The sequence below is a fragment of the Myodes glareolus genome, chromosome 26, assembly GCF_982192425.1.
Source record: "Myodes glareolus chromosome 26, mMyoGla1.1, whole genome shotgun sequence".
NCBI classification, from domain to species: domain Eukaryota; kingdom Metazoa; phylum Chordata; class Mammalia; order Rodentia; family Cricetidae; genus Myodes; species Myodes glareolus.
Window position 1 is genome coordinate 7,056,293 of NC_142051.1, and position 279,075 is coordinate 7,335,367.

A 279,075-nucleotide genomic window follows, 5' to 3' on the forward strand; every position below is an offset into this window, starting at 1 on the left:
GTGAACACTGTGAACAACACTGTGAACACTGTGAACAACACTGTGAACACTGTGAACACTGTGAACACTGTGAACAACACTGTGAACACTGTGAACAACACTGTGAACACTGTGAACACTGTGAACACCGTGAACAACACTGTGAACACTGTGAACACTGTGAACAACACTGTGAACACCGTGAACAACACTGTGAACACCGTGAACAACACTGTGAACACCGTGAACACTGTGAACAACACTGTGAACACCGTGAACACTGTGAACACCGTGAACAACACTGTGAACACCGTGAACACCGTGAACACCGTGAACAACACTGTGAACACCGTGAACAACACTGTGAACACTGTGAACACCGTGAACAACACTGTGAACACCGTGAACACCGTGAACACCGTGAACACTGTGAACAGGCTCATGCCACTATGAATACAGCAGCTGTGGCTGCCATGTCTGCCTGCTGCAAGGGAACAGGAACAGGTCCTCAGGAGCCGAACCAAAGCAACCCTCTTGTCTGTTGTTCCTATTAGGCATATTGTCAGAGCAAAAAGCAGGATTGATGTTAGCAGTAGAAAGCCCCATGCAAATATTAACTATTGCTAATATCTCTCTAAGACAAATCAGGTCTCAGGATTAGAACAGAAAATGCCCATGTATTCAGAAGACAAGATCACAGTTAGGGTCTAAATCTAATTCCAGACTGAAGCTTACTAAAGTAACCAGAGCAAGAGGCACAAAGTTAAAATCAGTGGGATGTGTATGACGAAGTAAAAGCTATTTAGCCTGACAATGTATCTGCATTGAAAAGAACTACATCTATGTTGCTTCAATAAAATGCACTACTCATTTACGTGTGTGTGTGTGTTTGTGTGTGTGCCAGACATGTGTGTGAGGGCAGTCTAGGCATTCAGTAGCATGATTTCTGTCAGCAGTAAAAGTAAAACCATGGTTTCCTGACACCCAAAGTTAACTGTTGGTTTTATATATTACGAAATCATTTATGCCTCTACATCCAAAGGACAGCAAATATTTAATTATAAGATTAATACTCATGGCATATATAAAAACACAGCTAATTAATAAAAATTGACCTAAGTTAGTGGGGACACCATATATCATACTGATAAAACATGTGAAAGGTAAGTGAAGATAAAAGCACCACACAAAAACATAGAATGGTTATCATGGATTATTTATGAAGAAAAACATTCTGCCATCTGCAACAATGGGGTGAATGAAGGCATCATTCATGTGTGAAGTGTCCTGGTTTAACTGCATTATGTCAGGCATTGGAAGATGAATCTCATTTACTGACAGAATGGTGGTGACCAGGGGCTTGTGTGCAGCCAGAGAGGGGATGGCGGGATGTGGGACAAAATGTACAAGGTGTCAGAAGGATAAACAAGAAAAACAAGTCATGGGAGGCAGCTTGGGTGGGAGGGACGGCAAAATTAAATCTTTTCTTTAGAAAAACTTTAAAGTATGCAAATGCAGCGAGGGCCAGCACGAAGGACCTGAAGGTGGGGATCGCTGTATGCTGCGCACGCGGCCAGCACAAGTTCCAAACAATTCTTTCTTGATTTTGAGACTTATATATGTAAACAGTGGTACCTTCTGTGTATGTATGGATCTCTACTGTAAAACCAACAAACTCAATCTGGATTATGAGAAAAACAGTGATCCGGTGGCATTCTTAGCTCAAGGTAGCATCTCATGGTCTGGGAAGACAACCTGAGCGCACTTGCCTGTTGCTTACTGTGTGTGTGTGCACTTAAAAAATGTATTGGCATTTTGCCTGGATGTATGTCTGTGTACCACGTACATGCCTGGTGCTTGCAGAAGCCAGAAGAGGGAACTGGAATTACAAATGATTGTGAACCACCACATGGGTGCTAGGAATTGGTCCTTGAGCCATCTCTGTAGCCATAGCTTTATGTAGCTTTACATATTTTCATTTCTCATTTTTCCCCCAACCACAGGACTCTCCCTATTGTTTCTTGAAAGTTAATATGAAAAATTCCAAATTATACAAAAATAGCAGCAAGACCCTTTCTTTACCCATTGCCCAACATTAGAAAACACAAGGTCAGGCTTTTTGTCAGCTCACTAAGAGCATATGTGATGCCGACCTTCATTACATCACTCATAGCCAGTACTCTGACTCCCTAAAAGATAAAGATTTAAACATAGTATCATTATCAAAAATTAACATTAAAAATATGCATGGTAGCACACCCCTTTTACCCCAGCACTGGGAGGCAGAGGCAGGTGATTTCTGAGTTCAAGGCCAGCCTAGTCCACAAAATTAGGACAAGCATAGCTAGGGCTGCAAGAGAAACTCTGTCTCTAAGAAGTAAAACAAAAAATTAATTCATTTTACACATATGGGCATTTTGCCTGCATATGTTTGTGCACCATGTACACGTAGTACCTGCAGAGATCAGGAGGGGGCATCAGATTCCTTAGGATTAGATTTAGAACTGGCTACGAGCTTCCATGTGGGTGCTGGGAACTGAACCCAAGTCCTCTGCAAAAGCAGCCAGAGTTCACAACCACAGTCCCCCCCCCCCCCCCCCCCCGCTCGGTCCCCAACTGAACAAATTCCAAACATCCACACAGTATGCGTTAGTCTTTTTCCCCAGGTGTCTTTGATCAAATGGGGATCTGAAAAAGGCTCACACATAGCAACTGGTAACTCCTACTTCAATGTTGTTTAAAGGACACGTTACACTTTATTAGGTTTGTTCATTCTATGCTTTGCTTGCACATATGTATGTATAGCACACGTGTGCACTGCACCCAGAGATCCCCTGGAACTGGAGTTCTGGATGACTGTGAACACCACGGGAGTGTTCAGAATCCAGGTCCTATGCAAGAGCAACCATGCTCTTAACTGTATAGTCGTCATTATCCAACTTTTTTAGATCACATTACTCGTCCTGTAGGATCTTCCAGTGTGGATTTTGCTGCACGTACCTCCTATGGTGCTTAACATAAAAATTTCTGACAGAACAGAAACATTTAAGCTCAGTTCTTAGACTTCAGAGGCAGCCGTCTTCCGGCGCATAACCTGGCAGAACGTCTCAGATATGAACTGTAAAGACCGGTCAGTGGATCCAAATGCTGTCAGTGCCCTCTGTGACGTAAACCCTACCCATCAGCATTGTATCTAATGGTTTATCTATGAAGGGGCCTGGCTTTATTACTTCATTAGCTGCAGTAAATGTTAGCGTTCTAGTACAACTTCTGCACCATTAAACTGGAATTATTCAATTCTCTTGCAGGTATTCAGTTACGTTGCGGTGTAGTTTGTGTAAAAGGCAGAGCAAATCCAGCAGTTGGACCTTTCGCTCCTGTTCTCCAGCCCAGAAGGGTCCGTAATCAGCTCCCCATGGCTGGTACCACTGTGTACTCAGCACTTCTGAAGCCTCAGAGGCACTTTCTTGAACCCCCAACACTATTCAGTGTGCTCTTGTCTCTTTGAAAGCTTAACACTTGGAAGGGACACAGCAGAATGACATCTGGCTGTTTGGTCTTCAGATGCTCTTCAGACGGGCAGAAAAGTCTCCAAAAGACAGCCCAACACCTACACATCTACAACTCAACACAGCTCCTAAAGGCCTCCTGTGAGATTAGACATCCCTGGCTGTGCCAGTTACTTTGGTGGGAATAAACTTTTTGTTGTTTTGGAATAGATTATGTAATCCAAGATGGACAACACAGCAGAGAACTTCGACCTGCTAGCCTCCACTTCCCAAGTGTTGAGACCCCAGGTGTGCACGACTATGTCCAACAAACTTTTAAAATAAGGGTCCACTTGTTAATAAATAAATGGGTTCCATCTCAAATACAATGACAATAGCAACATATTCTGGGTTGAGGGCCCTCCAAAAGGCACCTGAGTAGAGTTTAGGTTTGCAAAAACACAAGCAGACCAGAGATATAACCTAATTATAGAAAAAATGTGTTCTCATTAGCATACAAATACTATAACAAAGACTCTAAAAAACTCACCCGTACATTTCTACTGTCCGGAATAAATTAGGTACTGTGGGTACAGTGAGTCTATTGGGACTGTATTTACTCACTTGCTAAAAGTGAAATGGGTACTCCTTTTAATCCTAGCACTCAGGAGGGAAGAGGCAGGTTGTTCTGAGTGCAAGGCCAGTAAGGACTACCTGATGAAACCCTGTCTCCAAACCAAAACAGAGAAATGTAGTTAGGATTTTTATTCTGACAAGTCACCCAGTCTTATTTAACAGTAAGTTTGTTTTAAAAAACAAAGAGAAATAATTGGCTAGGTGGTGATACCTTCAATCCCAGGACTCAGGAGTCAAAAGCAAGCAGATCTATGAGTTTGAGGGCAGCCTGGTCTACAAAGTGAATTCTAGGTCAGAGCTACACAGAGAAACAGTCTCGGGAAGAAAAAATGAAAAATATGACTATTATCATTTACTAGTGCATTATACTCAGCCTTCTGCCATCTACCACGGTACTATTACAGTGCTACGTATTATTACTGTGCCCATGACTTGTCCCAACAGCCTCTGAGTCTTAAAATACTCTATGAAGATTAAAACAGCACCCTCTGAATACCTAAGTAACACATTGGTAGTTTATGTTCAAAGCGAACAAAATACTCAAGACCTTTTCAGTATTCGGCCAGAGAGCAGTGAAGGGTTTTCATCTATCACAGAAAACACTAGAGCAACTTTATCCAGGTGGTCCAAGCTGCCTGGTGAACGCTGGGCACACTGGCATCCTAAGACACGCCAAGTTCCATAGTAATATATCCTCAATTATAATAAAGCTAAGGACTTGAAACCCAACTCAAAGTGGGTGGTCCATTTCCAGAAAATGTTTGAATAGAGAAGGAACTTTTAAAATATGAAATTTATGATATATATATATGTTATATATAAGTAAAATGTACAATACAGGCTGAAAACAGTCGCAAGAACACTTAGCCACAGCTGCCCAGGATTCCAGAGAGCACTCTCTCAGTGACTACTCCAACGTTACAGACCCCTCCGCAGTTCTTTCACCAAGCTAGTGTCAGCCAAGGTCTCTAGTGTTTTTACCTATCCATATTCTGATTCTTAATCATGACACTTGTCAAGTTTTCTGTCTTCCCTTGGGAGCAGCGAGCCAGCTACCCTTCTCCACGGGAGAATCTGGCAAAAACATTAAATGGATTTTTGTTAATCATATAAATAACATTTTTTTCTTAATTATATAGTGATCGGTGGAACCAATGCCTTTTTAGATTTTATGGTGTTCAAAATATTCTCCTTTTGGATATGATTTGCCCAATGTAATTCAATTTTGAAATGGTCACCCCATCTGCTCTCAGGCTGCAGAAGGCTGTAACAGGGATGGATTGTTCAGTGAGGAAGTCTAGTACCTGCCTGTCAGGTTCTTCACGCAGGCAGTGTGTACAATAAACAGGAGGAAAGCGCAGTCGTCAAGCCCCACAGCCTCGGCACCTGGGCTCCACTGAAGGCCTCTCTTCTGCTCTTAGGTGCCTCTGGCATAACGCTCTGGAGACTCTTCTCCAACACAAAGATGTTTTTCCTACCAGCCAGAAGGTAATTATTTTAAATTGCCTTAGAAATGAAATTCTCATATATACAATTAATAACCAGGAACACGGGAGCACGAAGGAAAATGTCTCCTAATCTTCCCTCCGTGGCGCGTCCAGACATCCTAACATTCCTCTACTTCCAATTGGAGATGGCATTTACTAAAACCTCATTACGACAAGCCTATCCGTTCTTTGGTTCAGTACTTGAGAAGGGCACTCAAAACACTGTCTCATCCTTCCTATCAATGGCTCTGTGCAACTACAAATTACTTAAACGCTTGACAGTAGACCTTTAACAGAAAAGTTAATTGCATTAGTAAATGTCATCAATACTGACTGTAACGTGGTATTTTTGTTAGGTAAATCCACCCCGCTGGAAACCCGTCAACAGTGGAAACAGTCAGTTGGTAGCTGTCACTGCCACACAGAGAACTCCAAAGCAGAAAGCTGATTGGCAAACCAGAAGAGAAATCTAACTCCGGGAGTCGCTTCCCTTACAGCAGCAAACAGAAACATAGGGAAGCAGTTACATGGCCAACAATACAAGCATGCTCTCGCTAGGCAGCGTAGTTTTAGACGAAACTTGCTTTAAAAGCACAAGATGAGCAACAAAGAGGGGAATGAGTTAAAGTTCAGTGTTACCAACAGAACTTACGATCTAATATAGCTCAGCATCCATAGGCTCACCATGAAAATGTTAATACAGTGGGGCTGGATGATTTGCTCAATTGCTTGAATGAAGAGTTTTGGAAAACAAAATTGTAGTACAATTAGAATTTTACTACTAAATTCTCCCACAAATCAGGATTTGCCATACAATACTTCAGGCTTTCATCATTGGGGGGGGGGGGAATAATAAGAGTCCGGAACTTACTTTGCTCTATTAAGAAAAGCAAACTTAAAGTCAGTATTATAGTCTTGCCTGAATGTTGAGATCCATGGTTCTTTCCTGTCCTTCCTATGAGGCGGCTTCATCCTGATGCAATTACGCTTATCTTCAAGGTTTAAACTAAGCTTTATCAAAGCATTACATCACTTTCGAGTTACAAAAGCACCGAACTCCTATTGAAAGGGACGAGAAACGGAGCTTGCTTCCACGTATCTTTTTCTTAGCAAAGACTTGCCTTTAAAAAGCCTCAAAGTGCCACAGAAAAAGTGCTACATTGTAGCAAAACCATTCTGCACAAATCCAGCTGGCCAGCTTGAAAAGCAGAACTAAAACTTACCGTCATGCTCCTCCCCTCGGAGAAAATAAAAATTTGAATATAGCTTTCTTCTACATAGACTGCAAGGTAGTTTTCATTAACTACCCAAACCACACTTTCTCCACAAACTCGTATTTTCCTAATAGAGGTCACGAATCGAACTCTATGTCATTAGACTCTGATCTACGCTCCTTTAATAAAATGCAGATATAAAGAGCCACATTAACATAAAAGTCTAAGGCCAACCCTCCCCCACACCTCCAAACCAGTACGGCTGTTTGAACTTCCAAAGTTATACTAAAAGAAAAAAACAAAAACACAGCACACGGTAAAATGAATTTATTTTGCTTTATACATTTTTTAAAAATCTGAAGAGTGCATTTAACCCTCTTTTAAGGAGTTAGAAACAATTTAAATGGAAACTCTACGTTGCTTTAAGCTTACATTTTAAATTAAACTCTTAAACTCAGCGGTCATATAATAACCCAGATCCAAAAATACGTTAAGACATAAAAGTTTGGGATTCCAGCGTTTACTGTTCTGACCGCGGGAGCAGCTGTGCACTGCAGAACAGCACATTTGCTCCGACCCACACCTCAAGAATCAAACAAAACGGTCACCAACTGCAATGTGGCACTAGTTCAGATCCTTCGGGCGGAAAGTTGCGCCGCAGCTCCCACGCTCGCGCTCCTCGAGGAGCCATGCCCACGGCTTCGTCCTCCCCCAGCCTGCAGGACTGCGGGCGGCTCGTGGTCCCCGCGCCCCGGAACACAAAGGGGATCCCCAGCCATTGTCCTCCGCGGCGGCGCTGAGCATCACCAGCACTAGCAAGGCAGTAGCTTGCGCAGTTATCTCCACAGCGGGCAATGTCACAACCCGACCAACAGCACAAACTACTACCTCAGCCAGGGCCATGGTGTGGGGGCCCGCGGGCCACGCCGAGCGGCGCCTCGTCCCGTCCTCCTCGCCGCAGCCGGCTGCTCGCACCCGCAGGCTCGGCGGCGGAGGGCGGCGGCTCCCGGGCCGGCCGCGCCCTCGCGGGAGCAGAGTAGCCCCGCGCCCCCGCGCGCCCGCGCGGGTTCTGGGGGCTCCGCCGCACCCGCCCGCCCCGCCCCGCCCCGCTGCACCCCGGAAGTCCCCGCAGGCACCCCCGGCGGAGCCCGAGTGCGCGGCGAGCCGGCACCGGCATGCGCCCCGGCTCGCGCTCCCGCTCCACTGCGTCTGGGCGAACCATAGAGATCCCTTAAAGAGGCTGGCGCGCGACTCCCGCCACGTGACCGCCCGCCGCCCCCCGCCGCCATCTTACATCCGGGGCCCCGCGCCCGCTCTCCGCCCCGCTGGGCTTCGCGGCTCCCGGAGGAGTCGGCCGCGGGCGAGCTACCCGAGCCTGCCTCGCACCGGGGAGAGCCAGGGCCTCGGGCCAGGCTCCGTCCGCTCGGCCAGCCTAGCGGGGCCCCGGCGCTCCCGGACCCGCCGTAAAGATGGCGGCGGCCGGCGCGGGCTGGACACGTTGTGCTCCGCCGGCGGGGAAAGTTTCCGGCACCTCCTCTCCTCCCCGCCGCCCGGTCGCCGTGCGGCGCCCAAACTGGCGGGAAAGCTGCGCGCAGCTTGCTCAGTGCGCAGGCTCCGGGAACTCGGGGCGTTTGCCTTCTCATTTTTTAGCCAAAAATTGGAAGAGAGCCGACTGCGATGGGAGTCACCTCCTCGTGGCCCAGATAACTTTTTGTTTCTCATTTACAGCTTTGGTTTTTTTACATTTTTTCCCCAGAAGTCACTAAGATTTAGCAGATAAAATACAAATGTCTACTTAAACTGGAATTCCACATAAACGAATGCCCCCATTTTTTGCATATGTAGATTCTATGTACTAAAAGGATAATATCTGAAATTCAAATTTATCTGACTAACCTCTTTATTTATACTATTTGGAAATCCCATTAGCCATAAAGTTGCTGAAAATCTACAGTACACATTGCAGACATAATGTTCAGTTGCAACCTGGAACTTTTCTCTAGATTCTTTCACAGCAACTCGAGCACTAACATCTGGAGCAGAATTCGCAATAATGCATACTAACACCTACATTTAATTCCTTTTTTAAGACCCGCCCCCATTCAACCCAGTACAATTTAGCACAACAGATGTCGAAGCCCATAATATCACACATTAACTTTCATTCTAAGGTATACAGGACCCAAATAATTTCTTGAGGTACAAACTTTCAAAACCCACCTATATGTTTCATAATATATATATCCAAGCTACATGCCTGGATATCCTACTAGCAGATCTTAGTATTTTGGAGTCACTACAAATTTGGATTATTTCCAATTAACATTTTCATATTCGTCTGCATGTGTAACAGACCTGTAATTAGATGCTAATTGCCTGAAATACTGATACCTACAGAAAATGCTCACCGTCTTCATAAACAATGACGGTTTCTGTGGCACTAGTCACTCCACAGCTGATCCTGCTATCCTGCATCGGAACAAGTTTGTTGGCCACTGCAGCATATATTTTTTTTTAAAGTGGGCATCAAGCGTGCATTTGGTTTAAAAGGTACACAGATTTGCCAGGGTAAAGTTTTCCCCTAACCTTGTCCAGCCGCTGCACGACTTTATCACTTGTTTCCGACAATGACACCGATATAATCATCCACACGTTGTGCGCACACCAATATTCCCCATCGTTAATATCCAGATGTGTAGAATCTACCTAGTTCACCCTAACTCCCTTTTTGTTCTATTTGAGACGCTTTCTCTCTATTTAGTGGCTCGCCTGGAACCTGCAACTATCTTCGTGGGCCTCTGAGGTGTCGGACGACAGGCCGCACCACCATCCTTTCAGACATGAGCGCTCTCGACGAACCCTTTATCACCACAGCAGGAAACTATGTTCTAAATGGAACCAGAGATTTATCTGCTTAGTTTTGGTTAAATGGTAAATCTATGTTATTCCAAATTAATTTTGGCTTTTAAGGTGTTTAATGATTAGGTTTCAATTCCTTGCAGCCAACGACCCGCACGCCCATACAATACCAAACCTCACTGTTACATCTTTGCGTAGTGCTGGGAAGATGCTTAGCATTTGACAGCAAGCACAGTCGCTGCAGAGGACCCCAATTTGGTTCTGGGCACTTACACTGGGTGGCTCCAGGGGATCTGAAGCCCTCTAGACTCCTCAGGCACCTGCACTTGTGCCATGTCCCTCATACACACATAATAAGAGTCTTCAAAAAGAGCACAATTTACCACATCTGCTCCTGTAGCTCCCCACTGCGTCCTTCAGTTAGACACAGTAAAACTCACCTTAAATTCTATATTCACCACTGAGCCTTGTTTCTTTTTCGCCTTCTTTTTGAATACTAATAGCAATATTAACCTGAACCACAGGCGACTTAGTAACCTCTTGCTTTTTTTTTTTTTACAGAGTGTGCACTGTATTTGTGCACACTCGGCAAAGGGCTATATTCCCTGAAGGGTAGAGATAGGCGCACGTGTTACTGACACACCAGAACTTGATTACAGAGTCTTATATTCGATGTTGAGATATAAGGTTCTCTCATCTAGGTACAAAAATCCCCTAGCGATTTCTGTCGTATGACCAAGGAAACACTTACTAGTTCTTCCCTGATGGCTGTATAATCAAGGACAAGAAAGAAGCTGCTCTGGTCCCCGCTCGTTTTTTGAACTGTGTATCATGTGTGTTTATTTCTATCATCACAGCCCCAAACTTGCCAGTGCTTTCTAACATTCCTTGTAAAATCATATCGAAAACTCTATGCATTAATCATCACTATTAATTCCATTTCATGGACAAGAACATCCAAACAGGCTGACTAGTTTGCTCAGGTCATACACTGGGCAGAGAGCAGGGACTGAATTGATGAAGACCCTGACCACTGGGCACTATGGTTGACAAGATGCAGCCTCTTAAAGCCTGCAACAAACCAGATGCTTTAAACAGACACAATGTTTTAAACCTGGGCCAGTCCTAAAAATTCCCGCCAGCTCATACAGAAGGGGTTCTTTAACAGTTTCTCAATACTTGAAGTTCTTTGTAATATTCATATATATTTATCCCAAATGCATTGTCACAAGACAGTAATTGTCTCAAAACAGTTTCAGTTTATTTCAGTCAGATATTAATGCGGTGAAACATTTTTACTAGCGACCTTACTGTAGCTGAAAGAATGGATCTTGAAGTGAGCCACGCTGATAGGTTTGTCACTCTACAAAGTGACCTCTAACTTCCTGCTCCGAGGACTGAAGGAAGAGGAACCAGGAGTCACTGGATCTGAAAGCAGTGTACACTAATATGAGAATTTTCTCAATTACTTCTCAGAGCAGGATTTTTGTTTTGTTTTGTTTTGTTTTTCGAGATAGGGTTTCTCTGTAGCTTTTGGATCCTGTCCTGGAACTAGCTCTTGTAGACCAGGCTGGCCTCGAACTCACAGAGATCCGCCTGCCTCTGCCTCCCGAGTGCTGGCATACGCCACCACCGCCCGGCCAAAGCAGGAATTTTAACTGAGTTTTTTGCTCCCTGCCTTGAATTTTAAGTGAGGATCCTGGATTCAAGTGATATTCCTGTTTCAGTCTCTGGAATATCAGAGGTGACATTTGTATGTCTTGTTAAAAAAGAAAATTTGAAACACAAGTTTTTCGAGCTGTGGAGGGATGGTTTAGCACTGATAAATACACGAAGTCGCAAACAGCTGCCCCAAATTAACAACAACAACAAAACTCTTAAAGTTTAAAAGGGCCTAAGCCAGATGGGGAGATGACTAGTTTACTAAGCCAGACCAGGAGACGATTAGTTTGCTAAGCCAGACGGGGAGATGACTAGTTTATTTAGCAGGCACAGGGCCTTAAGTTCAGCACTGCTCCCCGAATGTCCCTCCAAATCTAATCTACACGAGGACAGAGCTTTTAACTTGACCTACGATTCTTACTCAAAGTTTTCTATTTTCTTTCAAAACTATGACTCTATATTCACTTTCTTTCCATTTTATTTATCAAAAGCTTTAACAAGTTTCTCAAAAACATTTCTCCTTTATTTCATCTTTTATTTTTTTTCCAAATTGACTATTTACATAATGCATTGTAAGCATAGAAAATTACCAGCCATAAATGATGAGGGAATCAATGATGTTCTGAACCTAATAGGGACAGGAAAGCAAGCACAAAGTATACCAGAGAAAAACTGGATCACCAATCAGATTTAAAACATACTTATCAAAGAAAATATGATTGAGGTTAACTAGTAGGGCTGGGATGAAATACGTAAGATCTATGCACTCAGAGTCTTAACCATACAGCTCTGAAGAAACACCTACTCTAGACTACGAAGATTTGGCCTTGAAGCCAAGAAACGTTCCTGATTATAGTACATAACCAGTATAGCTCAACAACGTAGAGATTGTAAGAAAAATGTAGAGAAACAGTGGTGTGGTATTACTTTCGAGAATCGTGTTGGGAGCTAAGACAGGAATCATGCAAAATTAGATAAAATATCCAGTCTGACATAAACACCATATGGTAACCACCCTGAGACAGGAGTTGGATGCTATGTGCTAAAATTATGACACAGAGTGGAAGTGCTGGGGGAAAAAATGAAATTTGCAGTTCGGTCTAAATCTTACTACTTTATTTTCCTAGCTAAGGAGGGTAAGACTGCAACAGCAGCTCCCTCAAGTCTTTCTTCCGTCTACTCAAACACCACCTAAGTAGTATTGCTATCATACCACAGTGCTTTTGCAATAATGGGTGATTTAAGAGATAGTCCATGGCTACACTATTTGCTGAGTTTTAGTTCAAAGTGAAGCTTAAGGTAATATTTGTAGTAACTGAAAATGATCTCAAAATTCAGAAATTTCCCTTTTCTTACTTGAGGGTCTAATCATTCTCAACAGAGTAATAAGGGATGTTTCAAGGCATCTCTGTGTTACCATGAGCAACAGTGGATGCCAAAATACTCTAGGAGTACTTAGAAATAAGATAAAACATTTTCATCTTCCATCAAAATTGCTTTAGATATGGATTTAATTTTTATGTGTTTGGGTATTTTGCCTGAGAGCATGGTGGTCATGAAACCTCAGGAGAGCATCATAACTCCTGGAACTGGAATTACAGACAGTTGTAAGCTGCCATGTGGGGGCTGGGAATTGAACCTGGGTCCTTGGGCAGAGCAGTCAGTGCTCTTAACTGCTGATCCATCTTTCCAGTGCCCAGATTACTGCTTTGTAATAGAAAAATAGAAACAGACGAAACAGAAGTAGCATGCTGCCTGTAACACTTCCAGAAAGCAAGCAGGGCAAACACCAGTAAGTAGTACTGAGATGACATAAACCTACCAGCAAAGTGTTTACCTCCCAAAACAAAGGTTCTTTTCCCAAAAGACAAAACAACCCCCTCCCAAAAACACAACAAAAAGACCTACAAATTTTGCATGCCCTCTTTAAAAAAAGGGACACCATTCTGCTATTCACAACACCGCAAAGACATGACTGTTCCAAGTTTAGCTACTGAATCCATTTATTTATAGCAATCTCATTCTTTGTCTTGGCAGCAGAATCATAGACTCAGAAATACAGTAGGCGATAGTTGTAAACTACTTCACATTGTCCATCATTAAGATGGCAGGGAACTTCAGCAAAAAAGGCAACAGGGGTCAAAGTGGAAGGCACTTCTATAATCACACTTAATAAGAAGCTGTCACCATGTTTCTATCGCTCTGAATGTGAAGGAAGAATAGGTGAATGGGAATGGGTAGAGAATGAAAAGAGGATCACTCCTCATTCTCAATTAGCAAGTGAGGTAAACAGATAATTTAGATTGGAGGGAGTGAAACTGATGCCCAAGAAAAGGGGAAGAAAAAGAGTTGAATACTCTTTGGATATAACAGTGGATATATCCTGTGATCAAACCACCTGAATAAGTACCTAAGAATGTCCTTATGAAGTCTACACTCATATTAAACATTTTTTCTGAAGAATCAGTAACTTGTGGTCATCACTGTATTAGAGTCAGAAACAGCAGCTTTGGAAAATTGCTTAAAGAAAAATGAGGAGGTGGACCCTCAGCTAGTCACTGGAAGATCACAGAGATTATTCACAGACACGGAGGACTTACCTCAGCTCCTCTTGCCTGCTTTCTGAGCAAGGTGTCACTGTGTAGTCCTGGCTGCCCTTGAAGCCTTGTGAAGCCTCCTGCCTCTGCCTCTTGAGTGCTGGGCTTACAGGCATGAGCCACTACACCCAGCTTATCCGCCTGGCTCTTTAAAACCAACACTGATAATACAGTAAAATGACTGATTTAATCCAAGTCTTCTGAAAGAGTCTGCATGTAAATTGAGATACAATGACAACTTTCTTTCCCATTTACAAAAACAACATTAAAATAAAAGCACCACTCTACTCTCTAGATACAAAATTTTAATTCAAATGGCCATAAAGTATTAAAACTATTTATCCACTATATGTTAGATTTTAGTACAACATGCCATGTAATGTTTGCTCGTCTCACAAATGATTAAAATAAAAAACAAAACACAAAACCATAGTTCAGTTTAATAAAGATAGCCGCAGGGTAGTAGTGGTGCAAGCCTTTAATTCCAGCCCGTGAGAGGCAGAGGCAGGTCAATCTCTGAGTTTGAGCCCAACTTGGTCTACAGAGCACAGAGCGAGTTCCAGGACAGCCAAGGCTACACAAAGAAACCCTGTCTGGAAAAACAAAACAAACAAACAAACAAACAAAAAAGCAGTATTGTAGCCCTAAGCATTGCAAATTGCAATGCTTTTGACAATTCAAAGTATTTCCAAAATGGTAAATCTAGTAAGTGGGAACATTACAGACTTGTAGTAATGCTTTTGAAGAGACCATTATTGTCTACCTCTGTGGTAGTTTTCTAGAAAAATCTATAAACCACAGTAATCTGAACCCAGACATTAATCTACTTTGGGTCTTGAGGATTTGGCTATCCACATGAATTATTTTACATCTGAGGAGTGTATATGATAGTGTCTTTTACTGACACGACTGTCACAACATTTCATTGTAGAGGTGCACTTCTGATGTTTTCTCGCACTGTTCATAGTGTATGCTAATTCACTCTCAGATTCTTAGGTGACCATTGACCAAATGCTTACCTAGGACTAGTTGGTACCAAACTCACAACAGCACAACATTCTTCACACTGTAGAAGAAAGGACAAATGATTGCTTTGGCTGCTACTAAAAGTGAACGTTATCCACTAGGATAACGTAAGTAAACTAAATTGTACACTGTTTTCTTCTGATGCTATTTAGAATTTAAAGAATGAAGCAGGTGTTCACTCAAAAACCATATGGGGAATCAGGTAAAAACATAAATGTTAACATGTGCATTTCTGTTTTAGTCAGACTTAATAATTCTTTTCTTTTAGGCACATAATAGACTTTTAATAAGTGCTATGCAAAATGCATACAGTAAAACTAGAAAAGTTTAAAATTAATCATAAAGAGATAAGACACTACCAAAATTGTCCTTTTTTCCTTGGTAGTTGTTACACTGCTACATTCCAAAAGGTAGTCTATACAAGTACACAATTACATTAAACCCTGTGTTCAGCAGTCTCTAAAAGAGATGGTCACTGGTAAAAACTCAGTATGAGATTTAAAATTCATTGCACTGGGATGGGGCGCGATGATGGGGATTGAACCTAGTGCTTCATGGTTGAATCTTGTAACTCCATGAAGCCCAGATCTCACAGTGACTGAAGAATCCAGTTCATAATTAAAGAGCATGGACAATGTATTAATCTGTCTGGGACCAGCACATAGTTGAAAATATGGTGGAGAAGAATGTGTGACCCAGAGGCATTAATTACAGTACGGACTCCTTTGGAGTTGAGAGGAATTTGAGGAGAAGCCTGACAATTAGTCCACCAAGGCCCACTTGCTTGACACTGAGGCTTTCAGTAATTACTGTACATTAACACATTCATCTCTTTTTATGTTCTGAACTATACAGCATGGCACTGTTATGAAAGCTAACACTGTATCAGCTCAGGTGAGACTCCTGACTTACAGATGGCCTTCACTGGAATTGATCTGCTATGAGCAGACACTTATTTTATATAAACTCAGAGCAATGTTGTGAAAATGTTGCTACCCTATTATTCAGATACTTTATCAGTGATTTCCCTACATTTTAAATCCACAAGTGAATATATAAAAATATAAAAAATACACGGCTTGAGTCATTCTTTTTACACCTTTAAGAAAACACGAATAGCATAGTCTATGAAATGCCATGTTTACCATAACCTTACATGAAATAATAAAATAGAAATTCATTGATTCGTGTGAATAAAAATAATATTCCTTCAAAATAGGCCTTACCACACGTATACAGAATATAGTGCAAATTAAATCATTACATAATTAAAATAGCCTCAAAATTGTATCTCATTGATTACTCAACTTTAATGTCTCCTTATAGTTTTATGATTATTCTGGAGAGTCCAAAATTTATAAATCTTGTTAAAGTCAAAAGCTTTCTAGTGCATTAAAATAATATCAGCCCCATTATCATTTCTTATTAACAGCAATGTTTTCGATATTTCCGAAATGAAATTTTTACTTGGAAGAAAAAATATCACAGCATAATTAAACAAATACAGCAAGCTAGGTCAAAGTCAGTTTTGTGAGACTGGTCATGTGCTCCGTAACGGCAGGAGCGCTCACCGCACTGGGACATGCTGCTGCCTCCGCTCACTCACTTGCTGATGACTCGCATTTTATACTGTAGGTTAGCCTAGTGCCGAGTCCTCTTGAAAAGAACTCAGAAAAGGAAGCACAGAAATGAACAAAACCTCACAGGCAAAGTTTCATGAAATCTCAAGTCATCTTGCCTTGGTCATTCAAAGACAGTGACAAATGTCATAGGAAAATTAGCAGAAATATAAAATATGACAAGTCTTTAAAATTCAGACAGCAAATATAAAAACAGACACGTAAAGGCTTAGAGAGAGGCTAAAGAATGAGGTATGATTGGGTCATCGTGCTACAATGTATCTCAGTGTATTAAGTTACAACCTGTGTTTCCAAGGTGCAAAGCCAGCAGACTATTAACTTCTGCTGTTCACATGATCCTCTGGCCAGAGGTGTACAGGTCACCAATAATGCATGTAAAAAGCATGACGCTGTGTGATTACATGATAAGCTTATCTGCCCCATAAGAAGACAAATCAGAAGTAAAAATGTAAGCAAACAATTTTGTATTAATAATAAATACGCCTTCGAGCATTTTAACATCAATATTTAACATCAATTTTAAATTTTAAATAAATGCAACTATTTTATACAGAACTGTACCATTTATTATACACACAGTACATCAGTTCCCTTTGTTCACAAAGGCTGGTTGTAGATAATTATGGAATGTTATAGTACCACCTTGCATAAAACTTCAGTACAGTTCTGTACTTGAAAAAGGGTGCAAAACACCAGCCTCAGAAATCTGAATGGAAATATCTCTTCTTCCTTTTTAAAAAGCACATCAATGGCACACGCACCACACACTGTACATAAGCTCACTTTTAAATCACCAACTGAAGATATGATAGCAGGTACAAGGGAGAACTCTCTATCCCGATCCCATCAGTTCTCTCTTTAAAAGGCTGGTTCCTTCAGGAGCCTCTGTTGACATGTACAAGAATTACTGAGCCCAGAAAATTACACTTTAAAGAAGGCAAACAACAGCTGCCAAGAATTACTGCAGTAAGAAACGTCCTTCTCATAGAAGACTCAGGAGCAAACCTTCCTTAGGTTATCCGTCTTCCTTCACATGACTGTAGTGGGTCAAGATTCTCCATTTTGAACTTTGGATGCTGGTGGTTGCATGAAATCCTTAAAGGGAACTAGTGCCTCTTTAAGAGCAGAACAAACTTCTGAGGATGAACATGTGATACATTCTACCAAAGTTGGGTATAAGGCAATTACTTGTGCCCATGTATTTCCATCAACTGTAAAGAGAAAAAGTACAAAAATCTCAAAACAGAGTTGATATAAACAGCAGTCACCCAATTTACAAAAACACAATGTAAAAACTCTAACAGACTGGTTCTGAGAGCATCTTTTTAATTTTTAAATTTTGTAAGATTTCCTGATAGAATAATAAAGCATGAGAAACTGAGATAATACAGTATTGTGTACTTAGAAATTAGGTGAGAACGTAGTTAAGGGGCTGGAGAGATGGCGCAGTGGTTAAGAGCACTTGCTGCTCTTGCAAAGGACTAGGGTTTGGTTCTCAGCACCCAAATGGCTGCTAAATGTCATTTCTAACTTAACTTCAGTTCCAGGGAAATCCAAGGCCTTCTTTTGGCCTCCTCAGTTATCAGGCACAAAAGTACATATACACATATACAGACAAAACTCATATACATAAAACAAAAATAAGTAAACTCTTAAAAAAGAAAGATAAATGGTCACTGAGTACAGACTCATCAATGCCAACAACGTGAAAATAAGGCATATTTTAAATGATGCTTCCATTTGTGAAAACTTTGAACATTAATAAAGTAACAAAATAATCCAAATCACTGTTTTCTATATAGTTTGCCAGAAAATCTAGTGTGCATGTGCATATCGAGAACAATCGGAAAACATTTTTATTCAGTTGCCTACTAAACTATCTTCCCATAAGTCTCTCAGTAATGCTTTTGACACTGATTGCAATTTCAAACCAAGGAGCAGACATCATCTTCTCACAGAGCTCGCTAACCTCTAAGGTGTATCTCCAGAGTGGGGAGAGTCACGTCTGCCTTTCACCGCATCTACCAAGTGGACGCTTTTCATCAGGCGCACAAGATCCAGCAATCTGCTTATACTGAAATCGCATGTGACATTTATGTTTTCTGTCATTTGCTAAGTTTTCCCAGTACTAGGGACTTGTACATGCGAGTAAGGGTTGTACCACTAATCTTGTGTCTCACCAAATTACCCGGCTGGCCCCTCCATCTTTTTCTCTGGCAAATTCTTTGTAGAGTGTTCAGTCTCCATATAACCCTGGCTGGCAGATGTCATGTTATCACATGGGGCAAATCTCCAGTCTGGGGCAGGGTAGCATGTCATAAAGAATTCTATGAAAATGTATAAAACACTCTATGGGGAGGGGCTGATTCTTGAGACAGGTTTTCTCTGTGTCCTGATTTCCTGGAACTTGCTCTGTAGACCAGGCTGGCCTCATACTCACAGAAATCCACCTGCCTCTGCCTCCTAGGTGCTGGGATAAAAGGTGTGCACCACCACACCTGGCTCAAAGCACTTTTTATAATGATTCTGTCTTTGTTAGGCGGCAGCATTTTCTCCCCCAAAATAAAGTGATGTTTGGTATCCTGGTCAAGTCAGTATTTCAGTTCTTTATCTCAGTTCTCCTGATGTGAAACAAGGAAATGAGTTTACAGAGTCTCTCTCAACTTCCGAAACAGGGTCCTGATTAAATAAGCTTGGCAGACAACACATATAGCTCTCCTCTTAAAGACCAACTCCTATGAATTCACTAAAGGCTTAGAGTAAAGAGCATACTCATATATAATCCAGGGTTTCCCAAATGAATGCTTATGAGACTTTTAGCTGCTTGCCTTCCATGCTGACTATGATGCCCAGGGCCAATGGTGGAAGAAGGGAGTCAACCCCCTGCAGTTTTCATATGGGGTGTGCCAGTGTACACCTCTCCTCCACACACACAATAAATACAATGTAATAATAGTAAAAGAAGAATCCACACCATATTTCTTTTTGCTTTTGTTTGGAGTGGAGGTTGGCTTAAAAGAAGCCAGAAAAGAACTGAATAACAAACGAAAGCCAAGCACCTCTGCCCAGCTGTCATCCTCAACACTTCCTACCAGTGCACAGAGGACTAAACAAATGGAGACTAGCTGCACTGGCCAATCCACAGTCAAATTACGACACCAATTCTTGGCTTATTAGAGGAGATACATGATGTGGAATGTCTTTTAGTAGGCTGTGAATGTGCTGCTCTTATTGATTGACAAATTAAGCTGCTTTGGCCTATGGCAAGGCAGGATAGAGCCAGGTGGAAAATCCTAGCAGAGATACAGGAGAAGGGCGGAGTCAGGGAGACACCAGCAGCCATCCAAGGAGCAACATGTCAGAGCATCACCAGTAAGCCACAGGTCACAGAGCGATACTGAGATGAATAGAAATGGGTTAATTTAAATGTAAGAGCCAGCTAATAAGGCTGAGCCATCGGTCATATATTTATAATTAAATCTCTGAATGGTTATTCAGGAATTGGTGGGAGAAATGTTCAGTTACAGATACATCAAGATGACATCTGACTTATCACGTGGGGGAATCTACTCAGGTTCCCGTCGTAACCTGAGGGATTTTTTTTTTAATAGGATGTCAGGTGTATAACACAAATTTGTAACCCAGGACTTGGGAGGGAAAGGAGAAAAGATCAGTAATTCAAGGTTATCTTTGGCTGCATATAGTAGTTCAAGGCCAGCCTGAGTTACAGGAGATTCTGTTTCAAAAACCCCGAATTATAAAAAGAATATTAAAGAGACATATTCACCGATATGGAAGAATATACATGTTTGTTAAGTGAAAAACTAGAGAAGAAAAAAGTAGTTATAAACAGGGAATACTGTTATTTACTTGCATAGAAAAGTGGAGTTTACTGGAGAAGGTGTTTTGTATTTACATAAAAAACTTCTAGAGAAGCACAAATTAATAAAAAATAAAGTAGTAATAAAAATACACACATAAGCCAGGCAATGGAGGCATATGCCTTTAATCCCAGCACTTGGGAGGCAGTGACAGGCGAATCTCTGTGAGTTCGAGGACAGCCTGGTCTATAGAGCTAATTTCAGGACAGCCAAGGCTACACAGAGAAACCCTGTCTTGAACTGCCCCCCAAAACCCCACACATGTATTTTAAAATATTCATTGAGTTGTGTATCCCAACAGGCACCTGGGGGTCAGAGGACAGTTTGTGGCAGTCAGTTTTCTCCTATCATGTGGTTTCTGTTACTGACCTTGAGTTCTCAGGTTTTCAAAGTGCCCTTACCCAGTGAGTACCACATTACCTGCTGTTTTTATTGCTTTAATTGACGTGTATTTATATTGCCTACTCAAAAATTTACCATCAAGTAAAATAATAAAAACAAAATTCCTTCAAACAAAAATAAATCTCCAAATGCCTCATTTCTAGCAGCAAAACTACAGGAAGACGATAATAAAAAATTTAAGCAGAGACGGCGCCTACTGGCTCTAAGCTGACAGCCGGTCTCTTGCATCAGGCTTGCCTTGTACCAGGCATTCTTACTTATTTTTCTTTCTTTCTTTTTCTTTTTTTTTTCTTTCTTGTTTTTGTTTTGTTTGTTTTTCGCGACAGGATTTCTCTGTGTTAACAGTCTCGGCACTGTCCTGGAACTCTCACTTGGTAGACTAGGCTGGCCTCGAACTCACTGAGATCCGCCTTGTCTCTGCCTCCCGAGTGCTGGGATTAAAGGTGTGCACCACCCCCACCTGACCTGAAGTTTCTTACACTTTTCTAATATATCACTATAACTTAAGGTTACATCAAATGAAAACATTCACTTCTTAAGTTCAGAGGAGAATTGTGCATGTGTGTGCAGGTGTGCAGGTGCACAGGTGTGTGCGGAGCCAGACAGCAGCTCAGATGTTCTCAGGCACCTGCAGTTGTGTCTGCTATGCACGTGCAGGAACGCAGGGGTCAGAAGACGGCTCCGTGCAGTCAGCTGTCTTCTATTGTCATCTGGGCTCTGGAGCTCAGCTCAGGTTGTCAGGCGAGGCCATCTTGCTGGCTTACCACATTTTTTAAAAAATAGGTCATTTAATATAAAGATTAAACATTCCAAGTTTATCTTACTGAACTGACACTGTAAGGACTGGAGTTCTGTCAGCACAGGGACGGTAGAACAGAAAGCACAATGGGGTCACATTCTGAAGTTCAGCTGACTCAGCAACAACACAAAGCCCACTAATGGGAAAGATACGTGTGATGTCTTGTATGATAATCAAGTTTTAAGCACTTACCATTCTCAGGCTGAGTTTTCTTAAGTGAGTCAATGAGAGTGCTGACTGCTTTTAAAACAAATATGATTTCTGTTACCTGTTGCCTAAAATAGATAAGAGAGATGATTTTCATTAAGATTTTAAAGATACACTGTGTATTTTTCCCAACAAAGTTTGTACAAATAGATACACTTTGGAAAAATATTGACTACAATAAAATATGTTAAATTCATATAAAAGGAAACATTATCAAGGACATATTGGTAGCAAACACACGTACACCTGTATTTCCAGATACAAACACATATATACACCTGTATAGCAAACACACAGACACACCTGTATTCCAGACACAAATCCGATTTGTAGTTACTCTCCAAAATTGTCAATGAAAGGGGAGGAAGTCAACTCCTGAAAAATCTACATTTACAAGACACGTGCAACTATTTACAATTAAAATACTTTACAACACATGCTTTAACAACTTCTCTACAACATAATTTTTTTTGTTTTCTAATTAATATTAATGGAAATTTGCTAAAGATTACATAAAAGAGATGCATATTTTACAATGCTGCCAGAAGTACACTCAAAATTGCAATGATACTCAGGTTTTAGTTATTTATTGATATTTTATAAGACATGAAACATGCCTGAAATTAATTCTGAGATGGCCTGTGTAGCAACATCTAACAATAAAAATAAGCACATAAGGCTAGAAGGGTCCAGAAGAACACCCTGCTTTAACAGAAATAGCTTTTTTGCCCTATGGTCTCTGCTACCACTCGTCAGATCTGTAATCCCAGATGGCCAGGCCTTCCCAGTACTGTACAGGGCACTACTGCAAGACTTTTTTTTCTCTTCGTTTCTTTTCTTTTTAAATTTGAGACAGGATCTCAGATTCCCTAGGCTGATGTCAAACCTGTAACTGAGGACGACCTTGAACTTCTGATTCTCCTGCCTCAATTTCTTGAGTGTTGAGGTCAGAGGCCTCACTCACTATCAGGCCCTGTTTATGTAGTTTTGGGGACTGAACCCAGGTCAAGTATGCAACCAACTACTGAACTACATGTCTAGACATCAAACCTTCTTTGCAAGCAACTTGATGTTGAAATGTTGCATACAGAAAACACGCAATTCTGCAACACAGAATGAAACAACTTTATCAGTGACCTCAAGTTAGAGAAAGTAGACGGAGTGGGAGAGATGGCTCACTGGTTTGGAGAATATATTGCTCTTGCAGAAGAGCTGAGTTTATTCTGAGAAGCCATATCAGACAGCTCACAACTGCTTATAGATCAGACACTTCTGGGCTCCTCAGGCATGTGCACTAATGTCTGCACATGGACACATAAATGATAATAACAAAAGTAAAATTTAAAAGAAATAATAGAGGAGCTAGTTAAATATTCAACTCTGAACGAATATTATGATCTAATTAATAGACTATTCACTCCAAGAAGCTTTGTCTCTGCCCTTTCATGCACATATCAGGTATCAACTTTAATTAACAAATTTTTAATCATCTCCATAATCAAATTACTAACAAGCTTTCAACGGAAAGTTTTTGTGTATACATTTGAAGGTATAATTTATGATGTAGAAATTTAAATTTCAAGATTGCAGATGGTTAATAAGTATTGGTTATTTTTAAAAATGTGATTTTTGTGACTTTCATTCACCAAATTAGAAAACTGTAAAATAACTATTAAATGAGTAAAGAACTTTAAGATGCTCAAGACTGAGGAAAAGGTATTCATATACTCCTGGGGAAATCTAAACTGGCATAAATCTGTGGTCAGCAATTTGATAAATAACATTTGAACATTTAAAAAGAAAATGGATATCCTTTGTCAGGTCCTACTTCAGAAACAGATAAGAGACAAGAGTGTCCACGGACTTGGGACCTGCGGAGCTGGCCGGCCTCTGCACCCGCACCTAACCATAGAGCGGTCTCCTGACTCTCCTAACTTGGGTAGCTCTGTTTGTATTTCCTGTTTGCTTTGACTTAAACTTATTTTTACATTAAACATATTACGATTACATATTTGCTGAATTCTCTCTACCACTCCATTGTGACTTAGCCCTGGAGGCCCTGCCACGAACACAGGTTGGATACACAAGAAGGAATCAGCTTAGGGGCGAAGGCTTCCTTAGGCAGATTAGAAGACATCGAGATTTGAGAGGGCCAGGGGACAGATATCAAGAAGTGACACTCAACAATAACCCTGGGAAGTGATTTAATCTCTTATTTTCTCCTCAGAGAAAAATATTATATGTTCAAGCACATCCTTACACAGAAACCTCTGGTAGAAGATCTCTTTTCAGATTCAGATTTTTTTCCCAGGTTAAAATGTAATTGAATACATGTATCACAGATTTCTTAGTCTCCAAGAGAGGCCTGAAATAGCATAATAATAATAAACCCTTACATATATGCAGCAAAGCCTATGAATACTTACATGGTAAAGAGCAGATTCAATTATCAGCCACCTCAGGCTCACCCAGATCACTTAGGAAATCTCTTGGTTTTCGAGCCGTCTTTGTTACTAATTATGATATCACATCAGTGTACTCCCTTCTTAATTACGCACGTACCTTGGGAGAGGGCACTTTCCACTTAGCCTTTCGTCCTCTATGTAGCGATGTAGGACATCCTGAGACCGCTTTAACAGCACGGTGAGCGCCATTCGCGAGATGTAGCCTTCTTGGGGTGTGCTGACTTTGTTACTGAAGGAAAACTGGAGCAGTGTTTCAAAACACATCTTAGAAAACTCTTCTCTCAAGCGAATGTCAATCTCTGCTTCTGTAAAATTAACAACATTTGATTATTAATAAAATGCTAAAATCATGCATGCTAATGAGTCCAGCAAGCTAGGAACTAGGAATAAAAATAAACCCTCAGTAAGATGAAAAGCACTGACCAACAACCTAGTTAAAAAACAAAACAAAACAATTTTTCCTCTTGGAATGTGAAAAAGAAGGTTGTCCATAATGGGCATTTTCTTTCTTGATTTTACATTTGTGTGTGTGTGTGTGTGTGTGTGTGTGTGTGTGTGTGTGTTCACATGCCACACCGTGCATGTGGAAGTCAGGACACAACTCGTATGAGTCACTTCTCTATCCCTGCACCACGTGGGTTCTGATGACTGAACTTAGGTCATCAGAGGTCGCAAACACCTGTTGGGCCCAACAATTTTCTTATCTTTTCACCTTTTAAAAATTCTGTAAAATGAGTCCCAAGGACAAGGGATGTCACTTGACTGGTAGAATGCTAAAGTAGCATGCATCAGGCCTGAGTCTGACTTCCAGCTTCTATTCCCATCACCATATAAACGGTCACAGCGGCATCTGTCTCTCACTCCAGAAGGAGAAAGAGAAGTTGATGGTCATTCTAGGCTAAATAGGAAGTTTGAAGCCAGCTAGTTGAAGCTATGTATTTTTTGAGGCCAGCCTAGAGTACCTGGAACCCCACCTTAACAAAACAAAACCTCATGAACTTCTCAAGAGCTTACACTGTAAAGGGCAGCCACAACTAGCTGCCTCTTCTGTCTTTATTATCTTTTCTCCTTTCCTAGGAAAATGAGTCTGCTCGGGTCTAGACTAGCTCTTCTCTAGCCCTGCTGTCTAGCCTTAACCCGAAGGCAGTCTCTGGCCGGCCAACACCATACTCCCTTGTGCCACACTTCCTACAACGCAAGCCTTCCATTTTCCTGGTTTACTCTTGTTCTCACCAAGATTTTCTGCAGTGGCTTGCTAAGAAAGGATGAACGGAAGATAAACTTCTGCTGATCTCTTGAAGATGTCCTTATTTTACTGTGGTACTCAGGTGTGGCTCCCAGCCCCTCCAGCTGCTCTAGAGAACTCTGAGAAAAACCCTGGTAACATGAGATCCTTCTGTACTCCGGTCTACCCAGCTGTGCCTAGGCATGCAACTCCATGGCAAGAAGTCTTCATTTCTAGCCACCACAGCAAGTCTTTGGGAAGGAGAACTTTTAGGCCATTTTAAAAGATTGTGCCTTTGAATGTTTTTCATATGTTCTTTCTACTCTAAGTATGTTGATATTTTGTGATATGTCTTACTAAGGGCCTTTTACCTTTCACTGTTTTGGGTACCGAGTTATCATTTCTAATTTGAAGATACATGTCTTCAAAAATTCCCTTGTCGATATTTCTCTGTCCCTCCTGGAGACGCAGTATCACATTAGACACCTCTGCTCCATTTATTTCTTTTTGATCAAAGCACAGATTTTTCTATTGGCATCTGCTCCACTTTCTTTGTCACTTGGCAGATGTGACATCGGAACACATGGCTCTTATTAGGAAGCACTGTCTGGGGAAGTTACTGGGGTGGACCGTGAGGTTTCCCCAGTATATACTCATTCTCCCTCCCTCCTCTCTCGTGTGGTGTCGTCTCAATCTCTCCCAACCAGACCACACCTCCCCTTCCTAGCTCCTGCTCTCACTCTCAGGCTCCTGCCTGGGGTCAAGTTCTCAGTGTGCTGTTCCAGCTATCATGGCAGCTTGCTGTCACACTTCTCTGCTGTGATGGTGATAAACTGTTATCCCTCATGAATCTGAAACACAAGTCAACTCAGTTTCTTTTACTTACGCGTTGGTTTTAGCCTTTCCTTTCACAGTCTACGAACTCTGGCTATCAGGTCAGGTTAAACAGCCAAGAACTCAGGGACTTGCTGGGCATGGAATGTCCACTGTGTGCTTATAGAAAACCTCGAAGGTAAAGCTAAGGGATGTGTGCTTCAGGCAGGGTCCCTGAAAAGGTGTGCTGGTGCCTTTCAGTGTGGTACACTTCATACAAACACACAGTGAGGCTATCAGAAGTCTGGGACGAGAGCACACCTGATACCTTGGTGCTGACTTAGCTGGCAACAGTTATACCTCATTCGAATTGTACTTCATTAGAGTATCTAGCATTTTAAATAAAAGTATGATACAAACATTAAGTCCACATAATTCTTTTCCTCTGAAAATTTACACGCTGATTAATATACAGGCCAATTTTTTAAAACTGTTGAATGAGTGAAAAAGAATTTTATTTTGTTTTGCAAGCAGTATGAGCGCCATCTAGAGGCCAAACTGTACATATGTTCTTTAAAATATCACAGATTATTCATGGGTGTAGTAAATGCTAGGATTAAGATTCTATACTACAAAAATTAATAATCTCTCAGAAAAAAATCACATTATGATATCACAATTACATCTGAGATTTGAATATATATTTTAATAGAGAAATAATAAGAAAAGACAGATTAGGCAGCAGCAAATTAAGACGCGATGACACATGAAAGGAGCATGTTCCCAGTCTCTGCCTGTGACTATGAGCTTTCCAATCAGACAAAACACTGCTCTGTCTTTAAAGCTGCGGTGCCTACTCTCAGGAATGTTGAGAAAGACTATCCTTTCCAGCAGAAGGCTGTGCACAGTAGGCATTCCCTAAAGGCTTTATTCCTTGGATAAATGTCAAGGCATTTTCGATAGAGAACCGACATGATAAGTGGCGGAACATTCTCCTTTACACTACAGTCTTTACAATAATCGACAGCTAAGTAGCAGAGTATTCTCCTTTACACTATATTCTTTACAATAACTACAATTTCACAGAACTATAAGCTTTGTCCACCTATATGGCTCCATGAGATCCCAGAAGCACCATGTAACTTATTTAATCAAACCTACAAATACGAACACGCCTACATTTCCCTCCATAAAGTTTAGCAATCTACAACACCACATCACTAAAAATACTCTCTCCATTCTCTGGTTTACATTGAAACAGAGAATTAAAGACGCCTTCTCAGCTTCTTCAAAAGCACCTCATGTTTCTGAGCACTGTAAAAGCCTCTGAAATAGCACACCTGTAAATGAGGGTGACTGGGAGTGGATGGAGCCCCGGTTGAGCATGGTCATCATTTGTCCCACAAACGCCTTAGGAATAAGATTGGCATACGGGAGAATCTCTGCACTGATAAGCTGAACAACCTAGAACAAAAGGGGAGTCAAATACAGTCTTTTCCTTGAAACAGACCAAGTATAATTTCTAGAGTAAAAGTTAAATTTTACCTTTTAAGACATTAAAGAACCTTCCCTGATAGAAGTACACGAATGTTTTACTGTTACTACATATGACCATTGACATTAAGTTTTACTATACTATAATTTTACAATATGTTGATCTTCATCCTAAATGTAAATATACAGAAAAACTGAAACTCACCCATGCTAAAATAAAATATCCAAAAATAAGATTAAATTCCTTATAATCAGAAATTATAAACTATGAGAAACTAAAGTTACACTTTTTTTTTCTTGGTTTGCTGTCCCAGAACTTGTTCTTATAGACCAGGCTGGCCTCGAACTCACAAAGTTCGGCCTGTCTCTGCCTCCTGAGTGGTGGAATTAAAGGCGTGCGCCAACACTGCACAGCTAATTTTTGTCAAACACCTTAGCCTGACATACAGTTTATTTTATCCTTGGAAGGAAAAGAAAAGCTCATCAAAGGTTTAAACAGTAATGGCACAGAGGCGACATCTTGATAAATCTATGATGATGCATACACTCTGAAGTCTCCACCTGAAAATAATTTACTTGATTGACTTAAATTAAGCTACCTCACTTAAAGACAACAGATCGCAACTCTTTCACCAACCCAAACTTCAAAGCTAATGAAAAACTTCAAGGTGGCAAGATGGTTCAGTTGGTACAGGACCGACGTAAATGTGGAAGACTCCACAAAGTTGCCCTCTGACCTACACACAGACACACACAGGGAGACAGAGAGAAACATGCGCACATCACACACGTGCCCTTCCCCCTGCTAAAATTAGAAACTTTTAAAGTTTTCAAATCCCATTTATAATCATCCAATAATCAAAAATACAGGAAATTTTTCTAAGTTTGCTTACTTCAACGTCAATACTTTCATTTCTTTGAAATTCTTGAATAGAAAGATTATCTGGAGGTATGCTAAGAAAGAAAAAAAAAAGAGATTTGATTTTTAAAGGTAAAACAAACAGAGGAGAGAGAAACAAGATTCAAATGATAAACATTAGCTTTTCCTTCTCAGGTTGAGACAACATCATACACTTAAAAGAATACCCTTTTAAATTCAAGAAGTTCGTAAAAATGATTTGTTAAAATTTCTCTTGGTATAATGTATAAAAAGAAAGGTTTATAGATAATACCATCCACAACTAAAGTAATCATTGAAAGTACAGCTAAATTTCTTTATAATGATCTTGACATAAAAGACCCTAAATCAAGCCCATAAAATTTTAATATTAAATTCTTTATAGTAAATATAAGAAGAGAACATCCATAAAAAAGAGGCCTAATTTAGATTTTCTAAACCAAGTTATTACAACAAGGACAGAGAAATCAATAGTTCTGAAAGAATCAAATCTAGAATCCAAGGATTCTAGCCTTTCTAATTCATGAATAGTAAGATGGTCATAAATTCACCAAACATTGAAAAATTAACTGTCTATGAACAACTGAATTAGCACAGCTGTTACAACAGCCAAATCAGCCACTGTCTGTAGGAACTTTGTTTGCCTTACTCTTATGGGCCTTCACTGCAACCCCAGGAAGCAAGCAGTGTGACCGCAGGCAACAGAGGGAATGCTGAGGCCATATGTGCCTAAGAACACGTTGGCCACCACACCTCACATAAATAAATGGCAAGGCCACAATTTGAACTGCTTTCTTGACATTTAAGCCTATATTACTTCCTTTTATACTGCAGGCATAAACCAGCACCAGTGCATTTAGGTTTAGTGGTATCACGTACAGTTATACACTGTACACAGCTGGAAGGTTGGCAGGCCTTCAAAACAGACACTAAGCACCAGGCACTAGTCCTTCCCCGTCTAGCTGCCTCCAGTCAGTTCCGAGTTACGAGCAGTGAGAAAGGAAGGAACACACAGATGTCCGTCCAGTGTGTCCGGTCAGGGACTGTCAACCCAGATCTGAACACTCGACAGCCACTCTTCATCTCTCTAAGGCTCTTCCTATTAGATCAATGAGCTGACCTTTTAGTAAAGAGGAAGTCTTCAAGTGTGCTGGCTAATTCTGGCCACATGCTGTCAAACTTCCCAGAAGAAGCATGCTGTCGGGCAACAGGCAGCCCAATGGAAAGGACTTTGAGGAGAGAAGCTACCGCCAGTTTCCATGTGCTTTCAGAAGGGCAGGCATACTTCAAACTGAGAGGAACCCTGAGAGTCTGAGGAGAAGGACAGTTAAGATCAGTTAAAACACACACAGCTGCATTCAAAACAAAACACTGCCAAAGTTGTAAAAAGACAGCGTGGCAGAGATCTCCACTGAAAAGCAGGTTAGGAAGACTGATTCTCAGGCAGAGACTCCAAAGCCTACTTCCTAGACTTTTCATTTTCTTTGGAATAGGGAACTAGACCCGGGGCCTTTTGCATGCTAAGAATGATCAGCACCACTGAGCTAATTTGACCTCTGAAAGCTCCATGTGTTTGTAAATTGGACACACAGTCTCACTGACACAGCTCAGGTTGGCCACAACCTCCGTCTGTCTCCCTGCCTCAGCCTCCTGAGTGCTGGGTTACAGATCCGCTGCTACCATGTTGTGCTCACACTGTCTCCGCCTATCCTGACCTGGTTCCCCCAGCAGAAAGGAATTTGTTCAGATGCATCTCTCCTTCAAAAGAAGTTAGGGGAGAGTAACAATGTGAAAATACCATTACTTTCAAGTTCCACACTTAAAATTCCTTGAGTTTTATATTCTGCTCAAATATTTTAATGAACTTTTCCTAATACTGAAATAAATTAACCATGCCAGAATATAAAACTTTCACATTTAGATTTGTACTTCAAATAGAAGAAGAAACACAATGAACAAGAGTTTAAGCTAAAAAAAAAAAAGCAAAAGACAAAATCAACATGATAATCTATATACTATATACAAATAAGAAACTGGTCTTTTAAAAATGAATCTGCATTGCCAGTTAAACTGATCCTGAGGGCATCTCTGAAAACTAAGCATCCTTAAGAGTAGAGGATTCTTTAAGAACTACAGCAAATCCACCGTGAAGAAAGCCCTTACTAGACTAGAGATACAGTTTAGCAGAAAAGCGCCTGCCTGGCCGTTGAGAGGCATTGGGATCAATCTCGAGTACTCTGACACTCCCCACCCCAAAGTCACTCACAGACTAAAAAAGGGGCTTGCTAAATACAATGAATGCATTTGAAGTCAATATAAATAACAATATTTTTCATTCATTCCAAAATACTACCTAAAGAGAAATTTCAATAAATTTATAGTATCAAATAAAATTATAGAGATAAAAAAGATACATTACCTTAATAATATTCTGGAGGACTTTTTCATTCACCACTGCTTTATGACAGGCTGTTTTTTGGTACAAATCCACAACTACTTCCAAAGATCTTTCAGCAAATGGTACATAATTCAAGGCTACCCATTCCGCCTACAAAGTAATATTTTTATGTGGAATTAAAGGTAACGGGACTGGAGGAAACGATATTGTTTTTGAAAAGAAAGCTCCTTTCCTTACAAGTTCAGGCCTTGGTTCTAGATGAGATCATATTACATGCAAAGTTTTCAAAAACATATGTACTTCATTAAAAATCATTTCAGTCAGGCAGAAGTTACAACTACTAGGGAGGCAGAGAGAGCATTCTGTCAAGACTGGGAAGGCGGGCTTTACGTGTTGCCAGTAGGTTAGGACAGTTTTAGGAAATTTAACTCACCGGTGCAAATAGTTGGATCTATTGTGATTCCATTGTGATGCAAGACAAATAGAATGAGAAAAATTAATACATATTAAAACTACTTTCGGACTATATATAATTATAATTTTTATGTTGAATGAAGAAAATCAGCATGTACATGCAGTCAAAAATTTACTTTTGTCTAAGTCAAAATGAAGATATAATTTGCCAACTAAGGCTATGAAAATTTATGTAAAAATCCAACTAAATTTCACACCAGCAATGGATAACTCATTTAGTACACGCAGATTTCTTCACCTTGCACTATTTTAAGGTAAGATTAGGCTCAGAGATTTACAGGCCATTTTCTAGAAGAATGGGGTAGCCAAGAAAAAGGTATAATGGAACTTTCTTTTTTGAAGAAACAGGGAAGTGAAAGGCAAGCTTTCAGGAGAGCCATCTGGGAGAGGAGAGTCACAAACAGGAAGAAAAGGTTCACAGATGCAGTGTCTCAGATAACCTCTACTCTGTAACACACGAGTACAATGAACTGCCTTTCCTTAGGTAACCAAAGTTTACCTTAATTGGAACTCATTGATAAGCTGTAATTCATTAAAGAATAAACACAATTTGTGAACTACCTGATTATATTTTGCATTTGCAATGTGCTTTGTTTCCAGCTGTCCATACTGCGGAGGTTTACAGGAAAACTCTACAAATGCCAGTAACTGGTCAAATATAGCTGGGTACATTATCTGCATGTTTTCTGGTCCAACACAGATGGCCTATAAACAAAATGTGAACATTAGAAAGCACAGCATGAACTCTAGAAAGTTATTCCCTGTGAACTCATTTGTTCAGTCAAAGAATCTAAAGAACTGCACCACCTCATGCAATAGGAAATCTTTTCACACTTGGAATTCAAGCTATTTAGACAATTACTTAAAAAGGAAAAGTCAACCTGAAAGTGGTTAGTCAGGTTAAAAGTGATCCTAACGAAGTGTGATTTATTCTTTACATAAGAGGAAAAGGCAAGGGCAAGCATGTTAAGACAAGTGCCAGGTAACGCCGTGGTACGGTACCTAAGATCTGCCACAGGGCAGTCAGGAAACCAGCACTAGGTCAAGATGAAGCTGACTTCACTGTAAGTGCTATAGGCTCATGGGCACAACAACTTGATACTATCCCATGCCTGGTTATATATTCACAGGTATTATATTTGAAAAGTAAATCTTTAAAAATCTCATGCAAAATTATTTTAGTTATGTAAAAAGTTATCAGGTTTTGAAATGATGTTACATTCTGTTTTCAGAGCCAAAGCTCAGAACAAATTCCTAAAGCCACAATGGATAATTACATTTGTTCTTTCCGCTAAAGTGGAATTATTTTAAAAGTCAAATTTCAAGTTTTATCTTGAAATAAAGGGATGTGTGTTGTTCTTTATGACCTTCTACGCATGTGTAACAAACTTGAATACGTAGTTATGAGAGTTCAAGAACCTGGGAATTCTCAGATGAATACTTTTCTGGCCAGAAAGCCTTTTTTACTTACTTTAGTGAAATGTATATACAACGGATTTGGGTAATTTAACCAGAGGGGGAAGGTTTGATGAAGCATAGTTTTTCTTCAATGAAAAATTTTAAAATAATTGATTTCAGTTGTAGAAATTCATGCCCCTCAAACAATTTTTGAATGTAAGATTATCTTGCATTTTGCACTTGTGCACAGTTTGTTTCTCGTACAGTGCAACTACGGCTACAGAGACCAAGAACTACTCCTAGCCTGACGGCCTCCAGAGGCCGCTTACAGGGACCATGGTCGCCACGGAGACAGCAGCAGCGTGCTCATCGTCCCAGCTACCGACGGACAGACAGCTCACAGATGCTTGGACAGCAGGACTGGCTCCCTCTTGTCTCAGACACTTTGCTGAGATGGCTGATTACTGAGCTGGCCTGTTCTGGCCATGTTTGTTTCTTGAGGTAGAGTTTCACACTGTAGCTCAGGCTGGGCTCACACTTCACGTGAGCCTCCCTGCCTCAGACTCCCACATATTGGGGTCAGAGCAGACTCCTTACACCCAATTCTGCTCAGCTTTTCTTTTAAAACATTTATTTCCTATGTGTATGTGTGTGTACAGACACTCGCACCATGGCACGGATGTGGAGAGTAGAACAACTTTTGGGATGTGTGTCTTCTGCCACGTGGGTCCCAGGGCCACTGTCAGGCTCGGAGGCAAGCTCCTTTACCTGCTTAGCTGCCCCGTTAGCCCTTGTTTAGGATTTTGATAGTTAAAAATTTCAGTATCAACTTTCCTAATAACCTAAAAAACTCTTTCATTTTGATATGATCTTTCTTCTTCTAATCTGAATTTATTCAATGAATTTTAGATATGTTTAAATCTGTGATTTGGCTGGGTGGCTGTGGCCTTTAATCCCAGTACTTGGGAGGCAAAGGCAGGTAGATAGATCTCTGTGGGTTCAGGCCAGCCTGATCTACAGACCTAGTTCTAGGACAGCTAGGGTTGTTACCTATGTTGAAAACCCTGTCTTCAAAAACAAACAAACAAACAAACAAACAAATCTGTGATTTGTTGCTGGAGAAAAAGAAAATAAACAGCTAAAACTAAACATTTAAAACCTGTAGTAAGAAAACTACTTTGACACGTTTACCCTTGTGTCTTAATATAAGCTACCAATAATTTCAGATTTCACTTTATACTGAATTCTTTTGTTGTTACTTTTTTAAAATGAGCATTGATTGGTGTTTTGCCTGCATGCATGTCTGTGTGAGGGTGTCAGGTCCCTGAAACTGGAGTTACAGACAGTTGTAGCCTGGCATGTGGGTGCTGGGCGTTAAATCTGGGACCTCTAGAAGGTTTTTAACCCCAGTCCATGTTCTTAACCCCTGTGTTGTCTCTCCAGCCCCAGAATAAACTTTATCTGAAATTAGAGGATGCGAGCAACTTTTTAATGACTCAAAGCAGAACTGAATTACTTCTTTAAAAGAATAAGTTTTTAAAATCCTAACAATCAGGGGCTAGAGAGGTGGCTCAGCGGTTAAGAGAACTGACTACTCTTCCAGAGATCCTGAGTTCAAGTCCCAGCAATCACATGGTGGCTCACAACCATGTGATCTCAGTGTCCTCTTCTGGCCTGCAGGCATACATGGAGGCAGAACACTATATACATAATAAATAAAGAAAATTTAAAAAGAAAAATATTCTAACAATCTTAAATCTATCCCAAAGTATACATACACAGTAACCTCAAAAAAATCTGACTTTATCTCATAAAGCTTAATGCAAAATGAAAAACTCCAGGAAGCCATATTCATTATTGTTTATGCAGCCATTAAAATGACATTACCTTTTGGAGAACATCTAAAGCTGTAAGTACAGCTTCCTGTAAGCTTGTTAGAACTGCTTCCGTATAAGATGGAAGGATGAAAGGGGACGCATCTGAACTTATTGGGACTGAAACAGCGCTGTGCAATATGACCCCCAACTTCTGTAAGTCATCCATGTTGAAGCCAGCTTTTATGTGCTGGTAGAGAGCTGGGAATATCTGAATCAAAGCTGTTAGAAAAGGCTGGCTGGGAATGAAGGTTAGCTTATCAAAAGTTACAGGTGGCTTTGTGCTTTCAGACCCGATCTTATACCATGTATTCCAGGCAGCCCACCAGAGGTTCAAATCTTCAAGCTCATCAGTCACTATGGGTGGCTCAGCACTGTATCTACCAAGTTTGTCTCCAATGGAATCTGTCCTTACAAACGGCCTGTTCAGGCCTGGGCCTGAAATGTTTCCTATAAGGACAGGTACAGGCACATTGACTACTGGTGGTGTCTCAGGCTTCTCCGAGTCTCTGACAGGTGACACAAGCTGTAATATTTCCTGGAAGCTTTTCAGAGCGGCCAGGGATACTTCATTGTTTTTGCTGAGTGCGGCTGACTGAATGTGGTCAAGAAGAACATCCCAAGCTCTTGAAAAGTCTCCTGCACCAAAAAAAAGGGGGGGGGGGGAGGAGGGACCAATTAGCACAAAAATGACCTCATTCTCTTAGACACTTTGGAGCATATTTGCTTCATTTTCTGCTTAAATTGACACCAAACTCAAAAGAATATAAGTAGGTTCTAAGGTACTAAAACCATGACTATAAGTAGGTTCTAAGGTACTAAAACCATGACTATAAGTAGGTTCTAAGGTACTAAAACCATGACTATAAGTAGGTTCTAAGGTACTAAAACCATGACTATAAGTAGGTTCTAAGGTACTAAAACCATGACTATAAGTAGGTTCTAAGGTACTAAAACCATGACTATAAGTAGGTTCTAAGGTACTAAACCATGACTATAAGTAGGTTCTAAGGTACTAAAACCATGACTATAAGTAGGTTCTAAGGTACTAAAACCATGACTATAAGTAGGTTCTAAGGTACTAAAACCATGACTATAAGTAGGTTCTAAGGTACTAAAACCATGACTATAAGTAGGTTCTAAGGTACTAAAACCATGACTATAAGTAGGTTCTAAGGTACTAAAACCATGACTATAAGTAGGTTCTAAGGTACTAAAACCATGACTATAAGTAGGTTCTAAGGTACTAAAACCATGACTATAAGTAGGTTCTAAGGTACTAAAACCATGACTATAAGTAGGTTCTAAGGTACTAAAACCATGACTATAAGTAGGTTCTAAGGTACTAAAACCATGACTATAAGTAGGTTCTAAGGTACTAAAACCATGACTATAAGTAGGTTCTAAGGTACTAAAACCATGACTATAAGTAGGTTCTAAGGTACTAAAACCATGACTATAAGTAGGCTCTAAGGTACTAAAACCATGACTATAAGTAGGTTCTAAGGTACTAAAACCATGACTATAAGTAGGTTCTAAGGTACTAAAACCATGACTATAAGTAGGTTCTAAGGTACTAAAACCATGACTATAAGTAGGTTCTAAGGTACTAAAACCATGACTATAAGTAGGTTCTAAGGTACTAAAACCATGACTATAAGTAGGTTCTAAGGTACTAAAACCATGACTATAAGTAGGTTCTAAGGTACTAAAACCATGACTATAAGTAGGCTCTAAGGTACTAAAACCATGACTATAAGTAGGTTCTAAGGTACTAAAACCATGACTATAAGTAGGTTCTAAGGTACTAAAACCATGACTATAAGTAGGTTCTAAGGTACTAAAACCATGACTATAAGTAGGCTCTAAGGTACTAAAACCATGAATATAAGTAGGCTCTAAGGTACTAAAACCATGACTATAAGTAGGTTCTAAGGTACTAAAACCATGACTATAAGTAGGTTCTAAGGTACTAAAACCATGACTATAAGTAGGTTCTAAGGTACTAAAACCATGACTATAAGTAGGTTCTAAGGTACTAAAACCATGACTATAAGTAGGTTCTAAGGTACTAAAACCATGACTATAAGTAGGTTCTAAGGTACTAAAACCATGACTATAAGTAGGTTCTAAGGTACTAAAACCATGACTATAAGTAGGTTCTAAGGTACTAAAACCATGACTATAAGTAGGTTCTAAGGTACTAAAACCATGAATATAAGTAGGCTCTAAGGTACTAAAACCATGAATATAAGTAGGCTCTAAGGTACTAAAACCATGACTAAACGGATCAGAGGAAAGGCACCTGCTGCACAGCCTCACACTGGGATCCATCCCCAGAATCACCAAACTACCAAATCACCAGACTACCAAAACATGATTGGTAGCTCCCCTCTATAACCCAAAGAATGATGGGTAGTCTACCACTACAATTCAGAGACACGAGGTGAAGACAAGCCAGTTACCCTAAGTACACTGAGCGGCAGAAACAAGAGAACCTGTGCCAAACAGGTGGCAGGAGAAAATCAATTCCCTGAAGCTCTCCTCTGACTTCCCCATGCATACTGAGCAGAATGCCCACACATGCATGCTGAACAGAATGCCCACACATGCAAGCTGAGAAGAATGCCCACACATGCCCTCGAATGCACAAGTAATAAAAAATGCAAACTAAAAAGACAGCAAAGCAGCCTCGTGGTGGCATGCACCTTTAATCCCAGCATAGACAGGCAGATCTCTGAGTTAGAGGCCACCTGGTATACAGAGTAATTTCCAGAACAGACAAGGCTACACAGAGACACCCTGTCTTGGAAAAATAAACAAAGAAAAAACAAAAAACAACCAAACAAAATGCCATAACACAGAATAGAAAATCTCTATAAATAGGTATGTATATGTTAAGTAGGTAACATACCGATTTGTAGAGATTTTATTTACTTTTGCCTAAAGAGAATAGAATAAAATATAGGAGAATAAAACAAAAGCTTCCAGTGACATGGTCTCCTCTCCATTTACTTTTATTATTAATTTAAACACATGCCCTACCCCTCAGTATTAGGTACTGAACTGATGTTCTCATGTATGGTGGGCAAGTCCTCTACCACCGAACTGTAGCTCTAGCCTAAGATGCTCTCATTCTTTTTTTTTTTAAAGATTTATTTATTTATTATGTATACAACATTCTGCCTCCATGTATGCCTGCAGGCCAGAAGAGGGCACCAGATCTCATTACAGATGGCTGAGAGCCACCATGTGGTTGCTGGGAATTGAACTCAGGACCTCTGGAAGAGCAGACAGTGCTCTTAACCTCCGAGCCATCTCTCCAGCCCCGATGCTCTCATTCTTAATGACTGGAGAAGATATAACATTAACAGTATAATATATGATTTTAACGTCTAAATGTTTAAAATGATCTATATGTCATACTGCATAAAATTTTGACTTTATACTTTAGTTCTCATGTTATAATAAATTTAGAGATCTGAGTTTTCTTTCATATGTTTTTTTATAACAGTAATGACTTAGGATAAAATGCATCACAGAGTCGAAAGGAGAAAAGTGTTCATTGATTGGCAAGATTGGATGATAAGAAGCTTACCACCAAGCCGGAAGACCAGAGTTCAATTCCTGTGGCCAAGGAGAAGACTCATTCCTGCAAGTTTTCCTCTGACTGCCACACGTGTGCTATGTATGGCATGTGTGCATGCTTCCCACCACATACACACAATAAATAAGCAAACATGGAAAAACACCAACCAGTAAGTTAGCTTTCCAAAAGTCTATGTCTGTGTGTGTGTGTGTGTGTGTATGTGTATTTAGGTTTGTTAAAAGGTTTGTTAAAAGAAAAGCAACTAGTGTTTCACATTATAAAAAATTATCTAAGCCACCTGAGCTGCCTTATATTTTCATTAAAAAAAGAACTAAATCAATACTTAGCACCGCATGTCTGCTGGCATAAAGTCAAAACAGGTGTTAAAAGTGATGCTTTGTATATTCCATCAAATGTAAATTATACACTCACAAAAAAACCTAAATTAAACAAAATACACCAGGTGTAGTGGCACACACCTTTAATACCAGCACTTGTGAAATAGAGGCAACCTGGTCTATATAGTGAGCTACAGGACATCCAGGGCTATGTATAGAGTCCCTGACTCAAAAACAAAACAGAAAACTAAAACTGTTGAGGGGGTTGGGGAACTGGCTCATTTGGTGAAGTGCTTGCCATGCAAGTATGAAGAGCCAGGTTTAATCTCGAGGATCCATGTTTAAAACAACTAAACAGGTGCAGTGCCATGTGCTTTAACCTCAGAGTGCTTGCTGTGCAAGCAAGAAGACATGAGTTCAAACCTCCACGCCTCACATAGAAAGCTAGAGGTGGCTGTGTGTGAGCCTCAGAACTGTGGGGGCTGAACAGTAGGAGACTGATCTCAGGTGACCATCAGGTGTACCAAAGAGTATGCACTCACATACACAGGTGTGTAGACCTCTCCTACGCCACTGATTGTCCAACAGTACCGCTGTCCACTTTTCTGTACTGTCCCCAACACTGTCACCCAAACCAAACATAATCCAACCCTCCCTTGGGTTCTCAGCCTCAAACTCACTGCCATTCCTAATTAGACAATCTCGATTTTGAGCATTGTCATGTACACTCCAGCATGTATAGCGTCATCTCTTGCCCCTACACTCCAGGTAACAGTAGCACTCATCCCTCCACAGTCCAACAATAAGAAAGTCTCCAGAATTACCAAACGTTTTCTACAAAATTAGCTATAAACTTGGTCATGTTTTAGAACCACCAATTTGCATGAATAGTTTCCTCACCAGTGAGGCCATTTAACACACACACATACACACACATACACACACACACACACACACACACACACACACACACACACACACACAAATATACACACCAACCAGAGAGATCCTTTCTAACCAAAACTGTGATCAAGTTACTTTATGGTTTAAAACTTTTCATCAGTTTTTTGGTTACGGTTTGTAACTTGTTAGATTGAGGTCCTAAGTGCTGAACACATGAACACATTAAGTACACTTCTACCTTCCTGAGAATTACATTTCTCTTTACTCCCCACTTCAGACCCTCAAGCATGCTATGGTCTTCACTATGCCTCTCTTCAGCCTTTTAGCTATTTATCTGTAAGGCTACCCTCACTTCTTCTTACTCTGGCCTGATGAACTCTTATCTATACTGCATATCTCAAGTAAAAATTTTTTTTTTCAGGGACTCACTATAGGCTTCATCAATCTACTCTAAATATAACTTTACAATGCCCTAACTTTCTTTGTGGCATTTATCCCTAAACCCATGCTGCATTTATGGGCATAATTATGGCTCTTCTCTCAATTTCAACATTATATTATTCTGCTCATCACTCTATCCTTGAAGGCTAGTGCAAAGGACGTATGTATTATTTTTCCCTCAATGCAATGAATTCACCACACATAATGGCTACAGCTAAGACTGATTATTCTTGGAAAGTAGTACTATATATCATGTCCAAAAGAATTTTCTATGTGTGTTCTAAATTTCTTTTAACATAACTTGTGTAACCAGAACAAGAAAACATTTATATACCTAGCGGCTGCAGCAAGTATCGTCTGGTATTGAAGATCCTTGCCACTCCAGCCAATGTCAGTACCCATGTCTCAGCCCACTGTTTCTCTGCTGTGTCTCTTGAATGATGAATTAAAATATTTCCACCTCCAGACTCAATCTTCTCTTTATCTGCTGTCGTAGAAGATTCTCGGACTCGGTCCAGTAGATGAAAGAGTACCTAGATATTTATTTTAAAGGTCATAAAAAAGGTCACTGATGACATAGTTTAAGTAATGGCAAAATAAACTAGAAGTTATAAAAACATGTAACAATTTTATTAAACTACAAAAATTTAATTAACGAAAGCAGGTAACCATGTACTCTTAAACGTACCCTTAAAGTCACAGAATATGAAAAGGTAAAGCTAACTGGACAGAATATCAGATAAGAATTGCTATCAGTGGAATATGTATGGGATAATACTTGAGACAAGGATGCAGGTCCAGGCACAAAGTGTAATTATGGAGATGTCCAGATGAGTTTAGGACTAAATGTTTAAATAAAGTGTTGGAAAAACAATCAGCAAGGAAACGCTAGCTAGCACTTGGTGAATGCTTACACTTAAAGGAAACGGAGAGCAAATGGGACAGTGGGGAACCAAACAGAGGAGGAGAGTAGGCGAGCTTTGTGAGACAGAAAACTTCAAAAAGAAGATGAATCAACAATGTTAGGCACAAAGTGCTGGTTCCATTCCCAGCAGAGCAACAAGAAAGGAAAGAAGGAAGGACAGGAGACGAAAAGGAAGTGGAGGAGGAGGAGGAGGAGGAGGAGGAGGAGGTGGAGAAGTCTTCATATGCTGCCCTAAGGATCTGGTGACTCTGCTTTATCAGGGAGAACAGGGTGGAGGAGAAAGGGGATGGAGATAGAAACTAGTCTCTGGGGGTGCCTGTGCTCCTGCACGTGCGCACACACACACACACACACACACACACACACACACACACACACAGAGTAAAAATGAAGACAAATACATGGGAATGATTCTTTAAAAAGGTAACACATTTACCTGAAGATGTAAACTATAAAAGCACATGTCAACTAAAAGCTACCAGCCCAAAACACCTCACAGTACCTTCCAGATAACTGTGTGCCAGGTTGAATGCTGCAGCAAGGTCCCATGTGCACCAATTGTAGAAAACAGAGTCTGCCCTGCACTTTTCCTCACAGCAGGGCGCGGGTCCACACACAGTTCACCCAGTTTTGCATAAAGGCACAGCCACAAGCAATCAAACGGCGGTGCAGGGTGGAAGGGCCGATTTAGTGACACTCCTTTCTCTTCTGCCTGCTTCTGCTGGGCTGCCTCCTCTTTATTTAATTCTTTTTCAATAGTTTCCCCTCTTTGGAAAAAATAATCTGAAATATTCCACTAAAAAGAAAAGTATAAAAATATAACTTTATTCACAAATTTTGTTTTAAACTTCAAAATAGTTTCAATAAAAGCATCTTTCTCATTCGAATGTCTAATTTCAAGAGAATATGACTATTTTGTCTAGGCATTAACTTTCATTGTCCTGTACCTTTTAGTTATGAAAATTTTCAATTATATAGAATGAACTTCAATGTATTGATATACATAGCACCTAGCCATTATAATTGTTAACTATAAAACAATATATTACCACAACAAATTAATTTTCTCATATCATTTAATCACTTATAATTTCATACAAAAATACTAGCTGTTATCTTAACATATGCCAAAGGATTTGCCTTCAAGGATAATGAAGTATGTGAATTCATGGTGATGGCCAAGGACGGAAGCGCAGTGGTTCCAACACTGAATCAATGTAAAGGAGGGGATGTCTTGCGGGCACTGAGCCTGAATTACCCAGCTGCTCTTTGGCAACAGGTCTGTATGTGAGATGACACTGTCTTCCATGGTCACAGTTTTCATAGAAAACACTAACTTACTGACTTTGTGTGATAAGTTTACAGTTGAATTCTATGGAACTTCTGAGCTATAATAAACATTTAGGAGATGCTAAACAGCTGCCTTTAAAAAGACCTAACCAGGGCTGGAGAGATGGCTCAGGGGTTAAGAACACTGACTGCTTTTCCCGTGGTCCTGAATTCAATTCCCAACAACCATCTATAGTGGGGTCTGATGCCCTCCTCTGGTGTGCAGGTGTACATGCAGAGAGAGCACTCATGTACATAAAATATAAATAAATCTTTGAAAAAAAAAGACCTACCCATCTTATGACAGAGATTTAACTTCAGTTTTATAAACTTTCTCAATTTGAACACACAGGTGAGAGTCCAAACAATTTTCTTAGATAAACTACAAATACTGGAGCCTGTTCTCTTCATATTTGCTTCATGCGTGACACTTGCAGTACCTAACATACTACCTCTGTACTCACAATATGTAAAATGAGACTAAATGTCAATAATTCAATAACCAACAAGAGCTAAACACAACTAAAACACACACATGCCTGTCTCCAGAGCCTTCCACTATAATATGTTATCTCCTGGGTCTAACTGTATTGTTGACAGACTACAAGTCTATGTAAGTTGTAAACAAAGTAAACTAAAAAGTCTATGAAACTGTATTAAGGTTATTTACGATCACTACATCTGCACACTAACAACAAATCCTGAGTCTCCTTTCTATGCATTACTATGATTGTCTCCCTAAGGCCTCTCTTCATAAACGTTAAAGCTCAGTATACCAAAATTGTTTCCACTGTCCTGATACTGATGGTTTGTTTCCTAGGTTATTTCATTCACCATGGATGATGTGTTTGGAACTTAGAAGTCAGTAAAAACTTCCAGATCCCAGACCACATTTGTATTCATTGCTTACTACATAACAACCAAGAAAAGCAACGATACTTACCAATAAGCCTATTGAAGTTAAACTAATATTAAGTTCTTGGTTATGAAGTCCAAAGCTACCTGCAACATCTACAACTATCTGTAGGCAAGAACAAGGCATTGTTGGTAGAAAATCTGTCACAACCAACTGAAGACACTGGAAGGCAGTTCTTATTAGAGATTCTCTAAAAACACAAAGGAAACGCACATTTAAAAGAAACGTGTAAGAAAACACACCTTACAATAACATCAAGCAAGCCAACTTTATTTTAGAATTTAAACCAGAAGTCCTTCCTGTTGCAATCCAAGGAAAGCAACCCAGTACTCAGGGTTCCCCCATGGCTTCTGCTTTAGAGCCTGCCTTGACTTCATGATGGACAATGACAGGAGGTGTTAAGACAAAGAAACCCTTACTCCTCAAGTTAGTGTTGGTCATGGTGTTTACCACAGCAAGAGAAGACAGGCTAGAACAAAGGGGAAAGAATGGAAAGGAAAATAATGACTACTAATTATGGCACTCTCAATAGGCTGTCGCTAGCGGGTTCCTAAGTGCTGAACGCATGTCAATTCATTTCATCCTTACAGCATACTTCCTACTCTGTAAACTGCATTGAGTTGAGAAGATCAACTTCAACATGGTGTAAACTGGTCTTCTTTACGATAATCACTCAAACATGCTATGTTATTTAGGAAATTTACTATTATAAATACTCAAACATTAATTTTTTCTCATTAATTTCCTAATAGTTTTAATATAAATCTCAATGATAGCTGGGCATGGTGGTACACACCTTTAATCTTAGCCCTAAGGAGGCAGAGGCAGGAGGATCTCTGTGACTTCAAGTCCAGCCTGAGTTCCAGAAAAGCCAGGGCTGTTACACTGAGAAACCGTGTCACTGAAAGAAAACTCTATGTGATACTGCAGAATTCCAGACAGAGGTGTCAGTGCCTGCTAACCTGCTCCACTGGTGTTCTATCACAAACTATGTAAAACCCTAAGTCCCATTCAAATGTGCTCTTCCTTCTGTATTCCCTATTTATTTAATGGCATCACATTCCCGAGTTTACCTAAGTCAGAGATCTGAGGATCATTCTAGACTGCCATTTCTCCCTCTGCCCCCCAGAGTCAACCTACTAAAATCCCTCAGCTCCCTCTCACTGCTAAGACAGTGCTGTCACTGCGTCCACATGTCCTGCTCTCCAGTGCTCCCAGCACAGTGGCAGCTGTCACAGCCACATCTGGTTGTATCACTCCCCTGTGTAAAACCCTAAAATGCCACCCAAATATACTCAAGGCGAATGCAAATAGCTTTTAAAAGCACATGAAGCTATTTATAAGAATTTATACTTCTGGTTCCACCCCTCACCATTAGAGCTTTCGTTCTTGTAGTCTAGAGTAGTGGCCATTTATTTGTGTACACAGAACAGTTAACAAGTTCAGTGTTTGGGATACAGTAAGCACAGAAGAAATGTTTAAGAAACAAAAGAATAAAGTTTTTTTTAAAAAAAACTTAATATATGAGGTCCTTTAGATCTGTTACGTTGGTTTATTTATCTTATAATAAGATCTTACATGTAATATAAATGTCATAAAACAGCATATCTTCTCTCCTTTGAAAACCAAAATAATACTTAAGAGTTCCCAGAGCTAACTGGGGGTAGTTTATGGTAGGTTCTGATGAATCCTGGACATGAGCAGGAAGGGATAAATTAAAATGTTTCACTACAGGACTTTAGGGTGGGTCCCTTCTAACTCTCTCACATGCTGGGTATCCATTTCAAACACTTACCCTTGATCATTTCTGATAGCTCCCATGACTCCAAGAACCAATGGCCATCCAGGCCCCAGACTGTCTCCCTGACTCTGTAGAATCTGCAACACACATTCTAATTGCTTGAGTCGAATATCTGGATGGTTAATACTGGACATCTCCTTTAATGGGTTCAACAAAAGCAGCTGCAGTCTCTAAAAGGGGACAAGAGGCTAATTAGGAAAAGAGAGCAAGGCTCTGTTGCAGCTGTGCCCCACATCCCTTTATCTTCTTGCACTATCATCTCTGTGTTGCCCAGGTTGGTCTTAGAAGTCTTGTGCCTCAGCATCCTAAGTGCTGGGACCAAAAAGTGCACCACCTTTCTCTCCTGTTCCTTCTGAGGGTTCAACTTGCCTCCATCCACAATATTGTAGGAAATAAAGTTCCCTACAAAAAGAACACAGACTTTGATTTCTCTAGCAATAATTTTTAGAGGTTTGTTACTTATCTCTACGTTTAAGTAAAGGGGGAAAACAAACCAGTGTACAGTATGCTAAATTTCAGTATAAAAGTGGAGTTACCAACTTCTTAGATCCACTAGAGATAGAGCTCATTAAAGAAATATATCTTTAGCTATAGTTGAAGAAAAAAAACAATTCCCAATATCTAGTATTATCTTTCATTTACTTTATTAATGTATTACAGGTATTTAGATGTAAAATTCTCAAGTATGATATAATAAAAAGCATAATAGTTTGAAATTACATGCTTTAGTAACAATTATTGTTAAGCCACAAAATCTGTTGGGAAAAAAAGCACTGTTTCATCCTTTCAGCATCCAAGAAGTGCTTCATTTTAAATTTTCTTCTCTCCAATTTTTATTTTATATGGTTAACTTACTAAACAAATATTAAGTCTTAACTGTGCACTGGATATTGAGCAGACACTGAGGATAATAAAGTGAACATAAAATGATTCTAAAATATTTTTATTACTATTCATTTGGTATGTATGAATGCGTGGCACATCATATATGTGGAGGTCAGAGAACAACTTGTAGGAGTCAGCTCACTCCTTGCACCATGGAGGTCCTGGGGATTGAACCCAAGGAGTCAGAGTTGACGGCAACCACCTTTGCCTACTAAGTCACTTTGTCAGCCATTAGTTTATATAGTTTTTTAAAGTCTCAAATCAGAGGCAGGCATGGCAGTATATGTGCACAATTTCAATACTCAGGAGAGAAACGCAGCAGGACTCTACAGCAAGAGCCTGTCTTTGAGCATCAAGAGCAGCGGATGCAGCCGAAGGCTGGAGCACTGACGCCAGCATGATGGACACAGCTGTGGGGTCAGGGTCAGCATCAGTAAAAGAAGAAACAAACAAAACAAACCCTTCAAGCTGCAGCAGAGAAAACAGGAATCACTGTAACTGGCAGCTCCACAAGAGCAGAGGTCTCTGTGGTACCAAGCATCCCATTCTAGTGGCTATATTCAACAATGGCATGTGAATTCACTGTATAATGCATTCACAAGATGTAAGACGGTAAAGGGAACCGTAATGGCTATTAGATGCTTGTTTTATTCAGTCTTGAACCAGTGAAACTTCAGTGAATAAAAAAATAAAAACTTTAAAATATATGTGAAAGGTAAAGGAAAGACAGAAAATTAAGTACAAAAGAGAATTTTGAACATATCAAGTGATAAATGATTTAAAAATAGGGTAAAAGCCTTGCCATGTGGCCATGGGGACCTGAGTTCAGATCCCCAGCACCACAGAGAAAGGGAGGCACAGCACACTGGGTGGGGAGAGCAGTGCAGCATGGAGAGCTCCAGACTCACTGAGACTGCCTCAAAAGTGGACAGTGTGGACATCCGATGCCACCGCTGGACTCCACAACCGATGCAAGGGACCCAGCACCCAGTGCATACACCATACCCACACCCACCCACCCACACACCCCGAAACCTACTCTACTTTACTGGCTGCTTCTGCTCTTGCTCTGTCCCTGGGAGAGCAGTGAGGAGCGGGTGCTAAAGGGTGGGGACAGGGAAGCCCTGAGGAGGGGAACAGCTCCAGGGCAGCTGCCAACTTCACTCAGCATCACTGAAATGCTTTTATAAACGAATCCTAAAACTGTTAGCATTAATAAGCAGCCCACAGCCTACGAGTAAGATAGAATATTGTTTAAGAATTCTGTTTTAGATATTAGCTTGGTGGCACACACCTTAAAATCCCAGCTCTTGTGCAGTAAAAACAGGAGGCCCAAGAATTCAAGGTCACCCTTGCTGTATACGGAGGGAAGTCAGCCTGGGTACTAAGACTCTGTCTCACAAAAGAAAATTTATCCTAGGGCTGGGCAGCGGTTGTGCATGCCTTTAATCCCAGAACCCGGGAGGCAGACGCAGGTGGATTTCTGTGAGTCTGAGACCAGCCTGGTCTACAAAAACTAGTTCCAGGAAAGGCTTCAAAGCTACCCTGTCTTGAAAAACAAAAAATAAAAAACAAAAAAAAAAAAAAGAAAGAAAGAAAGAAAGAAAGAAAGAAAGAAAGAAAGAAAATTTATCCTAGAATATCATGAGATGAAACTACGTCTGTGAGTGATAGTTAAGCACGTTTTTACCTGGTTCTGTGTCAGCGGCGGTTCATGGTTAAATGCCAGCCCTGCTTTAATGAGGGACGTCAGGGCTTCTGCTCCCCATTCTCTCATTCGAGAGTTTGGGTGCTGGCACACCTGAAGAAACACATGATCAATAAAACTATATTTTATTGTATGCATAAGGTAAAAAACACACATTAATCTGAGACCAGAAAAACCAATGTCATATTACAGCTTCTGGTATTTTTTTTTACAACTTAAAAGAGTAAAAGAAAAACTATATTCAAAAATTTCCATAAGCTTACCTTCTGAATAAAGGCCATGGGAGGCAACAGAGAAAAAGACAGAAGACAAAAGATGAGACTTAAGTCACAGGAAAGGAAGGACTCCATGGCTGGAGGAACACACGTGACCAGAGGAAGCAGAAGCAAGCTTATCCTGGGTGCTAGGGACTGAACCCAGGGCTTCAACCTTTGAATGATAATCCAGTTTATGGTACACTATCTTGAGCCCAATCTCACCTGATAGGGTGGTTTAATCACAGAGAAATCTGCACATATCCTTGATTGATAAATTTAATCCCAGTGAAAATGGGTAAAATTTTAGGAAGAATAGTTATCTTTCTCAGGTTTCTAAAATGACATTAAATTACTATGGCCCCCAAACTATACACAAACTATCAACAGAAACAGCTGGAGTTAAATACCAGCTACTTTTCAAGGCACTGCCAGTTGAAGAAGAGATGTATCTAGTTAAAACTCGGCCACGATGTATGACTTAGTGACAGCTCTCTCATGCGACCTCCACCACGCAAACATGGGCAAGGCACACCTGAAATCGCTCTCACCCCAGACTGTTCAACATCTCAGATACACCTGAAACTGAGATGACTCAAGAGACGTGGTCACAGGAAGCAGTTCCTGACAGAGAGCTGATGTCACTGCTATTTCACACGCCATAGTTTTACACGTTCTTATTTGATGAACCCTTCCCCAGGCTAATTACCACACAACTATAGTCCTTAAAACATAAGGGGCAAGGACGGAGAGGAGAAAATTTGTCTGTCATTATGTTGAATCATATGACCAGTGTACATGCCTTTCTCAGTAAAAGTAAGTAGTATTTAAGAAAGAAAGCTCACCTCCAGTAGATGGCCAGTTAGAGGTCTCCATAAGATTTCTATTCTGTGCATATTAACTAGACCAGTTTCTAATAGTTTGGCAACAGCAAAAAGAGATGGTTCCTAAGAAGGAAACATATTACATGTTGATATGATTAAGAGAATTCTGAGACTGACTGAATAAAATAACACCACTTTGTCTAAATTATTAGTCTGTATATGTAAAGTTAGTAAATGTAACAGAACTTATTATCATACGACAAGTCTTTTTACTATCCCAGAACAGCTCCTAAAGTTACCCCCAAATTATATTGGCACAAAGTGTGAACAAATTACAGATCTTAGAGACCTACAAATTCAACTTTAAAAAATTGTATAGTATTGAAAACATTTGCAACATTAAAATGTTTAATAGTGTCTTTTTCTTCCCAATAGAAGCCATAAATTAGGCTACCCTGGGATTCTAAGACAACTGTGGTACAAGCTAATCATACATACCTAAAGAATGGTAGAAAATTCATTTTTACGGAGAAATATGGCAGGGGGTTAAGACTGATGTCTACAAAGTTTTAAATGCCTGGTATCTCATCTTGATTAGGCCACTGAATAGCTACACAGCTTATATAAGTTACAGTATCTACTGAAATTTTTAATGTGTAAAATGGAGATAATAGTTATAGACGAGATCTTGTCAGAAAGTACATGGTAAAAGTATATCTTCACAAGTGATGACTTCCTTCAACAAACGGGCTATACACACAATCATCTGCAGCATTTAAAAGAACATGTACCTGTCCTGGATTCGTGCCTGAATATTTTTACAAAATAAGTTTTAATTAATTTAAAGTTTTTTAAAAGCTCCATAAGTTTTATATTCTACTCAAGTATTTTAATGGGCTTTTTCTAACACTACAATATATGAACCAAGCAATAATATGAACTTAGAAAAAGAGTTCAGGTTTAGATGTGTGCTCCAAACAGAAAAAGAGACATATGAACAACAGTGTAACCTTAAAAAAAAAAAAAAAAAAAAAACCCAAAAAACAAAAAACAAAAAAACATGGTCATCTATATACTACATACATAAGAAACTGGCCTTTTAAAAATGAGTTTGTATCGCCAGTGAAATAGATGCGTTTCACTGAATGGATCCCTGAGTAGTAAGCATTCTTAAGATCTGAGGGTTCTCACCGGGCAGTGGTGGTGTACCTCTAATTTCAGCAGTCAGGAGGCAGAGGCAGATGGGTCTATGAATTCGAGGCCAGCCTGGTCTACAGAGCAAGTTCCTGGACAAACAAGGCTACATAGAAACCCTGTCTCAAAAAACCAAGAAGATTTGAGTTTTCTTGAAGAACTCTAACAAATCCACTGGGAAAAAAGACCAGAGATATAGTTCAGCACAACAAGAACATCTTGCCCATGAAGGACATTTCTACAGTCTATCTTATATACTTTTATTCTTGAACATTGTTTTGTACTGGAAACAGAACCCAGGACTCTATGACTTCAACATTTTATAAAACTTTTATTTTCATTCTATAGTCATCAATTCACTTTTAAATGAGAAACTTCTTATCTTCTTTAGATCACACAGTCAAATGTCAAACATGAAAACAAGCAAGCTGTGTTTATCAAATAGATACAATTCACAAAGCACTGTAAAACTGCTTGTATTTCATTTGGTACTGTATTAAAATATTATAGTTTTGTATTGAGATGTAAGATTTTTCAAGATAATCAATAAACTGATTAGTTTGCTATTGTAACTAATGTTATTCTTGCCTGGATTTGGAACAAATACTACATTATTTCAAATATCTGAGTGTTCGTGCTACTAACTAGATATATGATACATAAAACCATACTCTAACTTTTTCTGTTTTCTATTTTTAGTTTTATATGTGTATGGGTACTTTGCCTGCACATATGTCTATCAGGTGAATACAGTGCCCTAGAAGGCTAGAAAAGAGTTAAAGAAGGCTGTGAGTTGCCATGTGGGTGCCAGAAATCAAAGCTGGGTCCTCTGGAAGAGCAGCCAATGCTCTTAACCTCTGAGCTAACTCTTTCATCTCTAATAAAAACTTTTGTTGCCTTGTTTTGTGGCGTCTCCTGTAGTCCAGGTTGACCTTGACATTATAAAGATTTAACTGACTATGATCTTGAACTAAAGATCTTGCTGCCTGTATCTTCTCCCAAGTGCAGGATTTAGGTATGCACTGTCAATATCTGTTTTATGTGATGCTAAGAATCCAGCTCAGGGTCTCATGCACACTAGGCAAGCACTCTACCAACTGAGCTACTATTCAGCTCCAGGAAGAGAAGAGAAGAGTTACATAAACCAAGATGACAAGCCACAGAGAACAGAAAGATGACTGAGAACTTTAAACACAACACAGTTTGAGGCTGTACAGTTATTATTAAAAAGCTGAATAGTCTTCATGTATTTAGAAGTGATCAAACTATCCACATTTTTTAAATGTGCAAAGGGGGCTGGAGAGGCGGCTCACAGATGAAGAGTGCTAGCCGCTCCTGCAGGAACTGGAATTTAGGTCCTAGAACCCACCGGCTCACCCTGTAATTCCAGGGGATCTAAGACCTTCTGACTCCAAGGGCACCTGAACAAACGAACATACACACACACGGTTTTTAAAATGTATACAGGACTTTATTCTGTTTGGTTTTTTTTTATAGTGCCACATGTCCATTAGACAAGCACTGTGAGTCACTCTCTCAGCTAGTAACTTATTTCTTATTTTCTTATTTTGTTGTGATGGAATCAAACCCTAGGCTTCCAACAGTGAGGGCAAGCGCTTTACTACTGAATGCTGTTAGCCTCAAACAGTTCATTTAAAATAGAAATTTCTAAAATATGACTATGCTCAAATTTTCTTGTGCTTTACAAATGTTATAGAAAATATTTTGAGTATACAAAGAAATGTTCTTGAATGCTAATATCAGAAGTACTGTTCTACACTTACTTGACGGAAGAGAAAGAAGTCCTATTCTACTTACTTAATGGACAATGAAAACGTTTAACTGCAAGGTGAGGAGAATCACTCTCATCAGAAGGAAACAATGAGCCTCTGATTTTCCATTCTTATTTTCCATTCCCATGAAGGCAACATAGCACAGCCACCGAAACCTGCCACACACTTTTCCTAACTGCAATTTTGCATTACCCAAATCATAAATGTCAGATACAACAAATACTATCAAGATATTTTATGAAAGCTAGTTATAAAAACTGTGTTGCATTATTTGTAAAATACTAAGACTATTCAGCACATAAGAAAAAAGGGACATGATTTTAAATTCTACTACACACTTAGACAAATCACAAGCTACATCATGCCCTCTTTATTCCTCCTCTACAAATGGTAAATGCTGACAGTCAAACACTAAGGTCACTCATACACTTGTGTAACTAAAGAGAAATGTAAACTACCACACCTTATTGTTTCCATAGGCCATATCCATTGCTTCTAGAGATAAGGAACAAAGTGCATTTATTAAATGATGCAAAGATACGTCATCAAGATACCTAAAATAAAAATGAAAAAGACAATTTCATCTCAAATATATAGCTAGGAACAGTGTGGCTGTCAATTTAAAACACAGACTTACTGTGAGCTCTCAAACAGTCTTGAAAGTATGTTGGAAATCACTGGCAAATCTGTCATCACTGCTGTTGTCAGAACCTACAGGAAGGATGACATCAGATGTAAAGTGTGACTTCTGAAGGAGTGCCCACTGGATAGCAGGGCTGTCACTTACTGTACTGGGTCCTTCCACAGCTCTTCCAGGCTTCAAGGCACCACCACCACTAGGCTTTAGTCCCAGAATCCACACAAGATGCTGACAATTAAAGCAAGTTTATAAAATTATAAAAATTCTAATAAAATCAGTGGTAATAGCTAGCAATAAAAATTAAAATTAGCAGTTTCTAATAATTAAAATGAAAAGAATTAGCCTCATTCATATAAAATAATTATAGCATGCAGAAGCAGTAGAATTTAGGGCATTGGAAGTAGTCCATTACTTCCTAAAACATTAGCCTTTTGTTTTATTTCTTCTCATCCTCTCCTTTGTCATACTATTAGGTGTATCTAAAGAACCAACAGGCATTGTTTATTTGTTAGCAATCATAAACCTAGAATCTGATGCTACAACATACCTGAAGAGTTGCCAAAACAAGTTGCCAAGATGTCCCGAGAACAGCACCATGACAGTGCGCCAAGTTAAGCAGCGTCCTCATACACTGGATATTTTTGGAAGTCAGCTATATTGAAAAAAATATAGATTTGCAGCAACTACTATAGAATCTTAAAAATTAAAAGGTTACAAATCAGCACGAATGCATTCAAAGATTGTCTTAAATAAAACCCAAAAATATTAAGAAAATAAGTTTGGATAGTTCCATAAAACACTAATTAGCCTAATTAAAAGTTGTGTTATCAGAGCTGGGAAAATGGCTGAGTAAAATGCTTGCCATGTAAATGTGAGGGTTGGAGTTCAGATCCCCATAACCCACATACATGTTGGGAGGGCATGGTGACTTGTCTGTAACTCCAGCCATCGGGAGGTGGAGACAGGCCTACCTAGACTAACAGGAGAGCTTCTCATACAAGAGAGTTAGGAACCCGGCATCAGAAGGTGATGTGGAGCAGCAGAGGAAGTGAGCAGATGACAATGTTTGGCTTCTACACACAAACACATGTACAGACTCACTGGCCTACACACATGTGCCAACATTTGTATATACATGTGAATACACACCACTTAAACATGCACAAAAGAAGTTATGTTGGTTATGGGAATGACAAAAAAATAGTTAACAAGTTTGTTTTGAAATATCCGTCAGGTAAAAGAAACTAACTAATAACATTTGGAAAGAAAAAGAAAGAAAGAGTAGAACAGGCCTCACTGACGTTCATCGGTAACCAATGAACCCCAACACCCTGACTGCATTACCATTACTGTTCCTTGAGGCTGGACGGCCAGAGGCTGACCCACTGCCACAACTTGTTGGTGGGATTCACTGGATGGACTTATCATCATGACACTGTGGCCCTGGATAGAATATGCTAGAACAAAAAAGAAAGCCTTAATGCAAGATACTGCTTTTTGTCTTTTAAGGTAACATTATATCGTAAAATATTCATTTGAATAAAGCTCAACAGTAACAATTACACAGCAGTACTAGTTATCCAGATGCATGCAAACATCTGAAAACTCCTAAGGTACAAAAAAGAAGCAAATATAAAGTAATTTTCTATATAAATTATTAAAATGATGAAATTTGGTAGCTCATTTATAAGCAAAATAAAATTAGAACAAATTAAATATTTTAAACATGTATCTATTTGTACTTTTCTAGTTAGAACCAAATAAATTTTGAGTGTGAAATCTGAGTAACAGATTAAATTAAAACCCAAGTGTTTTCAAAGTATTAGCCAAGAAAATAAGTTTTTGAAGGTTAGTGTTAAGAATCACTAAGCCAACTAGAAAAATAGCAATCATCATTTCAACAATGTATTACAGTTTACAAAGGAATGCCAGAATTGCATTACTTTATCTGCATAATTATTACTTAAAATTGCTATTACTATATTTTTCCTCTCTCCACCCCTTTTTCAACGAAGAGCAGAAAGAGGAGACTTCCTCTATGTGGCCACACTGGGTTCAGTGACCCTAAATCCCATCTCTCTCTTCCCTTTTACAGAGATAAAAAAAACTGCTTTAGGGGCTGGAGAGATGAAGAGCTCTTCCTGCTCTTCCAGAGGTCCTGAGTTCAAATCCCAGCGACCACATGGTGGCTCACAACCATCTATAATGAGATATGGTGCCCTCTTCTGGCAGGCAGGCAAGAACACAGTATACATAATAAATAATTACATCTTAAAAAAAAAAGAAAAAAGAAAAATAACTGTTTTAGCCAGATGGTCGTGGTGCACGCCTTTAATCCCAGCACTTGGGAGGCAGAGGCAGGTAGGTCTCTGAGGTCAAGGCTAGCCTAATCTACAGAGTGAATTCCAGGACAGTTACACAGAGAAACCCTGTCTTGAAGAAGAAAAAACAAAAGCAAACTAACAAACTATTTTAAAGAGGTGGACAGAATGGAAAGGCAGGAAAATGAGTAACACAGTCAATGCACAGGACAGCAGAGGCCTGAACTCGGGAGTCCTATCATCCTCGCTCTGCGCTGTGACATCCAGCTGGACGGAGAGAAAGCTGTACAGTTGAATTCTTACATTTATTGGAAAGTGTAGCTGCAGTGGTGGCATTCAATACGGTCAGAGCATAATGTGGAGGCAAGGACCCTTTGCAGATGGCGGTGATAAAGGCGTCCCTTGACGTGACAAGGCCCAGTCTTCCACACAGAGCGGCCATAGTCAGTTCAGCTTTTAAAATATTCTCAGTGGCAGCCTCATCTGTGCTGAAAAGATAAGGCATTTTGTTTATCCGATTATTTTAAGTTACACTTTAAAACATGACGTGGACTTACTTCGTCAGTGAGGTTTTAAGAAAAGCTAAAACCAATATACTTAGGATGGAACTTTATCCAATTAGCCTAATATTTAAAAAACTGAACTATGTAGTGTAATGCATACTTAGTTGGAAAAAAAGATAGAGAACTTAAAGATTTAACTAACATTTTATTTATTTGTTTGGAGACAGGGTCTGTAATCCAGGCTTGCCTCAAACTCAGTGCAATTCAGCTTCCTCAGACTTCTAAGTGCTGGGACCACAGGCATGAACCACCACCCCTGCATCAAATATCTTAAAACCAGTTCATTCCGAGAGAAGCATCAAGCAAATTATCATCTTTGCAAAAGCAGTGGCAAGGCTTAGCATGATACAAGTGTTCTGTAATTTGAAAATGTATTTCTGATTAAAGCACTGTGACAATTCCAGTGGGAGTTCAGAGTAAACATGGCTCCAAGAGGGAGTGACAGAGAGTGACATTCTTAAAGAAATGCTGAGGTGACGATGGGAATAACTCCATCATGGCAGTGTGCACACGAATTATAATAATGCACAAGAAATGAAAAATGAGCAACAAAGCACTAAAATCATATAGAAAACTACAGATAGGAAATAAATTCTCTGGACAAATGAAATTAAATTTAGTGTTGGTGTTAACTGCAATGACGTGCCATAAAACTTACAAAGACGTAGTACCTGGCATCGAGCAGGAGGGAGAGTGCAGCGAGAAGACCACACCAGCAGGCACTCACCATCTCTTCCCAAACGGCTCTACTAACTTCAAAAGAAATACAATATTCAATCATGCTATACCTGCTACAGTGAACTGTCAATCTATAAAATTTAACAGTCTAGTAACAGCTTGGTTATTAGATACCAAACACTAATATTTAAAATATCCAAATAACAAAAATATAGAAGCTGTGATAGTTTCATAATAAAAAACTCTTAAAGTTAAGTTGTTTAAAACTATGCATTACAAGACACTTCAATACCTAATTTAACTAATACCTTTAAAAAATTCATAATGTCATTTCCTCTTCTCTAAGCCTTCAATAGACCAAACTGTCCTCTGTGTGATCAGCTGGAAATTAGTGCAGACTACTGTCTAGACTATCTGCTCAGCTAGAACACTGTTAGATGTGCTGAGCATCCAGCAAGTAAACACAGGAATAAAATGGCACTGGGTACCTCCTTGTTGGAGATGGGATTTAGAAATATATAAAGTTAAAATTGATCATGTAGAAATGAATCAGGAGCCGGGCAGTGGTGGCACACGCCTTTAATCCCAGCACTCAGGAGGCAGAAGCAGGCAGATCTCTGTGAGTTCGAGGCCAGCCTGGCCTACAAGAGCTAGTTTCAGGACAGGCACCAAAAACTACAGAGAAACCCTGTCTCGATAAAAAACAAAAAAGAAAAAAAGAAATGAATGAGGACTACAGAGACTTGGGCGATGCCTTTATATAAGGAAGCAGACATTTTCAAATCCAGATTTGCGGTATGTGTGCCTCTTCGCCAAGAAGCAAGAAGCACATTTACTGCCCACATGTCAGTCTCAGTACTATCTCAGGGCGCCTAGAAACTGACCGTCACCTGGCTGGACAAAAAATACCTGAGATGAGGGTTGAACTTGTGTTACACTGCAAGGGTACCAAGAAAGCATCAGAAATGTCAAAAGAACACCGCCCAGCTTCACAAGCCTTATCTGAGCACCACACTAAAACCAACAGTGATTGAATGTAATTCTTGGAGTCAGTAAAAATCCAGCTTTATTCAAAAGTGAACATTTCCAAAAATGAGACAAATTGGTATTTTTGCTTCCACATATATTGATAAATCAAATCAGAAGCTAAATTAAACACAGTAAGTGCCCTGTCCTAATCTTAGAAATGAATAAAACAATTTGGGATATATCCTTCTAAAATTTCAAGTTCATATAAAACCAGAACTAAAGAACTGTGTTCTACAGTGCAGGAAAATATTCATATACAGCAATAAATTCAACAAACAAGGAAGCACAAGGAAAAACACTGTGACAACTGGCAAAAATTTATATGAGATCAGGGCTTAGATGAAATATTGGATTGACCCTAATTTCTGCTAGTAACTGCATCAGAATGGGGAGAACTATAATCAGTTCTAGAAATGCATATCCAAATAGTAAGGGGTAGTGGGACATCCTGTCTAGAACCTAATCTCAAATAGTTCAGTGGTGTGGGAGGTCCTTCTGTCTATGTGCTGCTTTTATTGGTTAATAAATAAATAAACTTCCTTGGCCTATGATAGGGCAGAATAGAGCTAGGCAGAGGAAACTAAACTGAATGCTGGGAGTAAGAAGGTGGAGTCACAGAGACACCATGGAGCCACCAAAGGGAAAAGACAAAAGATACAAGCTGCCAGTCAGAACCTTGCTGGTAGGCCACGAACCTCATGGTAAAATATAAAATAATAGAAATGGGTTAATTTAAGGAATAAGAGTGAGATAGAAATATGCATAAGTTAATAGGTCAAGCAGTGCTGTAATTAATACAGTTTCTGTGTGATTGTTTTGGTTCTGGGCAAACGAACAAGTGGTCTCTCTCAACAGTTCAGAAAAGAAGATAGTGGTATGTATACAAATAAAGGGGAAAGTAATACCAACATGATAAAGTATTAATAACTGGGCAGTAAAGGCAAATGATAACACAGGAACATATCTCTATATTCTCCCTAAACTTCAAACTACTGAAAAGTAACTAAGGCAGGCAGAGAATCATAGCATACCTGTCTCCTTATCTGCCTGGTCCGACCCTGACTGCACGTCCCGCTGCTCTGATGACTCAGAGTGTGTTTCTTCAATGACAGCAGGACACGCGGTTTCAGCCTCTCCTAACTCTCCTTCTATCATAGTGGTGATTCCACGGACAAGATCCAACAGACAGTGGAAAGCCACAGACATAGCATAGCCTTCTGGTATAGTTGGAGGTTCCACTTTGTCCAGCATTTCTAGGCTAAAATCACAAAAAAATTAAGGCACTAATGAAAAGACACAGGAAAGAAAACATAGAAAGCTATTTCCATAAGTTGTAGACTCTAAAAATTACTAACAGGAAGACAAAATAAAGGGATATTCCTGAGCTTGTTTGATTTGGAGCAGGATTCCCTTCAGTGTTTTAAACTGATTAGAAAGGCTGAAGATGGCTCAGGGGATAAAGGTGCTCACTACCAAGTCTGATGATCTGAGTTTGATCCCCTGATCCACACAATGAAGGAGGAAACTGACTCCTACAAGCTGTCTGTCCTCTAATTTCCACACGTGTTATGGTGCACACATGTATGCACACACAAACAATAAATGTATTTTTTAACGTAAAAAATGAATATAAAAATGAAGGACTGACTGCTACCATAACTTCTTTTTGAGATGTGTTGATATCTTCACTACTTTTGATATGCAATATAAAAACTAACATAAAATATATTAAAACAGTACAATGCTTCTCAAACTCTTACTTTTAAGATAAAGTGTCATAAAAAATAATATAATAAAACAAAATAACATACAAAGAGGAAGATGATTTTACGTCAGAGAAAATATAACTAAGATATCCAGGTCATTAGTGACCTCAGAGACAGCCAATGTGCAAATAACACTGAAGGACATCTGTGTGAAGTTCAAATCTACTACATAGGAGGAATTGTTCAGAAAGCAAGACAATAAATCTTATGTTCTAAATTAGGACAAATGAGGAATTATAGTTCTAAATCCCTCCAAATGGTTCCTTCTCAAGCTAACAACACAAAGAATGAGTAATTCAACTGAAAAGAATTAATGACATTGGGCTAATTATATTCATACCCAGAGAAAAAGAGATGTTAGATCCTACCTCTAGTATATAAAACTAGCTCAAAAAAATCAATGATCTAAATATAAAAGAAATTACAAAACTCCTAGAGACATAAGCATAAACTTTCATAAGATTATGCAATAGTTAGATATAATACTAAAAAAAAAAAAGTCAAAAAATGAGGTGAAATGACTGTCCGAATTTAAAGCCCTGTGCCCTGCAGTCTGCAGCAGGAGAAGGAGAACTTACAGAGCAGCAGCTCCCACAGACCCTGTGGACAACATGCCCTAAAGTACATGTCCTTCTAGTTTGGTCTTTTTGCTGCAATAAAACATGATGACTAGAAATAACCAGAAGAGAAACGGATCTCACTGACTTCTTAAATATTGAAAATACTTTTTCTCACACACAGAGTCCTGAAATTCAGCTATACAACAATTTTCATCTCATACACTGGAAAAATTAGTTTAAAGAAAGATGAATTTGCCAAAAAGGGAAATTAATTTTGGAAGAGCTATGTCCAAGAGGTCTAAAAATCAAGTCATATAGTTAACTAAGAAGCTACATAAACAACCAAGTCAATTCTTAGGTAGATAAATTCATATTTCTGCTTTATAATGCTATTAGCAGCCTACAAAAAGAAGAAAACAAAATTCAGTCCTGATTAAAATCCTTAAAACATAACAAAAGAAAGCTCCAAAATGTATAAGCGACATTAATATAATCTACACAGAAGTATTTTATATATCATCATCAGTACTATTTATTATAAAACAATGTTGACACTACTTACTAGGTGGCTTTCGCACTGCCTTGAACTGTAATAGTCAGGATAGGTATCCAAGTTCCTCTGTATTCAAATGCTGGTAGCAGAGTAACACCTCCACCAATCCCCACCATTCCTGAGCTGGCTGGCGCTGAGACTGGGCCACCAGCATTATTGTTTCCTATTAGACAAGGAGGAAAAGCAAAGATATCAATTTATTGGTTGATTATAAGTCAACAAATTCCAACACCTACTCAGACTTTAAAGACTATGTTATGAAAACAAGTGTAACACCTATAAAAGATGTTCATAATTCTCTTTTACCCAGAGAACCTATTCCTTTACAACAATTATTTTAAACATAAAAATTACTAAAGAGCCTAGGCAGTTAGGTCTACTGGTAAAGTGTTTATCACATAAGCATGAGGACCTGCGTTTGCTCCCAGTACCATATAAGATTTATACATATGTCCCAAAGAAAATAGTGGAAGCTAGTTTATACTGAACCATAGTAAATGAACAAACCCCAGCAACTTAACAGAGCAGCTCCAATATGAATAAACTGATGGATATACAGGAGTGCCTGAGTTTACACCCCAATACCCACAAAACACCTGGGCTTGGTGATGCACACTTACAACCCCAGCACTGGGGAGACAGAAATTGGCAGATCCCACTGGCTTGCTAACCTGCCAGACCCGCCTGCTCAATGAGCCCCAGGTCCCAGTAAAAAAAACAAAAACAAAAACAAAAAAAAACAACAACAACAAAAAAAAAACCTCTCAAAATACAAGAAGGACAGTCCTAGGAAATGACAACAAGGTTGACCTCTGGCCTACATACACACACCGGTCTGTGCCTGCACATATAAAACACATACACAGTTATAAGAACAAACTTAGACTTCTTCTGGAAAGTGAGAATGAAGAGCTAAAAGGCCATTCACCAGGTAGTTCAAAGTAACAGTGAACACACAGAGGAAAGAGAAGCCATACTGATTTCCAAACAAACTCAGATCATGTTAGACAACTTCTACTAAGAGATGAAAAGACGTCCTAAAAGATTAAATGTCCAGACTCTTTAAAAGGATCCAACAAAGACTTTTTCAAAAATAAACTAGTTTGCCGTGGTATGGTCAAATTATTCTTTAATATTTAAAAACTCTTTACTCTCAGCACACTCTGGTGTTTCCAGTTTGTACAGATACAGACTTCTCTCCTAACAGTAAGTATTGGAGACAGAGGGAGAAAAATGAAGACAAATCTGAACACGACATTACCAGCTTGGTTAGCTGCAGCAGGGTTTCCAGTAGGAGGGACGAGAAACAAAGACTGAATAAAAGACCCCAGCGCATTCACAATGTCACGGAAGACCTTGGTGGAATGCTGCTTCATGTCATACGACTGACAAAATGACCTGTGAAGAAATTTTAAACATTCTGGAAAGGCATTTGACTGTATTATAGTATTCACATTTTATATAGTAAATATAAATGATTGCTACTATTACAATCCTATATTTGGTGTTACCCATCACACCTGAGTGGTTTCTCTAATTTGGATAGAGACAAGGGTTTAGATTCAACTCAAAAGGAAACAAAGATAAATAAATAAATAAAAATAATACTGGCTGTATTTGCTTAGCAGATGATGGCAATCATTTCCCAAGCTTTCACCTGGTGTGGCAAACACGCAAACACCATTTTCTTTGAGAAGCATCGCTAACACTTACAAATAGGTACAGCGCTCTTCTAAACTCAGCAGTAATCAAGCTAGCCATCAGACAGAAGACTTTACCTTAACAAGTGAGGCTGCACACAGAGCCTGTGTATCGATTCCACGGCAACAGCTCGAAGCCACTGTGGCTTATCTGCATCCAGAAACTTCACCAGCAGTGACAGAAATATTTCACACTCGGTTACCTAAAAAGAACAGGAGGTTTAAACATTTCGTTGAGTCAAAAAAAAAAAAAATGATAATAATGCTGTCAAATCACCTTAACTGGGATAAAATGGTATATAAGAAGAGTTAGATGGAAACAGCTGCAGCTTCTCGAACATCTTTCTGCAGCACTGATGAGTTCCAACCCTTGGCTTTGGAAAACATGGTACACATCTTGTCTCTAGTCCTACAAACTGCCCGCAGATGTATGATCTGCACCTCAGTAATACTCTACATGTTATACAACTGGATTCCTAAAAAGCAAAGGGGCAGTTTAGTGTGATGGTGCCAGCCTGGGTTACAACAGCAAGACCTGTTGTCTCAAAAAACAAAAGAACGGAAAAACAACGAGAAACCTGCAGCAGCTGACGGACACACAGACACAGGCAGGCGAGTCACTTAGCACAGGGCCTAGTGCTTTAGCCACCGCAGACTGTATTATTAACAACTTCTCTATATAAAAGACAATGGCTAAACCATCCATGATTTACTGAGTGACAAACAAAATGAACCAAGATAAAGGTAAATGAACTACTCCTGTTACTTCTCTGTCTGGAAGGTAAAACAACGCTGACTTTGAGATTACTGAGTCAAATGGACTCCTGGTGAGTGCAGCTAGTAGCGCATGTTTTGGCTGTGGATGCCCCAAAAGGAGGCAAGAAACTGGGGAAATAGAGTAGCCTTCAAGATTTTAGCCTCAACAATCAGGAAAGAGAGACAGTTAGATCTCTGCGAATTCAAGGCCAATCTGGTCTTCATATCTAATTCTAGGACAGCCAGAAATAAAGTATTTTAGTGCCAAGCCTTAGCTACTGGTGTTTTCTAATGCCTCCCAGTATCTTTATTAGGTGCTTAAAAGTAGGATGTAACCATAAGGATAAGAGAAGCAACTTCCCAAGAGAAGGCAAAAAAAAGGGAGGTAGATTATTATGATAGAAAAAAGAGAGTAGATTATCAAATCTACTTTAATAGAAAAAAAACAACAGTTAATCTCAAAATATTTTCCACTGGTATGGATTTTGGTTTACTGATACAAATTTAAAGTTAATCTTCTTATATGTATATTTCTACCCTTTTTTAAGGTATTATGTTTATGCAACTCATTTTAAAATGTAGTAAATAACTAAGAAATACAGATTAATAGTCATCTATAATAGTCAAACTTATAGTCATCTTATGTATACAGAGATATATTTCAGATAGGTATTCTTCAAACATTTCAAAGACCTACAGAATATGACATTTAAAATGTTTTAATAACTTAGACTTTTCATGACAATGAGACACATCTGCTCCTGACAGCACCAATGTATCCAGAGAAGAAGACAGGCACTGAAGAAACTCCATATGGAGTTTTTTTTTTCTCTATGGCAAAAGCTAGCCATATGCGCAAAGAAACTGCCCTTGCCTCAATTGCTAATTGTCTAAGCTGGACAAGCAGGACACAAGATATATAACTGTCAAACTTTGCCAAGACAAGGCAGGATGGTCCTTCAGAATTCCCTGCTTCACAGGAAAGTTTATCAAATATAGTAGGCCTATAGGCCAAAGTTAGATGCTCCAACATACAGAGAAACTTTGGGTGACTGTCAAGGCATTAGATAACACTTCATCCTTCTGGTGTCTTTGATGGACTCGAAGACTAGATAGTCAGAGTTACAATTTTTCTTAGTTGATGAAAGGATAAACTAGATATAAAACTTTAGACTCATCAAGATAGGATGGATAATTAAATGTTTTCTCTGACTTTGTCAAATGCAAAGATTTGATAACTTTTATTGTATATAATTTTACTATGTTACAGTTGAAACTTTCCTTTTTGATTAGACAGAAAAGGGAAAATGCTGTGGGATAATCCTCTGTGCACTGCAAATATGCATTATTCTCATTGGTTAACTATAAAGCTGACTGGCCTATAGCAAGGCACGATAAAGTTAGTCAGGACAACCAAACTGAGGACTCAAAGAAGGGCGGAGTCGAGGCTGACACCAGTGAGCCACCCAAGAAACAAGATGCTAGAGGACAGATAAAGACATGAACCATGTGGCAATACATGGAGTAATAGAAACGAGCTAAGTTGTAAGAGATAGGAATAAGACTGAGCTATTGGCCAAGCATTTATAATTAATATGAGTCTCTGAGTGATTATTTGACAGTGGATGTGGGACAAGGAAATTATTATCTACAGGTCTGGGGTATAGAAAATCCTGTCTTACAAAAGCCAAAATTATGCAGGTGGAAGTTCAAACATCAGATAAATGTTTGACAACATCAAGCACACATGGCAACCACTGGCTTAAGTGCTAATGGGTTTGTCAGTGACAAATCTTTAGAGAAACGTTAGCACTGAAGTGAAACATTGGGGCTAGTGAGGTAACTGAGTCAATACACTGCTTTCTGAGAAAAACCCAAGTTCAACCACCTGTACCTACATTAAAAAAGCAGGGTGCAGTGGCTCATGTGATGTCTGTAACCCCAGTACTGGGGTGGTAGAGACAAGTGGATCCCAAGAGATGGGTGGGCAGCCAGCCTAGTCAAATTTTTGAAGCCCAGGTTCAGTGTGAGATCCTTTTCAAAAGGTAAAGTGGAGGGGGCTGGAGAAATGGCTCAGAGGGTAAGAGCATTGCCTGCTCTTCCAAAGGTCCTGAGTTCAATTCCCAGCAACCACATGGTGGTTCACAACCATCTGTAATGAGGTCTGGTGCCCTCTTCTGGCCTGCAGGCGTATAAGCACAAAGACTACTGTATACATAATAAATAAATAAATATTTTTTTAAAAAAAGGTAAAGTGGAGAGACACTGATGGAGACATCTCATGCCCACCTCTGACCTGCACACACGCACAGAAAACATATACACTCACAGAATACACCAGAAACACACAAAAAAAGTGTAATTAACAATTAAGTGAAAGGGAGCTGGGCGTGGTGGTGCACATCTTTAGTCCTAGCACTTAGACGGCAGAGGCAGGCTGATCTCTGTGAGTTCAAGGCCAGCCTGGCCTACATAGTGAGTTCCAGAACAACCAGGGTTGTTACACAGGGAAACCCTGCCTCAAGAAAAAGAAAAAAAAAAAGGTGAAAGATTAAATTGGATACGTAATTAAAAACCCATTCTTTTCTTCCTAAAGGAAATCAAGGTCAGAATAGAGATATGATAGCCACTTTAAGTTAAAAATTAATTAATTCTTATAAACCCTTTAAGGGCACCTTAAGAAAAATGGATTTGGGCAGACACTGTTAGTGATCCAAAAGACAAAGACGTACTCAGGTCAGAAGTTAAAGAAAGTAAAGTACAGGATATATTTTAACTCAGTCTCCTCTACTCCTCTAGTACCTGAAGAGACTAACTGACAATCACTCACCTTCGCCTCTCAGCAACCTGAAAAGCTGAGCTAGTGAATAGTGGGAACAAAGTGGTTGTTGAACACCTTGGGGTTCCCTGAGACCATGTGTGGGAGTGTGGGAGGTCAGACATATTTTCATAATACTATTATGATTTGTTATTTTCAATGTACAAAAGCATTAGTATTAGAATGCTTGGCAGGAATCATGGAAGCAAAATGTAACATGAGGGCCAGCTTGTTGGGGTTTCTGTCCCTCCTGGTACCCCAACAGCCGGCAAGCAACAAAGAAAAATCCACGTTGGCGCCATATGTAACATGAGGGCCAGCTTGTTGGGGTTTCTGTCCCTCCTGGTACCCCAACAGCCGGCAAGCAACAAAGAAAATCACACACAGGACTCCATAAGATTATAAACTGATTGGCTCATTAGGTCAGGCTACTTATTAGTTCTTATGACTTATCTTAACCCATTATTTCGATCTATGTTAGCCATATGGCTTGGTACCTTTTTCAGCTGGGCAGGTTACATGTTGCTTCTCTGGTGGTCTGTGCAGGAGTGGCTGAGAGAGAGCTTCTGCTTCCAGAATACTCTCAGTCTCTTTGCTCCACCCCTACTTCCTGTCTGGCTTTCCCGCCTATACTGCCTGCCTGGCCAATCAGCGTTTTATTTAAATATGATTGACAGAATACAGATAATTCTCCTGCACCAGCAAAATCAAACTGTACCAGAATCATCTTCACTGCCTTATACAGTTAAAGATGCATATATATAATATTCTAACATATATATGTTTTATCAAAAAACAATCTGATGCTTAATTTCTACTGCTAACTTGATTGAATAAACACCTAGGGCATTCATGGCGTGCACATTTGGGTTCACGTATGAGAATCCCAAAGAGAATTAACTAAGGAGAGTTCACCTTGCATGTGGGTGATACCTCTAACAAAAACTGGGAACCCGGATGGAATAAACAGGGGAGATGGAGGAGGCCTGAGATCAGAAGTATGGTCACTGCTTCCTGGCTACTGTAAAGTAAGCAGCCTTTGTGACATCCCCCACAATCGTTGACATTTCTGCCTAACTCAGGCTCCAAGTAATCCAATCAACTGGCTAAGGATCAAAACTTGTGAAACCTGAGCCAAAGAGTAAGCTTTCCCTGCTTTAAGTTGTCAGAGAGACAAGTCGCTAACACACACTGCATGCAGTTACATGTACAAACTAACACTTACCAAAAGGCTATAAAACTGCTTGATCAGAACAGACACCACTCTCAGCAAACGCATGCAGATGGGAAAATACGGTTTTTCAACTGGTGCTGGAGAAGATGAAGTGCTGGAACCTTGTCTGAATTTTATATTTGGAGAAAAGAGCTTGATCACAAGAGGGCATACTCTTTCTTTGAGGAGGAAACTGAATTCCTGATGCTGTTTGCAAAGGAAAAGAAGAATTCACTTAGTTTGCAGCATCCTTCCAAGCATAGCCATGCTAACTTTAGAACGGACATCACGCAGTCTGCTCACGCTCCTCCACCTTTGCTTATTCCCTCCTATCCTCAATAAGTCTCCCTTCCTTCTCTTTACAAATCTCTTTCCCATATTCATTGCTTTTTCTTTTGCTTGTTCCCCAAAGACTTTTAACTAGTACCAATTGTGTGCTCTGGTTTGAAAATATCAATTAGAGACTGGACACTCACTGCTGAGTATACAACTGGATGCGACACCTGCCCCTCTCCCAGAATCTGACCATTGCCAATCAGTAAGGTCTCATGCAGCTCTTACCATAACTTAAAGGCTTGAAATGTGCACTGTTCTTAAATGGACTAAACACAAATTGGAAATATTTCAAGAAGATTCTGTTAAGAAAAGGCTTATTTGGGGGGTGGGAGAGATAATTTCACTGATTAAGAGCACTGGCTCTGATTCTGATTTTAGATTTTGAGCCCAGATTTGGTTCCCAGAACCCACATAGTAGCTAACAACCATATCTAACTCCTGTTATAGAGCTGATGCCCTCTTCTGGCCACCATGGACACTGCATGCATGTGGTACACAAACATACACTCAAGCAAAACAGCCTTGCACATTAAAAAAAAAAAAAAGAGATGGAGAGAAAAAGAAACAGCTTTACTTTCACAACTCTAGGATTGGGAAAATCTGCCTAAATCGTTTTCTAAGGTTTACTCTAATAAAATTTTAAAATGTTGGGGGCAAGGAAGATGACAGGAGGAAGACAGACCAATAAAAAACAGAAAATTACTAAATGAAAAGAATGAGGATAACCCAGTGCTCAGGAGACTGGGGCAGCTGCACTTGTAAACCCTTGTCCAAAAAGAACAAAAATACTACCAAGAAAATCATACCTTAAATTCTCAAAGAGAGAACAAACAAATGTCACAAAGTAGTTTTGTTTGAAGCCCAAGGCTATGCTTTTGCATCTTCAAACATGGAAAAAAAAAATCCATGCTTATTTCTTGACTTGACAAACACCCATGAGAAAGCAACCCTAATTCTGTGATTAGCTTACTTGTAAGAAGACCTGTGGGAAGGCACTGAGGACTGACTCCAGCAGCTCCAGGCCAAAAGTCCGAGTCATCTCGGTCATGCCTACGAGCCAGTAAGGGGCGTCGGCATTAACCAGCTGACAAAGGTCCTGGGAAGTAAACAGTATCATGGGTTACAATAAAATATGCTTCCAGAACTCACAGTTTATGAAACTACAGCAAAACAAACCTACTTTTCTTAAAAATTAAGCAGCAGTAATTCAAATTTTGACAAATTATACATTCAAAAGATTTCAGTTAAATCTCTATAGAAGCATGTAACTATAGACAATAAGCAGATAACTATAGGCAAGCATTAATATTATTTAATAAAGAATAAACTTCTAATCTTACTGGACTTAAAATGATTTAGTCATGCCAAATCAGGTAAGATTTTTGTATACCGGATTACATTATGTAGACAGCAAATTTATTACATAAACTTTTCTCACTAAAGGAATGTTTTTATAGGATTAGTCATCCCTAATATACTTATTTTTCTAGTTCTGAGTTTAATCTCACTTCCTTAAAGTGAGCCCCAGCATCTCGCTGCAGTCAGATCTACAGTGGGTGCAGAGTCTTTCTTCACTCTTCTAGAACGACTTGAATACAAATGCTGACTATTTCATAGTTTTTTGCATCAGAAATTATATCAGACATAAATTCTAAAATAACAAATATTACGTTTGTCAACTGAAATACCTGGAAAAGCATATATGCATCTTTAGCACAAGGCTTCAGGGTGCTGACAGACCTTCGGTTACTGTTTCCTTGGACCAGCACTGGTGGTTCTATGTCTGAAATCAAAACAGGCCAGGGATGGAAGGGACTTCAAAATGACCTTAGCAAATCATATGCTGAGTTTAAAATTTGTTCTTCTTATATAACCATAATCTAATAATTTCATAACTATGTCTCCAAAGTGAAAAATTGATATTTTATATAAAATATTGTAAGAATTACTCTCCATTTTCTTACATACATTTTAACAAGTTTATTACTTTTATTTATATATTTGATTTTCCCAGTCTCTTATTTGTCAGTTCTTTTATCACATGATCTCTAAGTCTGTAATAAATATCAAACATAAAGTTCACCATATAACCATTTCCCCTGCCTTTTCTTAGCTCCCAAAAGATGAACGGCTTGACCTGCCACTGTAACTGTGAGTCACGGCTGCACCAGCTAAGAGTCAGCTGCAATGGTTTGCCCTGCTCACAGCATTTGTTAAACACTATTATGACTGGGACCATTCTCTGGGCTGATGACATAGTCTGTGGGCAAAGGTGGCTGATGCCACACCTGAAGATCCGAGTCTGCTACCCAGACAGTAGAAAATAAGAGCTAATTCTCGCAAGCTATCCTCTGACCTCTACATATGCACATACATACACACACACACACACACACACACACACACGTGTAATAGTTTTGGGTGTTGTTTTCTTGTTTTTGTTTTGTTTTTGTTTTTAAAGACAGGGTTTCTCTGTGTAGTCCTGGCTGTCCTGGAACTTGCTCTGTGTACCAGGCTGGCATTGAACTCAGAGATCCACCTGCCTCTGCCTCCTGAGTACTGGGATTAAGGGCACATGCCACTACTGCTGGGCTATATTTTTCTCCAAAATAATATTTTTGCTGATGACATTTATTTATGTATGTCCTTTATGTATATGGTGTTTTGTTTGATGCAGAAGAGTACATCAGATCCCATGGGACAACAGTTACAGATGGCTGGGAGCCACCACTTGGGTGCCCTTGTGAATTGAACTCAGGACCTCTGGAAGAGCAGTCAATGGTTTAACTGCTGAGCCATCTCTCCATCCCCAATAGATTTTTTTTAAAGATATCATTCTTTGTAAATTATGGCAGCCTTTAAGATTTAAGTGTTGATTTAATAATAATTGAAAGTGGTTTTGGTATTTTTTCTATGTTCTATTAAAATAGAAAGTAGCAAATGGTATTTCAGCCTTTAGAGAAACATGGCTAAAAATACTGCTCCACGAATTACATCAAAGTTATGAATATAAGGCATTTAAACTAGAAAACTGTCCTATGCTTACCACGATTCTGAATAATTCCCTAACATTTCAGACTACTGGAACTGTACTTGTACTTCCCAAAGAGAAATGCAGGACAATTAGGTACCAATGCCAGCAGAAACATCCCGAAAACCAACAGTGTACAATGGTCGATCTAAATGCAAAGACTTGAGTTAACAGTCAGGTCAGGGAAGGTAGAGTAATAAAATAGTGAATCATTTATTTATTTACTTGGGTTTTTGAGACAGGGCCTCTCTGTATGTAGTTCTAACTATCCTGGATCTCATAGAGACCCGCCTGCCTCTGCCTCCTAAGAGCTTGTATTAAAGGCATGTGCTAACATAACGTGCCCAGGTGAATAATTTATTTTTAATTGCCATCATTTTTTAAGTGTCATATAGTAATGTGTATATGTGTATATATATGTTACATATGTTTGTGTGTACATATACACTACACCTGATATGGTTAATATCAGTTGTTAACCTGACAAGATTGAGAATCACTGAAGAAGCAAATTCCAGGGCACATCTGTGAAGGACTGTCTAGATTAGGGGAAATCCATCATAAATGTGAGCTGCACCATTCCAGAAGCTGTGATCCCAAACTCAGTGTTTATCTATTCATGCCCCGAGTGCAGTGTGCTCACCTTCCACACCTGCTGCAGCGACCTTCCTGCCACCATGGGCTGTACCCCTTCTAACGATAAACCGGGATAAACCCTCCCTTCCTTGAGCTGCATTTGGCAGGGTATCTGCCAAGTTAATAAACAAGTAAAGGAACTCATCACACATGAACATACATGCAGATACACACATACACTATATACATGTGTTTATATCTATGTCCATACATGTGTGTAGAAGTTTTCAAGTGTTGAGACTGTATCTTGCTGGCCTCAAGCCTGGGGTCCTGCAGAGCTAGGGTTATAGATGTGCACTAGCACATTCATCTCCAAAGGAGGGTAGATTTTCTAGCTTTGGGGCATTACTAGTTCACAGAGTAAAAGCTAAAAATGAATGAAAATTAAATCTCGTATCCAAGACCCCGCTCACAGACAAGAAGGAAGCGATGTCACCACTTTACCGCTGTGCCGCTCGTCTTCGGCCACCATCCTCTCGAAGACGACGGTTACCACCTGCCGTACTGTAGCAGCAGCTGTGTTGTTTGTGATATTGTCCTTTGTGAAGTGGAGTCGAAAACAAAGAACAATCGCCTAGGAAAAAAATTCCTTAGTGTGAAGCAAAACTGAAGAGCATGGATACTAGCCTGTCAGATGAGCCACAAGTAAAACAATTTGTTTCAGTTAGACATTAAAAATCCTACCCTTTTATAAAATAAAACTTAAAAAAAATTGATTTCAAAATAATTCAGTCTCAGTAAATACATAGCTATGTAAAATTAGATAAAAGTTTGAAATACGTGTTTCCAAATGTAGTTAATTTAATGTGTTTTAAAGTACATCATGAAGCCAGACGGTGGTAGCACATGCCTTAGTTCCTGCTAAACAGGCAGAGGCAGGCAGATCTCTGTAAGTTCAAAGCCAGCCTGGTCTACCAGAGCTAGTTCCAGGACAGGCTCCAAAGCTACAGAGAAATCTTGTATCAAAAAACCAAAATAAATAAATAAAAATCAACTTTATTATTAAGAAGACTCTATAGACTAAGCTGTATCCCTTAATATCTTAAGGTATATAATTTCATGGGTTCTGCCTGACCCAAATGAACATAATCATGGTGCACATTTTATCACCCCTAACATTTCCTTGTGCATCTCTACATCCAGTTCTTCCTCTCCTTGAGTCATGGGTAATTGATTTTTTTTAACTGTTGATCATCTAGCATTTCTACAATTTTATATAAAAGATTCAAGTATTACAGTTTATGTCTTGCTTCTTTCATTCAGAACCCTATTCATGGAGTGTGTATGTGTGCTGTCCTGTGTACTGGTATGAGTTTCCTTTTTATTACTGAGGAGATTCCACCGTATGGCCACACTTAACCATTTATCTGTTGAGGGACATCTGGATAGTTTTCAGTTTGGTGCTGCTCTGACTGAGGCTGCTGTGAATATTCAAATGTAGGTCTCTGTGAAGACAGTCATTTTTATTTACACTGAATAAATACCTAGGAATGGCATGGCTAGGTCAGTGTAATGCAGGTTTACTTTTTTTTTTTAAGAAACTGATATTTTTCTAAGGTACAATTTGCTATTCTGTGTGTGCGACCTCAGAACTATTCCATCCTCAGCAATATTTGGATTGGTGGCTTTTGCAGAGTGTCTGTCTGTTCAACAGAAATATTTCATGATTTAAGAACTTCAAGAGCTGACTACATAATAGAATTATTAATATTCCAAAGAGGGTGGGAAAAGGGAAAAAATAAAATCCAGATATGAAAGTTTACCCAGTATAAATGTTCAAAGAAGTTTTTAGCCACTTAAAGAGACAAGTTTGAACTGTTAATTTACATAATACATACATGCAAATTAGCTTCAATACAGAAGGATCAAGGAACAATTACAGAGAAATACTCAAGCCAACAGGATTCAAGGCATTTTCCTCCCCCTACTTCCTTCTCCACCTGCTCTACATCTTCTACTCTTCTTCACCTACTACCCATCACTAAGGAGCGGCAACCTAACCTGACGTCCTCTAACACCCGTGCTGATCATCAAAATAACTGCACAGAAGTTAGTTGGTCTTTGTCCCAAAGAACTAGGCTTTTCTCTTTTAATCAGCTTATTCAAACACTACCTCAAGCATTATAAATACCAATTAAATATGTTTCTTACCTTGGACAGTGCCTCATCATGAACTACTGTGTTGGTCGTTAGGAGAACAAGAACTGTCTGAAGCAGCTTAAGTTCTTCAAGGCTATTTTCCATTAGCTGCCAAAGCATGTTAATTATGTTTCCAGCAGCAGTCTGTGAATCAGAAGATGAAGCACAGAATCAACTCAGAGCTGAGAGATGATGGAGAATATATTCATAGAAATATTATTATTGTTTTCCATCATCAAATTAGATACAAACAAAATACTTACATTTATGAGCAATATATTATCAATTTAGATAATCTACATTTTAAAATATGAATTATATTAAATAACTATTCTGACACTGAAAATTGGCTTGATGCTAAAATCAGCACCTGTACCACGGAAATATGCCTTCTTAGATGACAAGGAATTCAATGAAATGTATTTATTTAATCTTGAACGCTAACTTTATTTTTAAATTACTTTGCTTTCATAACCCTACTTCACAGTAAATAGCAATTGTGCTTCACTCTTCCCCATGCAAGCTACTAATAGGGTTCAGGTAAAATCTTCATCCTACCTCAGACACCACCTCATGGGACATGAGTCTCTGGATGGCGGCCAGACACAGCTGAGTGATCTTTGGCTCCTTGGTCCCACACCCCATTAGGAAAGGCTGCACGACTTCAGAGCTGTTCTCTTTCAATGCTTTATTCAGAAAACATGTAAGGTAAATTACTGGATCTACTGATAATTAGGAATATCTGTCTACATATTTATAATCTATTATGATTGTTTTGATGTAAAATAAACATCCAAATAGAAACAAGTGATAAAAATTCAAGAACTCCAGATAGTAAAATCTTCTCACTCACAGGCTTCCCAGACTTTTTCTACCATGGAATTTTGGGGGCCTTCCCCATCTGCTATATACTCTTTGAGGACATGGATTCTCACAAGTTCAGAAATTATCATTTCTTCATGTTGTATAGAAAGAAAATAATATAAATTGTATTATAGAGCAGAAATATATACATCAAGTCCTCCATAGTTTCTTGGCACTCGAGATTATTTGTATATGCTGTAAATGTTTATAGCTCTAATTTCAAGAAATAAACACATTTTGAAATAATAGCAATATTCTTCTTATTATGGGAAGAGCATTTTAAATTAATTACTTGAATACACAAACTTTTATTCCAAATCTTAATTTAACTTCTACCAACTCTATAAGTTTTAAAGTAGCAACAAAAATGCAGCTTAGAATTTATACAACTGAATTCAATTAAGCAATTACATTTATAATATGAAATTAAAAACTTGCTTAAAGGCAAAAAAAGAGAAAACAAGTTTGTCACATTCAGAGAAATTAAATGGCATGGAATTCTGAGTAAAGAGAGTGTTAAGCTTAGGAGTCTGGCAGCTGTTTTCAAGGAACTAAAGCTCATTAACTAACCAACCACGTGCATATCTGAATCAGAAGTGTTTTCTCAGGAGAATTTGGGAAAAGGTCATTCATAATCACTACTGAAAATGGAAAAACCACCCCAGCCTTTTTTCTTTCCTTGTGGTATTTGTGGTACCATATATGAATTCCCTCTTATAGAGCAGGCCTCAAAATCAGAGAAGAGTCAATTTCACCCTTAACAGTTGTACCCTATTGCACAGCTAGGCACAGCTTGCCTGGAAGACTGGCATTGCAGACTGTAGAAGTCTCAGCTAGGAGGAGACCACTGGTGACTTTTCTTCCCCAGCAGTCTATACAGCACCTTCCAGAACAATGGTAGCTAGCCAGAAGAGAAGCTTCCAGCTCAGGGCCAGCTTCATTCATACATCACATCCAAAGGGTGTGTGTTTTCACCATCAGGTCTTATCAACTAGCTCTGGTGGGCAACCAAAAACAGTGGCAAGAGCCAGTATTGTTTTGGGTGCCTCTGGGGGCTCCCTGACAAACAACTCATAAGGAGGATTCTCACACCTGGCACTGGGGTTTTTGTTTAATAACCCTGTGCTTTTAGAAGCAAAATTACCTAGACATTTAAGGTATCTCCCTTCTAACTCTCTCAGTAATATTTTTTAATTGCCTTATAAACAGTAAGTTTCCATATGGGTTCATGCATCCTTATTTTTGGTCAACCTTGATCTCTTTCCTCCCCCATGTCCTATTCCTGCTTGCAGCCCATTCTTCAAATTCTTCCCCTGTCATCTATGTTCAGCTATCCTCCCTCCTTAACCTCTACCCAAATGGACCCTTTTTAGTTTCCTTACACCAGCAATTCTCTACCTATGGGTCGAATAACCTTTCACAGGAGTTGCCTAAAGTCACCAGAAAACAGATATTTACATTACAATTCATAATAGTAGAAAAATTACAGTTACGAATTAGCAACAAAATAGTTTTATGGTTGGGAGGTCACCACAACATGAGAGCTGTATTAAAGGGTCACAGCGTTAGGATGGCTGAGAACCACTGCCTTATAGAGAAACCTCAGGTTAACCACACAAATCTAAAGATTTGAAGCTAGGATCCATGAGAGACAGAACATGTGGCATTTGTCTTTTAAACCTGGGTTACTTCTTGCAGTACAATTTTTCTTTCTAGTTTTCATCCATTTACCTGCAAATTTTGGTTAGTTTTTTAATTACTGTTTAACTTAGTATTTTTGACACTTACCCAATATATAACAGTATTTTTATAATATGTACGTATCCTACCAAATGAATTTTAGTTTGATATTCTTTCACTTTAAGTCTTTGAGAATTTCATACATGTATACAATGTTTTGTTTTTGTTTGTTTTGACAGTATCAACCCGCCACTCTCTCTCCAACTCCTCCCAATTTTCCCCTTTTCCTCTTCCCCTCCCAACTTCATACCTCCTTTCAAAGCCCACTGGTTGAAATCAATTCTGTCTTTATGTCCTGGGTGTAGGACTGCCCACCAGAGCCTGGGACACCTAACAGAGACTACCTCCCTGAAGGGTGGAGCTTCCTGAGTCCTGTGAGGTTTCTGACTGGCTTGATCCTGTGTACCCACTGAGAGCTCCTGAGTGCAATGGATATTTTCACAACCTTCCCTGACCTCTGGTTCCTACAATGCTTCCGCCTCCTCTTCTACAATCTTGCCTGAGTGCAGTGGGGAAAGGGTGTGATACTTAAGTGTTTTTTAGGGATGGGCATACCACAGTTAATCATTCTCTGTATTGACTATCTGTAGCCCTCCATATAAATTTACCTGCAGATTTCAAAATTTAATTTTTCTTTACAACTGAACAAAATTCCATTGGGCATTATGTACCACATCTTATTATCCACCTGGGATCGAGCGGCAAACTTAGCTATTGCTGATGAGCTAATCTGTAATGATGGTAAGCCATCTTCCAAATATTTATAGCTAGAGACAAATGCTACTCACTCTCAGCCACTCTATGCAAATGGCTGTGAATGCAGAGACATGACTGTTCAAGATGCTGAGAAGTGACAGTCTGGTGTACAGTCCTACTTCTCAGGCTCAGGGACCGCTGTGGAAGATGGGGAGGAAAGGATGTGAGAGGAATACTGTAGGGAGAAAGGGCTGCGAAGTGCCAGCTTCTGGGCATGGCACAGCCAGTACAGGGGAGGCTACACAGAATCTGTGGCGCCTGTGAGAAGTCAAGCACAGATTAGGGAGGAGGTTCACACACTCCTCCCCCTTCCTGTAGATGTACTGGTTACTGATGGATTCTGGGAGAGGGACAGCAATTATCTTCTATTGTATACCAAGTTCCAAATCCATGGTCACACAGATGGTCTTAGTTAAACTTAGTGAAATCTCAAAAAAAAAAAAAATATGGCAAGGCATCAGTGTTTAAATGGGAATTTGTAGGGAAGGAAGGACAGACAAGTTGGGAGCAGGTGGGCCATGGCCATGCTCACTCTGCTGGAGCATCCCAAGTATGATGCAGCAACCAGGAGCTGCTGGATGTTTGCATGTTTCCTATGAACAGCACAGGGGTTTGGGTTAGTCAGTCATACCTGGTCTTGGTGGGAGGTCTTAGTATTTAAGCAGTCTTGCAGTCTTCTGGGAAGAAGAAGTCCCCATTGCTACTTCTGCCACACACTGGTCAATCCTTCCTAACTCCTGTGCTCTACACCTTCCCTCACGGCTTCCTCTACTCCCCACACTAGTACTTTGCTGCAGTTTCCTACCAGATCTAGAGTTTTCTGGTGGAATACTTAGGGTCTCATTTTAAGTATAAGATCATGCCGTCTCAAATCAGGATATTCTGACTTCTTTCTTTTCTATTTGTATCCTCTTTCCTTCCTTTCTCCTGGCTTCTTGCTCTACGATTTTCAGAACTATGTTGACTGAATAAGAGTGGAAAGGAAAGAGTGGGCATCCTGGCCTAGTTCCCAATCTTTGAGGAACTGCTCTCATTTCCCCCGATTTTGCATAGTGCTGGTTCTACGGTTGTCATGGATAGCCTTAATTATGTTGAAATATGTTCCTTCTAGTCCTTTTTTTCCAGTTTATTGTACCATGAATTCTAAGATGAAGCATGAATTCTAACTGTTTTTAATTATAAAAACCAGGAGTCAGATATAGGGACTAATGCTGAAAGATCAGAGAAGCAGAGCAGCCAACCATTAGAGAATTCTTACCTCTACCAATGCTCAGACCAAAGAGGCAATCCTGTCTCTACAAATCCTCAGACTACTGCTACCTCTATGAAACCTCAGACTGCATCTAAGCTCCTGTCTTCTCCCGCCTTCTGTTCCTCTCTGTACTCAGTCATATCACTCCTGTCCACCTCCCTAGTGCTGGGATTGAAGGCGTATGATCCCAAGTGCTGGGATCACCTTTATGTGAGCTGTTTCTCTTTTAGACAGAACCAATCTCGTGTAACCCAGGGCAGCCTTGAATTCAGAGATCCTCTGCCTCTGTCTCCCAAGTGCTAGGATTAAAGGTGTGTGCCACCACTGCCTGGCTTCTAGTGGCTTAGTTCTGCACTATGATCTTCAGGCAAGCTTTATTAGTTAAATTACAAGCAAAATATCACTATAATTTATAACCATGAAGGGATGGACAACTTTATCAAATACTTTTCTGCATCTATTGAAATAATCATTTATTTTTGTTCTTCCAACTATTTATGTACTTTATTAAACTTGATGATGTATGCTGAATCAGCTGTGTCCTTGAATGAACCATATTTGGTCATGGTGTATGATGTTCTTAACATGTTCTCAAATTTGGTTTGTATTTAATTGAGAACATTTTTGTTTTGTTTTTGTTTTCTTGGTTTTTTTCAAGACAGGATTTCTCTGTGTAGCCCTCCTGGAACTTGCACTATAGACCAGGCTGGCTCCAAACTCAGAGATTCGCCCGCCCCTGCCTCCTGAGTGCTAGGATTGAAGGCATGCACCACCACCACCTGGTTTATTGAGAACATTTGTTCCTATGTTCTTCAGAGATATTGGACAAGTGTTTCAATTGATACTTGTGTTCGGTTCTCACCCAGTTTTATACCAGGGCAGTGCTAGCTTCAGAGAATGAGCCTGGTGTAGTCACACCTTCAGATGTATTGTGCATGACGGATCGAATTAATTGTCAGGAAAGCTTTGTCCAAGTTGGGCTGTGCTTGCGTATGTCTTAAATAAACCACTGAGGGTCAGACTCCAAAATTTGAACCCATACCAGTTACTTAGTTGTACTGAACCAAGCTTCCATTTTGCCCCCCACTGACCTCTACTCTGCTCCCATGAAGGTCGCAGAGACGCCCCAGCCATTGAACCCAGATGAAATGTGCATGAAGCATCTCCATTTTCTTCGCTAGGCAGTCTGGCTGCTCCCTCCACCATAGTTTTGTAGTTCTTGAAGGAGATGCCATGAGCAATCTCTGTGCAGTGGATGTGCTGTGCCTCAGTTTCAGCTCCTTGACACTGTGAGCAGGCGCTTCTGGAACACACCAGACAGCACATGCCTTGCTTTCTTGTAGCCCCCAAATCTTCCCCACACCTTACTGCCAACGGCTCTGCATTTCTTCCAGCTACATTTAATTGTGACTAGTGCTACATGAACCTTTCTGACAGTGTTGGACTTCACAAGAAGTCTGAAGACAACCATGATTGCCAGGAGACAACGGGGCCAGAGAGAGTCCCTGGAGTCCTTTTTCAGACAGTACTGCACGTGCAGACCCAAAGAGCATCACTGGTTTATGCCTTATGTGTTCGTTAAGCCATCCACCACTACATTTGTCTGGCTAAAACTTCTTTAGGCTTTAAGACCCAGCTTTAGAATTCCAAACTTGCTGAAGTGTTTTCCCCTAAGCTGTCAACAACCTATGTATACTTTCATCTTGGCATTTAGTGTATAGTATTATAATACCAGACTGTAATAGATTAATACACAGCAAGATACTAGGACCAAAAAGAAAAGAAGGAAGAAAAAAAAGGAAGGAAGGAAGGAAGGAAGGAACCTGAAAGGGAGGAAATCCTATATTTGTTATTTAGTTCTTATAAAGATGACATAAATTTATATACTTAAAATGATTGTAACATAAAATTAAAAGATTAGAAAAATGAGCTAGAAGCCAGGTGGTGAAGGCACATGCCTTTAACTCCAGCACGTGGCAGGCAGAAGCAGGTGGATCTCTGTGAGGTCAAGAACAGCCAGGCCTACACAGTAAGTTCCTGGACAGTCAGGACTACACAGAGAAACCCTGTATCAAAAACCCAAAACCAACCAAGCAAACACAAATCTACCACACTAGAGGCAATTTTAAGAGACTCACATTACATGATACAACTTGACGTCTACATTAAGGAAGGACTTAGTATTCCCAGGTAATGTGATAAATAATAACAGTCTAAGAAAGAACCAGGTGTTGGCTTTACTTTTAGAAAGTGCATCATCTGAGAAGGGAAAGTTTCTGGCAAAGAAAAAAAACTAGAGGAGTAAATGGATGAATGAATCCAGTAAGTAGAGACTACAGGTGAGGTTCAATAGCCATCTTTCCTTCTCCTGTGACTCTTTTACAATTGCTTACTTACCAAGACTATGCTGCATGATCTAGTCTATAGCTATTAAACAAGTATAGGCTGACAAGACAGTGCAACAGTTAAGACTCTATTTCAGTTCCCCACATGATGGCTCACAAGTGTTTGTAACTCCAGTTCCAGCAGATCCAATGCCCATTTCTGCTCTTCCTGGGCATCAGGTATACACATGGCACATAAACATACATGCAGGTAAGACATTCATACACATAAAATAAAAAATAAAAACCTCTTAATATATCGTAAATACATATATTAATAAAACTATACTAAAACAAATAGGTAAATTACTTTCTATGTCAGAAAAAAATTCTGAAGTGTATTTACTCATTGCTACTTAGAGACTGTTTAGTTAATAAGGCTATGTAGACAGGAAAAGATAAGGAAAAACTATGAGAACAGAACACGAATCATAGATAATGATTATGTTTCTACATGTATACTGACAGTAGTTGAAAGCAGTCATGATAGATATAGCCATTAGGGTTTGGGTTAAGAGTTAAATATATAACTTTTAAAGATATTACCACTTCTTAGATTTCCCTGCTAAAAAGACACACTAAAAACAGAATATATAATTTTTAGGTTACACATGCATTCTCGATTTCTAGTAGCTTGTAATCTACAAAAATAAGTAACTTGTAACATACAGCAGTCAAGTGTAAGATTAAGGCGTTTGGTTTCATAAATGAAGAGCTTTGTGATCTCGCGTTCCCAGTGCTCTAAGAAAGGAGGAGATAGAGATCTACGTATCTGACCGGTGCTGACATTACCTGGCATAGCATTTCCACTCATGTCAGCATTCATGACAGCAGTGAAAACAAAGAGAAGTAAACATTAAAAGAGGATGTTGAGAAATGAGCAGGGATGTGGGGCAAAGACTGATCCTGAAGGTCAGTCATCTTCCCCTGGAGCTAAGGGAGGCCAGCTGACTACAAACGTTGCTGAGCATCCTTAAGTGTGGGCTTAGTGATTTCAATTCTAGCTTCACCACATTCTTCGTGGTCTCTAACATAAAGAGACAGACAAGAAGTCAGCATCCTGGCTCACTGACATGTTCTCAGTCATTTGGAATCTCTGGTATTTGTTGCAGGGCAAAATTAGGATCCCATAATCTCAAGGTTTATAAAGAAATAAAAACTGCCCAGGGAATTAAAATATTAAAAACTTTCTCAGTATTAGCTGTATTCTGAACTAGATAATTTAGAAACTATATACTGACCAATATAAGAGCCTTTGATTTCGAAATAACAAGATTATTTGATATATAGTTGTATTATTTCATTAGGTATCAACTGCTATAATAAATAATACATTGTTTTAAAATGCTAAGATGAAGCTTAAATGCCAATATATCTCCTTAAATAGACGGGCCCTAGAGAACATGGAGATTAAAGTATAAAGATTTGTGATGTGAAATATGGCTACATGTCTTACAATGAAATCAATAATCCAGCTACATATTAAAATTTTTATTCTTTAAAAATTGTATTGCATTTATTTATAAGTGTGTGTGTGTGTGTAGGGTGTACCCATGTCATAGCACACATATAGAAGTAAGAAAATAACTTGGAATAATTGGTTCTTTCCTTTCACCATGTGGGTCCCATGAATTGAATCGAATTCCTCAGGCGTGGGGAAACCACCTTAACTCACATAGCTATCTCAATGACTCTAAAATTTCTTATTCCTCCTTAAGCTTAACTAATTAGATATTTCACTCTGTATAGAATACTAGAATACATAGTGATTCTCTGAAGTTCTTTTATCAGCTATAAGACCAATGAAAACTATTGTTGGAGACTAACAAGGGATTTGTTACTGTAACATAAGCAATGATATTAGCAAAGGTAAATATTTCACTCTGATCCCACTGGAGTAAGTCTCCAGGTCATGCACTTTAAACATGCACTTCCTCACAGAGGCTAAGTCATCAGCCCACCCAACATGCACCTCTCAAAACCTGCCTGACTAGTCTTCTAGCCCCAATCACACATTTGCATTTACCTTCCACTTTCTACCCCCTCCACACACACACACACACACACACACACACACACACACACACACACACACTGCTGTGAGTGTCACAAAACTATTTAGTGTTCTAGACACACTCTTAAATAACAAGGGAGAAACTATGGGAGAAAGATACAACTTAGGAAAACTAACCCTAATGACAAGTCAAGCTGAGAAGTCTAAAGGAGATCTACTCTTGCCCAAGGTCTTTATTTTTTTTGTAATGGGCTAACATCTCCAAATTAAGAATTCTTAATGTTTTAAATTTCAAGTTTATGTTCCAGAGTATAAAATTTAAACTGTGTAACCAAGACTGCCTTCTCATGGGCTTGCTGAGAGGAAAGGCACTGAGAGAACTGGAAGGCAGTAGTCCTCAGGAAGTAGGCAGTGGTGGAATAGGAAGCACTGGAGGGGGTGGTGAGCCAGTGTGGACACCCTGAAATAGCAGGTAGCACTCTGCAAACACCCCGGATTCAGCAGGCACCTTAACCTCTGCATCCTACTCTGCGGAGACACCAAGTTAGACAATGACACTGTCCTCTGAGACTTTCAGTCCCCACCTCATCCATGCTCATGACTGTGGCAAAGACAGGGACTAGAGAGGAAGAAAGAGCAGACAGGAGGAGGGAAGCCATGTCACAGAGAAGCTCGAAATCCCTCCTGAACTCAAGTGCAATAAAGACCCGAAAACAAAGACCAGGCCAACCCATGTGCTCTTGTTCTTCTGCCTCATGATGATGGCCTTGGTCCCAGGACTCAGAATGATGCCACTACTTATGTACACAGCATTACTTCATAAACTGCCTCAATTACACCATAGAAACATTCTGAAAGACATGTTAAGAACCAACTTGTCAATCAATACAGTGCAAAAACAGTAAGTGAATACTTGATATACAGTAAAGTGTGTCAGCTGAGTATTAAAGGTGGGGAGAAAGCAAAGAGGAGGAAGAAAATTCATCACAGGGCCTGGAGAGATGGCTCAGCAGTTAAGAGCACTGGCTGCTCTTCCAGAGGTCCTGAGTTCAATTCCCAGCAACCACATAGTGGCTCACAACCATCTGTAATGAGCTCTTCTGGCCTGCAAGGATACAGGCAATCAGAACACTGTATATATAATAATTAAATAAATCTTTAAAAAAATGAAAAAGGAAAAAAGAAAATTCTTCACTCTACAGAACTGGTAGCTTTTAGGCCTTCGTTGTGAGGAATTTTTATTTAATTTTTTATTTTTATTTTTTTAGACTTTTTAAACAGGGCTTAAAAACCTCTGCAATCATGGCTGTCCTGTAACTCACTCTGTAGACCAGGTTGGTCTTGAACTCACATTCACCTGCTTCTGCCTCCCAGTGTTGGATTAAAGGCATGTGCCATAGTGTTCACCTCTGGGAAATATAACCAGTTCACAATTTAGGGACAGTCACATGTCCTGTATCATCAGGAACATATTAGGGCACAGGAAAATGATATTACAAAACACCAACAGCTTTCTTTTAAGGGTCTACTTTAAGTATTAGTAAACTTTTCATGAATTATTGAATTTATATGCAAAAGAATTACCTGCCAAAATTTCGGTGTTTCTTGCAGCTATTGTTTTTACTTTTATTATTCCAGATTCAGCAGCCTGTAGGAACAAAAATAAATTAGAGAATAAAACTTACTATAAATATAAATTATGGTGGGAAAATAAACACAAAATTAAAAGCACGAATAGTCACTATCATCTTTATTCTTAAAACACTAGAAGTCTAGTACTAGCACTTGCATAAAACATAACAAAATTTGGTCATCTGGATTACTGACACGCAAACTGCACTTCACCTGATGCCCCCCCCTTCCTTAGGCAAACCCGGAACACCTGAGCACTGTACAGATTTCTACAGTCAGACAATAAAACAAAAACCAATGAGAAGAACAAGATTCTTCTTCCCCTCTTTGCACAAACCTCCCCTCTCTCTACCTCAAACTGCAAAGCCCAAAAATTAAGTACTGTCTTGAATAGGTATCAATCCTCTTTTCTACACTTCTATATTTTAAAGATTTATTTTATTTATATGTGTATGTTTCTGAGAAACCATAGAGACCAAAGGGAAGAACTCGGAGCTGGAATTTTAAGTGCTTGTGAGACACCCTATAATCTGTAATATACTATAATATAATCTATAATATACTGTATTACATATTATAATATATGTAATAATTATATAATATATAATATGTTATGTATTATAATATATGATATAATCTATAAGTGCTATGATCTAAATTCAGGTCATGAGCATACATGAACATCACACATACACAAAAAGGGAAAACGAAAAAAATCATCCCTAAATTCAAGAAATCACCAAAAAAAAACCCTATTTGCTGTTTTAGATATTAATATTAGACCTACTTCATCATTCTCCATTTTTTACAACTAAATTACTATCTGACAAAGCTCTTGGAATTATTATCCTCATTGACATGTGTTGCTAGAAATTTTTACTAAAAATGTTCATTGCAAAACACATATAACAAGGTGCTCTAACCCCAACTATGGTAGTCTTACTTCATGCCAGACTAACCCTAGCATAGCCTACCTAATCTGGAGATTCCTGTAGAAAATGAGGTATTCAGAGACAGGTCTCCATCTCCTCACACAGGCCTAGAGGTGTGAGGAGAGGATCTCTGGCTGGGTGTGGTGGCTAATCCTACACTAAGCTGGAAGACCGAGGGAGAATGAATGCCTGTTCTGAGCCAGGTTAGGCTGTGAGACATTAGCTCGAAAGAAAACAAAATAGGACTGGAGAGATGAGAGCAATTCTTGCAAAGGACCTGGATTCAACAAAATCATCTGTAACTCCAGTTGCAGGGGCTACAACTGGGAATGCCTTATCCATTCATGTTACTGTATCTGTTGCTTTGGTCTAGTATAAGCCCTTTTATTACTAACACTTACCACACCCCCTTTAAAATACGTAGCTACATAATAAAGGTTTCGAAATGAAAAGCTAACATAGTGTAAAAATTCAAACTCACTTAAAAGGTGGGAAAGAGGAAAGAATTTACTGCCTCACTACAAGAAGAATCCTAAGAACTGAGACTCACAGATTCACGAGGCTACTAGATGTAGTTCATTTCTCTGTCATTCTCATCTTGGGTCTGGTCTGTTATATGACAGGCTCAGCCTCAAGCTGTCTCCAACCTTATCAATAAAAATAACCGCAGCTATTTAACACCTCAGACTTCCCATGACACTACCTGGAAAGAAGAGAGTCTCAACAGATTTTGATGGGGAGCCCCCCTCTTTAACTAGGAGTACACATTAGCACTGTGTGAGTTGAGACGCCCCCCCACCCCCCTTTAACTAGGAGTACACATTAGCACTGTGTGAGTTGAGAAGCCCCCCCCCAACTAGGAGGACACATTAGCACTGTGTGAGTTGAGAAGCCCCCCCCCCGCCTTTAACTAGGAGTATGCATTAGCACTGTGTGAGTTGAGAAGCAGAGAGATGTAATTTTCCTTTAAATGTGTGTGAGCGCTTTGCCTGCATCTATATATGTACACCATGTGAAGGCTTAATACCTATAGCAGTCAGAAGAGAGTGCTGGAAACCCTGGAACTGAAATTACAGATGGTAGTGAACTACCATGTGGGAGCTGGGAACCAAACCTGAGGTCTCTGCAAGACCAACAAATGCTCTTAAGCACTGAGCTATTTCTCCAGCCCCAAAGTGGAGATTATTCAAACTAGATTAAGCAAACCAAAGCACTCAGTAGCTAGGAATTAATTAGCTCATATAAATCTGGAAGGTACTGTGTGAAGATTGTAGGCTACCAATGAAGGAAGGACAACAATGTCCATTACAGAAGGATGAACATGCCAATCACTACAACTACAACAGATTAATTTCTTTAAGGTTTATAAGTCAGGCATGATGGCACAAGTCCATAATCCCAAAGAGGGTCAGGAGTGCAAGAGCAGCTTCGCCTACACAGTAAGTTCAAGGCCAGTCTGGGATACATGAGTCTGTTTAAAACACCAAAAGTAAACAAGTGGTTTTAAATGTTTCCTATCATAAAAACTCAAAAACTCATGCCTCTGCTTTTAACAAATACATCTTTTGCAACTCATGAGAAAAATAATCTAAAATTAGAACAAAAATTTCAAAATTCCAAATTAATCATTCATAGACCAAAACACTGAAATGAAAGCTAAGAAAAACAGGTGAAGTTTAACTTTTGTCAACTTAGATACTACAGTGTATTTATGAGACACAGACGAAGGACGGGGATGCCCTGAGCTCTTTCCTCATGTCAGGTAAATGACCCAAAGTCAAATACACACTTGGGAGTACTCAAAAGATATAGAATATCTCCCAACTGACAATGTGCTTATAAAAGAATTACTACATCAAAACCAATAAAATACTCTTTCATAACATTCAACTAATATTCTAATATTAATTAATAATAATATTAATTATAATATTATATAATATTATATATAATATAATATAATAATTATAATAATTATAATATTATTATAATTAATAATTAATTAGATAATTAATTAATATTCAACATAATATTCTACAACTGTGGCTTCAAAAACCATGTATGACAGTTTATTCCAAGCCCACAGTTTCAAAGAAATAAGCTTCCTTTAGCATGTAAAATAGAAGACTGGAATGCAGCATGCATGTAGATGGCTAAAAACATCCTTTCTCTTTCCCATTCTTTTCCTAAAATTTTAAACTTCAATAAAGAATCTAGGTAGCACATCCTCAGTCTACAGTTTTATGCTACATTGGCTATAAAGATAGATAAGATGAAATGGAGATCCTTTAGGCTTTATTTATAAAAAGGGGGAGAAACTCAAAACTATAACAGAAGATAACATTTAAGAGTTATAGGAAATAACTTATGTAATAGGCTTAACTTAAAAACGAGGGGAGGCAAAGGAAAGCACACTAGACAACTAAGCCTGCGAGCCTGGGCAGGAGCTTTCACCTCACAGCCAGCTCCCATTTGACACGCAGTTAAGTGTTTAAAATTTATTTCATCAATGAATGAATAAACAAGGAATAAAATCAGAAAATTACCTGTGAATTTAGTTCACTTACATGGTAAATGAGTTGGGAAGTGTTTGGGTGGAACCTCCATCCAAGTCCCCTCCCCTGCGAGGTGCCTCAGTCCAGACTCCATCCCTGAGAAAGCCCGCCAACCGATGACCCCTCCCCACAGATGCTCAAGACCACTCCCACAGAGTATTTAAACTGTCCCACAGAAAACAAATGTGTGGTTTTCCAGTCTTCCTTCCTGTCTCCTCTCTGGGAGACTGGAAAGCCATCCAGGGGCGCTTGAATTCATTAAACCTGGGGTTTTTCTAGTTCAGTTTGATTTGGTCTGATTTAGATTATTGGCTTACTGGGGTGCAGAAACTTTTCAGGAAGTATCTGGAGTGAGATTAATGCAAGACAGAATTCTAACGGGACATCAGCATGAAAGGTGGAAGCAAGGGCACCTCTGAGGACTAACACATGATCACTGACTGCCTAAATAGAGTGGGTAGGGATGAGGAAGCCAGAGAGGAAAGTTGGGAAGACCAAGCGGGTATGAAATGCTATCCTAAGATATTTAATAATCACATGGTAACGACCAAGAGTTTCTGAATGCTACGTGTGCTGATTTAACTTACTTATGTCAATGATATACATCAAAAGTCAGACATAATGTTAAAATCTGGTGTAGGATAGTACAAGAGAAGGGGGGGGAAAGCCAGAAACTACAGAAAGCAGCAAGCGGGAAAAGACAGCCAGACAGGAGTAGGATGAGCAACAGTGATATGCTATCAATAAAGAGGCAAAGGAACAGGGAGCAGGGCTGTTTTTAGCGGAGCATAGTTCAGTGACAACTTCTGGCTGCACCATGTGGAAGATATTCTGGTAAAGGTGTTACACAGGCTGATGGAAACACAGAGTGCATGGGACAATTAAAGCCACTGGTACGGTACTAAGGCCAAAAGCAAGGAAAGAGCATGAAGAAAGGTTGGAAGATGAACCAGGACACACTCACACCTAAAGAACAGGACTCCTGAGAGAGGAGATGCACAAACAGTGCACTACAAAAATCTAAACGAGACAGTTTCTAGGTGGAAGAATGGTCAGCAGCAGTAATGAGGTGGACAGGTGATGTCTGTAGAACGCTGTTACGGGGCTCCCTCCACAGCCCCACTTTAACTACTGAGCACCTTTGAACCTCCTCACGGGTAAAATGAAGTACTGACTGATTTTATTCTCTTTTTCCTTTGGGACAGTTTCTTGATGTATGGTCCAGGCCAGCCTGTAACTAGGTAGATCAGGCTGGCCTCAAACTCAGACCTGCCTGCCTCTGCCTCCCGCGTGCTGTGCTCACACTCCACCTGACTCCTTTTTCTTCTGAGACAGATTCTTGTTATGTAGCTCAGTCTGGTGTGGAACTTGAGATCCTCCAGCCTCAGCCTTCTAAAGGCTAGAATCTAGGTGTGCTGAGATATAAAATATTTACAGTGGTATGTTAAAAGATGCAAAGGTTCCTACACTGTTGTAAAGACTATATTTTATTTAACTGAGTTACCTTCACGAAAATAAAGGTAGTTTCTATTTTTGTTTGTTTTTTTGCCATGTTCTGCACTTAAGAGGCTAATAAATTGCTATTAGCACAATCTACTTTGTACTTGCTTAAAAATAAGCTTTTCTCTCACAGGAGAGCGAGAGAAAGAACTCAGGTGATTTTAAGTCACAGACAATGTCTTTTATTTCTCTGTCATCAAAGAACAGTGCCACAGAGCAATCAATGCAATGCAATACTGTATTAGTCTCTATCCTTATGTATTTCAATATATAAAACATGAGTTTATTCTATTATATTTATGGGAGAAAGAACACCCGCTTCCAAGGGGAAATAACAATGAACTAAAAATACTAAACCAAAAGGGTTCACAAGTAACCATGGCTAGATTATCCAGCCTCCATTCTTCACTGTGAGATGGTGAAAATGAAGTCTAAATGAAGCCTCAGGTCCCACAGAAAAGAACAAACAGAAAACCCTCCTGCGGCAGTAAAAGGCAGCCTGTCACAACCTGGTCTTTAGCAGCCACCAACTGACACAAAACAAAAACTGCGCTGGAAAACTATGCCACAGGGAACCTCTGATTTAGACAAAAACCTTCACCAAGGTGCCAGTGAATAACAGAGAGCTTGGACGCACACAGCCTGGAAACATGACTGCAATGATGCTTTGTCAGTCGGAGCTATTAAAAAGACAGAAGTCTGAAAGGTGGCTCCGAAGTAAAGGTGTTATCCCCAGACCTGCCCATCCGAGCCTGCTTTTAGGTGCATCTCATGTGTCTGGTGCCAGTGAAGGCCAGAAGAAGGCATCTGATCCCCTTGAATTGGGGTTACAGGGAGTCTGGAGTCAACATAGGGTGCTGGGAATCAAACCGGGTCCTCTGGGGGAGCAGCAGTGCTCTTAAAACACTAGCCATCTGTCCAGGCCCGAGTAAGAATCTTTGTTTCAGGAAATCTTTATGGAACATGAACCGTACACAAGATCATCTATTAGAGACAGAATGACAAGAATGATTCTTGCCATTGCTGCAACGGCTAGGAGCGATTACTAAGGAGCTATCTGGCCAGTGATTAAGTAAAAACTAATGCATCTCAATGAAAGCACCAGGATTAGGAATGTAGTGAGTTCTAGAACTTTCTAAGTTACCTGTTGGAACTTGGTGCTTTCCCAATAAAAATACCACAGGAGGTAGCAGTTAAAGTCTCAGCTTAACCCAGGGCCTACAGCACAGAGGAGTCACAGTTCTTTTTTTGTTTTGTTTGTTGTTGTTGTTTGTTTTCTTTGGGCTTTTTTTTTTTTTCTGGAGACAGGGTTTCTCTATGTAGCTTTGGAGTCTGTCCTGGAACTTGCTCTGTAGACCAGGATGGTCTTGAACTCACAGCGATCTGCCTGCCTCTGCCTCCTGAGTGCTGGGATTAAAGGTGTGAGCCATCAACATCCTGCAAGTCATAGTTCTTAATGTTGCTGAAATTATAGTAGAATTTGATGTTTTTAAAACAAGAAAAATTTTTACACTAAAAGGAACCTCTCAATTTCTCTCTCTCTCTCTCGTGTGTGTGTGTGTGTGTGTGTGTGTGTGTGTGTGTGTATGTGTGTGTAGGGATGTCTCAACAGGACCTCACTCCATAGCCCCCAGGCTGGCTTCAAACTCACCCCCATCTTCCTACCTCATCGTCCTGGGTGCTAGAATTACAGGTGAGACCCATAATATCTGGGAAGACACCCTAATTCTTTAAAATTACTGGTTATAACTTTCAACAGACAGATGATATAGAAACAACAAAGAAGATAAATACCAAAACAAATTAGTGGTTATCTGAACTAAAACTAGTATCTCCCTCGAAGGGATCCATCTGGTCTCTACTCTGGGTCACTAAAAGAAACTGGAATTTGTTAAAGACAGGTTCTGCAAGGCACTCACAGAAAACTTAAAGATTCCTTAGAAGCCTAAATTATAAACTTTATCAGAGTCAAGTTCTAATTATAAAACTTTTTACAATAAGGATAAATACAGTTTTAGGTGGAAAAATACAAACTCATTTGGTAATTTTTAATGGCAAACAGAATATTACATGGCAGGTATATTAAGCTACACTCACTAGGAATAAAAATTAAATGACTACTTTTGCAGTATCTTTGAACTACATTATTTCTTATTTTTGATTTTTAAAAAACTTACTCATTTCTGTTTTATGTATACAAGTGATTTGCCTATATGGTGTTTGTGCATCACATGTGCGCCTGCTGTCTTCAGAGGCCAGAAGAGGGAGTTGGACGCCTTGAAACTGGAATTACAGATGGTTGTGAGCCACTGTGTCTGTGCTGGGAATGGACCAGTGATCTCTGGAAGAGCAACCAGTGCTCTTAACTGCTGAGCCAGCTTTCCCCCTGAACTCCAGTAGATATCACAAATAGGAAAAGACACGGCTTTTAAAGCAGTTCAACATGAATGAAATCTTGAGAAAAAAAAGTCAGGAATGACTGAATTAAATAGTGACTGAATTAAAATCTTCAATTCAGTATTTGGAATTTTTATTAGCATGTATAAAGTTGAGCTTCTTTACTGATACTCTCTCTCCCTTTGAGGATTTTCCATCACCATCATCATCATCATTACCATTTAGGTTTTCTGAGACAAGATCTCTTTATGTAGCCCTGGCTGTCCCGGTGTCCTCTCTAACTCAGAGATCCACTTGCCTCTGAGCACTGGGAATAAAAGTTTGGCCACCACACCTGGCCTCCCATAATCGTATAAAACCACATCGTATAAATCGTATAAAACTACAGCTGCAAAAACAAACAAACAAACTCAAAGACCAAGAAGTTATATTCAGGTGCATTTGTTTTTAATCCAAGCCAAAGCTTCCCACTAAAATACTGCTTTAAGATGATTGTGGTAGGCCTTGACCATTTGTGGTAAATTGGGTGCTCTGGTTTATTAAGACAATGAGACTGAGAATTAAGTCAAGAAGGAAATGTTTCCCAGGGAGTGATACACATGCATTATCTACATATGGAGTACAGATTTCCGCTATAGTAGTGGAGTTTACTATTTAGGAGGAGCAATACACCTGACTCAATTCACCAAATCGGTTCATTCCAGGAACTTCACTCCGAAATAAACATGACAGGATTTTATCTGTTAAGGAGTGCATCTCCTTAGCACTCTCAAAGGAAACTATAAACAGCATTTGTGGTACAATCACCGACTTAAACCTGCTGGAGGAATGAAAATTGGGCACTGGGCTGGGGAATCGAGAAAAGGATAGGACCGGGGAGTGCTCGCTGCGTTTGCCCCTGGCGTCGTCTGAAGCATACCTCCTTGACAGGTGGGAATTTCTTCTTGCATTCTAGTGACAAGGCCCGCAGGTCGCTCTGCATGTTCTCCAGGAGCTTCTTCACAGCCTCTGGGCTGTTGGTGCCGGACATGGTCCCCCCGGGTCCTAGCCGATCGGGGAACGGCACAGCAGGTTGGCACTGTCAGCTCCTTGGGCGGTGGGCAGCGAGCCGGCGGCCCTCAACCTCCCGCAGCCCAGCCCAGGGCTCCGCGGGCGGACGCACGGCCGGGCCTGGGCTCGCCCCCGAGGCGTGCCCGAGAGCCCCTCCTCCGCCGCCCCGCACCGCCGACGGCTGCTCGCCGAGCTCTGCCCGCAGCCGTACCGCCCCTCGAGGCTCCGCCGGCGCCGGCTCGGGAGCCCACCAGGCGGGCAGGTCCCTCCCGCTGCCGCGGGGCCCGGCCACGGCGGGCGTCACCAAGCCGAACTGGCTAGAAGCTTCAGCGATGCCTACCCCCGGTGCCCAGACTCGCCGACGCCATTAGCCGAATAGCCCACAATTCCGAGCGCGGCCCCGACACGTCAGCCGCACTTCCGGGCTTAGGACCCCGCCCCCGCCCGGACCAATCCAGAGGCGAGCCGCTGGAGAGGCGGGGCCGAGAGCGGAGCCTGGACCAGCTCCAGCTGGGGAGCGCGGACCCCGCCCCCGGCGTCCACGCAGGTGGCCGCTCAACTGCGCAGGCGCATCTTGCTTCCTTTTCCCTGGCTGGAAACCTGGGGAGAGCTGGGGATGCTACATGGGATCTCTCTGTGTATGTCTGTGTTCCCTTCTCTTCTGCTATAAATATTTGCTTCAATTTGAATGTATTTGCCTTGTCCCTCCCTTCTGCCTCCTTGGAACCCCTCCGACTTGTGATAACACAAATCAACATCTTGCTCCTACCTTACCCTGAGGACCTAAGTGGCTATCACTCTGCGGAGTTATACAAAGCGCCTTTGGAGTAGCCCCTTATTTTCCTTATCTGTTACGAGACAAGATCAACCCCCTCCCCGTGTTTTTCCTCGCCGACAGTTTCAAGCTGGACTTCCCTTTTATGTGTTTTATTTTTGCTTTATTTCTGTTCCCCCCCCCCCCTAATTTCTTGGTGTGTTTCTACCGCCTAGAAGAATGCCTGATACATTTTATACGTGACTAAGCCTCAAATAAGGAACCAATCCATTAGATCGGAATTGCTAAGTCAGGCAAAAGCTACTGTGTGCTCTTTCAGAGACCCAGATTTGACTATTTTTTTACCCAAGGCATTGCTCTATTGCGAAATAAGCAGGAAGCAAAAAAGAATTTTGGGTTTTTGTTGTAATGAGCAAAGTCAGCTTGTGTGGATTGAAGTTAGAGGAGAAGGAAGCTGTGATTGTCTCTAACACTGACGGGTTGGAACTTCTCGGTGGTGAGGAACTGGAATGTTGCCGGTCCAGAATCAAATTATCGTGGTTATCTTTTGCTCTTGTAATAGCCATTTGTCGTCATCTGTATTTGACCTAACATCCTTGTGACTATCAAGTAAAATCTTTTTTGGAATGTGCCACCACATTTCTAACTTCCAATAACCCAGAGGTGATCACTATCAGACAGTATCTGAGGTCCATACAGAAACTTCCCTGTTTTGCAGAAACCCACTCATCTGTTTACACTCATGCAGTGGTTCTCAACTGCTGGATCACCACTCCTTGGTGGAAGGCGAACGACCCTTTCCTAGGGGTCACCTAAGACCATCAGAAAACACATATATTCATATTACGTTTCATAAAGGAAACAAAATAATAGTTATGAAGTAGCAAAGAAGGGAATTTTATGGTCGGGGGGTCACAGCAACACGAGGAACTGTGTTAAAGAGTCCCAGCATTAGGAAAGTCAAAAATCACTGCACTAATGCATTGAGAACTTTCTTTGCTTTGTTGCTATAAAAACTTGGTGAAAATGCTACTATGTTGGGTCACGGTATTTGGGGCAAGCTGAATCTATGTTCCTGGGTCTTGGTCATTCATATTTGGCTACAGAACAAACTTGGTTTTGCTCTCTTTGAGGTGAGAGCTGTGTTTTTGCATCAGCAAGAGGACAGAGTTGGCAGATGGGAACTCCCAGGCTAGTAGATTTCTTCTTTTGTGTCCATTGTACAACTTGGGAGAAGCTTAGCTGCTTCACAGTGGAAGCTTTGTGTTGTGTGATGTTTTACTCTTTTGGCTTTTTGGGGGGCCCGCCACCCAGCTCCCAAATAAATCCCACATAGAGGTTTATTAGTTGTGAATGTCCAGCCTTAGCTTGGCTTGTTTCTTGCCAGCTTTTCTTAACTTAAATTATCCCAACTACCTTTTCCCTCTGGGCTTTTCTCTTTCTCTATTCTGTATACCTTTTTTTACTCCTTTCTCCTTGACTTGCTGTGTAGCTGGGGGCTGTGCCCTGATGACCTCTTCTCCTTGTTCTCTTGCTCCCCCTCTTCCTTTCTCTGCTGCCAGCCTTGCCTATCCTTGCTCCTGCTTTGCTATTGATCGTTCAGCTCTTTATTAGGCCACCAGGTGTTTTAGACAGGCAAAGAATCACAGCTTCACAGAGTTAAACAAATGCAGCAGAAACAAAAACAACATATTTTAAAATAATATTACCCAAAAACTTTGTGTGTCAAAGTCTCAGTGTCTGGAAAGAAAGAGGAACTCAGATGAAATCCATGACGTATGACTCTTGAGGTCTAGTAACTGGACTTCGAATACAGATTCTAACACAAGGTTAGAGATTTTATGTTGAATATCTTTGGCACAGCTGACTGAAAAAAATCATCTTTCATCTTTTACATCTCTTGGGGAATTCAAATTGCAATTTTTATTTTGTTTTTGTCTTTTAGATAGAGTCTCGCTTTGTAGCTCTGGCTATCCCAGAACTCACTAGTAGATGAGGCTGACCTTGAACTCACAGATATCCACCTACCTCTGTCTCTCCGGAGCTGAATAAAGACACTTTAGTGGTCATCACTCAGACTAAGTTTTTCACTGACTTCCAAACTTCATTGAGGTGGGTTTGATTTTTGGTTTCTTTCTTTCTTTCTTTATTTGGTTTTTGTTTTTTTGATGTTCAATCATCTCATTGAAAATAGGAAGTCCACCTTTATTCCTGATTTCTTTTAAGAACATTTTATTTTAATTATTCTTTGACAGTTTCATACAAGTTTATACTAAGTTTTCGTCATTTCTATCCCCATTATCCCATTTCATTCTCCTTCTACTGAAATTCTTCTTCCCAAAAGTTCTTTCAAATTTTTGTATTGTGTGTAAGTGTGTTCATGTATGTATATGTGTGTGTACACATTCATGTGTGTGTGTGCGCGTGTGTGTGAGAGTGTGCATGTGTGTGCGCATACACACATTGTGCATTTGTGCATGTGTGTGCGCATACACATGTGTGTGCTTTCGTGCATGTGTGTGTGATGTGGGATTTCCCTCTGTATGCTGTGAATACCATTGGTTAATAAAGAAACTGGCTTGGCCTGATAGGGTAGAACAGAGCTAGGTGGGAGAAACTGAACTGAATGCTGGGAGAAGGAAGGCAGAGTCGGGAGAAACCATGGAGACACCACCAGACACAGACACATTGAAACCCGTCGGTAGGTCATGACCCTCATGGTAAAATATAAAATAGTAGAAATGGGTTAATTTTAGATGTAAGAGCTAGCTAGCCATAGGCTTAAACAATTGGCCAAGCCACTGCTTTAATTAAAACAGTTTCTGTGTGGTTGTTTTCGGGAGTCTGGGCAGCCGGGAACACACAAGCAGCCTTTTACGATGTGTGTGTGTGTGTGTGTGTGTGTGTGTGTGTAGTGTGTTACTGAATTTAAGATTGCTTGTATGAACATGGACTACTTTCCAATAGATACACCACTGAAGAAAATGACACCCCTCTCCAAGCAGCCGCTAACTGCCACTAGTCCCTGAACTTTTATCTATTTAACAACGAGCGAATATTCACCTTTAACAGGAAAATCTGTCTGCTGTCCTTCTGAAATATCTGTCTCTGTCAAGGACAGAATGCAGTTGTGACTCAATCTAGTCTTCTGTTTGTTCAGTTCTTCAGGTTTGAACTTTATGAATGCTCTTCCTTTATCTATATCTTAGACACTGGTGTTCCCGGAATTCCATTCTCTGCACTTCTCAGTTTATTCTCTCAGTGATCTTTTTCACAGCAATGATTTCAATTACTACTATCCTACTTGCATTACCCATTATAACCCCATGTTGACAAATACTATCAGACACTGCAGATTAGCATAAATGCTACATCATAAATATCATTTGAGTTTGTGCATCTATGAGATAAACACAAGAATTCTTTATAATATCAACTGAGAGATGAAAGTATAAGTTTCCAAAATTTCCAAATATTCATACCTTCTTCAATCCATGACATCAGACATTCTGGACTCTTCTTCAATTATTACCAGGCTTATTTACACAACTCTACTGGTCCTGTGATAACCTGTAGAGAACACTTTGCCTAGGTGGCCTTGTTCACCCATTTAGTTATGGAACATAGAATGTGATAGTTAAGGATATTTAGACTTGAGCAAATCATTTGTCCTCAACGCACCTATGGGAGCACAGCATCACTCAAATATTTTCTTAAACTTAGCACTTTGGAAATGAAACACTAACAACAGATACCTCGCTATCTCTGGAAGTTGTCAAAATCAAGAAGTCCTTCCCAAGGGGAGACATAAGCAATGTCTACCCCTACTATAAGGTCCCAACCCCAAGCCAAGGCACAATTCCACTAAAGTAGACCCCACTCTGGGGAACTAATAAGTTTATTGAGCTTCCCTATAGAGCATCAATGGTTGGGGGTGGGGAGGTTAACAAGCACATGGTCCTAAATTTGAGAGGCCTTCCTTCCTTCCAGAGGCCAAAGCACATTAATCTAGAACAGTGGTTCTCAACCTGTGGGTCATGACCCCTGGGTGGGGGGTTGGATGACCTTATTACAGGGATCGCATACCAAATGTCCTGCATATCAGGTATTTACATTATGATTTAAAACAGTAGAAAATTACTGTTACAATGTATCAATGAAATAATTTTATGGTTGGGGGTCACCAGAACATGAAGAACTGAACTGTATTTAAGGGCCACAGCATTAGAAAGGTTGGTCTAGACCCTGGAGCCTACTTACTAGAGTTAGCATATGTGCTAAATATTTTACCTCTTGTGAGATATTTGAGCTTTTTGTGAACATACTTACTATCCAGAAACTCTGAGAAACAAAACTTGAATAGTTCTTTTGTTAAAGTGTAGCTTAATGAGACTACAAATAAGATCATCTACATACCAAGATAAGCTCCAGTTCTTTGGACTTAGGAACCTTAATTCTTTGGCTAATACGTTTCCAAATAAACGAGGAATTTCATTCTATTTTCTGGCTATCCTATCCAAATATATTGAGCTTTTTTCATAGTGTCATGATCAGTACATTCAAGGGCAAACAGGTATTGTGAGTTAGGACATAGAATACCAAAGAGAGCATCCTTTAAATCAAGGAGAGAAAAGAAATTCCCTCTGAAACCCATGTTACAAATGTATACAGATTTGGGACTACAGACATCTGGGAATAGCAAGTCTTGAAAATCCTTTGCAATATGGGGTTTTGATGTAATGACATGAATATCTGAACATAGAAATCATGATCATCAGCCTTCTGTTTTGCAAAAACAAATGTAACTGAATAATTGTATTATAATAATTTTAAATCCATTTAAGGCAAATTTTGTTCATCTTCTAGTCTCTGTTGGTGCCAAGATACATTTCAAGAAAACCTAGCTTTCTCTATTTTTTATATTTAAAGATTTACTTTTTTATCTATATGAGTGTTTTCCCTGCATACATCATGTCTTAAGAGAGTTTCAGATCTTCTGGAACTGGAGCTGTGGACGGCTGTGTACCACCGTGTGGTGTTGGAAAGTGAACCCAGGTTATATGCAAGAGCAGCCATTGCTCTTAACTTCTGAGCCATCTCTCCAGCCTGCTTTTTTGTCCTAATACTGCCTGTCTTAAAGTGGCCCCAGTTACGTAAAATGCAACCTAAAAGAGAGTTCTTGGGAAGAGTGTCTGATTCCGTACGCAATGTCCTGTTGTCGGTTTTATATCTAAAAGAATAATTAAGACAAAGGAAGATTATTGGACTAGGCAGGCTGCCACACATCTTTTACATTCCAGCATCCAGCAAGCACACAGAGAGGTAGATATCCATGAATTGGAGGTCAACCTGGTCTGCAGTGAACTCTGGGACAACCAAGGCTACATAATGAGACCCTAACTCAAAAAAGAAAAAAAAGAAAGAAAAAGAAAAAACAAAGGAGATAGAAGAAAAAAAGAAATCAGAACCCTAGGATACTAATTGTGCTTTGAAAAAAAGCATTATCTTTGGGTTTGGAAGTTCTGCGCATGGTGTAGATGTGTGTACACAGAAGGATAAATATGTGGCCCCGTGAGCGTGAAGGTGGAACCCACAGGAGGACGTTTGGTGTCCTGCTTTGTCGCTCTCCCTCTTATTCCATGAGCCAGGGCCTCTCAGTGAACCTGAAGCTTGCCATTTTGGCTAGGCCATCTGGACAATGGGCTCTCCCTGCAACCTGAGGTTACAGGCACAGCTGCCATGCCTGTCTTCTTAAAAGTAGATGCTTGGATTCACACTCAGGTCCTATGCTTGCTCAGGAAGCACTTTTACTCACTGAGACATCTCTTCACACCCTCTCTGTGTCATGTGAGTTCCCAATTCTGAACTAGACTTCAGTGTCAATGGCCTGCCTTTCTCTCTCTCACACACACATACATATACATACACACATACACATACATACACATACACACATACATATACACACATACATATACATACACACATATACACACATACATACATGTATACATACACACTCATATGCACATATATACACATACACACTATATATATACACATATATATACATATGTGTGTGTATATATGTATCACCAGACTCCATGTAGCTGACTTCCTTATTCCTGGGCAAGACACTCCCTACCTATATGAACTCATCCTGGTATTGGGTGTTCCTCTTGCTCAGTGGAGAGATTCCTCCAGGTCCCAGAGCTCCGAGCACACAAACTGTGCTGCACTTCTTAACAATGGTTTCTAAAGATACAGTGGCATGTACACCACAGCTGGGCTTTAGCCTCTTGTGAAATGGGAAGCCATGGAATCTGTACTCATCTACTTTAGTGGTAGGTGTTTTAAGGAGGAAACCAAGAATACCACCTCTGAAGGAAATTTCTCTGTGGGTGCTGTGAATCTCTTGTTATTGTCATAAACAGGAATAATTAGAGAGAAGAAATATTTTTCTGAGAAATTATTTGGTCACATGACAGAAGAGGGGAACTCTCCTTTTATTATTTTCATTTCAGGAGCATGCATACATAAAAACATATGTCTTAAAAGGGATACTGTTGATCCACAAGAGAGCGCAATAGCTTTGTCTGTGACATAAAGGTCTGTTTCCCATTGGAATGGGTGATTCACAAAAGGCAAGCTTTAAAAAGAATAAGGAAACCCAATAGGAAAGTGTTAGTATCCATAGAAAGAAGACGGGAGTATTTATTGATTTGCCTGGCAAAGAGTTGATCTTATCAATATATTGCCCTAGAGTCTATTCACTTCAACCGAGTCTCCGGCAGTTATCTCACAAGTAAGAGAGTCAGTTAGGATATGAGTTGATCGGCACGCATGATGATGCATTCTTAGATAAGCCATGTTTATTTAACCTGACCCAGAAACAGGGTAGGGCAATGTCCTAGTTAGGTTTCTATTGCAGTGATAAAACATGACCAGAAGTAACTTGGGGCGGAAAGGATCTGTGCCAGTTTACAGTCATAGTCTGTTATGAAGGGGAAGTCAGGGCAGCATCTCAAGACAGGAACCTGGAGGCAGGAGCTGATGCGGAGGTCATGGAGAGGTGCTGTTTACTGACTTGCTTGACATAAGTTGCCCAGCCTGCTTTCTTTTATGACTCAAGACCATGTGCTTAGGGATGTCTCCATCCACAGTGAGTTGAGCCCTCCCACATCAAGTATTAATGAAGAAAATGTCCCACAGATTTGCCTCTAGGTAATCTGATGGAGACAGGTTCCCAGTTGCTGTTCCTCATCCCAGATAACTAAAACCAACAAGCACAAGATGCTTCTGCAGTGAACTCTCATCTTCATCACTGACCCCACTGCACATATGATCACTTGGTGGTTCTCTTGGACGGAAAACAAAGAACAAAGAATCAAACGAGAACAAAGAGGCAAAGATATGAAGGCAGCAAGCAAGTGGAATGTTTGGAGATGGGGTGTGGCAGTCCCAGAAACTGCCCAGCAGTGCTTCAGTATCCTCAGAGGGATCACCTCTCTGTGCAGACCACCAGAGAGGGGGTCACACTTACAGCAGACACTGCAGCTCACTGGTGCTAGTTGCGCAGCCCAGGGGTTCCTTTCAGAGATCTCTCTTTACGCAGGTAAATGATGTGGGATTCCCCTCTGTATGCTGTAAATACCATTGGTGAATAAAGAAACTATCTTAGGCCTGTTGATAGGGAAGAGCAGAGCTTGGTGGGGAAAACTAAACCGAATGCTGGGAGAAAGGAGGCAGAGTCAGAGAGTAGCCATGTAGCCCAGTGGGGCACAAATACCGAAACTTTACCTGGTAAGCCACAGCCTTGTGGTGATACACAGACTACCAGAAATGGGTTAAATTAAGATATATGCGTTAGCCAATAAGAAGTTAGAACTAATGGACCAAGCAGTAATTTAAATAATATAGTTTCTGTGTGATTATTTTGGGTCTAAGCTGTCGGGCCGGGAAGCAAACAAGCAACCTCCATACAACAGGTAAAGATGGTGTTTTTTCTTTCTTTGTTTTGTTTTGAGCTGAAGATCAAACCCAAGCCTTGCACTTGCTAGGCAAGCATCTACCAGTGAGCTAGAATAAAAAATAAAATTACCATATGATTGATGCATCAGCCCCACTCATGGGTATCTATCCTGATGAGTTAAGTGCTAGGTCCTGAGGAGAGTTTTGCATACGAGCATGGCAGCATTCTCAGCAAAAGCAGCAAATTGAAGCAGCACATGTGTCCATTCACAAATAGAATTTCAGGAAAATGTGGCACCTACAGATACAAAGCAAAATTATTCAGTCTTAAGAGAGAAGGGAATTCTATCACGTGTTATTTGCAACATGGCTGAAACTCAAAGACATGAGGCTAATGCAGTGAGCCAGTAAAAATGAGACCAATATTACATGGGTGCATTTAAATGAGGTACCTAAGTGTTCACATTCCTAGAGAAAGACATAGAGCTGCAGGGGAACAGGCTGGGGTGGGGGGAGAATTGTGAGTTACCGTTCCGTGGGGATGGAGCTACAGTTTTATAAGATGAAAACGCTCCAGACAGCTATTGTATAACAATGTGAACATACTAATAACCCAAATTGTGTACAACAGTTAGGATGGTGAATTTTGTTATTCATTAAAATAATTTATTTATGTGTATATTGTTTGACTGGGGGTTTCACCCCAACTCCTGGAGTTGCCTCAGTCCAAACTCCACCTCTGAGAAAGCCCTCCAAATGGTGACCCCTCCCCAGGGAGGGTCAAGAAAGCCCACCAAATGGTAACCCTTTCCCAGAGAAGGTCAAGACCACTCCCACGGGCTATTTAAACTGTCTCCCAGAGAATGAACATGTGATCTCCAGGTTCCCCGTGGTCTCCGGGTTTTGTGTGGTCTTCCCTTCTCTCTCTTCCCCTCTCCATGTTTTCCCGGGGCCACCCAGGAGTAAGGTCATCTATTAAACATGGGCTTCTTTTAATTTGCTCTGATTTGATCTGATTGGGATTATTTGTGTTGGTGGAGAGGTTCATTTAAGAAAATACTTAATATTTGGAGGTTCCATGGGGCCGGGGGCTGTTTTCCCCACGGACCCAGGGCTATGTGTTGGAAAAATGCCCTTCTCACGTGTGCTCTCTGCCAGGCTAAGATTGGCTTCATCTTGGTGAGTTCCCTTTTTTGAGTACATGCCGCTGGGGTGGGGGTGGGGGGCATTTGTGCTTCTTTATGTTTGACGATTTTCGGGCTTTCCTGTCATGGCCTGTGCCAGGTGCCCAACACATGGGTTGAGCCAGATCTTGCTGAGTTGGGACTGAGTCGATAGAGAGGTCTGCCACTCATTTCTCACGACCTCCATCCCCCAACTCCCACCCCCCACCCCCGCCATTTTTAACTCAAGAGCCCTGTCCTGGTGGACACATTGTGACAGGTTTGAGTCCCAAGATTTGGCATAGACTTCTAAATAGGTTCTTGTGATTCTAAGCCAGATCCTCAAACACCCTTGGACTGCCTTTTACAAAAAAATCCTTTCAAATTGGGGCTAACATCTAACACAAAAACAAACAAGACTCCAAAAGCCCATGGTTTCTGGATGCATGCTCCCACCCCACTCCCCTCCCCGCTTCTCTAGGTGTTTTCTCTCACTGTTTGTTCTCTACAATGGATCCAGATCTGTTTTATCCCGTCCTTCCACTCTAAAACTGTATAGTTCTTCCTTCCTTTTGTTCTTATTCCCTCTTGTAGCATCTGCTAATCTGGTCCTTAATGGGACCACCCTGTCCTTCGCTTACACCAGGATTTTTAAGTTGGTCGGCTGACACAGGTTCTTAAAAAGAGTTTTATTTGTCTGTCTGTTAAAATAATGTGGCCATAGTAATGCTTGTTTTATTTCTCTGTGTGTATGTATACATGTTTTAGATCTGTAAGGCTGATAACTCCAGATTACAACAGCTCTGGAAAAATACAAACACATGGGTAACCTCCATTTTTACCTCATTGCCTCCTTGGGTAAAAGTATCCACATGTGCTAGTGTTCTTTGACTTATTAAAATATTCCTTTTAATCTTCCTATATTTCCTAGCACTGGTAAGCTGTAACTTATTGGGTAAAATAGATGTCTAAATTTAACTTAAATGTCTAGTTTAAATATAATAGATAATGGTACCCAATTCTCAAGTGTCTTGACAGATCTAAGAGTATGGCATTTAAGAAAAGAGCTTCTAACACAGAGACATGCCAGCTCTTTGCAGCATCCTATAACTCCTCCAAAAAGTTGCATGGTTCAAAAGATCTTCTGCCTTGAGACTTGCCTTTGGGTTTGGCAAAGCCACCTGCACAGCAAAAAGTGGCCTTCTACCTCTTCAGCTTCCTGGATGCTACACGGGGAATTGGTCTTCTCATCCTGCCAAGAAAGATAGACTAAATCTTCCCCCAACAGGAAAATCTTCAGGTTTCTTGTACTCAGCAGCTAACATCAAGCACTGCTTCTAAGGCTGGTGTTTTCCAAGGACTAAGGAGAGACTTGGGATTGCCTGCATAGCTAAAAGAGCTGCTCATTTATCCCTCTCCGATCTGTCCAATGGTATTTGATGACTTAATGGCAACTCATTATCACATTTGTTAAGTTTCTTGCTAAAATACAGACAGGTGTGCCTCTTTCACAGGCTTCCTAGTCCAGGACTAAGAGGTTTCAGGTGTATCTTTAAAAATTTAGAGTTCGTGGCCAGGCAGTGGTGGCACATAACTTTAATCCCTGCACTCAGGATGCAGAGGCAGGTGGATTTCTGTGAGTTGAAGGCCAGCCTGGTCTATAAGAGCTAGTTCCAGGACAGGCTCCAAAGCTACAGAAAAACCCTGTCTTGAAAAACAAACAAAAAAACAAAATTCAGAGTTCTCAATTCCCTTTGTATTCTAAAATGTTCATACATTTTAAGCTAAAGCAATAGCCTTTTGCTATAACACCAAGATGTAAATCTGTTCCAGTTGTCTTACAGACACCTGCAAGTTCCCGAAAAATTTGTACTGCTGTATCAAAAATCAGGTCTAGTAAAAACTAACAATCTCCAGAGTCTCTTTTAACCCCACCCATTTTCAAGCATATTTTACAGGTCACTCCTGCTGTCTTAGACAAGACCAACTTACAAAGGGCCCTCCAGGCAATGTCAATACCTGAACCAGCTCCTGGGACTTCACCATTGGTACCAACTCTCCTGGTTCAAGGACACCTACCAACTAAAATCTGGTTTTATCTGCTATTGTATCTCAATTATACACCTGAGCCTCACCTGTACAACCAGGGCACTTCTCTGTCCCATTCTTTCTGGCAGTTAATGATTCTTCCCATGGCTAGCCCATTCATAGAGCCAATAATAACAATGTATTTTTTCTCCCACCCACCTGCCTTCTCATTTCCCTCAAGAAACAGCTTCCTGAGGTCTCCAGGATAATAATAAACTGGACGCTGCTCCAGCCACACCTCTCCCTGAATGTGAGCCCACCAACTCCCAGCTCTCCCCTCTCCCATGTCACCCCATGCCTGCAGGAAGTAGCCAGACTTGAGCCAGCGTCCCTTTATCCAAAGAGTCTAAAGTGTTTGGTTGAGGGGCGTCACCTCAGCTTGCTGGCACCCCTTTATACAAAAAGTCTGGATTGTTTGGCTGGGGGCTTCACCCCAGCTCCTGGCATAAACTCCCTCCCCTGGGAGTTGCCTCAGTCAAAACTCCACCTCTGAGAAAGCCCACCAAATGGTGACCCCTGCCCAGGGAGGGTCAAGACCACTCCCACAGACTATTTAAACTGACCCCCAGAGAATAAACATGTGATCTCCCCTTTTCCTCTCCAGTGGTCTTTTCTCCCCCCACCCCCTGCTTTCCTGGGACAACCCGAGAGCACAGGCATTCAATTAAACCTGGATATCTTTTAATTCGATTTGATGTGGTCTGATTGCATTATTTGCATCGGCGGAGAGGTCTGTTGGCAGGAAAATACTTACCATATGTGCCCTATCCCTGAGCTGATGTTACAGGTGTGCCCAATCTGGGTCCTCTGCAAAAATGATGCACTTACCTGTTGGCTATGTCTCTAGACCCTTTATGATTTTATTTTTTCAGTCAGGGTCTCACTTTGTAGCCCGAGTTGGGCTGAAGTTCTCTATGTAGATCAATCAGGCCTCAAACTCAGAGATCTGCTGCCACCCTACCCAGCTTTTGTTATGCATTTTCAAACTACAATTTAAGATTAGAGTAAGCATTAAACCTTCAGTCAGGAATATCTTTCAATTCAGCAATCATAGAAATTTATAGAAAGTTAACCTAAAGACATGCTAACAGGAGTCCAAAGGCATATTTGTACATTTATATAAATATACATTTATAATAAATAGAGCATACATGTTTATTTATACGTATCTGTGTGTGTGTGTGTGTGAGAGAGAGGTAACAGTGTGAACTAAGACACTATAATGAAGATGAATTTACCACTGAAATGGGGATCGGATGGTTGTGCATAGCCATGTGGTTGCTGGCAAGCGAACCATGGGCCCCTGGAAGGGCACCAGTGTTCTTCACCACTGAACCATCTCTCATGCTCACTTTTAAGACTAAGCAGACAACACACAAGGTGAGCCAGTGAAGTACACAATTCAGTCTGTTGGCTAGCCATAAATGCTAAGGGAATATCAGCAGGAACGGAGCCAGGAATCCACCTCGGGAAGACCTTCCCTGGCTATGCATCTAACAAAACAAAAGTAACATGTGGGGGCGAAATAGAAGACTGGGCCAGCTAGTAGAATAGTACACCCCCACCAAAGGCCATGTTCTCATATGTACGTGGGCACATGCAGTAATGTTAAGTGAAAAACCTTGCAGTATATTTTCTATTTTATACACAAGGGAAAAAAATCAGGCCGTTTGAATCCTAACCTTAACCTTTACCCCAACAGCTCAAATAGGTTTCACCCAGCCATGTTCAGCTTATCAGAAACACAAAGTCCTTCTGTGTTATGGCTCTGACAAGACGTTTCCCCGTCTACAGGAAATGGGAAGGAAGGGGATGCCCCCTCTTAAAAGGAGTTTGCAGTACTTGCTGGCAAGAGCTTGAGGCACATGACTGGAGAAGGCTGTTAGGCACCGAAGACTTGGGGAGCAAGCAAAGAGTAATCAGGGGCAAGGTTGTTCTCTGCCATCCCCAACCCAACCCCGGGCCAGAAAGGTAAGTGGGAAGCAGGGACACTGTTGTTGAATGAAGAAGAAAGAGAGAGAGAGAGAGAGAGAGAGAGAGAGAGAGAGAGAGGAAGAAAGAGAAAATGAAAGAAAAGAAAGAGAGAGAGGAAGAAAAAAGAAAGAGAGAGAGAGGGAAAGAGAGGAAGAAAGAGAGAGAATAAAAGGAAAGAGAGAGAGAGAGAAAGCAAGCAAGCAAGAAAGAAAGAAAGAAAGGGAGAACGATAACTGTTTCTAAGGTATGACAGGTTTATTGTAGATATGAGGTGGAGTGTAGGCAGAGGTATCTATCTGCAAGGGTCCAGACTGAACTGGTCATAAGAGGAGGTGGTGGGGACGGTGGGGAGTGAGAGAGGAAACGAAGAGAGGAACCAGGAGACCAAGAAACAGGTATAGCCAAAATGGCTGGGTTCCACAGGGAAGAGCAACTTGTGGTTGAGTCCCGGCACAGTTCCCGGGACTGGAGAGTTTAGGGTAGGGGACGGATATGCCAGCAGGGAGGTCTCCTCAACAGATGTGGAGAGAAGCTGGCAGACAGTGACCACTCTGATGTGTTAAATAGGCACCTCAGCTGTCTGTGTGTGGGGGTTCCGGATCTAACAGTTGTCATTAGTGAGATATTGAACAGTTTCGGCTTTAACCACATGACTGGAGTTGATTAGGTATTTTTAGACAATAAAAGTGATACTCAGGATTAATAAGAAACAAAAAATAAAAAACAAGAAATCAAATATTTTCTCTGTACCAGATCTTTTTTTTTTATGAAAAAAAGAAATGTAAAAGAAAGCTTAAAATACACACATAAAAACAGTAACACGTACTACAGGGACTAGATATAATATCTACACTGTACAGAAAGTCGAAGTGAACTCTACAGAAAACAAATATCACAAGAAAGGAGAAATAGTAGTTTTCTGGAAACATACAACACAAGTTGTTTTTCTTTTCTTTTCCCTTCCTCCCTCTCTCCCTCCATCCTCCCGTCCTTCCTTCCTTTCCTCCCTCCCTCCCTCCCTCCCTCCTTCCCTCCCTCCCTTCTTCCCTCCCTCCCTCCCTCCCTCCCTTTTTTCCTTTTCTGTTTTCAGGACAGGGTGATCTGGAGCTTGCTATACAGACCAGGCTAGCCTTGGAGCCTGCTTTCTCCAGAGTACTGGCACACTGGACGAGACAAACGACTTCTAGACGGAGATCTGAGCTGGGCTTGCTTGAGCGATGCATCCCCTCTGCTGGCCAGTGGTGAGAGCAGAAAGCAGGAGCCGAGAACAGGGTGAGGTTCTTGGATTAGTCCTTCTCTGTCTCGCTGGACACTCCCTTATCTTGTGCACAGTCCTGAAAAAGCGGCTTCCTGACCAGCCCAACCCACCTCAGTCTACTTTCTGCAAACTTCTTAAGCAGCCGAGTGAAGTAGAAGTCAGGTGGTCCAGCTGGTGTTCACGACCTTCCTTAAGAGAAGGTTACTCTTTCCCTGATCCCAATTGAGAATATTTGATGAACAGAAAACAACAAATGAACAAACAAACAAAACAATCTTTTAGCTTCTTCTTTAGTTTCTTAATGAATCTGAGACAAGGTAGAAGACCTTCATTGGTAACACCAGCCTCATTAGAAACTTACCGCAGTTCCCAGTTTTAGCAGGAGTCTCTTTCTTCTCTGCACAGAACAGCAGTTTAAGAATCTGAAGATCCTCCAGTAATCAAGTTAAAAGTAGGTTCTGCTGTATACTTTATTGTTATTATTGTTATTATTATTATTGCCTAATTCTTTATTGACTCTGGAAATTTCACATCATACACCACAATACCGTTCAAGTCTCAGCCCCTACATGCCTCCCCCACACCCCTGCAGCATGCCCCCTAAATTAATTTACGAAATTAATTTAGAAACCCGCCTCACTCCTCCATTTCTCTGTGCACTCTTGCAAGGGGCCGTTAACAGCGAATGTTTCTATAGCTGGACATTACTGCCCCCTACTGGTTCAGAGCTGATGACAGCCAGACACTTTCTCAACTTAAAAAAAAAAAAAGCTATATCCTCCAGTAGCCCCACAAATAATTTCTTATTATATTTTCTTCAGGAGGCAAATGAAAGGAGGAGGGAGAGAAAACAGACTAATGAAATACCTTGCTTTGCTTCCCCTCTCTTAGCTCATCTCTTGCAGTAGACTGCTTAAGTAGTGATTCATTTCATTATATGGAAAGAATAGAAGGACAGGACTTTTACATTTCAAATAGAATCAGCCTAAAATAGTGTCCTGTACACAGGCGGCATTCAGGAAATGTTTGTTAAAAGCCACCGGAAGGCAGGCAGACAGTGACAGCTGTGAGGGGTCAGGAGGAAGCAGAAAGAGAAGCTAAACTTCCCTCTTCTTGGGAGATGAGGTGCCAGGCAGAGTAAATAGGCAACCAAGTTCACACAAGTTGGCATTGTCTCAAGGACTTTACAGATTGTCCTGGCTGGTTTTGTGCGTCAACTTGACACAAGCTGGAGTCATCAGAGAAAGGAGCCTCAGCTCAGGAAAGGACTCCATGAGATCCAGCTGTTAGGCATTTTCTCATTTTGTGAGAAATGGAGGACGGCCCAGCCCAAGGTGGGCGGTGCCATCCCTGAGCTGATGGTCCTGGGTTCTATAAGAAAGCAGGCTGAGCAAGTCATGGGGCGCAAGCCACGAAACAGCACACTCCATGGCCTCCGCACCAGCTGCTGCCTCCAGGATCCTGTCCTGCTTGAGCTCCCATCCCGACTTCCTTCAGTGATGAACAGCGATGTTGAAGTGTAAGCCAAGTAAACACTTTTGTCTCCAACTTGCTTTTTGGTCATAGTGTTTCACCACAACAATAGAAACCTTAAGACTCATATTCTTATAAGATTTTTTACCTTAATTTTTATTTTATGTGTATGGGTGTTTTGCCAGCATACATGTCTGTGTACAACTTGCATGCAGTGCCCATAGAAGCTAGAAGAGGGTATCAGATCCCCTGGGACTGGAGTTACAGATGATTGTGAACTGCTATGTGTGCACTGGGATTTGAACCCAGGTCCTTTCAAAGAGCATCGTGAGCTCTTAACTGCTGAGTCATGTCTCCAACCCCTCATTACAGATATCTGGCATGGTCCTATGCTAATAAGGACCTAATAAGGTCCCATGTCTTTTCTACATGAGGAGATTCAAACCAGAAGAGACTCAGTCAAGCTCCTCCTATGTTAAAACCCTAAGTGGTTGTGCTGGGAGTTGAACCCAGAGTTTGCTCCACAGTTGGGAACACACACTCTCTCTCCACTGGTTATAAAGACAGGGGAGCAGAGATGGGATAAACTATAGTAAAAGCATTGTACAAGTTTATCCATGAAAGTTTCCTGCCGGTTGGAGCATTAACGTGTCACAGATGATGTCACTATGACAGAGACTCAACTTCATCCACCTGCTTCACACTCTCAGACGAAAGAACCATGGAAGAGGCAAAGCATACATGGGTGGTTTTCAGAGACAAAGGCCTTAGCAGTTCACTCTTACAGCTTAACAACCCGTTCTCTTTCCATCCACCCGGTTGTTTTGTTATAGAATATTCAAAAAATATCACAGAGTTAAACTGGTATTCCAGGATCTGCAGGGCGTACGTCTCGTGCCTCTGGCATGGTGCTCATCCCAGTGTGGATGAAGCACAGATACAATTTTTTTTTGTTTCCCCTTCAATACAAAAGCTTCCCAAACCCCCAGATATCCTGAAGAAAAGGCAGTGGTGTTGAAAGCACGGTAGCCTTCAAACTCCCAGTTACAGATTGTCGCAGAGTACTCTCAGGGTCAGACTTAGAGATGCCTTCAAATACTTTTTCTTTTACTGAAAATAGATCTTTTTCTACACAGCGTATCCTGATTTTGATTCCTCCTTACCCTACTCCGCCCAGTCCCTCCTCACCTCTCCTCCCCTCCCATTCAGATCCACACCTATTCTGTCTCTCATTAGAAAACAAACAGGCTTCTAGGAGACAATAATATAATATGGATAAAAGAGAAACTAACACATCAGAACTGAGCAAAACAAGCAGAAAGAAAAGAGACCCACTTGTTCCTACGCTTTGAAATCTCATAAAAAACATTCTATTGGATGCCATAATGTATACACAAGGAATCCTTAAGAATAGTTTGTTTCCCCAGTGGGACTCCCTTAGAGGAAACTAAGTTTGCATTGTAACTGCTTAAGATTCTCTGACATAGCTGGGCAAGACGCTGATCTATGAGCACAGCAGAATGTCATTGGGTGTTATTTTATCATTACCCTTTTTGTTTGTTTAGAATAGTAGTATTTGGGGATCATAGAGAAAAAGTAGCAACAACAATGACTGGTTCACATAGGGTTGGGGAAAGGCTTGGTCACATCAGCTATGGGCAAAAACGCAAGCATAAGGCACTGGGAAGAATGTTTGTGGGACATTGCTTCACAGAGGGTGATAATTAGCCTGGAGGCACTAGGCTGGAAACTGTTCTGAACCTGCCAAGCAAATCATAAAAAGATCTGAAACGGTTTCCAAGTAATTTAACCTCATCCCAAACAAAGCTCCAGGACCTGTATAGAAATACAGAAAAATATCCATGACTCAACAGGCTAAAATTCATCAGTCTGGCATCCAAAAAAGACTGAATAAATATCAAGCATATACAGTTGCAGAGAACAAGAGCCAAAGCAGGAGAGACTGGTCACACCATCAAAACTGATTTTGAACTGACATAGATAGACAGTACAATTACCAGAAAAAAAAACACATTAAAATAATAGAACCATATCCTAAATATCCCAAGATTAGAGACACAGAGGATGCGAGGTACCCGAGGGCAGGAAAACGATAAGACACAAGGTTTTAAAGTGCAGTATATGAGATTAGCACTAGATTATAGAGCAGAGGAAGAATCTGGGAGCTTTAACTCAGTGTTGGAGAAATTACTCAAAAGGATGATTTGGAAACATGAAAGCACCCTCAACGAACTTCAAGTCAGTCACTGGGGGCGTGTGAAAGTCGATTCTTGCACAGAGAAAAGAAGAATATGGATAAAATGAAAGAAATAAAGACTGAAAGTTCTCTAAGCTCCATGAAGTTAGTGATAAACCCACAGGCGAAGAATGAAAGTACCGCAGAAAACACGCCACAGTAGATCATGCTCAACTGTTCAAAGCCAACACGAGGCAATGTTGCTGTCTTTACAGTTTCTATCGCAAACCAGACACCTTGCTGTGTCTACCTGGAACCTCGGTACAATGTGTAGGAGAGGTAACGCCAGGAAATGTTTTCACAGCATATCCAGTTTCTGGTGGACAACAATTTTGAGTGAAAAGCCTTTGAGTGCTTCCCCACAAAGTAGAGTGTCTCCTTTGGATTTTCCACAGATACCCTCTATCTGATGGAAGAATGTCGTTCTTGGCTCATCAGTTGTTTTATCACTAAAGGGTGGATGCTGAACATACTCTCTGTATTGTGTGTGATGTCTTTTGTAAATAAGTAAATGTAAAAACTGGATAAAAAAGGAACTATTCTAATTTTTTGGGTGGTCACTTTATTTTTCAGAAATAAAACTTGCCTTACCAAGTTTTACAGGTCCTGTAGTTTTCATTTTTCTATAGCTATGAATTCCCCAAATGTAAATTATTCTGGCATTTCCCCCAGAATTCCTGTACCATAGGCTAAAGTGGATAAATTCTGATATTGTTTAGTTTTGTTTCTTGAGAAAGGTTTCTCTGTGTAACAGCCTTAGTTGTTTTGGAACTCACTCTGTAGACCACGCTGGCCTCGAACTCACAGGGATCTACCTTCCTCTGCCTACCACGTGTGCAAACACTGCCCACCTTTAATTCTGGTTTTTTAAATTGTGAAATTATTTTGAATTTTCTTTTAATCTTGAAGCTATTCTCTTGCATGTAGAATCCTGTTTTCCTTCCTGTCTAACCACCCAGATTTTAGAACCTCAAGGGCTGTGCCCTTCATTTTCTTGTGACCATCCTCATTTTTAATGGGATGTCAGCTGTCACAAGACTTCCTTATAATGAGATCCCCCACCCCTTCCCCATGTCTCTTTTTCAGCCTTCTTTTTCGTGGCGCAGATTTTGTTTTAATTATTTCTGTGTTTTTATTTCTGTTTATTTTACTTAGGGTCTGTTGACTTTCTCCATCAGTTTTTTTAAAAAAAAAAAAAAAGAAATCAAACTAGGGCTGGTGGTGGTGCATGCCTCTAATCCCAGCACTTGGAGAGCAGAGACAGAAGTATCTCTGTGAGTTCGGGGTTAATCTGGTCTACAGAGTGAGTTCCAGAATGGCCAGAATACAAAGAAACCCTGTCTTGAAAAATAAAACAAAACAAACAAAAAAATAGGAAAAACTTCACCTATATGCTGTTGGAACTCCTTCAGTCAATAGCCTTGAAGATGCCAGCCCACTTCGGGTGTGGTCTCATGTTCTATAGATGCAGACATAAAGCTTAAGTGGGCCTCTTGGTGGCTGGATTTGGTTCCCCACTCACACAGTGCCCCACTCACACAGAAGACTGCTGATCAGTGCTTTTCCTGTGAGTGTTCCCTGAATAAACAAACCTTTATTATACTCCATTCTGGCCTAGTGTGGGACTATGTTATTATAAATTGCAACAGGTTGGCACCCACGGGGAACCCAAGTTCACTCTACTACCGAGACCTGCCCAGAAAGTCTGCAGCCTTCTCCCACCCTGTGCCAATATTTTGTAAGTCAGCCATTGGGAATAATACATAAACAATTTCCTAAAACTATAATTTACCATTATACAGATGAATTTTGCTATCTGCTTCAAATGTAGATACTTTAGAAAGAATGTTTGAAGTAAAAAAAAAAAGTTTTGCCTAAATGGGGATTACAAATTGTTCCTGAAAAATTATAAAGAAGTACCTAGGTTATAAATAGGTTTACAGATAATTAGAACACAAAAAGCACAAATTAGGAGAGATTGATTGTGGACTATTAATGACTTTCAAAGATTTGCTAGGAGACATTTCCAGTCTACGACCCACTGTTGGGATAACACCTGATCTAATAATTCATTTAAACAAAACCTTAGATGGTGACAAAGACTCAAATAGTCCCAGGGAATTAACAGCTGAGACTGAGAAAGAATCGACATTGACTAAAGAGAAATTACAGGAGGTACATGTGGATGGGGTGGATCTTTTTTTTTATAAAAGTTTATTAATTTATAAAAGTTTCCATTTCCGCCCCTCCTCCCAATACCCTCCCACTCCCCCCACTCCCTCTCCTCCTCCCTCTCCATCCCTAAGAGCAGTCAGGGTTTCCTGCCCTGTGGGAAGTTCAAGTTCCTCCCCACTCCCTCCAGGTCCAGGAAGGTGAGCATCCAAACAGACTGGATCCCAAAAATCCAGTTATGCAGAGGAAACAAGTCCCAGTGTCATTGTCAATGGCTTTTCAGAAAGACCCCGAGTCAGCCACATTCAGAGAATCTGGTGGGATCACGTGCTCGTTCAGTCCCAGTCCAATTGGCCTTGGTGAACTCTCATTAGATCAGTCCCCTTGTATCAGTGGGTGAACGCACTCCTCACAGTCCTGCCTTTCTTGTTCATGTTCTCCCTCCTTCTGCTCCTCATTTAGACCTTGGGGGCTCAGTCCAATGCTCCAATGTGGGTCTCTGTCTCTATCTCCATCCATCGCCAGATGAAGGTTCTATGGTGATATGCAAAATATTCATCAGTATGGTTATGGGCCAAGGCCGGTTCAGGCACCCTCTCCTCTATCCAGAGAACAATCTGGGGATCTCTCCTTGGACCTGGGATCCGCTTTATAATCAAGTCTCTTGTAAACCCTAAAATGACTCCCTTAGTTGAGATATATACTTCCCTGATCCCATATCCATCCTTCCTCCCTCCCCCCATCCCAATCCCCTGAGCTTTACCCATTCCTCCCCTACTGCCTTCTTTCTAACCCTCTCCCCTTCCAACAATCCCCCCACCCCCCCCATGCACTCGAGGTTGCCTGGCCCTCTTGTCTACTTCCAATCTCCAGGAGGATAACTACATGATTTTCTTAAGGTTCACATTCTTATTTAGCTTCTCTAGGATCACGAATTATAGACTCAAAGACCTTTAATTATGGCTAGAATCCACATATGAGTGAATACATACCATATTCCTCTTTTTGGGTCTGGCTTACCTCACTCAGTAAAGCGTTTTCTATGTCCATCCATTTGCATGCAAAATTCAAGATGTCATTGCTTTTTACCGCTGAGTAAAACTCTAATGTATATATGTTCCACACCTTTTTTAACCATTCTTCTATTGAGGGGCACCTAGGTTGTTTCCTAGCTCTGGCTATTACAAATAGTGCTGCTATGAACATAGTTGAACAAATGCTTTTGTGGTATGATAGGACATCTCTTGGGTATATTCCCAAGAGTGGAATTGCTGGGTCTTGAGGGAGGTTGACTCCCAGTTTCCTGAGAAACCGCCACACTGATTTCCACAGTGGCTGCACAAGTTTTCATTCCCACCAACAATGGATGAGAGTTCCCCTCTCTCCACATCCTCTCCAGCTTAGGCTATCATTGGTGTTTTTGAGTTTAGCTAATCTGACTGGTGTAAAATGATATCTCATAGTTGTTTTGATTTGCATTTCCCTGATTGCTAAGGATGTTGAGCATGACCTTAAGTGTCTTTTGGCCATTCGAAGTTCTTCTGTTGAGAATTCTCTGTTCAGATCAGCACCCCATTTTTTAATTGGGTTAATTAGAGTTTTAGTGTCTAGTTTCTTGAGTTTTTTGTATATTTTGGAGATCAGGCCTTTGTCTGATGAGGGGTTGGTGAAGATCTTCTCCCAGTCCGAAGGTAGCTCTTTTGTCTTACTGATGGTGTCCTTTGCTTTACAGAAGCTTCTCAGTTTCAAGAGGTCCCATTTATTCATTGATTCTCTTATTGTCTGTGCTACTGGGGTTCTACCTAGGAAGTGGTCTCCTGTGCCTATGTCTTGTAGACTACTTCCCACTTTCTCTTCTATCTGGTTCAAAGTGGTCAGATTAATGTTGAGGTCTTTAATCCATTTGGACTTGATTTTTGTGCATGGTGATAGATATGGATCTACTTTCATTCTTCTACAGTTTGACATCCAGTTACGCCAGCACCATTTGTTAAAGATGCTTTCCTTCTTCCATTGCCTGCCTTTAGCCCCCTTGTCGAAAATCAGGTGTTCATAGGTGTGTGGGTTAATATCCGGGTCTTCTATTCGATTCCATAGGTCGACTTCTCTGTTCTTATGCCAATACCAAGCTGTTTTCAATACTGTAGCTGTGTAATAGAGTTTGAAGTCAGGGATGGTTATACCTCCAGAAGTTCCTTTATTATATAAGATTGTTTTGGCTATCCTGGGTTTTTTGTTTTTCCATATAAAGTTGATTATTACTCTCTCAAGGTCTGTGAAGAAGTTTGATGGGATTTTGATGGGGATTGTATTGAATCTATAGATTGCTTTTGGTAGAATTGCCATTTTTACTATGTTGATACTCCCAATCCAAGAGCAGGGGAGATCTTTCCATTTTCTGGTATCCTCCTCAATTTCTTTCTTCAAAGACTTAAAGTTCTTGTCAAATAGGTCTTTCACTTCCTTGGTCAGAGTTATCCCAAGATACTTTGTGCTATTTGTGGCTATCGTGAAAGGTGAAGTTTCTCTGATTTCCCTCCCTGCTTCTTTATCCTTTGTGTATAGGAGGGCAACTGATTTTTTTGGAGTTGATCTTGTATTCTGCCACATTACTAAAGGTGTTTATCAGCTGTAGGAGTTCTTTGGTAGAGTTTTTGGGGTCATTCGTGTGCACTATCATATCATCTGCAAATAATGAGAGTTTAATTTCTTCCTTTCCAATTTGAATCCTCTTGATCCCCTTATGTTGTCATATTGCTATTGCTAGAACTTCAAGCACTATTTTGAAGAGGTATGGAGAGAGTGGACAGCCTTGTCGTGTTCCTGATTTCAATGGAATGGCTTATAGTTTCTCTCCATTCAGATTGATGTTAGCTGTCGGCTTGCTGTAAATAGCTTTTATTATATTTAGGTATGATTCTTGTATCCCCAATCTCTTCAACACCTTTATCATAAAGGGATGTTGAATTTTGTCAAATGCTTTTTCAGTATCTAATGAAATGATCATATGGTTTTTTTTCTTTCAGTTTATTTATATGATGGATTACATTGATAGATTTGTGTATGTTGAACCAGCCATTCATCTCTGGGATGAAGCCTACTTGATCATAATGGATAATTTTTCTAATGTGTTCTTGGATTCGGTTTGCCAGGATTTTGTTGAGAATTTTTGCGTCGATGTTCATGAGTGAGATTGGCCTGTAATTCTCTTTCTTGGTTGTGTCTTTATGTGATTTTGGTATCAGGGTAACTGTAGCTTCATAAAAAGAGTTTGGCAATGACTCTTCTGTTTCTATATTGTGAAATACCTTAAGGAGTATAGGTATCATCTCTTCTTGGAAGTTCTGGTAGAATTCTGCATTGAAACCATCTGGCCCTGGGCTTTTTTTGGTCGGGAGGTTTTTGATAACAGCTTCTAATTCTTCGTGACTAACAGGTCTATTTAGATTGTTCACCTGGTCTTGATTTAACTTTAGCAAATGGTATTTATCTAAAAACCAATCCATTTCTTGTACATTTTCCAACTTTGTGGCATATAAACTTTCGTAGTAAGATCTGATGATTCTCTGAATTTCCTCTGTATCTGTTGTTATGTCCCCCTTTTCATTTCTGATCTTATTAATTTGAGTGTTCTCTCTCTGCTGTTTGATTAGTTTGGCTAGGGGTTTGTCAATCTTGTTGATTTTCTCCAAGAACCAACTTTTTGTTTCGTTGATTCTTTGGATTGTTTTCTGTGTTTCTATTTTGTTGATTTCAGCCCTCAGTTTGATTATTTCCAGTCTTCTACTCCTCCTGGGTGAGTCTGCTTCTATTGTTTTCCAGAGCTTTCAGGTGTGCTGTTAAGTCTCCAATGTGTGCTTTCTCTGTTTTCTTTAATTGGGCACTTAGTGCTATGAACTTTCCTCTTAGCACTGCTTTCATAGTGTTCCATAGGTTTGAGTATGTTGTGTCTTTATTTTCATTAAATTCAAGGAAGACTTTAATTTCTTTCTTTATTTCTTCCTTGACCCAGGGATGATTCAGTAGCTAGCTGACTGTTCAACTACCACGCGTTTGTAGGCTTTCTGGTGTTCGAATTGTTATTGAATTCTAACTTTATTCCATGGTGATCCGACAAGACACAGGTGGTTACTAATATTTTTTTGTATCTGTGGAAGTTTGCTTTGTTACCCAGTATGTGGTCAATTTTCGAGAAGGTTCCATGAGCTGCAGAGAAGAAGGTATATTCTTTCCTTTTTGGGTGGAATGTTCTATAGATATCTGTTAAGTCCATTTGATTCATTACCTCTAGTAATTCTCTTATTTCTCTGTTGAGTTTCTGTCTGATTGACCTGTCCATTGGTGAGAGAGGTGTGTTGAAGTCTCCTACTATTAGTGTGTGTGATTTGATGACTGCCTTGAGTTCTAAGAGTTTTTCTTTTACATAAGTGGGTGCTTTTATGTTAGGGGCATAGATATTCAGGATTGAGACTTCCTCCTGATGAATTGTTCCTGTTATGAGTATGAAATGTCCATCTCCATCTCTTCTGATTGATTTTAGTTTGAAGTCAATTTTGTTAGATATTAGAATGGCCACACCCGCTTGTTTCTTAGGTCTGTTTGCTTGGAAAACCTTTTCCCAACCCTTTACTCTGAGTAGATGTCTATCTTTGTGGGTTGAGGTGTGTTTCTTGTAAACAGCAGAATGTTGGATCCTGTTTTCGTATTCAATCTCTTAGTCTGTGCCTTTTTATAGATGAGTTGAGTCCATTAATATTAAGTGATATTAATGACCAGTGGTTGTCAATTCCGGTTATTATTTGTGTGTGTGTGTGTAGTAGAGTTTGTGTGTTTCTCTTCTTTGAGTTGTGGTTGTGAAGGGTCACTAGATGTCTGGGTTATTGTAGGCAGTGTTGGCAATGTTGGATTCCTTGGGTTGCGATTTTCCTTCTATTACTTTCTGTAAGGCTGGATTTGTGGCTACGAATTGTTTAAATTTATTTTTATCCTGGAATATTTTGTTTTCTCCGTTGATAGTAAACAATAGCTTGGCTGGGTATAGTAGTCTGGGTTTGCATCCATGCTCTCTTAGTTTCTTCAGTACCTCTATCCAGGACCTTCTTTCATGGTTTCCATAGAGAAGTCCGGTGTAAGCCTGATAGGTTTGCCTTTATACGTTACTTGACCGTTTTCCTTTGCAGCTCTTAATATTCTTTCTTTAATCTGTATGTTTTGTGTTTTGATTATTATATGGCAAGGGGATTTTTTTTTTGATCCAGTCTATTCGGTGTTCTGTATGCTTCTTGAACCTTCATAGGAATATCATTCTTTAGGTTGGGAAAGTTTTCTTCTATAATTTTGTTGAATATATTTTCTGGGCCTTTGATCTGCAATTCTTCTCCTTCTTCAATCCCTATTATTCTTAGATTTGGTTTTTTTATTGTGTCCCAGATTTCTTGAATGTTTTGTGAAGAGAATTTGTTGTATTTGCCATTTTCTTTGATCAGAGCGTTTATTTTCTCTATGGTATCTTCAGAATCTGAGATTTGTTCTTCTATCTCTTGTATTCTATTGGTTATGCTTGATTCTGTAGTCTCTGTTCGTTGACCTAGGTTTTCCATATCCAGCCGGTTCTTGGTTTGTGTTTTCTTCATTGCCTCCATTTCAGTTTTCAATTCTTGAACTGTTTCCTTTACCTGTTTGATTGTTTTTTCTTGGTTTCCCAGGGTATCATTTACGATTTACTCATTTCTTCAAACTTTTTGTTATACTTCTCATCCATTTCTTTACTCATTTCTTCAAACTTTTTGTTATACTTCTCATCCAATTCTTTACGGGAGTTCTTCATATCCTGTTTAAGGGACTCTAATGCTTTCATAATGGCACTTTTTTCCACTTCTCTGGATTAAGGTGTTCAAGTCCTTCTATTGTAGGGTCGTTGGGATCTGGTGTTTTCGGGTTGTTTTTCAGATTGTTGGAGGAGGTCTTGCCTTGGCGTCTGCCCATCTCTTCCTTCAAATGCTCTGTATTAAATCTTCTGGTACCGGGTCAGGTTCCCTTGTTGGGTAGGGACTTCACTGACAGAAGGCCTACCTTTTCTCAGGCAGGCTATTGAAACACAGGCACTCCCTCCTTCCAGGTTGCGCCTACAGCCCAGGCCCAGTGTGCAAGGCAGCTGAGCTGGGGAAATTTTACGGCCCCCCTCCAATGGCTGTCTGCTCGAAATCAGTGTCCCTTGCTGGTCAGGAATGTTGCTGAGCTGCCACAGGGCCCACCCGTCCTCAGGCAGGCTTTTAAAACACAGGCTGGGGTGGATCTTAACTGCATTCTAGTTATATTGCTTTCCAGAATTTCACTACAGGAATGTTAATGCAGAGGGAAGACATTATCTTAGGATGGATTTTTTTAAACCACATAAAACAAGTAAAAAGCTAAAAACTTATGTGGAAAAGGTCTCTGAATTAATTATAAAAGGAAAATTGAGACTTCATAAATTAGCAGGAATAGATCCAGAAGAGATTGTGGTACCTTTTGCTACTGATTAAATTAAAAAATAGCAGGACAACAATGAACCCTGGCAAAGAGCTTGTGCTATTTTTTTTTAATTTTTTTTTAGGAAAGTTTAATACCAACTATTTAAAAAGTGAGAGAATTAACATTATAAAGAGAACTACTTGGATCTTTCTCCGTATTTTATGTGACACACCAATACCTGGAGTCCATCCATTCTATACTGATGCAATAAATCAGGAAAGGCAGGCTACATATCAGAAGGTTTAAGTAAAGTGGAACAAAGCCCTTATAATTCTGTTCAAAAGTCAGGATTATATGCTATTCTCACAGTACTAAGGGATTTTAAAGAACCTCTCAATATAGTTACTAATTCACAACATGCAGAAAGAGTTGTCTTGCATATTGAGACCTCTGAATTTATACCAGATGATACAGAGTTGACATCATTATTTATTCAGGTTCAAGATATAATTTGGAATAATTTGTTCCATAAACATAACACACATCCAATCCCATATGGGTCTTCCAGGTCCTCTAGCACAAGGTAATGCAGAAATTGATCTATTATTGATTGGAAATATGTTAAAGGCCTCAGAATTTCATAAAAACATCATGTCAATTGCAAAGGTTTAAAGAAAGAGTTTTCTATTACATGGCAACAAGCTATGGAGATTATAAAGAGATGTTTGTTACTTGTTCTTATTATAACCCTACCTGCAGGGAGTAACCCAAAGGGTACTCAAAGGAATGAAATCTGGCAGATGGATGTGTTCCACTTTGTAGAATTTGGAAAAATAAAATATATACACCACACCATTGAAACCTATTCAGGTTTTCAATGTGCAGCTGCTTTGAGCTCAGAAAAGACTGATTTAGTAATCACACATTTATTAGAAGTCATGGCCATCATGGGTATACCTGCACAAATAGAGAGACAATGGTCCAACATATGTATTTAAGAAAATGAAATAGTTTTTTGTTTATCATAATATAAAACATATTACAGGTATACCAAACAATCCTACATGTCAGGCAGAAAGATCAAATTGATCTTTAAAGGATATGTTTAACAGACATAAAGGGATGGAAGATTGCATAACACTTTGTTAACCTTGAATTTTCTTAATGTTAATGAGAAAGAAACAATGGCAGCAGAGAGACATTGGATAATAGAAAGAACTTCTGAAATAGTCAACCAGTACATTTTAAGGATGTGTTGACCTCAGAATGGAAACCAGGGGATGTGTTACATTGGGGAAGGGGTTTTGCTCTTGTTTCCACAGGAGAAGAAAAGCTATAGATACCAATAAAGTTAATAAAAATTTGGTTTGCAAAAGAGAAATCTCTTGAGAAAGAGAAATGACAGCTCATTCACAGAGGTGACAACCATACAGATGGTAAGGACACACCATAAGGATTGGGGCAGGGTTCTGATCTTATCTTTTAAAAAAAATAGCCATCTTCAAAAAGTCAAGAGACTTTGGATATCTAGATGCCTAAAGAAGAAAAGATAGCTATCCAGAAAGAATCACGAAGCTAAGAGAAATCTGACTTATGGTACCATATCCTCTGCAGGGTAAAATTTCATTACCTTAACATATATATACTTCTCAGTATAATAATAAGCCTAAATCACTTAAATATCAAAACTGGCTTTGGAGTTGGACAATGACTATCTTTTAAATCCAAGCATGTTGTTAAAAGAAAAATTCCGAGTTTTTATCTCATACTAGGAGCCATATGGTATGGGACAGATAAAAGAATTTAGAAAAAAATTTACTTCTCCCCATACCTATTTTTGTCTCTATCATACCTTTTTTGAATATATGTCTATATGAATAATGTTTAAGTTTTCCACAATTAACAATAAATTTTTCTGCAGTAATCTTTAAAGTTTCCAGAAAGAATTTGGGGCCCCACAACCATGATTCCACCTTGTTGATATGACATCACAATGCTAATAGTACTACTTTAAGATCAGTTTTGGATACAAGCTGCTCAAAATGATTTCAACTTGATTAAGCTGAGATGGTACATCTTCTTACAACATTCTGGTCAGAACTTCAAATAAGAACTTCAGAAAAACACTACTGACTACTCAGAGACTATTTGCAATTATACCAGACAGTAATCTTGAAACTTAATTATCATTTTAGTTTTTACAGGATCCCGTGGAAATAACACCATCCCCATAACAGCTGGACATTCTAGAGAACAATGTCCCCTTTCCCAGTAAAGTTTGTCCTCAGAGTTAGAGACATCTATTAGGGATTGATTATAAGTAGCATAGGGTTAGGGTTTTGGGTGGAAATTAAGTAGGCTCAGAGATCTCTTTTGAAAAAAAAGAGGAATTGGATGGGATAATAGGTAGATTAGTGTGAGCTTATTCACACTAATAATAATAGTAATAGTAAGAATACTTGTATTATTTATAGATAATTTACATTGGTATAGATTTTTGTACATTGATACAAATTCAAATTATATTTGTTATGTTGAATATGCTCCTATTTCTTTTTGTAATATTTGTACACCTATGCAAAGTTATTTTGTCATATTGTATGCATGCATGTTTCTACCTCTGCTTAAGATATTTTGCACAGTGATGCAATTTTAGGATATAGTTATCATGTTGCACTATACACTTCTACTTCTGATCAAGATACTTATACATTGTTTACATTTTGAGGTCATTATCCTCATTTGCTGCACAGTTGTTTAAAGATAGTTTAATATTTTAATATGAAGCCTTAGTCTTTAAGCTATTTAGGTATTAAGAATTATAGGTCAATAGTCATTCATGTTTGTCATACTTATAATTAGACTAATCAGGTTCTTTAGATGCAGAGATTGTATTCTGCATAGATAGGCGATCTTCAACCACTTCTAAGAACTGTAGAGTACAGAATCCAAATAACTTAGAATTCTGTTGATGTGAGACAGGATTGCTTCTGGCAATACCAATCTATTCCCAAGAGATGTTGGACACCAAATACACTCCACTTGGAGCTTGTTTTCTTCTTGGAAAAACTGGTCTTTGGGCAAAGAACTGCCTCTGTCTTGACTACTGACAAAATGCATGGTGTTGGGATTGAACAAGCAGGATACAAGCAAAAAACCTGTGAAACTTGCCAAGACAGGGTAAGATGGTTTTAAAATTTTTCCTGCCTCTGAAAATGGTCTGACAGTTAGTTACTCTAGGCCTTAGCCAAAGTTGGTTGCCCCAACTTACAAATGAGAATTTGGGTGATTGCCTAAGTAGACAATTGTCTCTGTCATTTCTTGCTCCTTTTGGAAGTTGCTTGATTACACTTCCTATTTACTCAAATAATATTATTTCCCTTATCAGGTCCTTGATGGAGTTGAAGACTAGATAGTCCTAGTTACTTTCCTTTCATTACTTAGCCAAGCCATTTGTAATGTAAGACCTAGACTCCCTAGGATAGGATAACTATTGAAACATTTAGCACATGTTTCTTGCTTGATATTGTTTATGCTGGTTGTAATTCTAATTTTTTTAAAAATATTTATTTATTTATTATGTATACAATATTCTTTCTGTCTCTGTATATGCCTGCAGGCCAGAAGAGGGCACCAGACCTCATTATGGATGGTTGTGAGCCACCATGTGGTTGCTGGGAATTGAACTCAGGACCTTTGGAAGAGCAGGCAATGCTCTTAACCACTGAGCCATCTCTCCAGCCCGTAATTCTATTTTTTATACTTGATATTTGTTCTTATTGTATGTAGTTTTGTATTGGGTTTGGAACTCTCTTATTTAGATAAAAGGGAGAGGTGCTTTGGGAACTCCTTCAGCCAATAGCCTTGAAGATACCAGCCTACTTTGGGCATGGTCTCATGTACTATAAATGTAGACATAAAGTGTATGTGGGCCTCTTGGTGGCTAGATTCTGTTCCACTTGCCTGCTCATGCCAAGGACTGCTGATCAGTGCTTTTTCTGTGGGTCTAATAAACTTTTATTATACTTCATTCTGGGCTAGTGTGTGACTATTTTGTTATAAATTGTAGCACCTATATTTTCTTAAATACATTTTGATATTCCTTTATGTGTTTGGCTCTGTTTCACAAGTCTTCAAGGTCCTATCTATTCAGGAAAAAAAAAGTTGGTTATGGTCACACTTCCTTGTAATTGAGGAACTCAGACTTGACAGATGTGTATTTAGAGTTTGAGTCAATCCTGGACTGCACAGAAAGCTCAAGAGCCATGCCAGCTAATAGGGATCCCTTATTGTTAAAAGCAAAGCAAATGATGAAGATGTAGTTCAGTGGTTTCATCTCCAAAACTATAAAAACAAGATCGCTATTGTGCTTGATTTTGAATATGTGATTGTGTGTGTGTGTGTGTGTGAGCGCATGTGTATGTGTGTACATGCAGAGACCACAAGTTGATGTTGGTGTCTTTTTAAATTGTCCTCCATTTTACTTTTGAGAAACAGTGAATACTGGGTTGACCAGATGGCTGACAAGTCCCAGGGCTCCTCTAGTCTCTGCTTCCTTGTTTAATTCAGGTCCTCATCCTTGTGTGACAAACATATTAACATATGAGCCATGTCTCCACTTCTCTTTTTGTTGCTATTGACTCCACCAATACATTTCTTTTGACTCCAGCTATTACATTCTTTAGCCTTGCTATTTTAGTTCGTATCCTTCTTGAATTTTGTTTTACTCATTATCTTTTCCTTTAGATTATTTTAATGTATATTTTTTAATTTGAAAGTCTTTCTTGTTCGATGTTAGCATGTTTTGTTTCCTACTGACCATACATTATGATTTCTACTCTTTATTTCTACTAGCTGTAGTTTCCATGTTTTTAGTTAAAATAGAATTATATCACTTTCCCTCCTCCCTTTCTCCTTTGGCTCCTCCCAACTGCCTTCCCCTACACCCTTCTCATGCTCATCTCAAATTGATCATTACAAATTATATTTATATATGTGTATTTATATATATTTATATTGCTGGCCAATACAGGGCTGATCACTACTTTGCACTGGACAACCAATAGGCTCATCCCTGGGGGAGGCTAATTTTCCTACTTGCAGCAGTCATTAGTCATTAGTTGCCTGTAGTTCTTTGTTTAGAGTGGAACCCCACAAAATTTCCTCCTTCCCCATTAATGTGTCATCAATATTGACATTGTTCCAGTCTGTTTATGGACCCATTTCTAGGAGACACTTCACAGCAGAATTGTCTCCTCTTCAACGATTTTCTCTGAACCACAGATGCAAGAGCTGTGATATAGACATATCCATTGGTGCTGGGCTTCCCATGATCTATTAACTCTGTATTGTGTCCAGCTGTGGTTTTCTGTGATGGTTTTCATTTGCTCATTTGCTGTGGGGAGACTTCTTGGATGACAGTTGGTAGCTACACTTATCCAGGAAAGGTGGCTCACAAACATGCTAATTAATGTATGGGAATGTTTTGCTTGTATGTATGATTGACTGTCCACCACTTGTGTGCCTGGTGCCTGAGGATGTTATAATAGGGGACTGGATCCTAGCTGGAGCTATAGACCATTGTGAGGCACTGTGAGGGTCCTCTGGAATAGCAAGGATTTTTTTTAAAAGATTTTAATTGAATTACATTTCTTTTCTCCCCCTCCCCCCAAACCTTACTATATACCCTTCCTCACCCTCCTTCAAAGTCACGGCTTGTTTCCCATTGCTATTGCACGCATGTATGTATCTATTACTAAATATAACCCATTTAGTCCATATGTTATTTGTATGCTTTCAGGACTGGCCATTGGCACCGGAAAACCAGTTGATATGTTCTTCTCTGGAGACCGCCTCTCCTCCTCCCAGCTTCCCTCAGTTGCCTACAGTTCTTTGTGTAGGGTTGAGTCCTCCTGGGCTTTGCTCCACCCACTTTGGCACGTGCATCTGTGCCAGTGCATGTTTGCCCATCAGCAGTATGCTGTGAGACTGTCTCCTACCAATAACAGAGGCAAGTGCTCTCAACACTTAACTCTCTTCAAACCTTGATTTCTGTCCCTAAATAACATTAATTCTTCGTAGTAGGCAGGCTAGTTACTAACTAGTTCCTTAATCTTTATTAAGGCTGTTTTTCTTCTTAAGATGTAGGCATAGGCCCTGTTGATGGTTTCTCTCCTAATGCCCAGGCATTTAGGAGTTTCGGTGGAAAGCTGAGTTCTTTGTAAAGTTCCTGTTTGGTCAGATGAACTCCAAACTGTCTCCTTTGCGCTGAGCTGCTGCTGAAAATACTTGAGGCTTAACAGTTATTTTCCCCCATAGTTCCTGTTCTGTGTAGAGTTTAGGAAGAAGCCAAGACCTTGGAACTTGAAGGTAGATGCTTCCTTCAAATTTTTGTGGCTACTATAATGGAACTATCATTTTAAAATTTCCTCCCTTGGTAATTAGCTACTCGGACTTTCCTAGACTATGAGACTCCTTCTCCTGAAGCAGCACCTCCATTTAAACCTTCTGAACACGCAGATTATTATGACCACAACTAAAGATCCGAGTGCCTTCAGCTGTTTCTATTTTATACCTAGATACTTCATTACAGTGATTTTGAGAGCTTTTACAGTAAATTTTTTTTTTTCCGTTTTACTTTTTTTTTTTGAGACAGTTTCATGCAGCTGAGGTCAGTCTGGAACTCAGTCTACAGCAAGCATCACCATGAACTTCTGATCCTTCTGTCTCCATCCCAATTGGGATTACAGGCATGAATCACTATGCTTGACAAATTTATTTACTTAAAATATAAACTTTTTAAAAGACAGGGTTTCACTGTATTGTTCCAGCTGGCCTGAAACTTTGCTACGTAGACCAGGCTGACATTAAACTCACAGAGATCTGCCTGCAGCTGCCTCCCAAGTGCCTAGATTAAAGGGAAAGGCCAGTGTCACTGTACCCCATATACCCTTGTTCTTTTAAATTAGCAAATAAAAACGATGGATTTCCACATCATTGCTATGCTGCATGTAGGGTCCATATCTTCCCCCATAAGACGGTCGAGGATGAGAACTGAAAGAGTATAGGGATGATGCACCGCTTGGAAGGGTGGCAGGAAAATTAACTGTACAGATATAGAGATTAAATTGACCAAAACATGTTTTATTACATTTATTGATATTACAAATGGCATCATACATTGTAAATGCAGTATCTGTTTATACACTATACATTCATCTATATTGTGAACCATGACACTGAAATGGTAAGTGTCAGAGACCGAGGGTGCAGCTGAGCGGGTGAGTGCTTGCCTACCGTGTGAGGCCCTGGGGAAGAGTCATAGCACCTGAAAAGAGAAGGTCCCCAAACCATGAATTTCATGAACAAGAGCTATGTGCTCAAGTTAAATTTTCCATTTTTTTTTTTTTTGTTGTTGCTTTTCAAGTTTAAACTTCACGAGACAAAGCTTGTGGCTTTAGGGATGGAAGGGTTATTCTTGGCTCCGAGGAGTATAATCTTTGACACTGCTCACAAAGAATGAGAGTATGATCAAGGTTAATGTCACACGCCTTCCATTCTCACCCCAGTTTCAAGATGCCGCTTTAGAATTTTGGTAGAAAAATGAACAGAACTTTTGTTAAAGAAGGACCCTCCATTTTCTAAAAAACAAAGGTTTTTCCTCAAAGTACGCCAGCTAACTGCTTGTCTGGGCACTGGTTCCAGGAATGGGTCATGAGTCTGTCTATGTGAAACACCGGCATGAATATTGCAACTTACAAAGGACTTGCAATACAACTTGACAGAAGTTTCCCTCCATCCACCATGTGGGTCCAAGGATGGAATTTGGGTCATCAGGCCACTAGCCTTACTCGCTAGCCATCTCACCAGTCCTTGTTGACAATTTCCCTCTGTCATCTAAAAGTTTTCTAAGGTCACATCTAGATGACTGGGGCAAACAAGCCACAACAAAGTCTCCAAAACTGAAACCAGAAACCAGAATCAAGTAAGCCACTTTCTCCTCTTTAGGTAGCTATTCTAAGCAAAGAAATGTTTGGGGTATCCCTCCCTCAGATTAAAGGGCTATTCTTGGCTGTTTACAGCCAGGGGTGTCTATTATTCCTAGAAATGAGGGCCACCACACAAATGGAAATTGAGGTTGCTCTCTGATAGAAACAAAAGATAGCAGCAATGTTGTCTTTATTGGAACAAAGAATTCCTTACAGTAAAAATTCCTAGACGAATTCCACACCAAGTAAGAACCATTTAATAACCACTTACTATATGCTCTATTTTACTTTGAGTTCAACATACCCCTTCCTGAAAAACATATAATACAGATAGCATTTCATAAGAACTAAGGAGTAACAAAGCTGCAAATCCATAAAAATACAAATGAAAGCCTAAATGTTATTATGTGGAAAGATTACAGAGACACAGGGCTTCTGACTCTAGAAAAGTTAATTCAAGTGAAAATCAACATACATGTTTCATAAATGTTCTGAATTTAAAATGTTGGTGCATCTAGCATTTAAGCCTTCCTCCCCCCGACACACACACACAGGGGACACAAGGCATTCCCAACCATATACTATCTTTTAATGCACACTCCAAAGGGTATCTACTTTTAAAATTTAAAACATGTACTCAGTAGTACCAAAAATAAAATCAGAAGGACACGGATGCTTGAGAAACTTTGTGTGTGCTGGGGACTTAGGCCAAGTGCTCTACCACTGAGCTACATCCCCAGGCTGCATTTTCTGTTCTGAGACAGGTTCTTACCAAAGTGCTCAGTCTGGCCTTGAATTCAGTCTGTAGCTTAGAAGATTCTTAGATTTATGACCCTTTTGCCCCTGCCTCGGCTTCCTGAGATGGGAGTACAGGCTTGCCTTGAGAAAATGTCTTTTTGTAACAGTTATATACAGAAACTCTATACCCTATAGCACTATATTCTATCAGGTGTAGTGGGAGAAGACAGACTCATGAGATATAGCCAGAGTGGCCAATGATTCAACAGATGAAGTTTGGGGTAGCTATGTCTTAAGGAAGAAGTGTGGAAGTTTACCTGGTAGCAGATAAAGCAGACCATGCAAAGAGAATGCATGGGACAAGCCCTAGATGGTAAAACTGTGGAATGCATTCGAGAGAAGGTAAGAAATGAGCTGGGGGCAATTCTTACCTTTCCCTCAAGCACCATTTTAGCAGATGACATGGCTCAAGCAATGGTCATCCCATGACTTTGTTGTTTCCTTAGTAATAACACCCTTTGCACTCTTCACAAAGCTTAAGACAATCTAAATCTTCTTATCATTCTTAGGGGACTTCGTTCATGCTGGGGCTGATGACTTAGGAGCATGAGGAATGTGGATTCCACACCAATCTTCAACAACCAAACTGTACACCCTATGAGAAATCATTGATTGGCTAAGCAAACTGTCTTCTAATTAACTTTTCAGTCTAAGTATTCTTTGATGGAAATTCTTGACTCGCCCTATTTTATAAATCAAGAAAATGATAGAGATGATCACAGAGTGATAGGCCCGAACTCTGGTAGTTTAACTCTCTGTCTAAATGTGGAGAGGTTTAATGATCAAGTTTGTATCTAACAGACTGAGCTGCTGAGCACCTCAATATTTTTGGCTGCTTCTGAGTATGTTTTTGGGGATGAACAATAAAACATGCAATGAGTAACTACCCCCCTCCATACCTCCCTGTTGAGTCTCACCCTAATTGAAGGCCAGAATGGAACAAAGATGTTACCACTTCCTGTTTCATCTGAAGAACTCTTGCTTGGTTGTCCTGAGCTGTCTCCCTGGCTTTTGCTTGCCTCTGAATTCAAATGGAAACAGACGCTTCTTGATCTCAAGTGTGCTGGCTTTTAGGCTTTGATACAATCTCTGGTTTTCCTGGCTGTCATGCTTCTGGATAGTGATAGGAACTACAACCATTCTTGGGTCTAGCTTGATGATTGTGGGTCTTTTAGAAATTCTCAGCTTCCTTCACACGAGCCAATTCCTGGTAGTGATTGGGCTGACCCATACAATCCTAGTGAGCAGACCTTTCCAAAAATGGAGTTTCTATTAAAGGCTGCCATTCAGGAACGGTTACGCTACAATGGTGAAACCTTAATGATAAGGCTGGGACTTTATAAAAAGGGACACTAGACGGTCTGTTCCCTACTCTCTTGGCCATAGGAGTCTTTATTAAAAATAAGCACACTTGAGATGAATACAGAGAAAGTTGCCATCACTGAGATAAGGTTAGGATATGCACATTTTAGAAAAGACTGTTGTCCTGTTCCCAGTTTTACTGTTTTACTTTAATGTAGGACCTAACTATGGCTAGCAACAAATCTGAATGAAGGTTATAACAGATGAAATCAATGATGTTTTCCACTAGATTATATAGATGAAGTTATGTGGTATGGGGGGAATGGGGGAGAATTCAGCAAAATAAATACTTTTTAAATGCAGAATAGTCAACTGCTCATACAATGTAAACAGTTAGAATATTTGATTTTGTGCATATTAAAAATGTAGTCTTGGGGCGGGAGAGCTGGCTCAGCAGTTAACAGAGCACGTCCTGCTCTTCCCAAAGACCAACTCATTCGTTCTCAGCAGTCACGTCAGACAGATCACAAGCATCTACAGCTCCAGCTCCAGGGCACCACAGCCTCTTCTGCTATCCAAGGGCACCTCGCATGTGGCTTACACTCTCACATACACGTAGATAAAAATTCTTTAAAAATGTAGTCTAACTTTATAGTGTTATACTAATTAAAATATCATTTCTGAAGAGACAGTTCTATTTTTAGCATCTTTGCAGAATGACATTAACTAAAATTTTGGCAAGGGGACTAAACCTCAACAAGCCAACGCTAAAATCCATCTGACTGACTTTTCTCTCTACCTTCAAAACTCTTGTCCAAAATATTATAACTCAATTTTTGAGTAGTTTATTCTACTTTTTAATTCCCACCACTATAGGATGTTTCAACTACTCTGCCTAGCTGAAATGCCCTGAAGCAGAACTGAGAAATAATTAGATCATGGTACCATAGAGGTTATGTTTTTCAATGCTTATAATTACTAAAAATACTACTTGGATTGTGTTTATTAGCCATTTCTTTAAAGATAAAAACAATATATCCAGCTTTATATGACTATGTCATCTAAACTATTTAGCAATTTCTCCTCTAATTTATAGTAGATATGAATTAAACACAAAGCATACACATACTGAATTAAAATGTCCCAAATCTAGAATGCCTAAGAAAAATAGTTTTCCCATTAGGAAAATCTGGCCACGACACAATATATAACACCCATCTGCAGCTGCAGAACCAAGGGCTCATTTATTCTCTATCTTCTGGTCAAGTAGTATTTAAGAGAATTACCTGAAAGCATCAGGAGATTTTCAAGAGAAGCTACTTCAAATTTCAGACAGGATAAATTATTCAATATGAAAAAAATAAATTTTGCTATAAAGTAAAAAATATAAAGACTGCCCTGTTCTTTGGCTTCAGAACTAAGTTTTCATTTGACCACTTTTCTGACCTTCCGGAGGATCCGACTCCTGAATGGGACACAAGATCTCCCTACAGTACTACCTTAGCTAAACTGGCAAGAGGATGCCCATTTCATCCGCACTGTGCGCCAGAGCACATAGGCAGGCAGCCATGAAACAACAGCCTGAAGAAGGCTGGAAAGCAGGGAAACGGCCTAAAAGCCAGCCATGTACCAGTACTAACAGTACCAGTAGTGACCACAAATCCCTCCTCAGGCGGACACTCCCATCCTCACTGTCTCTGATAGTCTGGCTTCCTTCTTGTTGGACAGCTTCACCTCACCTCAGCTCATAAGAAAAGCACTGCCCTCATGTAATACCCAATTTGGTATTAGCTGACTTTATGCTGAAATTTTGGTCTTAGCTGGTTTTCTTTATGCTGAAATCAATGTTTTGTGTGGTTCTTAATACCTGGTTGTCTGGAAAGTAAGGATAAACACAGAACTACTAAAAATCAGATTATAAGCAAAAGCCAGAATTACATAAAGCACCAGGCTGCAGTTTTTTTCATAGAGATCATTTAAATATAAATATACGGGCCAGTGAGCTAGCTCAGTGGGTAAAGGGACTTTCTAGGAATCCCTGAAGACACAGATGGACCTCTCTGGCCACCCTATGCTCGCTCAACATGGTACACGGTGCCCTTCACCCAACTAGTAAAACACACTAAGGTGAGATGGCTCAGCAGGTAAAGGCACTTCCATCGATCTTGGGGAGCCACATGGTAGAGAGGAGAACGTAGTCCTGCTTGCTCAAGCTGTCCTCTGACCTCCACACATGTGCCATGACACACACACAAGCACTCTCCTTCCGAAATGAGACATGATAAAAGATTTACAGGTGAAGTTTAAAAAAAAAGGACTCGACATTCAGGGTTGAATTTGATGAAATGGTTTATGTAATATATCACAGAATATTTAGCATTTAATCAAAATAGTGAGTAACGTAAATAAGTTGATAAAGTTCATTTTGGAAAGAAAAGTTAAGTATACCAGATGATACTCTTCTAACTAGAGGAGGAGAAAAGGGTATTTTTGGAAGCAAAGTTATCTAGCGCCACTTCCCATGCAGATAGAGAGATCAGTAACAAGTACCACATTGTTCATGAGACTCTTCCCGATGGAAGACAAGGTGATCTCATTGGAGTTCTCTGGTGAGAAAGGCACTGTGACACAGCGAGCTGGCATGCGTCACTGTAATACAGCGAGGCAGGTATGTACCACGGTGACACAGCGAGCTGGCAGGTGCCACTGTGACACAGCGAGGCGGCGTGCTTTGAGGGCTGAATGCTGACTTTACCGCATAGGAACTGTGAAATGAGGACTTTGTTTACAACACACGTATGGGAGGTGAGGACGATGACCGCTCCTACCACACAGCTTTTGTGGGACAAAATGTGATGATGTACATAAACACTCGAATACAGTGGCTGGTTTAGAGTAAGCCTCAATAAACAAAGGCTATTATTGTCATCAGTATTTTATAGGTGAAGAAACAGACTAAAAAGATTAAGCTCAAAGTCATGATTACTAACAGGCAAAGTTAGAAATAGAATTCTAATGTAAATATATTCCTACTACCCTGTATTACCATATGGACATCTCCTTTTAATTCTTTTTATGCTACAAAGCTTATTTTTGTAAATGAAGCTATCATTTCAGATTCAATGGCACTGACAGCACTCTTGATTTAAAATTTTTCTTTTTAGTAGGAAGGAAATTAATAGCAGGCATTAAAAGGATGTGGTCTTAGTCAGGGGGATGGTGGTGTCCATCTGTAATCCCAGTACTTGAGAGGCCTAGGCAGGAAGATAAAAGACTTGGAGCCTGGCCTGGGATATAGGCCAACCTCAGATCCACTCAAAAACTAAACCAATCAAGTAAATAAGCAAAAGAAACTAGTCTCTTTGGAAAATCATGGTGGAGACTATAATCTAGGTATACAAGAAGTTAACATTGACTTCTAAAACTTACAAAAACAAGAGAGAAAAAGAGAGAGGGAGAGAAAAAAGAAAAATCTCATGGGGAGAATGAATGCATGCTCAAAAGGCAGGCAGAAGGCTGTGCAGTTTGCTTATTGAATATGTACATTAAACAGACAAGAGCAGCCCAAGTCTAACATCCTGGTAGGATGTGACTCACTCTGTACCTTGTACTAACCGTAGTGTACTGTAAATACATCTATGCAGAGAACAGGGAATTTACTTTAACGGTTCCAGGGTAAGAAATAAAAGACTAAATAAGGCCTTCAACAGCTTTATTGAAATCTGTATAAATAAACATGCACATTTCAAATGTAAACTCAAGTGAACCCAAGTGCTGACAAAATATTAACCTCTGTCATGCAGGAGGTTAGCTTACATAAAAAAAAAAAAAAAGGAACGAGGAAAAGAAAAAAAAACAAAAAAGAAAGAAAAGAAAAAATAAACACCCAAAGCAGCTTTTAAAAGACCAGGATGAAAAACCCGCTTTAATATCAAGATATAAAGCAAAGCCATGATCAACATACCTTACTTATCCTGGTCAAATGCACTTTTCTCCTTTTTCTTTTAAAATGCTAACATAAATAAATAATTTACCAAAATGTGCACTCACAGAGTGAACTTTTATTTACAATACACAATTTATAATCTATTGTATTTGATTAGTTCAAGTGAAGAACATTATACTTTTTGCTTTAATAACAGTGGGACACAAAGCGGTTTCTCAGGTAGTCATATGTGAAATGTGCCCAGCATTTAGTTTCCTATTAAAGGCAGTATTGTATGCCAATCAATGATACATTCTTTCAACTGGATCATAGGGAAAGAAAGCAGCAAATGAAAATGTTTCAAATGCTCACACATGTATTTGGCATCCTGGATCCTTGAATGTAAGAAACTAAAAGAAAACCCAAGGTTTGTAGCTTCCTATGCCGCACAGGTCTGACTCTGGGAACATGCAAACGCCCTCTCTCTTACACACATGCCCTTCTGAGAAAGCTGTAAGGCTATGGTGATTTCCATCAGGAACACACAGAGAAAGTGAACAGACCTACCCCTAGAGCCAGGTTATCAGGAGTCAAAGGCTAACATGGACAAAGTTCCCTCACCTAAGACTGGCGCCACTTTTACTTCAATACAGAATACTACTCAGCCTGCCCTTACGTTGTAACTGGGAGAGCTAAAGAGTTGCCAAATCACCAAAAATGGGGCAGAGAACAACAGATAGCAAAAAACTGAATTTGGACCAACAGTGGATGAGAGATAAGCATTTAAAACCAAAACAAATCTGAAATTTTGAAGAACAGATTCCAATAGTAGTGAAAAATACTTACATGTGGCTGAAAAATGACTTGTGACGGACTGTGAAATCTAGAACCCGCTCCCACAGGGAGGTAAATGCAAGGTTTTGTATTTTAATGATACAACAAAAGGAAATTATGCTAAGATTATTTCTCATGTTACGATTTTTTTTTTAAAACAGACCCACATTGATTACCAGGGACAGATTTGAAAATCTGGCTTTCCAAAGACTGCAGCCTGTGTGCCGCACCGACACTGCAGTTCCGGAGAGGTGCAGACAGCAGCCTAGCACACCAACTACATTACCCAAGAACTAAGGTCAGCCATAGTTTTCTTGCAGTATTATTAGAGCAAAATTAATGACCAACATCCACAAATTTAACATTTGTCATCAATTAAGTCACATCCAAAAAATTAAAGAAAACATAATTCGTCAAAACAGCAGCAAACTTAAAAGGGATTTATTTGTGATTTCCTATATATATATTTAGCTTGTAAATACAAGACCGTAGATGTATTCAGAGACAATTTCTGTTAAAGTTTTCATTGTGTTTCACTTCAAGTACTGCACAAGTTAAAATCTGATAAAGGATTTACATTCGGTTATCTGAAACGCCTCATCTCAGACTCTGTTTTAATGTGGTGGATCACTTCATTTCCATAGACACCACCAGCAGGAAAGTCTCTCTTTATGGCTTCTTGGACTTTCATTAATTAGTGTGCATACAGTTTTCATTTTCTATGTCATTGTCATTATCATTGCTGTCTTCGTCACTTTCCAGGGGGATACCTGTGGCAGCTGAAGCACCTTTAGTTTCTCGGTCAAGAGGGAAGAAGCCAGTTCCGCTGAAAGTGTCTTGTCTCTGGTAGAAGAGTACGTAGGCTGCTTTGGACTGTCAAACAAGCAAAGGATGTCAACACACAAAGATCATATTTGATATAGTATGGAATTTTAGCTAAAAACCAATTTTAGTGACAAAAAATAAAACAGAAAAACTACACATGACCAAATAGAAGCTTATAAAATTGGTTAAATGTGATTATTCCTATACTTAAAAATAAGTATTTTCATTCAATATAATTTGGACTAAGAAATATATACAGCTGAAACACAATGAACTTATTTACTATAATATGAAATACAATTGTTTATCTTTCTTTTAACGTGTCTTTCTAGCCAAGACTACATGTTTCAGCTCAGTCTTGACCTCCAGTGCAATGTTCTCTTACTGCATTAACATTTCCCTGATGGATAAAAATGTTGAACATTGTCTCCAGTATTTATCAGGAAAATACTGATTTTAAAAAGACATGAAAGCACAAGAAGATGACTAAGGAATAGAAAAGGGAAAGAGAGGAAGAGAGACAAGAGAATAAAAGTTCTTCCCTTTTTTATGAGAGACACATTTTCCTTGTGTAGCCCTGGCTGTCCGGGAACTACTTCTGGAGACCTAGTAGCTCTGCAGAACTCAGAGATCCACTGCCTCTGCCTCCTGAGAGCTGGGACTAAAGGTGTGCAGCCACAACTCCCAGCTTGAAAAAAATTATTTTAAAAGAATATTTTCCATCAACCATAACTATAGATTTTAAAATTTATTTTTTTTTTAAATTTATGTTGAGTTTTTGTCTGCATGTATGTCTGAGCATCACTTAGAAGCCCAATGCGTGGAGAAGTCAGAAGAGAGCACTGGATCTCCTGGAACCAGAGTTAGAGACAATTGTGAGCTGCCACGTGTGTGTGCTAGGAATCAAAATCAGGCTCTTAACCACTGAGCCATCTTTCTTGCTCTTGTATCATTAAAAAAAAAAAAAAAGGCCAGGCTGAATATATGAGTCTACAGGAAATTAAAATATTTCTGCCGAGCAAAGGAAACAATCAGCAAAATAAACTGACAGTCCACAGAATGAGAGAAAAATCTTTGCTAGTTATATCTCAAACAGTTATATCTACAATTAATATATAAAGAACTAAAAAACACCCTCCCAATCAAAAATGCCAATCAATAAATAGGCCAATGAAACATACAGTTCTTAAAAGAAACTCAAATAGCGAATAGTCTTAAAAATATTAATCATGTTTAGCCATAAGAAAATGCAAATTCAGAGTGTCCATCTCACTGCAGTCAGCCTGGCTAAGACCAAGAAACAAACGATAGGTGCTGTTGAGGATGTAGGGAGAGTGGGCCCTATTAACTGCTGGTGGCAGTGTGAACTAGTACAGACAGTCCTTTATACTGCTGCTACACTCACAGAACAGTGAACCACAACCAGCCTGTATATTCATTAACAGATGACTGGATGCTGAAAATGAGACACATGTGTGTGCATCTGTGTTTGTAGATATAAAAAACACGTACACAATGGGATTTTATTTAACAGTCAAGAATAATGAAATAATACATTTTCAGGAAAATAAATAATCTAATGGGATGACTTAGGCTCAAAAATACAAAAATTATATTTTCTCATAAGCAAATCCAAACTTTTCAATGTTTTATGTATGAATGTATTTAATATTTTATGCACACATGTATTTTTGTGCGTATGTACGTATTCAACATACGTATGTATTTAAGTGGTTTTGAGAGTGGGTAGAGGCAATGAAATCATGTAGCAAACCACGAGAAAGGAACAAGAGGTTTTGAGGAAAAGGAGTGTGCGAAAGAACACATGTGACACACAAGTGGTCAAGAGGCTGTGGGAGTTGACGGGTGCAAGGGACAAGAGAAAAGGGGAGGAAAAGAAATCAACAAAAAATGTGCATGAAATGTCATAATGAAAGCTAATATTCTGTAAGCTAACAACAACAAAAGATAGTCCGTGCTGGGCAGGAACTTGCAACATAGTGCGAGATGCTCTGGAACTTGTGATCCCCCTGCCTGAGTCTCTGAAATGCTAAGATCACAGACAGGTGCCACCAGAGCTGGTCAATCACTGATTCCTTATGTACCATGCCAGACGTCTCTCTCCAGCTTAATCAATACTTAAGTTTTTCTGCATCAAAAACCACTACCAAGAGAACTTCCATTCTCCATTCCACACTTCCCTCTCTTCCTCTCCATGGGCTGGTAGAGTGGTCACCATCTCACCAACAGTCCTAAATATCCTAATGGAATGGCTTTCCATTGGGTGACAGTGTCTCAGTCAACTAGTGGTCTTTTAAAGTAATACTGGCCCATCTTTCAGGAGCATTAACATCTCAGTGTCTTCTGTAACCTTCATCTTCAGTGACCCCACTTCTCCTTGAGCCCACTCTCTGCCAGTTCCCTCACTAAGTCCTTTAAAACACCATGTTCTGCCCTCAGAACCCATTTTTCTCAATTTGATTCCCTCATTAGGCCTGGACAGTCGGACTATCTCGAGGCCGAGGCCAGGCTGGACTACACAGTGAGACCCCGGCTCGGGAAAGAATCTACTTCTCACCCTGAACTCGAGTTAAGTATTAGCGCCCCACTGCAGGAAGAACATTCCCACAGCTAGGTGTCATGCACTCCAAGTGTCACTGGCAAACTTTCTTCCAGTTTTGGTAAATCTTGCATTTCTCATTTTTATAAGCAACTCCAGTCAGGTTTTACCAATTCCATCCAATAACTATTTCACAAGCTCATCTTCTTCATGTCCAGAGTATTTTAAGTGCTGAAATGACTCGTCAGCCTGCTGGATAGCCTTTCTGCTCTTTTACTCAGTTCCTTGAAATCTCCCGTTTACTGTTCTCTGAGAGAAGTGCACACATGCACAGCGCTGTCAGATGACTTACCAATCCATTACCTAGCTGCCCAGAGTTTAACATCTAGGATGTCAGTTTTCTTTTCCTAAGCACTAATCTGATTTTGTCTCATTTCACTACCTGATTTCTGATTTCTTCCCAAAAACCCTATATAAACTTTCCTTTTCAGTCATGCCAAAAGATTTTCTGTTCCGTCAAAATGCCACACTTTGCCATTCCTCCTCGTCTAGAACTCCTGTGACACGCCTATGTAATTCACACTTATCTATACGAGCAGAGCCAGGTCACACGCCACCTCGGCAACACAGGCTTTCTATACTCTTGTTTGCTCAAGCACAACAGTGCCCTTTCTGTTTCTCAGAGACATACTTAATAGCAATTGCCATGCTCTGACTGTTAATCTTCTGTTCCCGGCTGGTCAGAGACAGAGGCAGCAAAATACACACAGCTGTTTAGAATGGAGTTCTCCCGATGCCATCCTGACACAGACACAAAGGTACTCAGATACAAGCTGACTAAATGTTTAGAATGGAGTTCTCCCTATGCCGTCCTGACACAGACACAAAGGTATTCAGACACTAGCTGACTAAATGAAGAATCTCGGTTAAAATACACAGCAGCATCAAACCCATCTCTTATTTTGGGAGTTAGTCTCAACATAGGTTAGGCTTGTTTCAAACTCATTATATCACAAAGAATGTCCCTGAGAGCCTGATGTTCCTGCCTCCTCTGTCTGGGTTCTGGGAATACAGGATTGTGTGTGGAATCAAACTCATGGCCTCTATCAATGAGCTACATTATCAGTTCCAAAATTGTTTTATAAACAAGATAAATTTTTATTTGAAGGCAGGATTAGGACAGTTCATTTTAGGATGTTTGAGCTGAAAGATTAGAAAAAATAGACGCACATAACTATTTTTAAAAAATAATATAGGATTCAAGCATGTCTTTGTTACAGATGTCATCTCATAAGCTATATATAATATTGCTCAGGTATGCAGAAAGATATACCATGGAGGTTTGTGTAAGAACATTCTTTGATACTGGTACAATAGCAATACTGTTTATGAACACATACAAGCTATAAGACTACATAGCATACACATAAACACACACGGGGTGGGAAAGGAAGGAAAAGATACAAAAAGTTATTTTGGACCTATTTATAAAATGACAGATTATATCTACACCAATAAATAGGCTCAGAAGTTTACTAATTTGCTCTAAGAACCCTTGAAACAAACAAATGAACAACAATAAAAAACATAAACTAAAACCTAATGTCTATTCTAAGTAGTATTTAATCTAGGAACAAAGGAGTCAGTGTTTCTAACATCAACTGAGACCTATACAGAAAATACCACAAGAAAACACTGCTACTTCTCTTTTAACCAACCCTCCCCCCCACAAACAAAAAAACTTCTAAAATTTTATGTGTCTAGGTGTTTTGTCTGGATATGAGTCTGTGTAGCATGTGCAGGTCTGGCGTAGTGGAGGCCAAGAGGGCAACAGATCTCCTGCAACAGGAGTTATGGTTGTGGGCCGCAGCTGGGAATGGAAGCTGCGTCCTCTGGAAGAGCAGTCAGAGCAGGGACTTCTGAGCCCTCTCTCCAGCCCCTGAGATCTCGTACTCTGCACACTGGAGCTAGTGAGTGCGGTCTAGAGAGAAACAAGCCTCTATGGAACGACTCATTTTTTTTTTTTTAAAAACACACTATAATCTTCTTCCATCAATTAATATTTGAAAATAAAAATGTACTCTGTTGTGAAACAAAACAAACACAGTGTGCAGAGAGAACTTCCTCACTCTTCTACTAACGAGAAGAAGCAAAGTGACATGTGCACCAGGGCTGACCCTTTAAACATCTATAAATTCTGTACATCCTCATGTCATGCAATGCTACTCTCAAGACTCCAGTGTGTCTAACAGCCTGACCATCAGCAGCCAGTGTCTAAGTAGCCCAGAGCTGCACCGACTTCTCCAGAGGAAAACAAGTTCCCATCAGAAACTTGTTTAATCTGAAAATGACAAGTTTTCACACTACAATTGATGTTTCTGATAAAGAGAAAATCCTGAAGATAAATTTCCACCCAACCATCCTCTACATACTGAGATCAGAACACGAGCCACCGCAGCCGCTGGAGTGTGGACTAGTGCTCCAAAGGCCCCTTTTTCTTTTCTGTTTTTGAGACAGGGTTTCTCTGTGTAGCCCTGGTTGTCCTGGAACTCTGTGTAGAGCAGGCTGGCATCTGTTAAATTTGTATTACCCTGTAAGAAGTTGGCCCATGAGCTCAGAAAGTGAAGGCGTACTCACCACAATTTGGTCCTCAGATGCAGTGGAGACACTACTGTCATCAAAATAGTACCACTTTCCGTCATCTTTATTCTTTGCAAAAGCAGTATCTGATGAGAGAACACAACCACTGCTATGACTGGAGTAGCTATGGCTTTGTGTGTGGGGGGATTCTCAAAACTCTATAATCACCTACATAAGAAATAGCTATTAAATGATATGATAATCACCTATATCAGGCATAATATATATTCACTTGATTTGACAAAGGCTTTTTAGAATAGTTTCTAGCAATTGAAAGGCTTAAGACATACTTTTTTTCTGAAACTTGTGATTTTTTTTCAGAGGAGGAAAAATAGCATTATTATTATTTTTTAATTAACAGGACAAAACCTGATGACAGCTAATGATAATTACCACTGCCGCAGTGATTATGTGACCAGGCACAGTGCTATGTACTGTGCCCACACTAAGGTGTTCCCATTATTCTTCACACTGTAAAGATAGAGATCAAGGCTTCCAGAAGCAGACTTTGTTAAGGCACCGTAGCTGATATTCAGCAGAGCTAGAACTTAAAACCAAGACTGCTTCTGCCTCTTGCATCTAGAATTTCTATTTGTTTATTTATTTAAATTTTCTATGATATTTTCTTTTCTAACAACTCTACTTAATCTGTACTTTTTACACATTAGAATTTCTTCTGTCTTTAACGTAAGTACAGAACAAGAGAAAGATAAAAAATACAGCGACTTCATTATCCATGCTCTGTATAGACCATCTACTTAAAACTCCTGTGTGCTAACAGAGCACTTCCCAACACAGGTCATTCACTTGCACTGGCTTTAATGAGGAACTGAAAAACAGCTTCCTTCATACATCCTTCAAACCTTTCTTTTGCTCCTCCTTCCATCCACTAGGATTCACTACTGAACAGCTGTGCATGTTCTTGCTCGGTACTCTTTCGAGGATCTACCAACTCAACAGTATTATGTCTTTGTTCTGTCTACTTTTTTAAACCTGTTGAACTCATTTGAGTGAAGCCTACTGTGTGTGATGAGTTTGCTACCTGAACTCAAGAGAACTGCAGTATAGACAATGCACTTACAGAAGAAACATATTCTCAGTCTTAAAGAAAATACATAATCTCAGATTAAATAAATAATAAATAAAAAGTCTTTGAAAATAGTAGCAAGATAGATCTTTAGGGAGGATTATTAAAAAGTAACAGTGAGAAAACAATAAAAAAAATATAGCCTGACAGTAACTACAAATAGTCTCAAATAAATTGGAATTTGGGTGAAATGAATACTTTTAGAGAAATGGAAAAATGTTCAAATATACACATAAGAAAAAGAAAACTGCCCAATAATATCATAATAGTTCAACAATGACATGAATAGAAAACTTTATGGAGTAAAGCCCATAGTTTGACAGAAATTCTAGAATGCCTGATGGATAATTACTCCCCATATTGTTCCGATGATTGTAGGAAATAAAAAATCCAATCTAGATTATTTATTACCATAAATTCGATCAAAATGAAATAATAACAATAAAAGACTCATGAATGATATTGTTAACAGTCCTTATGAGTCAGCTTTGCATTAAAAATGACAAAAAGACATATCCAAGAATGAAAATCTGCCATAGTCAACCTGAAGGACAATCTGGCACACTCAGTTTTGCCAAGAATGTCCCTTCTGAGTAGTTCAAAGGAACCCTTAGCTAACAGATCATCAACAGTGACATTTTAGTCTTAAGAGTAGTAAGGAGTTAAAGGTGACTTAAGTGGCAAGATGCAGTGCAATCAATGTAATCACCAGTGGTGAAAGCAACAGATGAAACAGACATGAACCGACAAGAGTAAGTCTGAAGTCTCAGGAAAGTTACTAAAATCATTAGTTAGTACCCATTGCTTAAGTTAACACATGTGCATAGTCTACAAGAACACAGCACCAGACATGTTAGTGGGAAGAGAATGAAGAATGGGGAGGGAAGCACCTGAACAGACAATATGCTTCTACCTGGTCCTTCAGTTGAGGAGGATTCACTAATTCCTTTAGAACCAGGTTTTAAAATAAAACTGATTCACTCATTTACAAGGTATTGAACAATGATACATGCAAGATACACCTGACATTTTATTTACTTTAAAAAATATGAACTATCTTACAGGAAAAACTACAGATGGGAAAAATGGTAAACAACTTACAATGTCCACCTCCCATTCCTCCATAGTGGTTGGAAACAGCAATCAAATTATAGCGGCAAGGGCCTGCGTTTGGATTAATTAGGAATTCTGACATATCCAAGTCACTGTTAAAAAGGAATTCAGTTAAGTTATGCTTTCGTTAGAACTAATGAAAACTTTTTTCTTTTAAAACAATAAATTCTAGTGTCTTCTGTTAGTACTGACTCTCACATATGCACACGCACGCGCGCGCACACACACACACTCAATAAATACAATATCTCACTCACACAGACACTCCTCATACAAGAAATTACCTAGAGATAACCTACCAAGCAAATTATATACTGCGATTTGAGTGTTTGAAATCCTTGTCTCAAAGTGATAATTTGACAATAAATGCTATTCTGATTAATGTCTTCATGCTAACACATTTAACTTACAGTGTTCCCGGGGGAAAAAAAAATCAAGATGAAAAGTGAAAAGCAACTTCTTTATGAACATTCAAGAATTAAAAGCTTGGAGAACCCACTGCGGCCACTTTCCCCAGCAAGTACAATCTCTAACTGTGTTCTCCACAAAGATGGGTGTGGCTCCGACCCTCAAAAAGAAGCATCTTTTGCTGCAGAAGGAGATCACTTCTAGTCAAAACTGGTCAACATGTAGAGACCGAAGGTCTGTGGGGGAGCTTGTTTCCAATGAATACAGTAACAACAAATTGTGAAATAGTAATCCTGACAAATTATTAGAACTAGTCAAAGCTTCAAGGCTTAAACTGGTTCAATTATATCTGACATTTACTATGCTAAAACAGGAATATCATCACATCAGTTTGAAAAAAGATCCAATACTTACTGAAAACAGTTTAAACTTACCTGATGGGAAAATCAACTAATGTATCTAACTTGTCTCTCATGTATCGACTATAGGAAAATCGCTTGAGATGCACCACAAGTACTGGGGGCAGGGACCATAAATCTAACTTCTTTGTGGCTTGCTGATGTTCTTTACAATTTGGACAATACCTATAGAGAAGAAAAAAGTCATAAAGCTTGACAGAGGCACAAACAGATGATTTGTATTAATGAAAACTACAAATCAATATTTAGTAAGTTTTACATTTTATCAGTGAGTAATTACTGTACACTTAATATATGTGAACATGAAAACAATTCCGTTATTTTTATCTCATACATTTTTCAGATAAGCTTAATCATTATAATTATATAGATAAATATTCAAAGAAATGATGAAAGTGGTTATTAAAGAAAAGGTAGTCATGAGAGTAAAGGTTACCACTGTAATACTTTAAAAAGGGTGTCAGCATCCCTCTTTAGACTAGAACTTACTATCTAATGATCTTACTAAAAATTTAAGGAAGCTTAGTTTATATTTTGCCAACATGACCAGAGTATTTAAGAAAAGGAACTAGACACAACCATCTAACGCCTTTTCTCACCAGGGGTCTTCAGCACCGAGTTTTTCTTTTGTTGTAAAGAGCTCAATGCAGTCTTTCAATTTCACGAAGGGTTTTTTTGGAGGTTTATATTCCACACTTTCATGTTTTTCAAAATCCTAAAGAGAAGCATATCTCGAGTTCAGAGAACAAACGAAACAAAACTCAAGCATCTTAGTGACTTATCTTACTAAGTATATTGAAAACATAGCAGCTTATGAACGAATCTCTGTGGCTGAATAAGCACACAGAAAGCATGTTCAAAACCAACTTTTTGCTTTTAAAAGCAAATAGGTTTATGAGTTTTCTTCTTTCTTTTTTTTTTAAACGGCTAAAAATAAACATATTTGTAGAAGCAAGGGAGAAGAGAGGAGTAAGGCCAGCTCTCAACAGCCACACTAAGAGAGGAGTAAGGCCAGCTACCAAGAGTCACATGAAGAAGGCAAAGACAGCCCAGAAGATGTGAAGCTCACCTCGGCAGCATTTTCATCAAAGTATCTCTTTTTCAAATCAGGATCCCAGTCCAAAGCCAGAAAAGATCTTTCTAAGGTGGAAAAATATTTTTTTTTCATGAAAAATGTTGTAAGCTTTAGTTTTGAAATAAATATATCTTAATGCCAACACATTACACATATACTACAGAAAAGAAACAGTAATTTCTTTAAAACAGTATTTTCTACTTGCACTAGGTGATCAGGGCAAACACTAATAGCTATTTCCAAATCACTGAATAATCTAAGCATTAAAAAATAATACAAAGCGAAAGCATACGGACACTAACCTCATTTTTAGTATCACTTATTATATGAAGACATTAAGGCTTTTATTCCTTGTATGTAAGTATTTATTTTCATGACAGGTCTAAATTTCATGGTCTACACCTAAAAATACTTTGTTATGCTTAAGTTCAGTGTTCAGGCTATTTCTCACAGACACTCACCATCTAGCCGAAGCTGCCTATCATCAAATCTTATATGCCTGGTGTCATCCTTGATGTAGTTGATATCAGTGTTGCCTAAATTGATAAACTGGAATGTAAACAATCGCTTTTTGTGTCCCGTGAGTTGACCTTTGCAAGTTTCTTCAGTACACAATCCATTTTCAGAATCATTGTCTCCTCCAACAGAATCTTCAGACTGACTGTTGTCATTCTCTGAAGGAAGTTCTTGATCCTGGCTGGACTCATCATCTGGTTCATCTGTCTCCATCTCACCTTAGCATTTAAATAAGAATCTTTACATTAGCCATACATTACATTTCAAAGTAGGTATTACTTTTCCATATCGACTCTCGTGTTTTAGCTTATTAATTCAAATTCACATCTTAACCTTTTCTTTGGGGCAATATTGTTTAGTTCAGAAGTGTTTAGAATATGACAAGAAAGTCTTACTTGGTGAGCCTTCTTCATGTATGCCATTTGGGCCGTTCCCATTAATATTCTGGTCCTCACAGCAACGCAGGGGTCCATCAGTTTCCTCAGTTTCAGTAGACATCTTGACATACCGGCTGCAGTAAAATCAGGCAGCCAATAAGCTTGTAAAATTAACTTTCCATTTTTACTTAATAAACAATTTTAATTCAAACTCTAACCTAACACTCATATATTAAAGTTGGATAATAATTTACATCTGGGTTGTTTTTAATATAACAAAGTGATTTACTTCTAGAATTTTTGCTTTTTACTGCTGTTGTTTTTGAGAAAGGGTATCACTGTGAACCTGCAGTCGGCTTGGAACTCTCTATGTAGACCAGGCTGGCCCTGAACTAGTTCTCCTGTCTCTGCCTCCTCAGTTCTGGAATTAAAGGAAAGTGCCACTATGCCTGGTTGCATGTTCTTTTCAATTTTTTTTTAAAAAACTTGAATTACATTTTTGTTTATCTGTGTGCAGATATAGATCAGAGGACAAACTTGTAGCTTCTGGCTCTTTCCTTCCAGCTCGTGGGCTTCAGGGATTGAATTCAGGTTTTTGGGCATGGTGGCAAGCATCCTTACCTACTTAATCATCTCAACAGTTCTGGGTTTTCCATGTTTCATATGTTAAAAGTACAGCACAGTAGATCATTTCCCAACTTAAAAGTAAGAATTTTATAAATGATGTTCATTACCATACTGTTTATTGTTGCTAGGAACACTTACACTTATGTAATGTGATCTTTATAAATGGATCATGAATTAATAATGATTTGGTTTATAAAAAATTAAAAATGTCAGCCATAAGGATAAAAGAAAGGTCTTTAATTGTATTTGTCATTACCTTATTTACTTGAAGACTATAAAAAAAAATCAGCTGGACAGTGGTGGCGCACACCTTTAATCCCAGCACTTGGGAGGCAGAGGCAGGCGGATCTCTGTGAGTTTGAGGCCAGCTTAGTCTACAAGAGCTAGTTCTAGTACAGGCTCTAAAGCTACAGAGAAACCCTGGCTTGGAACCCACCCCCCCAAAAAAAAAATTCAAAAAAAATATCAAAGAGTGTGTAGTGTACTATCTCACCATCTGTCACAAAAACTTATTCTTTTAAAGCCACATGCATTAAAAAAAGGACCATTTGACATTTATTATGATTTCTAGTTTGTACTTGTATTACATTTATTTGCCAACTAAAACTTCCAACAGTAAACTTTTGGTGTAAAACAGCTAAGAATTCATGTTTCTGAATTTGAAATAATCTCAGTTGTGTATTTTATGTGAGCAAGTCAAGGGAGTAAATTGTAATTTTATTTTTACTTCATTATTGAGGCACTCTTTTATGTAGTACAGAATGGCTTCAAACATACAATATAAAAGAAACAGGATTAGAATTCTTGATTTTCGGCCTCCACATCAAGTGCTGGAATTATAAGCACACATCCCAACCCCAGTCCATGCTGCGGGGTCCCATGCTGGACTGAGATCACAGGTTTTCTTTCATCACTGCCATACCTGGCTGTCATCAACTTTCCATCGGTTTGGTTTGGTGTCTAAGAGTAACAGAGATGTGTATAACACTCTGGTAGTACTTGCACAATGACATTCATTAGCTATTTTATATTTTATTCTCATGCTTATTTTGCACAGTTCAGCTTATTTGGCACTTACCACATTCTCAAGAGTAGGAGATTATAGAGTTTATCTTCAGTATTGTTTCGCGGTACAGCCATAAGAAAAGGCTGACCAAACAGTGAAGAGCCAGTATGGTGGGTATAACTTGAATGTCTGAATTTTTCTCTTAGGCAAACAGGAATAACCACATGTTCTGTGTCTTCTGTCCTGTTGATGTTAATTTCAAACCTACAAGGGCGGGAATGATCATAAGTTTTACGTTAGTTCTTTAAATTTTTTACCCCCCAATAACAGACTGTAAATGGATATGATACTTACACGTAAATGTCATCCCGCTCCATAATACTACTGAGGTTCTCATCCATGGCAAATATCCTGTGAAATCTATGATTGTATATGTCAGTGACTATCATCTAGAAGGAAATAAATGTCTATTAAGCTGGTTTTACAATACTGAGAAACTAAACCTTAATTTACATACTTCAATCTCAGAAACATCTCACCTTATCTGCAGGCACTCCTGACAAAGCGGACAACGCTGTACAAAGATCTAGTATATTTCCAATTTTGGGCACAATAACTTTGTACTAAAAAGCAAACAGAAATTGTAATCAATCTATGGCACTGGGAAAACACTGAACATTCAAGTGTCTGAGAGCAGGTCTCTGATCCTGTCAGCTCCTGGGTGATAATGTCCATCACGAGGACTTCCTAGCTGTACTGTACGCTGGTTCACTGAATCAAAGGCCTACCTTAGCCCACCTCCTGGACCTGTCACCACGAAGCTGTTTCTGGGGTTTTACACTCAATAGGTTACTTCTTACCTCTTTTTGGTTTATGTACAGATTTCTAGTCCTTAGGATGCTTTTCTCTCTACTGTCATGATGTTATTCACCTAGACTCCATCCTCTTATTACGTCAACCACCCTGCAACAAAACCTTTATGTTTTTACCGCTCAGTTCTATTTTTGCTGAACTGTGATTTGAATTAAGAATGACTCCCATATGCTTATAGGTTTGAATGCTTAGTCATCAGAGAATGGCGTTATTTGAAAGGATTAGGAGTTGTGTCACTGGGGAAGGACTTTGAGGTTTCAAAAGTCCAAGCCAATCCCATTGTGCCTCTTTCTGCTGCCTATGGATCTGGATGTAGGACTCTCAGCTCCTTCTCCAGCACCATGTCTGCCTGCATGCCGCCATGCTTTCTGCCATGATGACAATGGACTAAATAAACCTTGGGACTGTTTTCCTTTAAAGAGTTGAGGTGGCCATGGTGTCTCCACAGCAACAGAGAGATATAAACTTTCTCACAGAGTTTGTATATGCTGAGAGAATTTCTCAAACCTCAGCATTGGTGGGCTACAAATCAGAGTTCAGTTCAACAGTCTTCACCATTGCCAGGAACACTTCTGTGGGTCACTCCCTTGTTCAGCCTGCAGTAACTATTTGAATTTTGCCCCATTTCTTAGGATTCTATTTCCTTTCTCCTTTCATTCCCTGAAGAACACTTCACCTAGAAAACTGAAGCCTCTTTAAGTAGGAAAGACTGGCTTCCTGTCCTTTACAAACTTCCAGTCCAGAGGTTGTTTTGGTCCTGTCTCTGAGACTATGGGAAGACAGAGACCTTTCTTCCCATGCACATCTAACCCTAACACCTAAGAATGCTATATTTTGCTTTTTTTTCTTTTTGACACCTAAACCCAGCATTGAACTCCTTCTCCATTTACCTTAACTTCATGTGAGTACCGAAATATACACAAGTCTTAAAAAAATAACAAACAAATCCCTAAACCAAAATAGTCCTTTACTGCCTTTCCCTACCAATGCCCCATTTCCTAGAGCTCCCTGTGTCATTGAAAACTCAAGTGGTCTCACTTCAGTTTAAGAATGTAAGTTTAATGAATAGTGAATATCTCCATCTAGATTTTGTGTGCCCCAAACGGGTGCAACTCTGAACACAGTGCAGGTGTGCCTCAATCCTTCCATCACTTTGAATGCAGGAGCTGGTAGTTTTAAGAACACTGCATAGACACTATTCTTACTAAGAGTAAAATAAACTCCAACACTTCAAGCATCAATGGTAAGAGAACTCTGTTCAAAGGACACCTTTCATACAGTTCTATTTCTATTATGCAGCAACAAATCTGAGATATCTGGCTAGAACCCTAACTTAAGAATTTATAGCAAACAATCTTGGAAACCAGGAACCAAATCTCCTCTGTTTAGGGACAAAGGCACTGAGTGAGTATACAGAGCTGGGTATGCTTCTGCACTGGCATCTACAAGTCACAGTTCTGGAATTACGAGTTCTCGGCCTACTAAGACCGCTTGGGCAGTGGAGAAAAGAAAAGGTCAAAATAAAATCTGTTAAGTGCTACAACTGAGTGTTGAGGAGTAAAAAGGAGCTAGTCACACTAGAAAAGGGAAATGTGAATGACAGAAAATGTAGCATGTTTCTCCTAAAACAATGAGTAATCTCAGTGATAGCACTAGGCAATGGAGTCAGGCCAACAACTGACACTAATATGCACCTCAGGGATTTAGCCTAAATAAGCAAGACATAAAACTTTGATAAAGCATTAGGACTAGAAAGATCATTATAATTAAAAAATTCATTTATTATTTATGTACGTGTGCATGCCACAACACGTGTGGCAGTCAGAGGACAGCCTGTGGGAGCAGGTTTTCTCCTGCTACCATATGAGGCCTAGGGATTAAATTCAGGTCTGTCAGGCTTGGCATCAACTGCCTTTACCTAGCTGAGGTATACCGCTGAATCAAGTCTTATACTAATGCTTTATTTCTCGTCAAAGTTGCTGATGCCTGAAGATTATTGCTATTTAAATGCAAGACCATATAATGAATCACAAAATACAGTATTAACTTTATTTCTGAAGTGACCAGGATAAAACCTAGAACATAAACATTTCAGCAGACGGGAGCCTGAGACAGCTCAGAGGTTAAGAGCATGCTGCTCCTATAGAGGACCCAGGCTTCATTCCAGGCACCCACATGGTGGTTGACAACAATCTCTAACTCTAGGCTAGGGGAGCCAATGTCCTCTTTAGGCCTCACCAGTACCAAGAACACATGTGGTGTACAGACATATGCAAGCAAAATACCTATATACACAAATAAAAAAATTGATAGAAAAAACAGATATTAATACCGTTATTAATCTTTTAAGCATATACCTCAAATTATAAAACAAACATCTTGGTTATCTTTTATGTGAGAAAGAAATTTGAGAAGTTTATTTTTTCTATGACATCCTTCAACTTTCCATGATTCTAAAAAGGTATAACTTCAAGAGGATTTGGCTTATAAAATCCATTACACAATACACTTTATTATTGAATTGTGATGGAGAAACCAATAGGTTTTATGTTAGTCATATCACTAGTTAAGTAAAATTAACAAATAAAATGGTCATAACTTACTTGCATAGGTTTAATAAGTGGATCCATTCTAACTAAATAAACTTCCAAGCTACGTTCTTTTTTCATGGGTAATGGAAGTGTCAAGTAGCAAAAAGGGTCAAAGGTTACTGAGATCTTAGCACACTCAGGACACACTAAAGTAGATTTGAAAAGGCCATGAAATATATCTACTATGATAGAATCATTTCTTTTCAAATGGTTTTCCCAGGCTTCTTCAGCAACTACCTACAAGGAAAAGGAACATAAGTCACTAAGAGGTGTGAGGTGTGAGAAAACTGTAACAATGGTGACATCAACAGCATGAAGTTCACTCACCTTATCTGGCCTGCCATCAGCATCTTTTAACTGTATATATGGTTTTTTTCTAATTCTATTCAAATCCTCATGTAATCCATCTAACAGGAAAGCTAATAGTTCTTGGCAGTCTTGTTGCTGATATCCAGAGAACTGAGGTGCAAATCGTCCTACCTGTGTCTGAAAGAACAAAAAACCCACAAAATCAGATACACAGGATTCCTTAAAAAGCACATAGTAATTTTCATCATTCATGTGTTTATGCATGAGAAATTACCTATTTATTACTTATATGCCTCCAGTCAAATTTGTGGCACATTTTAATCATCTGAAGATATGTTCCATTTAAAAATTGGTTACCTGATGTATGCAACCCCCCTGGGGGGGGGAGAAAGCTGTACTGCCTTTTAGTTTCAGCATCGTTTTGTAATTTTTTTGTTTTATAATTATGTTTTATTCTTTATACTTTGTGATTTACTGGTAGGCTATTAGTGTATAAAACATTCCCCACGGAGAATGCTAAGGTGTTGGCTAGAGTTAATAAACACAGTGAGTGGTCATGTACTTTATGGGAAAACACAATTAGATAAATTTTGTTAAGCAATGAGTTATAGTGTTGGTTATGAAAACAGTACTAATGTGTCAACCGTACAAAATAGGGACTTTTCAAACAGATACAGATAGAAGACAAAGAATGCATTGTTTATGTGAAAATGTGACCAAAGGCTTGATGGAATCAAATCCTGCATTTTCCCTAGGAATGTGGTTTTGAATTTGTTAATTTAACATTATGAAAAATAACTTTTGTGAAGAATTAAAAATGGTTGTATTTATACAGAATAGGAATAAAAACAAATATGCTCACCTCTCCTCTCCACAAACACACACACAGTTTATTTGTTTTTGTATTTCCAGTAAACATGTAACAAATCTTTATCTGGGACAAAACAGACCAACACATGGGCTCTCTAATAGAGCTGGACATGGTGACAAGCATGGTGACAAGCCTGTGGAACCAAAGCTTAGGAGGCTAACACAGAGAATGCCGGAGTCCAGAAATTTGAGACCAGCCTGGGCAATATAGCAAGAATCCATTGTAAAACAAAATAAAATGAAAAAAGAAAACCATACATACATACATAAAAGAACTCTCTCTAAATATATTGATCATTGACTTGTTATTAATCAGCATTTCACTGTTTATCTAAGGAATTTGGCATCATTTATATACAGATCTTCCTGTAATGACTGGCAGACAGATAACAAGAGACAGGTATTCACCCTAGCTATATTAATAGTGTAACCATTATATACATAGAAATATATCTCTAAAAGCATTCTGAAACAACTAAGTTTCAGAAAACATTGACTTGAGAAATAAAATGAAAATATGGTAAAATTTTATATAAGACATTGTGAAACACTGGAGACTTAAAAGCTAGTAACATTTTACTAAGTCACTAAAGAAAAACTACAAATTTCTCATTTGGCCATTTTTAAAAAAGGACAGTTGGGTGGTGGTCACACAAGCCTTTAATCCCAGCAGTCAGGAGGCACAGGCTGGTGGATCTCTGTGAATTTAAGGCCAGCCTGGTCTACAGAGCAAGTTCCAGGACAGGCTCCATAGCTACTGAAAAACCCTATCTAGAAAAACCAAAAAACCAAAACCAAACAAACAAAAAGACCCTACCAAACAAATGAAAAAAGAGAACAAGTCTGATGGCCAAAAGGCACATTACATTTCATCTACAATCTTCTTTAGACTTTATAGTATGAGAATTTTTTAAAGAAATATAATCTGGATCATAGAATGAATAATGTCTGATAATTAATAGGTGTACATGTACAGAAAATTTAAAGAGAAAAAAATCTAGCAAAATGAAACTGCTGAGGGTTGGTTTGTCTAGAGAAGTCTGCCCAAAGTTTAGAATGTGAAAGAATAAATGGAGAAACAGTCTGATTTAGTAACTGTTTCATATTTTTATTTGAATTTGCTCTTAATTACATTTATTTATTATTTGTGTGCACACACATATGGGGCTCAAAGGACTCACCTATTTTCTTAATCATTATTTAATTTTTAAGTCTTATTTTATATATGGGAATTTTGCTTGCATTTCTTTGTGCCTGTGGAGACCTCTCCTGGAAATGGAGTTACAGATGGTAGGTTGATGTGGAATGTCTTTTTGTATATGTGTTGCTTTTATTGTTTAATGAATAGAGTTGTTTTGGCCAATGGCTTAGCAGAATAAAGCCAGGTGGGAAATCTGAACAGAGACAGACAGAGAGAGTAGGCAGAGTCAAAGAGAAGCCATGTAGTTGCCAAAGGAGAAAGACGCCAGAGCCTTACTGGTAAGCCATGGCCTCATGGTGATACATAGACTAATAGAAATGGGTTAATTAAAGATGTAAGAGCTAGTTAGAAATACGCCTGAGCCATTGGCCAAACAGTGTTATAATTAAAATATGGTTTCTGTGTGATTGGGTCAGGGCAGCCAGGAAATGCAGATGCAGTCTCCATTTGCAGTAGGTAGCTACTATGTGGGTGCTAGGAACTAAACCCTGGTACTCGGGAGGAGCGGCCAGTGCTCTTGACTGCATAGCCATCTCCAGTTCAGACTCATGTGTTAAGAATTGGTAGATAATTAAGAAGATATTCTCTAGTAGATGGTCTACGAATGCCACTTACCTGTAAAGACTATGGCTTACAATAACTGAGTGTGAGATCTAAGAGATAACTACTTCATATATACAAACATCCAAGAGTAAGAACCACTGAAAATATAATTTGCAGATTAGTTTCATTCTGACTTTTTAGAACAATCTACAGTAACCATAAGAATAAGCTAGATTACTGAGACTTAATGGCATGTCTGAGGGAAATTCTTTGCATCACATAAAATATTCATGTAGGGTTTCCAGAGTCTGAACCCTTTTAAACCATATTTAATATCTTTTTATTTGCTCCTCTTATTATTCCTTCCCTCTATTGATAGCCTTATTCATAAAGATTTAATTTTAATTGTGTGTGTGTGTGTGTGTGTGAATTTGCATGTGAGTGCAAACACCTGTGGAGGTCAGAAGAGGGCATGGAAGCCTCTCCAGCTTGAGTTACAGACTCAATGACCTGATGTCAACCTGGGTGCTAAAAACTCGGGTCCTCTGGAAAAGTAGACATGCTCTTAACCACTGAGGCATCCCTCTCCAGCCCATTTCTAGACATTAAGAAAACAAAAGCTCTAACCACACATCCTGTGCTATGTCTTGAAGTTTTGCATCAAATGGGTGCAATGCACTGTTTTGGGAGACCGGGAGAAGATATAATGGGACTTCATCCCTTTCACCTGAGGACCCCACCTGCCCTCTCCCCAGGGACAGGAGCAGACATGCTGAGAGTAAGTTTACCATACTAACCTTAAATGCTCTAGGAGTGACGTAGCTAAATTTTCCAGACCACATCTGCTTGATCAGTTCAGCATATGATTTAGCTATTTCACCTCTCATTCCTAAGGGATTGTCAAAATTCAGTTCTTCTTGGTACTTATCATTGAGGAAATATTCAGTAAGTGGAGGTGTGTTGCTCAAACACTGCAAGGAACAAAATATATTTTAAAGTAAAAGTAACCACATACACAATTAAAAACATCGATTTATTTGTAACACATACAGAGAAAAAAATCAATGGTAACTGTCAAACACTCACATGAGGCACTCATATTATTCATTTCCCAAGCTTTCAATCATTTACTTAAATAAAAACACTAATGTTTGTTGCTGCAAAATCTGCATTAATTTTAACCACAGCAAACTACCTGTTAACTGGGAGAGAAGCTCAGAGTTTTCTTTCCTTCTTTTACTTGATTGGTAGAAATTATGGATTGTCTAATCATCCAGGCACCTGCAAATTAGCCTGAGTAGGTAAAAACTGAGATAGTGTGCACGCGAAAAAAAAAAATCACTTAAAAGAGGTACAGATGGTTCGTGGTATCCATGGACTCAAATCAATTAAAAATAGGAAAACATTTGGGGAAAAAAAAAAACAAAAAAAACACATTCACACTGACCAAAGATGGTTCTTGTCATCACTCTTTAGCCAGGACAATGTACATTATAAGCAAGCCAGAGATGACTGAAATCTACAGGAGGAGATACTCAGGGTATGTGGTAATATAAGCCACATAACAGAAAACACTCTGTGTGTGTCTGTGGGTTTTCAGACCAATACCTCATGGACACCAGGACAACTGTACTCACTGCTTCTGCAGCCAGTGCCTTACCATAAAGGAACAGTTTTCAAACCTGTCATGTGGCTGGCAGCAGTGTTTAGAAAGGGTAGTACTGACCAGTAACCTAGGAAGACAAACTTTAGGCAGACCCTGGGTGTGTTCTTTTGATAGCTCTTAACAACAATCCAATTTTCTTTTATGAAAAAATAAAAGCTGCAACAAAGTTCTCCACTCTTAATTTGAATTAATTCCTGAAGAAAAAAAATTTAAAAGACGGTAGAAACACATCTCCTCCCAATATTTTACCTTATGATGTAATAATTTTAAATTGATGATGTATATAATCTGACCTCAGTAAAAGTCAAGTTACTTTATTAATGAATATTTGAATATGCAACGTGTCACATACACATACAATCACGTAAGTTGTACAAACAGCCATATATATCTGTTTGTGTAGAAATGTATCTTAGAGTCCAGTGACAAAAGTGCTACATAAGAAACCGCTGCTTGCATGGAACTCTTTAAAAAACCATTTTGTTCAGAGTCTCAATCAATATTCATGGAAATCAAAGCTTTAGAGAAATAGTGTGCAACTAAGTTAAATGGGCTGCGGAGCTCTGAAAGGTTCAGTTTGCTGGGTCCACACAGGTAATTTAAATTAAGAGCATTATGTAGTCTGGTCAAAACACTAAATAGGCATATTCTACTTTTAGTTCTTTCAAGTAAATTATGATACTTGGGTTGTTTTTGGATCAACTTATGTTTGCTAAATAATCATAATTATCTATAAAATCTGAATGTAGTCTAAATTGGTACTCTAGCCCCACCCCTCAAGATGAAGGTGGAAACGTTATTAGTATCTCAGAGCTGACTGTCAGAGCCTCCCCTCCTTCCTAGGTCATCTAAGAGGACACGTGCTATGGCTGACTTCCACCCATGCTCTTATGCACTTCTGGTTCTGAGACAAGCTCTTAAGTGGCCCAGGCTGACCTTGAACTCATTCTGTATCACAAACAGGCCTTGAACTTCTCTAGATCAACTATGATTACTGACCACTACTAGGTTTAGTCATTGTTTTATGATTGGGGTTGGGCTCTGCAGGTCTTTAGAGTCCTTTACATTTGCCTACAGTCTAGAACCAGGCTTTGTAGTAAGAGAGAAATACGCAGGTAGTTTATAATGTAGACGGTAAGGAAGGGGAAGAATACTTCCTGCTTGTTCTCTAGTCCTTTTATGCTTTAATAATCTTATACTCCACTTGAGTTTCATTTTCTTCTTTTCTATGGCATTTTACTTTTAATTATAAACTCCGCACTGGAGGAAGGGTCAGGCAATAGAGAACACATCAGAACACAGATGTAGCCACCTTGCAGCATCCTCTGATTTACAAGTAGGATCAACATGAAACAGAAAATTAGGCAAAGGGGCAGTAACAGCAATATATAACAACTAGCACCAGTTCCAAATCTTCACATTTGATTTGGTCAGGGTTACAATAATTATTATACTTATACAAAAACAACAACAACAAATTTTTGCATTTCCAAATAGCTAAAAAGTAAGTGGTGCAAACATGAATAATTTCTGAACTTTATTTTTACTAAATTATTCATGGTTTGTTTTGTTTTGTCTTTTTGAGACAGGGTTTCTCTGTGTAGCTTTGGAATCTATCCTGGAACCAGCTCTTGTAAACCATGCTGCCCTCGAACTCACAGAGATCCGTCTGCCTCTGCCTCCTCAGTGCTAGGATTAAAGGCGTGCATCACCACTGCCCGGTTCTTAACTTGTAAGACCTTTCAAATACAACTGAAAAAATTTTAACTCTCTACCAGTGGTGTTTTACCTATGTTTAATTACGTTACTGCCTTGCTATAAAACCTTTAACAGGTTAGAGGGAGGGCTCAGTGATTTAGAGCATTGCCTGCTATTCTTCCAGAGGTCCTGAGTCCAATTCCCAACAATGACATGGTGGTTCAAAATCATCTCTAGTGGGATTTAATGTCCTCTTCTGGCATAAAGTTGTTTGAGTAGATAGAGTATTCATAATAAATGAATAAATAAATCTTAAAAAATAAAGGCTTGGGAGTAGCGGCACACAACCTTAATCCACAACTTGGAAGGTAGAGGCAGGATAATATCTGTGAGTTTGAGGCCAGTCTGGCCTACAAAGTGAGTCCCAAGACAGCTAGGTCTGTTACACAGAGAAACTCTGTCTTGAAAAATAAAAAAACAAAAACCCCTTTAATAACGTCTTACATTCATACTAGAACACCAATTCTTAGACAAGTCTCTTATTCATCTATGTCCCTGACAATGCCTGTAATTGCTTTGTTCACTGACAGTCTCTTAACTTCTAAGCTTCCTCTCAACACCTCACCTATCTGAAAACCTGTCCTCATGCCTTGTTAGCTCCATCCTCTAAATGAGATCTGGGTGTCCTGCCTGAAATGTGTTCTCAGACCCTCAACAATGTTTCCTGCTGGGCTTGCACACTGCTTAGTGTTCACTTTCATTATAGTACTGTTTTACATATATTGTAACGTTGTTGTTAATCTATGTCACATGGCTGTAACTTTCATATTTGTAATCTTCAGCACTGAATATATCACTTGGCACTGGTCATACATAAAAAATACGTATGTTTAATAAAATGTTTTACCTGTATTTACTAATTCATTTATTCTCTCAGTTTTCATTCTTTTCGCTCATTATTTAACACAGAGTACTCAATTTTTGTCTAATAAAATCTTAGCACATGTTCTAAGTATATATTTGCTTATAATCAATGACTTCAAAAGCACCTTAAAAACCCAAGGATGAAAGCAAAAGGACAATATGTATTGAAACCCATTTCACCTTTACGTCTGATTTTTCTCTTGCTTTGCAGTGAACCTATTCTGATCCTCTAGACTAGTTCTTATTTTCACAGGGACACAAGTCAGTTTGAACTGATTGTACTTCAGTACTGCCACACTAAAGAATGAAATACAAATACTCTTAACAAGTAGGGGCCTGAACTACGTATGGAGATGTCATAACCAATACTTAAATTTAAACATTCGATCTGCTGAATATAATGTATTAAGAAACTTTCAAGTTCTGTTTCTCTAACAACTATAAAATCACATGAATACAGAGATCCAATAGCTAGCCAACTGCTTTACTAATTACACAAATCACATTAGCTTAAATTCCAAGTATCAGTACATTTACAAGTTGTGTTCTTTAAATCATGTAAGGACCAGGTACTGTGACTTTTGGTACAAATTTCAAGATAGAATTAAGGTCAAGCATCCAAGTGTCTCTGTGTCACAGGTGCCGTTCAACCCATGTTAAACACCATCATTCAGAGAGAAAAGCAGCAGCCAGTTTCTTAAGCTAGGTTGTGTTGCTGTTTGATGTAAAATTATTGTATCATTTAGTGTTTTCATACGATCTTATCTTAAAATGAGAAAAGCCTTTGATGATTGAAATAGGATGCTTAGACTGGCTGCCACTGAACATAATATTCTAAAGAACAACTCCTTTTTAAATGTGTGTGTGTTTGGGTGGGTGTGCGTGTTTGTCTATATTTAAATGAGAAAATCAACTCTCAGACTTAAGGGATACTAGGAATACTAGATAATAGAATACGGACTGACAGTCTTACGTATCGTATGTAGCCTAAACACGTCCTTGACTCTACAATTAAGCAAAACTCTAATTTCTTAACATATATGGTCGTTGTTAGCAAAACCAAAGCATATATGAGCACATTATAAGAAAAACCAGATGCATGTATTAGTAAATGTATTAATTTCCTTAAGTTCAGCCACCTGACACTGTCAAACATCAAAATCAAGAAAGTTAGATCTTCTCATTATCTATGATAAAATGGGGCCCAAATATGAGGAAATGGATTGATATTAAGACACACATGTATATAATTTTCTGAGATATTGTTCTATTATATAGCCAAACTGAATATGAAATCCTGATCCTCCTCCCTCAGCTTTCCCAGTATGGGAAAAAAAATCATAAAAATAGTAAGCCATGTTTTATTTATAATTGGGTTTAGAGTTCATTCCTCAAAAGGAGGTGATATTAAAGATAAAGTAATACCACGCTTGATAATGTCATTATGAAATTACTATCATATACAAATATCTACACTATTTAAAAATAAAGTAATAAAGCAGAAACTAGACAAAGAGGGTCTTTTGTTTGTTTGTTTGCTTTTTGAGACAGGGTTTTTCTGTAGCTTTGGAGCCTGTCCTGGAACTAGCTCTTGTAGACCACGCTGGCCTCGAACTCACAGAGTTCTGCCTGCCTCTGCTTTCCGAGTGCTGGGATTAAAGGTGCGTCGCCACCACTGCCTGGCACAAAAGACATTCTTAATAGCATCTTCAACTCAATGCAAAAGAGGAAAAAGTAAACAACTTATGTTAATGAACAGGTAAGGTACTTGGCAACCAGGCTAAATATTTCTATATTTAAATATTTGAAAACTGATTCCATGCAAGCTAAAACAGTGTAACATATTGGTAAGAGCAACAGAAATTTAAGGATGAATAATTAAATTTCTTATTTGGTGTATATATGGTAATCATTTTGCCTTTACTAATTTAGCTTTCATGACAGTGATGGGAAGCAACTCAAGGTTGAGTATAAAAGCTATTATAGCAGTTTCTGATGAGGAGAAACAATCAGAAATGTGAGGGACACAGGACAACATGCACAAGACTCCGGCAAGCAAAGGCACACCAAATCCCAGCATGGAGACGGAGGTGGACAGTAAGTGTCACCCCTAGCCAAGGAGCTAGTGACAGCTGATAACTGTTGGGGAAGAGGAGACTGTCTTCTCTAAGAGAGAGTCCCTGACAAGTGGCAGGCCACACATTTAGAAATATAAGGGCAACATAAATTGGATTGAATGAGTTTAACAAACAAACAATGAAAAAAGAAATGACAGAAAGTTCCCTGGATCTGGGAAGAGTTGGCTGAGCAGAGTGAACGTGATCAAAACACACTGTACAAAATTCCCGAAGAACTAGTTAGAAATAAATACATGATGGGGGTGGGGGAACAAATGACAATGAGAAATGACTGCTCAATATCTGTTCCTCGAAGTGGCTATATGTCCTTGCATATTTTATACTGGAAACTGCAAATTTATTATTATTCAATTTAAATTAGGAGTCTTACTATATAACCCCTTAGTTTAATGTAGTGAACGAGCCTTTGCGCGCACTCCTTGGAGAGCTCTCTCACACACAGTGCCCCACCTTAGTCTACCAAGGGTAATTCGTATTTATTCCTTCCTCAGGGCAAAGTCTGTACTTCCAATTCGCTGACACATCAATGTGTTAGTCACCATTGTAGATCTAGCACTGGCTGAATAGCCCAAGAAAGTGTTAACTGAATGACAGTAGCAAGTAGAGACCAGAAATGGTCCTTAGAACATTGGGAGAGGAAGAGACACAAAAGGACACAACTTATATCTGCTTATAATACTTATCTAAAGATAAGTATTTAGATATGTCCAAAAAGTCCTGTTTTTTGTTTGTCTGTTTGTTTGTTTTGAGACAGGGTTTTATCTGTATAGCTCTGGATGTCCTGGAACTTACTCTGTAGGTCAGGCTAGCCTTGATCTCCTGACGGCTGTGATCAAAGGTGTGCGCCACCACAGCCTAGCTCAAGAAGTCCTCTAAGGCTTAAAGAGGCATTATGTATGTAGCTTCAGAATGAAAGAAAAATGATGATTGTCAAAGCCTCAATATCTATAAAACTATATCTATATAGGTTAAAACTATTTTTCTAAATCTTTAGTCAGGAACCAAGCAAAAATTCTACTGGAATGCTAAATACTCAAATGTCTCACCTATTGGGCACTCTGCTATATGGTTCAATGTAAATAGACCTTTATCCACTGCAACCCTTAAGAACAGTAAAATAAATAAATACAGAACACTTCAGGTATTTTTATAAAGAATTTTCTAAAACTTAGCCCAACATCCTAAAAACTAGAATACTATGTGAAATGTTTAGTTACTTAAATGATGGATGCACTGCCCCTAATTTTTCTTACTATTCACATACACATATCCTTTCATAAGTTACATTAGTCTTTGAAAGTAAAAGATTTAATCTTTCACTAACTTATGTTCTGGTCAGTGAAACTGATGTCTCCTGAATTCTCTCAAAAAACTTTTAGGTGATGTATGTTGAGTCTTAATAAACTCCTATTCTTATTTATTTATTTATTGATTGATTGATTGATTGATTGATTAAACTAAAGAACTCAAAACCTTACTATACAACCAAAACCGAGTCTGAAACCAACATATGAATAATCAATAGCCATCCCATAACTTGCAACGAATCTGGAATTTCCCCAGTACCTGGAAAATAGTCAAAGTAATCCCCTTCAAAAAGAGAGAGTTGTCTTTTGTAAGCTGAGTGTGAACCACTCCCTCTCTGCTCAGGCGCTCCAGTAGCCCAATGCTCAAGTGCTCATGTATGCTCACTACTTTAGTAAACCGGTAACTAGAACAGGAAAGAAAACACACTTAATGTTTCATTACCTAAAGCTTTGGAGTTTTGCAACTTATTCCGTAACTGGTCAAAATGAATGTCACTCAACACTTTTTAAAAAAACAGCTACTCCTTCAAACTGAAAATAAAAACCCTATCTCAACAAAGGACTTGCTTTTATTTTCTTACGATTTTAAAATAAAGCCCAAAGTAATATATGTTTACAATCATTTTAGAATTTTCTCAAGTAACTTTTTCTGAATTTTAAGTGCAGTGACTGAAGACTCCTTTTTTACGTCAACTGATTTCTGTGTCAACTGTTGTCCTCCCTGTGTGACAACATTATGAGCACTTTGAATGGTACTCTGTTCTTACCAAAGTAACCGCCTCCGGCTCTTCACCCAGACAGCAGACACTGGGAAGCCTAAGGTAAGCATTCATGTGATGAGCTACACACATAGGGCTTTGTCAAGGTGATTAAAAAATGAGTCTTTTAATAACTTGATATTTTTATTTTTAAATTTCTTCTAGAAAAGTAAGATCTCAACACCCTTGAGATAAATTCTAAGGATCCCTACAAACTTACTTTGTGAAGCAAATACAATTATGGCTCTTTTAGCTTTATATTTATATTTTTCAAGCTTTTCAAAAGAGAACAAATTTGGGTAAATAAAAGCAGATATACTTTTCTTCATTTATTTCTTGCTCTAATTACCCCCCCACCCCCCATTCAAGTAGTCAATAAGTATGAGCTACCTCTACTGAAAACACTGGGATCTTCTATCAAGTAAAACCTCCTCCTTTGCCCACTCCCCTACTTCACTGTCTCATCTGTTTGAGGTGGGGTCTGGCTACGATTCAGGGTGGTCTAGATATTAGTCTCTCTGCCTCAGCCTCCCACATGATAAGAGCCTGCTACCACATCTAGTCTAGTGAACACATACGCAAAGGGAGTGTTCTGGTCAGGTAAAAATGCTGTTTTCACACCATCATTGTTAATGCAACTCCTGGGGTTACGACAGGGATGAAACCAAACTTCACTGAATGTCTCACTTTATTTCTTCCTCATGGTGTTCCTTCACGTTGTATCAAATCCAATAAAAAATTATTATCAAAGTTCTGGAAGTATGACAATTGATAACATACATTTTGTTGGGTAGCAAAGAAATATTAATCCCTTTCCTCCTCTTTCATCTATAAGATTTAGAAAGGATAATCCTAAATTTATCAAAAATATTACTTTAAGTATACCCCTTTCTTATTATAAAGTATGTATTTACCCTACAGATTACTTATAGCAAGTACATCCTTTAACTATGGATGTCACTATCTAAAAAAATTGTCATGATTCTTTTGAACAGCACAAGAAACTGAATATTCATATTGAACAGCACATGAAATTGAATAGAGATTCCTTCTGAAATGCATATGTACAAGTCTGTGATAAACTACACTACCAACAAGGCCATAAGGCTATTACAGACTAGGTATGGAGTATTTTAATCAAGTTTTAACACTACTAGGCATCCGCAGCAATTAGCTAATTAAAAACATTCTTAGCAATAGGCTATTCATTAGTGATTTATATTTACATATTTTATGAAAACAAGTAAAAACCATATGGTTCAAATAATCTTAACAAAGTGTAAGCTCTACTTATTTTCAAAGCTGACTAATTCAATTTTAGTGTGAAATGACCTCTTAACCCATTAACTAAAGCTGAGACACTAAAATAAATGCCATTTTTTCTTTTTGGTAAGCAAGATAGAAAAAGGAGTTAAGAAAAAGGATTTAAGAAAACAATGGTTTCTTAATTTTTTTTTTTTTTTAGTATTTATTCCTTTTCTATAATGTTCAGGACAGAAACATTTTTAGATAAATATTTAGAATTGTGTGATTTGTTAACTGTTTTAACTTTCTTTCAACGGCATGGGATGGGAAAGAACACTAATTTATTATACTTGTTAAGAGAAATAATGAAGTCATGCACTTCTCTGTCTCAACTCATTACAAGACAATAAACAGAAGTATTATGTGATAACATGAATTATGAAGCATTAGATTATTTTTGTAAGAAAAAATTTAAGCAATTATTCTACAAGTATTTATCACTGAAAACCAGCATTTCAAGAGAACTGTAATGGTAGGATTAATATTCTGGAAGAGTGACATTCTTAGGAAGATTCCTTCCAATGCAGTGATGGTCCAGTCTGTTATGTTGTGACCAACAAGGCAGTCCAACTCATTTGCTATCACATTGGTTATTTGTGGGGCACAAACTATAATGTTTACATAATATTTGTTTATAATGCTTTCATCTTTCAGCTGCAAGACGTTAACTATTGTACGTCACAGTTCTATTTAATTACTGAGCTCTTTCGTAGCTCCAGAAATACCACTACTCAGGTACAAGTCAAGTACATGTCTGGTAAACGACTTTTTTCTAATGCAGTATTTCTAAAACCAATTTTGTGTAGTGATCAATTGAAAAAAAAAACCTTCCAAATCACTAAAGATTGGCACTTTTGTCAGACAAAATTAAAAAAATTAAAAACACCATATAAAAATCACGTCTGATTATTACAAAAGTATAAAATTACTCTATCAAATTGACACAGAAGACTTTGATCTCTTATAATTTCTAAATCTTTTCCATCACTGACCAGTTCAGTGACACCACAGACAAAATATAAGCTGTGAGAAACACTGTGCTAGCATTATTATTATTATCTGGTACCATACTAAATATTGAGGACATAAAAGAAATTAAAAACAGCCTCTGCTTTCACAATGATCACTGTAGGTCGTTCAGTAGAAAGGGACAGAAGGAGGGGGAGTGCTCACAGTGTAGACAAAGAAATCTGACACAGCACAAATTCTAAGAACTCAAAAGACCTTTAGACTGATCTGGCTAAAGAGATAAGTTGGTTACAATTTAAATTTTATTCTTAGGTTGTCTTAAAAAAAGTGAAGCATATAATAATCCTATTTGCTTCTTCAAACAATGAATTTCGAAGCAGTATACTGAATGGCCTGGCAGATGATAAATGATGCATGAGATGACCTGTAGATGTATTTAGGTGTTTCCCATCATAAAAGCAGCTGAGTACTCAGATAATGCACATGTAGAGGAAATGATCAACGCAAGTGCATGTCAGATGTAGTCAACAGGGCTTGGGACTCTAAGCCTCAGGTTTTGTCTTGGGTTGGTGGATGAATGGTTCTATCTTTCACAAAGTACAAGAATGTTCTGGTGTGTACCAACCATCCCAGCACCCAGGAGACAGACACGACTGCTGTGAGCTCAGGGTCATCTTGGTATAAACAGAAAGTTCTAGGTCAGGCACACGACAATCATCCAACCAATAAAGGGGCAGGGCCAGACTTAATAGACGTTGCATATGAGTCATTTGTAAGCTACCTTGGAATAAATATTCACTGAAAATTTCTATGTTAAGGTTGAAACTCAGGAGAGAGAATTATACTTGGGACAGATTTGGGACTTGTCAGTATATAAATAGCATATAATAAATATATTAAAATATCAAAGGTAAAGGGGCAATAAAGAACCTAGAAAATCTGAAGAGTTATATTACAAAAGGCAATTTCTGTGAATGAGCATCTGACTACTGTCAGCTGACACAGACTGTTCATGTGTCAACATGTCTTAAGCTTTTATCTCAGGTTTCAGATGAAGAAACTATGAAGTTTCTTTATCCAGGGTGATACAATTTAAAGGGGGCAGAGCTACAGTTTGAATCCTGGCAGTATGGTTTGAAACACTATGTGTTTATCCATGCAACTTAGCTGACAGCTCATAGTACAAGGAGAACTCCGAAAAAGCAATGACAAAGTGGAAGAGTGGAAGGTTATTATTCTTTTCAAGGTCATGGGCCCTCCTAGCCCTATCCTCCATTTAAAAAAATTTAAAGACCTGTATATAAGCTGAAAAAAATAGTGAAGAAAGGAAGTTTAAGTACAGGACAAAGGAGTCATAGGCTGGGAAAGTGTGCAGACTCCAGGAAGGTGGCAGGGTAATTACGACACGTGCATTACTATTTTTGGTATGGCATTCAATGATAATACAGTTAAGAATAAAAGGAATCTGGAATTACATTTTATTTCTCTCAGAAGGCTTTTCCTATGAAGTAATAATGTTTTCTTTGAAAAACAAACACTGAAATAATTCTCCTGACAAAATGTGTATTATTTAGGAAAACTCCTAACAATTACTCATAACCCTTCTATTACATCAATGTCAGCACAACTGAGGCAGTCAAATCTAGTACACACATCAGGTATATAACAGAGATCCTATAAATAACCAGTGTATATTATTATTGATACATGTGAAAAAGTATCAATAGGATGGACAGAATTCTAATGCACTCTTACTGAGTACACGAATGGTGTGCTTTGGCTGTGGTGAAGTAGATTTCTGATACAAAGATTTTTATGAAAGATTTTACGAAAGAAATAAAACAGGAATAAGACATGAGGTAATGTTTGTAGCTCTGGTAATATCCTGCTATGGTATCCCAGGATAGATAACCTGAAACAAGATGAATAGTAATGTTCTCTACAAAATAAAATAAAAAGCTAACTCAAAAGGCTGCTGAAGTGTGGTAACATGTGCATGGCACGGAGTCTGATCAACAGCACTTAAAGCAGTAAAAATAAAATAAAATATCTACTTCTTAGAAAAGCCCCACTTATTTTCTGATGACTTTTTTTATACTCAAAATATTATACAGATCATGTATTCTGATATATCTTAGGTATTCCTAAGTCTATTACATTTAATAGACCATGAACATCCAGAGACAGGTATTGTCTTTGTGAACTTTGTATGAGTAATGTCTGTAATAGATACTTAATGGATATTTTTTCTCAGCTGATAAAGTAACTAGTAAAACAAATAGCTTATTTTCTTGGTTGCTTTGCCCTCTTCTCAGTTGAACTTTGCTCATTTTTCTCTAGATGAATTTAGTAAATTTGTTTCATGCACCAAATAAGTAAACATTGCTTGGAAAAAAACTCAAATGAACAAATTAATGTCATTCTAAATTAGTGCCACATGGTCCCAAATAAGTCTCCAATCACACTCTAATCCTCTGAGAATGATGCTGGTTTTTTTGAAGATAAAATAATTCATCACAAAAATCTAGAAAATATTTGTATTCACAATTCTTTTTTCTCCTATCAAACCTAAGTGTCTTTCCTCAATAAAAATACTATAGGGCTTCTAAAGATGTCCTCTTTAGATGCAACAGCTTTCATGATTTTAACTACCATCTGCACTATATTTCCTTCTTCCATTTTAGACTTCTGACTTACACTCTCAAACAAGAATATTTGACTAATTATGGTTATTTGCTTGTAGTTTTCATAAAGCAAAATGAAACAAACATCTAAAATTAATTTGTAATCTCTCTATCCAAATGTAGTCCTATATTTACCTCTATAATTCTGGCAGTGTTAATATTCATTACTTTAATGTAAGAGAGAGAAACTAGAGGTACTTAGGACTTCTTTTATCCTTCCTTAATTTTGGTGTTCTCTATATCTGAGATGCTATTCCAGGTATAGGGATATAGTGGTAACTAACAGTACCTGTCATTTGTACGTGTGTATAGGTGGGTGCTAGGAATAGGAGAAGAGGGCTGAACAAAAGCCCCTTAAATATAAACAGCATGCAGCTGGTCCTGAGCTGTCCTCAGAATGTGAGGAAAGCAGTCACTGTTTTCTATGGGGTGCTCGGGCAAGGGTCTTCTTCCTGGCTGTTAGAGACCTAGCGACGTCAGAGGAGAAAGATGCAGACACTTACAGGAAGCTTATCACAGACATAAAGCAGAAGCATGTTTGGTCCAGTGAATCATTACAGATAAAGTAAACTTGATGAAAATGGTGGGATATAATGCATCAGGCCTACACCATATAGGACTTTGCATGGTTTTAAGGACAAACTATGTTGTGTGAGTGTGTGTGTGCACAACCAGCCACACACACATCAGTGGAGGCCCAAGGTCACCATGGATACCTCCCCAGTTGCTTCCATCTTATCTTCTGAGACAGAGACTCTCACTGAACTTGGAGCTCACCTTCGGGACCCAGCATCTCACTTAGGCTCTGGGGAAAACCAACTCAAGTCCTCAAGCCTGCAGGGCGAGCACTTTACCCCAGGAGCCGCCTTCCCTGCGCCCGGGGTGAAGCCACATGAAAAGGTAGTGTGAACGGTCGGATGAACAGGAAAGAGTTTCCTTAGGGAAACTTCACAGGCAGGATTGAGGGTAGAAACAAAGAAAACAGCTAAAAAATGAGACTTGGAAGCCTGTAACTGTCAGTATCTTTGTAACTCATTCACAGGTAATTCTGTTCACAGAATTCTCCTTCATCTGGCTTTTTTTTTTTTATAAGTACATTTGTCCCTGCTACATACTTCACTGATTACTATCTTACAGCACTCTTTTGGTTCCTCAAACATGGTGCATCTTAGGGACTTTATACACGGCTCTACTCCATCTAACTCCAATCCACATTTGCCTATGTCACACCTACCCTTTGGTCACAGCTCAAATGTGAATGCCTGAGAGGTATGACACTCAGGATAAATTAAGAGCTATCAGGACCCTTGTTACAGTAACATTTCACTTCTCCTCATGATGCGCGTTATCACAGTATAACTAGTACCTACCAGAGTAAAGTATACTCAACAGGACTTAAATATTTGCAGAGTATTAATAAATGACATCACAAGTGTAGCTTACCTGAAATAACTACTGAGTTTGTTAACTAACCATGCTTATGATCAAATGATTATGTGTAGATATAACTTTCAAGGAAACTGCTATGATGACTTAAAACAAGAGTGTTATTTTAGGGAACTCCTGTGAATTTTAGTCTTTCAAGCGTCACGGATATGTGTGCAATGATTACACAATCGTGTGAACACCTTATCGCCACTGAGTTTTACACTCCATTGTTAAAAAGGTCAAGTTTGTTACATGTAATTTACTGTAACAAAATGGAAGGTGCTAACAGAATTTCCTGTTATCTAATTAGCATAATTTTAAAAATATTTTTATTTTATCCACATGAGTATTTTGCCTACAAGTATACATGTGTTCTGGTGGGGCCTCATGTTCATGGAGGACAAGAAGCAGGTGCCAGGTTCCCTGAACTGGAGTAAAGGATGACTACGAGCCTCCACGGAGGTCCTGGGCACCACTCTGGAGGAGTCAGACCTCTACAGTGCATCTAACTGCTTAGGCATTTCTCCAGTTTCTGATTAGAGCACACTTAAACAAACAAACAAAAAAACCCAAAACAGGTTTTCACAGAATGTTCTGAATAAGAACTCAGCTCAACTTTATCTATTTTTATGTAAACATCCCTTGTCTGTCTGTCTGACTGTCCTCTGTCTACCTCAGTCATGTAAATTTCCCTTGTCTCTATTTCCTTACTAATCAAAAGAGATACTTAGGTATACCTTACTGACTTCTAGGGAGAAGTTAAGAAAATAAAAATGGTATAAAAATAACCTCAAGCACACAGATAAAACTTGTTACTATTATTTGAAGACCTAATTCAACCTCAGACTGTCTTACTATGGGTTTATTTGTGAGCTAGTAACTTATTTGTAGATATGATTTACTGAACAGGAATTCTAGTAATCAATTCATTAACCTTTTTCCTGCTCCAAATTTACAGTTTATAAGTCACTGTAAAATAGTGATATTATTTTGTAAATGATTTCTACATAAAGTATATATGAATACTGAACTCAATTGATTATGTGTAAATGCACAATCACAAACTATTTCTTGTTGTAAACAAAAAAGATGGTCTCAAGAACAAAGGAAGGGATGGAGAGAGGAGGAGAGAGCCAGGGATTAAAAGAGAAAAAATTATCTACAAGCATAGCCTGAACTAGAATTTAAATGTTTCCAGTTAAAAGAAATTGGCAAAAGACAAAGTATTATGGTTTTCACTCTCTTGAGAATTTGCCAATCCAAATCTATAACATTTTTATTATCTGATAATACCAACATGCAATTTAGAATATAGGGCTGATTATGTAAGAGGAGACAGAAAGATTCTGAGAGCAGAGGACCTCGGAATCTGCTGAGAATGTGTCTCTCAGAAATAACAAGGAAGCTTTATCCAAGACACGTTAACAATATGGCTGCCTAAATATGACTTGGACAATGACCAATAGACAAGCTAGCGTGGCAGGGTGAAATTTCATGGGACCCCACTCCTAGATAAAGAGCTACAGGCAACTCAGGAATGCTGAGAGTGAGAAATAGTCTTATTCAAGGATGAGCTCTCAACTTGTTAGCGCTGAAATCATACACAAACAAGTAACACGGAATGCACTGAGCAGGTTGTATTTTATACTTGTTTACATGCACATAATTCACTAACAGCAACAAAGAAACACAGGTTGTACTTTAAGAGGGAGCGGGGGTTGCACATAAGGACTGGGAGGAGGAAACGGGAGAAACATTGTAACCATAATTTACTTTCAGAAAAAAAGAGAATCTAAGTTTGGAACTTAAATCTTCCTGAAAACCATGTTGACTGATGTTGGAATGGTTGGTAAAGGAACTAAGCTTAAACCTTTTTATATTAAGCAAATAAGTTCTATTAACAGAGGAATGCTGGAGCCAGTTTTTGTTCATTTTATTTTTATAGGTACAGATTCTCTGGTTCCCAATATAAATTATAGACTAGGGGCTGGTGAGATGGCCCACAAGTGAGAGCGCCTGCTGCCAAGCCTGACAGTTCCGCTTGATCACTGGAATCCATATGGCTGAAGGAGAGAATGGATTCTGACGTTGTTCTCTAACACACATGTGCATACACACACAAATTAAAGTGGAAAAATACTTAGAAACAAACTTTTCTTACATTAAAGTAACTAAAAAAAAATCAAGATACTGCAGTTTAATTCTATCGCTAACTGCTGTTATAAAGATGTAACCATTATGGTAGCACTCAGTAAGTAAGGAAGTATATAGTAGCTCTTAAATATCCATGGATACTAAAACCTGTGGAAGCTCAAATCTTTTATATAAAATTTTTATATTAAATGGGATTTTGCATGCAACTATGTATTCTCTGGCATACTTTGTAATTTTCCATCCTCATATTACTTATACACAGCAATACAATGCAAATGCTGTTCAGCTCCTTTACACTGCACTGTTTCAGGAATAATGATAAAAAAATACATGCTAAATACATATGCAGTCGGCTGATTGGATGCAGAACCCATGGGTACCTGGAAATTAATGCTGGTGTTAGGCCCTGTAATACACAAGTAAGTCTGTATTTTAGAATCTGATGCAGTAATTTATGATCCTTAAAACAATGTCTCTATGATCTATAACCATGTATCATCTTTCTATTATGACATGAGTTAAGAATAGACAAGACATTTAAGTCTGTATCAGTTAATAAGAACTCTGGTTCTAGAGAAATTTCCTCATTAGCAGAGACTGAAGAACAGACAAGTTACACACTTTCCCAGCTGAGATGAAGACATGTTTTCATGATGAAAAAAATCCCTGTGAGTGAAGTCACACACTGCAGGACATTCTTTTAGTGATATATTCCTTCTCCAGCTGTAAATATTAAATTCTCAAGTATACTACAGATATATTTTCCTAAAATCACCTGTCTGGGACCACAGGTTCTCCTCCCTCACTGTCCTGTCTCTACAAGAAGAGACACATCATCTCCTTTGCCCAAATAAAAAGGAGGAAAATGTAAAAACAATCCTATCCAGTGCCTGCAAGGTGAGTGCCTCTGATGCAAACAGGCTGTCTCTGAGTGCTTAGTCGCAATCACAGGGACTTCTGTTAATAGTTGCTTTCCAGGTCTGTAGAAGAACCCGAGTAACTGCACTTAGTAATTGGAAGAGATTGTTTTTAGGCATTGGTGATCAAGTATGTCACTCACTGCTAAGCATAACTCATTCTCATAAGAAAGTCTAATTTTTACACACTTCTGTAGGTTATTAATAGTTACACCATTTTATATAATGACCACTGGATTACTGGAAGATGTCACATTAAAAATCAGCAGCAGAAACTTTTCAATATTTGGAAGCTCATGAGTGGGCTTCAATTTTAAAGGTACAAAGAAAAAAACTACCTGAGTAAACTCTGAAAAGAACAAAGTAAAGCCCTACCTTTGAGATTCTGCATTTATATTAAAAAATAAACATAGTAATTGGGGCTGGAGACACGGTTCAGTGAAGCACATTGGCTGCTCTTCCAGTCCCATGGGACTCAATGCCCTTTTCTAGTGGGCACCAGGCAGAAACATGGTGCACAGACAAACAAGCAGGCAAAACATCAATACTCATAAGAATAAAGAAAGAAAAAACCATGGTTTTCCCCCTTTTCCAGTTTATTTTAGAGAACTTTGTTTTAGAGAAAGTATAGTTTTCAGCTACAATAAGACACAAGTATGAAATAATATCCACTACTTCACACAGTTGCTGCTGGAGTGTTTGGTGAACACTCAGAGTTTACAAACCAGCATCCTCATGGTCAGACTGAACTATGTTAAAAGACACAACCAGGAGCTACCAATTAATTGCAATCAGAAGAAGAAAAGAAAAATTAACTAACCCCAATTCTAGCTGAACAGGCAGTCATATTTAGACTGACTTAGCAGGTGCAATGTCTTGCCTGTCAACCCAGTGCTCATGCAGAAGACTCAGGAAGAGTTTACTAAGCCAGTCAGCCTCTGTTTGACAGATAGGCAATTTCTGAAATGGCCCCACTAAGTCAGAAATTGACTATGTTCTCTGAACCTTCTAGTTCTAAAACTATTGCCAACTCTTGGTCTAGATAGTTCAGCTAAACTTTAACTGGCCAAAAAGTTATAAAGAGAAGGGTCAATTTATTAGTCAGCTGGATCAATGACAAAGTACTTTATAAACACTTAAAATACAGGATGACAAAGTGCCGTCATTTCCTTAGTCTAAAAGATTTGTGGGTATTTTCACCAATCCATTATCTGTTATCTTTGGAGGTTACCTCCTGTGTAGAGGAGACTGAATTTTAAAATATGAACAAAAATATTAGATTTAAAATTAACAATTCACAGAAAAGGCAAAAATGTTATTAAGTTAAAATACCAAAAATAGTCTACCCTACTTTGGGCTTTGAAAAACACAGAAATCTTATTTATAAAAAGAGAATGGTAGCACATGACTTTAACCCCAGCACTGGGGAGACAGAGGTAGGCGGGCCTCTATGAGTTTGAGGCCATCCTAGTCTACAGAGTGAGTTCCAGGACACCATGGCTACACAGTGAAAGCCTGTCTCAGAAAACAAACAAAAAGAGAATGAAACAATCTGCTCTAATTTATAGATATGACAGTTACTTCAATATATACTTCCTTCATTGCTTCAGGTAACTATGAAGAATGAATAGAACGCAAGAAAAAGAAAAGTCACATGGGAAGAGATGTGCAAGGAGCAGTAACTAGCTCCTTTGTGTACACCCATAAGCTCTCAAAGAGAAAGTAGTAAAGCGTGGAGGGGAAGGAGAGATGAGTTTCTCTATTTTTAAATGTCAAGCCCTCATTAAAGCTTTAAGAATTTATTTTTTAAAGCAACAGACCTCTACTGCATAAAGGAGAGTTGGACTGTCTGCTTCTCCTTTGGAAATTTAAGTTTCCTGCTTGGAATTATATGTTTCACATGAGGTAGCATTTAGTCTGAATATAGTAATAAACCACGCCACCTAACTGGGAAGCAGGATGACACCCTACTACCAGCAGCATGAGCTACATGTGCACGCCTATATATCCCACGAATTACAAATTGTCAAAACACATAAAGTTCTTCAACATGAAAAAAATAAAGACAGAACAACTCCATCCTTTTTGCAGTAATGAATTCCATGAAACACAATTTTCACTCTGTTTGGAAAGACCTACCTGAATGGCTGAGTTCATGAAACATGTATTTCCCAAGTTACTTAAGCCACAGAGGCCTGGCTGTTCATTGTTTCTTCCAGGTTCTGAATAATCATAGTTCTTATAAGCAGTATATGATGGGAGACAGTAATTTGAGTTTTTCACACTGGAAGAAAAAAATTATAAAAATATAGCCAATTGCATCACAATATGGTTACAATAAAGAGTACTTTAAGCATATGCAGGGAATATCTGCTTAATCATTAAGGACATTTTGCTAAACACTCAAGTGGAACATCTTGAGACACCACTTTCAAAGTAACCTTAATTAAGGTATTTTTTTATCCACGCAACAAAGCACCATATCAGAAGCCACATCACTCAATAGAACCCACTATTATATCATTCTACCCTGGGTTAACGCGAGCAGCATCACGGCTTGCTCCATTCTGCATTGCTCCACCAAAATGAAAACACTCAGATTTTAAACACCATCCACAGCAATTAATCATCTCATTAAAGTCCCCTTTGAGTCAGTCTGCTATGATAAGATGACCAGTGCAGGGACGGGGAGAGTTGGGCTTCAGTTACAGATGAACACCAAGAGGCCCAAGGCCACTGTGACATCACGCTGAGCTTCAGGGAAGATTCTATTTATAGCTTCTAAACTGGACTAGCAAACTCTAGTACGGAAGTGCGGAGAGCAGCCTCTGATCAGCAATGCAGAAAGGATTGCGGACAAGCAGACCCAGGCACGACCACTCACTTTTCCTTCTATTTGCTGCAATACTCACTTCAACTTTATAAACTCAAAAAAACACTCTATCAGTATAATAAATGTTAAAAAACTCTATAATCTAAAATTTAGGAAATCAGTACAATTTTAGAATTATTACAGGTCAATAAGTTAAATCTCTTATTTTTATATAAGATAATTTTATGAAAAGGATGAATTCTTAATTTTTATAGGACAGCTTTTTATAAGACTATTTAAGAGATACTTTGCAAACAGTTCAAAATCATATTTTTCACCCTTTTTATTCATTAGGATGAAGCTGGATGCAAATCAAGGTCATAAGATAGAAGTAAATTATGATACAAATAAAATGTAGTTTTACAAATAAACACAATAAGTTAGTAACTCCACTAATACTGTCTGTCTATAATTTATTCCTGATATTTAATTTTCTCATAGTTTCAAATATTTTTTTGTTACTTTAGACATTATACTCTCACTAGATTATAATGGTTTATATGAATTACAGTACTGCTTATTCTAAAAAAGATTTTAGTAAACATATGTACACCATACCAAACAGACAACAGAAAACAGTCAACCCAAGATTAAACACAGCTATTAGATCAGACAATCAACAGGTGAGAGGTCAAGGTCAGACCCTTTAACTCCCCATCAGCCTTTGGAGCACTTTCATGGCAATATACTTTTTTTTTGTTTGTTTCTTTTACAAGACAGGGTTTCTCTGTAGCTTTGGAGCCTGCCCTGGAACTAGCTGTTGTAGACCAGGCTGACCTAGAACTCACAGAGATTTGCCTGCCTCTGCCTCCCAAGTGCTGGGAAGCACCACTGCCTGGAGGCCATATACTAATTTTAAGAAAGGATAATGTCCCAGTTCTTGTCCTTAGATTAGAAACACCTCAGAGCTTGGCTGAGGCACACTCTAGGAAAGGTACTTCCTCCGTGTAAAGCATAGCTATTTTTATGTTTTTATTTAAATTTTTTTCTTTACTCATTTTGCAACCTACTTTGTTAGTGAAATTCGTCAACAGATTGTGATTTCAGTTTTATCTCTGGCCCTGAGTGGAGACACGACATTCTAAATTTCCCTAAAGGTTCTCAACTCGTGGGTTGCTACCCCTTTGAAAAACCTCTATCTCCAAAAAATATTTACATTACAATTCATAACAGTAGCAAAATCACAGTTATAAAGTAGCAACAAAAATAACTGTATGGTTGGCGTCAGCACAACAGGACCATCTGTGTTACAGGGCTGCATGTGATGGAAGGTGAGAGCCACTGCGTGGGGTACAGGACTAGAAAGCATTGCTGCCCCTTCCTCCAGAGTCAAGGAGAGTGGGCCTGTCACTTGACGAGGACGACTGTGGTCAGGAACACATGCTGAAATGCTTCTCTAATCACAGTCCTATAGAAGCCCTGCTTTGATGCAGCTGCTTACCGTTCTTCACTGTCAAGCCTGTCCATTTTCCTGACCTGTCACCGACCCCCTCCCCGCTCCATGCACACCCACAACCACAGGGCCGCCTCCTTTCTGGAAGGACGCCATACCTCTTGCTGCTCATTTGCAGGCTTGCCTCCAACTCAGAAAAGCAAGGCTTTCTCTCTTCCCTGCCCCAGTTACATTCCCCAGCTGAAGAGCTTGGTTACCTTCTTGCTTTTCCATCTAAAACGATTCCATAAAACTCCCCTTCAGATATCTCCTAAGTGTTTTTAATAAGACTATAAATATTTTTAGTGCTTAAAAAATTCATTCCCTTCTCAACAACAACAAAAATATCAACTCCCTGATTTTCCAAAAAAAAAAAATCCACTCTAAGATTAAATGAAAATATCAAGGTGCAGAGAAATGTAACACCTGCTGGACTTATGACTTTTGTCTTAAACTTAATTATAAAAAAGACAAACAGAACTCAAGTTTCTTCTCTTTTAAATTGCTAGTGGTATAATATATCTTATTTTGTTTTATAGTCCTAGTAAGTAAAAACTTACTAAGAACCTTTTGGACTTTAATGTATCATCACTCAGAATGTAATTAAAATCAAGTTCTCCTATACAGTGTTTAAAAAGGTCTAACAGAGGAGAAAAAAACAGATACAGCTTGACTGTGAAATTTAAGTAGCTAAAGCAAAATAGCAAAGTATCCTAAGTACATAATCATGAGTGCTCCCGTGTATGCATGTACATAGGTGCACACACACACGCACATACGCACACACATACACAAACCAATTAAAGCACACTTACATGCTTATCCCTGAAGTATATATTCAGCTGTCTTTCCTTACATGTAACACAAATAGTCACTGCAATGTTTATAATTCATTAGTATGAACATGAATGAGAATCAAGGTCTTATGCTAAAAGTAAAACATTGTTTTGATGTTCTAGACTCTTTATTTACTCTGAAATGGGAAAACCTATGTGCAAAGCAGTTTTCTGGTTGTTTTAGAAAATCTGAATCTTTTAAGATGTGTCTATACTTTGGTTCAAATGATGGAATATCTGTATAATGCTTACCAAGGATTAAGACAGTCTACAAGCACAATGATGATACTGAAGCCAATGAATTAAAAACAAACGATCCAGCTCTCCTGGTCACTTACACTCCATGTTACCTACTTAACTGCACAGGAAAGCTTTCCACAGCAAGGACAGAAGCTATCAGCTCTTTGTACACTCAACAGAGTGCATGGATGCCTGGAAAGCTTTCCTAAGGCCCATGGAAGCTTCTGCTTCTTGTTTTTGCTAATGATTTATGAAGATAAAATTTACACAAATATTAGTAGGAATTGTAATACTGTACTGTGTTAATACTGTTTGTAAATCCTCTTTAATGGTGATTATGTAAAAATGGAAAGTTTTTTATGCCTTTTATTTAGCTTTCTGATTGACTTTTCATTTAGTATTGATATCTGACATCATAAACACATATTTAATCATGCTCACATTGCAGGTAACGAAAACATTTTCACCTAGGTTATTTAGCAAAAACAGATGGCAAGTTCTAGAAGATCACACAGTCTACAGTTACTGCTATGACTTTCTCTCATACAGGGTATCATTTTCATTTCAAAAGAGACTGAGACAAATTTAAAAAAAAACACCTACTTTGATATGGAATTAAAACCCAGACAACAGATCATTAAAATAGCTTTAATAGCAATATTAGTAAGTAATATTATAAAATACATAAGGCAGAAAAATAAAGGTAATGAAAACATTAATAGTTTTAAAATTGGCATATTTAAAAAGTACTCATAAATTCTAATTGAGGCAAAAATATTTTATGACCTAAGAAGTAACATTACTGGACAGGATAAATAAAATGTATTCTAAAAGTAGGCTTTTCACAATGTTTCAAATAAAAACATTTTATTAACTTAAATTGAATAATTCTAAGTGTACATAATCACAGTTACATTAATACTATTATTTCTGGAAGTGAAATTTCCCTCTTAGGATATAATAATTTAAGTCTTGGGCTTGTAATTATGCTTCATATAATCTTACGTATCTACTGTTCTTACTATATAATTGAGTCTACAGTATAACTAAAGATTTTAATATACAATTTAATTCTAGAGACTACTTCCACATACATGAAGTTTAAAACTACATTACCTAGAAAGGTCACTAACTTGTTGACCTACTTTTATTGAAACTACACTATTTTCACTTCAAGTACTTGGCTACTACTTATTTCTACAAGTCAAATTGAAAAAAAAACCTTATATAAAATAGTTGCTTAAATACATTAATTCATAGTTTAAAAATCAAGACAACACAAAACAAAATTCCTAAATTCTGTTCATTACTCAGAAAGATAAGTTATACACACAACTTACTTCCAAGCTCACAAATGACCATGGTGGAGTTCCTCAGGAGGTAGTTCTTGTCACAAAGCCCTAAACAACTCCCCTTTCCCTCAGGAGTTTCTTTCCAGAGGTAAGATATTTTTATTATATAAAGCGAGAACACAAGACAAAGACAGAAAAACAAGAAACCACACATACCAACACAATGACCCCAGTCAAAATGCAGTTTCTAGTCAATACCACTTAGACATAATGTTAAAATTGCTTTAAAAATGAGTGTAAGGGCATACTTTATTTTTTATAGTAGATGTGGGAGCCATTTGTAATGTTACAAACGTAACATTATCTCCTACAAAAAGCAATTTTGATGAATTAAAAAACATAAAATACAAACTGGGCTAGAAAATATTTCTTCTCAAGAAGCTCTTCCTGCGAGTACATATTTTTATGTGGAAGAGAAAGAAATACAGCATCTGGACATTCCCACCTTCCTTGCTGTGCAACTACACTAATATACGGTGTGTATACTTTTCATGAACTATGAAAAGAAGTTATGTTTTAAGTCTGTTGGATCTGAACTGGGAAACTTTTCACTAAAAAAGTATGTCACTATTACAGCTACTCAGAAGAAAGCCTTACAAGAATAGATATCATAGTTTAATTTTTTATGGTTGTAATTTACAAAAGCAATTAGTGGGAACTTGACATGCAAATATTTATAGTTAATTCTCTTTATTACCTGGTTTTCTGTTTCAGGAAATCTCTAACCTTTATGAACTTGATTTTAAAGCGTTTTTTTTTTTCTTCCTCTCCCCACCCATTTCTTTACCTTCTTTTAAACGCTTAATAATAATCTTGGATTGAAACTTCTAAAGAAAAAAACATCCAGAAAAGCTACCCAATCTTTTGGACGGCATTTCTTGGATAACTGTAACATTTTTTCATTGTTTAGACTGCTCTATGATGGCATCAAACTCTTTTACACAGAAAGATGTTCTGGGTTGTCTGATTCCACTTAACCGTATGTGTCTTCTTAGACGGAACTGTGCTGTTTACACTGCGTATTTCTGTAGTATGCTAGAGAACTAACCTTTCTCATTATTTTTTTCCTTTAACATTTTCTTAGTATTATTGTATACTTAAAATCCAGACATGTCAGAATCACTTTACTATGTTCCTACAAAACATGAGGATTTTAACAGGGAAATTAAACTCATAAATGCAACTACAGCTAGATTTATGATTATTTCCCAAACTGATTTAGTGTTTTCAAGTTTATGAGTTTATAAATTAGAAGCCATTTGTGAAGTGCACTAACGTGTAAGCCATCTGAACTGTGAAAGCAACACATAACCACAGTGTACATATTTAATACCCATTAATAAAGATGGACAATCCAGTGGGACAAAGGTTTTCATACAGTGGTTGAGCAAATTATGATTCTTTTTATTTTTTCCACCAAGATAAAAATGGCATGTTTTGCTAGTGAGATAGCTCAGCAGGTAAAATACTTGGCAGGTAAGCCTGGTGACTTGATTTCAATCTCTGAAACCCATTTAAGGTGGAAGGGGTAAACTGACTCCACAAAACTGAAATTTTTAAGACAGCAAATACACAGTCAGATGTTATAGGAAGGTCCTAGTGACGTTTAGCCTTTTGAAAAAAGCAATTAAGCACATTTTCACAAGCTACATAATTTTAAATACCATGTATTAATGGGGAAAAGAAACTATTAAGAAAAATTGCTTTTTCTGTAGTATCTGCTCTCCAACTAAGAATCACTGACACATGCTTTATTATGGGTCAGACTAAGATGACACGTGAGATTTATAGTCTTATGAGCTTGTGTGGAACCAAGTCCTATAAGAAATTTTAATAAATAGAATCTGAATTTTAGAATAGAAAATGCTCAAAGTTCTTTTTTTATTTTTCAGCTAACTATTACATACTATTCTGCATTAAGTCAGGTAGTTTTTAAAATGTGTTTTATTTCTTCTGAAGTGACTCGTGAAAGAACTGACCAGTAATTTAAGAGAAAGCAAATTTTGATTCATGAAGACTTTTATCCTAAATTTTAGATAAAAGAGATTGTTTTGCAACCATAATAGGGCTAACCAATTAAAGAAAGAGTTTTTAAGATTCAGTGCTTACTTTCTGTTGTTGATGTTGTTATAATTATTTGATAGAGATGAAGGAGAGATCTTTGGTAAAGCTGAAAAATTGGATGCACCTGGGGACCTTTAAAAATATGAAAATGTCAAATTAGATAAAAAATGAATTACAAAATTATGAAATAAAGAAAAGAAACATGACAATGTTTGTAGTAAATGAATGCTGAAAAATAGATTTTATGGTCAAAATAATTATATATCATTTGGTTTTTAATTTTCAATATATTTTTTCTTTGAAGTACAACTGGTACAAAAGGGAACTTTTCAAATAAAATTTATGAAATTATAAAATTTGCTATTATTCTTATAAATCTATAACTCAATATATCCATTTCTGAGGGTAACAATTACTAACATTTTACAATCACTTTCTGTATGTTTAATGGGATGAGGCAACTTTTCTTCCTTAGTAGGTATCAGAGCATTGTAATTATATACAGTACTGACACAGGGCTCAGAGAATGTTAACCATTCATAAATCTTAAAGTCAGTGGGGGGAAAGAACAAAAGAAAATTCCAAACATAATCCTACGAAACAATATTTGGCCAAAAGTATCTCTGGAAAAACTGAAGAATTTATATATGACTATATGATACACACTTCATTAATTCAGCATCTTTTGGGGCGGGGGAATCTCTATGAGGACTGGCTTTTTGATAGAAAACATAAGCTAAAGGCAGACAGAAGAATCAACAAATCTATTGTGAAGAAATAATTAAAGTACATATAGGTGTCTGGAAGATTCAATTCTCATGAGTTCTGTAAACATTACATTGCCCATGAACTATCTAGCTGGGCTGTGAAAGCCATGAGGTCCTAGCTCAGTCACAGTAGATTCTAAGTGATGGATGTGCTTCTAAAAACTAATCTCCTCCACATGGGTGCTAATACACGGTGATTTGGTCAACAGGCAGGTCAATCTAATCTAGAACATATACATTTCCTGCCTGTCCAAAGCTTTTATTATAGAGGAGTAACTGGACTTACAGGTTATACCAAAAAAGGAATAAAATATCATGGAGCGCATTTGTACTCATTAGTAATTTCTATGAAGTTCACTAATCAAATGATTACTATATGCTCCGTTTTCAGTGTATCTAACAGTGTAAGACGATCCAGTTCTTGAACTCCAGCAGGTTTGCACTCCAGTGGGGAGAAATGCCATAAGAAAACAGATGTAAAGCACTAAGGGTTTAACAACTTTGAATATAAAATTCTGTAATGTGTGACACGAAGCGACTTGAAAAATAATATACAGTTAGAGGGATAAGTAGGAACTAACATGCAGTTGTATGGGATTGTGTTCGGGAGTTAACAGTCAAGTGACCCTGGCTGAAAAGAGGTACACAGTGATGATGGGACAAGGGAAGGCAGACGGCATGTTTGATAGTAAACAGCTTTAGTGTCGTGTGAAGAAATCAGAATTTTACCCAACTGATGGAACATAATACAAACTTAATAAGGAGTAGCAGCATAATCAGATTTATATTCAAGTAACATTACTTACTGGGGGAAGAGAAATACAGTAATGAATAGAATATAGATTAGGGAACTATCAAGACGACAAAGCGGGAATTCGATAAAAGGTTAAATTAAGAAAGTAAAGTGAGCCAATGGTGGTGGTGCACACCTTTAATCCCAGCACTTGGGAGGCAGAAGCAGGCAAATCTCTGTGAGTTCGAGGCCAGCCTGGTCTACAAGAGCTAGTTCCAGGACAAGCTCCAAAGCTATAGAGATACCCTGTCTCCAAAAACCAAAAAGAAATTTTAAAAAAGTAGAGTGAACAGGGCCTTTCAAGGCATCTATGAGGTTAAAATTATTTTCATAATACTGAGACCTTATTAAAATGTCATTTGGTAGCTTTTGCTGGATGGATATTCAAAGTCAATGTCAGGTCAAACTACTGACCCATGCGCATGAATGGAAAAGCAGTAGCCACAGCACAATCTAAGAGTGAAGAACAATTTCAGTAAGAACTTTTATTAAATCTTGACTCTGAAAAACACTTCTATATCTATTTTTACTGTGGTATAGGTGTGTGCATGAGACTGTAGGTGCCCGTAGAAGAAGGCAGAGGTGTCGAATCCCTTGAAACTGGAGTTACAAGCAGCTGGGGGAAGACTTCAGCGGGTGCTGGGAACCAAACTCGGTATCTGGAAGCACAATGCGCTCCAGTCTGCCACCATCTCTCCAGTATACTACACTTCCTTTAAATACTGTCTGGGAAATGGAATCCTGCATAAGCTACATGCTAATGAGAATGCAGATCTGAACTGCAAGCTTAACTTGTCCTCAGCACCTCTTCCTGTGAAGTACCTGAGCCGTGACCACCAGGTAAGACAAGTCTGACACTGAGAACTGCATGGACAGGGACAAGATCTCAACTTTCAAGCAAAATTCTGTGAATTTTCACTTTCCAGTCATGTTACATTCAAACTTTTCTTATAAAATTCATTTTTTTAAATGTGAATTAGCAAGAAAGTTGCATTATGAAACATACCAGTGTTCTGAAGGGCTAAAGAACTTAGTGACTATGTTACAAGTGACCATTACAGATTTTAGTGTAAGGCTATAAGTCACTGATATACTGCAGATTCCCATTTTATAATCATTCATTTGAAACATATACCCTGTATCAAGTTTTGATTCATCTCAGAGTTCCATCTACTACATGTCTTTACATAGTTGAATTCTTCCATGCCCTGCATCCAGTGTATCATAGTAAACTACATGCAGAAGTGTAGGAGTTTAGCTGTCTCTACTTAACCAGATTTTCTCACTGAGTACATAAAGCACACTTCAGGGCAGGCGCCATGCCTAGCAGTAGATGACCAACAGAAAATGAATGTAATGGTATTTTGTAGACTTTTTTTTTGTCTCATTTTGCTGTGTTTTAACACTATCTTCTGTCTTGTTGAGCTTTTGCTTGTATAATACAGTTTCCACTTTAACTGTTTTTGTGGTCTTATGTGTGTTTGCCTGGCAAAAGTGTTTTAATGCTACTTTCTGAATGTCTTCATTTTTAGAACAGTTAACTTTATAAACATGTTACTGATGTTAAAATATAATCGTTCAATATTGTTACTCTTAAATATTTTACATATTAATGTATTATGATACACTGATAAAATCTACACAAAAAAAGTTCTTTGAGCCAGGGAGTGTTTGAGGCCAGCCTGGTCTATAGTGCAAGTTCCAGGACAGCCAGAGCGCCACAAAGAAACCCTGCCTCAAAGGGAGGAGATGAAAAGAAGTCCTTTAGGTGGCTAGGGACTCTGAAGACTGTAGCAGGAAACTAGTACACTGCTTAGGAAACACCATTTCACGGGTGGTACCTCTGAGATGTGCTAGTTAGATGAGAAAAGTGATTGGGGAATTGAGAAGCCTGAATGGCACCTGGTAAAACCAATATAGAAAATGCATATATGTATGTAACCAAAACAAAGAACAAATATCTGGTTCAAACTGATGTGGTATCATGCATGATATTCAGGAAGCACAGGAATTTAGAATGAGCTAGAAATCTTAATACAGATGGCTTATTAATATCGGCTTGTGTTAAGGGAAAGTTGACATTACCACAGCACCTGTGAACTGTTTCCTGACTCTGGGTGTCTACTATGGATGGCAGAAGATTACTAGTGCAGTTAAGACATAAGCATAGCAGCTGCACAGACTCAGTGAAATCAGGGAGAACCTCATACATCACATGTGAATAATTCTCCCAGAGAAATAAGAACCTGATTAAACTGTGAATGGCACTAAGGACAGTGTTCGGGAAAAAGGTAGATGTCTAGAAGGCATGCAGGGGGTGACGGTAGTACAACAAAACAAGAAAACAAAAAATGAAAAACTCAAAGAGGCATAGGAGAATATTGATGGTTTGTTTCCTAATGTGGTGAATTTTCTTATGTTCATGAGAAAATGACATTAGAGAAGGAAACAAATAAATTAGCACCTACTATATGCATAAAAAGAGGAATTAACAGCAGAAACAGCAATGAAAAGTCGAGGGTGCATTGATACAAAAACACAGGTAAATGTTTTCCTTAAATACCAAGGAAATTAGAGCAAGAGTGATGGATGTAGGCTACAGATAAAGAATTACTGATAAATGAATACAGTTCCTGGTTTCTGATTTAGAATTCTGAACCATATTTCACACAGCTCATTCTAGCTAAAATTTAGAGTTAATGCTACATTATTTATAAGTCAACTAGTTCACTGAAGGTGAGCGGAGACACTTCGTTCTCAATTTGAAAATTACACTCTTCATTTTCTAATGGCTTTCTACAGAAGTGAAAGGAAATGTCTGAAGAACTACATATTGATTGACTAGAGAGCAAGCTATTTACCTCGCTGAAAAATAATTTTGATCAGGGCAGGCTAGGTGCAATATAAGGCAGTATATTCCTCTCTTTGAAAAATCAAAAAGGTAAGATGTCAATTTAGCTAAAGTGGTTTGAATAAACCGTATTCAAGATTCCAACATTTGTAGAATCTGAATTTTATGTTCAATGTGATGTTTCAATTAAATGTATACAATTCAGTAAAATTGAATGTCTTCCTTCAAAATGAAAATATAGTTTCTAAACTTGTTAAATAAACTAAATATTTAATATACATTAAAATCTAACACCAAAATATTGAGCAGCTAAAAGGTAGCTAAGTTTGACAAAGCAAAACAGTTACTTAACTTTATAAAATCTAATGACAAAGTTAGCAAAGCTAAAACAAGACCAATCATAAGCTATATTTCTAACAATTATTCTAAAACAAGTTCTTAAAGGAAAACTTGCAACTCTTCAAATACTACTTTTACTTTGTGATTGCTTCTATTCAGAAACATCTCTGCTGTGTTTCTAGCAGTCAAGATAATTTACTATACAAACCACAGCTCTCATTGTGCTCACACTCTTGCTTCTTTTATGAAATTATATACACAACATTTTTGGTTTGGCTGTCTCCTTATCTTACACATTAGAAGTCTGAGCAAAAGCTATCCCACAGCTGATTTTTTATGAAAATTATATGAATAAGGAAAGTGCAATGAATCTGAAACTTTGTTAAAATAAAACGGATACATTGTGTGGTAAGTTTCCTAATGGTTCCTGTGCACTAGTTCTTCATCTATTTACCCTTCTGGCTATACAATGGGTTTCTTCTCTAATAATCTTCAAAACAGATCTTGATACAGTTGGTATAGAAAAACAATGACCAGTCACCTACATGCTTAATATAAATTCCTCCAAAAAGTGATAGACAATTTTATAACTCAGAATGTTTCTTCTTTTCTAGCAGAACTCTGTAAAAATATCACAACACTGGATTATGTTTATGCTTTATACTTTTAGCTGTCAATTTAGATTTCTGTTAGTCAGAGCATCCCAAAGAGCAGGAAAGTCCAAGAGTAAGAATCACTGGCATGGAATGGTGTCTCAGCAGTTACAAGCACCTGTTAGTCGTACAGGACACAGGCTCCTACTAACACCTACATGAGGGCTCACTATCATGCCTTACTTCCATGCCAAGAGGATCCAATGCCCTCTTCTGACCTCTGCAGGCACCAGGCAAACACATAATGCATACATGAACATGCAAGCAAATCAATCACGAAAAGAATTATTGGCATGGTTCTCTTCAGTCACACATGCTTTAACCGCTTAATGATAAATTCCTGATATTTACTTGGCCATAGAAACACAGAACTATCAATGGCTTTGAACCTCTTTCCACAATTTTCTATCTTCTCACATGTCCATTTATCAGCATTTATATTAAGTAATAATGGAAATGAATTAAATTCAAATGTTATCTTCACAAAAAGGAATTTTTACCATCCCAGAAAACCAATTTAGTTTTCTTGTTATATAACTGCAAATATTTCAAAATGCTTTAAATTATTACACCTAAATGAAGCAACAGAGAAAAAGATACAATAGTACAATAGAGTCAAAATCTAGGAGCTCACATTCCAGAGCCACAGCTCAGGAATAAAGCACTAACTTCCGTTTCTCTCCCTCCTCCCTCCCTCCTTTCTTTCCTCCTTTTTGCTAAGTAAGCGTTAACTTACTGATGTAGTTTTCTCTTCTTTTTAGGAACCCCAAGGCTTCCACAATTATTTACCTTAAAATTTTAAGGTAACATAGACTTAGATATCCATGCATTTCCAATCATTTAGATCAATTAGGATCAGTCACTAACACTCCTGCCTTTGCAAAGCAGACAAAAGTACCAATTTTTCTTTTAAAAGAGAATAAAACTTTTTAAAGGTAAAACTGGAAAACACTGTTTTGTGAAGTGTAAGAAATTGGATACTCAAAACTGGATTATAATGCAATAAAGCAACTAATAAGCATAGAACATTTGAAATATATATGTGCATGTATGTGTATGTGTGCACGTCCACACACGTGCACACAAGTTAAAACATCAAACTGTATGTTGATATTTAGCAGGAAATTAATTAAAATAGCTTTTTAGTGGTTTGTTCCCCCCCCCCCTTTTTGGTTTTTCGAGACAGGGTTTCTCTGTGTAACACTCCTGGTTGTCCTGGAACTCAGTTTGTAGATCAGGCTGGCCTCGATTTCACTGAGATCCACCTGCTTTTGCCTTCCAAGTGCTGGGACTAAAGGCATGTATCATTACTACCTGACTTTTGAGTGGTTTCTAACAGATTTTAGGTTGCTTTCCATGTTAATTAAAATATATTTAGATGTTTTAAGTAAAATTATATTTACTTCTTAATATTTATAGTATCTAACATGTCTTCAAGTGGCCCCTAAAATTTAAGGTTTAACATAAATGTTAATGGTTTCAATATGATCAAAATGGGCCTGATAAAACTTGACGGCAGTCAAATCTGTATTGCATTCATGATTGGTATGTGCAGGCTCTGTTTGCTGGGGGCGGTGCCAGCCCTGAGCAGGTGGTCACAGACAGCATGAACGAAAGCTGAACAAGCCTTGCAGGACACATCAGTGAACAGCCCCTCCTCACGGCTTCTGTTCCACTTCCTGCCTCCTGGTTCCTTTTCTGAGTTCCTCCTCAAGCTGCTTTTAGTCACAGTGTTTTATCAGACCAATAAAAACCCTAAGACATCCCTAAAAAACCCCAAACAAAACCTGTAAAACCAAAGCAAAGCAAACTTGACTGCTCATATATATATCATAAACAAAACTTGCACACTGTCAAATGAGTTTGTTGAAAGCAATCTTTCGGAATAAGGAGACCCCCTTGTCTCAGACAGAATGTCTGTTTCAAGTGTCCTTCAACAATCCCTATCATGGGTCAGGCTGGCCCTCTGCCTCTGTAACAGTGAAAAGGGAGAAAGGCAAACAGCTAATGGGAGTGAAAACATTTCCAACAGGGTTACGACTGCAATCTCTGGCAAAGATGCCTGTGGTGGGAATGAGAACCCGGAAGCTCAAGCACAGAGATGCCCTGTCTGAAAACCTCTCTATAGCGAACCCCAGTAGACTGTTTCATAACAGTTGGCTTCCCTATTCATTTCTGCTGGATGCCATAGTGTCCAATTTGATTTTACTTACCTGCTACTTGTTCTTTTACTCTTGCCCACACAGGTCTAATAAATGTACTCATTCTGTATCCAAAGTATTATACTGCAGATCATTCTCCAGAGAACATATCCAGATGTTTGAACAACCTAACTGCTAGGTGGTAACACACTACTATGGATCACATCCTGAGCTGGACATGTCTTTCTCAGCTCACTCATTTGCCTTTTTTGTTTTTGCTAGTGTGACATCAGGGGTCTTTTACTTAGCATTGTGCTAATTCTCAGTAGTCTACCAAATAAATTTGTGCATCCTTATTCACATTTATGTTGTTTAATTTTCTACACAGTTCAGTACTAATATGGCTCATAAAATACAAGCTTTTTGCTTCCATATAAATAAAACTCTGTCTCAGTACACTCACACCTCTGTGCTACAATGCTAAAGCAGTGTGCCACATCAGCAGAGCCTCAGATCACATGACTCACAGCACTGAAGGTCTCCACCAGCTATCCTACTGAGAAAAGATAACTGACCCCTAGCAAGAAAAAAGGTGTGCTGAAAACTGAATCAGTTTTCACAGCTTTCAGCAGTTTGCTGATCTAGACTTTTTTTTTGAGATTATCATGTAATTACAACATTGTCCCCTTCTCTTTCCTCACTTCAAACCCTCTCATATACTGTCCCCTCTTTTCCTTTAAATTTTTGGCCTCATCTTTCATTAATTGTTATTATATATGTATATACATACATTCCATAAGTCACTTAGATGTATGTTTTCAGGGCAGATCATTTGGCACTGAACAACCATTTAGTTTGCTCTTTCCATCTAGATTTTCAAGTAGATTATTTGATCATTAGTGTTAAGGCCCTTTTGTATTACGTGTCAATAGTGAATTTATCTATCTTTTGTCTTAATTGAAGGGTGTTTAAATTTCACAATGGACAACAATGTTTACTGCTACTGATCTTTGCTACACGGGCTTTCTTAAACTAGGAGAATTTTCTTTTATCATTAGCTTTCTAGAAATCTTTTCATATACAAGTAAAAATAGCAAATGTTTTATATTCTGGTAAATCATCATGTGACAACAGAGATACATTATTATGTATTTCTGTTTTAGACTGAATGATACTTGACCTTCTTTTGCTAGTACCCTTACTAACCTGGTAGGTCCTCTCGCTGTACTTCCACGAAACTCCAGTACTACACTTTCATTCACCAATATTTAATACATAAGTATGGTGGATTAGGCACTGAGAACTTGTTTTTTACTCTGACATAATAGCAGTATTTCAGCTATCTGAACAAATTAAAATGATTATGAGGAAAATTGATTTGGACTGAAAGTAGACTTGGTCTATAGCATGTAGTCCTGACCTGAGGGAGCTGAGACAAGAGCTTTACCAGAGGTGAGTCTAGGCAATAGGCAACACCTTGTTGTTGCTTTTTAATAACAAAAGAAGGAATGGAAAGAGGAGAGAGCTAGGTGAAGCCATCAGTTCTATACCAGAAAAGGTTTCTCCAACTTTAGAACTCGTGATATTTGAGTATGTAACTCAGTCGATTGTATTATTTCAAAAACTGTTTCAAGAGTCAGCAAATCTACAGCAATTTGAACGTGAGTGAGAAAAACAAACACAGTGGCTCTGGTTAAACACTATAGTGGATCTTCTCAAAAAGTCCATAATTTCCAAATCTCTACCTCTTAAGAAATCCATGATTCAATTCACAAGTTTTTACTTTTTCCTATAAAAAGTTTGGTTTTACTCAAAATTCTACCCTTATATCCAACTAAGCAGGGCATTGAGCAATACACACCTTTACATAATTAATACATTTAGGTAACAACTCATAAAAAAATCAGAATAACAACACCAACACAAACTGCACTTAAGAAGAAAACTGCACGTTCTTACTGAAGGTGCATTTCCTTAGGAAGAAAATCTGTAAGCAAGTGGCAAAGCCGTTTGCTTTTACAAATTTGCTATGTCTGCACCTAATATATTAGTAATTTAATTACAAATCATTATTTTTGAAATTTTTTCAAAATTTAGATCTACAATTCCTCAGAGAACCTGAAATTCTGAGTTATAGAAAATTATATTTTCCTCGAACTTATGTGGCATTAAGCAATGTGAGTAGATAGGAAGCTATTTGTGGTTCTCGTTTATGTCACTTAGCACCGTATTTGCAGAGTGAACCTGGTGTGATATAGAGGGTCTCTGGAGGCTACAGAAATAGTACAACTATACACACATGTATTACTTCTCTGAGATTGCAAGTTTATGTATATAAATATCATATAAATAGGTTTAAGTGTTTTTGATAATACAGTGTAGATCTTACAATTTTGAAAAGATTCTCAACTCTTCCTTCATTTACCATCAAAAGCAACTCAATACTCCAGACACTGACTACTTAGACACTTAAATTCTAAGACACTTGTACAGTGGAGACACTACTCAACTCAATACTCCAGACACTGTCTACTTAGACATTTGTACAATGGAACTACTACTCTCACCCCAGGCTGTCTTTCATAAAAGAAGCATTTCACTAACAGGTGTACTTGAACATCACAAAAAGTACTTCAAGAGAATAAAACAAAATGCTTAAGGACCTGACTATATTATACACAACATTTATTACACTATCATTTATTCTAAAAGTGATTTTACCCTGAAGGGTTTAAATTTGTACCATATTAATCTAAGTGTAAACTTAGGAAAGCCCTCCAGGAATAAAGTACAAAAGATAAAGGATATATGTGCTGCAACATTCAGTTAGGCTTTGCTCTCATTTTGGACTTAGTCTGAAACCACGTTTCAACATCATGCAACAAACCCCGAGAGAAGCACTTACTTAGGAGCAGAAGGACCCCTTGGCCACGTTCCATCTTCATTTTTTTGTTCTATCACTAACACCTGCAAACACGACACAATACAGGGTGTTTGTGCACAGCTATGAAGTCAGACAGTTTTAGGAGATAAGCTGATAAGGAACTAAAGTAACTGATTATTTAAGGATGCAACAGACAAAATGGTCTGAAATAAAAGCCAGTGTTGATAGGAAAGAAAAAAAAGGAAAAAAAATCAGTTTCTATAACTTTAAGAAAGTGTAAGTAAGTCAAACTATAGACTGGTCATTAGTTGTTTATGTGTTTAACATGTATGCTTTTAAATTGTATCTACACTTGTAACACAGGATACAGATGTTCTATCAGTGGCTCTATGATTATTATTATTATATAAATATTATTGAGAAACAGTAGCAAAAATTCCAAACTATAGATTACTTATAATTTGAAGTTAGTATTCATTTACATTATTTTTGTAAATTCTGAAATCTTTATTAGAAATATTTTTTGTTACATTTATGTATTTGTTTATAGTATGTATGGCTGCCTATATGTGTAGGCACCCATGCTGTATGGGTATGCATGTGCCTTGATCACACATGGAGATGTGAGGCAATTTTCCTCCAGTGTGCATGGGCCTCAGTCAGACTTGGCAACAAGTGCCTTTACCTACTGATCCATCTTGCCAGCCTTAAATTATGAAAACTTTTAGCACATAACTGATAGTCACACTGATAAGAATTCACAACCAAATTACACTAATTCAAGTACCCTGCTGCAACTTGTCTCAAATAGACAAAAATCATCTAGGTCAATAAAAGGCCCATGCCAAGATAAAGCTATACTTTTTTTTTTCTAAAAAAAAAAAGATTTATTTATTACGTATACAGCTTTCTGCCTGCATGTAAGCCTGCACACCAGAAACTATACTTTTTTTATTTTCTCAAAACATCCCTAACACCTTTCCCTTTTATATTCCAGGTTAATAAAGAGGCCCTTTCTTCTATTTTTTTTTGTTAGGGATGAATCATGTAAGGAAGGAAATCTTAATTTAAAAATACTTATTATTTTGTGATATTACTAAGGAAAAATTAAACATCTAAAATTTTATGGTAAATCTACAATGCAAGAGAACATGAACTGAAATACAGTATACCACAAATGAATAGCTACAATTTTGCATGCTGTCCTACATCCTCACAGCAGCACTCCTTGGAGGACTATGTGTTTCCAGACCATTTATAAATTGGCTTTTGACCATAATCACACAGAATGCAATAGATAAAATGTAATGGATAAAATATAAAATGTGAAATGTAGTTGACATTGAAATACTCATTCAAAATTTCATGTAACTTGTTGAGACAGCATTCATATTGAATAAATACTAAAGTTGCCTTTGACTAATGGATTTCATACACTCAATGTGTTCTGCACCAAGCACCCACCATCTTTATCTTTACCTCTTTGATGTTCTTCTCCTTACCTACCAGTTTATCCATTATCTCAATTTTCTAATTATCATCTTAATAGAAAGTATATATTTTCAAAGATTTATTAAGTAGAATTTATTGAGTGATTCTTAGCTTAAAAGATTTTCTTTACTACAACTTGCAACTACAGTGACATACATAAACCATATCCACATATTCATAAATATTAGGGACTTCTGGAGAAATTAAAAGTTTTAAAACAAGGAATTTCAGCTATAAAAACTTCCAAAGTTATGCATTATCATTTAGCAATAACATTTTAGTATTTAATAACATTTTTACTTAAAATTCCACATTTTATAGCTACATAGTATTAATAAATCACAAAAATAAAATTCACTCCATTACTTAAATAATTTTCTTTATTCAGATCATTTTCTAAATAATGTTTTGCTTATTATTAAAATTTAAGAAAAATTCCAAATTTAAATTATACACATATCAAAAGGAGACATGAAAAAATATACAAGTATGGGGAGGGAAATGCTTTGGGGGAGGTAAATGCTTTTGTACTGTATTTCTCTCTTAAAATTTTTTAATCTGTTTATTTTTGAGTAATGTACAGTTTTGTGTATGTACTGTGACATACACACAAGTCCAGGAACCTGCAGAGGCCAGACAAGGCATTGAACCCTCTGGAACTGGAGGTACAGGTGATTGTGAGCCACCCCATAGTTGTTGAGAACCAAACTCAGGTCCTCTTCAGTAGCACACACTCTTAAGCACTGAGCCGCCTCTCCAATTTCATGCTCAGTTTCTTAGGGTACTTTAACATACAGTAAGGTGGAGAGGGCAGGATAGTGTTTCTTGGGTTCGGGAGATGGCTCAGTAGCCATGAGTGCCTGCTGTGCGTGTTTGGTATGCACACACAAAAGCTGGCCATGGTACATATGCCTATAACCCAGCACTGGGTGGGGTGGGCTGTTGGGACAAGAAAGTGGATGCTGGGAACTTGAAACAGCGAACTTCGGGTTCGGTGAGAGTTCTATCAAAGAAAGAAGGTATATACAGAGAAGCTGACACTGATATTCTCCTCTGGTCTCTGGACACATAGAACACACACAGTTTCCTTTATTTGAAAATCTTAATTTATATTCTTTGAAACATACCTCCTCCCAAATGAACAAGTCCTCACAAATATTTAATCTTATTAAACTAGCTTAATTCTCTCATCCAAGTCTAATCTTCAATTGGACAAACGTGTATCATCAAGAATATCAAATTCTTTAACTTTATAAGACTACGTTTTCTCTATGTGCAGGGAAAATAATGTCCATTTCATAAGGCCTCTAAAATATTGACTGAATTAACGCTACACAATTTCAAATTATGCTCCTACTGCAAGTACCAATAGATGGCAATCAGGGCAGAGGCTTGTGTCCATTGGAAGATGAAGGGAACTCATTAGCTGTGAAGAACATTATGTCTTATTTGATCTTCAATCAGGCAACTCTCCTACTGTGAATAATGAATTTCAGTTTCACTTAAGAATGGCTAAAATAAGTGTGAAAATCATTACTTTCAAGTTTTTGATATTCTGGGGGGATTTATATGGCTAATGACACCATTTTTTTCTTTCTTTAAAAGATTTTAATGAATGTGTACAGTGTGGGCACAAGCCTGTGCAGCCAAGGTCAGTCTCAGGTATCATTGAGTCACCTGCTCTCTGAAGACGGGGGTCTCACTGGAACCTAGGTTTGCCCATTACATGAGGCTGTTTCAACTAGGAACCCCAGGATTTGCTTGTCTCCATCACTAGCATAGCAAGCACTCGGCACAATGGACTAGTTTCTGAGCTGGGGTTCAAACTCAGGTCCTTAGGCTTGCGTAGTACAACTTGGCACACCTGACTAGTTCCCCAGCTAACCAAACTGTTTTTGATAGTCTAGTATAATACTTGATATATAGCAGATATTTACTAACAATTCATCTCAGTTTCTCTGAGTTTTTTTAAAATAACTATATTATTGATGTTAATAGTAATTTTCAATAAACTGTCAGAAAAAATTATCTACACATTGAATCACCAGTCATTGTGTTAGGCATTAATAATTAAAAAAAAACAAACTCTAATCAAAATATGAACCTTAGACTTAGTATATTTTTAAAAGATACTAATAAATCAATACAGAAAGTAGGGGGAAAATTCTTAAATGAAGATCAATGGATACTGATAAAAATAAGGACAGGTAAAGAGCTGTTTTTGGGCTGAAACTTGAAGGATAAATTGATGCAACCTGATGGTTAAAATAATTTTTTACGGGATAGATGCAGGGAAATGGGAAGACTGGGACACTAGGCAGATGAACAATGCATTCAAAAGCTCACTGTAAGAATACTATGGCAACCAAAAGACAAGGATAGTCTAAAGATAGACAACTAGACTAAAGATAGACAACTAGACTAAAGATAGACAACTAGGCTAAACCATGGCCTGTACATTGGTTAAGGAGTCTGGACTTCATAACCTTTACGAAGCCAGGAAAGGCTTACGAGACGCAAAGAGTCAGATTTACACCTTAGAATGGATATTCTAGTGAAGTATGACTACGCGTATTTGTAAGAAACTGGAGGTAACAAGGCATGCTGACTATGAAAGACAAGGGCTGGCAAAGAAATAGAAATTAGTTGAAGAGATAGCTACAAGGTAGATTCAGTTGCTAATTGTAATTAAACACTATATATGTATATGTAATTTCTCACTATATTTAATTATTTTAGACTATACCAAAAAAGGGAAGATCGAATTGGGAGCTGATAGGCCCAAAAGCGATAGACAAGCTAAGGTTCCCTAAGCCTCCAGCTCTGTTAAACCAGTTTAACTGTGATACAGCTGTCTCCGCTTCTTTGTGCAATACCTATGGCTGCTTTTACACCGTTACAATGGGAGAGTCACAGTTGCAACAGAGACTTACATTTGGCCAGTAGAGACAAAAGACTATTTGATCCTTATTTAGTCTGCTGATCTATCTTACAAAATTAGCTATTTTCAGTGAAAACATTCCTAAGAAGTAGAGTGTTTCGAAACATAACAAGGAAACTAGAATTTACAATTATTGACCAGTGAGGACAGAGAAGAGTTAGAAAGAGGTAGTCAGAGACAGACTCATAATGTACTACACAATAATTACAAAGTTTTTAAAGGCAAAAATAATTAAAAGCTGAATTTAAAATAAGCATTCCTGTTGGGCTGGAGAAATGGCTCAGCAGTTAGAACATCTGTTGCTCTTTCAGAGGACCTACGTTCAGTTCCCAGCACCCAAATGAGGCAGCTTACAACCACCTGTAACTCCAGTTCCATTTTTAAGGGATCCAGTGCTCTCTTCTGGTCTCCATGAGCACCAGACATGTACATGGTTCAGACATACTCGCAGGTACTCACACATACAAATAAAATATAAATAAACAAATCTTAAAAAATTATTGCTAAAAATACCTGTCCTTGATATAAGCCAGCATCCTGAATGGTGCTATCTGGTTTGTTCAGTGGCTCAAATGTATTACTCATATACTTGTTCCACAATCTAGTCTCCTTCTCATCTGGAATATTGAAGATTTTTCTTATTTCCTTTTCAATTGTATCTAAGATTTAAGAAGAGAAGATATGTAAATATAATACATTTTTAAAAAAATAGGTATATTAATTACAAAGAGGTAAATGCTTACCAGTTTAAACATTATAAATTTATAAAATAAGGATAAAATAGCAAAATCAGATAAGCAAATACATAGACCAGCTATCTGTTTTTAAAGGGAAATGGTAATTTTAACACTGATAGATGATTATTTGAGGAATTAGACTGCAAAAGAAAGCAGAAACAAAAGAATGATAAAAAGACCAACATTAGAAAACATTCGTATTCATAATGCAATCAATTTAACAAATATCTTAATCAAATAATGAGAATATATTCCCAAGATATGCTATGAGACTATGTGTGGGATGGCAGAAACAATCCAAACATTCCACTTTTTTCTTATAGATTTCTTCCTAAATGAAGACGATTGTTACATATATCTAGTGTGTGTGTATTTATTGGTGTGTGAGGAAGTATGTGCATGCATGGGTGTCGTCATCAGAGGATAACTTGAATGAGCTGGTTCTCTCTTTCCACCATGTGAGCTCCAGGGACAAAATTGTGCGACTGTCAGGTGTGGCTGCCAGTACAACTGTACCTGATGAGCCATACTGTTGGCCTGATACAACCATACTTTTTACCTGAGAAACTGTAAGAGGATGCAACTGATTACCAAGATGGGAAGAATGTGAATTAGAGGGTTGCAGGCTAGGGAAGAGTCTAACTTCATGTATAACTATAACTCTTAACATGCATAAATGAAGATACAATGTGGCTGAAACTGGAATCAACAGTGTTCAGTTGAACATTAATATTTTATGTCAGGAAATCAGATGAAGTTAATTAAAAACAAACAAACAAACAAAAAACCAGATATGGACCAAGGGAGAGGAGGCCAAGTATGGAGATACCAATACTTTCCAATTAAGGAGTTGGTGGTGTTTCTAGACAAGTAGTGTACGATGTTAAATTTTGCTGGCTAGTTAAGAAAATGGGAGACTTTTAAATCATCACTCAACTGGGCAGTGAGGAACTCAGCAGAGACCACGAGAGAAAGAGTACAGAGAGTTAGCACTGCTGCAGTGTGCCTGAGAATGGATAAAGTAGAGGCTGCAAACAACACGCTAGCTGAGACGGCAAGTACAGCTAAAGATAATGGCAGTCGTTCCTCTCCATACCTTAGCCTGCTGCCCTGCCTATCTGCAGTAATTGATTTCAAAATAAATAAATAACAAAAAAAAAACAACAAATAAAAACAATGACAGCGAAAGACAACAGGGAGTGGCTGGGACTGTGTGTACGCCAAACACTGGAAATGAACTGAGAGACTAAGCATGTATTTTTCCACATATCACTCTGACCCTATTACTCATGAAGCAAACGAACATTTTTCTAAATACACATAACAGAAAATTGTGAAGAACATTTCTTGTAGGAATATTTACTTATGAATGTCAACCAATTTTATTAACTTTTATTTAAAAAGCTGTTTTTAGTAGCTTTAGAACAAATTGTGTCCTTACTGGTTATTCTTGAAACATATGAAGTTGAATTTAATTGGACACTCAGCACCCAATTACACAATTTAGATAATAAAAGAGTCAAAGGCAAGTATTTAAGGCCTAATATTCTAAACTCAAATTGTCTACTGCTATCATCTTACTATCTATCATGTGGGTAGTGTGAGTAGAAAACACTATTTTACTAACTCAGAAACACAAAATTGGAATTTAATTTCCTAATTCTAGGTAGACAATAGACTTTAAAAAAATTAGTTTCAATTAAGGTTTTTAAAGACCAAAGGGAAAACATGCACACACACACGCACACACACACACACATGCACACACACACACACACACGCACACACACACAAAATCTTTTGCTTATTATCCTAATTCCAAGCAGTTTGAAAAACATCCATTTAACAATAAGAAATTTCAAGTTACCAAAAATTCAGTTCATTTACAATATTAAGACATATATTCCATGCCTGTAGCCTTAAAAAGTATTAGGATATCTAAAGTATATGGGTTAAAATCTAAGATCAAACTTTTCGAACAGATACTCTGTATAAATTACAATTGTCCTCTATAAATTTTTGTTTAGTACTTAATGCAAAAACTTCCTAATGGTTGTTTTCAATGCAGAAATTAAAATCAATTGCTGATTTCATGAGTTTTTTTAAGTAAAATAATTATCAAAAAAAGGTATCTGATGGACTCAGATTTTCTATAACATTTCTGTAAAAATCAAAATTCATAACTTGGTAAAGATTTGATGATTACTAATTATACTAACATGTAGTTATTTATATTCCAGTTGGCTATCGATCTCTAGTTGGCTTCTAAGGATGCACAAGGTGTCTGTAGGTTGCTGAGGGAGAACTGTCCAGCAGCTTCCCCAGCCGTCATAAGCCCTTGAGTGCAGTAGCACAAGAACAGCCTGCAGCTACAGGTAACCAACAGCCATCCCAGTTGATATGAGGCTGTTAGAGAAGGCAGTCAGAGTTGAGGAAAGTCATGCTTGGTGCTGTAAACCTGGCTAAGAACCCGTGACAGGAGAGGTCACAGACCATACATGATGATTTACTATTTTGCTAAACTGGTCCAGCTACCTTCTAAATACTTATCCTTATAAAACCATGGTTACAGTGCAGCTATCACCCCTCAGTTTTTTTCAGTTAGTGTTCTTAGTGACAGTGCCCAACTTCACAATACACTAATTTCTCTGGCATGCTGAGTTCTGCATGTCACGTTTCTCTACTATTTGTATTTTCCAATAAGATCACTATTACTACTATCTTTTAAATAAATACTTTATTTGAAGATAAATGTGTTCATATTTGTTAGTACTGTGAATTATAAAGGTATCAGAAGAGAAGCTAATGGGGGTGAATATCATTCTATCACATACATGTATGAATATTTCATAATTAAAGCTATTAACATGTATAATATATATATAATTAAAAATTTTAATGTGCTCAATTCAATGTCAATTTTTATATAAAGCTATATAGAGAACTAGGTCCACTGATAGTTGAGACTATGTTTTTCTTTTAATTTCTCTCTCTCTCTCTCTCTCTCTCTCTCTCTCTCTCTCTTTCTAAGTTTTTTTCAAGACAGGGTTTCTCTGAGTAACAGTCCTAGCTGTAGTGGAACTTGAACTTGCTTTGTAGACCAGGCTAGCCTCAAACACACAGAGATCTGCCTGCTTCTGTCTCCCGAGTGCTGGAATTAAAGGTGTGTGCCACCATTGCCCCCAGTCCCGAGACTACAATTTTCAAGCTTACTCATTAACAAAAACCCTTCAATATGCTGTAGTCAACATCAAGCCTGCCGTCTTGGCTACTTACCTGGAATAAAGAAAAACTGACTTTTTATTCTCCATACTTGGCCAATTTTATTTAAACATGGTGTACTTAAAGTTCTACTTAAATTTATATTTTGTTGTTACAAACAAGGCATGCAATGTTCAAATGCTAATTTTAAAATTTGATTCTCTTAAATTAAAAATGACACATTCAATTCACTTAATAAAAAAGAAACAAGCTAGTCCACTATAAACTAGGACATATGCATGGAAGCTGAGATTCTACAGTGTTTATGAATATCCCTGTAAGCAGATCAGTACCACAGCAGACTACAACCAAGAACCATGACTAAGTCTCTAAAAACAGTGATGTGGGACAGGACTGTGCATTACCTATTGTGTCAGCTTTGCTAAATCTCCGTGTGACAACATTGTTCATGTTTCCATTCTCACAGAGCTTCAGTTCTGTGAGATACACTTCTACTTTGCAGTGCTTTACAAACATACCCTGTTCTACCACCTAAAAAGACAAAAACAAGTTAGTATGCATTCTCTCAATGTAGTTCTCATAGTAATACATATCTTTAACAAAGCCTCAGAAAAACTAGACATTCAATGAAATATAATTACCTATTATAAACAATTTAAAACATTAACAATTTAGAAAGGCATCATACTAATTTGTTAAGATTTTGATATGCCATAAACAATTTACCTAAGTTAAATCAAAATGACTATAAACCAATTTCATATATATGATTTTCACGTATAGCTATGAATAAAGATACAGACAGATGTCTACCTTTTTTACAGTGCTCTGACACTGAAAACTTACAAAGCTTTGTGTAATTGTATCTACAAGGTCTGTTATTACTATTTATGTTAAAACATGTCTTTTAAAATGACCACTCTGTCCCTGTATTAGATACATTTGTTTCACTCTCTAAAATGACTTAGTCTGACCTCTAAATGGGTACTTAGTAAGTCTATGCAGCACACAAACAAAATAAAGAAAAGCTGTCAAGCATGCAAGAAACGAAATATAAGACAATAAAGTATTTTATGTTAGGTTCACCTTTGAAATAAGTGTATTTCCTTTTGCTCTTCTAAAGGTTACCTGTAGGATTTCAGTCATGAACACTGTTTCTGAAAATAGTAATTGGCCTGATATGTGATACATTAGACAGATATGGCAAAAGGGAGGCGCCAAGACTCATGAACCAGCAGGCTCATATCAAAGTCAGTATGGGAATCACAAAACTCCTTTCACCGTCAGGAAAAACTGTTTCAACCTAGGGTTTTGAAATAGTTTATCTTGAGTTTCTTAGATAATCCAACATGACTTTACTTTCTCAGATATGTTCTCTTCATTATGTTTGTTGCAAATCTTTACAACAGTTTATAGACCATATTTCTCACATTTTAATAACTTAACTCCCAGTGCAAAACTTTTAAGTTCTAACCAAGATGCTCTAGCCCTCTTACAGAGTCACGGTGTTTAAGAATGTAACAATATACTGAGTTTCTCTAAGACTTTCTCATAGCTATTTGATAATAAAAAAAAAACTAGGAATCAAATATTCTTGGGACTGAGACTCATATCTGAGTAAAATCCTAAGATACTATAAACTGTAATTTTGTTTAGCTTCACTAAAGTCCACATTACAATATTTCTCCACTAAAATTAAATTTCCTTTTCTTGACCTGAGAAACTGATTTTTAGTTTCATTTCTCTCACTTTTTGCATTTAGTTGTAAAGGTCCTCCTAAGAACGACTGACCTGCTTCCTTTTCTTTTGTAGAAATGCAGTTTCACTATGTGACCTAAGCAGACCATCTCCACCTCCCAACACTGAATAGTGAGATCATGGGCACATGTCAGCAGGAACCATGTCTGGCTTAACAATTTTTTTAAGTTGTATTTTTATTATCATTTAGTTTAAATTTTGATTTTATCTCTTCTCTGGTTTTATTTAAAATGATACTGTTGTAAATAGTTGGGGGATCTTAGTCTCTTTGTTACTAATTTCTAGCTTAATTCCAATAGGAACTGGAAACACACAGGATACCTTCTATGATTTGTCATTTCAGGAGTTTGTCTGATGACCCAGGATTTGATCAATTGCTCGTTATCTTTATATACAGACAATAGGCAGTACAAGTAGATATTAGGCACCACTTTGGCAAATCACTAAATTCATTATACTTTTTTTTTAGTTTTTCAGTTTGTAGATCATTTGCAACAAAGATCATATTCCTCATAGTTTCCTACTACTCTTCTACGTCCTCACTAGTACCCTCCTCAAACCGCAAATTCTCAGTCTGCTCATGGCCTTTTATTTATTTATTTATTTTTTGATACTCACCTTATACTTTCTGATTACTGAACAGCCAAGGCCACCATAGTTCCTGCTTGTTAATACTCCGTATCCGGGTTCCTACACTAGTTTGAACAGCCTACTGACGCATGATGAATTACCTTAAGGCTTCAGTAACTGCAAAAATCTCACATCATTTCTGAGGGCCAAAAATCTGTGGGCAGTTTAGCTAGGCCTATCTGGGTTAAGATTTCTCAGGAAGTTTCTGTCGAGTTTTAGGCTATGGCTTCATAAGACTCACTTAGAACTCATTTTACTAGCAAGGGGGGCCCCTTCCTAGAATACACACATGTCCTTAACATGTGCAGTTCAGGTTCCCAGAACAGACACCTGGGATAAACACTGTATGATCTCCCATCTTAATCTTAAATTATGTCACACCAGGTGTAGAAGACACCAGTATTCCCAAACTAGGGGATTAGCATCAGGAAATACACAGGAGGATAAAGAACTACTACTCCTTCCCTCGAACATAGACTCCTGGATTGCCAATTATTTTCCTGTAGTGCTAAAAATAGTGCACTGCTTCCTGGCTTCCACTGTTTGCTAGGAAATCATTTCTTTGACTTACTCTTTAGTAGGACAATGTTAATAATATTGAGAAATATCATTTTGTCTTGTTAACTTTTGATTATGTATTTATATTATTTCAGTCTGAGAAACAGTGTTTCCTGACTCTGTAACTTGGTATGCTCTCAGTTTGGGAACTACTTCAGCTATTTCCTCTTCAGGTATTAGCCCTACCTGCCCCATTCCCTGTCTCTCCTAAGATTCCAATGATAGGTACTTATAGTGACTAAGTTTAGTCACTATACCAAGTACAACTTCACTTTTTAAAGATATTCTGTTTCTTGGTATAATTTCAACATTACATATTTTCTACTAACATCAACTGGCTTAAAAATTCACTTTTCAGCTCTCTTTACCATTACACTCAAATATAAAGTATACTGTTTATATTATTAGTTTCAAAAGTGTCAGGATCTTGTTTGATAGTTTTGCGCTACTTCCCAGTTATTTATTTTTTGAGCTTACTAAGTCTATTGTCACTATGAAACGTCCCTTACGAGTCTATGCCTACTGTCACTTTTCCATTTTGGCTCACACATTGCATCTCTTGCTTATTTCCTTGTTTTCTGGTTAGCTTGATTTTTAAGGCAGAGTGCCTGATACTAACTTTAGTTGAAAAGTTTAAAAACTTAGTCTCCAAAACATAGTTCCTTTTGTTTATGTACCATAGATTCTTTAATGTAACCAGAGATTGATACAATTCGGAGCTGGACATCAGACTCTATATTAGTTACTGTGTTTATTTCTTGACGTAACTTTTCTCTCTATCTCAGGGTAGAGTAAAATTTAACTTCTTAGACCTACTGAATTAATTTGAAGGGAAGATGCATTGCTTTGTTTGTTTGTTTTTTGAGATAAGGTTTGTCTGTGTAAGAATTCTAGCTGTTCTAGAACTAGCTCCTCTAGAACTAGCTCCTCTAGAACTAGCTCCTCTAGAACTAGCTCCTCTAGAACTAGCTCCTCTAGAACTAGCTCCTCTAGAACAGGCTGGCATCGAACTCACAGAGATCCACCTGCCAAGTGCTGGGAGGAAAGGTGTGTGCCACCACTGGAAAGATAAATTTCTATAAGAATTCCAGACAATTTTATGTATATTAAAGTTTAAAAAGTACATGCTGAAAAATTTGAATTCACCCTATTAAGAACAAATGCATAAACTTCTAACAGACTTCTCAAACTTTTCTTTATAACTGTGTGAACTTTTCATGATTCTTTCTTTTCACTTTCATTTCCTTAGCTTTCAAAAACCAAATTTCAATAAGTCCTTTAAAAAAGACTAAGAATTTTAAAAAGGCAATGAATTTGTTGATAAGATCTAGTACCAATCCTGAAACTTGTAGTGTACTCCAGGTATAAGGGAAAGAATTTAATACACATACACACTTTTCTTTAAGAAGTAAGTTTTGTCAAGGCCAAATGGATCAAAGACTTCAATATAAAACCAACCACCCACACAGAACCTCATAGAAGAGAAAGTGGGAAATACACTTGAACACATTGGCACAGGAGACCACTTCCTAAATATAACCCCTGCAGCACAGACACTGAGAGAAACAATTAATAAATGGGACCTCCTGAAACTGAAAAGTTTCTGGAAAGCAAAGGACACGGTCAGCAAGACAAAACAGTAGCCTACAGAACGGGAAAAGATCTTCACCAACCCCACATCAAAAAGAAGACTCATCTCCAAAATATACAAAGAACTCAAGAAATTGGTCATCTAAAGAGCAAATAATCCACTAAAAAAAATGGGGTACAGACCTAAACAGAGAATTCTCCACAGATGAATCTGAAAGACACTTAAGGAAGTGTTCAACGTCCTTAGTCATCAGAGAAATGCAAATCAAAACAACTCTGAGATTCCATCTTAAACCTGTAAGAATGGCCAAGATCAAAAACACTGATGACAACTTATGCTGGAGAGGTTGTGGGGTAAAGGGAACACTTCTGCATTGCTGGTGGGAATGCAAGCTGGTACAGCTGTTTTAAAAATCAATATGGCGATTTTCATACTGATCAGTTTGGAATATTAGGAAACAACCTACCTCAACCCAGCAAAACCACTTTTGGGTGTATACCCAAAAGACGCTCAATCATACCACAAAGACATGTGCTCAACTATGTTATAGCAACATTTTCTGTAATAGCTAGAATCTGGAAATAACCTAGATGGCCCTCAACTGAAGAATGGATAAAGGAAATGTCGTACATTTACATGATGGAGTACTACTCAGTGGTAAAAACAATGACATCTTGAAATTTGCAGGCAAATGGATGGATCTAGAAAAAAACTATATTGAATGAGGTAACCCAGACCCAGAAAGACAAATATATTTATTCATAAGTAGTTTTTAGACATAATGCAAAAAAAAAACCAGCCTACAGGCCACAACCCCAGACAACATAGATAACAGAGAGAACCCTAAGAGAGACATACAGGAATATATATAGGAAGGTGAAAAAGACAAGATCTCCTGAGCAAATTGGGAGTGTTGGGGTCATGGTGGAGGGTAGAAGAGAGGAGAAGAAGGGAAGGGAGTGGAGAAAAATGTATAGTGCAATAAAAAACAAAAAAAAATGGGTTTTGGAAGACAAGAGAAGGTAACAATACACTGTATATTCATTCATATAAAATTATAAAAATATTTTAAAGGAAAAACTGTTTTTAAAACAATGAGGTTTCTCTTTCCATGCCATTTCACATTTAAAAGGCAAGTCAGATCACTCAATTCTCCAAGAATGACAAAACTAATGACCTATATTAACATTACACAAATCAGAATCAACCATTCAATAGACATATGAGGTCAGTTTATTTACCTTAAATCTGGTATTCTATCAGAGTTAATATTTCTTCAACTTTTAGTTTAGTTTTTAAATTGGAACGAAGTAGTGTACCATATAGAAAAGTGGCCCCCTCTTTTTGTTCTCATGTCCTCAGCTGTTAAATAAAGATACTAATTCTGTGTTAACCAGTCAATCATGAACACTGTCCTTAGGAGGTGAGAATGCAGGTAAGTTTCCATACTACGCTATCAGCTGTTAGTATCCAGTGCACAGGAATATTTTCCTCACTTTTCTCTTACAGTAAGTTAAGAAGGCTTCAGAATACATCGAATTACCAATGTGAGCTACTTAACAAAATATGTTTATACTGTTATTCTCAAACATACCTTTCTTGCTATTGGCTCTTGGCCCTCCATCAATGTATACCAGCTGACAAGTTTATTCCAGCCCTCGGTTGGCAGCAGTATGTAATCCAACTCATCAATAAGGTGCTCTTTAAGTGACTGGGCATCACCATCTATAAAGGGAAAAATAAACTCAGTATAGAACAGGAAACAGTACACATCTCTAAATACACTGTTACATACACTACAAACTAATGAAACTCATGAAGGTGATCTGAAGTATTCACAGTAATGAATTCTGGGGAAAAAAAAACAAGCAAAATGCCAAAAAGGTTCAAATCAATATTCTTCAAAATAAGTCACTGTCTGAAAAATTTTCAAAGTGCTATTAGTCAACCAGTAGTGTTAAAATTACATTATTTTTCTTAGGTTCCTAAAATACTAATACAATAATATTAGCTAAGACACTATCAGGAGAGGATCTTTAAATATTCTGAGTGTCAATGATCCCTCACAGGAGTGGAGAGATCAAAGAATAAGTAGAAAATTCATGAACAAATCGATAGTTCTTTTCTTTTTTGCGACAGGGTCTCTTGATGAGGCCCAGGCTGGCCTAGGATTTGCAAACCTTCTGTCAAATATCAACCAGTTACAACACTAGACCAACAACATATCAAAAGACTCAAATTTACACAAGCTTGAAAACCATGAAAAAGGTTTTTTTTTTATTTTTTAAATTTTGTAAAGCATCTATTTTATTCTGGAAAACCCACAATTGGGATTCAGTCCCAAATCTGAAATGGTGTTTTGTAGAAGTAATTTGAATTCTGAAATACTTTTAAATGTCCAAGCTAAACTCAGAACTTCAGTATAATCCAGAGTAGAGGCCCAGGAATAATTTCTTAAGTCAGAGCAATGTCACTGTCCCACTCTGGGACCCGTTTACCATCTGGTTACTTGAGTTCCCAAAGTGCTTTGAAAGAGAACTAGCTCTGTGAGTTACAGCTAAAGGAAGGAACGCTGTTCTCTGTGGTATTTCTATGGCGAGAATGTACTATTCCCACAGCAAAGAGCCTCAAGAAGGTAATAGAATTATTTTTTTAGAATTCACCTGTGAATTTCTGAACTTTGAGAAAGTAATGTTTTATATAGAAACAAAATTGAAAAAGTTTGAATTTTACCTCATCTTCAATAGAAGAAGTAAAACGAGTACTATATGTACTACATGTAGCGAAAAATTACTGTATATGCATGGTATATTCACACATGTATCTGGGTACACCTATAGAGGAAGGATAACAAAGGTGACAATTACCTTTATCCGCTGGGCCATCTTACCAGCCCTAAGTATTAACTTTAAACACAGGTTTTTAAACTGGTTGTAAAGTGTAAACTGTTTTCAGAAACTACAAAGATCAAGACAATTATATATACTAAGTAAGCAAAATATACTGTGAGCTATCACACAGCAGATAACTATGGCAAACACACTACTGTTAAGTTCTCTAACCAACTGGTGTCTTTATTATAAGAATATATCCAGAGGGGCTGGAGAGATGGCTTAGCTGTTAAGACCACTGACTGCTCTTCCAGAGGTCTTGAGTTCAATTCCCAACAACCACATGGTAGTTCATAACCATGAATAGTGGGATCTGATGCCCTCTGCTGGTATAAAGGTGTACATGCAGATTGAGCACTCAAGACATAAAATAATTCTTAAAATATATGTATTCAGAGACAGTGAGTAAACTGCCCCAGGTAATCATATAAAATTAAGGGCAATATAGAACTTTTTTTTTTTTTAAGAAAACCATGTTATTAGTTGGGCATGGTGGCAGTGCACACCTTTAACCCCAGCACTGGGAAGGTGGCAATGAAGTGTTCTGTTCAAAGGGCAATCTGAGCTGGGAGGGAAGAAAAGAGGGAGGGATAAAGTCCTTGGTATTTTATTCTAGGTTTATTTTTTCCGGGTAACATTAAGAAGTAGGTAGCTCCATTTTCATTAGTAAATAGACTGAGAGATGATAACTTGCTCAAGGTTCCATATACAGAAATCTGCAAAGACTGAATTCAAACATGAATATGTTTATTCTAACTCCATGTGCTTTGCCATATAGTGCAATCTAGTCTGAATAAAACTTGGGAAAAATTTTAAAATCAAGACATACATGTTATTTTTTTACAATAATGGAGCTTATATAGTCTGATTATGTGACAGAACTCTCACATATTATATTTAGACAGAATATAATAAGTTTATCTTTGTGTGTGGAGAACACCTTCAAATTAAAGAAAAGGGATTTGGTTTTGATTTGTCACTTCTGTATCTAATGATATAACTTCTGAACAATAAACTGTACCTACTTAAACAAACTGGTAACTTTTTAAACAGAAGAGGAAATTTATTATGCTAGTACACTTGCAGGGATTCCAACAGCTATAATGGACTAACAGCTAAAATCACATCCTTTTATAGGACAGAACACGTTGTAGTCACAGATTCTAAGACTGGGTTGTGCATATTTATGAAGACAGTCCCTCTTGCACCTTGCATGATGAACTAGAATGTAGGTTCGTTTCTATTTGCCTTTTGATGTTTAGTCTATATGCTGGCCTCACACTTGTCAAGCATGGACTAGATAACACTCATGAGTTCATTCAGGCCTTTCAAAAATGGCTGAACAGGAGAAATAGCTGAACAGTCCAAAGAGCATCTCTGGTCTGAATATACAAATTAATTTTGTTCTAAGGATAGGTAGTAATAGAACCAGAAGATTCCACTTTTAGGTTCTTCATTATTGTGTAAGAATAATTTTTTAGTATGATCCTCCTTGTTCAACACAAATATAACAAACATAGTCTCTGTCTGTTCTAGCTGCTAGGACTATTTTCAAGACTATCTTGTTCTTCCTTTCAGTTCCTCTCCAGCTCCTGGTTCTCTTCTGTTGTGGGGGCTTTCAGAGTCCTCAAGTGCTGGTGCTGTCGCAAAGAAAGCTGTGTCCATGAGCTATGTGGGCAAAGAGAGGTGGGTAAGTTCTCTCCTATCTACTAACTATGAAATTATCATGATTATCAAAATGATAATCCATCGATCACCCTAAAAGTTCCCCTGTGGCTCTCTGTATGTAATCTCTTCTCTCTGCCCAACTGGATTCTACTGTTATGATAATTATCACTTATGTTTTATAACTAATTTGCATTTCCTAGAATTTTATAAAAATATCTGCCTTTTGTTACTGTAAACAAATTACATTTCCTATAAATGCACATAAAATATGCCCTCTGTCTGTTTGGTTTTAATTGTACTAGTTTGAGATCTATAGATATTTTATTGATCAGTAACTTACTTGTGTTTTTAAGTGCTAAGTATGGTTTCATTATATGAATAATACCATCATTTGCTTATTCATTCAGATATTGACAGGTATTTGGGTTTCTGGCAAGTTTGGTTTTTTTTTTTGGTTTTTCGAGACAGGGATTCGCTGTAGTTTTAGAGCCTGTCCTGGAACTAGCTCTTGTAGACCAGGCTGACTTTGACCTTACAGAGATTCACCTGCCTCTGCTTCCCAAGTGCTGGGATTAAAGGCGTGCACCACCACCGCCTAGCAACTGGCAAGTTTTTCTATTACAAATAACACTATGTAAAGATTAATGTGGAACTTTTCTTATGGGTAAATGTTTTAATTTCTCATAAGTAAATACCTAACATAGTGTGACTCGGTATTACAGTTAATAGATGTTCAACTTTAAATCTATTTGCTCTCCATCCTTGTCAGCAGGTGTCAAGAGTGTTTCTTTTATATTTTAATTAAGCTGTGCATGCATAACGGCACCAGATTATGGTTCTGTCCGTCAGACTCCGGACTGCATTTATGTGGATGCTTTACCCCTGTGCCACATCCCTGGTCAACTGTCACTGTGATTTTCATTATTATTTTTTGGGGCTTTTAATTATGTGAGTATATGTGTCTGTGCCATGAGGCACCCAAGGCTCATGAAGCTGAAGTCATGTTGTGACATGGTGCTGACAGTTGTACCTGGGTCTTTTGCAAGGGAACACAGCCTTTTAACTGCTGAACCATCTCTCTAGCCTCTACCTCTTCATTTCTTTCATATTAATAAAACTCAACATTTACACCCATTCCTTTGCAAAACTATTTTCTTCTTTGGTATAGTAGTATGCATGTGCACAAACTGTATGGGCATATTTATGTGTATGTAGTTACCTGTGCATGTATACGGGGGGCGTTGATTGGGTGTTCTTCTTTGGGAGCTGATTTCCAGATATGGTGTCCCACTAGTCTTGAGACTAGACTGGCTGGCCAGCAGGCCCAGGTCTCTAGTTCCCCAGTGCAGGAATTACAAGAGTACATCACCAAGTTTGGTTGTTTATACATTCATTCCTGTGCAGTAATAACTTTATTGTGGTACTTCCCCAACCCCTCTTTTGGAAAAGCAAAGATTTATTCAAAAATTTTTTTTTTCCTCCTTTTTCATTGGGCTTGATTTTTTCTTAAAGGTAGGTTTTATTCTTCTGTGGTAAAAGAAAAAACTTTTTATGATTTGAGACAGGTTTTATGACTCAGAATATGGACCATTTAAGTACATGTTGTCCATATACACCCATCAGCCTAATAGAGATTCTGAGTCTTTCAAATGTTTTCTATTTATTGTGGCTTTTCTGTCCTTCACATGTAGACCATCAATTGCAAGGACTCACTTTATTTCCTCCTTTATTTTGTGCAGGACCCATCGATTTCCTCCTCTAATTTCTAATTTACACACCACAGGTTAGAAACCTGGAGGCAGGCTGTGTTCCTTCTGTGGAAAATGTCATGGTCTGAGCCTTTCTTGACATATAAGTGAAGCAAGTCACTGCCCCTTTTATTTTTAAATTCCCTATCCAACCAGGCTGGCCCTGGGAATACCCCGAGTGAGATACTGCAGAAATCAGCCCTTCACACAGGCACATGGAAATGGGCTTCCTCTGCTCCTCTACTGTGGGAACAAACATCCAGTTCAGCAGTACCTCCTAATACTGCAGAGCTCCCACAACTAGAGCAAACTCCTTACTCGTTTTCCTGCCTTCTTCACTTCTAGGCACCAAAGCATGCCAGTTCAGACACACAAGGAGCCGAGACAAAGCCAGGCCTTCAGCTATTGCCAACAAGCCAGGATGCTATGCTAGGAGCTGCCTCACTCCTCACTAGCCTTCCTGGCAGAAAAGTCTCAGATTCTTACTACTCTTAATCTCACAAAGCAATTTTATTACAGCAGTCAACACGTAAATTTCTATTAACAGCTCTCATACATCAGAACTAGCGTGTTCCATTCAGGGCTTCATGTGAAGTCAAACACCGGCAACTTGGCCATGTGTGGTGCTTGGAGGCTAACCACACTGAAATCTGGGAACTTAAATACATACTCCTTATTGTCTTTTGCTTAAATAGAGACATTTCATGGTTATATAATCTTTCTAAAAAATAATTTAAAAATATATTATATTATTGTGGTTGTTGTCATGTATAAACATAATGAGGGTCATGTATGGAGTTTCGAGACTAACACTGTGGAGTCGATTATCTCTTTCTACTTTTATGTGGGTTCCTGGATCAAACTAGAACGATGTACTAAGTCCTTTCCATCCTTGTCAGGGTTTTAGCTATTTCAGGTCTATGAATCCAGTCCCTCTGACTCCAGCTTAATTGGGAGCGCTGGTACAAATTATTTTCTTTAAATATAGTAAGAGGCAGAGAAGTGGTGGCAAGTAGTGAGGGTTGTAGGGCAGTGCAAAAAGTCAAGAATGTAAACAAATACTGGTGATAACTAACTTTGAAAATAAATCACATGACCATTAGAAAAACAATGTGCTATAGCATTTCCCTAAAAACATAAAATAGTGCTTTATAACTTACATTCTTCATTTTAACCTTTAAATTCTAAATCACGAGCACATTATAAATGACGAAAGAAAAATATGTCATATACATAACAAATAATTACAGAATGATCTGCAAATAAATATCTTTTTTTTTTGCTTTTATGAAAGAATCTCCTTATGTATTCAAGGCAGACTTAACATGGTGATTCTCCTGCTTTGGCCTGTGTTCAGGGCTACAGAGTGTGCTTGCCTACCAACCACACCTACAATAAATTTCTATCTATTTATTTACATTAACATTTCCCATGTTACACCTACAGATACCCACTCATTAAGTTTAACACAGTTACAACTTGACTGAAGAAAATAATACCTTTGAGTAGTCCGGAGTTATCAATGGGTCCAGGATAGACATTTTGATCTCCCATCTGGTATTTATCCCAACTGTCAAAGCCAACATATTTCTTCCACTGTTTGAACCAGCGACTATCTACTAAGTACCTACAGAGGAAAAGAAAATTCTTAATTAAAACACCTGGAAATACAAGAATAGAAACAGATCACTCTACTTTTGTTATTTCATTTTGTATTAGGAACATGTCTCCAAAGGATCACTAAGAACAAGAATAGTTTGAAATTACAGCCACACTGTCATTTGGAAGAAAAGAGTTCATTTGTACAAAATATTTTCATTGTTAAATAAGAAGTTATTACTTGAGACAAGTACTGACATAAAATAGGAAAACAATCCCCGCAGCAATTTACAAAAGCATTCAAATGAGAAAAACTCGAGAAAATCCTAGTTAGCCAAACAAAACTAAAAAATAATAAAAATCAAAAAATATAAAATTTAAGGTACACTGTGATAAGACAGAAGTATATAAATGGTTCTACTAGAAACCTAAAAATTTGTATATATTTTATATTCTTAATGTTTTTTGAAAGAAAGGACAGTTTATTATTAAGGGTTTAAAAGTTGGTAACAGGAGTTTATCGCCAATGTTTTCAACACTACACTTGGCACCGACTTCACACAGCAGTCTCTAGTCTCTGGACAGCACTCCAGCACTAGGAGACTAACCGCAGAGGCTCCGAGAACAGTGTCATTACTGTATGGAATGCACATTTTGAGGGATCACCATCCTAACATTTTTGAGCTTACCACATACATCATCAGAGAAATAAAAACCCACACTTCTGTCTTAAAATAGCTAAAGCAAAAGCACCAACCTAACAAACGCTTCTAATTCTTAAAGAATATGCATGAGCATCTCCTCCCATAAGGTACATAAAGAATCCTGCAGAGCCCAATCCCACTGTCGGTTACGCAATCAAAGCCCTCACACAGAACAAGGTTTTGAGGCAGTAATTCTTAAGTAAACCCATTTTCCTTGATTTAAAATCATAAAATATATTTTGACTATTTTTCCATTGAAAATATGATCCTCCCCACCTAAATTCATTTTTAAAAGTCAATAAATACATAAAAAAGACACTCAATGAATTTTGGACTTCTCTTCCTTTGCAATTTAAGATTCTAAAACTTGCTTTCTCTGTAGATAAATGTCACACTAAGAGACATTTTCCCTATTTCACTTGTCTATGCATTTATCATTGTCCCAATCCTCCAGGGTTTTAATTACTTTAATTGTGAGACTCTTTAGAACATATCCTTCAGCTTATTGTTCTAATTGTTTCAGTTACATGTGGTCATTTGTGTTTTCAGAAGAATTTTAAGTAATCTTATCAGGTTTCACAAAAGAATGAAGATTATGATTGGAATTTCACTGAACTTAATAGAATAATTTGGGGGAACTGTGGCTTTAAATTCTGATTCACAGGGATGGAATTTTCTCAATTACTCAGTTACTATTTAATGTCTTTTAAATATTTATGTTAAAATATTTTCATTATTAAATAAGTAGTTACTACTTAAGGTCATGTACTAATATTTTTAAAAAGGTAAAATAATCCCTGTAGCACTTTATAAAAAAAATTCAAATGATAAAAATTCAAGAAAACCCCTGTCAATCAAGCAAAACCTGAAAAAACTCAGTCACAGGGATTTCAGTTTCTCTATGAACATTTTATTTCTCTGCCAGGCACGGTGGCTCATGTTTGCACTCCCAGCATCCAGGAGACTCAAGCAGCAAGACTAGGTCTCCCGCCTATTAGGACAGCTGTCACTCAAAGACTAGGAGAGGATGCAGAGAAAGTGCAACTCTCGAGTTTTCGGTAGAAATGCAAAATAGAGTGTTATTGTGGGAAACAAAATAATAAAAAAGATAGAGTAACTATATATGATTCTGCAACCCACTTCCTGAGATATATATCAAGATGTTGAAAACACATATGCATTTCCATGTTCACTGCAGCATTAGTTTAAGACACAAAAACAACTTGTCCACAGACAGACAAGCTGATATAGAAAATGCGGATCATACACACAAAACACTATTCAGCTTCCAATGGGAAGAAATTCCTGCTATATGTACTAACACATACGAACCAGGAGGGCTGTGCTAGATGAAATAAACCAGTTTCAACTGACATGAGGTGTGTAAAACACTCACAGTAAAGGGAGTAGACGTAGATGTCGGGACACGAGGAGGAAGAACTTGTTGTTGAGTACCTATCCAGTCTCAGTTATGCATGAGGGCTGAGTGCAGATGAGTTGTATGTTGTACTGACAGCTGCAATACTGTACTGCAGGACAGATCTCATGTCAAGGGTTCTTATCATGAGATAGTTAAGTGGGTAGACATACATTGCCACGCCTGACCACCTGAGTTCCATCCCTAACACACGCACGATGTAAGAAGAGAAGCTGTCCTCTGACGGAAGTGGAACACGAGTGCTGTGGGATGCCCACATGCCACTCCAAATGAGTATGAATGCAATATATGCACCTTAAAAACTTCTTATCGCCACATAAAATTAAATTGAATACAATACAAACTGCATTGTACACTTAAGTAGTATTTTATATAAAGCCAGGTAGAACAAGGGTGAGGCAAGGGACCCTTTGGACCTGGAAAATGAATGGTTTTTAACTCTGGTGTTCTAGAGGTAAGAGACATGTAAACAGAGAAAACTACTTGCCTGTACTTAGTCTACAGAAATGCACAAGTACACACAGTTCAAACATCTATCTTAATTTACTATGTGTTATAAACCATACTTCTCACCTGCTATTAAAATCTGGTACATGCTGGGAAATCCACCTAACACCAATTTATAGTAACCCACAAGTTGTAATACTTCTCAATTCCACCATAAGCAAATCTCATGTTTCACAATAAAATTTCATATTTATTTTGACATTTATATATTTACTTAACATTAAAATTGTGGTATCACTTTTACAAGGCTTATAAGTATCACTAACAGAGTTTTGAGTGTTGTACCTGTACCCTAGTTTCAATTCTATATGTCTAAAATTTTTAAAATTTTTTATTATTTAATGTGTATGGGTATTTTGCCTTCATTCATTCCGTGTAACACATGCATGCAGTGCCTAAGGAGGATACCAGATCCACTGGAACTGGAGTTACAGATGTTTGTGAGATGCTATGTGGTTCCTGGTAATCAAACCTGAGTCCTCTGGAAGAGCAGCTGGTGCTCTGAACTGCGGCATCATTTCTCCAGCCCCATCCCTAATCATTTTCAACTGGGATCTTTTGCATAGCAAGGCGGTTTATAGAAACACAATCTGTGTTACAGCAGAGCTGATATAAAAATTATAGAAGGATGAAGAATAAATGTGAGGGTCTGGGAATACAGCTAAGTGTTAGAATCCCTGCCTGATATAAGTCTTTGGGTTCACCATCGCGCGTGCACACATTCTCTCTCTCTCTCTCTCTCTCTCTCTCTCTCTCTCTCTCTCTCTCACACACACACACACACACACACACACACAGGAGCAGGGGAGAAAGAGACACATCAATGGACACATGGAGCGCATGAAGGTCAGAGAACAACTTTCAGGGATTGATTTCCCCCCCTTTCCTGTGGGATACAGGGATGGAACTCAGGACCTCAAGCTTGGGTAGCAAGAGCTTTTATATGCTAAGCCATCTTACAGGCCCAGAACTTTCTGTTTAGCAAAGACACTACCAAATATAGGGATCAGCTATAGACCAGGGAAGATATTTGTACTGCATTTAGCCAACAAAGGTTCAGGTTATATTGAAAAAGACTATGTGAAAAAAGGAAAAGAAAAATAGGTAGTATCTAGAACTGGTGCGGGAGAATTCTCTGTATTCTGTCAATCATGTATTTTAATAAAATGCTGATTGGCCAGGCAGGAAGTATAGGTGGGTCAACCAGACAGGAAGTAGAGGCGGGGCAATGAGAACAGGAGTATTCTGGGAAGCAGGAAGCTCCCTCTGCAGTTCTGCCCAGACCACTGGAGAGGAAAGATGTAAGCTGCCCTGCTGAGAAAGGTACTGAGCTGTGTGGCTAACATAGATAAAAATAATGGGCTAACATAAGTTATAAGAGCTAATAATTAGCCTGAGCTAATGGGCCAATCAGTTTATAATCTTATGGCGTCTTCTGTGTGATTTTCTTTGGGGCTTGCTGGCTGTGGGGAACTGGGTGGGACAGATACCCCAACAAGCAGGCCCCTCCATGTTACACAGAACAGGAAATTGAAATGGTGTCTACACTCCATTAGATAGACAGATACTCAACATGGTAAGAGGGGAGTGCAAATTAACACCACAAAGAAACTCTTGATCATTCCATTGAAACTGAACAAACGAACAAATAAATACAGCTGCCAATATTAAACATGAAGACCATGTACAGTAAATTAAGAATGTTTATGCTGCTAGAAGGAGCATGCAGGAATAAGCAATAACCCTAACTTCAAAAATAACTTGACAACATCTATTAAAGGTGAAGATGTATCATACAATTATACAGGGAGACTGTTAAACTCTACCCTACAAAGACTCTTGGCTCATATCTCCAAGAATAAACTGGGAAGAATATTAATGTCAATATAACATGATGAAAATTGGGGAAAATCCTGATATATACAATTCATTTGGAAATATTACATAAAAATCTAAACAAAAACTACAAGCACATGTAATAAGATGAATACATGTCAAAATTACAATGTTATATGAAAAGGGCACAAAAGGATACTTTCTATATGACATATATTAAGGGAATGTATATATGCACACACAGTATAGTCAAAGAAAAATTTAAGAGATGCTATAGATACTGTTACATAGATTCATGAATATGTAGTAAAATATGAAGGTAATTACAAAGTTTCACATACAGTGTCTTCACATTTGGTTTTTTTTCCTCTTCTTTTCATATAACTGAAAGGGAAATTAAACATTTTCTAGGGTTAACTAGGCTTCACTGAATTAGATTATGATTTTTGTTTATTATTAATTTATAGTAATTTTATATAATAGCTTATTATTACATATTTACTTGTTATAGAATGACTATGTGAAGAGAAACAGAATTTTTAAAAATAAGATTATACTTTTAAGTAATTCTGCAAAAATCTTTATCTGAAAGTTGTTACCATAAATACATACAAATCAAAAGTACTAACTAGACATCGCCCACTGATCTAGTTTCCTAATCTTCTGGAGCGTAACCGTATTTCTGTTTACCTGTGCTGTACCTGGGACTACTCTAAATCACTTATTGGGCCCTATAAAGCTTTTTAAAATTTGCTTCTGAATATGTATAAAAATACTTAAAAATGGAGTTCTCCAGTTTCACCTCCTCATACTCCACAGAAACAAATCTGAAGGTTTTGTTGTTACTGTTGTTACTATAGCATCACTGTGTTTAAACTGACTCCACTCCAGAGCCACGGGAAATCACTGTCCAGACCACAACACTATGCTGTCTTTCTTGGGGATGGCAAAATATTTAGCAACATAGAGCTTGTGTGTATGGCAGTCAGATGACCACAAGCAGGAGCTCCCTTTACACCATGGCGTCCTGAGTGTTAAACTTAGGTCATTTTTAATACTCTTAATAGCATAACATCTTTTTTAAACTAATGGAGCATTTCAGATGTATCTGATACTGCCAACAAGCTCTGTGGGTGCGTGAACAAGTGTACATGCAGAGTATCTAGTCCTTTATTAAATCAAGTATTTCGTTTCTAGAACTCAGTCTTCCAGTGTTTTGGTAAAAACTAAAGACAACTATGACACAGTTTTCAAGTAAACCAATGGCCCGGTTTACTGCTTCTTTATATCTTTCAGATTTCAGGCATTTCTAACCTATTTTCTGTTATGCATCTTAACTCCATTGGTGAGAAAGAACTAATTTTTATGACCCATTTTTAAACCTAAGACAAATAAAGAATTCAAGAAGGAGGCCAATTATCATTGTTGTTCTGTTTGTCCAGAAAGTAAGTACACACTCACTGACACCTCAAACACAGAGGCCATAATTAAAAGGACCCCACAACTCTACCTGACATGAGAAACAGTAATTATTAGTAATGTTTGACCTTTAGTATATAAATTCTCTGATCTAACTTTGTATAACTTTTTTCTATCAGAAGAAGAACTGAGGAAAAAGGGAAGTAAGGAGGAAAGGGAAGGAATAAAGAAAAGAACTCTAAGAAGTATTAGGACAGCCCATAAACAGAAAGTCCTTACAACCAGCCTCTCTTAGAAAATGGCATCATATGCAGGCACACATTATAATCTTGAGGATAACTCTTTGCATACTCTTGCCCTGAATTTAGCATTTATTATTCCATAAATATTTTTTTAACATAATGGTATTTCCAAACCAAATATACATTCTTGAATGTTTGCAACTTTAAGTGTGGATAACTGCTTTTTCACCAGAGAAGTAGTGTGGGTTAAGCACCCTTTCAGGTCATCACTCAGTTTCCAGTTGCTGAGGGTGTTATAGCCTTTGTTCGACCTTATTAGAGAGAAATAATGAAAGTGTCTTTTTGATAGTCAGCACATCCACCCATCCGAGCATCCAGCTGTGCATTCTTCACGGTCCCATGTGGTTGGTGTACTCAGGCCACCACGTGTATGTGTGGTAGGAGGACAACTTGCAGGAGCTGGCTCTCTTTCCCTCATGTGGATCCTGAGACTCAAACTTAGGTCACTAGGGTCGGCTGCAAGCCCTTTACCTGTTCAGTCATCTTCCTGGCCCTTATACGGGTTCTTATTTATAGGTTCCTTACACAGTAAATAGTGTTTGTATCTTTAGGTTATACAAGGTTAAAATTCAGGAGAGATCTCAGGGTAAAAAGACATACAATATTCACTGTGTGAATACTGCCTGACATCTCTAAGAAATTCAGGGTGGGAGGAAACCTGCAAACAGATATTAACAACAATAAGGTGTAAAGAAATACTGACATATACTTAAACTATGACATCATTTCAATATATTACACTGAAGTAGGAAGGACAAAACAAAACAAAGTTGCTGAAGGAGTCTGGGCAGAATTGGGAGGTGACTGCTCATTATTTGGAGTTTCTTTTTGGATGATGAAACTATTCTAAAGTGGATTATGATACGTATACCCAGAGAATTGCCCCCGCTTAGTGGGAATATTGTGTAGTACAAAAAATTATATCAAAATAAAGCTGTTGTATTTGTTTTTATAAAGCAATGTGTGAAGGGACCATACATCTATATTTACAAAGGCCTTTACAGGGATCAATTTTGAGTTCTTGAAATAAGCAAATATCTATTATCAAGGAAAAGAGCAAGATGGCCCAACAGTTACAGCCACTTGCTGCCAAACCTGATGACCTGAGTTTGACCCCTGGGGCTCCAGCAAGTTGTCCTCTGATCTCCTCTCTCTACATTTGTACCCCGACACACATGCCCAAACACACACAATAAATATGATGGCATTTTAGAAAAGAATCAGGAAGATGTATTTGAAATAAAGTGTAACTCGAAGTCCAAGAATACAGGAAATAGTAAATAACTTACAGGAACTGCCAAACCATGTGCATCATATCCGTGGGTGTAAGGCACAGACTGAGGGCAGAAAATTCAAAACTTGGTTCCTCTGAATGGACAACAGTTGAAAATGGTGTTTCCCTAGCATGACAATGCTGGTGCCTCTTGATTTTAATACTGTTTAGTATCTACTTTTAAAAGAGTTCGTGAGTCCAGCTCGGTCACTCACAGGAAGGTATAGCTAGAGTCTTCTAGGGGCTAGACTGCCTGGGTTAGAATCACCCCTCTATTTATCCACTATAAGCCTGTAGACAGTCTATAAAATAATGCTTATTTCAAACATATAAGAAAGTTCTTAATACACAAGCAATGTTATATATCCTCTTAGAATCAGAAAGCTCAGCATTTATTCAATATGATTTTTCTATCTTTATCAAATTTTTCTTGACTAATTTGTTACTTTGCCAAGCTGTAAAAACATAGCTTGACAGTAACAGAAAATAATCAAATTATCAAATAAATTATCTTTGCCAAAATAAAGGACCCTGATGCTCTTTTTCATGCAAGTAATCTACTATGTCTTGAATATCTTGGGCTTTGACTGAACCATCCCTACAACTGAGAACAGTCTGGCCTCAAAGACACTCTTGGGGTGTCTGTGAGCGCCTTTGGGATTTTTTCCCCCCACAATGTAAGCCTTTTTTTTTTTTGTGGTACTTCTGCTAAACAATTTTATTTAACAGTGGAGAATTACCCCCCAGAGCCTGGGTCTGTAACTCACAGAGTGCACCAGGTGGAAGGGGCAGTTGGTATTTTCAGTTCTGTGGGAGAACTTCCAGCACTCTCCTGTTCGCAAAGTGATAAGGAACCCTGTAGGAGGCTGGGGGATAACTCACATGGGCACGAAGAACCGCACTAAGTCCCTGAAACCCTACTATAGACAGCAGGCAGACGGGAATCCCTGCAGGCTCACAGGCTAGCCAGCCTGGCATACAGAGATGAACACACAGAAACGAGGACCAATTGCCAAGGTTGTTCTCTGAACTCACAGGCACTCGTGGCATGCACATGCCTGCATTTACTCTCCTGGTTAAAAAATAAACATGTGGAACCTTAGTGATTACAAACAGTGATCAAATACAAATTACCCCAAAAGGGTTTTCTACCTTACTTCACAATGTGAATTTATTAAAGAGCAATTCTTGATGCCTTCCTTACATACTGTAATGTGTATTAAGAATCAAGATTCTCGATGTCTTCCTTACATACTATAATGTGTACTAAGGATCAAGATTCTTGACACCTTTCTTACATACTCTAATGTGTATTAAAAGCTGAGGCCAATTACTAGTTTTACTAGAAACTTATTTGAGCCTTGTTTAGTAGTAATTTGGGTCATCTAGTAGAACTAGATGATAAAATTTAAAGAAATTCAAATTTAAAGATGTAGTCATCAACCCATCTAAAGACTATTTAGGATAAAGTCTAAAGAATAACTTCACGGGAATAAATAAGACACAGCTTGTGAACTAAATGATAACTCAGAGAATGAAAATAAGGGGACAATATGGAATGACACCGCTCAGGGAAAACAAAAAAATAAAACACCCTAGCACTTTGAAAATTTCTATATGAGAACCAAGAAGAAAGCACACTAGCCACTGTCTGAGTCACAGTCAAGCAATAACAGCATCAAATTATTAATACTATCTACGACTTTAGAATTATAATGAGGTATTTAAGCAAGTTCAGAAATCCAATGGAGTTAAGGACATGTACTTTGAGGGCACACATGTGAAGGCATTCAGAACAGAGGCTGGCACAGACTAAGCAAGTCAATAATGTTCATGTGCAGCGGCGTTATCATGTCAACCACTGGCAAGCCAAACAATTCCTCTCAAATTCCTCACCTATAGGAGAGAAACATAAATACATTTTCTGGAACTTCTTTTAGGGTCAATTCAGACGTTCACATTCAGCCTTTATTAGTTGTTTTTAGGAAGCTCTTACTTCTCTCCCCAAATACCCATGAGTTTAGACTTACCTTTCAATAACATGACTGATATGGTTAGTAGTAAGGTGGTTCTCCAGGTGAGAAAAGAACCGTTGTAAACTCATAAGGAAACAGACGGAAGCAATGATGGAGACAGCACAACTGACTGTTTAGTAACAGTGGCTCCATAAGGTCCGACAGATTTTCACAACTCCCGTGAGGTGTCAGCATGGTTATGGTTACATCTTCCATTCTCTTAAAAATGTTTTTTGACTTTACAAATTCATTAAAACAATACCCCCCAAAAATTTTCAGTTGGCAAACATGGATTATAAACTATGTTTTTAAAATGCTAGGCTGTTCATAAGAACTTCATGTGTGTGTGCAACAATAAACAAATGCTTTTAAAATATGGATAGAATACTAAAATAAAATAACCTATACTACAAGACCTTATTATCATGTTTGTTGTGATGTTTCTGTGAAGCAGTGAGAATGGGCCTTGTCATCTCTAATATAAATTTATGATTACTGATAATTAAATTCAAAAGTCTGTATCAGTAATGATCATAGATAATCTTAAGAGTTTCCATCAAAACGACAATTACTCCATATATCCAGGTATTTGCCTACTGGTCTTAACCATGATTTACCTTCCACAAGCAAGACGCTAAGTAAGACTTCCTACATACTCCACGACATACAAACGCTAGAGACAAGTGTGGGATAAATGCTAGAATTGTTGCTAAATATAAAATGGGCTCGCTCTAAAGAGGAAAAGAAGTCTTTTTTCCTCCACCAAGTAGAACTATTTTAAATGAGTCTTTAAAAGAGGCAGTCTAGTACAGTGATCTAAGGTCATGAACCTAAGATCCAAGCTACTTATGGTCAAATTCCAGCTGCGGTATGAAGTTCTCTGAGTTTAGGCTTTCCTGTTTTGTCAAATGTGAACAGCAGCAGCAGTTCCTTCAGTTTTAGCAATGAACACTTAAGTCAACATATACTTGGAAAAGCACCTGGGCACTTCATGTTTTGGAATGTAAAACGGTAGGTTACGTTTTCACGAGCTGATATTTTCTTATACAAGCAAGAATAACAACTGTCACAAAACCACTTTGTTAAAAAATCATGTTTTAAACATACTAATGGGGAGACTGCATAATTTGGAGGAAACAAAAAGTCTGTCATGAAATAAATCAGTGAATACCTCTAGATCTTGGTCAAAAAGGACTCATTAACCCTTGACTCACTAGCAAGCTCATAAGGAAGGGGTTAAACTAAGTGAACTTGCTTCTCTACTACCTTAGCATCTAAGGTAAGAATATGCTTTAATGCGACTACTTTCTATTTAATTTTTACTATATGCCACTATTTCAAAGGTCTTGCTTTCTATTTTCATTTCCTGAAAGTGATACCCTACTTGGAGGCAAACACCACGCTTCTTTTTTGAGTACAGACTTTGGAGTTTATGTCAATGGTGTCCTTTTGGTAACTGAGCACATTTCTTTTAGTGACTGTCAGATTATCTTGTTAGAGTCAAAGTTCCATAAACCTAAACAATCAAAGAAAGCCTCAAAGGTTCCTAGGTAAGCCGGCCAGGAGGGAGGGGAAGAGGGAGGGAGGGACGCTCTAAACATGGAAACCAATGTCTCCTGTCCAAACCCCACTGATCAGATGCTTTGAAAATGTATTGAAACAAAAATATGAGCATGCTAAATAAACACAAAGTAAGGTTACTATCCAAAGTTACCTTAAACCTACTATATTTACTAGGAATTATATAAAGACCAAGCAATATAGCTAATGTGGTTGACTACACATTACTAATAAATACAACACAGAAATTACTGAAAATGATTGGCAGATAGTTTAGAAAAACTTTACACTTCTATTCATAATGGGTTCATGTGAGAAAAATCTCAAAAAGGAAAATTTTACAACCCATAACTTTCCTTGTACTTCATTCAACTACCATTCCTTAGATTCCTAAAGAGCTAACAGGTGATTAAGCAAGAAAATTAAACCCTTGTCTTTTGTCTTACCAGGAAACCAGCCACCACGGGTAAAGTTGTCTTTAATCCATCCTAAACTAAACTTTAGTTTTCCAACTCTTTTCTGTAATTCCTAAATTCTAATTTAACTTTGTTTTTGGCTTTCTGAATGTCTGGTCAAAACTGAAACAGAGATTAAGAAATATTATGAGACGTTTGTTTTATTCCTTATGTAGATAACTTCCTTTGCTAACTCACTTTATAGGTATAATTCTTGTATCAATGTTAATGAATTTATTACAAATCTAGTACCAATTATAAAGATTTTTTTCTCTTCATCTCAGACTTGTGTACTCCATTTGCAGTTAAAAAAACCATTCACTTTACAAATAAACATAAACCAATATTCAAGCAGAATCAAATGGTTTTATTTGCCTAGGTATTTGAGTTAGTTACTACTATAAGAAACTCCCATTTTCAAAGTACTCAAGAGCTAATTGGTGAAGTTTAACACACCTGAACACAATTTCAAGATCTTTTTTTTTTCTTTCTTAGTAGTCCAATCAGTAACCAGGTTTTCAGAGATGCTCATATGCACACGCCAAAACAATGTCCTATTTGCCTATGGCCAGCCATAAAATGACAGGATTTGCCTAAATAATCCATAATAGGTAATCACCAATCTGAAGGGTTGTTTTTTTAAGTTTTAAAAGAAAACTATTACGTTTCAAACAAGTTCAACAACTAAATTATCATTAAATGTTCCTGCCAATTTAAAACTCATAAATTCATTATCAAATTATACTTTCCAAATTACTCTCCCTAAGACTCTGAACCACACGTTTGTTCCATTTTCTTGGGGAGGGGGAGAGGTTCACCTCCCGATTTACACATGAAATGATTTGACGAACCATCAGAATGGTTTCTGCAAATTCCAAATATGTTGTGCCTGCCTTTTTTCCCTTCATTTACAAGAATAGTTCTCAGATTGTGGGGTGTGACCCCCAGGTCTTAGGGTCAGTCACCGAAGACCACAGGAAAACAAAGATATTTACATTATAATTCATACAGAAGTAAAATTACAGTTATGAAGTAGCAGCAAAAATAATTGCATGGCTGGATGTCACCACAACATGAGGAACTATATTCAGGGTCAACGCATTAAGAAGTTTGAGAACTTTTGATTTACACAAAAGAGAAAATTAACAGGAAGGTAAAACTTCCACATTCAGCTACTGCCCAGAAACTGGCCTTCAGTTTCCCTTTCGAAATGAAAGCAAAGCACTATAATAACTCAATATGAACTTAACTTCTATGTTTTAACATAGCTTACGGTAACTGTGTTAAGAAGTAAAAATACTTGCTTAAAAAGTACCCAATTTTATAAAATGTTTAATGTACACAGTACACTTATTTCTTAAATCATACTGCAACGTCAACACCAATTATATGGGGTTTTACTCAGCACACAAAAACATTAAAGAGAAAAATATCCACATTTTAAGCACATAGATTTTTACTTTATAGACAGTCACATTTGTGTTTGTATGGAGCAATAAATGAGTAAATCTGTTTTTTTTTTTTTTTAGAAAATGTTCTTCAATATACAAGAGAACAGGCTTGAATTCATCTTTAAGATTCCACAGGCCAAGTAAAACACTGATGTTTCTGGGAATACCCAATTTCTACTCAATAATAAACATGATAGAAACACTAGAATATAAGCAATAATGGCTTAACCTACTGAAAGATCATACCGTTAGCTGTAAGGCAACAGGTGTTTTAAATCATTAAGGGTCTTAGTTATAGAAACTCTATGCAGCCTTACAAACTTGGATCAATATGTAAATTCGGGTCACCTACTAGTTTACTTGGAAATGCTTCTATTCCCACAGTACTTGTTAGGAATTAATGGCAGAAACAAAAAGATTACTAAACCGTAGTATTTCGTATCAGATATTCCAGAATATTCAACTCAAGCAATAGAGAACGAATACAATAAAATTGTTACTGCCCATTTAACAGATGGGTACGGAGGGGCAATGGCTTAAACGAATTTGACTCAAAGTTACACTGCGAAGTAAAAGGTGGAACTGTGAAGTAAGTCAGGTCTAAAACTCTTTCCACTAAGCCCCACTGGAGTGCCCGAACACACACTTGGGGAAGCTATAAACCACTGGGATGGCGACAGAGGGAAGGGAAAGTAACTTTTCAAAAATAACAAACAGGCACACTGCCCTTTCCCCTAAAACAGTACTTTCCCTTCATAGGACATATCCAAGTATTTAAATAATTCTGTAAGCCAAGTGCTTTGGCTGACAAGTATTAACACTTCCACACGCTTGCTCTACTGTGTAAGCACAGTACGTCTTTCGGTATTTTACAAGTTTGAATATAGCAAGCTTCTTAAGCTTCAAGCGGACTTATCTACTCTCTGCAGGCCTGCGCTATCCCTCAACCGGGCGAAGGGCTGCACTTCTCAATCGAAACGCGGCCGGAGCTTCTAGCAAGCCAGGGGCAAAGCACAGGACCACGTGGTGTCTCTCAGAAACCCAAGGTCCCTACAACGCTCCCTCCTTTTGACAAGGAAGTGGAAATCAGCGGTTTCCTTTTCCAGTGGCTCCCTGACACGGACCACCTGTGTGGTACCCGCCGCAAACATCCTCAAAGCCCGAGTCCCGGAAGACAAGGATCAGAATAATGGGGAACTTGGGGTGCCGACGATGCCAGCAAAGGGACGACCGGAGGAGCGCGGCCAGAGAGGTGGAGCGGCGGAACCGGGATCTGTCAAAAAACCAGTGGCGGACTCACGCCGGACCGACTGCACCCATCTCCGGGAAGGAAGGCCCGAGGTGGGAGCGGCTCTGCCGGAGGGAGGAGGACCGGGAGGCGCACGAGCCTCAGCCGCCGCTTCCGCACAGCTCCGGGCGCGCACCGCCCACCGCGAGCCCCGGCCCTCCGCGCCGCTTCAACCTTTGCCCCCAAAATCTGCTGCCCGGGCGGCCGCCGCCGGACCTGTCCGCACCTGTCACCCAGTAGGGAAACACCAGCCCCACGGCTCCCGCCCAGCTCTCCGCCCGCCTCGGGCCACCGCGGTCACTGCGACCCCCGTTCCCCTACCAGGTGTCCCCTTTCCGGAGCGAGGTTTTGAGCAGCGTCGCGATGTCAGATCGCTGGGTGTCTAGGTCCGCCGCTCCGCCTTCCGCCATCTTCTTCCACTAGCGGTAGCGGAGGCGGCAGCGACGGCGGCGGCACGCCCCGGAGCATTGTGGGAATGGCGTCCGCGGCCCCGCCCCGCCAGCAGATCCATACCAAATGGGACGCGAGGGCGGGGGGGGGGGGTGCGGGGGGCGTGGCCCGGCGCCAGGCGCGGGGAGCGCGGGCTGGGCGCGCCTGCGCGCTGCTGTCCGCTTTGGTTTTCCTTGGCGCGCCCCTCGGTGTGGCAGCAGCAGTCGCCGCCGCCCCGGAGCTCTGCGTTTGCACGGTTCTTGCCGGGCACGGCGCTTTCTCTTCTTGGTCGGGCCCTCCTCGCCCGGCTGGCCATTCTCGGGTGGCAGCCGCCTCCAGACCCATTTTTGCGGGTTCACTGCCGCCGGAGGGCGGGGCCGGCTGAGACAGGGCAGAGGGCGCGCAGTTCCGTGACTTGGGGCTTTTCCTTTCCAGCCGCAGAGCCCAAGCACACTGAATATTGACACAAAGACCGCTCTGAAACCAAGGTTTGGACGCAGTGCACTCCCTGTGTTCCTCCCAGTTCTCCCTTTCTTGCAGCCCGTAGGGATCTTGCATACCTTTTCATACCTTTTATAGGTTCTTTGTGACGCCTCCTGTGTGTGGCGCGCAAACACACATCCTCACCCCCGTAGCTGCAGTGTAAAACATGTCCCACTTTCTAGGTGAACAGGCAGCGGAAGATGTATTAAATAAGGCCAGGTATTGAAGGGCATTTTTTTAAAAAGTGAGAAAAGCCTCATCAGTTAAATTCGCATTTTCTTCATATAATTTTCATGGTGTATATTCCCGAAGTTAAGACTAGATAATATAAGCTGCATTTGAAGGCAAAAATTACAAATGAGGAAATTGGGTTTCTTAAAAATCAGATGCCAAGGTTACATGGCAACTGGGAATGCAAGGTTATTGCCCAGGTTCCAAATATTTCCATGAAAGACGGAATTAAGGTATAAACTCCGTAAAAGCTTAAATATTTTAAATAATTTTTGTGTGTGTATGTATGTGGATTTTAAATTCTGTATTTGTGTCTATTACCATTCTCCAAATATAAAGAGACAAATGTTTCAAAATTAATTGTGGCAAAACTGCTGTTTCCAAGAATGAAGATAGCCACCCCAGTATAGCTGTATGTGAGAAGTTAAAAATGGGCAATGGTCCCTCCATTTTTAATGTAGCCTCGTTGGTGGGAATGCTGTAAAGATGGGTGTGGCTGTGTTAGCAGGCAGTTCTGAATCCTTCCACTGAAAGTAGGGTTGTGATGTTGACAGAAACTAAAGTCATTTGGGAGGAGGGAAACGTTAAGGAATTGCCTCCATCAGAACAGCGTGTGGGCGAGTCAATAAAGCATTTATATATATATTGGTTTTGGTTTGGTTGATTGGTTTTAATTTTTAGAGACAGGGTTCTTTATATATCTCTGTCCTGGAACTCACTCTATAGACCAGGCTGACCTTGAACTCACAGAGATTCGCCTGCCTCTGCATCCCTGAATGCTGGGACATTTTTCTCTTTAGTGACCAAAATGGGAAGCTTTCTGTGGGCAGGTGGTCCTGAGTTGTATAATAAAACAAGCTGAACAAAGCCATCAAAGCAAGCCAGTAAGCAGCATTAGTCCATGGTTTCTGCTCAGTTTCTGTCTTTAGGTTCTGGCCTTGAGTTCCCACTTTGGCCTCCTCCAGAGTGAGCCACCCAAACTTTTCCTTCCCAAGTTGCTTCTGGTCACAAGATTTCATCCCAGCAAGAGAAAGCAAACTAAGCCACGTGTATATTAATGTCCTGCTCTGTGGGTGTCAGTATTACAACTGCTTGCTTCTGCACGGTTCTTTTTTGTTTTACTTCAACCTCATTGAGAGTCTAAAAGTCATTTCCATTTACTGCCATTTCTTATGTTATTTGACAACTCCTGATAAAACGGAATTTTTCTAACTATGGACATTCTCAAGGACACCCCCAACCACCACCTCCACTCTATGAAATAGAAGAAAGTACATTTTCAAGGAGAGGCAACGTGATATGAAAAGAATATACTGTATCCACAAACACACGACTTTAGACCTCTAGGCGCCCATTCTTAATCTGTAGTTTATTTAGAAATTTAAGTAGTATAGTACCTATATAAAAGGATATTTAAAATTTGCATTACATTTATTTTCTGTATGAGCTGAGTGTGTCCATACAGCAGCCCACCCTGGAGACCACAGGTCAACTTGCAGGAATCAGTTCTCTCCACTATCTGGTCCCAGGGTTTAGCTCGATTTCTACTTGATCTTAATAATAAAAACCCAGAGTTAGATATTAAGGAGTGAAAGCTGAAAGCTCAGAGAAGCAAAGAAGTCAGCCACTAGTTTTTACTTTTATAAAACCCTCAGACTGAATGGGGTATCCTATCTCCACAAATTCTCAGGCTGAATGGCATGAGCTCCCGTCTCCTCCCACCTATATTCCTCAATGTGCCCAGCCATTTCCCTCCCTGTCTCCATCTCCCTAGTGCTGAGGATAAAGGCATTGGACTCCTGAGTACTGGGATTAAAGGTATGAGGCACCACCACCTGGCTCTGTTTCTCTTTGAGACTGGATCAATCTAGTGTAGTCCAGGGTGGCCTTGAACTCGCAGAGATCGGTCTGCCTCCAGCTCCCTAGTACTGGGATTAAAGGTGTGTGCCACCACTGCCTGTCCTCTATGGCTAACTAGTGGCTAGATCCGCACTCTGACCATTAGGCAATCTGTATTCGTTAAAGCACAAACAAAATATCACCACACCAAGGGATCAAACTCAGGTAATCATGATTATACCTGCTAAGCCAAATTGCCAGCCTAGAGTTTTTAAAACAGAGGGGATATCATGTATTTCAGGTCAGCTACCCGAGGATGACTTTAAACCTGACTTTAAACCTCTTCAGTCCTTTGGTTTCCATCTCCCCAGTGCTGGGATGTTTATCTGTGCTGGGGTTCAAGCCCAGGACTTCATGCTTGCTATATAAGCACTCTACCAGCTGAGTTCTATCTCTGGCCCCTGTTAAGGACTTTTTTTTTTAAATGAAGGTTAAATGAAACAATATGTGTTTTTTGCTTGGGACTTAATAGCCAATCAATAAATGCCAGTAGAAAGAATTGTACTGATGACAGGGTAAACTGTATAGCTTGTGTATCATATCTCAATAAAGTGCTCAGGACTTTAAAGGCAGAGCTGTGTGTCTGCTGTTTTATAAGCACAGTAGAAACAATAAGTAATGCATTATTTACACCCTTCTTCTAGTTTCCCTTCAAACAGAATTGTTGAGACCTGTAGCCATGCAGAAAAAAAACAAAAACAAAAATCAATCGAAACCCCCAACAATCTTCACCTACACTGTGCTCAAGGGAGTGAACCCTTGATAGAGATGCGTCCATTCACATTATACACCAGGCTTAGGAGATCATCTCAGAGACCTAGCAAGTTGGCACCAGCCAATAAAGCAGTTATAATGTTTATTTAATAAATACGAAATATCATCATTGCTCTCTGCCTTATTCCTATGAGATGGGGTGTCTCTTTGAATTTAGGATTTGCCTTATTTCAACTGGATTAGCAGCCGGCAAGTTCCAGAGATCAGTTTCTAGGAATTAAAATGGCTTCTATTAACATCCCTCTTGTATAGTAGATAAAGGAACAACTGCATTATATAAAGTCACAGAAATTTTTACTATAAATGATGAATTACCACTGTTTATATAGAATCATTGTCTTCACTGTTGCTTCCTTGAGTTGACTTTTTTCAATTGTAATCTTTGGTTGGTATTTTTTATTTCTTTAGTGTGTATGTGCATGTCTGTGCAAGTATATGTGTGTGTGTGTGTGTGTGCAAACAAGTCAGAAGAGGGTGTCAGTGTCTTCTATCACACTCCACCCATTTGTTTGAGGCAGGGTCTCTTCCTGAATTTGAAACTCGAATTTGCTTGGGTAGACTGGAGTCACAGTAATCCTCCTGTCTTGCCCCTCTTGGAGCAGGCATGCTGAAATTATAGGCGTGTACCTGTTGATTGCACTCTGGCCCTCATCACTGACAGCAAGAACTCCATCTTGTTACTTTCTTAGACTTGTTGTACTGTCCTTAAGAAACCTACAGGTATGAGTAGGGAAAGGGAGTAATGCCAGGCACTTTAGAAATAAAACTTAGTATAAGTGAAGTGGATCGTACGTAAAATGTGCCGGTTCTGAAATTGGAGCTATTCTAGGGAGGACTTTTTGACCTATTAAATCTAATCAGAAAGTGCTTCGTTACTCCTATAATTAGCCTGCTACTATTGTACCAATGGGTACATCTTGTCAGATAAGTGATTATTGTGGCTCCTGGGGTCTCTACCTGGATAGGAACAGTGATGACCGCCCCTACCCCCCAGTTGCTTGTATTGCATTCTCCCCTGCAGGCACTGAGAAACTCCCAGCACCGATCCGGTATCACTTCTCAGTGTCCTACAACCCAAGCAGGTGCTGTCTTCAATCAATGGAACCTTGCAAACCAAGGGCCCTCGCATTAGCCTATAATGGTGGCCGCCTCTGGGGTTACCTGACCAAGACTTATAGGGAGGTATCCCATACATGGTCCTGGAATTTTTATTTCATAACATTTGGCTTCTAGTAGAAGTGTTATCCACTCATTTGGGTTTTTGTGCCCCTGTGAAATTGTCAGAGTTTAAAAAGGAAAAAAAAATCCAAACCTATGGTGTCTGGTGAGTTATTTTCAGTCTGGGGTGAACAGAGAGAGAATATAAAATGCTGTGTTTATTAATAAGATTGAATGGAAGCAGGAGCCAGCTGATTACTTTTGCCAACTTTACGGTTCTGTAGCATTGGTGTGATGAACCTCGGAGAATCCACCTGATGTCCCAGGTGTCCCTTCTCTGTCCCTCTGTGAGTTGTCCCCTCTTGTAACCCCACTATCCACTCATTCTTATTCATCTTTCAGGTTCCTTTTCCTGTTATGTAATATTGTTATTTCCCCTTTCCCCACCAGCTCTCTGAACAGCTCAGAAGGCAGTGAGAAGGTGGAGGAGGAGCTCAAACACCAAGATAGCACATAGTAAGACGCTGAAACTTGGAGCACGGAGAAAAGTTTTAAGCACCACGATGCAGCTTTTAAAGCTTAAGAAATACACCAGCCCCCCCCCCCAGACAAATGTTAGCTTCTGATAAAAAGAGTGAAAAGGTAGTGACATGAATACAGTACGTCTTCCAGGAAGCCAGACTACTTGGATTTTGAATCTGGCCTGGTGCCACTAACTAACCAAATACTTTTGCCAAGTTGTTTAATCTCCGTGAACATTCACCTTCTCGTAGTGTCATAAGGTGATTAAACAGTGTTGGCTGAAACACAAGTGTTTGCAGAGCTCAGATATGCCTAAAGTAAAAGGGCGAAGCAAATCTGCATTGGGAGAATAAGGAATTTGGGGGACTCCACTGAGCTATGTACACCCCAGCTAAAGGCATTAAAAGGAAAGGAACCAGAGCAAATGAAATTTTATCTCATGCTCTCTAGGATCAGGAGAGTTTAATTTGTGGATTAATATAGGCTGCTACTGGTACCCTCCTCCTCAGAAGCACACACAGACAGGATGCTTTGAAAGGTTGTACTGTGCCAAAAGTAGGCAGTAGACTCCCCTGTACATCTCGCTATATGGTGAGAAAATTAGGCTGATTTCAATGAACAAGTTAGACATAATCTAATAGGTCTAGAATCAATCACAAAAGACCTTTGATAGAGAGTAAGTATAGTCTCTGGGTTCTTGATCTTTCTTAAGTGAAGTATTTGTGTATGGCAGGAAACTTTTCCAAAAGAGAAATAACTTACACTATCCAACCAAGAGTGATATAAACCAAACCAAAGCTAGTATTAGGAAAAATCATTTTTATGTTTTTTTAAGAATGCATTTATTTTCATTGATGTGTGAGTGTTTGGTCTGCATGTATGTATGTTCCCCATATGCACACCTGTGCCTGTGAGGGTCCAAAGAGGATGCTGTATCCTTTGGAACTGGAATTACAAATGGACGTGTGAGTTACCATGTGAGTGCCGAACTGGACTAGGTCCTCTGTAAGAGCAGCAAAGGTTCCTAACCACTGCACATTCTTTCCAAACCCTATTTTATATATGGTTTATTTGTTATTTATCTTTATGGACAGACTTTAAGATTGTTACAGAACCATGGAATAAAACAAAACAGAAATGTTTAAGTAGCAGCCTCTGGGTTCTTTCTCCTTTCCCGAGCCTCCCAGCAGACAGGGCGCAGAGCGCTAAGTGATTTAGAAGATGCTGGTCTTGAACAAAACAATGATCTTGGCGTTATGTATTTCATCATTTGGACTTTTTCTCATGTCACTCAAAGGTCTGAAACCATTTTTACGCTGGTGAAACGGCGAAGCCTGCACAGCCAAAGTGAAGTAGAGAAAGTCGTGACGCCCAGGTTCTGCAAAGGTTCCGCAAATAATCCAGAGAGATTAACATTGGCTCCTCCCAGGAGAGAAGTGAATTATTCAGCTTTTCTCTTTGGACTGTGCGTCTCTTCATTTGGCCGGAGGAGCAAAAAGATCTAAACTGCTTACAGAGAGTTTTAGAAGAATATAACAGTAATTATTAAAGACTGTCTGTGCTCCAGTCCTGGTGGAACAGTGACAAGGCACTCCTCAGAATGCTGCCTTCCCGTTGTATCTTGCTCCGCAGCAAGATGCTACTGACCATACAATAGGCTTGGGGAGAGCCAGAAAACACTGATGGAGAAACGCAAGCTTGACGATATCATAAAAATATTCCTCATCACTTTGTTTTGGTAGCCAGTATGCTTCTGTTTAGGCCCTTTTGGATTATGTTAATTATGTTTTATAATTTTTGTAATGGTCCAAGACTGCCACATAAATACCGGACAGGATTTCTACAACAGAAGGGATTCATGGGAAGGGTAAGACATAATTGTATGCTTCTATAGCTAATCCAGCTTCCTAAATCATGCAAGAGGGGAACACGTGTAAGTACTAGCTCTGTAATACTGGAAGATTTAGTTTAACTGCTTGTAAAATAAAGATAATTTCGTGTTGCTTCAAACAGGGAATTCAATAAATGTGAAGCTATTTGAAGTCCTCAGTAGACACTGTTCTGGACTGGTACCAAATGTGAATGTTAAATTCATAGTCATTAAGATCGCAAAGCTGTTACGTAACAGCAAACGGTTTAGTTAAATTCGGGTTACCTATCAAGGATACCCAGCTACTAGAAGGGTTAAGAAGGATAGTAAGTCTAACTTTCTCATGGTGTTTTCCATGAGGACTTCTTTTTGTTTGACTTTGGTTTTGTTTTTAGGAGACAGGTTCTTGCTATAAAGCTAGCATGGCTGGAACACACTGGATAGCTAAGACTAACCAGGCCGAATGATCCTTGTGCCTCCTCTTCTTGAGTGTTGGGATTGCAAACCTGTGTTACAACACCAGATCTGATTGAAGAACGCTTTAGCGAAAAAACAGTCTACTCAGGAGCTGTTACTAGAATACATGATAAAGCACACTATATATGTTTGTGAATATTCTTTAAGCGGTAAGAATGACAACTGAGAGTCATGATTTGGAGTCGTTTTACCTATGAATTTATGATGGGAAGGACAGAATAGTGACTCTCCGTGTTCTAATCTCAGAGGCAATGAATATTCTGTCTTCATGGCTAAAGGGACTTTGTAGGTGTGGTTAGGGTTAAAGACCTTGAATTGATGTTATCCTGCAGTATCCAACCGAGTCCAGGCTAACCCCAGGGTGAGAGGACCATGGGGAACTAGTGTAGAAGAAGGGATAAAGAGTTATGGGTGAGTTATGTGGGTGCCTTTGAGAAGCTGGAAAGGGCAATGAAACATGAATCCCCTCCTAAAGCCACCAGCGAGGGACGCAGCTTCCCCGTGGTTTTAGCCTCATAGGAGTCATGTCAGAAGCCTAACCCATGTGACAAACACTTCGCTGTCTCTAGTCACGGGTGCCTGGTAACTTATCATGGCAAGAGTAGAAAACTCAGACAAATAGGACGGACTATGTAATGGGTCAAAACAAAGTCTATTCAGGCCGAAGATTAGTCATTGCATCCCCTTCCGCAGAACTGAACAGACACCGATATCTTATTATCTGTGATGGTAATAATAAGAAATTTGATTGATGTTCTCTGGGCTCACAAGTTGGAAAAATACAAAAGGTTTATCTTTTCAGCTTTGAGCTCTGGAAATGACAATGTGAAAGGTTCCAGGTACATGGAAGTCTTTGGTGACTGTGAGATTATTTTAATTTTCAGAGGCAATATCATCCAATTCCTAACATCAAATTTTACAAAATGCCCATTCACAGTGACACCTAGAGTTTATAAGTTATGTATTTCAGCCATTACCACAGAAGCCAAGGAGAAGTGACAGTTGGTAACTACACAGTTTCTAGGCAGGTTTCAGCAGAAACCGATCCACCACGCAGAAGAAAGTCTAAGGACCTGCAGCAGAATCTCTGAAGCAGCTGAAGGGAGTTAGGACAGTCACCCCGTCAATCTCATTATATTAGGGTTCACCCGGTGAAAAGAATCAATAGGTTCTAGACATGGCCTATCTGAATATAGAGAAAGATGTTTATTATGAAGGACTGGGGGCTAAGATACCCATTTCTACTGCCTCTAAACTGGAAAATGTGGTATAGTTCTATTCAAACTTGCAGCCCTGAAGGCTCAAAGACTTGGAGGCAACAGAAGATAGACAGCCTATCTCAGACAGAGACTTAGCTCCTCTTCCACCTTCTTGTTCTTGTCTGTCCATTAAAGTTTTGGATGGCGTCCACCTTCATTGGTGAATGTAATTTTAACTCAGTCTATAGACTCAAATGCTAATCTATTCTGGTCGCATCTTCACAGACACAGTCAGAAACAAGATTCTGCTAACCACACAGGCATCCACAGCGCAGTCAAATACCGCTTAAACCGACAATCATGGTCATGTATTACAGTCAGAGAAAACTGAGTCATGTGACTTATGAGAGGCAGATCCATAAATACACAGACCAGGATGTCATACCACTCTCAGGAAAACGAGGCTAGAAATCAAAGAATATACTTCAGTCTCATTTTCTCTTTCCTTTCCCTCTCCTCTGTTCCTCCTTGCCTCCCTTTAATCCTATCTCCAAAAGCATTTGATACAATTGTATATGCACTGTGGTCCCTTGGTAGGTACTTATTGAGTGAATGATTTTTCAGGGAAATTAAAAGGAAACTCTGTGTCTACTGAACACCGAACGCAGTTAGTATTCTGGAAGGTGGAAGTGGGCCAAAGTGATTCTAACACTGGCGTAGAAACTTGAACAAATGCCGTCTCTAGACAGGACACTGACGCGAACTGAAGTTACACTACCACCAGAGACCAACTGTGTGAGCAAATGACCTGCTGGAGTACTTACAGGAGCAGAGGTGAGGGGTCACTTCCAGGAATACCGGTGACTCAAAGGCAGTTCCATCAGCAAAGGCCCAGGCGCGCACAAAAGCAGAAGCCTAGAGCTTCTACCTTCTTGCAGGTAGCTCTACAAGCTGGGGAGTGTCCTCTCCTCAGCAGCCCTTACTCTTTATAAAACTTTGGCACATGTGGTAAATTCAGTTTTCAGACTTCTTGAGAATTGTTTACTTCCTGAATCTTAAAGTATTTTCCTGAGTTTTAATGAGCTTCCTCCAGGATGCAATGCTTCAGTTTAGAGGAAGTTGCTACACTAGGTAAGAAAAAAGTCACACCCAAATCCCTGTGCTTTTACTGGAACAAAGGTTGAGTAATAAATGCCCTCTAGATCAGTGGTTCTCGACCTGTGGGGTGCTGCCCCTAAAGGGTTAGAATAATGCTTTCACAAGGGTTGTCTATGACCATTAGAAAACACAGACATTTACACTGCAATTCATAACAGTACCAAAAGTACAGTTATGAAGTAGCAATAAGAATAATTTTATGGTGGGATCACCACAGCATGAGGAACTGTATTAAAGGGTCACAGCGTTAGGAAGGTTGAGAACCACTACTTTATAGTGCCAACACTGCTTTTGACTGTCTCATCTAAATGATGCTGTACAATGAATTCCTCAAAACCTCTGCAGAGAAAAATAAATGTCAAGCTTTTTCATGAGAAGACAGTCTAGCTGCAAAATTAAGACAGTTAAGAACTGTCAGGCTCTCAAAATAAATAAATACCTCCCCCAATTTTCTACTGTTAACATGCTTTGTGTTTGCAAACACTAATTTCACGGTGCGTAAATCAATTTTGAGAAGAAACAGGAACTGAACTTGGTGGTTTGTAATCCCAGCTCTGAGGAGGCTATGCTGGAGGACCGCAAGTGTGAAGCCAGCTTAGGCTTCAGAGTGAATTCCAGGCCAGAGAGCAAGGGCCCATTTTGAAATGCCTTGTTTCCACCTAGGGGTTTCTCTCAAAACACAATGGACTGGCAGTGCTTCAAGAGAGTAAGAAAAAAAAAAAGTTCATCTGAATCCTTCTGTGGTAGTATGATGCCAACCAACAGAAGCTGTGAGCATTACAGCTCTGTGCTCTCGGCAGGCTTTGGGGTGCCAGCGAAGAGGTCAGTAGTAGGGGTTACAGTTTGAAGGCTCTCCAGGGCCTTTGGTGCCAACTGAGAGCCCTTGCATGCAGAAGAAGTTTGCAGAAGGCAGGCTTCTGAAAGAGGGAAGGAGCAGCAGGTTTCCCTTCTCTGAGAGGTCTCTGAAGCAGCAAGTCTCAGAGGCTGGATGTAGTTGCTGAACAATCTTGCTTGTTTGCACCCATGTGTGGGGGCTTGGAGGCTGCAGTGTGAAGGATTTTCCCCTGCCTGCACCCTTGGGAGAGTCCTGGGGTGGGAGGGGGATGGGAGTCTGCGGGAGTTCTCTGAAGGGTCTGTCTGTGGTGTCTTCCTTTTCAGAAAAGTGTGGGGCAGGGCTCCTATGGGCAGGGTGCAGACACAGACACAAGCTAAAGAAATAGGAATACAGTTTCTTTCAGGTCTGAAAGAAGTTTAACACTCTTCTTTTTATTGAAGAACACGCTTCTTTTTCTCAAATCATATATCCTGATTCTGGTTTCCCTTTCCTTTTCTCCCAGATCCTCCCCACCTAATTTCCTACCCACATCCATTCTCTGTCTCCCGTCAGAAAACAAATAGGTTTCTAGGAGAGTATAATGATATAATATCATTGATTATATTACAATAAAAACCAACACATTGGAATTCAGCAAGACAAGGAAATAGAAGGAAAAGAGCCTAAGAGAAGGCGTAAGAGACAGGCCCACTCATTCTCACACCCAGGAATCCCACAAAAATACTAAGTGGAAGCCATAATCTTCACACAAAAAGGACCTGGTGCAGACCCCTGCAGGCCCCGAGCCAGGCTGCCTCAGTCTCTGTGAGTTCTTATCAGCTTTGAGTCTGTTGACTGGGAGGACCTTGTTTTCTTGGTGGCCTCCATCCCCTCAGGCTCTTGCAGTCTTTCCACATCCTTCCCTGTGCCCCGAGGAAAGGGATTTGATAAGAAATTGGTTTCTGGCCCAGAGCCTCTCATTCTCTGCATACTTTCTGGCCGGGAGCCTCTGTATTTGTTCCCATCTGCTGCAGCCTGGAGCTTCCCTGATGAACTAGGTACTGATCTATAAGTATGCAGAATGCCATTAAGAGTCATTTTATTGCTACTTTTTTTGTTTGTTTTTGTTTTTTTTAAAAAAATTTGGATTTACCCTGGTCTACCTTGGTCCCAGGGATATCTTTTTTCAGGTTCTCGGTCACTCCAGCAGCTTCAGGTATGGGTCCTGAAAGACCTGGATAAATCCAGATCCCCCTAGTATTGTTCTTTAAAAAGAATATGATGATGGGATGCCCCGGGCGGCTCGTGGAGCAGCTCCTAGTCCGACAAGGATGGCTGTGGGTCCCTGCAAGGTGGATCTCCAGGGTGGCAGCGCCGTGCGGCTGGGGGAGTCAAGTGGGCGGTTACGCCGGATAAAAGGCTCACAGGACATAGTATTATTTAAAGAAGAGGGAGACATTTATTGCTTAAAGAAGAGGAAAACAGAGAGACATAAGAGAAACAGAGAGAAACAAAGACACATGTACACACGACACGAGACAAACACAAGAGAGAGAAAGATGGCGGCGAGGGAGGTCAGAAGTGGCTGGGGTGGGCGTGGCTAGCTCTTAAAGTGACCGCAAAAGAATAATGTTCCCGGATCCTTTTTTTTTTTCTTTTTTTTTTCCTCCCCTCCCCCGGATCCTTTTTATAATAAAAAGTAGAAGGTTAGACATTACAGTTTGAAGGAATTGGGGTGGCGAATTCTCAAGACTGCTTCCGGCTGATTTGTGGGCGTTGTCTTTGGGGGGGGTGAGGGAGATCCGAGAGAAGCTGGGTGCTGGTCACATCCTGGCATAGTTGGTCTCTGCTCCTGACAGGACAGGTGTCTGTGGCATGGAAATGTCTGGTGTCCCTTGTACCTGGTTAGGGTATTGGCAGAACAGAGGACAAAGTTAAATTGAGAGAAAAAAAATTTTAGGACCAGGGAATTGAAGGGTTTGTATCTGACCTGTTTATGATGAGTTCTTTAATTTGGCTCCCTGGAACTGATAAGAAAAACAGAAGTTTTAGACATATATATATTGTATTAAGAACTCCTTTGGTTTGTAAAAACAGAAATTATAATGAAAAGTATTTTTATTTGGTGAGACAACCTGGCAAAACCTCTTAGCTATCAGACTGTCAGAGATCTTTGAGAAGGATAAGATTTTATTTGAGTTACTGATTAAAAAATGACAGAGAACTTACTTGGTTGGCATCTAGAGCTACTCTTTTGGGTCCTCCCTGGTCGCTGAAGATTGCATTTGACCTTTGCTGTTTAATGTAGAGTCTGCCAGGCTTTTGAAGACCCTGTGGACTAAGAAATCTTTAGAAAGACAGGCCTACCTTACCCTGGGCAGCTAGACTGTCGATTCCATTGATTTTGTCCACGTTTGGAGGTCTCCAGTTTAGGTGAAAGGCAGTTTTTGCCCAATGGTCAGCGCTTGGCAGTCGAAGCAAACTGCAGATGGACGGTGGTCAGTGACCGTATGTCTTCTGTCTTCTCTGAGGAAACAGAGTGCTTGCTAGAAGCCAACCTGTCTCTTTTCGTTATGAAAAGTTTTTTAAATAATTAAATATTTAAATATCGCATTCCCCAGATCTCTGAGCAGTTGAGGGCTGATTATTAGGTATAGCTGCAGTATAGAATCTGTCTGGATGGTTGGGTCTGAGTTTGACTGTACTGACTCTTAATAGGTAAGATCCACATTTGAAAAAAGACAGACAGAAAGAAAAAAACTGTTCGTAACTTTAAGATTAGTGATAGAACTGACAATGGTAGAAAGCAGCTTAATATTAAATATGAGAGAGTTAAAAGTACATACCAGTTTAAAATACGAGACTTATGATTTTGTAGTCTGAAAAGAGATGAAATGAACAATCATTATACATAGAAAGATTGAACAGGAATTAGGCAGAGTTCATGCTTCTGATGGGCCCTATCAGAAAGCATGTCAGTATGCAAAACACCTGCAATCACAGCTAAGGAGAGGATTTTAGTGAACACCGAGGAGGGAGAGGGGAAAGCAGGACATACATAACAGTGGGAGAGCTTGGTCGCGTGATCTGGCTCTCAGTGAATCTAGTGATAAAGTCACTTGACTCCAATGAACATGGCGACGGACACGTGTTGTAGCTTGAATGGAAAAACCGCGGGAATTTTAAAAGTCGGGGCCGCCTGGTTGTTATCCAGAGTCTGAATTGTGAAAAACCCGCATAAACAGACAACTTAAGGCATATTTAGGCTGGTACAACTTGCTTTCCCAGGTCAAGACCGTGAAAAAACCTGCAAAAACCATGGCATCTCGAGCTTATGGGGAACGGCTCCCCGTTTGAGATGCAAGCGAACATCCAAAACATGTGCCCAGGCGTCCGAGGTGCCCATGTGGGATGCTAAAGGCTGAACCGGATCAGTCCTTTGGTCTGTGAGAAAGATAAGAAAGAAGAAAAGAATGGAATAAGAGAGGAAGGAGACTGGAAGCCCTGGGCCTCCAAGTGAGGGAATGCATGGGCTTAACAGGATGCAAGCCGTAATGAACGCCAGCGATGGGGCAGAGAAGTACCCCCCGAGCCCAGAAACACCGGGAGGACCGGTCAATCCCGGGTTAAAAAGGCTCAGATAAGCTGGCCGGAGTGAGGAAACTTACAATTAGAAGCCGGTGTTGTTTGTAGGGATGAGTCCAGGCAGTTGGAACATGTGGGTCGGTGTTGAGCAGGCCCTCGGTCCCAATTCAGTTCAGGAAGTTGGAACTCAGAGTCCCGGACGATATGTGAAGCCGGGACCGGCCCTTGGCGGGTGAATCTCTCGAGTCCGCGGCACCAAATATTGTTCTTTAAAAATAATATGATGATGGGATGCCCCGGGTGGCTTGCGGAGCAGCTCCTAGTCCGACAAGGATGGCTGTGGGTCCCTGTAAGATCTCCAGGGTGGCAGTGCCATGCGGCCGGGGAAGTCAGGAGGGCGGTTACAGCGGATAAAAGGCTCACAGGACATAGTATTATTTAAAGAAGAGGGAGACATTTATTGCTTAAAGAGGAAAACAGAGAGACATAAGAGAAACAGAGAAAAACAAAGTCACATGTACACACGACACGAGACAAACACAAGAGAGAGAAAGATGGTGGCGAGGGAGGTCAGAAGAGGCTGGGGGGTGGGCGTGGCTAGCTCTTAAAGTGATCGCAAAGGAATAACACCTAGCAGGAAAAAATAGAGCCAAAAATCTAAGCATGGAAGGAAGAATCAGAAATCTAGGATTAGCCGGTTCAGTTTCAGGAACTAGCTGAAGATAAAGTTAGATTGTAATCTTGAGAATAATCTTGAGAAACAGGGAATTGCCCCCTTTTGATTATCATTGGTGTTTTTGGAATTTTCTATGATACCCTCCCTACCCCTTTGGATTACTGGGTTGTGGTTTTTTTCCCTTAAAAACCCCTTCTCCCAGGTACTCGGGGTCGAACTCTTCCCCTGCATGGGTTATGAGTCTCAGCCCCAGTGCACTGGTTCCCATCTTCCCGTCGATTAAACCTCATGTGATTGCGGCAAGGATGGTCTCTCGTGAGTTACTGGTGGGGTCGTGTTATCCTGAGACTTGAGTGAGAGTCTCCCTATATCAGGGGTCTTTCAGTCCCATCTCATGGAGTGGACCCAAAGTCAACTCAGGCACTGATTGATTACTCCCACAAGCCCTGGGCCACCACTGTACAAGCATATCTTCCAGGCGTGACACCATTGTTGATCCAAAGGTTTGTGGCTGGCTTGCTGTGTTTCTCTTTTGGTAGCATGCATAATACCTTCCTTACCAAAGACACTGGAACTTATGGCAGAAAAAGCTGTGTAAGCTTGACTTCTCTGTGTCCAGTGAGTTGTGTGGATTTTGTTTTAAGTATTTGGGCCTTACTTTCAGTTTGTGGAGAGCAACCTATAGTCTGGGCAACAGCCAGGTTTGTTTTGGGTATTCCCATTGGAACCCATTTGCTAACAACTCATTTGGCTCTAACCCAATGTCAGAACTGGACACTTCGTTTGGTGACAAGAGATGGCTTTGTTTCCCTCATTATTTGACAATTTAAATTAGATTACCTTTATATGTATATATTTTAGGAAATTTCTATTAAGTTAGGTTTCCATTTTGTCCATCAAATGACCATGAATTTTAGCTGTCTCTCCCAATATTCCCTCCCTTGTCCTCCCTTCCCATTCATCTCTCTATTTGACCCCCGTGTTCCACCCCCCATCCATCCATAACTATCTATTTTACTTTCCTAATGAAATCTATCTCCCCCCGCCCCAGGCCAGGTCCTTACTCTGTACCTAATATCTATGGTTCTATGGATTGTAGCTCGCTTATCATTGACTTAACAGTTAATATATATATATATATATATATATATATATATATATATATATATGCAAATATATACCATAATTATCTTTTTAGGTTACCTCATTCAGGATGATTTTTTTTTTACTTGTTCCATCCATTTAATTGTGAATTTCAAGATGTAATCTTTAAATGGCTGAGTAATACTCCATATGTGCAAATGTACCACGATTTCTTTATCCATTCTTCTGTTATCCAATCAAGGCTGTTTCCAATTTCTGGTTATTATGAACAGAGCAGCAACATTCTGTTAAAGTCTATAAGCTTAAAGTACAGAGAGGTTTATTTAAGGGACAGTTTTAAAGAAAGGAAACTTTCACTAGCATGATTTTATTATGTGTTTATTATTGTGGTATAGAAGGGAATTTATCCAGGTCATATTTCAAAAACCTGTACTCCACAAAATTGGCAAACTTAAAGGAAATGGACAGCTTTCTGGATAAATATCACTTACCAAAATTAAATCAAGACCAGATAGGCAAGTTAAACAGACCTATAACTGCTGAAGAAATAGAAACAGTCATCAAAAGTCTCCCAATCAAAAAAAAATCCAGGATCAGATGGTTTCAGCTCAGAATTCTACAAGATTTTCAAAGAAGAACTAATACCAATACTCCTCAAATTGTTCCACATAACAGAAACAGAAGGAACCTTGCCAAACTCTTTTTATGAGGCTACAATTACTCTGATATCCAAACCACATACAGACATTACTAAGAAAGAGAATTACAGACCAGTCTCACTCGTGAACATCGATGCAAAAATACTAAATAAAATACGGTAAATCAAATCCAAGAATACATCAGAACCATCATGATCATGTTGGCTTCATCCCAGAGATGCAGGGATGGTTCAACATATGAAAATCTGTCAACGTAATCCACCATATAAGCAAACTGAAAAAAAAAAAAGCCGCATGATCATCACACTAGATGCTGAAAAAGCTTTTGACAAAATACAACATCCCTTCATGATAAAGGTCTTGGAGAGAGCAGGAATAAAAGAACATACCTAAACATAATAAAGGCAGTATACAGCAAGACAACAGCCAACATCAAACTAAATGGAGACAAACTCACAGCAATCCCACTGAAATCCCAAGACAAGGTTGTCCACTCTATCCATATCTATTCAATACAGTTCTTGAGGCCCTAGCTAGAGCAAAAAGACAACAAAAGGAGATCAAGGGGATACAAATTGGAAAAAAAGAAGTCAAACTCTCACTATTTGCTGATGATATGATAGTTTACATGAGCAACCCCCAAAATTCTACCAAGGAACTTCTACAACTCATAAATACTTTCAGTAATGTAGCAGGATACAAGATTAACTCAAAAGAATCAATAGCCTTCCTTTACACAGATGATAAATGGGCTGAGAAAGAAATCAGAAAAATATCACCCTTCACAATAGCCACAAACAGCATAAAATATCTTGGAGTAACTCTAACCAAACAGGTTGAAGATTTGTATGACAAGAACTTTAAATCCTTGAAGAAAGAAATTGAAGAAGACACCAGAAAGTGGAAAGATCTCCCACGCTCTTGGGTAGGTAGAATTAACATAGTAAAAATTACAATCTTACCAAAAACAATATATAAACTCAATGCAATGCCCATCAAAATTCCAGCAAAATTCTTCACAGACCGCAAAATAATGGTACTCAACTTCATATGGAAAAAGCAAAAAAAAAACAAAAAACAAAAAACAAAAAAACAGAAAACGGTATAGCCAAAACAATCCTGTACAATAAAAAAAATTCTAGAGGTATCACAATCCCTGACTTTAAACTCTACTACAGAGCTACAGCACTGAAAACAGCCTGGTATTGGCATAAAAATAGGAGGACCAATGGAATCGAATTGAAGACCTGGATATTAACATACACACCTTCGAACACCTGATTTTTGGCAAAGAAGCAAAATATATCAAATGGAAAAAAGAAAGCATATTCAACAAATGGTTCTGGCATAACTGGATATCAACATGTAAAAGAATGAAAATAGACATATCTATCACCATGCACAAAACTCAAGTCCAAATGGATCAAAGACCTCAACATAAAACCAGCCACACTGAACCTCATAGAAGAGAAAGCGGGAAGTAAACTTGAACACATTGGCACAGGAGATCACTTCCTAAATATAATCCCAGGAGCACAGACACCGAGATAAACAATTAATAAGTAGAATCTCCTGAAGCTGAAAAGCTTCTGTAAAGCAAAGGACACGATCAACAAGACAAAACAGAATTCCCTACAGAATGGGAAAAGATCTTCACTAACCCCACATTAGACAGAGGTCTGATCTTTAAAATATATTTAAAAAAAAACTCAAGAAATTGGTCATCAAAAGCACAAATAATCCAATAAAAAAATGGAGTACAGACCTAAACAGAGAACTCTCAACAGAGGAATCTAAAATGGCTGAAAGACACGTAAGGAAATGTTCAACATCATTAGTTATCAGAAAAATGCAAATCAAAACAACTTTGAGATTCCATCTTACACCTGTAAGAATGGCCAAGATCAAAAACACTGATGACAACTTATGCTGGAGAGGTTGTGGGGAAAAGGGAACACTCCTGCATTGCTGGTGGGAATGCAAGCTGGTACAACCCCTTTGGATGTCAGTGTGGCGATTTCTCAGAAATTAGGAAACAACATATCTCAAGACCCAGCAATACCACTTTTGAGTATATATCCAAAGAATGCTCAATCGTGCCACAAGGACCTGTGCTCAACTATGTTATAGCAGCATCATCTGTTATAGCCAGAACCTAGAAACAATCTAAATGCCCCTCGACCAAAGAATGGATAAGGAAAATGTGGTACATTTACACAATGGAGTACTACAAAGCAGAAAAAAAACCCGACATCTCCAAATTTGTAGGCAAATGAATGCAGCTGGAAAACATCATTTTGAGTGAAGTAACCCAGACCCAGAAAGACAATTATCATATGTACTCACTCATAAGTGGTTTCTAAACATAAAACAAAGAAAACCAGCCCACAAATCAGAGTCCCAGAGAACCTAGACAACAATGAGGACTTTAAGAGAAACATACATAGATCTAATCTACATGGGAAATAGAAAAAGACAAGATCTCTTGAGTAAATTGTGAGCATGGGGACCATGGGAGAGGGTTGAAGGGGAGGGGAGAGGCAGGGAGAGGAGCAAAGAAAAATGTAGAGCTCAATAAAAATCAGTAAAAAATTAGGGATTTATATGAAGTCAAGCAAGTGACTGTAGGTGTTTCCTTTAAAGGTTATAGAAATGGTGTTCTCTATTTAAAAATATACAAACTTAAGAGAAAAATGAAAACTGTTTGACCAGAAAGGAAGGCACCTAAGAAGTGAAACAATTCTATTTATATTTTTTAATTTTTTACTTTATAAAATAATTACACATCCCTCCTTCCTTCCCTTCAGCCCCTCTCATGTATACTCCCTTGCTCTTTCTCAAATTCATGACTCCATTTTATATTTCTAAATATATAAATATAACCTGCTCAGTCCGTATTATGTAATCCCTCAGAAACAGCTGCATGATTACAAAATCCTGTCCCATGGTGGATGTTGACATCATAGAAGCTACACTCATGGAGTCCAGCTTGCAGATAACCTTCTATTTCCTGTCTACTCAACATAGCCCCAAATCACTTGCAGCTGGCAGCTAGGTATTGTAGGATGAAGTAAGAGCTGGAATTCCAAGTGACTGTCCTCCTACGTCAGCCCTGTCTCTATGGAATGTTAACATCTCCATTACCTTAAAAGTGATTTATTTTATCTTAATTATGCACATGTGCGTGCGCGCGTGTGTGTACACATACACATGGATTTAGATGCCCACAGAGGTGGGAAGAAACTGTGAAACTGTGGGATTCCCCTGAAGCTGAAGTTAAAGGTGGTTGTGAGATATCCTACATGGGTTTTGAGAACTGAACTTGGGTCCTCCGCAAGAGCTGCATGCACTCTTAATCACTGACCCGTCTCTACTCCATGCTCCATTACATTTATATAGACCTAACAATCGTTATGATCAGGCTACGACTGTATCTAATCCAAGAATGCAATTGGATAGTTATGTCATGTCTTGAGGAATAACAAACCCATGTTAAACAGCCCTTTAGACCACCTTTTTTAGTCTCTCTCTCTCTCTCTCTCTCTCTCTCTCTCTCTCTCTCGTGTGTGTGTGACACGTATGTTTAGGTGAAGAGGCCAGATGCTGAGTGTCTTTCTCTATTGCTCACCAATCTTATTTTTTGAGACTGGGCCTCTCACTGAAACTGGAATTCTGATTGGCTGGACTGCTTTGTCATGAAGCTCTGGGGATCAGTCTTTGTCTGCTTCCAGTGCTAGGATTACAGGTACACTTTGCCACACTTGGCCTTTATGTGAGTCCTGGAGATCCAAACCCGGGTCTTCATCTTTTCCCAGTAGCCACTTTACTAATGAGCCACCTCACCAGTACCAGTGGCTAAATCTTATTTGAGTTAGACACAATAAATTGCTAAGAATCGTGTGATGGTATTTCCAGTAAATAATGTAGAAGCAATATTTGTTGAAAGGAATGTGTTTCTCATATAAAGAGATCTAATTTAAAGCTTGCTACTAGTAACAGACCAAATACAAATAACACAGAAATGTACAATAAATTATGTACAGCACACAAATATAGGGAGCGAGTGAATGTGTGTTGTGTGGACACAGCAAAATGTCAAGGACCCTAATACCACAGCCCCATGAAAGTGGCAAAGCCGTTCTCAGGTAAGTCTCGGGGATGGCAAAGCCTTGCTCTGATCTGAGTGTGTGAAGAATATGACCATCATCATTTTCTCCTGTCAGATGTTTATGGCCTGAAGATTGGTCCTCCACAGAGGTTGCTCTGCTGTGATTGGCTGAGCCCACCTCTTTGTTTAGTTATACACAATAACTCTGCCTCCTTGTTTGGCTGTGTGCAGTAACCTGTTCAACAGTAAACATATTGAACTCCTGGATGTGCAGCTTGGTTTTGAGAGAACACAATTCACCAAAACACAGGCTTTCTTTATCAGTAGGTCTGTCCTTTCTTCAGGCCCTAATTGCTCCAATTAGAACAGCTCCTGCAGTCATGCACGATGAAATGCATGGGCATTTATAAAGATGGACAATCTTTAAATGGAAAGAATGAAATACTTAAGGGCTGGAGAGATGGCTTGGCAGTTAAGAGCCAGAGGACTCATGTTCAATTCTTAGCAACCACATGGCCGCTCACAAGTGTCTGTAGCTCCAGGACCCAACACCTTAACACAGATATACATACAGTCAAAACACCAATAAAAATAAGTAGATCTTGAAAAAGAATATTTTAATAAGCAGAATAAAAATACTTATATAGCATCTACATTCTTTTTTTATAATGCGAATAAGTCATAGATTGTGCTTTCTATAGCAAAATCTTCTTAGTACTAAAGTTTTCTAGGATCATTGTCTTTTTTACTATTCTAGATCCTTTCTGTTGCTATGATAAAGCATCCTGACCTGAAGCAAGATGGAGAACAAAGGATTTATTTTACTTTTACTTTCGGGTCACAATTCATCACCGAAAGAAGCCAAGGCAGGAACTCAATGCAGATCCTTCAAGCAGAACCCATGGAGGAATACTGTTTGCTGGATCTCCCTCCAGCTCATCTAACGAGTTTCTTTATACACCCCATACCCAATTATCCAGGGATGATACTGTCCACAGTGGGCTGGGCCCTCCCACATCAATCCTAAATCAAGAAAACCCATCATAGACAAGACCACAGGCCAATCTGATCTAGGCAGTTACTCTTCCCAAGCAGCTCAACATTGTGTCAAATTTTCAATAAAAAATAACCGAGATAGAGCTACTTTACACTTAGGTCGGGGAAAATGCTGTATAAAAGCAACTGTAAAAAGGGAGCTAGGCTTTATTTCGTGTCACAGTGCAGAGGTACAGACCATCATGGCAGGGAGGTCAGGGTGTCAGGAGCAGGAGACAGCTGGTCACATGGTTTCCACAGTCAGGAAGTAGAAGAAGGAGTCCTAGTACTTAGTTTTCTAGCTTTTATGGAATGATGTTGTTCACATTTAAAGTGGCTCTCATCACCTTAATCAACCTCAGTCTAGATAACTTCTCACAGTCATTTCTATTAGTTTGTCTCAAAGGTGATTCTAGATTGTGTCAACTTAACAATCATTATTAATGATCATGTTGCACTTCAGGATCACAACAATAGGAAACACCACTGCTGAAAGTTGGTTGCAATTTGGAAAATACTGAAAGGGCAATCATTTTATTTTGTAAGAAGCTGTTGTCATCTTTAGCGCTCAAAATTTAGCATACAAAAAAGTCATGAAAGAGACATGCCAACATGGCACATTCTTGAGTGTCAAACTTAGAAATGAATGTGTCCTATGCTTGATCAGAGTCTTTGGGAATACATCCAAAATGTTATGTTGGTTCTTAGAAGGCATAGGTTTTATGTACTCTTCCATAAATCTTATTATATATTGATTTTATAATGTTAGTGTGGAGTCACACCCAACATAAAGACTATGTTATAATGTCTTTAAAATTACTGTATAGTCAAAGGTACTATTGAAAATCTCTTGTTTATATTATCTCCAAAGGAAAAAAAAATGTGATTTTGTATTTTAGACATGATACATTGCAAAATAATGTAGGAGAATCCAATGAGATTTTCTCTGAGACATAACAGGGGCAAATACTGATGTCTGTATTTTGGAATTTTCTTCCACAATCATAGTTCTTGGGTGGAGTTGAATGAGAAGCTGAGTTATACACAGTGCTGCCACTGGACTTACTCAATTTGTTCTGGATTTTATGTCTTTATAGCACTACACAAAAAGGCTTCTGTTGTGAGAGGAACAATGGTTGGGAGAACTAATTCCAAATTGTATAAAAGCACATCTGTGAGCTTTACAGCTTCCAAAACAACTAAGGTTAAAACAAAATCAAGCACACATTCTTCCAAAACTTTGAAGAAGGGCCAGCATAAATTTGCATCCAAGTGTTCATAAAATAGAAAGGGAGAGGCTGGGAAGATGACTCAGTTGGTCAAATTCCTGCTGTACAATGATGGAGACTTGATTTCGATCCCTATTTTTCATGTCGGAAAGCCAGGCGTGTGTCATGGAGGTAGGATTCAAGCACTGGAGAGCAGGTGTTTCTGAGACCACCACTGTCAGCAGAGTCAGGAGATAAGAAGGTAGTGCCACAAGGGATAAAAAGCTAGCTCCAGAACAGATAAGAAGGCAGTTCAGTTTAATATGACTTAGTGGCCGGTGTTGATTCAAACTTTGAGAACTGACCTTGAGTAGTTTATTTTAGGCCTATACAAGCACAGCACAATTTGGAGAAAAGTTGCCTGGTGATATTTAACTCAACCCTCGATGCACAGCAAAGCCTATGACATGACTATATCAAAACTCTTCATAAAATACAAGCAATATCTTCCATAAAGTTGTACCTACAGATTAACCGAGAAAACAGCCTTAAGATAAACAAGCCCATGATAAGGGTCTGGGGGAAGCAGCAGGGCAGCTTGGAGACACAGTTATCACAAAGGACCCCAGGCTATCAACCACATTCCCTCCCAGCCTTCTGGACAGAAAACAGGTTATGCTGTGCATCTTTCTCTTTGAAGAGACACCCTGCGCTTTTAGTATTCTTGGTTCCTCCGACGCTGGAGAAGTGGAGACAAGCTGAGTCCGAGGGTACACCGTTCAGATGGTCTACCTGCCAGATGACATCTAGGTTTAGTGAAAGATTATCTCAAAACAAAAAATAAAAACAAAAACAAAAACAAGAGAGTGGTGGAGCAAGAAAGCCAGTGTCAACCCATTGCCTTCGTTTGCACATGCACATATGTGGATGCACCCCTCATTCACATACAAACACACAAACTCATGCACTTATGCAAACAGAAAGGAAGGAATATTACCACACTCATCTATGAAGTCAGCCCTATCCCAATAACAAAACTGGATAAGGATACAACAACTCAAAAAGTATAGACCAGTTTTCCTGGTGAACACAGATACAAAAATTCCTTTAAAAATTCTGTCATACTGAATTGAAGAATGTTATTAAGATCTTGTACCATGTTCAAATAGACTTCATTTCAAGTATGCAAATTTGTTCAACATACACAAATAAGTGTAATTCAGGGTGTAAATAGACTTAAGGGTAGGAATGATATGATCATCTCAATCAATGAAGACAAGCCTTCAGCAAAATTTAGCATCCATTTGTGAGTAAAGCTCTGGAGAGGTTAGGAATAAAAAGAACATACCTCCATATAATAAGGGTATACACAACAACCCCAACTGAAATCATTCCCTAAAATCAGTAACAAAAGGAGGGTACCTAGTCTCTTTAATTTATTCAATATAGTGTTCAAAGTGTTAGCAAGAGCAATAAGACAAAAGCAAGAAGTAAATGAGGATACAAATAGGAAGAGAAGTAAAATTTTCCTTATTTAGAGACAATTTGATCTTATATATAAGACAGTACAGATTTCGCCTCTAAGAACAGATAAATATACTCAGTAAAGGAGCAGAAAATAAATCAACATACAGAAACCAATAGTTTCTGATGTGCCAGTAAGTGATTTGCTGAGAGAAAAATCAGGTATGAAGAAATCCCATTGACAATAGCTTAAAAAATACACAGAAAAGAAGAAAGGAACGAAGAAAGAAAGAAAAAAAGAGAAAGGAAGAAAGAAAGAAAGAAAGAAAACACCTAGAAATAAGCCTAACCAAGGAGTTGAAAGGCCTCTACAATTAAATATTTAAGACATTAAAGAAAGACATTGAAGGACACTAGACAATAGAAAGACTCCATACTTGTGGACTGACAGAATCAATATGGTAAAAATGACTATGTTATAAAAAGTAATCTGCCTATGTAGTGCAGGCCCCTTCAAAATCCAGTGGCAGTCTTTTTGGAAATAGAAAGAAAAAATGATTCTACATTTCATATGAAAGCAGAAAAGACACCAAATATTCAGGTAATCAATCATGAACAGAAAGAAAAATCCTGAAATTATCATAATATCTGTTCTTAGAATTTACAGTGCTTTAGCAACAACAAAAAGTATGTTATTAGCACAAAGACAGAAACATAGAACAATGGAGAATAATAGAGACCCAGAAATAAATCCACACAGTTACTATTACTTAATTTTTGACAAAGTTGTGAAAATCATGCACAATTTGAGAAATAGTAATATCTTTAACAAATGTTACTGAAAAAAATTGGATTTCTACATTTAGAGAGATGAAACTAGATTCATATATCTGACCCTGTAAAAAAAATTCAGAACTATCAAAATACCTTAAGGTAAAACCTCAAATTTTCAAACTGTGAAAAGAAATTTAAAAGGCTTTCAGATATACATATAGGCAAAGATTTTTGAATGCATTTCAATAGTACAGCAAATAGTTGCAAGAACCGACTAAGGAGACTATGTGAAGTTAAGCTTTGGCAAGGCGATAGAACTCATTACTTTAGTGGAGAGACAGCTTACACCATTGGAAAACCATCTTTGCCAACTATTCAACTGACAGAAGATTAACGCTTCAGAGGGATTAAGTACCAACTCCTCCAAAGTGTTCACTCCATAAATGGGTCAATAAACAGAATAAAAGTTCTCAAAAGAAGTACAAATGACTAGTAAATATTTTAAAAAATATTTACAGTTTTTGCCATCAAGGGGACGCAAATTACAACTGCTTTGAGATTCTGTCTCACCCCAGTCAACGTGGCTGTCATTAAAATAAAACAAAGAAGACAAAGACAGCTGTTAACAAATTTGGTAGAATATGTGGAAAGCAGAACACTTATTCACTGCTGATCAAAAGGTAAACTTGTGTAGTGACTGTGCAAATCAGGACGGGGGCCTCGAAAGATGGAAAAAGACACAGCTATATCCCTTTTGGGTATATACCTAAAGGACTCTGAGTCAAGAAGCCCCAGAGATACTTGTACATCTGTGAATTTTGCTGCACTATTCACAATAGCTAGGAAACAGAGCCATCCCATCAGTAGATGAATAAATAAAGAAAACGTGGTACAAACACACAGTGGAATTTTGTGCAGACATAAAGAAAAATGAATGGTGACATTTGCAGGTAAATGGATAGAACTGGGACACCATTATGTTAAACAGTCAGACTCCAAAGATAAATACTGTGTCTGCTCATCTATGAAACCTAGACCTAAAATTATATATTGATATTGAAGGGTACTCTAGAAGCTAAAGAGACTCCATGTTCTTAGAATGACAGAATCAGTATGGTAAAAAGGTCTCTGTTACCATAAGCAATCTGCCTGTGCAGTGTATTGCCCTTTAAACTCCTTTCCTGCCTTCACTAACACAGACATTTGGGACAGACGACCTGACCGAGTATATGGGTACCTCCAGAGGTAGACCTTTGGCTTTGTTTCAGTAACAAACAATTTGAATAGAAAATACTTGGAATGTACACACACACACACACACACACACACACACACACACACACCACTATATGTAAACGCACATATATACATATGTATGTATATATGCACATAAATATACACACACATACAGATAGATGTGTAATCATGATCTATATGTGTGTGTATATGTACATATTATAGATCATGATTACACATTTGTCTGTATCTTTCTCACCATTCCCAAATATAACTTAATCATAGGGTTGGGGGAATCCTAGAGGAATTGAGTTTGAGTAATATACATTGATAATTTTTTTTTCTTTCTAGAGTTTCCTTAGCTTTTGTTAGTTTTCCTAAAGAACATTCCTACCAGGAGGGAAATGACAACAACAAAAAGAATGTTGGTGAAACTGAGAGGGTAATAAAAAGCAGATATTCTAATGGTTCAGTGATGTTAATATCTTACTTTTGATGCTAACTGTGTAAATCCACTGGGAAGGGATTAAAAAGCTGCCTGTGTGTAATGATTGCTAAATAATAGTTGTAATAATTAGAGAAGGTTTCTTCAGGGCTATCATCTTAGAATTCTATATTAATGCAATGTGGTTTTTTTTCTGGTTGAAGTCTCTAGCATTTAAGCACACAATAAAACAAAAATTAGTAAGTAGGTACCCTTTACAATAACCATGAGTATATATTGCTGCTTGGTTTAATTAACTACATAATGTTTTTTAAAATTAGTTCATTTATCTAATAAACTAAAATGGCTATAGGGCTTCATTCCAGCCTACAAGATACACAGTGTGTATTTATAAATATGTACTTAGTAAACTTTTAAAGTCAGAAAATGCTATATTTTGGATCCAACATCATATGAAAGCATTTTTTGCCATATTTTTCTAGTAGTGAGGAGGTCACTAAATGGTTCATTTTAACATTCAAACATGAACTCTATATGAAAACGCATAGAAGAAAACTGAAATCCTGATTTCTTCATTGCTATGAAAGTGTTTTTCAAAACAGTGTTTCTCTGTAGCTTTGGATTCTGTCCTTGAACTCACTCTGTAGACCAGGTTGGCCTCAGACTCACAGCGATCCATCTGCCTCTGCCTCCTGTATTAATGGCATGCACCACCACTGCCTGGCACTATGAAAATCTTATATCCAGAATTAAAGGAAGTTTCATCACTATCTTACATTTGCTAATGCTTAAAAGGCCTCACACAGAGCTTAAATCTGGACTATTTATCCTACAATTTCAATATGACCATATCATGCACTGTTATTTACTTCTCAGGCCAATGGATCATTTATAGAACTTACATGAATATGGATTTTGAGAACAAAATTGATGTTTTGTTAAGGTTCTTATTCTTCTTTCCATGTGTATGTATGTGGTGTGCATGTGTGTTCACAAGTGTGTAAGAGCATGTGTGCAGAGCCACAGGTGATGTTGGAAATCTTCCTCAATTTCTCTTTTGAGGTAACGTCTCGCAGTCAAACCAAGTCTTACTAGCCATCTAGTCTAAGGATCCTCTTCCTCCCCTTTCTGAGGCCGGAATTATTGGTGGGCCACCATGCCCACCTGATGTGGGATTCCTCCATGCTGTGAATATGCTTTATTACCATTGGTTCCTAAAGAACCTACTTTGGGCCTATGGCAGGGCAGAATAAAGCTAAGTGGGAAAACTAAATCAAATGCAGGGAGAAAGAAGGCGGAGTCAGAGAGATGCCACGTAGCTTTTGGAGAAGACAGGAACCTGTAGGCCACAGTCTTTATGGTGATAAATAGATGACTGGAAATGGGTTAATTTAAAATATGAGCGAGCTAGAAAGACGCCTAAGCTGTTGGCCAAAGGAGTGATGTAATTAGTATAGTTTCTGTGTGATTATTTGGGTCTGAGCAGTTGGGAAACAAGCGAGCAGTCTCTGTTTACACTCACCTGGCATTTACATAGGTCACAGGGATCTGAACGCCAATACTTTTGCTTGTGCAATGGGGGCTTAACTGCTGAGCCATCTGCCCAGATCCTTAAAAGAGTTTCACATGACAGTCTTATAAATTGACTAGTTCCCGTTACTTATAGATTATATTTGCAACAGTACATACAGCTTAATCTATAATAATTGTACTACAAAATTCAGAATATTCGCAGTCTAGGAAGCCTCACTTCCCTAAATACATCATGGATATAGTCAAAGACTAGATGTGCAAAATTGGGTGCAATTAAAGCAAACTCTGAAAATACATTTTAAGAACAAGAAATTGCATGGAGTTATAAAACATGCCTATAAAATAACCATCAGAATCCTTGACAGCTACAACTTGCTTATATTTATCTTTTTGTAACGTGGAAGATAAAATCATAAGGATGACTTGGAGTCTTTATGTACTCAAACCCATTTTCCCATTTCCTTCCCTTCCCCCTTATAAATTTAATGTGTTTTCTTCCAGCTTCCATTCAAAATTTATTTCAGAGAAACTGAATAGTATCATTGTCACCAGACTGAAACCCCGAACTGCTGATAGCTTCTTGTCCTGGCAGCTCTGCTGATTACTTGCAGAAGGTTGGGTGCTGATAAGCAGGTGTTCACAGCTGCTACCCTCGGGTTATCACGTTATCACAACTTCATTTGTAGGAGGAAAAAGGGGGTGGAACACCAGACTGGGTTCATCTGGTCTGGACACCATGTCCACATTCTAGACAGTCTTAGACTGACTATAATCTTGTTAAGAGGATAAAAAGACACAAACTCACCCCAGCACCTGTACCATAGCAGATCTGAACATGCCCAGAGTATGGAAGAAGGGAGTTGACATCTGGATCCCTAGAAATCTCCTCTCCTTCCCTTGATGAGCTTGGTGTCAATCTGCACACTATGAGTCCTCATGACTCAGCCCAGACCCTAGGCTTGTTTGACCTTTAGAGCATGTGCTCCTCTTCAACACTCATTGGCCATTGAGTAAAATTAAAAACACTGAGTGAGAAATAGGAAAAGAATGAACTGTTTTATTACTATGGACTGTGTCCATTCAGTCAGCCCAAATGATCCCCTTTCCCCACAACAATTGCTTTTACATTTATGTATATGAATAGAGTAATATGGATATATTACTGGTGCATTATCTTTACCTGCTACATAATATTTTAACACTTAAATATATCAAAATGTATTTATCGGGCTGGAGAGATGGCTCAGAGGTTAAGAGCACTGACTGCTCTTCCAGAGGTTCTGAGTTCAATTCTCATCAACCATATGGTGGCTCACAACCATCTATAATGAGATCTGGTTCCCTCTTCTGGCCTGCAAGTATACATGAAAACAGAACACTGTACATGTAATAAATAAATCTTTTTTAAAAAACAAAACAAAACAACAAAAAACCCAAAATGTATTTATTTACTCTCATTTTAATGGACACTTCTGTTTTGGCAAATATTTTACATCTACAAACAATACTGAATCTAGCAACCCACCTGTCTCCTATATTATGGGAGTTCCTCTAGTTTGTATCTAGAAGTGGAAATAACGAGTTACACAGTATATAGATGATTTTATTTCTTACTTATTAATTTTAAGTCAATAATTGTTTAGTCTTAAATTTTTATTCAATATGCTATTTTAAACATTGGTTAAAATTATATCCTGTTTTCCAAACTTTCATTAAATACAACTTAATATAATTTATTTTTAGGACTAAACTCTAAGATAATTTGTTCTGTTCTTCGTTTTTTTACTCATGGAAACACTGATACTGTATCTCAGTTGCTTTTCTGTTTCTATGAAGAAACGCCACGACCAAGGCAACTCATAGAAGTATTTAATTTGGGACTTGCTAACAGTTTTGAAGGATCAGTGCCCATGCTAGTCATGGTGAAAAGCATGGAAGCAGGCATGCTGCTGGAGTGCTTACATATAGAGACAACAACCACAAGGCAGAAAACCGGCAATGGTGTGGGCTTTTGAAATCTCAAAGCCCACCAACCCCTAGGGACATACCTCCTTTAACAAGGCCACACCTAATTCTTTCCAAAGAGTTCTATCAATTGGGGACTAAACATGCAAATATATAAGTCTATGGGGGCCATTCTCATTCAAACCATAATATTCTACTTCCTGACCTGTTGTAAGGCGGCTGTTTGTTTGTTTCCTGGCCACCCAACCTCCAGAAATAATCACACAGATACTATATTAATTAAATCACTGCTTGGCCCATTAGCTCTAGCTTCTAACTCTTATATCTTAAGTTAACCCATTTCCACTAATCTGTGTATGGCCATGTGGCAGTGGTTGACTGGCAAAGTTTCGGCATGTCTGTCTCTGGCAGTGGTTTTATGGCTTCTCTAAACTTGACCTTTCTTCTCTCCGCATTCAGTTTAGTTTTCCCTGCCTAGCTCTGTTCTACCTTGCTACTGGCCAAGTCAGTTTCTTTATTCATTAACCAATAAAAACAACACAGAGACAGAAGGACCTCCCACATCACTGAGACCTATAGGCTTGTTGACATATCATGATACAAAAGGTACTTAGTCCAAACTTCAAATGTTTCCAGTTTTTACAGTCTCAACACAGTTTTAAAGTTCAAAGCCAAAGTCTCTTCTGAGACTTAAGGCAATCTTAACTGTAACCTCCTATATAGTAAAAAAAAATGTACATTCTTCCAACATACAATGGTACAGAATATTGGTTGCCATTGCAAGAGGGAGGAATAGAGACCTAGAGAGGAAATACTGAACCAAAGAAAGATTAAAACCAAGCAGGACATCAAAGGACTTAGATAACTCTACCCTTCCAGTTTTCCTGATTGCAATGCTCTTCTCTCTTTTGAGCTGGTTCCACTCCCTCTGTGTTGCTCTCTGGCAGACATTCCATAGCTCTGGCATCTCCAGTGTCTTGGAGTCTCCAATGAAAACCAGGCTTCACCCTCACAGCTTCATGTAATGGTTTCTCTGGCCTCCATGCAGGGACACCCCTCTTAAATATCTGATCTCCCACAGTTGCTTTCCTTCATAACAGAGGAAGATTCCACAACGCTTTTAACTACTTCATGACTTTTAAGACAGAACCACGTGACTGATGCTGCCAAATTCTGCTGTCTGCTTGAGATGACACCTGATCCCTCCTTGAATAACATTTTCATGATTTGTTGTTCTTTGGAGACAGGTTATTTCTTAGGCCTTTTCCATTCACAGATTCCAGGATTAGCTGGATGGGGTTTCATCCTGAGGGCACCACACGCAAAACAAGGCATCAACATTCAATTTCTCCTCAAACTGTACATCTTTTTAACTTCTTTTTGCTCTGCTTTCTCTTTTTCATCGTAGATTTAAATATTGATCACTAATAACCACATAACACAATCAACATTTGGCTGTCTTAAAATAGCCTCTGCAATGAAATTAGTCCAATACTCTTCAATTTAGTTTCAAGCATATTCTTAGGACAAGGCAACCCCCACAAAAATACAAAAAAACAAAACAAAAGCCCCAAACCAAACCAAAACAGCAGCAACAACCAAACCTCAGACAAAAAAAAAATCTTTGCCAAATTGGTGTAGGAGGTCCTTCTGTTTATGTGTTGATTTCATTGGTTAATAAAGGAATTGCTTTGGGCCTATAGCAGAGCTATACAGGAACAGAGTTAGGCCAGGAAAACTAAATGGAATGCTGGGAAGAAGAGGCGTGAAGGAATGCCATGGAGCTGCCAGAGACAGACATTGATAATTTTCCCTGGTAAGCCACTGCCATGTGGCAATACACAGATTACTAGAAATGGGTTAAATCAAGATGTGAGAGTTAGCCAATAAGAGGCTAGAGCTAATGGGCCAAGCAGTAATTTAATTAATACAATTTCTGTGTGATTATTTCGGGGCTAAGTTAGCTGGGCAGCTGGGACGAACAAGCAGCCCCTCATCCTTTACCAAATGGTCACAGGAAGGGTCTTTAACCCAGTTGCTAATATTATTCTCCTCTGAAACCTATTAAGTTGGGCCTCCATAATCTATATTGCTCTCAGAACTGCTGTCTTTCAAGCTCCTGCTAAGATGGCCCATTAAGCCTCACTTACAGAAGTCAACCACTTCTGTAGTCCAAAGTTCCAACATTCGCCACATTTCTCAAAACAAAATAAAACAAAACAAACAAAAACAAGCTCATACCTGTCACACCAATATCCCACTCCTGGTACCAACTTCTGCCTTAGTTACTTTTCTATTACTGTGAAGAGATACCATGACTACGGCCACTTACAGAAGAAAACATTTAATTTGGGGCTTACAGTTTCAGAGTGCATGTAGAGTTCGTGACCATCATGGTAAGGAGCATGACAGCAGACAGGCAGGCATGGTGCTGGTGTAGTTGCTGAGAGCTTACGTGTTGAGACCACAACCACGAGGAAGAGAAGTAATTGAGAACTGAAAATGCTGTGGGCTTTGAAACTTGAAACCTACCCCCCAATGATATACTTCCTTCAACAAGGCCACACCTACTCAACAAGACCACACCTCTTAAACTTTCTTAAAGAGTTTTATCAACTGCCAAGCAAATATCCACATACATAAGCTTATGGAAAATTTCTCATTTAAACCAGCACATGCTGTATCCACATGAAGTCCACTAGTCTGAACTGATGCATTCTCTGCCTTGATTGTCACTGTTAGCGTGGCGCTTCTCTTTATTATTATTTTTGAGCATCTTTTGGATTTCTCTGATCTTTCTTCTTGAAGCTAAATGGAAGAGTGCAAAATGTTCCACTGCCCTGAGTCAGTCCTTTTTGTATTTACCTGTGCCAGTGACCCTCAAGCTGCTAATATCCCCAATTTTATGTCCCTCACAGAAGGAGGCACAGAGGTGCAGAGGGGCACGTATTCAATAAACATTTGCTGCACAGAATAACTCAGGCCTCCTGGATGGTGTGTGATAATAATGGCCAAGTCAGTAGCTGCTTAGCAGTATTGATTTTTCCACATATGATTACATAGTTTAAGGACTAAAACTATGGCAAGCTATAACGTTTCCAAAGACTAATAACATACAGATCTTTAAGGGTTCACCCGAGCTTACAAGCTATAATTTCCCATGTTAGAAAACATCTGTAAAATGAAAGCTGCCTTTAATTATTATAGGTCCTTATGCCTGGTAATTAGGAAATCTATTTGCTGACTAGAAAAATGCATAACAAGGGAAATCAGAAATTATAGGGCCATGAATAAAAGCTAACATGTTTATAAAGTCACACTCGTTTCTTATCGTTCTCTTAGTGATTCTACCCTGGTAGCAGTCAAGCTAAAATCATCCTGAATAGGAAAATTATGTTTGATCTCTGCTGAAGAAATACTTCGTTGCTTCAACAATTAAGTTTCCCTTAGATCAACAGCCAAGAAAAAGCAGTTGTAAGGAGTGAAAATAAAAATAGGAGTAGTTTCAGTCCAAGTAATAGCTACTGGTATACCTCTCTCTGTTTACCCAGCCATGGTCGGGGTCTCCAGCTAGGGTAGTGTCTGAACCCAGAAAGGTATTAACTCTGTGCTTGATCCTGGAAAGATAGCAATCCCCCATATCAGACATACTTCCTCAGGGCGTTTGTTTAACGCGGTGGGACAGTAGACAAAAACAAGCCTTTCACGGGCATGTTCAGGAGCAGATTTTTACTGCTTTTGTGGCCCACCATTCTAGATGCTACAATTTCCATAAGTCAGAAGGGCTTAATTTACGTACCTATTTATCGTGATTCTAAAGGACTCTATTTTGTTTTAGAACTTATTGTTAATGTTAATGAAATCTAGCAATAGCAATACATTATAATTATTTACATATCTTTATTTATTCTTGTGTTTTTTTTCATGTTAGGAACTGAGCACATGGCTTTACAGATACTATGCATGTGTTCTACTACTGAGCTACATACTATGCTATTATGATAACTTACAAGCTTATGTGAACATTACTATTATAAACTATAAAATAAATTATATTAAATACAAAGAAAATTTATTAATGCTGGTGTTTTAAAAATACTACTATTATATGATATGTAAAATATATTTATTTAATATATTTATCTTACAATACATATGATTGGAAGGGGATTTATTCGAGTAGTTTACAGGTTGTGGTCCAGCTAGTCCATGGCTGTCTATCGACAGAAAGTTCAAGAAACTAGGGGTTGCTCAGTCCATGAGGCTGGATGTTTCAGCTGCTCTTCAGTGTCCCAAAGAAGGGGGTTCCATTGCCAGTGAAGGAATGGACTTGCCAGCAAGATTGAGGGCAAACAGGTGAAGAACAAAAGCTTCCTTCTTCCATGTCCTTTATTTAGGCTGTCACCAGGTGTGTCCCAGATAAAGCTAGATCATAACACCTCAAAAGATCCAAATTAAAGGTGGGTCTTCCCGGCTGGGTGGTGGTGGAGTATGCTTTTAATTCCAGCACTTGGGAGGCAGAGACAGGTGGATCTCTATGAGTTCAAGGCCAACCTGGTCTACAAGAGTTAGTACCAGGACAGACACCAAAGCTACACAGAGAAACTCTGTCTCGACAAACCAACCAACCAACCAACCAACCAACCAACCAACCAACCAACCAATAAAAAATAAAAATAGGTGAGCCTTCCCACTTCAAATGGTTTAATTAAGAAAAAACCCCTTACAGGTGTTCCAAGTCACTTTGATTCTAGCTAATTCCAGATTTAACCAAGCTGGCATTGAAGAGCAGCACCATACATTGTTTGACTGTTTCGGTCATCTTTGTAACAACTTGCCCCAAGTTCAGTGACTTTGAGCAATAGCCATAATTTGTTTTACCCATAAATCTATGCTTTGAGTAGTGCTAGGTGAGGACTGTCCATTTCTGCCTCGTGTGGCATCAGATGGAGTGCCTCGGATGACTCACGCAGGGAATGGGAATCACACGAATATATCCTTACATACCTGGTAGTTAATATCAGCTGTTTATCGGGCACTTTGTCGGGGCTCTTGGTCAGGTGGATCACTTACACACGGCTCTTCCACGTGGCTATTTGGCTCCCTCATGGAAACGTAGCTGGGTTGAAAGGGAGAGCAATCCAAGGGAACAGAGCAGAATATTTTCTGAGCTGGTCACGACACTGTATTGGTGCAGTATAACTGTTAATCCATATTAATGAGAAATACTATTACTTAAGAGCAATATTAGTGTTAACCTACAGTAAGATTTTTATTATATGAATTTGTGTACAAGTTTCAGGATGAGGATCAGTGTTGATAGCTTGGGGCCCACTAGCATAGAAATAGCAGTTGAAATCTAGAGAAATAGGATTGCTTAGGAATACTGTATTATAAAAATACATGAACCAAGAATGAAACCCTGAAACACAACAGTGCTTACATAAGGAGCAATCTTGCGGGTTGGGAATGCATTGTGACCACCTTTGGGAAACATAGTCAACTGTGGTGGAGATGAAAATGGCATTAACCTTAATAACTAACTTATTTTTCACTACAGATTAAGTAATCCTGAAGGATACTTGGGGTAGAGATGACTGAAATGAGAACAAAGGGAAGAAGAGTCAGTGTGGCTGCTACAGAGAACAAAGACTTGGTGACTTGCTGGGTAAAATGCTCACCGTGTTTGCACGAATTTGATCCCCAAGTCCCACGATAGAAGGAGAGAGACAGCTTCTAAAGGCTGCCCTCGGAACTCCTACTCTGACGTGTCCTCTGACGATAGACCTTCCATCTTGGAGGGAGACTCCTGAACACAGAACGTAAAGGAGAAGTGAAATGACAGGATATTTCAGGATGTTTCTGAGGAGGTAAAAACAGCAGGGTGCTCTAAGTGAAACACAACATCCTGTAAGGAAGCTTCTTAAGACAGGAAGTAAACAGATTAAGGAATCAGGTGGAAGTAAAAAAAGAACTTCAAGAAGCCCCAGAGACTGGGCAGATTCCCTGGGTCCCTCCATCCCCAAAAGTATACAAGTAGCCAAAGAGTCATCCTCAGACAAGCCAGGGCACAAAGAAGATGCCCTGAGTTCTTAGAAGAGGGTCAGAAGAGCAGCCTGGAAGAGGCGCAAACCCACCAAGCTGCTGGAAAGAAGCAGACATCAGCCTAACTGCCCCGATTAGCTAGCTGAGCTGTCCAGTCTGGATGAGCTGCCTGCAGGCTGGGAAGTGTGCTCCAGGCATCTAAATTTTGTGACCACGCTGGGTGAAGTTTTGGTGATGCAGCTGTCCTTGAGCCATTTCTGTTCCTATCAGTAACCGCTCACCTATATTCCTGTAAGTGACCCCCAATGAAACTCACTAGGCTGAACTTGGTGGTATCCGTACTTTGGTCTGTTGGCAGTTCTCTAAGTGGGGTGAGCAGAGACTTGTTCACGTATTCCCAGGAGTAGTGTCACATGCCGCCGCCACATGAACATGTATGCACGTCTGCACACGGATTAAAACACACACACAGACAATAAAGAAATAATAATAATATTAATCAAAAAGCAAGTAGGAAAAAAGGAAGTATCCAAGGTCTTCTAAGAATTAAGACAATTTACTTTTCTGTTCTATGTATTTATGGAGGCCTCTGGTTTTGGATTTTTGAAAGGTTACAGAAGACACATTCTAGTTGTCTTAAAAGAAGCTGAAAGAGCAGCTGACTCAAGTGTTCCCTGGTCATACTCTGAAAACATATCAAATACCAAACATACTATCTTAATACTGCATTCTACAGTTCTGCTGACAAATGCACCTCAGTAGTTAGGTGTAGTTCAACAAGTACTTAAGGAGTAGATGGAAGCTGGGAGGTGGTGGTGCACATCTTTAATCCCAGCACTTGGGAGGCAGAGGCAGGTGGATTTCTGTGAGTTCAGGCCTAGCCTGGTCTCCAAGAGCAAGTTCCAGGACAGGCTCCAAAGCTACAGAGAAACCTGATCTCAAAAAAACAAAAAACAAAAAACCAAAACAAAAACAAAGATGTCAAAAAAGAAATAAATGGAATCTTTCAGATATCAGTTGTTTGATGAAGAACAAAATTAAATTATTTCTTAGAATTTAGTAGGATGGCCAGTTCTAAACATTGTAAGTGTCAATTAAAAATTTTAAGGACTTAGGGTTTGTGTTGTGGAATTAAAGTATCTAACCACGGACAAACTAGTTTATCAGAGAGCTACTGGGATAAGTAAGTGAGAAAATATAAGTAATATGTTTAGTTTAGGGCCTGGAAATGTGGAAAGTGTTCACAAATTGAGTGGTGGTTAAATAACATGATTAATATGGTAAATATAAGGTTTTGAAAATGCGCAGGATTCTATGAGGACACAGACAGTGGGGTATTTATTATTTATTATACAGAATGTATTATCTGACAATAATTATATCCTTCTTGGGAACCTTTGCTAAAATTATAAAATGATGAACATTCTGCCAGATAGTGGGCTATCCCAACTTGTCCTATCAGCTAGCACATAGAAGGTCCAACTCCACTCAGTGGGATAGGACCCTTATCCCATTTAGAACAGGCTTCTTTGGATGATATGACAAATGATTTGTGTCTCGAAAGACATGTAAGATTTACCACAAAAGAAGAAAGGCAGAAAGAATAAGCTCAGAGGATAAAAAAAATTGTACAGTATGAAGTGGAACTACCAGAAAAATCTGTAGGGTCAGAGAACAAAATACAAAGTATGGGATGATAAAAAATTTGGGTGAGGGAGAGGTAAAGGCAATGGATAACGAAGGCCTGGTGTCCTGTCAAGTAGCCTGGGTTTCGGGCTGACAGCAGCTGGGATCACTGATGAATTCTAAGCAGGGTCCCCTGTATGACCACCTTGAGGTGACTGACTTGCTCCAGTCTATCAGTCCTGATCTGGCTGACATCCATTGGTGACGCCAGATGAGATGTTCACAGAAGGGAGTGGTTTCATCCAAGATGGGATCGGGTATGCAGGGTGGCAGTGGTGACTGGAGGTAAGTTTATCTAGGCACAATCTTTAAGCAAGGGAACCTAGCTCAGCTACCAGACCTGACTCAATTGCTCCCTGAGGAGAAGACAAGACTATCACCACATACATTGATAGCTAATAGGCTTTTGTCTATGGGCTTTATAAGGGAAAAAGGATTGCTAGTTCCAGCAGGAAAAAGAGATCAAAAATAGAGAAGAAATCTTAACCCTTTTGGAAGCTATCTGGTTACCCAAGAGGATTGCCATTGTTCATTGCAAAGGACGCCAAAAAGGGAATTCCCCAGAGCCAGAACATCAGAGCGGCTGACGTGACCACCAGGAAGTAGCCCTAGAGCCAATGGGGTTCTCTTCCAGCCTTGGAGAGTAGTGTGGGGACAGTGAATAGTCCCCCCCCCCCAAAATAATGAAATTAGACACACACATTTTTCTACCTTTAATAAGAAAAAATCCAAATTGACCAAAAAGTCACACATAAATAAATTAGAAGTAATTGTATGTGAATAATTTAATAATCTTAAGTATACATAAACAGCATTTGGTCATATAAAAAGATACCTAAACTAGGTCTTGCAGACCAGGCTGGTCTCCAGTGCACAGAGACCCACCTGTCTCTGCCTTCTGCGTCCTGGGATTAAAGGCGTATGCCAGCACCACCGGGCTAATTTTATTTATTTATTTATTTATTTATTTATTTATTTATTTATTTAGTTTTTCGAGACAGAGTTTCTCTGTAGCTTTGGAGCTTGTCCTAGAACCCACTCTGTAGACCAGGCTGGCCTCATAGAGATCCACCTGTCTCCGCCTACCGAGTATGGTGTGTGCCACCATAGCCTAATACCTAAACTTTCTTATAAGAAAGGACACACATATAAAGATACACTAAAGGCTATGTGTGAGCTTCACAAAGATCAAGATGTTTGGTAATACACCATGGACAAAGGTGTAGAGGAGGCACTCTATAACTCTTTATTGATTCTTTGTGGATTTCACATCATTCATATTAATCCCACTCATCTCCCTGCCCCCTCACTTCCACCCTCTACCCTTGCATACCCCCAAAGCCCCCCAGATTTAAAAGTAAAATAACAATAAAAAACCCAAACAAAGAACACAAAACGAAACAAAGAAACAAGTAAAAAAATCTTGCCTTGTAAGCTGTAGCGTTCTCCCAGTGAGTCACACAGTACAGCTTTTAGCCCATACATCTTTACTTGCAAGTGTTCATTGCAATGAATCAGTGGTCTGGTTCTAGGCCTCTGGCTTCTGCTACACTACCTATGATACTGGGCCCTCACTGGGGCTCCTCTAGGATGTCCTGTTGTTGTCCTGTGTCATGGGGATCCTGTAGCTTTGGGTCTGTAGGTCTGGCCCTTTTATATGCTCCAGCAGTTCATAGATGAGGTGGACTTTGGGGTGGGCTACCTCGTAGTTCTGGTTCTGGGCCTGGGTGGCAGCTAGCTGGGTTGGTCAGCCGGTCCGCTTTCACTCATCGGCACCACTCTCCAGCATTGGTAGTGAGCCCCAGGTAGCTCACCTGCTGCAGCATGCGGCAAGGGATGTTGCCCGTTTGACTCTCACAGCCTTGCGTCATGCTCACTTGCCCACACCGCCACCAAGTTCAGCTCTACTGTTCTGCCCAGAGGAGGTGCAGGGCCCTCTCTTGGGATTGTTGCACTGGTGAGGGACAAAACCAGCTCTCCCATTCTTATGCCCCCCAAACTTACTCTCCCAGTTTTGGGGGCATATGTTTCTCATTCTTGCTACCCCACGACATACCAGGGCATATATGATCTTAAAGTTTGGATCTTCCTCCCCCCCTCCCTCCCTCCCTCCCTCCCTCCCTCCCTCCTTCCCTCCCTTCCTTCTTCCCCCTCTTCCTTCTCTTCCTGTTAGTTGAACTAAGGGACTGTCAATGTTGTTTATTTTCTCATAGAACCAGCTCTTAAGTTTGGTTTCTTTTAAAATTGTTTTCTTTTCTTCTATTTCATTAATTTCTGCTTTGATTTTTGTTATTCTTGCTATCAGATGAATTTGGACTTGATTTTCCAATTTTTTTTAGTTATATTATTATGCTATCTATTTGTGCTCTTTCCAGTGTTTAGATGTTGGCCCTTAGAACTATAAATTTCCCTCATAAGAAGGTTTTCCATGCATCCATGTTCCAGAGGTTTTGTTGTGTTGTGATTTCATTTTCATTTAGTTTCTGGATTTTTTAAATTTTTTTCCTTGATTTCTTCTTTGACTCATTCATCATTCAATAATGAGTGGTTTATTCTTCATGAGTTTGTGTATTTACTATAGATTTATTTGCTGTCAATTTTAAGTTTGACTGCATTGTGCCCAGATAGGGTACAAGGAGTTATTTCAATCTTTCCAAGTTTGCAGAGATTTGTTTTCTGTCCCCGAATGCAGTCTATTTTAGTAAAGCTTTCATGAAGCCAAATAGAATGTGTATTCTTTGGTGTTTGGTGGAATACTCTGTAGATATTTGTCCAGTTCATTTGATGTATGGTGTTAATTAATTCTGATGTGTCTCTGTTTATTTTTTTGTTCAGATGACCTGTCTATTGGAGAAAGCAGAATAATATATATATATAAAACTACTATTAATGGATTGTTGTTACTCTGTATCTAATTTCATTAGTAGTCCTTTAAATTAAATGGGGTGTCTTAGAGTTTGGTGAATATGTGGTTAGGACAGTAATATCTTCTTAGTTAACGGTGTCTTTGATTGGACCAAAGTGTCACTTTTTGTGTGTTCTGATGACAAAATAGATTTCAATATTGAAATCTGTTTTGTCAGCTGTTAGGATAGCAATGTTCACTTGTTTCTTGAAGATCAGCATGCCATTGATTTGGGATTCTTCTTTCTAATCTGTGCCTGTAATGTGAAGTTTTTTCATAGTGTCTTACATTTTCTGTATGCTTCTTTCTTGTATTTAAAGGTTTTTTTCATTTTCCGTGTACTTTTTTATTCTGTATCCTCTACTTTATCTTTGAATCCTTATATTCTACCTTCTGCTTGATTCATTCTACTGTAAGGTTTTCCTTTCAGTTTTCTTGTTGGGCGAATGGGTTTTCAATTTCGTGTTTGCTTCATCTGAGTCCTCATCGATGCTTCAATCTCCTTATTGAACTCTGTTCTCAGTCCAGGACTATCATCTCCATCAGTCTTGGGGTTTGTTCTCTTGGGCACCACTCAGTTACTGCTTATTCTTAAATTTTCTTGGACTTTAATTACATTGAGCTGCTCCTTTATGTCTTCTTTAAATTCTTTGAATTCTTTTTATGAAGTTTATGATTGTCCTTTTTAAATTCTATGTTCTTGGGCTCAGCTAGGTAATTCTCGTTGGCAAATATTGCCTCAGGACTGGCAGACTTTGGAGAGAAGATACTGGCTTGATCTTTCATGTTGTTTGCATTTTTGTGATGAGATCTGGGCATGCGGGCTTCTTTTGTTAGTTCTAAGTCTGATATGGATAATGCAGATTGGGACAGAAGCGGGGATGTGCAGGCAGATTGGGCCTGGAGGCTGGGAATGGCTTGGTTGGAATGAAGACAGGAGGAAGGAGGGGGCTGGACTGGGGTGTGACATGTGCCTCCCGGTCCAAGCCTGGAGTATGGAGGTAGTTATGGCTGGCTGGAAAGGTTGAATTGGCATGGGAGGGGCCTGTGGGTTTGAGGATTTAGGATTGGAGGGTCCTGGCAGAAGCCTAGAGCTTGGATCCAGTGTAGCCAGGGGAGGTCAAACTTGGTGGGGTACTGGATATGGAACCCAGGCTAGGTATGACAGATTGGGGGAGAAGGCATTGGTAGGAAGGAAAGAAAACAATATTCATCAGGCTAGACCTTAGAGAAGGAAGAGGGAGGTTCTTCTGGATGAAGAGGTTAGATCCAGTACAGAAGAGCTAATTTTACTTTCAATCGTGTATGTGTATGTGTGTGTGTGTGTGTGTGTGTGTGTGTGTGTGTGTGTGTGTGGTGTATGTGTGTGTGTGCGTGTATGAACTTTGCACCTGAGTGCGGTATCCACAGAGGCCAGAAAAGGGCACCAGATCTATTGCAGCCAGAGATAGAGACAGCTATAATCCAACTGATGTAGATGCTGGAAATGGAAATCTGATTTTAGCAAAAGCAAAAGTACTCTTAACTGCTGAGCTACCTCTCAAGCCCCTTCTGGTTTTTTTTTTTTTTTTTTTTTAATTGGATGGGTGAAACATTGTCTTCTCAGGATGATATAACCTGGTAGTCAGCTAAGAGTTTCTCTTACAGATGAATAATGTCTTGTATATATTTATTATTTTTTAGAAACTTCCAAAAGGATTTCCATTAATTTGCATTCACACCAGTTGCGTTACTCTGCCCCCACCTCCCACCCTGCTCCATTTCCAACATTTGTTGTGAGATTTGTTGATGATGCACATTCTATTTGGGGGTAGGTGGGTGGTATCTCAAAGTGTGCTTACTTTGCTTGCATTTTCCTGGTGACTACAGAGTCAGGAGATTTCTGAAAACAGTTACTGTCCATTTGTGTTCCTGCTCTTGAGAGCCATCCATTACTCTCAGTATTTCACTTAGTGCACAGAGTATTCTTGCACAGAGTATTCTCTTGGTGTTTAAGTTTTGCAGATTGTGGTAAATTCTCAATGTTATCCCCTTGTCTAAAGTATAACTGGCAAAGGTTTTCTTCCATTTTCTAAGCGATCTGTTCACTCTGTGGATAGTTCCTTCTGCTGTGTAGAAACTTTTAAACTCCATGTAGTCCCATCTGTGGATTCTTGGAGCCATTTCCTGGGTTATTTGAGTTCTGTTAGGAAAGTTCTTGCCTAACCCAAAGTGTTTAAGGGTGTTATCTAAGTTTTCCTCTAGCAGTTTCAGCATTTTGGTTTTTAAGTTAAAATTTTTGGATATCTTTGAATTGTTTTTCATATAAGGTAAAATATATAAATCTAACTTTATTCCTCTGCAGGTGGATATCCAGTTTTCCTCTCAAGTATATTAAATAGGCTGTCTTTTTCTCCCCTTTGTAATTTTTTTTCTCACCTTTGACAAAAATTAGGTGGCTGTAGTTTTGTTAGTTTATCTTCAGGATCTGTATTCTTTTCCATTAGTCTAATGGTCTGATTTTAATGACAGGACCAGGCTGTCTTTCATTTTAAGTATTTCTGTTTGGTTCTCTCTCTCTCTCTCTCTCTCTCTCTCTCTCTCTCTCTCTCTCTCCCTCTCTCTCCCTCTTCCTCTTCCTCTCCCTCTTCATCCCTCTTTTATTTTTTTGTTTTAATTTTTTTTTTGAGACAGGGTTTCTCTGTGTACCCCTGGCTGTTCTGGAACTTTCTTTGTAGACCAGTGCTAGCCTCCAACTCAAAGAGAGCCACCTGCTTTTACCCACCAAGTGCTAGGATTAAAGTTGTGGGCCACCATGACTGCCTCTTGGTTGTTTTTCAATGTTGTTATTTCCTTACTGAATTTTTCTCCATAGTTAGTACATTTTCTTCCAATTTACAAGCTATTTTAGCACCTTGGAGACAGTCTTGTTGAGGACTTGGTGGATTTTCCTTAGTGTGTGCATCTGCTGGCTTGACTCTTCTGCATGATCTTTAAGGTTTTCAGACAGCCCATCTACCTCTGTAGCTTTGGATTCTATTACAGGATACTTGGTAGGTTGAGAATGAATCTTGGGTGATGATTGTGTTATAGTCTTTTTGTTCTTTGTAGTGTTTTGTGCATCATTGGAGGGTCTTATGGTTCAGTTTTGACTTCCTTTCTTCCCATTCTTCTTAGGTGTTTTTCTGGGACTCTTCCTGGAGGGGTTTCTGCAGGAAGTTCAGCCAGAGGCACTGTTACTGTAACACAGCATTGATTATCAAATGACGTCACTGAGGTGATTCCATCTTAGCTATGTGACAGAAGGACCAAAGATGGGGCTGTATCCCAAACACTGAGGTAACCCAATGGAGTCAATTCCTTGTCTCACTGTGAGCCTGCTGGGAGTAGGAGTCTAAATGTCAGTCCCACTCGTGTTTATGAGGCAGTTGGGTGTTATGCCAAAACACCAGGCCCTAGGAGACTCCTGGGGCCAAGGAGTGTAAACACCTGGTCCTGTAGCGACGCCTGGGGCCTCATAAGTTAAAACCCCATTCCTATACAGGCCTTCGGGATCACTGGAGCCAAAACTCTGGTCTTTCAGGGAACTCTGGACCCATGTGAACTGAAGTCCACCACCTGCAAGGACCTCTAGTGCCACTGAGTGATCTCTAGCCCTTCCAGAGCCTTGGTCCCTTGTCTAGACTATTTTTTCAGTAGAAAACATTATTACATTTATTTACACTTATTTTTATGTAGACACTCACCATGGTATGCCAACTTGTAGGAGTTATTCTTTTCTTCCACCAGGTAGGTCTCAGGGCTCAAAGTCAGGTTGGCAGGTTTAGCACCAGGTCCTTGCCCATCTTGGTGGCCCTTGTTTTTAAAAATTTTATGTTTTGAAACTACGGCTAAATACACATCACATTAACCATTCTTAATTACAGCAGTGTAAACACGTTCCCATTGTCAGGCAATCACTTTCTCCTTTATGTCTTTTTCATCTTCAGAAACTGAAACTGTAACAATGAAATAATAACTTTGTGTCACAGATCTGCCCAGAACTTTGTCAACTTGATTATTACAGCTTCTGTCAGGTTGACAACAGTAACCATCATGAGTCCATCCCTTGTCAATTGACACCCAAACATATCACTTTTCAGCCGTTATTTTACCCCCTTTTCCAGTTTGAAAAGTCCCCATAATCATTAACAATTACTACGCTGCTCAGAAGTTTTAGGGCAGATTGTCTTCTGAGACTCAGGTGATCTCTTTGCTGTGAACCCCAATAACATCAACCAACCAAGCAACAAAAACAAAGTTACATACTTCCAAAACCACAGTGTCACAGAGTAAAGACCTGCACTCCAAAAGGCAGGAATGAGAGATTAGTAGAAGACTATCAGATGAAAGCCAGACTGCAACGCAGCGGAGAAAACACCCCGTTGTGCAATTCTGTGCTGGCCACCTGGAGTTTATGATGGAATCCTGCCCCAAAGGCTTGGGTTACTACATCTCCTCTGCCTACAGCATACACAATCCCCTCTTGGGCCAGAGCCATTTCGTGTCAACAGTTTTCCTCGTGGATGTCTTATGATCTGGCGTCTCTAACGTCCTGGAGTATCCATTCCTATTTAGGCGTCACCCTCGCAACTTCACACGGTCGCTTCCTTGTAGGGAATATGATCCTACCTCTCATTGTTTGGCTTCAACAGCTTTCTAGAACCTTGGCCCAAGCGTCCGTGACCCCTTCATGCTTGCATCTTATCATGCCTGTAAAAACCAGTATGACATGGAAGGGTTTGTTTAACCATAACATAAAATTTTCAAATCTCCAGAAATGATGAGTAGGGCCATAGGAACGAGAGAAACCATCAAAGTAAGAGTGAAGTCATGTATACTGTAGCTCCATGTCAGGCATCTGGGGCATGTGATGGGCTGATGTGAACCCTGGCTATTTGCAGCATATGCAACTTCTTCCTTAGATCTCTTATCCTCAGTCCTTTCAGGTTCCCCATGTGTATTCCCACATGGCTGGCTTCACAAACATCCTGGAGACTCCACTGCAACGTAGGTTTCACCCTCACAGAATGTAACTGTACTGAAAATTGTCTGCCCTTAGAGGCTTCCACTTGAAGTCTCAAGCCAAAGCCACTGTGGCTACATAAGTCTGGCATTTGGAGCCTGCAAAGCCAGCACTGTGTGGCTCAGAAGTGATGTGGGAGACCCCTTTGGGTGTTGCTTTTTTTTGGTTAACGAATAAAGAAACTATCTTGGCCTGTTGATAGGGCAGAACTTAGGTAGACAGGGAAGACAGAAATGAATACTGGGAGGAAGAAGGGTGGAGTCAGAGAGATGCCATGGATCCACCGGAGACAGACTCTGCGAATTTTACCTAGTAAGCCATTGCCACGTGGTGATACACATATTAATAGAAATGGGTTAAATTAAGATGTAAAAATTAACCAGTAAGAAACTAGAACTGATGGGCCAAGCAGTGATTTAATTAATACAGTTTCTGTGTGGTTATTTCGGGACTAAGCTAGCCGGGCAGCCGGGATGAATGAAAAAGCGGGCCCTTCTCCAACAGAGCAGATCTGCTGTCATGCCCCCTTCGACAACAGCAGCAGTTTTTGAGTGACTGTGTGTCTGATTCCAGGAAAATTCTTTCATGTAGGCCCTGTAGATGTAGGGTGTCCTGGTGATACTCTCTTAGTACAGAAAAATGTGCTTTCACTTTTACACCCTCAGGTGGGGTCTCATTATTTGCTGAAATGCCTCCAATTCGCCATATTATTTCCCTCCTCCTCTTCCTCTTCCTCCTCCTCCTCCTCCTCCTCCTCATCTTCCTCCTTCTGGTTTTTTTTTTTAAATCAGGGTTTCTCTGTGTAGACCTGACTGTCCTGGAATTCACTCAATAGACCAGGCTGGCCTTGAACTTGGAGATTCGCCTACCTCTGCTTCCCAAATGTTGGGATTAAAAGTGTTCACCACTACTGCCTAGCTCCTTCTTACTATTTTTCAGTGCAAAGAGCCTGACTTCTTTTATGCCACTAATACCTTTAACAACTATGAATTCTGTTTACAATACCGCAATGGTTCCTTGTTTGCCCAAACAGCACATTTTCAGATTCGTTTCTTGCATTTTACTTCTGAATCCCACTGCAAATATAGCTATAAGCAGCCAGCAATGGCTGTGCCACAGTTTGAATTCCATGCTATCTTTAAATTTCATGTTACAAATTAATCAGTCTATTGCTTCTGAATCCAATCTCAGTCAGATTTTCATTACATGGCCAAATTGTAGACAATTCTTTGACAAAATAGATCATAAAGGGCCTCTAGTCCAGTTTGTAATGAAGTTCTATTTCTACCTGAAAGCTCATGAGAGCAGACTTTAACTGTCTGCATTTCTGTCAGTGTTCTGGTCTTCTAAGAGACAACCTCAGAGTGGCCTGTTAAGTTCTGCTTGCAGAAGTTTCTGCCGCCTATGTCCAAATCCCTCTGATGAGTCAGTGCCATGGGCCTAGGAATCACATTGACAATTTAAATCAGAAAAGACACCCCCACTTATATGGATTTTCACTTATATAAATCTTCTGTATCGGTTATTTTCACAGCATTGTGACAAAAAAAATCTAGTAAGAACAACTAAAATGGAGGAGAGATTTACTTTTGGCTCACAGTCTCGGAGGACTCGCTCCATAATGGAGAAGGGTGGTAGAGCAATTAGGCATCCAGTGGCAGGCTGAGAAGCAGAGGACTAAGAGATGACAGGGATGGGTAATGGCTACCTCTAGCTACCTACAACTAGGTGTCACCTCTCACAGGTTCTGCAACTTCCCCAAATAGAGCCTCACGCTAGTTCTAAGTGGCCAAATCTTGAGCCTGTAGAGGACGGTACAGATTTCCGTTCTAATGCCACCTTAATACCAGACTAAGTGACCATCGTTTAGTAGTCGGATTTGGTATCTGTGGTTTAATTAGATGCCTAGTAAAATAAATTGGATAGCATTTTTAGTGTTTCTTGGTGTGCGAGTCTGTGTGGGTGCCAGAGGCAGATGTTGATCTTCCTCAGTAGCTCTCCACATTATTTTTTGAGACACTGTTTTTGAACTTGAAGCTTGCCAATTTGGCTAGATTGGTTGACCAGAAAGCCCTAGGGCAGTGGTTCTCAATCTGTGGTGGCGGCCCCTGGGAGGGTGGAATTCAGATCTTCTTCATGTCAGATATTTACATTACGATTTAAAGAAGTAGCCAAACTACAATTATGAAGTAGCAACAAAATAATTTTATGGTTGGAGGTCACTACAACATGAGGAACTGTCGTAAGGGGTCGCAGTCTTAGGAAGGTGGAGAAGCACTAGGGAGAAGCACTAGAGACTCTCCTGTGTCCACCTCCCCAGTGCTGAGATTGTAGGTGTACACAATGCGCTTGGAATTTTACCAACTGGGGAATCAAACTCAGGTCCTCAAGCTTGCGTAGCATGCACTTTACAGACAGACCACCTTTATTTTCTTCTTCTTCTTCTTCTTCTTCTTCTTCTTCTTCTTCTTCTTCTTCTTCTTCTTCTTCTTCTTCTTCTTCTTCTTCTTCTTCTTCGTTTTGAGACCGAGTATTGCTGTCTTGTGTAGGCTGCTCTTAAAATTGCTTGCCCCAAATTATCTTCCTGCCTTATCCTCCCACATAGCTGAGATTACGGGAATGGGCTACCTTCTAATACTCGTTTTCTTTGGAGTAGTTTTAGGTAAATGGAAGAATTGAGTGGAAAGTATATAGAGTGCTAACATGTGCGTTCTGCCCCATATGTGAATAATCTCTGGAAGTATCTTCCTTCACTCACTATACATCTGCTACAACCTATGAATCTACATTGACATATAATTATAACCCCCCCCATCATCCACATTAGGGCTCACTTTTGCTTCTGTTTGTTCATGGGTTTTGACAAAGGCATGTCTATGTATGTCTTAGTTAGGGTTTCTGTTGCGGTGATAAAGCACCATAACCGAATAGCAAGTTGGGGAAGAAAGGGTTTATTTCAGCGTGTTCTCCCACAGCACTGTTTATCATGAAAGGAAGTCGGGACAGAAAGTCAGGCAGGGCAGGATCCCAGAGCCAGGAGCTGATACAGAGGCCATGGAGGGGTGCCGCTTACTGGCTTGCTTCCCCTGACTTGCTCAGTCTGCTTTCTTATAGAACCCAGGGCCACAAGTCCGGGGATGGTTCTACACACAATGGACTGATTACTAGTTAAGAGACTGACTTACAACTGAATCTCACGGAGGCATTTCTTCACTCCCTTCCTCTCTGATGACTCTAGCTTGTGCCAAGTTGGCATAAAACCAGCCAGTGCCATGTGTACTCATTATTGTAGGATTATCCAAGTAGTTTTACTGCACTAGAATCCCCGTGTTCTGCCTATTTGCCGCCCCTTTCCCTAATTGTCAATCATTGCTGGTCTCTGTGCTGTCCCCATTGTTGTGACTTTCCTGGAATGTTACGGAACTAGAATTATATGGTGTGCACACTTTTCAGATGACATCCGTTCAACTCAGTAATTTACTATTCCGGTTCCTCTACAGCTTTTTATAGCTTGATAGCTTATTATATTTTGTATTTATGTGAAACAATATGCCATTATCTGGATATAACAGTTTATCCATTGACCCACTGAAGAACATCTTGGCTGCTTTCAACCCTTGGCAATTTTGAATAAAACTATTATAAACATTGGTGTACAGATTTCCACATTAAAAATTTTTCAACTTTGGTAAATACCGGGCGCTGTCACTACTGAGCTGTAGAGAAAGAGTGTATTCAGTTTAAAGGAAATTTCTCAGCACCCAAAGTGTGTAGGTAGAGTTTTCCTGTCTCTGCCACCTGTTCCCAAATAATTACTCAGAGGCCTAATAGCAATTATAAATGTTTGACCAATAGCTCAACTTATTACTAGCTAGCTCTTACAACTTAACCCGTTTCTATTAATCTATGTGTTGTTCTGAGGTTCGTGGCTTTTGCCTCTGTCCCATTTTGTGTGTCTGATTCATTCTCCATCTGGCTGGTGACTCCACTGTCTCGGCCCTTCCTCATCCCACCATTCTCAGTTTGGCTTTCCAGTCTAACTATATCCTCTTCAGCTATTGGCCAGTCAGTTCATTTATTAAACCAATCATAACGACATATTCACACAGTGCCCAGAAGGATTGTCTCCCAGCCAAAGTGGCTGTACCATTCTGCACTGTGGCTAGCACTGAGAGCCCACAATATTCTTTATCCTTAGCAGCTTTTGATATTGCCAGTTGTTAGGTTTGGGGCATTTCTAATAAGAATAGACTTATTCCATTATTTTCATGAGACCCTCCCACAAAAATGTTGTCGTCATATTTTCTATTTTACTTCTGCTTTATTATTTTGTGTTTTATTATTTTTGTCAATAAATGGGATTAATTTCGCAAGTTTACTTTCAAAGCAAATGTTAGTTTGTACTTCCTTTTGCTGTGAGTTCATTATTTGTTTCACATGACTTGCTTTTTGCTTCAGTTCTAAGTTCTACCCCTCTTCGGACTCCTCCTCCCGCTATTAGGCTTTTGATCTTTAGAGCTTGCCATTAGCAAAAGAATTCCAAGAAATTATTTTCTTTTTGGTAATATTCTAACAACTTAGTTAGTTAAAAAATGCAACATAATTTTGTCCTAGATTATTTTCTCTTTGCCAAATGTTTTCATTTTCTCATCCACTGACCTCGGGATTCACAGCAGACATCCTATGTCTGTAGCTTCGCCGGTGAAGTTCTCCCTGTGGAAGAGGGTGGCTCGGCTCTAAAGGTAGCCTGTGAGAATCCTCTGTTTAACCCAGTAAACTATTCAAGGGAGTTTCAGATACAGTTCTAGGCAAGGGAAGTTTTCACAGCTCTGTGTGATGGGTAGATCACTTAGGATCAAAACTAGTGAGGTTGCAGTTTCATTTAACATTGTAAGTTCAGTGAGCAGATTCGAACATTTGCTTATTGTCTTAGATAAACAGCATGCCCTTTAGCAAATATCTCTTAAGGCAAACACATGATCTGAAAGTCCCAATTCAACAGCCGTCAGAACTTTATTAAGAAAATTATCTTTGAATGTTACAGGACAGCTCCCTGCCCTTGCTTGCAGAACTTCAAGTTCATGCTGATTTCCTGTAAGTAGATTTGATTTAGAATTTGTGATTGCTGTATGTAAATATTCTCTACCCTTTCCCGGTATCTACAATACTTCACTTCCCCCGAACGCTGCATTACTAATTTCCTCATTATGAATTTTTATAAAATACAAGTAAAAGTGACCCCTGGCTTCATTTGCAGTTATAAGCAAAGCCAAGTTTTTTTTTTACATCCACACTTCAGATAACCAAACTCATTTTCATTTAGTTTTATATTTGAATTCAAAGTAATCTACTTTTTAATTTTTACAGCCGGATATATTTTCATTCATCAATTTACAGAGATATAGAGCTAACAAGAGGAGCGTCTAAATGGTTTTATCTGCTTTTTTTTCCCTTCACAATGCTTTCCCATCTAAATTTTTTATGCTGTATTCTCCCTGACATATTCACCGTCAGTAGTTAAAGTGATATTTTGCCCTTCCCCTTTCTCATTTAGTATAAATAGCAGTTTACATATAATGCCACTTTAATCTTATCACCTCCAGTCCAAAATGCCTCAATATCTAGCTATTTTGCAAGTATGATATTATTGAATCTCCTATGTAAATGTGTAGCTGCCTGAAAAACTGTCCTTCAGAATATGTGTGGTAAATAGAAAGCTATTCCAATTTACACGCCCTTCAGATACCTACTCTGATTATTGTTGGTTCATTGACTTTGTGACTTACAATGAGGAGACAACAAAATGTAAAAGAGACAGAAAATAAGTGTCCAGCAATCATTTCATATGCAAGAATATTTGTAACATCTTTTTGAGGCATTTGCCTGAGGGTGCACATATATATATATATAAACATATAGTATACAGTATACAATGCAGATATATTTTTAGGTGGTCAATATTTTCTAAACAAATGAAAGAAATTTAGAATTTTCTTAGGATTCAAAAATGTGTACAGTTTTTGTTAATGTATTTAGCTTCTTGGTTGAAAAGCAAACAGTAGCATTGTTCAGGGCTTCCTGACTCTTCACTGAAGTCACTTGTGAACTGAAGGCCCGCCTAGCTGGTCACAGAATGGCATTTGAAACAGTGAGGGAGAGATGTCTGAATTAATTATGGAGTTGGGAGTCTGTTTTCCCTTTATCTTCCACCCTCCCTTTCTTTCATACACTTTTATCATTATGAATTTGAAATCAACACAGATTTATCCAGTAAAGCTTCCTTTTCCCCCCTCTTCCCAAATTAGAGAGAGAATCACAGAGTTCTTTCCCCCCATTTTAAACTGACTTTATTATGTAGGTCTTAGTCCACAAGCCAGGAAGCCAATACAAAGATTCATTTCCAAGCATGTTGACTACAATCACACATTTAGGGATGGGAGTCGTCAGCAGGAGCGGGTGAGTAGACCCACTGCTGGCTCGAACATGGCTCGCACTCCTTGGAGGATTCTTCCATTTATTATGGACCTCTGTGTGCTGGTACTCTGACACGGACACATAATGATACTTAGTGTTACTAATTCTGTGCCCCAAAGTCCTCAAAACACTTGGCATTTGTTATTTAGTTCAGAGAATGGCTATAGGAAAGGGCCTGTTGGTGATAGGCTAAGGATTGCTACTTGCTAGTCTGCTATAGGGTTTGGGGGACCCACAGACAAAACCCCAAACAAAAAGAAGTTCTTTAAAAAATTTTACCACTAGCCTTATGATTATAATAGCTATTATTATATAAGTAACCTCCTGCCTCAGACCAGAAGCGGATGCTTAGTTTAAGTTATTCAAGAGGCAAGTAGAAATGTGTTTTTCAATGCTGTCTTTTCTGTTTGGGAAACAATGCTCTTTATCTTAAGCCAAAAGCTATCCTGAAGAGACTGTGACTGCACCAGATTTGCCCCGGGTAATATTCTGTTCAGATCATTCTTTGTGCCTGCAAAGCAGAGATGAATGGCAAGCGAGTAGGTGAAAATGTCAGTCCTTCCCTAGGCAATGAGATGTTCTGGAAAATTCCTTTTTGTATTCTATTACCTGGCCTTTTGTTCATGTCAGGTTATTTCCATTGTTAGAGCAGCTCCTGAGAGGTAAAAACTCAAAATGATATACATAAGTATGTAAAAGGCTGCTTTTGGTGATTATATGCTACAGCAATTATTAAATAACTTATGAACGATATTAACC

At 38.9% G+C, this 279,075-nt stretch overlaps 2 protein-coding genes and 3 long non-coding RNA genes across 14 annotated transcripts in view; 1 reads left to right on the forward strand and 4 right to left on the reverse strand.

Annotated features, from left to right (window-relative positions):
* Nucleotides 1-7,017, reverse strand: part of LOC125389960 (uncharacterized) — a 36,748-nt gene extending 29,731 nt beyond the window's left edge. The window contains exon 1 of the long non-coding RNA XR_015736723.1: nucleotides 6,814-7,017. This is a non-coding gene — a long non-coding RNA (uncharacterized LOC125389960). The remainder of the gene's footprint in view (nucleotides 1-6,813) is intronic.
* A 7,195-nt stretch (nucleotides 7,018-14,212) lies between these two features.
* On the reverse strand, nucleotides 14,213-92,004 carry Mon2 (MON2 regulator of endosome-to-Golgi trafficking). 2 transcript variants are annotated; one of them, XM_048418757.3, is made up of 35 exons: nucleotides 91,501-92,004; nucleotides 83,150-83,213; nucleotides 73,114-73,241; nucleotides 72,568-72,699; nucleotides 70,861-70,990; nucleotides 68,438-68,532; nucleotides 67,720-67,845; nucleotides 66,426-66,620; nucleotides 61,705-61,829; nucleotides 61,188-61,324; nucleotides 59,936-60,089; nucleotides 58,079-58,305; nucleotides 56,012-56,093; nucleotides 55,081-55,265; nucleotides 53,801-53,913; nucleotides 53,004-53,108; nucleotides 52,604-52,684; nucleotides 52,454-52,527; nucleotides 52,280-52,370; nucleotides 48,851-48,952; nucleotides 47,734-47,844; nucleotides 45,153-45,328; nucleotides 43,385-43,547; nucleotides 41,615-41,908; nucleotides 40,522-40,720; nucleotides 34,930-35,555; nucleotides 32,206-32,349; nucleotides 31,604-31,621; nucleotides 31,192-31,320; nucleotides 29,893-30,083; nucleotides 28,768-28,828; nucleotides 27,721-27,844; nucleotides 24,440-24,647; nucleotides 21,863-21,945; nucleotides 14,213-17,799 (listed from the first exon to the last, which is right to left on the reverse strand). In XM_048418757.3, the coding sequence occupies exons 1-35, from the start codon at nucleotides 91,609-91,611 to the stop codon at nucleotides 17,636-17,638; spliced, it is 5,148 nt and encodes a 1,715-aa protein (XP_048274714.3). In that variant the 5' UTR covers nucleotides 91,612-92,004; the 3' UTR covers nucleotides 14,213-17,635. The 2 variants fall into 2 exon arrangements, with proteins under 2 accessions (XP_048274714.3, XP_048274715.3); XM_048418758.3 differs by lacking the exon at nucleotides 31,604-31,621.
* A 13,354-nt stretch (nucleotides 92,005-105,358) lies between these two features.
* LOC146889827 (uncharacterized) lies at nucleotides 105,359-144,755 on the forward strand. 3 transcript variants are annotated; one of them, XR_014999718.2, is made up of 4 exons: nucleotides 105,359-105,599; nucleotides 106,693-106,874; nucleotides 122,198-122,395; nucleotides 125,016-126,549. It is a non-coding gene; the product is annotated as an uncharacterized LOC146889827 (long non-coding RNA). The 3 variants fall into 3 exon arrangements; XR_014999719.2 differs by lacking the exon at nucleotides 122,198-122,395 and having other exon boundaries at nucleotides 105,376-105,599; XR_014999717.2 differs by lacking the exons at nucleotides 122,198-122,395; nucleotides 125,016-126,549 and adding an exon at nucleotides 134,224-144,755 and having other exon boundaries at nucleotides 105,379-105,599.
* On the reverse strand, nucleotides 134,472-225,834 carry Usp15 (ubiquitin specific peptidase 15). 3 transcript variants are annotated; one of them, XM_048418219.2, is made up of 22 exons: nucleotides 225,678-225,834; nucleotides 211,009-211,136; nucleotides 204,797-204,927; nucleotides 199,070-199,196; nucleotides 195,220-195,365; nucleotides 190,296-190,357; nucleotides 179,892-179,978; nucleotides 173,190-173,334; nucleotides 153,900-154,073; nucleotides 150,507-150,665; nucleotides 150,192-150,416; nucleotides 147,255-147,338; nucleotides 147,070-147,164; nucleotides 146,788-146,979; nucleotides 145,101-145,216; nucleotides 144,651-144,923; nucleotides 144,184-144,254; nucleotides 143,714-143,829; nucleotides 143,130-143,279; nucleotides 142,276-142,379; nucleotides 140,085-140,173; nucleotides 134,472-134,935 (listed from the first exon to the last, which is right to left on the reverse strand). In XM_048418219.2, exons 1-22 carry the CDS (start codon nucleotides 225,764-225,766, stop codon nucleotides 134,753-134,755), a joined length of 2,946 nt encoding a protein of 981 aa, XP_048274176.1. In that variant the 5' UTR covers nucleotides 225,767-225,834; the 3' UTR covers nucleotides 134,472-134,752. The 3 variants fall into 3 exon arrangements, with proteins under 3 accessions (XP_048274176.1, XP_048274177.1, XP_048274178.1); XM_048418220.2 differs by lacking the exon at nucleotides 179,892-179,978; XM_048418221.3 differs by lacking the exons at nucleotides 173,190-173,334; nucleotides 179,892-179,978; nucleotides 190,296-190,357; ... (3 more) ...; nucleotides 211,009-211,136; nucleotides 225,678-225,834 and adding an exon at nucleotides 161,095-161,113.
* Nucleotides 225,835-236,802: 10,968 nt separating this feature from the next.
* On the reverse strand, nucleotides 236,803-240,488 carry LOC146889826 (uncharacterized). 5 transcript variants are annotated; one of them, XR_015736744.1, is made up of 3 exons: nucleotides 240,039-240,488; nucleotides 239,217-239,249; nucleotides 236,803-238,896 (listed from the first exon to the last, which is right to left on the reverse strand). It is a non-coding gene; the product is annotated as an uncharacterized LOC146889826 (long non-coding RNA). The 5 variants fall into 5 exon arrangements; XR_015736743.1 differs by having other exon boundaries at nucleotides 239,217-239,814; XR_015736745.1 differs by having other exon boundaries at nucleotides 236,803-238,397; nucleotides 238,600-239,814.
* Between the last annotated feature and the right edge of the window lie 38,587 nt (nucleotides 240,489-279,075).

Coding starts and splice junctions, on each gene's coding strand:
- Usp15 (XM_048418219.2), bottom strand. CDS start 225,766: ATGGCGGAAGGCGGAGCGGCGGACCTAGACACCCAGCGATCTGACATC. Junction 173,335..179,891: donor AACAACATCAACAACAGAAA/GTAAGCACTGAA, acceptor TTTTTCTTCCAG/TGTGAAAAACTCAAATTACT. Junction 144,255..144,650: donor TAGGCAGCTTCGGCTAGATG/GTGAGTGTCTGT, acceptor TTTCCACCTTAG/AAAGATCTTTTCTGGCTTTG.
- Mon2 (XM_048418757.3), bottom strand. CDS start 91,611: ATGTCCGGCACCAACAGCCCAGAGGCTGTGAAGAAGCTCCTGGAGAAC. Junction 53,109..53,800: donor AGCCTCAAGGAACAGTAATG/GTAATGCAGTCA, acceptor TTTTCAATATAG/CTGACTTCCAAAAATATCCA. Junction 52,685..53,003: donor TTGTTTTGGCAACTCTTCAG/GTATGTTGTAGC, acceptor TTTAATTGTCAG/CATCTTGTGTGGATTCTGGG.